The sequence below is a fragment of the Eutrigla gurnardus genome (assembly GCF_963514095.1).
Source record: "Eutrigla gurnardus genome assembly, chromosome: 13".
Taxonomy (NCBI): Eukaryota; Metazoa; Chordata; class Actinopteri; order Perciformes; family Triglidae; genus Eutrigla; species Eutrigla gurnardus.
The window spans coordinates 10,971,009-11,259,366 of NC_139936.1; the positions used below are offsets into that span (position 1 = coordinate 10,971,009).

The 288,358-nt window shown below is 41.7% G+C and overlaps 11 protein-coding genes across 18 annotated transcripts in view; 4 read left to right on the plus strand and 7 right to left on the minus strand.

The window, feature by feature from the left end:
* The window catches only part of me2 (malic enzyme 2, NAD(+)-dependent, mitochondrial), a 13,269-nt gene extending 7,785 nt beyond the window's left edge, over positions 1-5,484 (plus strand). The window contains exons 7-15 of the mRNA XM_084025083.1: positions 1-133; positions 639-736; positions 1,071-1,184; positions 1,340-1,451; positions 1,775-1,917; positions 2,036-2,138; positions 2,230-2,300; positions 2,834-2,932; positions 3,293-5,484. The exon at positions 1-133 is cut by the window's left edge and continues 81 nt beyond it. Coding sequence (XP_083881209.1) covers positions 1-133; positions 639-736; positions 1,071-1,184; positions 1,340-1,451; positions 1,775-1,917; positions 2,036-2,138; positions 2,230-2,300; positions 2,834-2,932; positions 3,293-3,460 — 1,041 coding nt within the window. The 3' untranslated portion in view covers positions 3,461-5,484. The remainder of the gene's footprint in view (positions 134-638; positions 737-1,070; positions 1,185-1,339; positions 1,452-1,774; positions 1,918-2,035; positions 2,139-2,229; positions 2,301-2,833; positions 2,933-3,292) is intronic.
* Positions 5,485-13,133: 7,649 nt separating this feature from the next.
* elac1 (elaC ribonuclease Z 1) lies at positions 13,134-16,522 on the plus strand. Its single transcript, XM_084024228.1, has 6 exons — positions 13,134-13,369; positions 14,223-14,426; positions 14,646-14,704; positions 14,959-15,169; positions 15,540-16,014; positions 16,141-16,522. The coding sequence occupies exons 1-6, from the start codon at positions 13,213-13,215 to the stop codon at positions 16,157-16,159; spliced, it is 1,125 nt and encodes a 374-aa protein (XP_083880354.1). The 5' UTR covers positions 13,134-13,212; the 3' UTR covers positions 16,160-16,522.
* Positions 16,523-16,783: 261 nt separating this feature from the next.
* mier3b (mesoderm induction early response 1, family member 3 b) lies at positions 16,784-27,531 on the minus strand. The gene is given in 13 exon segments (XM_084024229.1): positions 16,784-19,427; positions 19,429-19,838; positions 20,505-20,656; positions 20,757-20,884; positions 20,996-21,090; positions 22,818-22,899; positions 24,346-24,494; positions 24,610-24,682; positions 24,794-24,867; positions 26,240-26,363; positions 26,504-26,626; positions 27,068-27,213; positions 27,490-27,531. Coding segments are annotated over 12 exon segments (1,635 nt in total). The 5' UTR covers positions 27,167-27,213; positions 27,490-27,531; the 3' UTR covers positions 16,784-19,301.
* Positions 27,532-63,150: 35,619 nt separating this feature from the next.
* On the minus strand, positions 63,151-68,434 carry plk2b (polo-like kinase 2b). Its single transcript, XM_084024444.1, has 14 exons — positions 68,217-68,434; positions 68,005-68,112; positions 67,771-67,887; positions 67,362-67,491; positions 67,007-67,190; positions 66,607-66,805; positions 66,342-66,489; positions 66,120-66,214; positions 65,673-65,805; positions 65,423-65,503; positions 64,970-65,129; positions 64,528-64,657; positions 64,265-64,375; positions 63,151-64,139 (listed from the first exon to the last, which is right to left on the minus strand). The coding sequence occupies exons 1-14, from the start codon at positions 68,397-68,399 to the stop codon at positions 63,948-63,950; spliced, it is 1,971 nt and encodes a 656-aa protein (XP_083880570.1). The 5' UTR covers positions 68,400-68,434; the 3' UTR covers positions 63,151-63,947.
* Positions 68,435-68,545: 111 nt separating this feature from the next.
* Positions 68,546-73,345, minus strand: LOC311022870 (adenine nucleotide translocase lysine N-methyltransferase). 2 transcript variants are annotated; one of them, XM_084024454.1, is made up of 6 exons: positions 73,340-73,345; positions 71,914-72,087; positions 70,768-70,872; positions 70,492-70,632; positions 70,364-70,414; positions 68,546-70,228 (listed from the first exon to the last, which is right to left on the minus strand). In XM_084024454.1, the coding sequence occupies exons 2-6, from the start codon at positions 72,079-72,081 to the stop codon at positions 70,046-70,048; spliced, it is 648 nt and encodes a 215-aa protein (XP_083880580.1). In that variant the 5' UTR covers positions 72,082-72,087; positions 73,340-73,345; the 3' UTR covers positions 68,546-70,045. The 2 variants fall into 2 exon arrangements, with proteins under 2 accessions (XP_083880580.1, XP_083880579.1); XM_084024453.1 differs by having other exon boundaries at positions 73,237-73,344.
* A 4,459-nt stretch (positions 73,346-77,804) lies between these two features.
* On the plus strand, positions 77,805-87,926 carry rab3c (RAB3C, member RAS oncogene family). 2 transcript variants are annotated; one of them, XM_084024451.1, is made up of 5 exons: positions 77,805-77,837; positions 79,472-79,696; positions 82,712-82,830; positions 85,206-85,330; positions 85,450-87,926. In XM_084024451.1, the coding sequence occupies exons 1-5, from the start codon at positions 77,820-77,822 to the stop codon at positions 85,638-85,640; spliced, it is 678 nt and encodes a 225-aa protein (XP_083880577.1). In that variant the 5' UTR covers positions 77,805-77,819; the 3' UTR covers positions 85,641-87,926. The 2 variants fall into 2 exon arrangements, with proteins under 2 accessions (XP_083880577.1, XP_083880578.1); XM_084024452.1 differs by lacking the exon at positions 77,805-77,837 and adding an exon at positions 78,267-78,470.
* Positions 87,927-89,110: 1,184 nt separating this feature from the next.
* pde4d (phosphodiesterase 4D, cAMP-specific) lies at positions 89,111-223,107 on the minus strand. 5 transcript variants are annotated; one of them, XM_084024440.1, is made up of 16 exons: positions 223,049-223,107; positions 210,309-210,541; positions 110,482-110,673; positions 108,654-108,690; positions 108,483-108,559; positions 108,026-108,075; positions 103,769-103,881; positions 96,907-97,000; positions 96,566-96,741; positions 96,302-96,400; positions 96,028-96,192; positions 95,668-95,767; positions 93,822-93,976; positions 93,587-93,709; positions 93,053-93,235; positions 89,111-92,965 (listed from the first exon to the last, which is right to left on the minus strand). In XM_084024440.1, exons 1-16 carry the CDS (start codon positions 223,091-223,093, stop codon positions 92,459-92,461), a joined length of 2,349 nt encoding a protein of 782 aa, XP_083880566.1. In that variant the 5' UTR covers positions 223,094-223,107; the 3' UTR covers positions 89,111-92,458. The 5 variants fall into 5 exon arrangements, with proteins under 5 accessions (XP_083880566.1, XP_083880565.1, XP_083880567.1 ...); XM_084024439.1 differs by lacking the exons at positions 210,309-210,541; positions 223,049-223,107 and adding an exon at positions 204,656-205,488; XM_084024441.1 differs by lacking the exons at positions 210,309-210,541; positions 223,049-223,107 and adding an exon at positions 171,656-171,956.
* Positions 223,108-251,262: 28,155 nt separating this feature from the next.
* Positions 251,263-256,490, minus strand: elovl7a (ELOVL fatty acid elongase 7a). 2 transcript variants are annotated; one of them, XM_084024449.1, is made up of 8 exons: positions 256,343-256,490; positions 254,460-254,549; positions 254,181-254,371; positions 253,611-253,691; positions 253,407-253,463; positions 253,199-253,304; positions 252,961-253,097; positions 251,263-252,847 (listed from the first exon to the last, which is right to left on the minus strand). In XM_084024449.1, exons 2-8 carry the CDS (start codon positions 254,521-254,523, stop codon positions 252,599-252,601), a joined length of 885 nt encoding a protein of 294 aa, XP_083880575.1. In that variant the 5' UTR covers positions 254,524-254,549; positions 256,343-256,490; the 3' UTR covers positions 251,263-252,598. The 2 variants fall into 2 exon arrangements, with proteins under 2 accessions (XP_083880575.1, XP_083880576.1); XM_084024450.1 differs by lacking the exon at positions 256,343-256,490 and having other exon boundaries at positions 254,464-254,549.
* Positions 256,491-256,698: 208 nt separating this feature from the next.
* On the minus strand, positions 256,699-269,186 carry ercc8 (excision repair cross-complementation group 8). Its single transcript, XM_084024445.1, has 12 exons — positions 268,805-269,186; positions 268,356-268,451; positions 267,515-267,616; positions 266,987-267,110; positions 265,913-265,994; positions 263,969-264,037; positions 263,816-263,882; positions 263,107-263,210; positions 262,144-262,268; positions 259,575-259,772; positions 258,285-258,380; positions 256,699-257,826 (listed from the first exon to the last, which is right to left on the minus strand). The coding sequence occupies exons 1-12, from the start codon at positions 268,879-268,881 to the stop codon at positions 257,761-257,763; spliced, it is 1,206 nt and encodes a 401-aa protein (XP_083880571.1). The 5' UTR covers positions 268,882-269,186; the 3' UTR covers positions 256,699-257,760.
* Positions 269,187-269,281: 95 nt separating this feature from the next.
* ndufaf2 (NADH:ubiquinone oxidoreductase complex assembly factor 2) lies at positions 269,282-284,139 on the plus strand. Its single transcript, XM_084024455.1, has 4 exons — positions 269,282-269,492; positions 279,223-279,312; positions 280,321-280,361; positions 282,435-284,139. Exons 1-4 carry the CDS (start codon positions 269,378-269,380, stop codon positions 282,675-282,677), a joined length of 489 nt encoding a protein of 162 aa, XP_083880581.1. The 5' UTR covers positions 269,282-269,377; the 3' UTR covers positions 282,678-284,139.
* A 139-nt stretch (positions 284,140-284,278) lies between these two features.
* Positions 284,279-286,545, minus strand: smim15 (small integral membrane protein 15). Its single transcript, XM_084024458.1, has 2 exons — positions 286,408-286,545; positions 284,279-284,960 (listed from the first exon to the last, which is right to left on the minus strand). Exon 2 carries the CDS (start codon positions 284,927-284,929, stop codon positions 284,705-284,707), a length of 225 nt encoding a protein of 74 aa, XP_083880584.1. The 5' UTR covers positions 284,930-284,960; positions 286,408-286,545; the 3' UTR covers positions 284,279-284,704.
* Positions 286,546-288,358: the final 1,813 nt, after the last annotated feature.

Consider the following 288,358-nt stretch of genomic DNA (forward strand, 5'->3'; position numbering starts at 1 on the left):
TTCATGGAAGCCGTGGTTGACAAATACGGGCAGGGCACACTGATCCAGTTTGAGGACTTTGGGAACCACAATGCCTTCCGCTTCCTCAGGAAGTACAGGGAGAAGTACTGCACCTTCAACGATGATATCCAAGGTCCACATGTAGCCCTTCACACAAACACTTGGGAGTTTCACTTTGTCATAATGCCATACACTTTACCTTTTCAATCCAAATCAATATTTCAATTAAGATTGGTACATTTCAATTGTTTTTTTTGGTGAACCATGTTTTTTATATAGATTTTATATCTTCCAGCAGACTGTTGGTCTCTTTTCAATTCACCCTCATAGCTTGCTTGAATGAAATAATACATTACAGAAAGCATATTGTGAAATTACTGCTGCAATGTAGTTGCAAGCAGGAACAATTTTGAATGTGCTGACTTTAAGGAACCACTGGCAGCAGAGATTTAGATGCTAAAACACAATGCATTCATGCGGTATGTGGTCTGAAAGTCAAACCAAGAAGACTGTACTGCAAGAACATCCATCACTTTAAGAAAATAATGCAGTGAACTCTTTTACCTTAACACAAATAGTGATTTATCTGTTCCCTTAAATGCGGAGACTTGGTTGTTTACTGTTCTGCATGTTTCCAGGCACTGCGTCAGTAGCCCTGGCTGGGCTGTTAGCAGCTCAGAGAGCCACTGGAAAACCCATCACTGACCACCGGGTGCTTTTCCTGGGAGCTGGAGAGGTAAGATAACGTTACTGCATTAACCAGTCAATTCAGTTTCTCCTTAGTTCTGCTTTGTTTGCTGCCTTTTTTCTCTGCAATATGGTAATGAAATGAAAATGTCCCATATATCAAAATATTTTGTAAAAGCCATGCTGCTCTCTACTGACCAGAGCTGGTAATGTTGATAAGAAATAATAGTCCAATATTTCTTAAGAAATTAAAAGAATCAAAACTGTGCTCAACATTGACCATAACCTTTCTGGATTCTCTTATTAGAAAAACTGGTTAAAGTTGCATTATGGATATACTGCCTGACTGAAACTGAGTGTTTAACTTGATATTTCCTCCATAGGCTGCCCTTGGTATTGCCAATCTGATCGTCATGGCCATGATGGAGACGGGGATGACCCAAGCTGAGGCCAGAAACAAGATCTGGATGTACGATAAACATGGCTTATTAGTAAAGGTTAGTCTGTGTCACAGACATCAACAACCACAACATTGTATGTCTGTGTGGCTTCCTGTCTGTCTGTCACTATTGATAATGTATAATTGGGGAACAGAGGTTTTACTGTATTTGTATTGATGGGTTTGTTGCCACCATTGTGTATGTGACTCCAGGGAAGACCACAGGAAACTGACTCTAACCAGGAGGCATTTGTTCATGACAGTCCAGGGTCTGTAGAGAGTTTCTTAGATGCTGTCAACACCATCAAACCCACAGCTATCATTGGTAAGGAACTTAACTCATTTTCTCTATTTGTGTGACTGCAAAGTGTTACAGTACAGTTTCATTATGCATTGAGCCATCAATCAAAAACAGAGACTGAAAAAAAACTTAATATGCTCTTATTTGTTATGCTGGTGTTATGATTTATTTAATTCATCCAGATCCGGTCAATTGAATAACTCTATTTATATTTAGGCTATTAATAATATATAAGCTCATTACATCATACTGTCGAGGCTCATTGTGCTGAAATCGCAGACTCCGCTTGTGCAATAATGATCGATCACAAACGCAGGCAGACCAACATTTCTCTCTCCCTCTTCCAGGTGTGTCAGGAGCTGGACGTCTGTTTACCCATGATGTCATCAAGTCCATGGGAACCCTCAACGAACGACCGATTATCTTTGCCCTGAGTAACCCAACCAATAAAGCTGAGTGCACAGCAGAGGACGCCTATACCCTCACTGAGGTATACAGTTCCCTCTTCTTTCCTTTGTTCCTTTTTGACCAACTCTGAAATTAAATGTTATAGTCCTTTCTCTTTTTTTTCATCATCATCTTTAACCCTTTTGTATTTTGTCCCACAGGGTAGATGTCTTTTTGCCAGCGGTAGTCCATTCGGTCCAGTGACTCTAAGCGATGGTCGCGTCTTCACTCCTGGACAAGGGAACAACGCTTACATCTTCCCAGGTGAAAGAAAAACTCAAATACTCTATATGTTCTATCTATATGTAATCTATATATTTTACTGTTTATAACACATGCTGTATGTGCATTGCAGGCGTTGCCTTGGCGGTGATCCTGAGTGGAGTGAGACACATCAGCGACACTGTATTCTTGGAGGCTGCCAAGGTCTGAAGTTATCAGTATTTCTCAGTCTGTTTCTTCTTTTAAACTCGCTGACGTTCAGCTTTACCTTTCTCCGACCCCATTCTGCACTTACTTGCTGACTCTGTCACATGTGCTGCATAGCATCATAGAAACCCTCTTTAACCCTTTGTCTCCTGTTCCCTCTCTAGACTAACCGAGGCTCTAGGCTAACGGATGAGGAGCTTTTAAATGGCTGATCCTGCTTTGCACTTTTTCCATCAAAGTTCTTCTCTCGTTCGCCTTTGAATTAATTACATTGATCAATTGAATTAATGATAAGAATCGCAAGATGATATCTTTGTTCAATATTGAAATATTTTCCAAGAAGAAGACACTGTTGTATGTTTGTAAAACAAGTAGTAGTTTCTTGGTCATGTTTCTTGTTGTCTTATTCAAAAGCGCATTATTATATCTATGACTTCACACTTGTGTAAACAGAAATACTCTGTTGGCAATTTGAGTTGTTTTTTAAGTAGTTCATCTTCAACTTAAAAGTACTTTTCTACTCCTTCCAGACCCTTGCAGAGCAGCTGACGGATGAAGAGCTGAAAGAAGGCAGACTCTATCCTCCTCTCTCCAACATCAGAGAAGTCTCTCTCCAGATGGCTGTCAAGGCAAGTCTGCTGAAAATGACAATTTCTCTAGTTGACAAAACTCAAAAAGTTCCAGCTATTTGTACATTGTCATGTTAGTCCAACCCTTAAGGGTTCCTCCCTACATTTAGCCTGTTAACATCATTTGATTGTCATAATCCACGTTTCACCACAGCCTGACAAACATTAAGCTAAATGGAGGTGAACAATAGGTGACAATTTGATGACAAATGCTTCCCAGTCATGCTTGGCTGTAGTTGTCCATTAATGTTTGGTCAATTTGTCTTCAATTGCTGTTCATCTGTGAATACTTTCATCTATGTTTTCTGTTTGTGTCTGCCTCTCAGTATATAACGCTGAACTTTCTCTTTCTTGCTACAGGTGGTGGAGTTTGTCTATGCTAAAGGCATGGCGTTCCGCTACCCTGAGCCTGTGGACAAGGACAGCTTTGTACGTGCTACCGTGTGGGACACCCACTACGACTCCTTTCTGCCAGATACGTACGACTGGCCAGGTGTCTGCTTCAGCCCCAAGACTAACCAGAAGTAGACCAGACCCTCTCTGTGCCCTTTGCTTTCCACTTGACTTAATCACAGATCTTTGGAGATGATCAGAATTACCTTAGTGCAAACTTGTGGAAAAAAGGCAGCAGTGCTGCCCCGTTGCTTGCACTAAATCAGTCTCATTAGAACTGTGAAAAGGTAGAGTGGAAAACTGGCATTTGAAAGAGGATATCTGAATGGAAATGGCCGTTTTCACTTGACATCCCAGTTCACCTCTGTATCACATGTAAACCTGCACAGCACCTGGAGGGCCACCTGGTGGTGGGAAAAGGCAGTGTGGAAATACGGTTTCATTGTTGAAACGTAAGATACATTTCAATTTTCTATGCTGTTTTAAAAAGAAAACAACATAATTAACATCAGAATATTACAGTTAAATACGACAAGAAATTCTATGCGGTTTGAAATATATTAAGCAGAAACCAAAACACCACATATGCATCTGACAATTTGAACGTTATTTAAATTAGATTGCACATCTTATTCATCCAATTTTTCACTCCATATTTAATGTCATTAACACTCTAATTTGATGCAAAAGTGTTGCTCTGTGCACTCCTGATGATAGGTTAGTACTTACTACTATTCTAAATGTATGTAGCAACCTTGAGGCCGCGGTATGGACATTGCCTTTTTTCATATCAAGTGGACCTCTGATGACACAAATCCCACCATTGCATGGTGTAAGGCATATGGTTAAAGACTGGGCTGTATTGGTTGAGGTCTTGTACCAGAGGGTTATGGTACTCAGCCTTTGATTACAAACTGAGGAAATAGTTTTCTCTCTTTTTCTCCCAGAGGAGAAATGGAAGGAAGATCTCAGAAAGTTATGAGATTTTATGAAGGGAAAATAACATCTTAAAAAAAAAACACTCAAGAGAGACCAACATCCACTCCAGCATTTTATTTGTTTGAATGCTTCTGTCACATTGTATTTATTTCTCAGAATTTATTTTATATTCTGTGGGTGTATTTAGATGTGTTGCCCTATATCTATATTCATTAGGAAGCCTGCCAACACCCCTTTAATGAGGTGTGGTAAGATAAATCCATCCCTAAAAACAAACCCCTTTTGATAACTGATATACAAATTGAATATAAATGTTACTCTATATATTTTAGGAAAAAAAGTGCAGTATACAGTTACTAAATAACTATTATTTTCTATTTACCTATATTTTGTGTGCTGTACATACACTTTTCTGGAACCTGAGACTCTTCTGAAGGAGTGTTTATAAAGTTGTGTTGAGTACATCCACGTTTTATTTCGGCGGGTTGGTGTGTGGGTTTCACTGCATAGAGCATACATATGAACGTATGAAAGAGCTTAACCTATCTTGTTGTCTACGATATCTATATTTTGCTATGTGCTGGACAGACTTATTCAGAATATTACAGTGGCTAATCCAATATCTAAAATGACGTGTTTAATGTGAGAAATTAGAAGCACTTACCATATACACTGGACACATGCACAAGCCTTGCAGCTAAAATGTATTCAACTCTGAAAAATGAACAAGTAATCTTTGTTTGTAGTATTACCTTAGACACAGTTGCATTAGTCTTAGTCTACAGTAGGAGGTCCTGTACATTTTAATCTCAGGATATATTATAAGGGCCTTCTAATAAAATACTGAAGTGCCTGCACAGTGTTCTGAGTGTATCCATAATCACTCCACGCGCCGTAGATCTCACAGCAGAGCTGAAGAACAACTCAACGGTATTATGGCTCTAAAAGAAATGCTGTTTGTCTTGTTCCATAATGATCTAATGAAGTAGTATTTAATGTTTCCTCTGACTGACTAGACTGTGCAGCTTCGGGTTGTGAATTGTTAAAATACTCATACATTTTGAAATAGTTTTGTTTACAATAACTATTTAGAAACTGTTTAACCTCAGTAAGTGTTGGCTCGTGTGTCTCTCTTGTTATTGTTACTGACTGTAATCATCCAGTGCGTTTTAACTGTTTTGTAAGAATTTGGCTGATGTGCTCCTTGTCGTCCCCACAAGTAAAAAATATATATTTAATTGAAGTGTGCATTCTTTTGAGTTGTGTTTCTGGATAAAAATAACATTTTAGCATTTGTACACAGAGAATACCTACGTGCCTTCAGGGGTGGGAATCTTTCGGTGTCTGACGATTCGATTCTGATTCTTGAGGTCAGGATTCGTACAGGATTCGATTCAGAAGCGATGTGGCATGAAAATTATGGCATGAGAGCATAAGATTATATCATTTAAATATTTTTTTTAATTTAAACTGAATACAATAATGTAAATACACAAAGGAAATCTAAACCAAAGATTACATTAATGCATGCTTAACTTGCACAAACTCTTAGTATTTAAAGATATGAATCCATTTAGAATCTCAGAAAATAATATAATAAATAATAAAAAATTATACAGCATTCCTTGTTCAGTGGCGGCGCCAGAGTATTTTTTCTGGTTCAACTACGGTGGGGCTAACTCATACGACGGTGGGGCTCAAATCAATGTCAGAATTTCAATGTGAATATATAACAACACCCAGTGGCGCTGTCAGCCGGAATCCAGTACGCACTGGGAGGACTTTTTTTGAAGGTGGAAAAAAAAAATTGATGCTGCTGAACCGGGCCGGATGCAGCCGCATTTGACAGGACGATCGCGCGTGTGTGCGCAATTACGCATAGCGTGTTGGCCCCTCTCCACTACACAATACAGCTCGGCTCTAGTCTCGTCACCTCTCTGCTGCTGAGCACTGTGGGCCGAGCCGATGCATGTCTCTCTCCCCGGGCCGGCAGAGTTATCATACCGTACTGTGCGTGCGTGTCCAAGCGTGTGTGTGCGTGCGTGGAGTGCTCACAAGCGTGCGCTTGTGTTTAGGTCGGGGATGGAGGGCACAAAAAACTATTTGCACCGGGGCCTATCACCATGATATACACTACTGATTTCACTGATACTGAAAACATTAGATTTTGTCTTAAAAAAGTATTTTTCCATTTGTTGTTGTATTTGCCGTTTCTGTGCGTACATTGAAATCCTGGCGGCGGCGCTGACAACACCCTCCCGCAGCTATAAACACGCACACAGTGAGAGAGAGAGACAGAGACAGCGAAACGTGAATAGTTACGTTAACAGCCGAGACCCGAGTGGTCATCTTCCCCTGCAGGTGTCAACGGTGCGTCCGTAGTTTTATCCAACACGCCCGCCACCGCCATCTGTTGTTCTGTCCGACGACGTTTAAAAACAAATGTATCCATGATCAATTTTGACCAGCTTACTAACGTTAACTTAACGTGAGTGACTATAAGCCGCTAACGCGAACTGCTAGAGCCATTTAGCTTACAAACTAGTAGCCTACTGTCTCTGTGTCGAGCATACACTAAAAGCGGGCTCACATGAGTGACGTTGACGTACGGACAGTACAATCTGTTAATGAACCCAGATCAGTGACAGTTGTCATCGCAGCTGCCTGAATGCCGTTACGACGTGACGTGGTGGTGCTGTTGAACTCCGCACTTTTCACATGGGAGAGAGAGGGGGATGTGACATGTATCAAAGGATCTCCAGCCGGGATTCGAACCTGAGGCTGCTGCATATATGCAGACATGGGTAAATGGCATGCACTCTAACCACTCAACCACCTGCCTGCCATGAATAAGCCTTTTTATGACTGTTTTTCACTTTTTTTTCGACATGCTATAGTATGACTTTTTTTTTTCCTGAAAAAATTGATCATGGCTTTTTATGGCTGTTTTGGACTCACTACACTGAGACTTGGTGCATCAAGCGATATGAGCGATTTTTATGACTCTTTAACAATTTAAAATATTTTTTTATGAATATATTCTGACTGACTTTTTCGTGAATTTTCGACATGCTATAGCATGACCTTTTTTTAACAATATGATCAAGGCTTTTTTTTTAAAGATTATTTTCTTGCATAGACACCTTTGTATTTAGCAGTGGATAGAGAGGAAACATGGGAGAGAGAGGGGGATGTGACATGTATCACAGGATCTCCAGCCGGGATTCGAACCTGAGGCTGCTGCATATATGCAGACATGGGTAAATGGCATGCATTCTAACCACTCAACCACCTGCCTGCCTGCTACGAATAAGCCTTTTTATGACTGTTTTGGACTCACTACACTCAGATTTTGATTGACACGCGATATAGAAGCATATGTTAGGACTTTTACATCATTTTTACAACATTTTATGAATTTTGTCGATTTTTCACTTTTTTTTCGATATGCTATAGTATGACTTTTTTTTTTCCTGAAAAAGTTGATCATGGCTTTTTATGGCTGTTTTGGACTCACTACACTGAGACTTGGTGCATCAAGCGATATGAGCGATTTTTATGACTCTTTAACAATTTAAAATATTTTTTTATGAATATATTCTGACTGACTTTTTCGTGAATTTTCGACATGCTATAGCATGACCTTTTTTTAACAATATGATCAAGGCTTTTTTTTTAAAGATTATTTTCTTGCATAGACACCTTTGTATTTAGCAGTGGATAGAGAGGAAACATGGGAGAGAGAGGGGGATGTGACATGTATCACAGGATCTCCAGCCGGGATTCGAACCTGAGGCTGCTGCATATATGCAGACATGGGTAAATGGCATGCATTCTAACCACTCAACCACCTGCCTGCCTGCTATGAATAAGCCTTTTTATGACTGTTTTGGACTCACTACACTCAGATTTTGATTGACACGCGATATAGAAGCATATGTTAGGACTTTTACATCATTTTTACAACATTTTATGAATTTTGTCGATTTTTCACTTTTTTTTCGACATGCTATAGTATGACTTTTTTTTTTCCTGAAAAAGTTGATCATGGCTTTTTATGGCTGTTTTGGACTCACTACACTGAGACTTGGTGCATCAAGCGATATGAGCGATTTTTATGACTCTTTAACAATTTAAAATATTTTTTTATGAATATATTCTGACTGACTTTTTCGTGAATTTTCGACATGCTATAGCATGACCTTTTTTTAACAATATGATCAAGGCTTTTTTTTTAAAGATTATTTTCTTGCATAGACACCTTTGTATTTAGCAGTGGATAGAGAGGAAACATGGGAGAGAGAGGGGGATGTGACATGTATCACAGGATCTCCAGCCGGGATTCGAACCTGAGGCTGCTGCATATATGCAGACATGGGTAAATGGCATGCATTCTAACCACTCAACCGCCTGCCTGCCTGCTACGAATAAGCCTTTTTATGACTGTTTTGGACTCACTACACTCAGATTTTGATTGACACGCGATATAGAAGCATATGTTAGGACTTTTACATCATTTTTACAACATTTTATGAATTTTGTCCAATTTTCACTTTTTTTTCGACATGCTATAGTATGACTTTTTTTTTTCCTGAAAAAGTTGATCATGGCTTTTTATGGCTGTTTTGGACTCACTACACTGAGACTTGGTGCATCAAGCGATATGAGCGATTTTTATGACTCTTTAACAATTTTAAATATTTTTTTATGAATATATTCTGACTGACTTTTTCGTGAATTTTCGACATGCTATAGCATGACCTTTTTTTAACAATATGATCAAGGCTTTTTTTTTAAAGGAGTCATCACCCGGAAATCGCAATTTCTCTTGTTAAAACATGCATATCTGTGTTTGACCTCAGTTGAAACTTGCCTGAAAGGCTGGAGTTTGAGAGTGGCGCCGTTTTTTCGCTTCTGCTCTTTTTCCGAACAGGAATAGCACACAAGGGTGTGCATTCCTAAAGCACGAGATTTTGATTCTGCGCCTTCGGTGACGTCACCGTGGCGGCTACTTGCATAAGCCCACCCCTCTTTCACCACCCAACCCCGCCCCGTCCGCTACCTGAAATCGCCGAAGCGCCGCCATTATGTTTTGGAGTCTGCATGCAGGCAAGCCCCCCCGGCTCTGTCCTTCCTGCGGCGAATCAACGCGCGCCTCATTACATATTATACAATGCACATCCGGACCAGTCAAAACCTCGCGCGTAATCTCGCGTGATAAAATCGCGGTACGAAAAAGGGTCAGAACAAGCTCAATGTTTGATTAAAATTTTTTTTTTTTTTTCTAATAAGTTTTACTTATTGATCCAAAGCGATCCAAGGGGGGCTGGATACGTATAAAACCAGGTGATGACTCCTTTAAAGATTATTTTCTTGCATAGACACCTTTGTATTTAGCAGTGGATAGAGAGGAAACATGGGAGAGAGAGGGGGATGTGACATGTATCACAGGATCTCCAGCCGGGATTCGAACCTGAGGCTGCTGCATATATGCAGACATGGGTAAATGGCATGCATTCTAACCACTCAACCACCTGCCTGCCTGCTACGAATAAGCCTTTTTATGACTGTTTTGGACTCACTACACTCAGATTTTGATTGACACGCGATATAGAAGCATATGTTAGGACTTTTACATCATTTTTACAACATTTTATGAATTTTGTCGATTTTTCACTTTTTTTTCGATATGCTATAGTATGACTTTTTTTTTTCCTGAAAAAGTTGATCATGGCTTTTTATGGCTGTTTTGGACTCACTACACTGAGACTTGGTGCATCAAGCGATATGAGCGATTTTTATGACTCTTTAACAATTTTAAATATTTTTTTATGAATATATTCTGACTGACTTTTTCGTGAATTTTCGACATGCTATAGCATGACCTTTTTTTAACAATATGATCAAGGCTTTTTTTTTAAAGATTATTTTCTTGCATAGACACCTTTGTATTTAGCAGTGGATAGAGAGGAAACATGGGAGAGAGAGGGGGATGTGACATGTATCACAGGATCTCCAGCCGGGATTCGAACCTGAGGCTGCTGCATATATGCAGACATGGGTAAATGGCATGCATTCTAACCACTCAACCACCTGCCTGCCTGCTACGAATAAGCCTTTTTATGACTGTTTTGGACTCACTACACTCAGATTTTGATTGACACGCGATATAGAAGCATATGTTAGGACTTTTACATCATTTTTACAACATTTTATGAATTTTGTCGATTTTTCACTTTTTTTTCGACATGCTATAGTATGACTTTTTTTTTTCCTGAAAAAGTTGATCATGGCTTTTTATGGCTGTTTTGGACTCACTACACTGAGACTTGGTGCATCAAGCGATATGAGCGATTTTTATGACTCTTTAACAATTTTAAATATTTTTTTATGAATATATTCTGACTGACTTTTTCGTGAATTTTCGACATGCTATAGCATGACCTTTTTTTAACAATATGATCAAGGCTTTTTTTTTAAAGATTATTTTCTTGCATAGATACCTTTGTATTTAGCAGTGGATAGAGAGGAAACATGGGAGAGAGAGGGGGATGTGACATGTATCACAGGATCTCCAGCCGGGATTCGAACCTGAGGCTGCTGCATATATGCAGACATGGGTAAATGGCATGCATTCTAACCACTCAACCACCTGCCTGCCTGCTACGAATAAGCCTTTTTATGACTGTTTTGGACTCACTACACTCAGATTTTGATTGACACGCGATATAGAAGCATATTTTAGGACTTTTACATCATTTTTACAACATTTTATGAATTTTGTCGATTTTTCACTTTTTTTTCGACATGCTATAGTATGACTTTTTTTTTCCTGAAAAAGTTGATCATGGCTTTTTATGGCTGTTTTGGACTCACTACACTGAGACTTGGTGCATCAAGCGATATGAGCGATTTTTATGACTCTTTAACAATTTTAAATATTTTTTTATGAATATATTCTGACTGACTTTTTCGTGAATTTTCGACATGCTATAGTATGACTTTTTTTTCCCTGAAACAGTTGACCATGGCTTTTTATGGCTGTTTTGGACTCACTACACTGAGACTAGGCGCGTCAAGCGAGATGAGCGATTTTTATGCCTTTTTAACACTTTTAAATATTTTTTTATGAATATATCCTGACTGACTTTTTCGTGAATTTTCGACGTGCTTTAGTATGACTTTTTTTTTTGGGGGGGGGGGGGGGGGATATGACTAAGCCTTTTTATAACTATTTTGCACTCACTACACTCAGATTTTGATTGACACGCGATATAGAAGCATATGTTAGGACTTTTACATCATTTTTACAACATTTTATGAATTTTGTCGATTTTTCACTTTTTTTTCGACATGCTATAGTATGACTTTTTTTTTTCCTGAAAAAATTGATCATGGCTTTTTATGGCTGTTTTGGACTCACTACACTGAGACTTGGTGCATCAAGCGATATGAGCGATTTTTATGACTCTTTAACAATTTTAAATATTTTTTTATGAATATATTCTGACTGACTTTTTCGTGAATTTTCGACATGCTATAGCATGACCTTTTTTTAACAATATGATCAAGGCTTTTTTTTTAAAGATTATTTTCTTGCATAGACACCTTTGTATTTAGCAGTGGATAGAGAGGAAACATGGGAGAGAGAGGGGGATGTGACATGTATCACAGGATCTCCAGCAGGGATTCGAACCTGAGGCTGCTGCATATATGCAGACATGGGTAAATGGCATGCATTCTAACCACTCAACCACCTGCCTGCCTGCTACGAATAAGCCTTTTTATGACTGTTTTGGACTCACTACACTCAGATTTTGATTGACACGCGATATAGAAGCATATGTTAGGACTTTTACATCATTTTTACAACATTTTATGAATTTTGTCGATTTTTCACTTTTTTTTCGACATGCTATAGTATGACTTTTTTTTTTTCCTGAAAAAGTTGATCATGGCTTTTTATGGCTGTTTTGGACTCACTACACTGAGACTAGGCGCGTCAAGCGAGATGAGCGATTTTTATGCCTTTTTAACACTTTTAAATATTTTTTTATGAATATATCCTGACTGACTTTTTCGTGAATTTTCGACGTGCTTTAGTATGACTTTTTTTTTTGGGGGGGGGGGGATATGACTAAGCCTTTTTATAACTATTTTGCACTCACTACACTCAGATTTTGATTGACACGCGATATAGAAGCATATGTTAGGACTTTTACATCATTTTTACAACATTTTATGAATTTTGTCGATTTTTCACTTTTTTTTCGACATGCTATAGTATGACTTTTTTTTTTCCTGAAAAAAATTGATCATGGCTTTTTATGGCTGTTTTGGACTCACTACACTGAAACTTGGTGCATCAAGCGATATGAGCGATTTTTATGACTCTTTAACAATTTTAAATATTTTTTTATGAATATATTCTGACTGACTTTTTCGTGAATTTTCGACATGCTATAGCATGACCTTTTTTTTAACAATATGAACATTTTATGAATTTTGTCGATTTTTACATCATTTTTACAACATTTTATGAATTTTGTCGATTTTTCACTTTTTTTTCCGACATGCCCAACCAAGCACCTCCCTGGCGCCGCCACTGTCCTTGTTCCCTGCTAAAGTCGATACCCCAGCCATAAGGGAGAAAACAAGACAAGCAGATGAGTTTCAGAAGGATTTGACATGTCTGATGCAACCGAGATGCGCGTGAACGTGAGCTATACACTTTAAATCGAAGCAAACAAGTACACTGTTTTATATATTGTCGTACAATATAGATTTACGAAAAAACTGACTGACATTGAACGCCGCACCGTCGCTCGTATGACGTCATCACTGAGTGACTGTTTACAATGAGCACCAATGGAGTGATGAACACGTCGCGGTCCTCCACTTCGAGTTGTGAACCGTTTCCAGCCGTCGTCCTGTAACTTTGGGGCGTGATGGCGATGGATGTGACGTTCCTCGGGACCGGCTCGGCCTACCCGTCTCCTCACCGCGGCGCCTCGGCGCTGGTTCTGCGGACCCAAGGAGACTGTTGGCTGTTTGACTGCGGGGAGGGAACCCAGACCCAACTGATGAAGAGCCAACTGAGAGCCGGCGAGTCACCTCAGCTCCCCGCCCGCCTTTTAAAACTGGCTGTGTAACTAAAACACGTTCTTGAATAAACGTATTTGAATGTACCAAGTAGGATACCATTTCCTAAATATTGTCACGAGTGACTTTAAAAAGCTGTGTAGCTCGCTTTCATGGTAGAGAAGTGAAAAAAAGAGCCTGATTTAAAAAAAATAAATACAGGATACAAAAATATGTTTTACATATATTTTTGTATCCTTTATTTATGCAGGGATACCTTATGATTCATGATAATCTTATTTAAGATTATTTGATTGTTTTACTTTAAAAATACATTACATACATTTTACATTTTGGAAGAAAAAAAGTTTGGGATGAAATCATTTTGGGGACGCCCTGTTGAATATCTCTGCCTTAATGTCCCCACCATCCAGGTGAATCTTGTCTGTAACATGAATTATCCCTTTTCAAAAGAGAGAATACAATATTTGACTTCATCAAATTTCACTAATTTTAGGATGATTTCATGATGTTCTTAAGACATTTTCAAACACATGAACAGGGGTACAAACATAGTCGGTTGAGTACTTGTACATACATAGTTATTTGCCGTTACTTCTCAGATGTGAAAATGTATTTGCTATTGCTATGACGGGCTCTTGACGGTTTGGGATCTCAGCCTCTGATTAATGTAAAAGCCCTTTTCTCAGCCTTGACGATTTTGGAATGGCAGATGTGAACTACAAGACCATTTAGATTGTTTTATTCATTGTATTTAATCCAGTGTTACAGCTTCAGACAAACCCTGCCCTCCCCCAGAGTATTAGGATTATACCAATGTATAAAATGTAAAGCTTTTTTCTTGTTTTCTACCCAGGTCGCATCACCAAGGTTTTCATCTCCCACTTGCATGGAGATCACCTGTTTGGTCTGCCTGGTCTACTTTGCACAGTGAGCCTCAACACCAACCCTGAACAGCAGAACCCGATCTGTCTGGACATCTACGGGCCCCGGGGCCTCCGGCACTTTCTAAGGGTGACACTTGGCCTCACAAGCTCACAGCTGCTCTTCCCTTATGCAGGCAGGTGCAAAATGTACTCTAATGTTGTAAATGATAAGGTTTTTACTCGTCAATAGCAATCCACAGCTACAACACATGTTTAGCCTTATTTATTAGCTATAATTTACATAGCAAATGAATTGACCACTTCTAGTCTAATTTACTTTAATAATGTTTTTATTGTACTTAATTCTCATGTACTCTGCTCTCATGTCATCTACATTATTTATGTTTCTATAGTGCATGAGTTGGAGCCCACAGCTGACCAGAGTCCAGAAGAGGGACAGCTCAGCCTGGAGGTATGTGACTGATTTTGGTGTAAATCACACCAGAGCACTCTATATGGTGCACAGCCCAATGCACCACACTTATATTGATATATAATGCCAATATTAGTCTCTTCATTTTATTTTTTCTATGATATAAAAGCGGCCAGGCTTTATTGCTCCCCTATGAAAAAAAAGTAGCTTTTATTTGACTGGTCTATAGTTTTGATCAACCAAAAAAATCCTGTGGATTCTTTTTTAACCCACTTGTGTTGATGTCTCTTCAGATGACTACGGCGTGCGGCCCTCTTCACCCGCAAGAGCAGCCGGGCAGGACGATCCCCCTGGATGTGTCTGGTGACTGTTATTCCCTCTTCGAAGACAAGAAGTTCGTGGTCAAGGCCTTCAGGTTGTTTCACCGCATCCCCTCCTTCGGTTTTTGCATTCGGGAGCACGATCGACCCGGAAGACTGAAGACTGAACTCCTGAAGGAACTCGGTAAATGCACCTTGTATGTTTCTCCATGATCTAGAGATAAGTGTTTCTAATTGGACACGTTAAGAACAAAAGCACATTTAATTAAGATAAAGGATATGATGTGAGCTTGGATGTGCAGGGCAAAAAGGGTTAAAGAAATAATTTAGCTAAGTGCGCCACGTACTGTATGATTCCATCAAAGACCAAAGAAGTAGGACAGACAAGTTGCATGTCGAGCACAAAGATGACGCAAGTTGTGGCGATATAGGTCCGATACACACAATTCACCCATTCCTTTACTCAACACTTGCGGTGCAATAAGCCATTTCAGAAAAGTAAATGTTCTCTAACTTGTGGATATTTGTGAATGGTGTAATTTTGTGTCCCCGAGGCCTGAAACCAGGGCCACTGTATGGCCGGCTGAAAGCTGGCGAGCCTATAACTCTGGAGAGCGGGCGCGTCCTTCTGCCTAGCGAGGTGCTGGAAGAAGCCATCCCCGGTAGGAAAGTCTGCATCTTTGGAGACTGCAGCTCAGTGCTCGGGGAAGCAACGCTGAGGTTGTGCAGCGAGGCGGATGTTCTGGTTCATGAGGCCACGCTCGGGGATGAGCATCGAGAGAAAGCGGTTGATCACGGACACAGTACACCTGGAATGGCGGCGGCGACAGCTCGGGCTTGCTGCGTGCGGAGGCTGGTGCTGTACCACTTCAGCCAGAGGTACAAACCCTGCTCGCTGCAAAAGGAAGGGGACGAGGACGACGTCTCGGAGCTCAAGAAACAGGCGGAAGATGCTCTACAGGACAGTGGTGTGGAGGTGACTCTGGCTGAGGACTTTCTTACTCTGCCCATCCCTCTCAGAAGACCAAAGTAATCAACTACTAATCACATGAAAACAAACAAGAACTTTTTCAAAATGCTGCGCATCAAATTCATCTTTAAGTGTTGTCCGGCTGTTTTAGGGTTTTTAAAATGTGCATGTTTTCTCTTCCACAGTGCTGAAACTTTGTCCTGAGCTTTATTTCTGGATCTGTACACAAGATATTTAAGTACAACAGGAGATACATAACCATGTTGAACAGAAGACAACCCAACGTTTATGTACTATTCTTATCGACAATAAAGATAGCTTCTTGAACATTTCAATAGTGGCATTTCTTTGATTATTTTATAGGTTTTTAATTCACATATATTTTGTTTTGAGTTTTGTTTTTGAAGACCAGGGGCCCGTTTCAGAAAGCAGGTTTAGTGAAAACCTTGAGTTAGTTAACCTGAGATGAGGGAAGCTCTGGTTTTTTGGTTTCACAAAGCCAGTTCAGCATAAATCTGAGTCAGTTACCCGGGTAACATACTCCGTGAACCGGTTCAGGGTTAGGTTCAAGTTGAAAAAAAAACTCACAAGAAGTAATGAGAAAAGTCATATAGTATGATGTATAGTATGTCGAAAAAAAGTGAGTATAATATGTAAAAAAAGTCACAAAAAAGGGCATACTATGACTTTTTTCCAGATACTATACGATCACTTTTGGACATATCCTAATATTACTTTTTTTTCAACATACTATATTATTACTTTTTATGTACTATTTCCATTTCTTCGTTTTCGTCGGTAATGATTAAGAAAGATCAGTCATCCGAGAACGTTTTCCAGAGCTTTATTTCTGGATCTGTACACAAGGTATTAAAGTACAACAGAAAATACAAAATAATGTTTAACAAAGGAAAAAAACAACTCAATGTTTATGTACAATTCTTATAAACAATAAAGATAGCTTCTTGAACATTTCTCATGGTGAAGTTTTTGATTGTCTATATTTCTGGATATACATTTTTATGTTTTGTATGTTTTTATTCACAAAGGTGTTTTGTTTTTGTCAAAGAAGTCAAGTTTTCTTTTTCAAAACCACAACTGCGATAATTGTTTTTCCTTTTTAAACTTCAAAACACAATACAAAATATAAAATAAATGTGTTTAGTGCTTTTTTTGCACACACAAGTCTCATACCAGAGATATCAATAAAATATCACATTTTCGAGAGTTCACAGGGTGGTGAAAAACCTACTTCTACTACTTAATGGCCTTTACATTCTGACAGTTTTTCTGAGTCTTTGTACAAACCACAGGTGAAATAAATATCACTGCACTGCTAAAGCTAGAAGAGCTTGGAGGACCTACTGCATTATGCACACTGCATTAAAAGATAAACCAGCTCTCCACATAGAGCAGCAGCCATCCCTTTACCATCAAGACAAATATAAATGACAATATGTTTAAAAAAAAAAAAAAAAAAAAATGAAGAAAGAAAAGTGAGCGTCTTTTACACATGGCTGCAAGTTTTGAAGGCAAAATTGCAACACTGAGTAATATCAATACGTCTTCAGGTAAAGCCGTTTTCAGTGGTACACTGGAGAAACAGACACAACTGGCATGCGTGGTTTCAGCTGTGTCCTGGGGATCATGACTTTCCAAAGAGAGAAACAAAATTCAAACACCAAGTCAACTGGTAAAATGCAAAACCCAAAATATCTGTACATATATACAAATTATTGCCTTTTGACAAGGAATCAAATTAAAACCTTTGTATCAACATAGATTCACAAGTGTAAGAGGTCAGTTAATAGACTTTTTAAAGGCTATTTGCTAATTATTTACATGAAACACAGAAGTCAATATCTTCTCTGATGCTGGGCTTGGAAAATTAATTACTTGATCAAACTTAATAATGGTTTATAAGCATGAATCCGGTCTGTACACACGGTGAATTACTAGATCTATGGACATGATGAACATGATGTACCCCTGAAACAAACCAATTATTCATAGCACAATGCATAGATAAATTAAGTAAACACTACTACTGCATCCAATCAACTGACGTTAACCCGCAAAACATTTTACAATTCACAATTATGGACTTCAGTCGAGAGACAACAGCTCCATTTCTGCTACTAGACTCCAAGAAACTGTCAACTAGATTATACAAGGCATTCTCTAGTCAGTACAGATTAGGCAGAGGTTGAATACAAAATCTGAGTGGCTTTAAATAAAGAGATAATACTGCTAGCAGGTTGACCCAAACTTGCTTAGTGGCCTGAAAATGATATTACTTGATTTAAGAGCATATTCTATTCATTATTTTTACTACTAAAAGGACAAATGAACTTAACTACAGCTTGGCATGATTGAAGGAATTAAACTAAATCTCACAAAAGGTTAAATTATATGTAATAAATACACACTTTACAGTGCCTGGTGATGTCTATGTTTAAATGACTATTTCTTTAATCAATATCTTTGCATTGCAATATTGCTGTGGTGGTTTGTTTGACTGACAAGCTTCTAGTCTCTAGAGAGAAGCAGGATAAAAAAAATTAAATTAAAAAAAAAAAACGATATTCAACTGTAAAACAAGCCGACGCCCATTATTTACTCCGCACAGCTGTTTAAAAATGTTCCAAAAAACTAGAATAAAGGGACTGTACTTTCGGTTTGACTAAATTGAAAAAAAATGAAAAATTAAGTGTTGCAAAAGAAATTCACATTTTCCAGTTTGGCCACCGTTTTAAAAGTAAACAAGCAGACCAACTGTAGGCAAGCTTCCACAGGAGAAAAAAAAACATCAACAAAAAACCGGAAGGCCATTGAAGCTTCCTCTTCCTGTTCTCCAAACTAATCTCCATGCTAGTGTTGCTCTTCATACAATATCTAGCCAGGTTATTTTAGGGACAAATACAACCATTTGCACCAGCCTGGTTACTAAAAGTACCTGTAAACCAAACACTAATTTTAAAAAGTACCACTTCAAACAACAGAGACAAGCAACTAAATACTGACACTAGAGACAGAAAACTGAGCCAGTTTTGGCAGCTGAAAAGAATGGCAGGATAACATACTGTAGCTCTGAAGATGTGAGGAAGGAAGATATACAACTCTCCTACTGCAGCCTCTGGGCCCCACTGTACATGGACGTTACACAGCTCAAGACTGCAAAACGAGAATAAAATAAATGGCTATAAACTCTTGAGAGAAATCAAGATTTTAGTTCTATATGATAGACATCACTGATGTCATATTACACAAAAAAATGAAAACAAAAAAGTAATATATATACATATATAATTTTTTAAACAAATTGGATTCTCCAGTGAGGTCAGTCTTATGTACAAGCGGGATAAGGGGTTTCAAAAGGGAAGAAGAAGGGATGAAGACGAGGACGATCACTCTGACTGAAGTGCCGCAGTGTGCTGTGTGTGGTGCCGCGCATGTGCTCCCAGAAACCCGTTTGGCTCGCCGCTGCCAGCCAAACTCCCGAAGTCTGTGACAGACACTGCCATTTTGGCGCCGGTGATTCGGTGGTGGTGCGTTGTTGTCCGTCGCGCTTCGAAGTCCACTCCAAGGTTACCGACAGACACGTCATTGATAAAGGAGTCAGGCAGGGCCATCTTGAGTCTCTTTGATGGCCGCTCGCAGTCCTTGCTGACACACACTCCTCCTAGTTGCCCCAGATCAGAGTGGTAGAAGCCGGCGTCAAGCATGTTGAGGCAGTCCGGGTCGGCCCCATTAGAAGGGAACCCAAGGGATTCGTCATGGTTCAGGGACCCACGATGTAGAGTTTCCAGTTGTGGAAAGCTGTAGGTGTCCATACAACCAACCTCTGCAGGGTTGCACACTGTGGCTACAGTGTTACTCAAAGCTGCAAAAAGACAGGACAGAAGGATTAAGACTCAGGTCAAGTAAATTGATTGGAGGAGATAAAAAACAAACGAGGAAAAAAATTATGTAATCATAAAAAACGCTTCAGTTGGTCATTAAATGTGGAACTTAGATGGAATAGATATTTCAGTGTATGTGTCCACTTTAACTGGTCAGCTCTTAAATTATCAGTCATCAGTCAATTTTTGAGAATCCCTGGTATAGGATATTAGAAAATATCATTGTATAGTGTGTCATTTAAAATAAAGTCAGTATAGTATGCCATAAAAATGTGTGTAAAATAAGAGTAAAATGTAATCGTAAAATTAATTATTGCAAGTCATGAAAACTTAGTACATTATCAAAATAATTACAAAAAGGTTTAAGATTAGCATGTCATAAAAAGTCATAAAAAATGTGTTCCTGAGATATTGAGAATGAGACGGATCAAAACCATAATGCCTCCGTACCGGCATCAGCCGTGTTGCTCATCATAAAACAGTCATAGTATAGTGTTCCATACAAATGTCATAAAAAAGACATAGCATGGGTGACATATTTTCTGTCTTTATAAAGTCAATAATATAGTATGCCATAAAACAAAGTAATAAACATATCATCCTTAAAAATGGCAGTGTAGTGTGCAGAACTAAGCCCCATGACAGACCTGTGAGGTCGCTGGCAGTGATGGAGTTGAGCAGGCTGAGCTGTTGGTCTGTGGTGGTCTCCATCCTTCCTCCTCCACCTGCTCCTGAACACACAGAGGAGCTGTCCACTGCCAGTCCCTCTGCTTCATCCACCAGCCTGTCCATTAGGTCCCTGAATACAAAGCATCATGTTGAAATTGTTCATTCAGATTATGTTTTCCAGAGCATACTGTGTTAAACGTAGCCAAAAACATCAACGACAGGCTACTTACGTTACACCGGGATAGCTGCTGTACTTTTTCTTTCCAAACCGATTCTGCTGCACGAAGAAGTCAAAGCGCTCTGACTTTTTCCACATGTAGTAAAAGGCCACACATTCAGCTACTGTTCGCGTTGTGACCTGCGGGGGTGGTATGGGAGTTATTAAAAAAAAACGTTCACGTATATATATGTGTAGCTTTTCATGATGTATAAAAAGGGGATTCTTGTAAGATCATTAAATAAGACTCACTTTATGTTTCTGTATGAGGTGAAAATTCTTGTCATACATTTGTAGTGCATGCTCAAAGTTCTTGCATTCCTCTTCTGACCACGGAGGTGATTTTTCTGAAACGGAAACAAAAACATATTAATACATTTTTGGTGCACAGTTACGTAAACTATATGTAAATGGGAGGAACTGGCCTAGAAAACTCTAGACAAAGGATTCAAACTTATATCACTCCCACACAAATGAATACACAGATTAACACATAAAAACTGGATGTAAATGATCAAGTTATCAAAATCCTTGAAGAAATTCCCTTAAGGCTTTCCTAACATATTCTGGTCACGGGAATAGGCAGGTTGTGTGGTCACCATGTTCTTGACCTTTGACCACTAAAATCTAGTTCCTCTTTGAGTCAAGGTGGATGTCAAATTTAAAGAAATTCCCTTCCTGAGATATCACGTTGAAGAGAGAAGATCGAAAAGAAATACGTGTGGACGAACAACCAACTCAAATACATAATAAGGGATGCATTAACTTATCCCTGGCAAAGCCACCAATGTATGTAATAGTATACATAAAAAAAAAAGTATGCTACTACTGATGGAGACCCAGTTCTGTATTTATTCAACACAATGTGTACTTATTTTAACTATGTAACTATATCTTAGAATAACAAATATCTGAATTTATAATCTTCCTCAACTTTAGAAAGGCATAGAAAATCATAATTTAATTCTTGCCCCATTCATTTTAACATGTGACTACACACTACATTACAAAAATAAAGGACATTTCTTGTATTTAACTGGGCAAAGCCAGAACAAACACTTTCCCAAAAGGCTACAGATCACAATAGGCTATAATACCGATAAGCATCTCTTATGCTATGAGATTAAAAATACCAAAATGTTTAGAGATTAGAGCTGGGTTTCGATTCAAATTTCAAGAATCGTTTCAATTCCGATTTTTAAGTTTCAGAATCGATTTTTTCCGATTTTCTCAGATTCCATCCGATTCGATACGATTTTGATCTGATTTCCGATTCGATCCGATTTCGATTCGATCCGGGGGTTAATGTTATTAAAAATGAAAAATGTATTTGAACCGTTTCGGCTAACGTCACCATCACTGTCCGACGCCATGATTGTTTTCGAGTTATTTTTAGACCGAGCTCGCCTGCATGAATTTAGTGAGCGCGCCTGCGTGAATTTAGTGATGCGGCGGGGGTAAAAGTTCACTGAGGGAAATGTAGAAAATCATTTTAATTAAAAAAAATCGATCATATGTGACTGTCTGTTTATGTCTTGTGTCCTCAAGTATGTCTTGTATCACTCGGTGGTTTATTGTATTGTCTCACATTAATAGTATACATAAAATAAAAAAGTATGCTATTACTGATGGAGACCCAGTTCTGTATTTATTCAACAAAATGTGTACTCATTTTAACTATCTAACTATATTTTATAGTTTTATTTAATTCTTGCACACTACATTACAAAAATAAAGGGCATTTCTTGTATTTAACTGGGCAAACCAGAACAAACACTTTCCCAAAAGGCTACTGATCACAATAGGCTATAATACCGATAAGCATCTCTTATGCTATGAGATTAAAAATACCAAAATGTTAGTTAAGATGATTAAATTAGTTCCACCTTGGCTGTATGCCAATTACATATTCTTTTAAATCCTGTTCTGCTTTTGCATCTGTAGACTGCTTGAAGCTTTGACAATAAAGAGAGCCCATAAAATGTATTCACATCAATGTACCAACGACATTTGCCTCATATGAGAAGTGACAGGTTCTACATGCATGCAGTAGGAAACTATTTCCTGTGCTTACCCTTCGAGGACTTTACATGGCTGCAGTGTCTCTCCAGTGCTTCGCGGATGTTGTAGTTACACTTGACAATCTCATACAAAGCCTATGTGGAAAGAGTGAAGTGGTCATGGTTAGAATATTGCCGAAATAAATCCCATGTACCTTAGAAAGAAATAATACAAAGAACTCAATAATAACTGCTACAGTATATGGTAGGGGTGTCACAATTAAAAAAATTATTCAAAAATCGATTGAAATGAGCTTTTGATTTAGACCTTTGAATGAAAAGCAGGAACGACGATTCCCCCCAATATTTCCTTTTCTCTCCACTGTCACCTTGTCGCATGTGTCCGGAATCATTAAAAAAAAACCCACACACACTTTAAAGATGACAATGTACAGCTTACCAGTAGCTTGCAGCTACTTTTCGAGGCACCAGGGCCACTGTTGGAGTCTGAGGTGCTGAGGAACAACGGAACATCCTGACTTTTACCTTCCCTGTGAGTTATGCAAATAATGGATGCATTGTTGACAGAAAATCTACAGTTTTTAGGCAATGCTACACCAACGCAACACGACGAAATGGTGGGGCAGCATTGCTAGGATCATTAGCAAATTCATTTTGTATTGAACAGTGATAGCTCCTCAACCATAAGGCTTTCTTTGAAAGGTAAGAAGCTAAGGATTATGAATCCATTGTATCCTAAAAATGTTTATACCATTCCGGAGTAAATGGAGATGCTTGTATATAATCTAAATTCCAATGGCAATATCACCCTTCTAACCAAGATCTATTGATAATGATGTGCAATAACACAACACAATTTATAAAAGACCACACACATACTCAGGTGGTCTCCATGTTTTGACCATGTCTAATGTTTACATGTATTTTAATATAGCTCAATGTAAATATATAACCAATGCCCCTTATGCAATAAAACAGATTATTGGAGAATGCAAAGGCCCACAGGGGTGAAACATATCATTACAACCCTCCGAATCAGTGGATTACAATATCACACATGTTGTGATATTGTCTGTCGCCATCGGGTGGTTGTATCAAAGTACTATGAGAACAGAACGCAGTCTCAGCCAAGTTGGCAGCCTGTCTTCTCTCGTAGCCATCGATGTGATTCTCTGGATGTTTATCAATGCTTCCGACACGCTAGTAATTAAATCGGCTGTATTCTGGCAAAAAATAACACATGCCTTTATGGACTACTTTGACAAGAACATAGATTTATGTCAGTGTGACTGCAAAATGTGAAGTTTGAATGCAACCCTTTTCCATTGACAGCGGCCATTGTGATTTGTTGCATAAACCAATGATCTACTGCTCTTTATGAGCCATTAATGCCAAAATATATTTAAATTGAAAACCCTAAGATCAAGAGTCAAATTGTGAATTTGGAGAATTGTGACACACCCACCACATGGTGAATGAAAGTCAACAGAAAATGATATACACTGCATAAGCTCACATACATTTCTGCCAAGCTCATCATTGTGTTATTGAGTTTACTGGTATAAAAAATAAATTACTAACCTGCTCATCGTCTCGAACATGCATCCATGGTTTGTCACATCCCGTCTTTTCATCTGTTGTCCGTGACAATACGTCAGACAGGAAAGTCCTAACCTTGTTTTCCGGCAATTTACCTGGGCTCCATAATAACTCATCTTCATCCTCATAAACTGCATAAAAAAATTTGATCATAGTAAGATTAGTCATGTCTTTATTTTATGGACAGAAACATCACATTAAAGAACATGCCAGGCACACGCGTTGAAACAAAAAGGCAGTAGTCACCTTTCTCCCCATCCTTGTAGTGACAGAGGCCAGTAGGAACCTCTGCTTGGTACTGTGTTCCCACCATTATTTCCTACAATAAAAATCAAAAAACAATACAGAGTATGTTAAGCAAAACAGTGTTGATTCAACTTAAAACATTTCTTTATCCCTCTCTAAATGCATTTCAAAATGTGCCCTTTACCTTTCTGGAGTCCTCTGGGCTTGGACCATCTTCATCACACTCTGACTCTTTATCACCATCAGAGATAGCGTTGGCTGGAAAAAATGATAAACAACATAAATACCTTGACATGTACTGAATTGCAATGGCACCTCCTGTGTGCCAACGTCTGATCCTTTACTTACCAAACTATTGCACAAAACCTAGATATGGGATTAAGCCGGGATTTCCCAGTCATCCCGGCTGAAGTTATCCGTGATACGTTTGCATGAAAGCATGTTGCATATGTTATGGAATAAGTTACCATGGAGATTTATCCTGTGGAGCAAGTCTGCTCCAGACCAGGCTAACAGCCAAGATATATCAATCTTATCCTATATCTCAGTCAGTCACTCATTGGGAAACCAACATGTTCATTACAGTTATTCCACTGCTCGTTACATATTGCCGTCCAGTGGAGCAGCATGCTGTCTTTAAACACTGCAACCATTATATTACATTCTATCAGCGTATACTATTTTATTCAATTCTATAGATCGTCATTGTCAGTTATAATTGTCTCCATGAAGCTGTTCATATTTTTCAGCAGCGGTTTCCCCCGGTCACCGGATCAGTCAAAGTTGTTTCATATAGTATTTGAGCGCCCGATCAAAGCGCTACAGTAACAATACAACATCGTCTGGTTCATTAAGCCACGGGACTTCTTTTTACGGAGGAGCTTGACCTCCTCCTACGCCTCCATCAGAAACTCGTGCTGAGTTTGTGAGAAGTACGCTGCACTCATCGTCGTTGTCATGGTGAATTTGAGATCTGCATCAATGAATCAGCGATCGACCTCGGGGTCTAGTTTAGGAAGCCGTGTGCGCGCATTCTCCAGGATAAGTTGCACCTGGCTTGACTTCGTCGCTGCCGTTCATCCTGGTTTGGCCTTTGTGCAACAGATTAAGCCAGACTGCTCTCACTGGGATTTGTTGAACCCAGTTTAGTCATTTATTCTGAATATCTAAAATTCTGCTTTTGTGCAATAGCCCTCTGGTTTCACTTTTGGTACTATAATAACAACATGTAACTAGACTATACTACTGATTCTTAATACCCAGCATAATGGCGATAAGCTCTCCTGTTGTGAATTGTGAAAACGTTTAATTTTTCTCATGTGGGGAATCTCTTAGTTTTCAATTGTTGATCGGATAAAAATAAGCCATTGAATGATGTCACTATTGGGGAAATTGTGAAGAGAATTGTCACTAAAGTCTGACATTCAATAGAAAAAAAAAACAATAAATGCATTTTAGAATCTAGAAATGCATTGTTAATCAACAATTCAAATGATTGCTGCAGCCCTTATGTCTTGAATCCAGTAGCTTATTTTTTTAATTATTGCCTGGCATTGTATTGCATTACACGACATGCTTTAATCTTGCAAAGCTACAGACAAGAAGTACGTTTTAAGCAAGTCCCACTTACATCGTAGTGTTCTTGGGAAGAAATCGGTAGCCTCATGGGAAGTGACTGAAGGGGTCAGATCATCAGCTGAGGACTGGGTCTCCTCCTCATAGTCCCCAGACAGCAGGTCTTTAGCTATTTCCTCCTACAAAGAAAGAATATCCATTGTGCACTGGGCAGACCAAAATTTATCAACAGAATATGTGAATTACATACTGACAACAAAAACATTTCTTTCTAATCGTTTTTCCCAAATTATTTCACTACACTGCAGATGTTATTTACCTTATCCAGAGTCATGTCAGGCAGCTCATCGGTCAGGTCTCCAGAGGAGCTGTCTATACTGGAGCCTGCTGAAGCCTCATAGCGATAGATGGCCAAAAGCTCCTCCAAAGGCATGTTTCCTTCCTGGTAGAAAAACACGATGGAAAATTTACAAATTAAGTAAACTACCGTGAATTATTCAATTTTAATGTAATTTGTTACTCAAATTACATTAAAACATCCAGATTGAAAAAAACCTTAAGCATTCTATTTTATAATCTACACAATGCATGTTGTTTTTTGACAGACAACTCCAGTTTAAAGAAAATTAACTAAGCTTATAAAATGACACTAATTCACTCACGATGAGACAATTTAACACATCACATAGAATGTTTATGTACTTGAACTTAGTTGACCTTTTTTCAATGTAACATCTGCAGATATAAATCAGATAACTTCCTCTTAACATCATAAAGTACACACTAGCAATGGTCATTGTGTTAAAATACTACACTTTTCCCACCAGTAACAACGCATAGAGACATGCACTCAGGGACTAGTTACATTTAGGGACTAGTTTACCTTTTCAAGATCGGCTATCTCTGAGCTGAAATTCCTCCCTCCCTCCTGAGACTCTTCCTCCTCAAGAGTCCTCTCGTCATCATATTCATGAACTAACATTTCTGCTGTTGGGTCAAAGTCATGGTCCTCTGATGATAAAGAGCCAACTGAGGGAGACGGAAAGAAAATAAATGTATAACAATTCTTTTTTACACTAAAAACTGAACATGCACACATAGATACAATCACATTTACGGCATTGCACTTAGAAAAGCTTTACATTTAGTACATTTCAAAGCCTTTTTCTCTGACAAAATATATGATATCCTTTTTGTATTGACATACACATAAGCAAAATTGGGTTAATATAATAAATAAAATGTTGTCAGGTACATCATACACTGTGTACACCACTACTCCAATTATTGAGATGGTTTTCTTACCTGGACTTGAACTCCCTAGGGAAGCCTGCAAAAGAATAAAACCAGAGCATAAATTAAATTAATGCAATAGTTGAAAAATAAGTTCAACGATTATGCCAGCGCTTTAACCTCAAACACTCAATCAAGCGGAGTAGGGGTGAAATCCCTTGAATAGCCTGTTTTAAGAATAACTCAACTAGTTGGCAGAAAAGCTGCATTTACCGCTAACGTTACCTGTAATAGGTGGCTAATAAAACGTTAGCCTCGGATGGACGTTAACGTTAAACACTTGAGGACAATTATGAGCGAGATGTACATTTACACCCTGGACATGGAATTACTCCTTTAGTTACAGACGTTCGAAGTAAAAAGAATTGAAGGATAACATGAGAGGTACAGTACGATTTACGCAGTGTCGGATACAGTAACAGTTAGCTAGCCATCAAGCTAACCCCAAAGCTTACCGTTAACGTTATCCATCGAAACATGTAAACATTAATTTCGTTTGCTTGCTACTGCAATCGAAAGAGTTAGATGATATTGACCGTATTCGTGCCGCTAATTTATCCCAAATAGACAAGACAAATGTCCATTCATAACAAACAGGATATTATGTGTTATTTCCTTTAACTAGCAAGCTAACGTAAATTTTACGTATCAATTTACACAGCCGCTCCACCAAAGCAGCTGAGCGAGGCGCAGCGGCCTTGTAGTGAAGGATCAGTTCAGACATTCAAGCATATTTTAGAGCAATAAAAATGACAATTATGACACGAAACACGCTGTACAGAAGGAAAAACCTATCGTTTCTTCAATCGATAACATAGAAATGGAAAATATAACACACAAGATTTAAAAATATCGATTTAAGATCGATTGCTTCTCCCCTGTTTTCCCTCTTACCTCCGCCATATTGGTACCTTTAGCTAATGGGCTCGTTCTAGCGCAGTACCCGGATCAGCGCTCTGAGCCAATCAGAGATCCAGGTGACCGTTCTAGTCGTGACGCCGTTCAAACCGACCACTGATCAGACTAACGGTATTCATTTATAAACGGTAAATCTAGTGTTGAAAATGTAAAGACACAAATGTAGACATTTAATTCCCCGTACATTTGCATCATGAATCAACGGAATGTCGTTGGGTCTGTTAATACATCACACACAATGACATTTTACCGGAACATTCCTGGAATGTTCCCAGCTGATTTCCTGCTGCTTCAATACTATTCATCGCAGCTATGGCATTTTAAAAGCTCGGTATTTTTACCATCAATCTTTCTTATACTGTAGCCTACGTTCCCTTACTTTTATGCCCTCAAATTGAACTATTGCGGGTTTCAGTTGTATCATTCCATAATTTTAGTATCAGTTGTATCATTTTGTTTATGTATGTATGTTGTTTTTTTTACATAAAGACTATAGGCTTACTACGAATATACTCATAACCTATTAATATATTACACTATAATCCCAAACACTGGAGTGTCTTTTAAGAAAAAGGTGACAAATCACCTATAATAGGGTCAAAATGTCACCAAGAACTATATTTCTTTTATTTCATCAAAGTTTCATTGGTGTTTATGAAGAAGAAGAAAAAAGGATCTCTAACAAATGTGCCATGAAACAGCCTATCACTCTTGTTCAAATACAATGGCTAAGGGTTTTTCGCAGTGTTTGACAAAAGCTTTTCTATTATAAATTGCTTCCATCAAAAAGACGAATGAGTACTCAAAATATTAATATAAAAAGATCTTAAATCTCTCTTTAAGGCAAGCTTTGGACACCAAATAATGATCTCTTTCAGAGATAAATTTGAATTGTAGTGTTTTTTTCAGGCCAGCAGAGGGCAAAAGTACTCTTTAGGACAACTGTGTTCACACCACTAAGATCCATGTTTCCTTCCTCTCCCCACCTTACTGGTTTAGATGACTGGGAAACCTCATCAATTTGATAATTTAATGTAAAGATTGGTTGACTCAGGTTTGGAAAACTCATATCAGCAATAAAGAATTTTAACCCATTTTTCATTGTTTTGTTGTGTACAGCGGGGTCTCGAAATAGTTCCACAGTGTTATATTGTGCAGAGCAGAAGCTGAAGAGACTGAAAGGTTAATATTCAAATAATAAATAATAAAATAATAAAAATTCAATAAGTGTTTTGTCTGACTAAATATTCCATCTATCCATCGTCTACCGCTTATCCTGTATTCAGGGTCGTGGCGGGGCTGGAGCCGATCCCAGCTATCATCGGGCGAAGGCGGGGTACACCCTGGACAGGTCACAGGGCTAACATGTAGAGACAGACAACCAGTCACACTCACATTCACATATACTGGCAATTTAGAGTCATCAATGAACCTATCCCATCCTTTGGACTGTGGGAGGAAGCCGGAGAACCCATGCTTACACGGGGAGAACATGCAAACTCCACACAGAAGGAACCTGGGGCCAGCCCGGGAATCGAGCCTGGGACCCTCTAGCTGTGAGGCGACAGCGCTACCCACTACGCCACCATGCAGCCCGACTAAATACTCAGATATATAAATTCACATCCAAAAGAAACCAAACCAATGCATACATTAAACCTAGGGTTAACCATCTTATTCAAAAAAAAATTCTAATTCATATCAATTCACATTCTCTTTTCTGCCTGCCTGTCTACCTGCCTGTCTGCCTGTCTATACTATGAACACATCTTTATCTTGTGATGTAGCCTAGACAGAACATATAACTATCAGCAATGCTGACTCATGGGCTGCAAGTGGTGGGTGTCCAATAATTCTGTTAAACCATATGAAAGAGTCACAGGCTATCGCTGTTTACGTATTGGTCCAAATTCATTTGTCAGTGGGATCATATTTCTTTATAAAGTTGTCGCAGCAAGTAAATGTTTGGAAAACAGAATCCCCCATAAGGCGTAGGTAGGGCAGCGTGGGCTTCGTTTAGAGAACTCTGCAAACAAATGAGTCACCGAGTTCAGGAAGTTCAGAGGCACGTCCCTTTCAGAGGCCACGTCTAATAACTTCTTATCTGAGCTAAGTATTGGTTGTTGTTGTTCTCCTTCTCCTCCTCCTTCTCCTCTTCGTCTCCTTTTCCTGCTCCTCCCCCTTCTTCTCCTTCTCCTCCTCCTCATCCTCCTCGTCTCCTTTTCCTGCTCCTCCCCCTTCTTCTCCTTCTTCTCCTTCTTCTCCTTCTCCTTCTCCTCCTCCTTCTCCTCTTCGTCTCCTTTTCCTGCTCCTCCCCCTTCTTCTCCTTCTTCTCCTTCTCCTTCTTCTCCTTCTCCTTGTTCTTGTTCTTGTTCTTGTTCTTCTTCTCCTTCTCCTTCTTCTCCTCCTTCTTCTTCTCCTTCTCCTTCTTCTCCTCCTTCTCCTTCCCCTTCTTCTTCTCCTCCTTCTTCTTCTCCTCCTCCTCCTCCTCCTCCTCCTCCTTCCTCTTCTTCTCCTTTTCCTGCTCCTCCTACTCTTCGTCTCCCTTTCCTGCTCCTCCCCCTTCTTCTCCTTCTTCTCCTTCTCCTTCTCCTCCTCCTTCTCCTCTTCGTCTCCTTTTCCTGCTCCTCCCCCTTCTTCTCCTTCTTCTCCTTCTCCTTCTCCTTCTTCTTGTTCTTGTTCTTCTTCTCCTTCTCCTTCTTCTTCTTCTTCTTCTCCTTCTTCTTCTTCTCCTTCTCCTTCTTCTCCTCCTTCTCCTTCTCCTTCTTCTTCTCCTCCTTCTCCTTCTCCTCCTTCTCCTTCTCCTTCTCCTCCTCCTCCTCCTTCCTCTTCTTCTCCTTTTCCTGCTCCTCCTCCTTCTTCCGTTTCTTCTCCCTTTCCTCCTCCTTCTTTTCCTCCTTCTCCTTCTTCTTGTGTGATACCTTTAAATGTTTGTGTTTCCGTGTGCACAGGTGGTCGTATATGAATCCACGTAGTTTACATTAAGAGCAGTCATTACTATCTCATCCCTGTTTTATCTCTTTGAAGCGTAGTTTTACAGAACAATGTAGTCATGAACACCCTCATCTAACGAGTGAAACCGTCAGGTCAAAAAGTCATCCTCTGACGTAGATTACGGAGAGGTGGGTGACGGAGGGTCATGATCCATTGTTACAGTGTGAAACGGAAGTGGCTGCTGAATACCGGCCCACACCTACACTAGTTTTTTGATTGTCCAGCAACTGCCCACTCAGCTGCTGTGCCATTATTGCATCGGAGAGGAAACCCATTGTAATAATGCTAATAACTTCTGCATAATTATCAATTATATTCCTGACCAAGTGGACACATCAGCTTTATAAGCTGGACATTTTATATATTTATATAAAAGCACAAATAACAAGATAATAATGAGAAACAAATGATCATTTCTTTGGTGCAATAACACAGTGTGGATTGGATGTTAGTAGGAAATGGGAAAAGTGGTAGATTGGATGTCAGCAGCTATGTTTACTTAAACACAGAACATTATCCGACATTCAAAATAAAATATGATATACCACCATCCATGCCATGTGCCAAGCCATGTCAAGTCAGCGTTGAGAAAGAGTTCACTGAGTACTTCACATGGATGATCTGAGACTGCTCCACCAGGTGGCAATGTGTGACAGCTGTGGGTTCTTCATGACTCAGCGTTAGCATTTCCCATTGACTCTGTGCTCCAAACACCACCCTCAGCCGGGCTGCAACCATGACTGTGTGAACACCGACTGCCTGTTGGGTTGACATCCTTGGGTGAATCATGTGAAACTCCAGCACGTGCAGTGACACAGGTTTGTGTATGTTTACAGTACTTCAACTAAACAGTCAAGCAGCTGTGGCGCAAGTTGCACCATGTTAACAAACCTTTCAGAAGGACTTGGTTTGAAGTTTAGAAGATTGATGAGCAACAGAATCAAGCTATTGCACTTTAGGATGATACAATTTCAATGAAATCCTAGAAAAGTGATTGCATGAAGGATGGAAATCCTGGATGAATTATGGTGTGTTATATAATATACTTGAAGCTATTAGCAAATGTACTCTGTCGCACATATTAATTAATTTAGGCAGTGACAGTTAAAGCCATGGTGATTGTGCATTACACATAACATCTATAACACAGTGTGAAAATATGCTGTTTAACTTACCTTTTTTCAACATCTCACATTTGTCTCCAAAACCAACATAAATGGGAGACGGTTTTGTGTAAAAAATAAATAAATAAATTAAAAAAAATAGCTAAGCAAAATCCCCAAAAGGGTCTATATTTGTCTAGATGTGAATTCATCCATTAAGTTCCCGAAGAGGCTTTTCAAACAGAAACTGCATACATGGAATACATTCTATGGATAATAAAAATGGATTTTGAAGTACTTTTAACAGCCTCACCTAAGTGCAGAACATCTAAGTGCATGTCCGAGATGCAGGAGTTTAACTCTTTGTAAATATACAAGGATCATTCATTGATATTGTGCAACATAGGGATGCACAACGAAATGCAGTCGTAACCGTCTAGTCGTAAGTAAAAACAAGTCAAACCGCAAAGCAAAAACAGTAGCATTTTTTAAAAATTTGCATTAGAAGGAAACAAGCAGCAACAAAACCAAAAACGCAGAAGCCACAGAAGACAAGTATAATTAGTTCTCTCACGAAATAATAATTAATTTGAAATTGTGTGACTACTTCCTAGTAGCTATGAGTACCATTGGGGTTGGAGGGCACTAGCATACCCCTTTAGCATACTCCAGTTCCAAAAAAAACAACCCAATTTTTACTCATTATAATGAAATAAATGTTAGCTCATGATACAGCAATACCACTTGTTTACAGTATTTACATTGTTTTGTGTTGGATGCATGCATGTGCCATGTAAATGGTAAATGGACTTGCATTTCTATAGAGCTTTTGTACTCTTTTCACTCAAGGTGCACTAAATTCAGTCAACACTTACACATTCACACACATTTATATCATACACAGATGGCAGACGTCTGCCCATCGGGATCTGATGTAATCAAACTTATTCACCATCACGCCGATCGCACAGCCTTCGGGGGCAATTTGGGGTTCAGTATCTGGCCCAAGGACACTTTGGCTTGCGGACCGGAGGAGCCGGGAATCCAATCGATTGGAGGACGTCTCGCTCGACCTCTGAGCCACAGCCGCCCACAATGTCATGTGTTATGAAGTGCCTTTGTGTCATTACTGTTGTCTGTAAGAGAACACATGGACATGGACAGTTATGTGGAGTGGAGAGGAAAACAGACAGACAGACAGACAGACAGACAGACAGACAGACAGACAGACAGACAGACAGACAGACAGACAGATAGATAGATAGATAGATAGATAGATAGATAGATAGATAGATAGATAGATAGATAGATAGATAGATAGATAGATAGATAGATAGATAGATAGATAGACAAACTACATGTAGTAGGCCTACACACATGTGGCACACAACATTTCCAAGAGGTTGGAAATGTCGTATGAATCGTGTAGTAAAAACTTGGCAGTTAAGCCTGCGCCCTGCTCATTTTTCTAAATGCTTGGAATGCTGAGCAGCGAGGGCTCACTTCAAGGCGGAGTAACAGTGTGTGGGCACTGCAATTTCCTCTCTCTCTGTAGTCAGACGCAGTGCTCGTGTAGGTGTTTGTATATATCCGTCACTTGCGTCATGCAGCATGCTCACATGTTTTACACAAGATTACCTCTTTGAGTGACTTGCTCTCCGCAGCATCTGTGGAAATGGCCATATTTGGAAATATGACGCAGAATACACTTCTTGTTAAAGAATTTCTGATGTGAACTGTGTAGGTATGTGCTTAGCCACATATTCAACGTCACAGAAGGCAAGAAATTAAGAAGAGATTCCAGCATTACGCACCTATACAATTTCTATTTTCTTCTATTTAATGCACCCTTTGTAAGTATTCTTTCAGATGCATCCCTCCCAAAGCTCCATCACATGAGAGGCTACCCACAAAAAGCCTGTGAGTATGCAGTTTCATCACATTATATTATAAACATTATTTAACACCGGTGGCATTTGTCAGAGCCACAAAGGATGTTCTGCTCCAAAGCTCCTTCGATTTAATTATTGTTTAGAATATGCAAAGCGATGACCAATGTACCAAATGTGAAGGATAGAGGAAACAGCTGTGTTGTCATGGATAAGAGGCTCCTCGTGACGAGACATGTGGGTGATTCTGTCTCCATGGCAACCTAAGATTCTACCACAGGAACAGTTTGTGAAGAGAACAGAAGATGGAGAGGCTGAAAACTTCTCACTCTTTTCTTTTTCATTTTCTTTTTTAGTACACATGAATCCGGATGTCACACATCCGACTCCCATATTACAAAAGAGTGCTGTCACTCTCTGCCTCCTACACATAGCGCTCAAAATGATGAAGAAAAGGAGACTGTGGTTTTAAATAATTAGTTGATAGATTTGGGCCAGGACCTTGTCAGTGTTCTGATTGACTTGATAAATGAAATCATTTGAAGTATTAACTGTCATGGCACTATAGAACAGTGGACGTACTAAGCTTACAGTATGTCTTTCCTGATCCTTTAGTTTTTAAAACGTAAAAGCCATTAAGGTAAATCCTCTACAGATGAATACATGTAGACGACATTTTCATTCTTGTTTAGTTTGCCTGTGAAATTGTGTAGAGGAATATTACTAACCACGAACATCAGAAAATGAAAATGTAATGTGTAAGGTGTTGCTGACCTTGTGATAAACCAACAGCGAATCATCACTCGAGTGTGAGTCAGTTTGACACAAGGTTGGTAATGACAAAATCCTGAGCAGGAGTTACATTTCAAAGTGAAAATATCAGTACACTGAGGAATAAGATTATTATATAAAACTCCTGCGATGTCCTGTAATCGTGGTTAAAACACCATGAAATGAATTTAGGATGGAGTTATATAAGTTGAACACTGGGATCTAATTCTAGCCTAATAATGAGTTGACACAAACGTTTGATGTCTGGCTATCTGGCCGGTTCTCTTTGTAAGTTCAGCTACGATTAAAGGATAGAAGTCACGCTGTTAGAGGAAGAACATGATTGTCATTATAGCTCACTTAAACAAATAATGTCTTACAGTTGAACTGATGTGAATGTTGTTGTTGTAGAGGAACTGAAAAACACACACATTTCATTACATTCAAATCACACTTATCTATACTGATGGGGCGGCCTTTCCTTGATTATGTTGTTGTGCTGAATTGGAGGCCAGTTATGTAAAGAGCTCAGATGTACAGTACCTGCAAAAGAGAAATATGGGGATGGAAAAGTGTCTACAATCTCCTCACCTGAACAAGCAGCACTCTTTTATTATTTCACTCACAAAGACGTGACGGGGGACGATTCTGCAGTGCAGATAATGTGTTGTCATATGTCTGTTATCTTCACATCTCTGCTTCCTTATCACCTTTTAAAGGAGCTTGTGTTTTACATTTGGTAAAACGGCAAAGAAGGAAGACAAAGGAATGTTTTCTGCCACGTTGTCTCCCAGGACGAAAGCGCCACATGTGTGAGAATACACTAGTCGAACGCAATTCTATTTTTAAAACAGGCAACTCAATGGTAACTCTCAAGACCGGAGTCTTTGAAGTCAGACACAATGTTCAAACGTGTGACCACCCCCTGATTTTTCTAATCCTGGCTTTATCACACCTCCTTTTCTCGAGAGCACTATCAGGAGACTGTAGGTGGTTGGATTGGAGAGGGTGGGGGGGGGGGGGCATGGAAATCTCTGGTGGAGTAGTATTTCGTCTGACATTACGCAATAGCTCAGTTTCCTAAGCTCTACAATAACTTGGCGATCATATTTCCATTGTCCAAAGTTCCACACTGCCACCATCTCCTCTTTTACCTTCCACTGGAAATAACAAATTATAATTGTGTATGATGTTGTGTTTAAATGTGGCACTCTATTACTATTTCCCACTTAATGTCAATTATTCAAGAACAAGACTCAAGTCACAGAAAAGTGGCAGTTCCTTATCTACAAAAGTTAGAAAACGGGCACAAAGCAGATTATTATATCTCTCACAGACTAAAAATAGGGCCTTTGTAACATCCTGAAACCAAAGAAGTAACAGTAAACTTCCATCCATTGCTATTCTGATCGCTGGAGCAACGTGAGAATGCACACGACTGTATTTCTGGCAGATAGCCCGGATCCTCTGTGACAAAGTGTCAGAGGAAACCGCCTGCAAATGTGATCATTTTTGTGTTTGCTTCATTAGTTTGTCGGCCATAATTAGTTCACATTATTTTCCAAGGATTACTTTAATGTTGCAATCACGGGATGATGCAATCTAATTTTCTTCATTGCACTTAATTTGCTATGAAGTGCTATTCATTATTTTGAGAATGAATTGTACTTCGGGAAGAACATGCCGTTGGGCTAGCATCCATCCATCCATTTTCTACCGCTTATCCTGTATTTAGGGTCACGGGGGGGCTGGAGCCGATCCCAGCTGTCATTGGGCGAAGGCAGGGTACACCCTGGACAGGACGCCAGTCTATCACAGGGCCAACATGTAGAGACAAACAACCATTCACACTCACATTCACACCTACGGGCAATTTAGAGTCACCAATTAACCTATCCCCATCCTGCATGTCTTTGGACTGTGGGAGGAAGCCGGAGAACCCGGAGAGAACCCACGCTTACACGGGGAGAACATGCAAACTCCACACAGAAGGAACCCGGGCCGACCCGGGAATCGAACCCAGGACCCTCTTGCTGTGAGGCGAGAGTGCTACCCACTACACCACCGTGCAGCCCTGGGCTAGCATGAGTATCTAAAAAACTAAACATCAATCATCGCTTCACGTTTCTGTAACGTGAACGTGTGTTTGGACCTGACGTCTAGAAAGCGGTGTGAAGGGTTTTACATTCGTGTACATGTACCTGCCATGGAGACCGACTGCTTTGAATTCGACACAAAAGCCATTTGATGGAAGGTGTTCCAACATGTGGTTCCTGCTGCAGCGATGGGACGTGCCCAGCTCACCTCGCTGCCCTCCGAGTCACAAGCACCTCGCTCCTTCACCTGGGTGGTGGCTGACTTTCACAGCATTGTTCCAGGCCTCCCATACTCCGCCATTTTGTTTCCTGTGGAGAACAGGAAGTCCTGCCTGCAGCTGTTCCCAGCACTGTGGACTAAAGAGCTTTTGCAGACGCACACACGCACACACACACACACACACACACACACACACACACACACACTTCCTTGTGCTTCCCCTCAGCCGGAGTTCAGGATGCCCCTCTCTGATGTGAAGATGACCCCTTGGGATGATGGGACGAAGCCAAAAGCACGTCTGCTTTCCTTTCCAAGACAAAAACTCCGCCTGTACGTGAGATTCAAGGATATTGCAACACAGGTAATTTTGCTTGAGACTTGAGAACTATTTTAACAGAATAAGTGTTAGATGAAACACATTTTGTGCACCGAATCAGAGTAGGGTTTTTTCAAGGTTTGTAAGATTATATAGGCTGTGTGCTTTTCGGGGTTGCGTCAAGCTGTAATTTAGCCGGCACCGACTCAAAATCACCACTATTCATTTTTCATACCTGGTAGCCTTGTCTTTGTTCCCATGCTCCCCAATGCGAGAATGAAAGTGAATGTGATTCTCATCCACAGCATTAGAGGACAGATGTTCATATGAAAGAATACCACCGTGGGAAAAAAACAAAACACCTAATGAACCCGAGCTTGAGAATAGATGTTGATATTATTTCATCAGCACTCACAGCACAGATAATACAATTGGTGAGATCTTATCCGTGCCGGTTATTGTTTCGGTGCAGTGATCCTGATAATCCCTAGACCTTTTAGCAGATTTGAAGTCAATGCAGAGTCTGCAAGCAGTCGCAGGCGGTTCTGAAGACATGCAGCACACACAGGTCATGTACATTGTTTGATGCAGATGTATACTTGTCACAATCTTATCATCCAGTGATAAACATGAGGTTGAAAAGGTTGCCGGATGCTTTATATACTATCCTCCTGCCAATCTGCTGCATATCACCACTCAAGTGACAAACACTCCTGCAACAAATCAGTTGGAAATGCTTACAGTTTGATGGAGCCCAGTGGAACTAATTTCCATAATTGAATGTCATATCAATAATTGCACTGCAATTGGTGCTCACTTGGCCCACATTTTCCAAGGTCGTTGCAGCTTGAGTTCATCCCTGAAAGCAGTCGGTGGGAGGAAGGAAAGCACCCAGGACATCTCGCCCGTCACACAGGCCAAACAAAGACCCTCTCTTTCACCTATGGGCAGTTTGAACTGCATCTGATTTGGAGTGTGGGAGGAAAGTGAAAGATTTGGAGGGAACCCATGAAAATGCGAGGTGAAGCATTTGATATTTGGTTTTTACATCAATTTAATGATCCCCGTTGGAAATTTCAGTAGGAGGTTTGATGTTAATAACACTGGCAATGTTCTGTCCTTGTAGAACACGTTTGATTATTCGTAGAAAAAGCTCTGGAAATGAAATCTATCTGTGTGGCAATCAGATGGGTTCTAAAAGAGAGATAACTTTTACCATGTACCTATAGAACACTCAGCTGAGCATTGGTTTGTGGGATTGATCACCAGTTAAAACCATCAACCATTTCCCGTTACCTTCTGCTCACATTGTTTATTCCCAAATCTGACAATATGCAGTCACTTTACTTTACTACACAGAAAACCATAAAGACTAGATCCCTGTTTTGTTCAGATGAAATGTTTAAACTGCAACAAAGACACTCGATCTAAGTAAAGAACATAATGGTTGAGTACATTTTCCAAACAGGCCCCCCTGGAAGTATAAGGTGATGAACAATGCAGTGACTAATGAAATCAAATGACTCAAGTGAAAACGTGTTTAAGTATTCCCCAAACTCGCCTCCCAAAAAGAAGTGTAGTGTCTTTATGACACACCGTGAACCCGAAGAATGCAAATAAATCTCTCACATTCCTGTAATTAATTAGACTTCCTCTCCATATCCTTTGCTTTACCCTCTGGTGGGGCTGGTTTCCTCTCTTCAACCATCCATATGCTTCCTTTAAGGAAGGATGCATCACACCTCCTCCACTCTGGAGGTTCCACCCTTTCCTCACTTTCAACTCCTCGCCCAGTCAAGTTCAACGGTGAAGACTGGGTGTTCAGCATTTATGCTCTGCTTTGAACATTAAGTCCTGATCTCATGTCAGTCTGTACAGAGGGGCATATAAACATTACGGGCGTGTGCAAGGATAGTGCATGTGTTTTTTTTGTGTGGGGTCTGTGGAAAGACTTAAGTATCTTGAGAATTATTAAAAGCAAATTACCTCTGAGACAAACTGTCCTCTCAATATTGCTACTAGCTATATCAAATTCACTTGGAAGCATAATCTTATGTAACACAGGCTGAATGATATGCTGTATCACTAAACTGTAACAACCAGGATGTTGTTAAAGAGACTGCATCTGTGCATGTGTGGTGATCTTACCTGTAAAGCAATACCTGGGGCAACTGCATATTGCAGACATGGCATTATTTCAGTTAAAATGAGAACAATGTGGGGGAGTTGTCTTTTTTCATAGTCTCTAAAGGAGGCTGGATGATCTTCATAGTTGTAATAACAGCAGTTGAGCACGGGGGGCACCATCCACCCACACAGGATCTATATCAGTGGCTCCGTTAGTGACTCATGTGGAGAAAAAGCTACAGCTTTCTGACTGGAGGGGTTTAAGAAGAGGAGTGTGAAATGCATCTTGGCTCAGGCCGGGGCGAGGCGAGGATAAGGAGAGCAAGCAAGCTCAGTGAATCATCATTGAGATCCCATGAACACACATGCTGGTGAAGCCTCCCCCTTAACAAGCTCAGAGGAAGCCTCTCCCACAGGGTGATTAGGTGAGAGTCGGGAGCTTCCTCTAAGAGGAGAACATTCACCTCTCACATGTTGATTGGAAAAGGTTGTGGGCGGAGGTGGGGTCGCTCATGTCAAGCAGCATCGAAGCTGATCCCTAATTGCCGTAAATCAATTGAAAGGGTGTTTAAACAGTTATGCAGGATGCTTTGTGCGATGGGCTCACCGGTTAAAACATTTCACTGGAGGAAAAAAACATATCTGAAGTCCAGCCCTCGAGCATGTGCTGCTTTCTGCGGAGGAAACCAACGCATACCCACCATTTCCTCCATTTTTCAAAAGCTACATGATCACGTTTCTGGCATATTTGAAACATTACTCCATGTTCTCTGCAAGGCTTCCGCTCATTTTCACACTAGCGTGGGAATGTCTCTGTGATGCCTTGGCTTGCACAAGCACCTTATGTGTGATTGCGTAGTTTCCTCTCACACCTGTGTGTCTCCGTTCAAAGCCAGAATTTGTAAAAAAAAAAAAAAGAAACCTGTCAAATCACCTATGCATTACATGATGATTGTGTCACTCTCTTGGCATGAATACGGTCAGTGGTGTCAAGACTGCAGAATGTTCAACAGCCTGCTTTCACAGGAAGTGTGCGCCCTCCTCCGATTCATGAGTCCAAAGTGATTCCCAGCTTGTACTGTACTTGTCAATTTGAACAAAGAAGATATTTCAGCACACTTTCAGAGTTTTCTTCAGCGCTAACAGAAGGATTTCAAGAGGCTGAGACACAGTACTGGAAGTAGGGAAACACTGGAAGACAGCTCCACAATCAAATGTGTTGATATGAATGTAACACTGAGTCCTCAAAGCACGCCTTAATACATTTTCAGTGTGCCGTTGCTAAGACATTGTTTAACATTACAACAGAGACTGTTAACAAAGGGCTGTTGATTTTTGGTTCTTCCTAAAAGGAATTGTAGGAGATGCACTATTTTGGCAAACAGACAATAGATATCAGATTATATATCAGTTCTGTCTTGCATTACAGAGATTGGTACGGTGTGTGCAGGGACGTCAGCAGCATTTGACACGTGTGTGTGTGTGTGTGTGTGTGGGGGGGGGGCTGTCTAGGTGGTTAGTCCTTATTTCCAAAATTTTGGAAATAAGTAGACGCAATTTCCCACATTCTGGTGCATTCTAACATGTTTTTAGAAGATGTCTCTTACGTATTAATGTCTCTTGTTCCTAGAAATGGAAAATGAGAATGAAATAGGCCTATCATCATTTTTGATAATGCCTTTGTAATAGTAGTTATACAACTGACTACAGAATCAAAACAAGCTTTTGCACAGTGTATATCACATAGTGGCATACACTCATAGCCTAAATATTAATCTGAGAGTGTTACATTGTTAATTTACGTGTCTTTTTTTCAGATACTTAAATTATCCGCGCCACCCATTTGTTTCTCATCTCCACCACTTTTTTCTCTCTGACTTTTTTCAAGATGCAGACTAAGGTAGACCTCATTTAGTGTGTCAATGTTTAGCGGCGTTTCAACATTAAGCCCGGAAAAACAAAACAATGGATGAGGTCATTCTTAGAGGCAAAAACTGGCTTTCTTCTAGGGATGTTTTGAACACAGAAGAAGGGGGTTGGGGCTTGTAAAAAAAGAGGAGAGGGAGCATAGGAAGGGGAGGACCTTTCAGGCCTTGGTTCCCACTGACTGTGTGCAGCTGGAGCAGCAAAACAATAATGTGAAACAAACCTTGAAAGGAATCAACATGACCACTCCCTCAGGAAAGTCCCTGTGGTACCTTCAGGATAGGATGACAGCTTGTGTTTAAGCAGATCCATCAACTGTCCTGACATCAGAAATCATGAACTTCAAAGTAAACATTTATAAGCACAGGTTACCGGCTGGCCAACGGTCACGGTCCCCAGAGGATGAATCGTACTGACTTTTTCTTTAGCCCCAACGTGGTTCACATTTGTGAAAAGAAGTGGATCTGACTATAAATGCAGTTGTGTTTTCCATTAAATGGATGTGTTGCATTGATGTATTCTTATAAAATACAAGGATAGAAGAGGCTTTATTGATTCCCTTGGAGAAATTATTGCTTGTCGGAAAATTATTGATTCTTTCAGCTGCAGCCCCAGCAGTGTGAAACGGACCTGGAGCAAATAAAAAAAGTAGGAATATAAAAACGGTAAGAAGTAGCAAAGTAACGCAGGGTAATGCGGACATTCTGCGGGACTGTAAGGTCACGGCTATAACTTGTTGAAACTGTCTTTTAAAAATGATACAACACTGTGACTCTCCAACAAATTCAACTTGAAGAGTCAGTGTGGGTGGATAATTTGGTTTTCAGAGAGGAGATTGATGTATCGTTACACTCTTTGGTGTATTAAAATCATTGCAAAGAATCTGCCATATATTGCATCATCTTTTCAGATATTCTATCCAGCGTCTGAATATCTACTGGCATAATGCCCCAAAGAAAAATAACAGCGCTTAACAATTTGCTAGATATCCCCAGCGTGTAAATATTTGTCTGCTGCTACGTCTGATGCAGCCACCATCACACAGACCTGCTCCCCCATCGTGTTTGTCCACTCACTTGACCCACAAACCATCATCAGCCTCCCACCTCTGTTGACTGAGCTACACGTGTCCTCATTAAAACGTAGAGTGCAGCTGGCTAGACAACACACACAGGGCCTTGTTATCCTGAACCCTGTGATTAGTGGAGGAAAGATCACCACACCAGAGAGCTCCTGGCTCAGTTACAGCCCCCTCACGGTCAACCATGAGTCACTTTGTCCACAAAGTGGATAAAAATACATGCAGTACATGTTGTAGGAAGTCATCTCTTATACAGAAACTTTTGCCAGTGGTAGTCCACGTGCACTCTGATGTATTGAAGAAAAAAAAGCATCATTTTATTCAATGTAAAACAGGTTAGTTCAAACGGCCTCCCACGTTGTTACTATCCAGGAAGTGTGCTGCAGTAAGGTTTGCAGAAGGCAGAACAAGAACAAAGCTGGAGGAAAGAGAGAAGACAAAAGAACAGAGAAGGTGACCTTTAGGAGACGGACTGCAGATGAGAAGGAGCAGCACAATCTTTTCGAGCTCTCTGAAGAGTCTGAGAGCTTTCTGGGCAGCCGAACTGGTTGTAATTACACGTTGATTCATCTGGATGAGAGGAAAGAGCAGTCAGCGAGGGCAAAGGGGTGGGATTATCCGGGACTGTGTGTTTCTGTGTATTCAGTACAGCGGCGAAAATGTCTGCAATTACAATTTTGGCAGTAAAGTATGTTTTTCATGCAAAAACGTCTTTCCTGTAATCCACATTACTGTGATATAGTGTCACATGCACAATGTCTATGGGGCAAGGCTGGCCAGTGTTGCTTGGCGGTTGAACATGATGAATCTTGACAAAGTGTCTGTGTGTGACTGTAGGTGACAAGGCTACAGCTCCTTAGACCTCCTGAGCTTCACCCCCCCCAGCATTCATAGAGGCTTTGCAGGCACATGTAAACAATGGCAGCCATTTTCAAGTGGAAAGGTTCACTTTCTGTGCAGCATGAATAGAGGCTTCCACAATGGAAAAGAAACAGTCTCTCTCATCCCTCACAATCATCTTTCATTTATTACTTTTATCATTCTTCAAGACTTCACATAATCACCTTTCAATCATCGTCTTATCCTCTTTCTATATTCCTACAGCATTATGCATTTTAATGAATGTTTTTACTATCATCCTTGCTTGTTAAGTCATCATTCTTGACATTTTTCACATCATTATTATTCAAATCATAAGACCGTGGTACACTATCTTTATCTGCATATTCTTCCTCATCGGCACAGTCTGTCCTTGGCTCTCTTGCTCGTATTTCCTTTCCGCAGCATTATTGTCATCAGTCGGGCAAGGATGTGACTGTATTTTGAGCGGTGAAATCCTGCAGGGCCAGCACTAGCCGTGACCCAAGCAGGGGAGTCTGTCGCAGACTGAGCTGACCTTAAGAATAAACCTTGATACATCGTCTGTGTGCGTGTCACCATGGATACGGCGACCTGAACTGGAGTTACAATGATCTATTGCAAACGCTCTGTGATGTGACTTGAATCAGCAGGGTTCGTCATGGTAACGCATGGTGAGACTGGCGGCATTGTTTGGTAAAGTTTTACTTCCTCTCAGGAAGTCTAATAACGCTGCGGATTTAGGAACTGTGAAGCGAAGGAGCATTTCTACGTTATGTAGAGAGATATTTCTTTACTTGTTATTGATTTTCAATAACCATTGAATACTCTACAAAGTTTTTAACACTTCTTAGTCACATTTTGCTTTTGGTCCTGAGTTTTCTCCCACAAAACACAGCTGCACAGCATTAGGCTTCAGTAACCCACAGTAAAGTCATTTAAATATGTTTGACAGCAGAATAGCTCTGGGGGGTGCTGTACGTGCCTCGGTCCAGGGACCCATTGTCTAATATTGTGGGCATGCCTTTGAGAAAACATACACGGGAAGCACCTGAGGCGCACTTCTTCAAACGAGATCATCTTGATTGAGTTGATGTCTCTTTGGTTCTTTTAACACAATTTCAAAGCGAGCAGATGGTACTGAAGAGTTGTGGCCTCAAATAATGGTGATTAACTAAAGGTCAAAGATGCGTGTTTCAATGGGGTTAATATGAATTTCAAAGCTGGATCTTGAGGAAGACCACAACAAGCACATCAAGAGGAAGAGGAGCTTCTTTTCTTTACAGTGTTCCCTTGGCGTTGCATAATGCGTGCCACAGCAATGTAACCTGGGGGGCACTGATCGTCGCTACGCAACTCAGACAAAGGTCAGGAAGCAGGGAGGAAAAGTGTATACAGAAGCACCAATCCAATCACAGACATTTTAATAAAAAATGAAGGGCTGCATTTGGTAATAGAGCATCAAATGTCAGGGCAGCCGGAGAATGAATCGACGGGAATGCAATGATGATGGGAAAATGTCACACCGTGTAAACTCCCTACATGAGAATGGTAATGTTCGCAATCAGCGAACAATGGAAAGTACCGGCTTTGCGATTCAAAAAATGCAACTCGACAACTTCACACTGCAGTGATCACTATTTGAGTGACATCCTGAAAAATGAATGGTATGCTAAGTAGTGAGCTTGATGTCACATTCTCTGTTTAACTATGCAACCATTCTTGCTACTTATACAACTGGAATTTGAACAATCCATCACTTTGTTTTGTTAACAAATGGAGCAGAAGCATGAGATCAAAGCCACCATCAGGATTTGTATTTAGTAGCTTTCTCAAGGATTCTTTCAGTCTTTCATAGTCACATGTTTCTGTAATAGCTATGTTCATGATTCATTTGCGGATATTCCACAAATGTGCCATGGCACCTTATTCTAAATCCTTAAAGTTAAACTTCACCTCCAGATCTGAGCCTTAGTCCACCCACTGCAGAATGTCAAAAAATGCAAGAGTGGGCAAGTGTGAGCAATGAAACCACACCCACTTACACGTGAAGAAAGCCTTGACGCAGCATTGACAAACATGACAGCCACAGTAGTTTGTTAAATGGTTATATGACATGCGGCACTGAATTTGATGAAGTCACTGTTTGTCAAAACACAAATAGGATAAGACAACTTATATTCTGACAGACTTCAGGTGGAAACACTACTGATTTCCTTATTAATGGTGAAGAACTGTTTCACTCAACACAATCTTTTATTTAACTCATAACTCAATCTCATATTTGCATTAACGATAGTCTGTCGCTCCAAAACATTCATTATACATCTGTGTGACTACTTTTAAACATACACTAATTGTAACCATAAACCTACTAAAATATTACCGTTGCTAGTGTCATCACACATGTCATCACCCATTTAAATTTCAGTGTCGATTAATATGCCCAAAATGACTGTGGGTGGAAAGAAATGTCAATATTAATACCAGCATTGATGCATTTCACCACAGTGCAATCATATTATACAGCTTTAATGCCTTTAAAATGGCATGTTTAATCATAATAAGGTGTCCTGTGTGGGATTTATGTTTTCCAAACACCTACAATCCTTCTTTGCTCACAAACTCGTTACCTTAGCTGACCTCAGTACTGTTATATGATGCTGATGATGTCAAGAAGGCCTTTATGAGCATGTCACACAACTAAACAACAAACTGTATGATGCTCTGATAATTCCTGTACTCTTATTTGGTAGATTTTTGTCTTTTTGTCAGTCATTCTTCACCTCCATGACCCTTCACTTTTCTTCATCATTTTCTTTTTTTCAGTCTTAGTCTTTTTAGCTTTTAAGGATTTATTTTCACACCCAGACTTTGCCCCTCCCTGTGTGTTTTTCCCCTCTCACACTGGCTCCCTCTTTCTCCCTCTATGCCCCTCATCACTCAGCGCCTTCTATCTCACCGTGCCGCCTGTGCACATTAGTATTCTGTTCAGTCCCAGCCAGTCTATAAGTGAGGAGGCTGTGGATGTCTGCTCCTCCTGGGTTTGAACCCACTGGAGTGAGGCACCCCATGCACCGCAGAGCGCGTTATCCATCAGTGTGTTATCACTCAAATCAACACACATACACGGTCACAACCCCGTACATACAATTTCTACCCATCTCTGTATCTCATGTGCCCGACTCCCAGCCCACCCCCCCACTGTCTCTCCCCATCTCCTGTGCGGTGCTAAGTAGTGCTGCTGCACTGCGAGCTGCTCCTGAGTGCAGTCGGCGCTGACAGATTTCATTAGAGCTATAATGCGGCCTGTCTCGGTGTCAGACATGATAAGTCCTGCAGGACAACACAGACCCCAGACATCACGACACAGCACAACACAACGTTCGACAGCACGACACTAAACAGCATGACAAAGCACCAAAAAAAAAAAAAAGCCCCCCAAATAAAGGCAAAACACAGCACGACAAATCATCTTGACCCTGGAACCATGAATAGCAAACCACAACAGCTTTATTTACCACAAATGAATGATGAATGTGTGTCATGCAAGTCCTCCAGTCTAACTAGAGCCCGTGGTTTAAATGTGGAATCCACATACGAAACACATTGCTTTCTGGAGGTCTGGACGGCACTCTAACATTGCCTTTTTTCCACTGAATACCTGCTGTATCTTAGTAACCCAGATGGCATTTGTAAAGACATTCAAATGTTCAGTGGAGCAGAAGATGCTAATTCTCACTTCAGTGCCAACTCAAGCAAAACAGGATGCTTCCAACTCCTGCTTGGGAAACGTGATAATTACATTGCTGCTGCGGGGGCCCAGGGGGGGGGCCTCGTGTTTTTTACTTGCTTGCTGTCAAGCTGGCTACGACAAAGAGGGGCAGCTCTGAGAAACGAAAGACGATCCGACCCTCGGGCCAGCGCCGTGGAGAGTTTCACAGGTTCGATGCTGTCACTGAATTATGTCATAGGCCTGTGACAATGTGTGGACATGCAACACAAACATGGAACACAAACACCTACACACACAACACTGACGTCCTAGGCACCAGTTCACAGCCCGAGGCTCCATGTTTTTTCAGGGATCAGATCCGTCACCACACAAACTGTGTAACTTCAGTCAGCTTAGGAGCATTTTCAGAACAGTCCTCAAAGGTAACTTCCATGTCGCCTGCTGGTCCGACAAGTCTTTATAACCGTGGGACATGAAAGGCTTAAAATGCATTCAAGTTTTGTTAAAATGCTCAAGTTCTGGTTGATTTTGGTGACAACCAAAGTGCAATTTGATACTGCAGGTCGCAATGACCCATCACACTCACTGTATGCTACACATGGCATGAGTTTTCCAACACTTTACAGCACAGTCAAGTTGGTTACCTTGCTGGGAAGTTGGAGGTGTTTGTATAACACCTGTAACTCTCCATCGAAGGCTGCAATCATGGCCACAGCCACACATGGTGCCAGCCAGCGATGGTTCCTACCCAGGTGGAGAAGGCGAGGCCAAGCGTGGAGGACTGTTAAATCCTGTTTGCTGCCCATCAGGCCATACCATGTGCTGCCGTTTTTGAGGGGGGATTTGGGTTGTTTTTCCTTAGTATTAGTTGAATTTGACTTCCATCTTCTTTTCTCCTTGTGTGACTTTTGTTTGACCAAACCAGTATATACAGTATGTTCACTAAGGTCTCAATTTCTTCAGGACGGTTTGTTCAGTTGTTCAGTTGTCTGCTTTAGTCTTCGGTTATACTCCAGAGGGTGGAGCAAAGTATAACCGAACACTAAAGCAGACATTTACCATTTTTTTTGTGAATTGTAAATAAACTGTCAAAAGTTTAAATTTGCTAAAACGCAGACAACTCTCAGACCAGATAACGCCTGCCCTAAAGCATACCCTGCTTTATTGTCTATTTTACCCTGAATGTGACCAGAATTTACAAAAAGAAAATCGTGGTGTTTTGAAGAAGACTATTTTCCCTATTTTCTGCCATTTGCGTAGGCTCATTTAACTGCTCTGTCCATACATCGCCATTATCAGACCCACATCATCACTTATCCCTTCCTTGCCAAACATCCCCTGCATCCCCTTTCTGCTACCCAGAAGAATCAATAGAACATTTTTTGCTCAGCTACTCATAAATGTCTCCACTTCTATGAGTTCAGCATTTGTCATTGCGTTCAAGTGGTGCTTCTCCATAAGTGCATGTTGTCCTTCTCAATCAACCAACCTGGTAAGAAAGGGTCAGCCATGGCCCACAAACTAAACTGAGGCACATAAGGTTGGAACACACACACACACACACACACACACACACACACACACACACACACACACACACACACACACACACCAGCAGCAGCATTGCACTGACTGCCCTCATGCACTGTATGAAACCAACATCTCCTGCTAGAGATTTCTTTTTCTCTGTAGGCTGTTCGTCAATTTATTCGGTAAAGCAAGAAGATATGAAACTGCCCTTACAGATAGAGACCCCGATTTCTTTCTCACCATAACCACAAAGCTTTCAAAGCACCGTGACAAAGTATTTTCCAGCCGTGAGAGCACAAATTGTCCACCGTATAAAGACTTGGAAGTTAAAAACATGTCATTTGTAGTGAAAAAGCAGAATGTACTGTTGGAGGCTTAGATTCTTAACATGCTGCGGTGAAAGGTTGGTACAACCTCACCTTAATCCTCATTTCTCGGACTGCTATAAACACTGAGTCTTCCTTGGTATTGTTGGTATGCCGATTGAGCAACCGATGACTGGTTCGAACACAGAATGCAGAAAACACAATGAAATAATCTTTGTGTGGATGTCCTCTTCTCTTTTACTGGATCATGCTTCACTTATCTGCAGCTCGTCTCCAAATCGGTTTCATGATTTTGAACCCAAAAAGTTTTTTCTGAGTTTGTGAGTGAATTGCATAAACGTTCTTTTGTTTGGATTTTCAATTCTTGTCCATTTCTGACAGTAACAGAGCAGGAGATCAAGACAATAATGGTTGAAATGTCTGACTAACAGTTTAGGAATTCATTCCTGCTTTCATTCGGGGTTTTTTATTCTTGCACACATGTCAGACATGCCCAGACATTTTCTTTAACTGCATCTCAAAGTCAAGCCTAAGCAGAGCAGTCAACTGATCTCGTTACAACACTGAGCTTTACACATGTAAGTATCACATCCCAAACAACCAGACAGCTCCTGGTTTGTTGGAACAAAACCCATATTAAGGACACCTCCATGATTCCTATTAACCTTTTACAACTCGTTTACCATTTGTCTTATTCATATTGTAAGCGGTTGCCTCTCAAAATGAGGTAAAATGAACAAAAGCGATTCTTCCAACAAAACTTCAGGGAACTAGGGTATCATGTAGCCGAGTACCCTCAACACCCTTTATTAAATGTCAAAACATTCCAATGCTCTTCCTGCAACGTGACATGCTCTCAAACAAGTAGCAAACACTCTAAATATTAACCTTCCCATTTGAATAAATACAAATCACACAAGTGGTTTAAAATGCTGAAGGTCCTCATAAAATGACATTGCATCTCAAGTCGAGACTGAGCTTTTGAGCTTCAGCCTTAAAGCAGAGTTTCACTCATTCTCTTTATCTTATTTATTTCCCTGTTGCTACAGGTGCTACATGAAGGCTGGGGCTCGGAGGTGGAGCGAGTCATCCTTAATGTTCAGTTCAATGTAATTAGGTTCGGGGTTGAGAAGGAAATTACAAAGGTAAGTAGCAGTAATACCCAGTTTTTTCATTACTGTTTCGTGTTCCTGTCACATTTTAGGGGAACGTTTTGTTGCAGGCAAACTTTCAGATACATAATTTTATGTAAATGGCTGCAGTATCTTCCTGCACAGTCCAATCCCCCAAACCCCTTCCGCTCCAAAATAACGTCTAATCTTCTGAAAGCAAACAGAAAAGCAGCGGCACTGTTTTTGTTATCCTGCTCAAGACTCAAGTGCACCTGTCGAGGAAAGCGGAGACAATGGGGTAAAACGAGCTCATCCATCAACTCCTCCGAGCCCTTCCAATCTCTCTTTCCCTTGCTCTCTGCTTCCTGTTGTGCAGGAAGCGTCGCTAAATCCGCTCCACCCACTGGTCGGAGGGTAAACACTGCGTGTGACAGAGAGATAGAGGGCGAGGGCGAGTGAGCAAGTGACGCAAGGAGGGAGGGAGTTGTTAATGAATAACAGACTGATTTTTAACCAAGCGCGGCATGTTAAACAGATGAAATAAAGTTAACTTATCAAAGGGAGGTGAAATTTAAATGAAAAAAAAAAACAACAAATCGTTTTGCTGAGCATAACGCACAAAGCACGGTCTTGCAGCTGCACACTTCCTTTGTAAGAAGCTAGCAATGGCTCATTAACTCAGGAAACCGTCTGGCAGGAAAATAACTATTGGGTTAAATTAGGCTGCAGGAAGGCTTGTGCTTAGACAGCCAAGTCTTTCCTGCTGGAAGGAAAGGTGTGATCACTTACGCACTCACTGATCTGCAGCTGCAGACCCTTTTACGTATCTCCAACAATGAATCCACAGATATAGATATTAGAGAGTGGGGGGGGGGGGGGGGGGGGGTTTGCTATTAACCGATGTTGGGCTAATACAAACATTGTTAAGGAGAGTCGTCAGTTAAGGCTTTCTTAGGTTAATACATCTTTGATTTGCGATTTATCAACCACAATAAAGCAACTACTTACAATGTAATATGGGCAGATTTGAAATGTTGCCTTATTGTTAAGCAGTATTTTATACACATGCTCAGGAATGTGCTTATCAGCTAGCCTTTTCAGCTCTCATGCCGTTTCCTGGGCAGTCAAAGTGATTCAGCATGAACACGAGAAAAAGCTATTGAAGTTTGCGAAGAAGAGTTTAATAATGGTCCCACAGCTGAATAATGAGCTGTCACTTTTTTTTGCAGGCATCTTTCAGAGCCTTTCAAAAGCTGCTCAGAGCCGCACTTTCTTTTTGATAACTTATGCGGGGCGGTCTATTCCTGGAAACAAAAGGAGCCATCTTAACATCCTTAGCGAAAATTCACAAGATCTCCTCGTGATCTTTTATGTGCATCACTGCAGTTGAAAATTTGGCAAGCAAATGGCCCTCTTGTCATTTGGTTGCATTTTCCTATCAGCGCATGGGTCATCTCGATCTGCCATTTGTGAGGTCAAGTGCCACGTATTTATTAGAACTCACAAAAACCATGACTACCTGTTCTCAGTCATTTTGCATCACATGAAATCATTTCATTACTGCACAGTGGTTATTCTAGAAAGAGCTTGGTCTCATGAAGCTCTTTATGTCCTTAGGGAAACGTAATCACAAACAGAGTGACACACACTCACCAGTGTTCCCAAGTGCTCAGACAGTTGATTGCTAATAGACTGAAATCACGGGTTCTGCTGTGAGGCTCCTGCATCACATCATCGCCATTCCAGTGCCTTAACCCCTCCCCCGCTCCACCGTCACCACCACCACAGAGCTTTTCATAAGCTTAATTCCACAACGGCCAAAAAAATGCTCTGAACTCATCCCAACCTCTGTTATTCTGACGTTTTTTCCTTTAGCGACACACTCACAAGGCTTATAGCAACCATTTAAAACTAAATTGTAGCTTCTTCACACTAAGTACGACAACTTACTCAAGAAAAAGTACTGTTAAATCAAGCAGATAAAATAAAACACTTTAACGTCAACATAAACACTAGCGGTACAATATCAGCTACAGGATCCCTTATATCTAAACCACCAGTTAATTTACGGAACTCTGCAGCCGCTGCATACAACTGATGATCAATTATAAATATACAAACAAGTGCCTTCCTCAGTGTATCATCACTGGAATGAACCAGAAAAGAGACAAAACGAACTCATTCTGGCAAGAGCTTACTTGGCCTCACATAGCTCTTTATATCTCTCTCCTGCCCTTAGAGACACAGCATCATAGCAGAGTGACACACATGCACACCACTATACACTAATTGGCTTCCTATATCGCTTGCAGTTTCCCCCCCGTGTTCAGACAGTTGATTGCTAACATGAGACCACAGGTTCTGCTGTGAGGCTTCTGCGTCACATCGTCGTCATTCCAGTCCCTTAACCGGTCACACCAATCCCCATACCAACCAATCCTTTCATCTCCTACTTTCACAGTAGTCACACATTGTTAGCTGCTCACGCTGCTATGAACTTCAGGCCTCCTCGTGTTGAAATCAGACTTTTTTTCCTCTCTCTCCTCCTTCAGCAACACTCTCACAAAACAAGTAGGGAATTGACTTACACTGGTGATAAAACAAAACTGCCACTACTTCACAGCAGGGACGGAGGTGGAAAGAGAAGCTAGAATAGCTGTATTTTAACCGACTTTAAGTGACTTTGAGTGTCATGAAAAGCACTCCATATATAAAATGTATTGCTGTATGTAATGTATGACTGTTAAATTAAAGAAAATAAATTCCATAATGCCAGCATTTATGCCTACATTAGTTGAACAGCATCAGCATCACAACTCCTTATGTCACTATCATTCCAATTTACAGCACTTTGCAGCTGGCATATGAATTGATTATCAATTATACATGTGGAACCGGCACCCTCACTGTAGTTTCACTAGAAACTCAGACATTAAAACGAACGACTGATAATAAAACAAAATGTCTACACACATTAGTCCTGAACTGAAGTTGGCATTCATGCATCTATCCTGACAAGCTGCTGTTTGATTCACTGTGATGTCTTTACTTTGTTTTGACTGTGAAAAAATGAATGTCAGGTGCCAACAGAAGGAAGCTGCGTATGTGGTGCCGTTCATCTTGTTGTGGAGAAGGGAGACTGCACGGACAACAGCCTTCGTTCTCAAATGGGTCGTGATGGCGATGATGCCAGAAAAACACTTTCATTCAGCGTCCTCCGATGGAAGGACGGACCAACTTTAAAGCAGTTTATCTTTCTCTGGCCTTTGTGTTCCAACGTTGAGTCTTTTGACTTTCACTTGATTTATGCTTGTTGTTAGATAGGTGATGGCCGTAGTTCATTCATTCAAGTTGCGTGCGGTATAGCCAACTGTCATAAATATATGAAAGCAGGGAAAATGTTATGTGATTACACCAGCCGCCAAACCAAAGCAGCCCCCCCCCCCCTGCTCAGACCTCGCCCATCTTTGAACTTGGCCTTCATTTTGGTCTCAACTACACACCTGTACAGATTCATGACTGCATCTTTCATGGTTGTCACGCTATCGTGTTGACAATACCTGTCCAGACACACATACAGACACCTGGCAAGATACTCACAGCTTCTGTGATTGTGAGGAGTCTGCAGCACCCCACGATGACACACAAACAGACTCGCAAGGTGAAATCAATACCAGCCCCATGCTGTTGCAGCTGGACATCTAAAAACCCAATACCAGGCCTTTTGGGTCTTCAGATTATTTACCAAAAAAACTCTACACAAACATAACACTTCTAAATATCTATACCATGTATCAAGGAACCATTTCTAGAAACACCGTAGGGCTCTTTTGTCAGAGCCTCTGATGCTGGCCCTTTATGTATTACAGTTACTAAACACAACATGTCTCCTCTCCTGTTACATAATCTTTGAGGAGTAAAAGCCTAATGTATTTTTAAAGGCATCAGTCCCCCGAGGCCTCTGGCAGTAAAATGTCTCCGTCTGTGACACAAGCATCGATGCTGAAGTCAGTCTTCGTCCCGCAGCGTTGTCTAGCCGATGCGTCAGAGGGGAGATTTAATTTATTTTGAGTAATAAGGAAGGAAGAGAGTGAGAGTGAGACAAACTGTCAAACGCCTACAGTTTCAAGTTTTAATTTCACTGCCAGCTGGAAATTTGTCTACCTCCTGTGAGTGGACGTGTAAACATGTGATCTGATTTTGTGTGTGTGTCCTATGACTGGGGAGTAATGACATCATCTGCAGATCCAGATGAATGGCACCGCTAGCTTTATCGTGCCATCATGAGTGAATGAGGGCTGACTCAAAACCCAGAGAAAGGAGAGAATGATTAAAAAAAAAAGACGATTTTATTGAACTGAATGGAAATACGCACTGTTTAATTGGAGATGACATCACTGAGAATCATCTGGTTGAATTACCTTCTATCCTTGGTACTGTGCTTGAATTACAGTGACAGCAACAAAAATACAATGACTATAATTATAGTGCTTTTTGCAGCACTTCCTGGATCCCCAAAATACATGCAGTTGGGAAACGCTTTGAGGTGTGCATGTGTCTAGTGTGTGTCTTTCTCTCGCTGTGTGTATTCCCATCCGAGGTCTCCAGTCAAATGCATTAGGCTGATATCTATCTAATCCCCACCAAGATAACTGGCGCCCACCTCATGACTTCAGACACATGCGTCTCACATGATATCTGGGCACCATTATCTTCCTGTGGTTTTGGACAATGGATCCACACATTAAAAAAAACATAAGGAACAATGAACAACGGCTTCTTCTGCCCAGAGATAGATTATAAAAAATACTACAAGTCACATGGATTGCCCAAGTAGCTATCTTCCTCATTCTTGACATGGGAGGTTTGAGGGTTGGACTCTGAGGCGTGTCTGGACTTGCTTGTGGACGTAGTTCCTACGCAGAAGGTATTTGTGAATGAGAAGGGTAGCCAAGGAGAATACTTTCTACCACCCGTATCCAATTATTGAGAGTTGAGAGAGCTGGACTTGTTCATGATAAGTGCTGTGGACTGTATCCAACAAAACACACAGGCTGATAATGAACATAAAGGCTTTATCCTGTTTTCTACAGTTGTTTATTCCTATTCAGGGTATGATCGGGGGTCCACCGCAGCATGGGCGTACAGTGAAAATGTCAGAGATGTGATTTATCCCTCCAAAACAATCTGTCAACACACCCAGTCCTTTGGAAATACCTGTGTGTGTGTGTGTGTGTGTGTGTGTGTGTGTGTGTGTGTGTGTGTGTGTGTGTGTGTGTGTGGCCACACAGTAGTAATTAAACCTATAGTCAGTAACCACACGATACATATAAACCCTGACAGTTGTGCCCTCAAAAATTTAGAGCAGTTCAAGTTGAAGTTTAGTTCACAGATAGAAAGTACAGAAGGATTATCAGATAAATGTACTCAAGTATTAAAATGTCATAGTCTTTATTGCCAATGCACGGACATCTAGACAGCATATCAGTGTTATTATATTGTACCAGCTTGTCTCATTTGAAATGAAATCATCTTTTTCTTTTTCAAATGTTCTATAACGATGTGAAAATATCATTATCGTGAATTATTTCTGCCATGATAATCATTTAACAAATCTAGAGTTTGGAGTTTTGGTCCGTGTACTTAGAGAACAAAATGAGGGAAAAACCCAAACATATACGGGAAAACGGGAAAACTCCACAGTGACGAGGCTGAGGTTTGAATCCACGGATCGCTGCGCTGCAGTGAATCCATGCCAATGCACATGACATTGCGGCTACATTTAAAAGGTGTTAGTCAAGCCCAGATACTGGTCTCCAGGTGGGCTTTTAGTCAACACACACGCAGATGCAGACAAAATGTACAATTACTGACAGTCAACACATGACTGTGAAGTGAAGGTGAGTAAGCTGTTTGTCTGTGCTGCTGCACTTAGCTGGGGTAGTCACACAAATGAACTCAGCAGAGCCTGGCGGTGCATGATGACACCTGCTCATCGGCACGGACAGTAAACTCATCTTGTAGGCTGACAGCAAGCCCTTATATGGACGTTAAAACAGACACTGCAAACCAAAACAAACATTTTAGAAATAGGATTTTAAAAGTTTGTGCAAATTGTTTCAATTTGTGATAACAGTCTCAAATGTGTGATCATTTAACATTAAAAGTTTGAAATGGTGAGTTGGGCTTTTTATACAGCATTTCTTTTTGGAAGCTATTTCCGTTTATAGACTATTTTCTGTAATTTTAAAAGTTAAATATCCTATCCTCCCATTTTCAGTTGACACCTAACATCTAGTTAAATGGTTATTTTTCAAGGCCCTGAAAGGTGAAAGTATTTCGTATTTTACAAGAAAAAAGGTGAAAATGTATTTGCGTTGCTTTGTTAATGATGTGTGACAAAATTCGTTACCATGGCAACAAAATTCCCCCTTGGGGAAAATCTTTTTTTTAGTTAATTACCTGTTAGATTTATCTGCCCCTGAGGAGATCGTACGGCATGACGCCATGCAATAACATCATCTGAATAACACCAGCAATACCACCTCCATGTTGCTGGATCATAATCATAATCATAATTTTCATAATTTTATATATAATTTCTATTCACTTAGTCCTATGATACACAGGGGATTTGAAGTTTGCAGTCCTCCTCCTCCTTTATCCCTAAACTCATCTGGTTGATTGTTCCCATCTCGTCTGCAGGCCAAACAGAGGATATCCAGGAGGATGTGTTCCTGTCCGCTTCCCCTGAAAGGAATACAAACACTGACAACTATTGTCCTGCCAAATGGTTAACAGTAACTGGCAGTACGGATCGTCACATTTGGCTAGTTGAAGGCTTTGGCATCAGGAGGTTCTCAATCATTCATGGTCACGGTAGCTTAAAAAAGCAACATTGTAATCTTAGAAACAGATGTCATATGATGACAGATGACATATTTATAATATTAGATTGTTTTTGATGGTTACTTCTTGGATTCACAGGATATTTGTATCACTATGACGATTTTCTTTAGATATTTAAATATATAGCAAATCCTACACACACACACACACACACACACACACACACACACACAAACACACACACACACGCACACACACACTTTTGGATTTAGGTGGGGCTGTGTTGCTCAATAAGTTTCCAGCTAAATATTATTCTTCTCTGGATCCACCCTAGAGATAGAAAAAAAAATATTATTTGTTTCCATTTATTATATTATTATATGTTTTTTTTTCTGAAAATATTTTACATTTTTATCTTATCCACATCTCGGGCAGCAGCCGGTGCGCCCTTTTACTCTGCCCCTTGGTCCCTACAGACACGCTATATACAGTATAGTATATACCATATAACTACCAAATAAAATTAAATAAATACTTGATGATGTCCGACGCCAAAGTTGTTGCTGCATACCCCTCTGACACTGGGTAGTTGTGCACCTGGGGTGACTAACGGAGAGCAGCCAGATAAATTGAAGCCGGGTGTTAACGTGCGGGCGAGGATGAGAATGTCAGTTGCCATGGAAACAGCAGCGTGTCTCCCACTCAGCTCAATGGCAAGAGCCAGTGGAGACGGCGTTTCTATTATCAGAGATGATGCACTGATTGGCTCTTTGACGGGGCTGTCAGACGAATCCCCCGGAAACGGCGTCCTTCCACGCTAGCCCCATGCCAGACCGTCCTGTTCCCTCTTTGTCCTCGTGTTTTACCTTCCGCCCTGAAGCAAGCAGAGAGTGAGAGCATCCAGACACACGAAGAAGGCAGCGATATGTCCAACAGACAGACATTATTGCAGTGCAACTGCTGTCTGCATTACAATGAGAGGGTATTCCATTCAGTCATTCTTAAAGCAGCTGCGTAATGAGAGGCGATTCGTTTTAGTTATTGACATTCAGCTGATACCCTGCATGTAACGACAAGGGAATAAATAGCAGTACGTACACATTGGTCGTCACAGAAAAAGAATCACAATGTGATGTCTCTTGTTGTTCCTCGCAGTTGCTTTGGAAACTGTTTTGTGCTGAAATTCGCGTCATCAGAGCTAAAAAGTTGCCTCTCTCGAGATGCATCTTCCCCCAGCTGACATCATTACTCTGATCCTCCCTCATAATAAATAAACAAAGGGCAAGAACGTCTGTAGAGATTCACATTTCACACAGCGTTGCTGTTACTCAGCCGTTTTATGGGCACTAATGTGTGTGGGCCAGTTGTAACAAGGAGTCAAGTTGTATCCTTTTATCAAACCATCTGCTAGCAATGACTTTGACACATATTTATGTAAAAAGACGCGGCTTACACATTGCATTGTTGTTAGGCCTATAAAAACAAAATTTTGTATCCAGCAGAGGTGAATATAAACCTCTAGCGTGGATCCGGAGAAGTAAGAACTTATTGAGCAACGCAGCCCCACCTCAGTCCGAAAGGGTGTGTGTGTGTGTGTGTGTGTGTGTGTGTGTGTGTGTGTGTGTGTGTGTGTGTGTGTGTGTGTGTGTGTGTGTGTGTGTGTGTAGGATTTGCTTTGTCCTTCTATCTATACTGTGAGTCACAGGACCGAAACGCTGCTTTGAAGCCACTTTCTGCATTTAGTGACACCAACAGGCTCTGCCTAAATAGCTTTTGAACCATGTGATAGTGATGGAATGATGGGAGGAAGACCGCACATTTTTCTTTGCATGACTCAAGCATGAACTTGGTTATCAACTTTTGGTTTGGATTTTAGTTAGTTAGTTAGTTAGTTAGTTGGTTAGTTAGTTGGATAGATAGATAGATAGATAGATAGATAGATAGATAGATAGATAGATAGATAGATAGATAGATAGATAGATAGATAGATAGATAGATAGATAGATAGATAGATAGATAGATAGATAGTCAGTAAGTCCTTGATAAGCAACAAGACAAGCTCAGACAAGTTTGCAAAGAGGAACTTGAATATGAGAAAGGGAAGTTCAGAGCCGCTGCAGCAGCACACCCTTTCATTTGCTGGTATGGATGGAATGCCATTTCTAGTTTGTTGCAGCGAGAGCTCAGACAGTAATTATCTCCCAACCCAGTGCATGTCAATGATCATCTGTATTTCTACTGTGTTAATGACAGGATGTGGAGGTTGATGCTGCTGACTTTTGGACCCACAGGAATTACGACCCAAAACGTTTAAACTCCTAGGGCAGAGACAGACAGTTGTTTCTGCTACCGTTATGAACTATGGATTTACAAAATAAAACATTTTTATTTTTGTTTTTAATTATCTCCACTGAGAGGAAGCCGAAATACTGGACTGGCTGAGAGAAATGTATCAATATCCCATTTGAGACCACACCTGAAATGTGTAATTTCCTTTGCTTGAAGTGTTTCTGGGCTCACATGTGAAGCAATTCAGCCAAACTGTTTTTTTTTGGTCACATGGGACAATTGTTTTTGGAACATACTTTATCTCAGAAACTAGGAGCATGATCGAATATATGTTTTGGCATACTTGTCATACAAAGTATAGTCTTTGGGCACAAATGTGCAAGGGTTTTCATATTGAGTACAGAGGAAGTGCAGACAGCCTGTCACTAAAGTTGCAATAATATAGCATTATTTGTTATATTCTACTAATAAAGTACATCCCTTGCATTGTATATAATTTCTATTAATAAGAAATGACTTTAAGTGTGTTGAATTTTCCATTGCTGTGGCAACTCATACAGAGTTTTTCTCATTTTCCCCTCTTCAGTCTTATCTTTGCCCTTTGTCTGCCCACACACACTCATGTGATGATTTTATAAAAAAAAAAAAAGAAAAAGAAACTCAGCACGCCATTACCCGGTTTCGAGGAAGTAACATTCTCTACTGACATCACAGCGGTGGGTGCTGCTGCAGTAGAAAGAGACGTTAGTCATAGAAGCTGAACAGAAGAAGATTTCAACTATGACGATCAGCCTGCGATGCTCGTCCACTGCATATGACTGCAGTACTTTGATGTATTGTTTATGCTTTGTGCTTTTATTCCCTGTATGTGAAAATGCCTTTCTGATGCTGATGACAGCGTTCGCCACGATCCAGCAGCAGTGTGACGAAGGCTGGCTGCAACGGTTCATCTCAGGCCGCTCCGGCTGAGTTGGTCTGACATGGGTGATTAATGTCTGCATCAAGAGAACCTCCATTACATTCATGTAATAAAACACAAAGTCCAAACATTTAATGGATGCCTGGAGCTTTATGCAAATTTTATATTTTGATTGATTGAAGTCAGGGGTTTCTTGTTAAGGTTTTAACCATTTATTGCAATAAATCATATTCTAGTTTGGCTCATGTGAAGCTGACTGTATTTGTTTGACCTGACTGAGAGGCACTGCATGTACTAAAAACTAATCTCCTAAATTGACAAAAAGGAAACGTAAGTAGTGATGAACAAATGCTAAGAGGTTTGCTTTCATGGTTTGGATTTGAGGGCTTTCACTGTCTTAATTCCCCCTCTAATCTTTCCTGCTTAGTTGTTAAAAGTCTTGCCAGTATTTGGACCCATCGATAAAGCGAGAAATACTGAATAGAGCTATTGTAGCAATCCCACAGGTTCTATTTTCAACCAGGAAAGAAAACTTTTATATGAAATGATTGTAGGAAATTACAGGAGAGAAAGTAGCATGAGCACTACACCACTCCACCATACATGGTGACTCATTCTCAACATTATACAGATTGGAACATCTGGAGGGAACGGCAATCACACATACACTTTTTAGGATGCTTGAACACAATCTCGCTGCTTCTTTTCTCGGAAGGACTGCATCTGAAAAAGTTTGCACTCGCAACTCCGTGAGCTTGACTGCTGTGCATTTCTCATCTCCGGTCGATACTGGAGGCTACAACAGAGGATGGGCGAAGCTACAGTCATCCCAGCTCCCTCCATGCTACATCTGTTTTTGTCCACATAGTAGGAGGAGGAGTGCTGACATTTGATATGCAAAGGCCTTCAAATCCCCAAAGTGCATCGCATTGTGTGCACATATCAAAGCGTGTTTTTTCTTTCTTTCGTTTTTTTTTCTACCTACTATCACTTTAAATGCCAAACTGACTCACTGCTCCGGCTGCAGAAAACTTCATGATCGAAAGCTGAGGTATAAAGATCCCCTTTGTCACTTCAGCTTAGACTCGTTGCAGAGTCCCCATGCACACGACGTTCCCCCTCCGTCAACGTGGCACCGCCGAGGAGCAGCAGCTTTGTGTGGGTGATACTGCAAACTAGCAGCGTCGTGAGCCACTGACACTAAGAACATCAAGTGAACTCGCACTCTTGGCTTTTTGAACCCCGCAGGGTTTTCTAATTAGTTTCTCCACGTGTTGTGCTGGAAGTTCCCATGGGGCCAATAAAGCCGATCAGCAAACAATTGCTGATTCACCGAAAACACCCTGACGTGACCTGAATTATTTCGCTTACAGAAATCCTCATTGGACTAGGGAATGTTTTCCCTCTCATAACCTCAGAGAAACTGTCTCTTTTCCTCTTGCTTATCGCGTGAAGAAGATGCAGCAGTCTGTTATCATCCCGCATCCCGTTGCATCCATCTGATGGGGATGCTGCAACAATAAATACGCACTGGAAGGCCAAAAAAACTTCCCATCAACAACCAAATCTATTTCCGTCTGACCGTGGCATCCATTCCCGGGGCCATTACTGTCAAAACACGCGCCCTCAGACCTGGAGGTGTCGTCATGAATAATTCCTGCTCTTTGCTCTCGTAGGCTACTTCCTGTCACTGTGTGTGCGCTTATGCATGAGGCATTCATTATTGAACTCTGAAGAGCGCAGATATTCTGAGCGAAAACCATCCAAAGGGATGACTCAAACATCCATGTTCAACTTCCGTCATTACATAAGCTCGAGAGGCGGCGAGGTGTTCGACGAGGTGTTCGACGGGCCGCCGGATCAAACACGCGTGGAGAGCCGCAGCCAATCAGTGGCAAAAGACACAAGTTAGGATTTCCGCACGAGTGTTACTTTCAGCGAGGGGAATCTGTGCCAGCTTTCATTGATTTCCGACTCTCCCCGAATTGGTTGCTTGTTTCCATGGTTACAGTGAATGTGAAAGGATGCGTAAGGATATTCGCCTCTAAAGCTCTGATGCAATCACTGACATAGTACAACAGTCTGGCAATTTTATTAGCGTCTCTCCCTCCAGGTGCATGTCTCTGTTTAGCCGTCTTCCCCTCTGTGGTTCTGAACCACCCAGCTGGCCCATCTTGTTGATCAGTGCCCTTGTTTGTAGGCGTTCCCTGTAAGCCAAGGTCAGGCCTGCACCGCACACTCAAAGTCATCTTTGCCATCTTGCATTTATCACGGCGGAAGGAAAACTCAGCAAAGACGGGGCCAGAATATAAACCACTTCTCTGTAAACGTGTCTATCGTGTAACGCTCTCGTCAGAGTTCAAAGATAACTCCTTTGACTTGGATCAATGCACAGATATGCGTGTGAATTAATCTTATTCTCACGACATAGAGCACAAGAGCTCAGGAATTGGTTCTTGCTTATGAAACCAGTTCACTTCCAGGTTTGGTTGAAATGCATCTTTGAGCAGACGAAGGCAAATATTGTGTTTCTGAAAATAAAAGCGGGTACAAACACTCAAAGAGAAGGACAAGTACTCAGGAGAAGTTTTTTTCAGAAAATGCTCTTTATTATTAAATAAATAAATACTGCACTTTTTTTTTCTTTTACACAATAAGTTATTCAGGACATTTTCTACCATGGTGATAATGGCTCTTAAGGGATCCTTACAGAATCCCTGGTACTGTTTTTCATGTAATTCTCTCCCCCTCACATCATCCCTCTGGTTTCCATCTCAATGTGAATCCATCATTAAAGAGAATAAATCACAGTTTTAAACGTTAGTGAGATGTCACACCCCTCACACACACACACACACGCACACACACACACACACACTAGCAAATCATTTCTCTGCAGTTGGCGGTCACATACACTGTACATCATTTACAAATATTACAGTCTAGCTCTGATTACATCCAGAGCATCAGTTTATGGGTTGCCTGTATAAAAAAAGAGCTCCAACTAAACTATACACATTTCAGCTGGTGCCAGCCCAGCGTTCATTTCTCCGACATGACTCTTTCCCAAACAGCAGGGTTCACGTTCGTACCAACATACTCGCTCCAACATGCTCAGTCTTCCCTCTCCTCCAACAGCCAACATACAAATCAACCCTTTACGATCCGCCGTCTTTCTGCTACGTTGCATTCTTCCACCCACAGGAGTCCGTTCGCGTTCTCTTTTTTTTCCACCTGCGCCTCTGCTCAGTCATGAAGGTGCAACAGTCAAGGAATGTTAATTAACTTTTCACAGGTCCGTCCTCAGATGTGTCCTTCCCACACACATTCCTCGTGAATCATGGGTTCCACTGCAGCACTGCAGTAGCACAGTCCGACGTGCCTGTCTCCAGATTCCCATTGTTGTAGGTTTAGCTGCACCTCTGCAGAAGCATGTTCAGGGAGTACACCATGCGTTCGCGCAGGTCGGTGGGGCATCCGGACGTCAGCAGGGAGCTGAGTTTGAAGGTTTTGGAAACGCGGTCCTCGTTGATGTACGTCAGCATGTACTCGTCCCTCTGGCAGCACAGGATGATCTTGGTGTGGTCGTGGTAGAAGTTGATCTATGGAGATTAAAGGAAACATTTTTATTTATTTGTTCATTCTCTATCAATTTGGGGTAAAAGATCATTGCTGTCGTGTTTGCTGTTGGGTGCCCAGCAACGGCTGTGCTTCCGTGTGTGTTTACCTGGAAAGTTCCGTCGTTAAAGAGCATCATGAGGGCGCGGTCGGACTTGAGCCACTGCAGCAGGTAGAGTCTGGGCATGTGTGCGTCCGTCATACTCCCCAGGTCCCCACCCTGACAAAGCAAAAGAGCAACACAGGAGGATTAGACAAGCTGCAACGTGAAAGATAACATTTCTAATGCTTCGGGGGATGGAAAGACAAAAGATGGGAAGAGAGATATGGATTAGAGCGAGGGGAGTGTGCGAATAGAGAGATTAAACTTACATCCATGAGGTTCTCCTCCATGTAGTGGGAGAAGTACTTGAGCACAGTCACCTGGCCCACAAAGTGTTCAGGAACCTCGCAAGTGGGAAAGACGGAGCGCTGGCCCAACTCTGCATAGTAATGGATGGTCCTGAAGAGAGGGAGAGGAGGAGATGAAGAGTTACAAAACCATTCACATAAACATGGACCAAAGAGGAATGGATCTCTTTGACATTCAAAATGGTTTGGAATTCCTTAGCGAATGTATTGCTCTAGCTTAAAAACTTGAATGTACTGAAATGTAACACGTGGAGGCATCCATTCAATTTGGTGCTTTAGTCAAACCACTGACTTCAAAACAGTTCCACACACTACAGCATGCATTAACAAGCCGTCTCCGTTAAACGTAGTGTCTAATAACTGTCAAACTGAAGGTGGGGGGGAAACATAGTATGGTGCGTACTTTCTGTCTGGCAGGAGGCTCATGTGAGTGCCGTTGTTGAAGAGAACTCCCACAGCGTGATCAGACAATTGGTAGCCGAAGCCGTACTTGTTGGAGTAGTCCACCCATTTAGTCACCCATTGAAGATTGCAGCTGTTTGAGCCCTGAGGAATGACGTCGGCTGCAAGGTGAGAACAAAGGAGGAGGAGGATTTAAATACGATGTAAAAGTACCCGAGACTTAACTTAACCATGACATTTCCTCCAGGTGCACTGAAACTCAAATTTATGTTTTAAATGAGCAAAGAGGGAACGTGGCTGTGCATCTCTGGAAGCTAAACATGGAAAAATAATCTACATGTGCTAGTTGAGTAGACATTTCAAGGTCAAATACAGAAAATGATATACAGTTGTATCACGAGAACATTCCATGTGGAATCACCTGATCGACAAGTACATATATAAGCTGACTCACCTTTAGGCATATTCTCCAGACATCCCCTCAACACGCTTGCAACAGTCTCCGCCACGCTGCCTGTGGTGCTGTCTTCCAGACCTTTATGAACAACAACAACAGCCAGGGGTCACTTGGGTTGATATTATGTCGGCACAGTACAATAAATCACTTTGCACCCTAGCTGGTGCATTAGATCTCTCTATCTTCCTATCTAAATAACATTAATATATGTCCGTCTGTGTGTGTGAAATGAGGCTGGTGAGCTTACATTCGCTGCTGCTGCTGCAGCTCCCCAGACTTCCCCTGACGATCAGGCGAATGGTATCTCGCGTCGTCGGTGACTGGCTCTCCGTTGCCGGGCCAACGGGGCTCTCGGCAGACGGCGGAAGTGGACTTCCATTCTGAAAGTGAGAAACGGTGACGGCAGAGGTTAGAAGCTGCAAGTTTGGATAATCTCTTCCTACTATGACTCAGCAGTCACCCACAGACGCGGAGTGGTTGGATTAAAAGGTTGAAAAATAAGTGCTTTTCGTGTTTTCTCTCTGAAATTATGCCATTATGAACTTGTAGTGCTGCATCAGAATGACTCATTGGATTCTCCTCAACGTGAGATCTCAAACCTAGCTATTCATTTAATGGCTGTGTGAATAATGTGCCCCCGGCATCGCCTACACTCTTAAATCTCGTAAATATACAGTTTGTGTCGAGCTCTTACCTCGGAAATCTTCTTGCTCTGTTGTTGGCTGATGACGGTTCTCTCCAGGTCATGCTGCAGCTTGTAGATCTCCTCTTCCTCTTTGGTCAACTTATCTGTCAAAGCCAATGACAGCGCACAACATTTCAGAACGTGGACTTTGAACCAGCAAAACTGAAATCAGAGCAGTATGTGTGAGGATTGTGTTTGCTATCGTCTAAGTGAGGTTGATGTAACACTCACTCAGGGTCTCGTAGTATTTGACTTTGTCTCTCTTCCCACCAAAGAGCGCGGCGGCGGCTTTCTTGAAGAAGCTCTTGGCGGGACTAGATACGTGGAAATCTGGTGCTGAGTGACAACAGCTAGCCGACAGACGCTCCGGACTGAAGCCCTGTGGAGAAACAAAAGTGGTTCAGTGGTGGGAATGGGGGGGGGGGGTCACTGTTATACTCCTATGTAGGGACACTGAGTGAGACGGACGGAGAGGGAGGTGAAAATGGGGTCTAACCTGCGTGAAGAAATCATGCCTCAGAATGTGGTCCAGGTTAGGCCGGTCCTCTGGGATCTTGGCGAGCAGGCTGGTGATCAGCTGCTTAGACTGTGGCGACAGAGAGGAGGGCAGGGAATACCGCGCCTCTCTGATACACCTGTACGTCTCCTTCAGGTTGGTGGTCTCAAATGGTGGCCTGCCTAACAGCATGGTGTACCTGGAACGGGATAGAGGGTATACGTGAGTTGGTTTCATAAAAAAAAACCTTCCTCAGACAAGTGACAAGAATGCACAAGTGTGTAAAATATGATGCTGTCCTTTAAGACAGAATATCTGTTATCAGACTATTCAATTATCATTTCTAGCGTTGCTAAAACGTGTAAGTGCCTAATGGTGAGTTTACAGCTCGCCTACTCACATTACACAGCCCACAGCCCAGATGTCTGATTCACAGCCGTGGCCCTGCTTGTTGAGCACCTCGGGGGACAGGTAGTTGGGAGTTCCACAGATCGTCTTCCTCCGGTTCCCTGCCGGCTCCAACTTGGCAGCCAGACCAAAGTCCCCGACCTTCAGCTCCATCGAGTCACTCACAAAGAAGTTACCTGTAGGGAAGAAAGGGAACGTGATGATGAGCACTTGATATCCTAGCCAGGATCAAAAGCTAAATACTGCACGGATCCTCTGATGAATCGAGTACAGAGGAAGATAAAAAAGAAAAACATATCCCCCTCCCCGTACAGAATGCATCTCCACAATTGTGTCAGATTCCTTACCAAGTTTCAAGTCTCTGTGAAGAATCTCTTGTTCATGCAGGTACTTCAGTCCAGATACAATCTGTCGTAGATAATAACGCACCTCTGGCTCAGTGAGGACTTTGCGAGCTTTCAGGATGTGGGCTAACGACTGCAAAGACACCAAAAACAGATAGAACGATTAAAAAGCTGTTTCCTGAAAGGTAATTATTCTATAAAAGGAAATAGGAAAAAAAATAGAAAAACCATAGCAATTGTTTTCTCTTTACTGTCACAAAACTGTAGGGAACAAACATAGATCTGCTGCTTCACACTATTAGTAGACAGAGTGCTGCCTCATTGACTTTAGGTGCAATGCAGGTGTTATCCAAATTTAAAAACACAGCAGGTGCAAGAACAAAGTGCAGGAAGAAAGACAGGTGTCACTTACTTTTCTACTGCAGTATTCCAACAGGATGTAGATGTTCTCCTTGTCCTCGAAATGGTGATAAAAGTGCACAATGTGCTTGTGGTGCAGGAGTCGGTGCAACTCTATCTCTCGGTCAATCTAGCAGGGGAAGAAGATAAAAAAAAAAGGTCACGAGAGGAACTTGAAGGACTTTGGTGATGATGATCCGCCGTACAGCCGCAGCCGGTGCCACCAAGCAGAGCCGCGCGCGCTTACCTTCTCCCGTTGGTGAGGCTTGGAGACGCGCGCGTGCGGAATGATTTTGGCCGCGTAAACTTTGCTGGTGGAGAGGTCGGTCATCTCGTAGCATTTAGCGAAGCCTCCCTGGAAAAAGACGGGGAATAAATACATTAACATTGCTGCCTCGTCGGGTTTACGATGCTATGAATCCCTCCCCTAAAAAAAGGTCGACTACTGTGATTATGTACCTTTCCCAAAACTTTCCCACGGCAGTAGCACTTCCCCGTGGCGGGGTCGGTGATTATCCTGGCCATCTCCGAGGGCGCGCTGCGCTCCTCGGTTCTCTTCCTGCGAGGTTCGCTGGACCTCTGCGTTGATTCACACATGCTGCCGTTCGTCTGTTGGCTCCCGGCGTTTCTCTGTACTTCCATCAGGAGGTGGTCGGTTCGTCCCGCACTCAGAATGCAGCCCGGAGTCCGCCTCTGGACTTTTATACTCTGGCACTCACCCCACCCCGTCTGCCTCCCTCTCTCCCTCCCCCCTCTCTCTCTCTGTCTCTCTCTCTCTCTGTCTCTCTCTCTCTCTCTCTCTGACGTCACGGTGTGACACGAGAACATGAAGTCTGCATGATATCGATTACCTTGCATGTACGTTGGTGTCGGTGATGGCACTGACAGGAAATCAACACAGCTTGTGGATTGTGTTATTTGAGATATTTGTAAGGATTCGTATGAGAATTTGTTTTACCAGCCAACTCATGTTTCTGTAGTTTCGCTATTTTGACATTTACCTACTTACCTTTGGCATTTTGGTGCAAATTATTATTCAAGCTGCAGGAAGACATTCGGTCGATAAAATATCCACTATGCAGAGGATAAACATGATCAGTATTCCACTCAGGCTCACCCTCATCCTGTGTTTTTGCACCAAACTCGGATTGGAGCTCTAGCACCCCCAGGTGGAGATTCTGGGCACCATTTAAGGTGCAGTGCAGGTTTCACATTTGTCATGCCTTTAAAACCTTGAGATTATTGTTATTATTATTATAATATGGCATTGCCACTGACTCCAGTCAAGTGTTTAGAGTGTGAGCAGCGATATGAGTGGGAAGGTTGTAGATGTGCCGGTACTTTGGAAGATTTGTGTTGAAGCTTGCAGCTGCCTGTATATTTTAACAGCCTATGATATATCAGAAACATTAATGTCACTCACTGCAGGTGCAACAGTACGGCATTTTCAGTGATATGCATTACAGAGAGCCGATTCCTCCGCCAAGGCTGCACAATCACTCAAATTTGCTTACTTAGCAAAAATCTGATGTTTATGCAGGTTTATTAATGTCTGCATCCATGTTTGTATCCAAGTAAACTAACAGCCACTGTTCAGGAGAATATGGGAGGTGTTTAAATGCTGTATTTTGCTATATAAATGAATGCGAATCTCACTAATTCATTGGCAATGGTCTAACTTTCCTGCTAATTTTAATGAAATCTAATTTTTTACTGCTAACTAGCAATCAAAGGGTTACACACAGAAACGTCTTGGTGACCCATGAAATTAATCTCAGAATGGCCTGGAGCTCAAGACATATTCATTTCATGAATAAATACAGCACATGAACCTAACTACGCATCAAAAGCAAAGTGGGACGCACTTATTTAGTAACATGACCTCGCAATCCCTCCTGCCGCATTGAACAAAGCAGGACCAGGTGTTGTGGAAGTAACACCACTTAGTGACAGAGCTCTCCGAAAGACATCTGCAGCCACATTCAAGATAGTGGTTGACTGTATTTATAGCAAGACAGACAACAAGGCAAAAGCTCAATCTGCTTTAACTACTACCGCAGGCTAAAAGTGATTTCAGAGTCATCCTGACATCTTGCTCAGGCGGTGTCCTTCTCATCCTTGCGATGTTCAAAAATATCTTTCAAAAGAATCACTCCCGACAGATATCCCATATTTATTTCACCTTTCTGATTAAATGCTGAAAATTTGTTTTTTGGGAAACAGAATGTGTGAAGCCCTGTTGAGAATGACAGCAGTAGAAAATAAAAATAAACCCCAGAGACTGTGACTCAACACGCTTTCTGTACTTTTCTCAGATGTGAGCGCACAGTGCTGATGTCATAAGCAAAAGTCTGGTCGAGACCGGAGCCGACAGACGATTGTTGTGGCCAGTCGGGGAACGGAAAACGACTAGAGATGACGCGTGCATCGTCAGGAAGCTCTTTCAACAACTTCTCACCCAGCACCCCCATCTGGAAACCAGATAATGTTAAATCGGTCTCTTAGCATATGCTTTGTATGCTATATATATATATCAAAAGATCATAAATCCATGCATGAAAACATCAGAGGATCTACAAGAAAGATGAGCAGCAGGAAAAACTCACCACTCCCGGAGCAAGGAAAGCTGTCACATTATTGTACGCAGATAAATCAGTCTATGAAAGAAGAAACAAGGTCGTACAGCAACTTTGATCAGGCTCGAGCAGAGCGTTCATTTTTGTCGAGCTCTTACCTTCCAGAAGTCCTTTTTAACAAAGGCTGCCTGGCTGCGAGGCACTCCTGTCCAGCGGGCCTTGCTCCTGGCATAGGCCACTAACACGGAGTTGATTTCAAACCCGGTGCACTGGAAACCAGCAGAAGAGGCTGCAAACACCTGGAAACGTCAACCGGATGATGTAACAGAACACTACATTAGCGAACAGAGCACATTCAGACTTAAATCTGAGTTTTTCTTATTGTTGGCCACAATTTGGCTATATATAGCAATATACAACTGCAGCTCACTAACCAGTCTTCCATCTCCTGATCCCAGATCCACTAAGCGACCGGTTCGTCCTTCAAGCAGCTGCATCATGTTCAGTGTCTGTACTTGACCGGAGGGCAAATAAGGAACCTGGACCACAGTACAAACATATAGTAAGTCAACACAAGTCACAATGCAAAGCTCTTTCATTCGTCTTTCTTATTGCAGATCAGTCTTTATCGAGACTGACAACACACTCCACCACAGGATAATAATCGTGAAACTACAGCAACATGAAGCGCTGCATTTTGCATGTGAAAAGGTCTCTCTGCAAATGCTTTGTATTACATTCACTTATGTTCAATCTGATCTCTCATTCATTGTAACCACAACATGATTCAGAAAGACGCATTCTGCAGGGCTCTCTTCTCTAGCTGTGGTCATTAGCGGGGTTTAAAATGTGTTTATGTAGAATTTAACATAGCATGTGAGATACAGGTGGCAGGATAAACATAAACATAAACATGTCATTTATACATTAAAACACGAGGCAGAGATGTATTGAATTGTAAAAAAAAAGTTCAAAAGCAATGACATTCTTTTCCTTTTTTTTCAGGACAAATTCAGATTTCCCATGCAATAACAAATGTTTTCAGCATTACCTCCTTCTGATAATCTGCTCCTGATCATCGTGTTTTCCTGTTCGTCTTGTACCGACAGTGAACAAAAGTAGTGAATGATCAGTTATTCTACAACAATGGATGAGATGCTCTTCAGACGGACGTTTGGAGAAGATGTTTTCCATAAAACACAGTTATTCGAGGTGGGAGAAATAATCGATTTAATGATGCAACGTGAGGCTCATCAACTGCACATCAACTGTATCATACAAATAGGCATTTCTTTGAAAGATTTAAGGGAAATTCTCATTATATCTAAATCCAAAATAGAGGTGCATCACGAATTGTTTAATAATTGAATCGTGAGGTGACTGACGGTCATAGACATACCCTTTTCTTCTGCGTTAGTGTGGAGCACTGCTCTCCAAAATAAGCAAATTACTGTAACTGTTCAAGTAATGTTCTTTTGATCTGTCTTTTTTGGCTTTCGCACAAACCCGCAGCATTTGGAAGGAATGGAGAGAAGACAAAGCAGGCGCGTAAAAACAGAGGGAAGGGAAATCTCAAGCACCTTGAGCTTCCACGGGATTTTGCGAAATCCGGGCATAGAAAACAAGGTCCATACTCCGTACAGGCCTGTGAGCAGAGCACCTGTGCAGGCCGACAGGACAGGATGGGGTCTGTCGTTAGGACGGACCCTGCCATAGTCTTGCAGAATCACCTCAATGGAGTCCTCCATAGCACACTGTCACCATCATAAGTAAAAATAAGTAAATGTAAGTAAATGAGACAGTTATTTCAGCAGGTCTACAAACGTTAGCCATCCAGACGGATATGTGACGATTTTAAAAACGTTAACACAAGGCATACCAACATTTTTTTTATTGAGATCATTCATATATTTTTTTGTGATAAATGTGTTGTGCTCTTGCTGGGTCTGAGAAATACTCGGCCAATCAGAGCTTAGTACCCAGGATTCAGAATGGGGATGACATCACATTCCTACATTCAGTGCAGGTGAACAATTTGCTGTCAGCAGTGCGTTCATGCTGTTAGCGCCGGGACCTGCTAGCTGCTGGCTCAGCCGTGACCATGTAGAGAAGTGTGGAAGCAAACCCTCAATCACACACAGTCATTTGCTTTGAATTTGGAATTTAGGACCTTTAATTATTAGACAACATATACAAATAAATGGACTGAAAGGCTCCACAATGTTCAGTGGATACACAAGATGTAATGTTTGCTCAGACGTTATTGTCTGAATAAAGAAACCAGTCACCGTCTAGGTTTAACAAATACATTTTTCTTCTTTATTAAATATATATTATTGGAATATAGCCAACATTGAGTTCTCCAAAGAATCTGCAAAAACAGTTTGAATGCTTTAAGCCGTATTTATGTTACATTATTAAACATGTCATCTGAATATCTTAAGCTACTGGATTTAATTTATCTTTTGAAAAGCTGTAACATTAAATAGTGTAATACTGCTCTGGATAAAAATAACTAAACAGTTGTAAACAGACACTTCAGTATCAAAAGGTCAACGGGCTTATAAAGCAACAGCCGCTTGGATTTAAGTCAATCTTGCTTCGTTAATCATTACCGCAGACAGCTTTGTAGAGCTGCCAGGACAAACATATATACTTCACCAACAGCAGGTGGCGCAACCGTGGCCTGTTCTCATGTGGAAACCTAGAAAAGTTTTGCTTACTACGCTCAGGTCATGTATAGAAACTGTCTGAGACCACAGTTCATTAAATGCTCGCTGGCTAGAGAAGAGGAGCCGAGCAGCTCCACTGATCCCACGGCAGATAAACACGACACATTTTTACGGACGAAAACGGTGCAAAAATATTCAAAAAGTAACCGAGCGAATACGTGACCTACTTACGAGCCAGACGCGCACATATATCTGACAGCTTTGTCACAAGAATGTGAGGTTGCTGCGACAAACAATGTAAATCTGTGCAGACAGACGTGTTCGTGCGGCCTACCTGACCCGCCCCCTCTGCCGCGCGCCGAGCAGCCTGCACGCCCACTTCCTCCAGTCAAAGGGCCGTCATTCAGCAGCACGGCCCGCCCCCTGGCTCCACACGTGCCCAGCCGAATGTTGACTTGTAGTCAGGGCCGTAACCAGGGTTATGAAACTAGTGAGGTACAAAACCATCACTAGTTTCTTAAAAAAAAAATTTAAGTGCTCAAAAAAAAATTTGAGCAAAATAAATAGTGTTTTAAACTGTGCAATTACACAAATACACAATCATATAATGTTGTTGACTGGCTTTTTAATAACTTTTGACACTCTCATACTGTATATATTGACCTTTTGGATGCCTTGCTGGATCCTGTCTCCAGAGGGTTCAACTCACTGAAAGTACATAAAAAGGACAGACAGATAGACAGGCAGACAGAATTATGATCAGTTGATGCAAATGTGACAAATTCTTATTTACAAAGGCTGTCTTATCCTCCGTCCCTGTCCTGTCTGTCATTCCTGTCCTCCTCTCCTCTGATCCTGTCCTGTCTGTCATTCCTGTCCTCCTCTCCTCTGTCCTTGTTCTCTCTTCCATTCCTGTCCTCCTCTCCTCTGTCCTTGTTCTCTCTTCCATTCCTGTCCTCCTCTCCTCTGTCCTTGTTCTCTCTTCCATTCCTGTTCTCCTCTCCTCTGTCCTTGTTCTCTCTTCCATTCCTGTCCTCCTCTCCTCTGTCCTTGTTCTCTCTTCCATTCCTGTTCTCCTCTCCTCTGTCCTTGTTCTCTCTTCCATTCCTGATCTCCTCTCGTCCATCCCTGGCCTCCTCCGTGTTCTTACATCTTTTAACAAATCGGTCTAAGGTATTCTTCTGCCCGGGTCTATATAATTATCATACCTTATTCATCATTACATCACAATGTTGCTTTAAGATTATTTTGTGTCAATCAAATTCAATTGACAAAGTTAAAAAACCTGGCTATAGAAAAATAGTAACACTTTTGTTTTTGTTTTGTCTTTCTATTCGATTTTCATATTATTTTTTTTGTAAAATGAATATTTTTATAAAAAATCCCAGGAAATATTAACCGAGGTATTTACCTCGGGTACCTCATAGCTAGTTACGGCCATGCTTGTAGTCCACGCTTATGCAACAATGGTGGTCTATTATTGTAAGTAGTGTCTTGGCCCAGAGATGCAGCTGAAGGTCCTGGTTTGAACCTGAAGTCCACCACAAGTTCCTGTGTTTTCTCTGCTGCTCTTGTGCAAAGAACATAGAATCAGGTTACAGGTAGAAATCACTGCTCTTTTAAAAACCATAACTTACACGGAAATACATTTCTTTATCAAAATCCAATCCAATGCAATATTAATCCCCTTCCTGCATGTCTTGTCTGGGATGAAACTGAAGAACCCAAACCAGGACTTGAACCCTGACCTCCCTTGCTGCAAGGCAACAGTGTTAACCACTACACCACCTGGAGGCCTAGTTCGACATCTAGGGGCATACAAAGCAAATGCTCTCAGATTCAAGCAGTTTACAGGGTTTACAGCGTCCAAAGTCAATATTAAGATTCTTGTTGTGGTAAATCTTATCTGACACGATGACTGTTGATTGGTTCATCTGCAGGTTCTGGTTGTTGAGATAATGTGAGCAGAGAAGTCCAGCCTCAAGGAAGCATCAGTCATCAAGGAAAACAGAGGTTCTTGGCGGTTCAGTGCAAACTCATCCTGAAAAACACCATTAAAAAAACCCAGGTTTTTTTAATTAAAGTTATTTTTTTTGGTCTTTTATTGAGAGAGGACAGCATGAGTGAAAGGGGGAACGACGTAAAGAAAGGGCCATCGGGCGGATTTGAACCTGGGGCCGCTGCAGTGAGGACTCCGCCTCTCTACGTGGGGCTCCAACTCTACCACTGAGCCATCAGCGCTCCACGCTGGGTTTTTAGTCTATTAACCTTGTTTCTCCGCAGCTTGATGAAGGTGAACGTTCTGCAGCTTCAGTCTCATGTTCTTTCTCTCTCTGCTTCTTTACGTTAGCCAGCAGCGGTGGACCAGAGGTTAAGGACACCGACTGCCGATGTTGCCACGCAGGTTCGAACCCTGCCCCAGGTATGTCACACAGTGTGTGATGAGTGTGTGTGTGTGTGTGTGAGCTCAAAACAACAACTAAAAACTTCAAACCGTGCGTTCAAAAGCGTCGTTCGTTGCGATATCGCGTCAATTTCAACTTCAAATTTCTGAATTTCCACCATCAACCAACGAGGAAGGAACTGAGAACAGGTAAGTCCATGTGAGCCTAAGGGGTTGAGCTAGCTAGCTTGGTAAGCTAGCTAGCTCGACAGGCAAATCTTTTTAATTTGGAAAAATTACATTAAAGATAACTACACATTAATTTGTATCTGAAGCTTTCGATTCAAATGGAACATTTGTGTTAATTAATTAATGGATAAATGAATGATGGGGATTTGTAAAAGGTGATACACCAGGAATGGGACACAGACCACCTGGATATAGACCAAGATAAAGACCTCCACACACACACACACTATTACAAAAGGAGCAATATACTGCCCGAGGTATAGTGTTCTGTCCTGCGTCAGGCAGGATTCAAACCCATGTATCAATGTCAGCAGTCGGTGTCCTTAACCACTAGTCCACCTCTGGTCTGATGAACACAATGAAGCAACATGAGACTTAAACTGTAGAAAGTTCACCTTCATCAAGCTGCAGAGAAACAAATATATAGACTGAAACCTGATCAGGTATTGTTTAATGATGAATGGTTGTTTTCTTCAGGAGGTGTTTGCAGGGCGCCATACAAGCTAGAACCGCCACCGGGTTCATTTGGTAGCATATGGTAGTGTTACTGATTTATTAACTGCATCAGTACTGTACAAAGGTAGAGAGTGAACCGTTTGATAGATTCCCCCCCGCTCCCCCGGTGTGCGGCTTCCAGTGGGGAAGCCTAAGGTCAACTTCCCGCCCCCTTTCCCTGCACAGCTCATAGACCAGAATGAGAGCTACAAGGTTATCTGACCCACATCATCCGTCACTGCCACTAGTGGACGACTCTGTTGGTCTTCTTGGTCCTTCTGTCATTAAACAGTTTGTTAAGAATCTTAGCGTGATCTTCCACTCGCCTCTAAAATGTGATAAACTAATTAGTTCAGTTGTCAAAACCAGCTTTTTCCAGTTCAGACTTTAAGGCCTCCCAATGATCACGAGAGTTACTCAATCTTGTATTACTCTTGACTGGATTACTTGAATCACTTGAATGTGGGAGAAGAACAGTATATTCTAGTAGTATTAGTACATAACGCAGCTGTCCATCTTTTTATTGGGAAATAGAAGACGGGATCACATATCACCAGTATCGGCCTCCCTTCACTGGCTTCCTGTCCGTTTCAGGATTGATTTTAAGATTGTGTTGCTTGTATTTAAGGTTTTTAATAGACTGGAAGCCCTTATCCTTATCTAGCAGAACTATTGCCTCTAGAGCACCGAGGGTCAATTATTCAGATGCTCCTCGATGTTCCGAACCAGACACAAAAACTGTGGCGAGTCCTCAGACTAGCACTATTATCTTCCTCCTGTTTGAGTTTGCTTAGCCGTAACTGTTTAAGTATTCTTGTTTACCCACACATGATGAGGAACTTCACCTGGTAACCCGGGACCAGGTGAGCTCTGCAGCTCTCTGGATCTGTTTTCTCTCTGTGAAAATTAGGATTCGTGACAATATTGTTAATATGCAAAACGATGGTTTCAAGTAACACACAAATTTTTTATTTGTAATTTTAATAGTCGTGACGGAGTAATTTTAGGCAACATTTGCCATGTTAGCTAAAGTTAGAATAAAATGAACACTAATTGACAGCCTTATTGATAGAAAACTCATTAGAAAAATAAATTAATTTTCTACCCTTTACCATAATAGCCTACTCACAGTACATAATATAACGTTAAGCTGAAATCACGCTGGTGTTATCACTTACCATGGCCACTTCCTGAAACAAAGTATTCGCGCCTTTCGCTCCGAGCGAAAATATCGCGATACTATTGACAGTACATATCCTGGTTATTCTCCGCACACCACTGGTTAATTTCACTACCGTAAACTGGGGAATAATTGCTGGTGTGAGACTTCTGGTCCTTGACGATGGTACAGTTTCACATCCTCCTCAAATAATTATGAATGTGTTATTATTAAGCATGAAAGAAGACAGAGTGTGTTTATAATTCACTCCCGCAGCGGCCTCATCCTGCACTTGTTCCGATTGAAAGGCTCCCAATAATAACAACACTCATCCATTCATCCACCACTCAGGCCTCTTTATTTGCTCAGCCGCCTGGCTGCATGGGCGGGGGGGCGGCAGCCACACCGACCAGTGACGCAAAAGGAGAGGCCATTATAGTGGCTTCCTGGAAGAAAAAAAAAAATACTGTCCATCTGAGAGTTTATTACAGGCTGGCTACTGGAGACACTGTCAAAAACAGACAGAAAATGGACTTGTATGGGAAGGTAAGATGCATGACTTTATAATAAAGCTACGGGGAGCGAGCGAGAAGGAGCATTGACTCCGTCATCACACATATAACGTGCACCGAGGGGCGAGGAGCTCGGAAATGTTTCATTTCACTTTAATGTGAATCTCTCTCGCGCACGACGAGGAGCCGGATGTCTGACGCGTATCAAAGAGCGAACTACAAAGCTTTTCCCTGCGCCTCCACGGGAAATCAGACAGCCGCGGACGGCAGTCGCGCGCTGCATGCTGGGTAATGTAGTCCATCCCCCCGCTCGCGATCCCGTCGTCCCGCCTCTGCGCTCACACGAAAACTACAACCCCCATTCCTTCCTGGACCCCCTTCGATGACGCCAGAGACACGCTGTGACACGCACTTTCCTTTTTGCTCGTGCTCACATCTCACGCGAGCCAGCCTCGTCATCTCGGGGGCGCGTGCCACAATTATCCGAAGCGGAGGGGACAGCTCCCAGGTGCTGAAATTGGTCGGCGCTCCAAAAGAGAACGACACAGAGGGGGGAAGGAAAACCAACGGCCGCGTTAGACACAAATATATTAAAACAACAAAAAAAAAAAACAGTAATCTGAACAACAGGGGCAGACACAGGTAGAGCCGAGGCCTTCAAAAACAGGTTTGTTCACACAATGTCCTCAACGCGTTTTTTGGTAGTTTCATGTATTAATGGTTAATGTGGAAGAATGTCGTTTAATACATACAATGACCTCCTGCCCAGAAGCGCTCGTCTAGCATTAGCTGGCATGCAGCTACATCGTGTGATTACATACGAGATCGTTTTTTTTTTTTTTATCGTGGCGTGTGCAGCATCGCACTGATATTTTTTTGGGAAACGGGGTGTCCTTGCAAATACTGCCTCGGTGGTGTTTTTTTTCCCTTCCATACACGGAAGCGAACAGAAACCCGGCGCAGGGTGTGCAGGATGGAGGTCCGTCATCTTTTCTAAGCGGAGAGGCTGCGAGGAGAGCTCATGTTTGCCATACAAGCGCAGCGGCTTTTGTCAAAACATTCACCTTGGAGCAAAGATGACCGTGCTCTTGACATCTTTGCTCGGATACTCCCGGCAGAGATCGGCGTTGTTGAGCTGACAGATGCACGTCTATTGAGTGGGATTTGAGTGTATTTTCTCGTATGCTTTTCACATGTTAAAATCAAAACATCACACGCTCAGAACTGTTAATAGTCGAATTAAACTGGGATCTAAAATTGTTGTTTGTTCCAATACAGGACATGTGCATGTTTGCCAAGTACCCAGAGAGAATAAAGATAATCGCACGTTGGTTTCATTAAAGCAATCATTTTGCCTTCAGAGAAGACAAAGTCAGCTTTTTAAAATCCTGGTTATCTAATGCTCATCGATACAACAGCTTGCTGCGTTGGTCATGCTGGTTTGCCTGACACAGCCTTATGTCACCTCTGATCTGTGGCCTGTTACAGAACCAGACTGAGCACAACACCTAGGAGTCATTGGGGAAACAAATAAACCGTTTCTAAGACAACGGGTTCACATCTTCTGTGCGTCACAGCTCCAAAAAGCTTCACAGTAACTCAAGGTCTCTTATATATCTCTAATGTACCTTTTCAGCTTCTCTTTTCCTTTTTTTTTCTAATTTGCAGATGGCTGCCACTCAGGATGTGAAAGGGAAGGGAGAGGGAGGGGACCAAAACTTTGACTACATGTTCAAGCTGCTGATCATCGGCAACAGCAGCGTTGGCAAAACGTCCTTCCTCTTCCGCTATGCCGACGACGCCTTCACCTCGGCCTTCGTCAGCACAGTGGGCATCGACTTCAAAGTAAAGACGGTGTACAAGAATGACAAGAGGATCAAACTGCAGATCTGGGTATGACATAAATGATTCCTGACCAAAGCAAAACTTGTGTATATCCTGCACTCCTTAGCTGGTCCACATAAGATAAATCCTTATTTATCTGCTGTAAACTCTTGAAGTGCCTTTCCCCCACTAATCCTTCTATTTAGAAGCCAGACTATGTAGGATTTATACATAATCTAATGATATTAATTAGTCAAAGGGGAAAATGCCACATTTGTAGACCACAATCCAGCAGTTTACAACAAGCTTTAACTGTGATGTTCCTTTCATGTCACATTTAATTCCATCAGTTTTACGGTTGTCATGCCAACCATGCACACATCTCATTCAGTTAAACCGACACATTGGAACGTAGTTAACGTGTGGGAGAAATGGTCTCACTGTTGTGCTCCAAGGTCTCCTGGAGGACTAACAAAGCCCTTAGGGGGCAGCCCCCCCTGTTCCTCTCCATCTTTGTGTTCATGCAGAGCGACTGCTGTCTGTAGAAGCATGTCAGTCTCTGACCAGAGCCCACTTCCTCCTGACCCCCGTCCATACCTTTCTCTGTAGATCAATATGTTGTGACATGTTGTGACTTGATGGCTGCCAACCGAACACATTCATTCATTTCATCTTGTCTCAGGACAGACCACGCTCGCTTAGACACACTTTCCTTTTCATTGCTTGTCGTTTGCATTCTTTTAGACTATAGAATGTGTGTTTGATTTATTTTACCAATTCAGCTTCCTAGGTGATGATATAAACAAAAATAAAGGACTATGACGTCAATGCGACTTAGCCATGTTATAATAGTACTATTTGAATTTCAGTGTCTCAATTCGAAACTAAAAGCTGTGTTACTTTTTAAACGATTCCTTCTTAAAAACATGTGGTGCGTCCGCTGTGTGCTCAGAAGAGGCTGTATTGTGTTTTCTTGTTTTAACACTCCGCCATGTAAGTATGGAGACAGATGGAAGTCTCAACATTTCTGACAGAAAGACGAGTAAGTGTTAGTTTGGCACGCGGCGGGGAGGAACACAGCAGCAACACCTTCCTCCGAATGTGTGGGAAAGTGAAGAATGTCTGAGGCTGTTTAATCAGGAGATGATCAGAGCCGTTGAAGCAGATTGTCTTGTAATAACTCGGAGGTAGATATGTTAAAGTTCTTCTCTTCTCTCTCTTTTTTTTCTATTTTTCCTTTGTGTGCTTTAACAAATGACAGCTTCCGTTCAGAGATTTCGCTCCCTCTTGTCATAACAGTTGTCTGGTTCAGCAATTAGCCACCCCCAGACATTCTGTGTTTGCTTATCACATTATGAGACGGAGGAGAAGCTCTCCAGCAGGATGTGAAAGCTAGATTTGAACCGTCAAATTACTTTTGGCTAATCGGGATAATGTGTTTTCATCATTAGCAAAGACAAGCATATTCAGCGTTGCCCTCGCATCAAATTAATTGGTCTGCCTTTTTTTTTTTTATTTGGGCCGAGACTTACAGTAAGTAGCCATTTAAGGTGGTAGCTATTGGTTACCGTCATCGTGGCAGTCGCACCATTAATCTGCTGCGAGATAGAAGCGTCGAAATGCAAAAGTGCTCCTTTTTTTTTTGTCGTAATAGTCTGAAGTGAATGAAGCACGTCGCTGAGCGCTGCCAAGATGAACCTCGTGAAAAACTGAGACTCACTTTACTGAATGAAGAGTTGAGGCGCATGCGTGTCGGCGTCTGCTCACCGCCTCGGCTTCTTGGATTGATTTCTACAAGGAGCTCCGATTCATGGGAGTCAGCGTTTTCCTTCCTGTCCTCCTCTGCTTTTTTTTTATTTTAAACTGAGAACAAGCAAAGTAACCTCAGAAATCAGAGGAGAGAAAAAGACTGAGGTCAAATATTCGGATGACTTGCACATAGATGTATAAACAGACATTTTCCTATGCCGTTCAGAATGTCACTCCTCAAACAATGCTGTTCATACAACACGCACACATTTAGGTGTTATTGTGAACTGACACAACGTCCTCACTGTGGTGTGTGTGTGTGTGTGTGTGTGTGTGAGCTCTGTCTCTGTGGAGTGAAGGTCAGAGCTGTCCTCTGGCTATAGCAGGCCCACTGTTGCAGCCATGTGCAGACCGACAGAAAGCAGCGACACAATCTAGTGCTGCCTGTCAAGCTTCTGTTTAACAGGAGCCAAGTGGAGCAGCCAGAAGTGCTCCATCATGATTCAACAGAGGGCTGCAAAACACATTTGTTGTGGGCGGAACAACAGTGCAGTAAAACATACAGTAGAAACTGGAGGGACATGATTGGGGTTTTATTATTATATAACGTATCATAAAACAACAAATCTACTCCCCCCCTCTCTCTGCGAGAGAACCAAAATGTTCCCGAGCTCATATTTCCCCTTCCTTCCTCGTGGAAGGAGAGCTCCATCCGTCTGCATCGGGAGCCATTAGCATTTTCATTGACATCTCGTCGCAAAGGGCTGCAGTGGGCACTTGTTTCCAGGGTAATCTGTGTACAATGTCCTCCTCCAAACGCTGCGTAATCACTCGCTTGCTTTGCCTTTGAGCAAATTTGTTCTGCCTTATCATGGACGGCGAGCAGTTTCCCCCGACGTTGAAATCATTTTTTATCTCTATTTTTAGCCCCCTTTTTCTAAGAAAAGGCCTGCCATAAGCTGAGCTCTGAATACTGCACCACAGAGTGTTTAACACAGCCGAGCGATTGCTTTCTATCGGCGAGAGCAGAGGATCAATCACATCAGCAGAAACCCAACTGCTGTTTTTGGCATCTTATCAATGCGAGGCAATAGAGGCAGTTAGCGTAATGAGCGTTTCCACATCACAGACACGACAGACGCAGCCACACGTGAATGTGGATGTAGAAACTGTGCTCAGATTGTAGTGGAAGAATCTAGTAGTGTGTTTAAATAGATGTAGATTCATAATGCACACATGGCTTCTCAGTTGCCATTATGGGCCTTGCGTATGTGCCGTCAGTGTTGCTCAGTCAGCTGGGTAACATCGACGCTAAATCGTGTTGTCTGTGTGTAGGACACAGCAGGCCAGGAGCGCTACAGGACCATCACCACCGCCTACTACCGCGGGGCCATGGGCTTCATCCTCATGTACGACATCACCAACGAGGAGTCCTTCGGCGCCGTGCAGGACTGGTGAGTCATCTTAAGAGTCCTCCGTTTTCATCCATTTCTGTCAGTGGATGTCATCTCTCATCCAATTTCCTTCTGTGGGTTGTTTTGTATTGTAATGAGCATCAGGTCAACAAGGCAAAAGAGCACGACAATCAGTCCTACACACTCAATATTGTACATATATTTACTCCCTTTTCAAGACAAACATGCAAACAGAGCCGGAGTATTCTCTCTCTGGTATCTGACAGTGTTGCCATGTAGAGCGCTATGTGTGCGTCTTTGTCCAACATGTCAAGGTTATGGGCTGTCATCCATCCGTGAGTCACACAAGCATCTCCGAGCCGGAGAGCAACTCCGAGCCCAGGCCCAAATGTCCGCCATCATGAGGCTGCACTCGCGTCTAAAACAAGAGTTGGAAGGCTGGCCTGGAATTGGCTGCAGAAAGCAGGTTTCTGGGTTAGGATTCTTGCTCCGGAAACAAGCACATTCTCATCAGCACAACTAGTGCAGGAAGCACGGCCAATCGGAGATCAACGTGCATTTTGATTTACGTTTTGATTATATTTCCTGTCCGATCTTAATCTCTGCCTGGCAGCTCAAAGAGCACAGAATGAGCTTTTTAAAGAGGAAAGAATTCTCAGTCATCGTATTGTCATGTCAGTGTTTCAGCCGTGATGTGACTCACATAGACCTGATATATTCTATAGATGACACTTGACCTGCAGTAAAGCGGCTTGCACCCATTGTAGGACTATGACAATCACTATTAAGGCCAGTGTCTACTCGGCCCCCGACAGTTAGCAAGCTGCGCTCGAGGGCTGCTTCTTGGCAGTCGTGGAAAAAGCAGCTGCATTTAAAGTGAGCACATATTAAAGGCTTTATTAGTAGAAGGAAGTGCAATTATTATCATGATCATTATCAGCCTGTTTTGTGTTGAAATAGATGTTCAGTCATGAAGAAAGGCTTTCTGGGTAAGAGAGTTCGGAGCCAGACGCACCTTTTAAGGGCAAGTCTGACACTTTGATGGAATACCGCGTCTGTGATGGGTGTCTTAATTAATGGAGTCCAGTGTGTCACAGACAGCGACAATGCTGGAGAGTTACCTGTGAGCTTACGTACCAGACGGCTGCACACAAGGGAAGAGGCTCCTTCTCTCACCCTTCATATAACCAGAACCCTTCTTCTTTTTCTTTTTTTTCTTTTTTTTTGCCTTTGCCACAGGCTCTAATTCCACTTTCTCTTTCCCTTGTTCCCTGTGACAAGGTTGTAGAAAAAAGGGGGCTGCCATGGCAACGGCTCCTTCCCCCGACCGTGGCTGAATTAAGCTCGTGACGTGCTCATTTCCTGCCCATGACAGAGACAAAACAGGGGAATATTGTAATGCCCACATCAAATGGAGGACTTTAAAGAAACTGTGCAAATTAATTAGGCTCGTACACAAACCGTTTTTTTTATTGCGGCAGCAATCTCAAAAGCGTTTTACGTTCCTGTTCTCGTTTGTTCTCCAGGGGCTGAATTGTTCAACAACAACAACAACAAATAAAACACTGGTAAACATACAGATCTGTTATAGCCTGCATATGTTGTAGACTTGAAAAAATGTCTGTCAGTAAACATTATCAGCAGTTGGCGTTCAAATGACCCACATCTGACTGGACAGATAGAGAGGAGCAGAGCCAACATCATGCTCTCTCTCTCTCTCTCTCTCTCTCTCTCTCTCTCGTGTCTTCTTCTATTCCTTACTTGCTCTTTCTCTCCCGCGTTCAGCCTGTAGTGTGTTAGCTGGCCTACTTTCCTTCAGACTGCAGCACCACAGGACATCTTACCTAAATGCCTGTTCAAAATGTGTTTGGAGGTAGGAACGGCACAGGCATCCCTCGGACAACATTGTGCAGGAACATTGTGCGTGGCTCACGATGCGAATGATGTCGTCTATAGGTACCGACACCCCGCCTAGCTTCTATATCCAAGAGCCATGATGTAGCTCACGCAATTAATAGCTCACCAATCAGAAGTCAGCGAGAGCCAAAGAAATAAATCTCAAGGAAATGATGAAAAGTGCGACACGTATTCATGTCAAATAGCTAGAAATTACCACATGATAACCCACATCAGAGTAATAGTGATTACATGTTCTAAGCACAGACTGGCAGTTGACCCACTTTTCCACTGCTGCTATGACTCAAATATGACATGATGCCAAACACAAGGTGATGTAATCGCTGTACATGACTGGACCACATGGCGAGCGAACTTTCCATCGTGCCCCCTTTTTGCTCGGCCTTCTTTCGGGATCCCGTCCACTAAAAAGTGGAAATAATCTGGGAGTTTAAAAATGCAGCAGCAGCATTTATGTGACCGGGATGCTGACAACGAATGATTGTGATTACGTGCAGGTCAACCCAGATAAAAACCTACTCGTGGGATAACGCACAGGTGGTGCTGGCTGGGAACAAGTGTGATATGGAAGAGGAGAGAGTGGTGTCGGTGGACAGTGGCAGACTGCTGGCAGAACAGTTGGGTAAGTCACCCCCTTTATGTCAGATGTTTAGATGGGGTGGTATCATCATGACAGAGTGTCCGTCATGTGATCGTCTTGGTCTCCTGCTCTCACGTTACCTGCTCTCCCCTCCCTCCAAGGTTTTGAATTCTTCGAGACCAGCGCCAAGGACAATGTCAACGTGAAGCAGACCTTTGAGCGTCTCGTCGACCTCATTTGCGACAAGATGTCCGAGAGCTTGGACACCGACCCGGCCGTCACCACGGGAGCTCCCACCGCCAAACTCACAGACAGCGCCCCGCCCCTCCAGCAGCCCGGATGCAACTGTTAGTGACGGTATATAGGGAGGGCAGCGCAGGTCCTGTAAGGTGGTAGCGTGTGCAGAGTTTTGTCCCCCCCCCCCCCCCCCCCCACCCCTTCTGACTCCTGCTAGTGCTGCTTTCTCTGGACTACAGTTCAAAACCCTGTTTAGTAGTAGAATTACAAAATGCTGTCATATTATCACCTTATATCAAGAGCAAATAACCAGACAAACACACATGGCTGTTGTAAAAATGTGTAACTACAGGACATCTAAGATATAGAGACACCGCATTGTCATTCCTCAGCTAGAAACTGTGGTCATAAACCATGTTTGATAAGGTTGGAAATAGTCCAATAGTGATGATGTACAGTTACTCCTTAAGACCTTTAAACATCGTTAAGACCTAGAATAATTATAAAACAAGGGATAGTCAGTGAGTGCTTTCATTTTTCATTTTTTGTACAGTATGTATTTTCCTTTTATAGGATTATTTTCACCTAAAGCTGCCAAATCTATGATTTAGTGCACTATAGGACGTAGCGGCTTTCTTTTGTGTTGTGTGTGTGTGTGTGTGTGTGTGTGTGTGTGTGTGTGACTGTACAGTGTGTGTGTGTGTGTGTGTGTGGGTTTGCATGAGAGTTTTATGTCTGGGTCACAAATGAGTGAAACTGTGTCATCTAAAAAAAAAAAAAAAGAATCATCTACCTTGGATAAAGAAGTGGCCTTTTAGCATCTCCACCACGGCCTCTGTACGTCCCTCTGTCATGCCTACCAGTATGTTTGAATGAATCCAGTGTTTGTAATGTTGATGTGATTCTATACGTTTTGCTGTCTGTGGATGTGCGATTTCTCCGATAAATATATAGTATGTAAATCTTAAAAGCAACTACTTCTATGGGCTTAGCCTCTAAGATGACCTTTTATATCGTTTCATGCGATGAGCATGCTGCCAAAAAGTCAATCATACTTGCTGTTTTGATCTAAAGATGGAACCTTAAACATCCTCAACTCCACGCGACAGCAACAATCCAGCATTTCATTCGATACAGATCTCACACTGACAAGGCACAGTGCAGTGTATGATATACCACAACTGATCAGCTCTGGCATGGAATAAACAGCCATATATTTAAAAAAAAAAAAAAAGAAAATAGTTGAATTCAGCATGTTCAAATGTCATGTTTGTGCTAGAAAATCCCGCCTGAAAGAAAAAAAATTGCTTTGAAAACACCGTATACGTAAACAGTAGTGTAGAATGGGAAGCTCACACAGTACTGTAGCGGTCTTAACGATAACTTAAGTCCTTATAGTATAAAAGTCGTAGCCTGTTTTTAAAATCCAGAAAGCCTTCCAGTTGTGCGAAAACGTTTGTGCCAAAACATTACAATTCCTTTAGCATCGTCAGTTGTTTGTTGCATAGTCAAATTGAAAAAACTCCAGAAAAAAATTGCATGAAACCAGTCCTGACTTATCTATGTAGATTTATATAATACAATAGTGTATATATATCACTCTGTGTTACAGATTTAGATGCATTTTTCACAGCGCTCGCTGTGAGATGCAATGGGCCAATAAGTGCAATATTTTATGAGCGAATCCCTGTACATAGTTCCTCCTGTCCTCGAGTACGACGACTCTATCTGCAGTGTGTGAGTGGCAGAAAGGCTCTGAAACTGATGTACAATCTCCAAAAAAAAAAGGAAAAAAAAGTGAGAGTGTGCTTCATTCAGTTCCTGCAGCCGCTGAATGCGTGACCTCAGTGTGTGTGTGTGTGTGTGTGTGTGTGTGTGTACCTGCCATATTGAACAGACAAATTACGTACTATGGTGTATTGTTTGTGTATACCTTTTGTACAAATGTATTCACGTACTATATGCTGTTCCTGCTAACTGTTGGGTGTTGATTGATCGTGTTATTATTATTATGTCAAAATGCAGTGTTATTGTGAAAGATAGTCAGGGAGGTAACTTAGTCCATGACATACTGTTGTAATTCCAAGAAAAGGGACACACGTAAACCCTGCGCATATGTGTGTGTGTGTGTGTACACGTGCGTGTGCATCTGTGTACGTGTTTTATATTATCATTTGACGCTATTAGCCATGAAATTAGAGTATTAGTATTGATATCCAGTCAAGATTCATTTAATGGAGGAATGGTTATGTGGCGGTGCCCAAACGGTCGCTCTGGTCGAATCTCATTTTAGAACAGTGTGACTTTACATATAACTGAATATATTTGTTTCTCAGAGTGCAAGCAAAGCAAGCAGTATGTTTTTGAGATTATAGGAAATAAATCAAATTCTATCAGTGGGTCTCTGTGTTCTCCCTCTCTCTCTTTCTGTGCTGACTATACACAAGCATGAAGGCTGCTGCCCTCTAATCCAGACCTGCTGTCTCTGCTGGTCTGTTACGGTGACGCCTTGCTTCATTTCTAGGCAACGTACGCCATCTAGTGTTGGTGTGCTAGGTCTGCATATTGCAGCTGGTGATGAATGTGGAACTTTTGACATTAGACTGCATGCATACATTTCCGGTGTGGTAATGCAGCAGTATGAAAGTACACTCTTGTAGCCTGCAATATTTAAATACTTTTTCTGGGTACATTTTGAACATTTTGACACTGAAATGACAACACACACAGAGGGAGAGCGACTTCATTCTCTGCTCAGGTAGATGTTACTCCACTGTATCTACAGAGAAAGAAGATAGTTACAAGATAGAAGAGAAAGAAAATAGTTATTTGCTGTTATTTTGTTTGATGCACAATACATGTATTGTACCAGATAAAACTAAAAGGTAATTTTCATTGGTAATCCGCTGATGGCCACCAGTGATGCACAGGATCAGTTGTAGTAAATCAAATCCTTATAGTTAAAACATAAAACAACTAGAATAAAAATCTGAGAGAAGCAAAAAATAAAAAATAATGAACAACCACCCCATAACAAACAAGGGAAGAACAAGAGTAAATTCCTGCTTGCAAATTGTGTTTTCCAGGATGATAAAAACTTTGGATTTGGACATAAAAATATGAATAAATAGATTTTTTTTTTACACAATATGACTGGTGATGTGATTTAAAAAAGGCATTTTTCATTTCAGCTCCACTTTAAAGACACACTAATAAGTTATGTTTAGGAGCAGCATTCAGAGGTAAAGTCTTACACATCCTGGCTGCCTTAACGGAGAAGCAGATTTACCCAAAATTGAACAGTCCCTCTAGTGGAAGCTCTGGCTAACGTAACAAAGGTAATCACAGCCTTTTCAGGGCTGCTACGGCAACTGTTCACCGAGACGAGCAGCACATACTGCTGTTTAGTTTTTAATTTAATTTAATTAATGACTGAATTTACCGCTTCAGCCGATTCAATTCAAGCCACCATTTAAAAGTTTCATGATGTCTGAAATGTTCCTCTCAGTTCATGTTTTCTCTTACAAATCCCACACTGGACTGGGGATTACCCTCTGAAACAAAGACAACAAGAACACCATAGAGTAGGCAGAATCAACCCATGCTTTTATTTAATCCATTGCATATAAAAACTTTTTTTCAATTATTTTTTTCAGATGTTTTTTACATAAAGTTGTATGATCTACAGTGCTATCCAATAGACTGCAATTAACAAGGAATCCATTAAAATAACATTTTAATTGTCCTGTGAAACTTCCAGACAAGTTGGCATTCTAAAGACAAAACCCAAAAAAATATTTGTCCTGAAGACCTTTTTTAAAGTTACAGTTTGTGTTTTCCTTTCATACCATAAAAAATAGAACACAAAATGAGAAAAGAACCCACTGTTTCCATTGGTCCAGGGCTGTTTAGAATCTACAGTATGTGTGTCAAAATATGAGTCCCCCGTTTCGGGGGACGATGATGCACTCACCCAAACCCCTGCCCCCCTCCCCCACCCGCCCCCCCGACCTGCCCTTCACTACAGAAATCTACTAAACCCTCCCCCTGTCCAGGCAGAAAGATGTCAGTGGTTTTGGATATTGCAAGTAATGTGAGTGGAAGTGTGGGCCGAGCATAGATAAGCAACACACTGTCAGTGTTTCAGCCATAATTAATGCAGCAGTGGCTGAACATGCAGATGTGTCTCAAAGCCTCTGTGCTTTGTAGGCTGTGGTCGAGCAGCAATGCGACACTCCCGTTGCACCCCATTCAGTGTTTGTAGCTGTGACACGACCGCGCGGATGGAAACGGCACCCGTTCACACCTGGGCGGTTGCGTCGCATCTCTGAGTTTAGTGGCGGGGTGTAAGGAAAGGTGCGAGGTTGTTCGGACCAGGTCTACAGCAAATACGACTCTTGGACATCCGGCTGTAGGCCGCACATCACTCAAGTAGTCCATCCGTGGCTTGTGGTTGACCTGAATCCCCGTTAGCTTCTGACAACATATTTTCTACCCAGAGCCACGTTTTGACGGAGCAACTTGTGTTTGGCTGTGATAGTAAAAAGGCAACGTTTTCAAATTCACAACGGGGAGATCAGGCCAACCCGAGCCAAGACGTGAACTAATGCAGCAAAAGAGAACTAGAAAACAAAATAGAAAAAAAAAAAAAGGCTGAAGTAAATGACATGCGTTTGAATTTAAGGCACAGCCCATGGGCCAAGGAACAGTTTCTTTTTAAAAAACAATTTGGCTTTCCCCCTCTCGTCACTGAGCTACTTCTCAGATAAGCAACATGTCGATGGATCATTTTTACACTGAAGCTCATGTGTAATAAACATTCTCTCAACAAGAGGTACGTAATACAGCCACACCATCACCAAAAGGGATGATAAGAATCAACCATTTACAACAAACGGCATTATGATAGTAATAACATTAATAATTATATATTATGTACAGCACAATAAATATATGTTTGTAAACAGCGATAAAACCAGAAATCTTTATTACAGGCATTGGGTGAGGATGAAAAAAAAAAAGAGAAATCTTGGCACAAAATAAAAGATTAAATAAAAAGTTTTAAAATGACACGTAATTAAAACAAGCACTCTTTAAAAAAAAAAAGCAATGTGCAGTATTTCAAGTGTTTTTTTTTCATTTGTTGATTTTCTATATTTTATTTACACAGAGAGAGGAAAAAAATGGGTGTTGTAACTGCCAAGCCTGTACTGTGGTCTATGCTACAGTTAAATATTTACTGTACCACCTTTATATTGCAAAAAACGACTCAACAAATATAAAAAATATACCAATAAATAATAGCAACAGGTGTAAAGTGAAAAAAAAAATGATAGAAACATGGAAAAAGGAAGAGTCTTGGCCGAGGTGTAAGACAGCACTGTTCAAGCCTAGGTATTCACGAAAGAGTGTTTTTGGCGAGTTTAAAAAAAGAAATATTGAAGTGGTGATGTATGAATATATCAGTGCATTCGAGTATCTACGTAGAAGAGAAGAAGTCTTATCTGATGACTACGCAACGGAGCTGATTGTCTTGTCGAAAACAAAGACAGCAACTGGGTTTCATGTTGTGACGGCAAGATGAAACATTGTTTTGATGCAAAATAAATTAACAGAAAATGAAGTGGCGGAAAAACAAGCAGCTATGCAGCAGTTTTTGATGTGTACATCGACTTAAATGAAAAATAAAAGAGAGGACAGTAAAATCGTTCATAACATTGGTATAAAATCACCCCCAGTAGTTTTTAAACACTATTACTATTTCTGAATACTCTGAACACTAACCAAGCTTCTAAAAAAAAAGGTGCTTTTTGTATCAACTACAAAGCATTGCATTGTCTCAGGATGTGTTCAAAAGAACTGCAGGCAACAATAATCAAATTTAAAGGCTTCATCCACATCATAAACTGCTTCAATGAGAGTAAAGCATGAGACTTCGGGTTCCTGCTTCTTTCTCAGTGAAAGCTGTCACCAAAAGAAGAAGTTATTGTGAAGAAACTCCAAATTCCAACTCACAGAACTAACCAAAAGTGGGTGTAGTGGTATGTAATAGTAGTATAAATGCTATTTGGAGCAAGTGCAAACACCTTAGTACACTCCTAATGCAATCCAGTCGTGAAGATCCCGCCTTCAAAATACACAGAATATCTGTGATACATTTCTCCCCATTGGTTCCCAAAAGTCCTCTAATCTTCTTTGCGAACAAAAGGAAAGCCTAGGATTGCAAAAGTAAATTCTAGAAAATATCTGAATCTTACATACAGTACGATACAAAAAATTAAAGAGGTCTAGGACAGCGTCATGGCTGTTTAGATTGGAGCTTTGTATCAGTCAAGGAAGACTTCCACATCAGAAATGTGTCTGAAAAAGCTCCCCGGTGTGCTGCAGCTTTCATCTCTGCGGCGTCCCAGTCAGGTTTTTTCGGCGGAACGGCAGTATAAAACGCCTCCGAATTTGCAGAGGGGAGGAAATGACCAAACGGGGAGGTGAGATTCTCCTCGAACACACACCCGAGAACCGTCTCTGTAGAGTATGGGCACTTGATAAAACGCAAAAACACTGCTAAACGTTCGGGGCAAGGCTGAGGCGAAGCGGAAGGTGAAGGGAAACGTGATATCGTGAGGACGGCAGGCCGCACGTAAGCTTTGTAAAGGGGAGGCGTAAAAGTGAAATAAGGGCACACCACTTCAGAACAAACGGGAATGGGAGAAGAGTTTTCCTGAGTGCAAAAAAACTTGAAGAAGTACCGGTGGGCGTGTCTGAACGAAGCTGACGGGGAGGAGTGGCCAAGGTGGAGAGCAGCGCACGCTTTGGGACCAGAAACATAGATGTATAAAAAACACAGACGGACTCCACAAAACCCCAAAAATACTCTATAAATAATCATCTGTCATTACTAAGAAGAACAGTTAATCAGGTGCTGTCCATACACTGCTATGTGTGGAGGGATTCCTCTTTCTCCTCTTCCTCCTCCTCCTCCTCCTCCGCTACCTCTTCCTCCACGACACATGGTTGCGAGCAAGGTGTCTGCCCCTCTTCCGTCACCTCCTCCTCCTCATCCTCACCCACCTGTTCGTCCAAGGGAATCTCCGTCGATTCAGAGTCCTGCGTACAGAGCGTTTTAGAGTCAGTGCAGCTGTTTTCCTCGTCTTCCTCGTCCTCGTCTTCCTCCTCCTCCTCCTCCGGCTGGCTGCCGCTGTCTTTCTCAGTGTCCGACTCCCCGTCCTCCTCCAGCGTGAGCTCAAATTGGAACTTGTCCCCTCCCGGGGGTCGAGTGCCGTCGTCGGCCTCGTCCAAGGTGGGGGAGGGGCTTTGGGGGATGGTGCTTTGGTACCACTCCCTGTTGTCTTCCAACGTGTCCAGGATGTCCTGGGCGTCCGGATGGACCAGGTCAGCCCACGTCTCCCACAAAGGGTGAACGATATAGTCTATGAAACCAACCTACATGGACGGAAGAACGGGTCATTCAGGGTGTCGGTGCACTTTAAACATGTGCATGTACAGCACGTGTGTGTGTGTGTGTGTTACCTGGCTCTTTTCTACCGAGGCGTTGTGTTTGTCACACATGGGGCTGATCTCCATGCCCCTCTCCCTCTCGCGGTCCCCCTGGCTGAAGAACTCTTCCATGATGCGGTCCGTCCACTGCCGGTACAGCTGGAGAGGCTTAGTGGGGTTGCTCAGATCTGCACAGTGCACCATGTTCTGGAGAACCTGGATACAACAAATAATAAAGGTTATAACACCAATGCCTTCCACATGTTTCATGATTTAAGGTAGCGAGAAGCTGGCATATTAGTGTGTCACATGACCCGCACATTCTGGAGGGACCAAGGCCTACTGAGCGAAGGCCAGGACATGAGCTATGGGTTATGATACATAAGATAAGACAAGATAGTCCTTTATTAGTCCCACATTTGTAACATTTCCTTTACTCTCCGTGGGAGTGATGGATTTTTCTACAGATGTGAACAGTTTTCTGAAGCCCAAGTACAGCAGGACATTCGAGGGGACTCAGCTATTTGAATAAACATGAAAGTCAACAAAAAAAGAGTGATGTCTTGCCTGTATCCTGTCAGAGTAGTTGTCCAGCAGCAAGACTCCAGAGCTGGTCACTTTCTTGGTTTCCACCATAGTTTTCAGATCGGCCAGTAGATTCATGTGCTTGGACATGTCTGTTGCTAACACCTGGGAAGACCCAGAACACACAGTCAGTATTCAAAATAACGGGAGAAAGGGATTCATGTATAATGCAGTGCACATAATGCATTCCACTTCACATCGTTTTTTTTCCACTTACAATGTCAATGACCATCTTTCGCAGTGATTGTCTTTGTTTTTTGGTCAAGTTTTGGAAGATGTCACAGTTCTCCTCTTGTAGAAGCTTGAAACCAACTGCTAGATGGTGGTTCTCCAACACGGACGAGTCATTGTACATCAACGCTAGCTCTGAATCTGCATGGACGACACAATTGATAGTTTTTTCCTGTGATAACATGATAGAAACATGACATCCACATGTCATTTATCTATTAAAAAATGTATTATATAAGGAAGTACACATACAACAAGGTACATCTTGTCAACACAATGAGGAGCTAATTAGAGCTACAAAGTTCACTGCTAACAGGCCTGTCCAAATGTTATACGTGCTGCACAAACACATTCTGTGAGTGGCAGAAAGAAAGCGCCGGCATGTTTTCCACCAAGAGGTTTCCCCACTCTGGGTCATTTGAAGGTCCTCTAGCCGTATTTAGATTTTCCATTAAGATGCATTAGGCTCGGCCACAGTGGAACAGAGCTGCAGAGGGGAGAAAGGGGATCCTGCTCTGTGGCTGAAAGAGGATCAGTCTGGTGGCTCCTAACTAGGATGACTCACGCTGCCTTTTCTGCAGGGATTCCCCATTTGGGCTTATGGGAAAGCACACCACATTTTGTGTGTGGACTGTGGAGTGTGTGAGTCTGTGCAGTGCATTCTCTGTTCTGATAACGTATTACTAATACCCTTATGCAACACACATGTGTAATGGTATCGGGGACGATGGTTTAAGGCAATAGCCAGTAGATATAACCTCTGTTTGTTTGTGTTTTCCTCTAAATTGCCAGATCAAGGCAATATGTACGGCACCTCCAGCCATGAGCGAGTGAGTCAGTTAAAGCAGGGAGAGAGCAGAGGTTCAGCCTCTTGCTTGAGGACACTTCAGCTACCAGAACAACACCATGAACCCTGTTAATCTGGTCCGAGGCTCAGTTCTCCCCCTCTCCATTACCACCCTGGGTGATATCTAGTCGTGTGGAAATTTTGGCTTCTTCCCCCCCCCCCAGATTTGAAATATCGTTGTGCTTTCTTCCTCCACTCCACGATGGGTGTTGTGCAAGACATATGACATCACAAAGCGTGGAAGAGATTAACGCACATATAAAACAAAATTCAGTGTGATTAGTAGGCTAATTGGGAAAGAGGCTGATGTTGCAACAAGAGATACTTCACAACCAAAACTATTTGCAGCTGGTGAATATGATTCATTCATTTATTTATTAATGTAATTTTTTATAATTTGGGTGACAGACAGACAGACAGATAGATGCACATTAGAGAGAAGTCCAGCAGCTTAGGGAACTACTATACCACCGTGTTACCCGACGAGAGCATTTAAACCACATAACATGCAGCGTGGTCTACTACATCCATGTCTTTGGGAGGATGTTGTTTTCCGGCGAACATGTTTGCCTGAACGGTGATGTCTTACAAGGAAAGGGTACTATTGTGGACGATATTGATTTCCTCTTTGAACTCCTCTTCCTTGGAACCATTAGTCAAAGCCATCACACAAATTAGAAAAACTAGCACTTAGCATGTTTGCATGCACATGTACATTTTGACCATCCGTGTCATGTATGTGTGAATATTCATGCATCCGCGGTTTGGTTTTCAGTTTCATTCATCAGAGAAATGGTTAATTGTCTGTAGAATGCCAGTGTAAGTGTGTGTGTGTGTGTGTGTGTGTGTGTGTGCCGGTGAGGCAGCGTGCCTGTTCACACCTGGGCATCAGCCTTCGAGTGTGTGTTTGCGTTTGTGAATGTGCACTAATGACACCGCTGAGTCACTGACGTAGCCGCTAAGACAGCCCCATATTTAGACTCACTGGTGTTGATGAGGAACTGGTTGGAGACACCAGGATGGTCCACGTCGTGAATCGCACTGGCAAATATGGCAGCTAGGATCTCGAGGTCCGTGAACACAGCCTGGAAGGAAAGAACCGAGCACAGAGGGGAGGGGGGGGGGGGGGGGGGGGGCACTGATGAGAGAATCGAATCGCTGGACAAAGAAATCCTTGCAAAAGAAGAGGCATTGATTGGACTTGAGCTGGGTTTGATTGAAGCTGATTGTGGAAGCGTGAGCTGGGTGTTTGTGCGTGCATGTACATATATGTGTCTGTGCAAGCGTTTGCTTTGTGTGTGTGTGTGTGTGTGTGTGTGTGTGTGTGCGCACACACACGCCTCACCTCGAGGGCAGGGGTGGATAGCAGCACATGAGTTGACTGGGTGACGTCAGCAGCATGAATGTTGTTATGGTAGGCCACATCACCATGATAATGGTCTTCTAAGGTCATCAGGTATGTTATGAAGGTGTCAAGTGGAATTTTAAACGTTTTTAACAAGTCTCTCTCCTGCAAACCACAGAACACAAGAGGGAGTTGGGGGTCAAACCAATTTCAGGATTCAACAAGCATTGTTTTTTTTGTGGTGAAAGAGACAAAGAAGAAGCAACGGCCCTACCTGGAATATCGTGTACATCATGACTGTCAGTGGCCGATTCCCAGAAAACTCTGAGATTTTAAAAACGTTAAGGCCCCATTTATTCACATGCTCCAACTCCTGAAAAACAAGCGTTACAGACAAAATTAGAAACAAAGCATCCTTTTTTCCCTTCATTATTGCCTGAGCTCCAACACTACATTTCAGATCGTGTCCACTGTATTTATGTGAATGCGTGTCTTATTTTACAGTCACAGCACAGTCTGTGTGGACACACAAACGCACCTTAGCGAGTTCATCCTCGGTCTCGGTCTTGACTCCAAAGCGAGCGATATTGGAGTTTGTGAGGCTGGAGGAGTGTTGCAGCTTTTTCACCCCGCTGATCTGAGACATGGGCTTGTTCTTCTTTTCCTTCTCCTTCTGCGTCTGAGGGGTCGGCATCTCCACTTCATGTTGCTTGTCTGGAGACAGACAGTGAAACACAAGGTATTACTATATCCCAGTTAAAGTAAAAAACAGTAGGGAAATTATGTATACTGCGTATTCATTTTCATTTTTCAGGCAGAATGAGATTTTTTTATTTTTTTTATTACGAACCAGTGAGTGCATCCTGTGTCATCACTCACCTAGGAAGGTGCTGGAGATAAACTCAGACACCTGGTTCCCAGAGCGGCTCATCTCTGATAGGTGAGTCAGCTCCCTGTTCAACATCCTCTTGAACTGAAAGAGGGACACACACACACACACACACACACACACAATATGAGGGTTTTCACAGTTTGAATACCGGTCAGATGAATCACAATTTCCTTTTTTACAGCTCATATTCAGAAGTACCCAACACATATTTAAATAAATATTACTCATATACCACACAGTGCATTCACGAGCCAAATAAACTATTGTCATTTGACTATAAATGTTCTCTAAATATGTTCAAGGCAAAAAAAAAGTATGAGGTCAGTGAAGAAATCCAACGATTTCACCAACATGGGCCCTTTCTAACAGATTTTTGAAATGTCCAGTCACATCAAAAGAGGTGTACCCAGGAACGTCTCACACACACACACACACACACACACACAAACGTGGGTCAGAGGGCTTCTTCCAGGGATGTACATAACCAGTAACCCAATTTTACAGTTTATTTCTTTCAATTGTTTTCTCTGCTGCACTGCCTGCTCCTCCCTGACTCTCCCTCACCCTATTCTCCACTCTGCCTCCTGTGCCTTCTGTAATTGAAGTGGCAGACCCAAATTTAGCCCCTGGTTTTGATTCGAAGACCAAACTGATTGACGTGGAGGAGAATGCTTAGAAATCAGGGATTTTCTAAAGTGGCTGCTAAACAACATAGTTACAAAACTGACTGCAAACCAAAAAAACCTCTCGAGCAAAGTCACTGCTTTGTCTGAAGCCTTCTGGCCTCGGTCCAAATGCATAATTTATGTGTATTGTTTAAGTATACACGTCAATATTGATCGCTTAAAATAGACCATTACAACACTGCAGAGTGCTTACTGCCTGATTGAGTATTGACATCCTATTGAATAAGACCCACGGGCGTGCAATGGCTGGCTTTTTAAAATGGAGACAAAAGAGGCAAGGAACCATCTGTAGTGTGCTTAGGTGCTTAGTGCTCAGGTAATAAAAGACAATAGAGTATGATGCATACTTTTTAAAACAAATAAATTAAATGGAAATGGGATGAGACATTTTTATTTTATGTTTATACGTTTTAATAAAATGCGCGGCTATCCTAAAAGACATCCCTCATATCATCAAAAAATGTGGAGCAACTCAACTACCGAGAGGATTGTTGACCTAAAAAGGTCTTCACAGAGCTCTAAGAGTTATATTCCATCTAACAGAGACACCGTGGCATAAAAAAAACCCCTAAAATAACCCACGAGTATTTGACAATTTACAGTTGCAAATGCTTTTAAATTCAAATTCCCTTGAATAAATGTAACTACATATGTTCATCACAGCTCCAGCCATGTCTACACCTTTCAGAGTGCAGTGCAAGCATCATCCGCTCTCTCAATCACAGATGCATCAAAATGGATGATGGATCCAGAAATGTCACACCTTTGAAGGATTGTTCAGTGGGCGACATGTTGGTGAGGCGTTACATACAGTATGCGCTTTCTATTTGTGGTCATATAACTTCGCATGCAAATCTGCTTCAAAGATTAACCTCAGCTACAAAAAAACACCACTAAACAATAGAATAGGGGTAGAAAACCACCCCCACCTGAATAATGCATTAAAACAGACTATCTTACCTTTATATATCCCCAGGACACAGAGAGCAGATAATTTGCTTCAGGCATTTTGACAAATCAACAAAAGAGCTCCAGAAACAGAAAAGGTACAGATTTTGACCCAAAAATACAGTTTAGAAGATGAAAGCACGAGACACCAAAACAGTCCACGGCTCTGGCCAGTAAAAGGCTAGGTTCAATGTCCATAAATGAAGCATCATGTTCCAGTGCTGAAAGGAGCCTATGTTCCGGGAAGCGGAGAGGAAAAACAGATTCTGAGAGAGGAGTGGTGGGAACGTGGCTCCCCAAAGATCCGATGAGAGCATATCGTGACCACACACACTGAGACACGTGCACGCGCTCACACACACACATGCATGCGCTCGCATACGGGGACACACTGCTGAGGCTCTGAATAATTGATGATGGTGCGGATGCTTGATAGATGCCAAAGCACCAGGACAGCAAAAGAGAAAAAAAATCTGTCAACAGCTCCCAAACAGGGCTGGCTGCCTGTCTGCTGGCTCCCATGTGAAGAGCACAGGCTGCTTCTTTCACTGTGTCACACAACAGCAGCAAATCAGGGCCCAGATATGGAAGAAGTGTGAGCTCATCATCACCTCTGATTGGCTTAGATTGGAACAGACTTGAGGTCACCTGCTGTGTGATTGGCTGGGACTGAAGTCACCGGAAAATTCACCCCTTCCCTTTTCCTTCCATTCCTGCAGTGTAGTGGGATGTGGTTTAGTGCGTGCGTGCATGGGTGTGTGTAAATACAGTACATGTTTACATTACAAGCACTAGTGTGTGAGTGTGTATGCTTTCGTGTGTTGACTGGTCACAGCACAGGTTACCTCATCCAACATGATACAACGCTAAAGAAACTGATGTCAGCGCTCACGCGGTTATAGATGGGAGATGAGTCACAGTAACATCACTATTGAGATGATGCGTTACGTGAAAACCAATTAATCTTGCAAAAGGAATGAGCATCACATTCATATGAAGTGGGTTCGGTAGGATAGGAACTGAAAGCGCTGTGTCCACACAGGCTGCCGTGTTTGTCACTGAGCTCAAGTAGTTGTCGCTTTAGTTGGAAACAAAGCACGTATTGATCTGCAATTTGAATGCTTTTGTACTTGATGAGATCTCCTTTTCAAGAGATTAAAAAAAGATTTAAAGCCACACCTTACATACAACCGTCCAAACGGACAAGAAAAATGCGACAAAATATCAAGTCAGAGGAGCAAAAATCAGGCGTTTTATAAAAAAGAAGAGTCTGCTCTGGCCGACAATGATATATGGAATTGGTGAGAGTCGACCAAAACAGTTAAGTTGTGGCCTGGATGCTAAACAATGACCTGAAACTCGTTAGAAAGCGCTCTATAAAGCCGATGGGAGCTACAGATCTGAGCAATAATTCAATTCAATTCAACATGCTGTAATGGCATGATGTTAGAGTTAAAATAAACATATTTTATTTGAATTCAGCACATTTTTATTTTGCCCATCTGCTCTTCTGTTGTATTACCGAAAAAGTTTTCAGAATGTTTGCCGCTGGCTGTGATACGCACTCAGTTTTGTATGCGCATGATCGCGATTAATATTTGATTAATTGTGCAGCCGTACCTTAGATACTGTATGTTGTTATTATAAAAATATCAAATATAGATGGTGTAATGATGATAAGCAGGATCACAATACATTATACATAATTAAGTCGAAAAAGTTGACCAAAATACCGATTTATGATTTAGAAAGACAGCTTTTGAAAACACAGTTTAGTCTAGAATGAACCTGCGATTGTGTGTTTTTTTTCTTGGTGTGTGTGTGTGTGTGTGTGTGTGTCACATGTGTCGTGTCTGTGCGGGTCCAGTGGCTACATGGATTGAAAAGGGACCAAACCTGTCTCTGCTTACTTTACACCCCAGACGTTCAGCCAGCCTGGCACTGGGAGTAATTTACAGCTACGCTGGAGCAGATGAGACAACTGGCTAACTGAGATCCAGCAGCTTTGACTGACTCCTAGCCAAGCAGGCCGGCACACGCCCACCACACACACACAGTTCACTCCCTGCAGAAGCGTACAGTATACACAAATATAACGCCCAGCGACACGTCTCGGCACAAACCCCTCCCTCCGTCACACGTACACACACACATATTGATAGCTTAGCCAAGAGGTGTGAACACAAACTATTGGGTTGAAATTGGAAAGTGTCACACCAAGCTTAGCTGTGACTTGTGTGTAATTTGTTCCTCGGCGGATTGACCAGAAATATCCACTCCCGGCTGTATATAGCCCATGACACCTCCAGATCTCCGTTGCATTTGTTTCTTTTCTCACACTCCACATTTGGCGGCGGACGCCCCCACCTCTCTCTCTCTCTCTCTCTCTCTCTCTCTCTCTCTCTCTCTCTCTCTCTCTCTCTCTCTCTCTCTCTCTCTCTCACTCCATAGAATACAGGAGAGCAAGAACAACTGCTGCTACTAACGGCTTTCAATGAATTTACCACTGATGATATCTTATAATTATATAATAATAATATCAATAATAACAATTGAAAGTTGCAAAGACAAATAGATCAAACTGACGATGGAGATAAGTATAGTAGGGGTCCCGACATACAGCCTTACAAGAAAATCCAGTTCAGAAAAGCCAAAAGACAAAATCTACCAGCACAGGGACTTCTTCAGTTACTGCAGAATGACTTTGACCTGGACATCCAAGACTAACAAGTTACTAACAGACTGATGACCCAATTTGGAGATGTCTCCTAGCCGAAGTAAAGCAGTGAATAGTGAAGTACAGTAAAAGCATCAACAAAACCGGCGCATAAACGGTTCTGCAAACCCTGGACACAGCCTCGGTGCACACACCCATTTTTTTCAGCCTGTAAGGCATCAAAAAACATCGCCATATAAGAGGATTGTCCATCAATTATCTAGACTAATTATGAGCTGCTCTCATCTCTTCACCTCAAGCAGAAGCAGAAGGCTTCATACTACAACATTGTGTATCGCCAGCCTGAAATATATATATAGTCAAGAAACAGAATCCAAACCCTCAGATCTGCACCATCACTGAATGTCTGGAAACGGTTGTGATGGCTCTCTGATGTTAACAAATGTATTTAAAGTGTTGTAACAGACGTGCTAAGGTTTTAGCCAGGTCGTACAGTATGTGTGGTGCCCAGAAGAGAGGATCCAGACATGTGTGGTTGGGAATAGAAAACACTCCTTGTGCAACAAGAATCAGTGCTGATGTAATGATAGGATCTGCTGTACATTTAGCTTGTTAGCCAAGGTTCAACAGAAGCTACAAACATTCTGGATGTCGACACAAACACAACACTGTGCTCCAGGTGATCTTATCTTTACGACAAACTATTCTTTCCCTATTCAGGTCGCTGGTCACTGATGTATTCAAAATCCAAAATGCCTACCCAGTGTAAAGTAGATCGGATGAACGCTTGTTCTCACTGGTGTGAAATCCCTTAGGTTAAACAGGTATATAACAGTGTTTGACCTACACTTACAGCAGCCCCTGGGCTCAGAGGTGAAGTGGATTATTTCCCTGTTATGTCAGAATCTGATTGGGGTCATTAATGGGGAATGTCAAAAGCAGAAGGAACTGTACGCCTTCCAATGAGCAAACACCAAACAACAGCACCTTTGCAATGTGAACGCTGAAGGACATTGCCACAGTATCGATGGGGATTTTCACTAACCTGACCTGCCCAATGGTTTGTAACACAGAACCATCAGAGAAGCCCATTATCTGAAACTGTTAGGAAAAGGGCAGGCACTTTAAAAAAAATATGTGGCGGTTTATTGGTTGAACCATCTGTCAATCAAACCCAGACAGAAGCGAGTCGGGAGAAGAGCGAAAACATCTTTTCCGTGGAGAAAAGCCTTCAGTTCCATGTTTTTGCTATCGCAGCATCTGTGCTAATCCCTTTGGGAGCCACCTTTGTTATTTAGAACAGTCACCTCACTGTGTCATCCTGAACACATCTACACTACGCCTGTAGAGGTAGATTAGAAGATTAGATTACAAGAATTGAGATGCAGATTTTTGCTATAATTCAATTCTATTTAAGGGGAATTATTTTCAGACTTTCCTTCATTCATGAATTATGGCGTATGTTAGGTGTTGATTAATGAACGTCTGTAAGGTACAGACAAAGTAACGGCTATATGTGGGAGATGTAGTGACTGTATTACCTATGTTTGTGTGTGTGAGGTAGCAGGTTGGTCGGGCCTGTGGCTGTTTCCATGACAACCAGAGAAAGCTGTGCTGGTGAGCAAGAGTGAGGTAGTGCATGTTACAGGTTTTTGTTTTTCTTTTAATCTTTTCACTTCTCAATGCGGTAAATGGCCCGGTTATGCTTTTGACCGTGGTGACATCAGCGGTGAGCGTGTGCATTTGTGTAATTCCTTTGTCTGTCTGTCCCTGCCTGGCGTCCTGGTCCACCCCCCCTCCTGTGACATCACCAGAGTGTGACATCACCAGAGCCCATCAGCATTCAGAGGGGCACAGCAGCCTCCCGCTACACACACATATGTTTAGTTAGGTCACTTTTGGGGACATTATATAGACTTGCATTCATTTGCTGGAGACTCACTCGAACCCTAACCACTATTTGGATAAACACTAACCTTAACATAACCATATCCATAACCTCATTCTAACCTCAACTCCTGACCCCAAAATCTGCTCTTTCCAAATTAGGGACACATTCTCTCCCCAATAAACTGGTCTTTATCCAGACATGTGTCCCCGAAGGTAGCCTAAGTCAGGAAAACACACGCACATGCATATATATATAAATATATATATACATATATACACACACACTGGACCTGGAGGACACTGAGCCAGCTCACAATCCAACTCCCTTCCTGCATGATGATGATGCTATCAATTAAACACATTGATAACATAACCCAAACGTGCTTTGATGGCTGCGTGCTGAAAAAGTCATACAACCAAATAATAATAACCAAATAATGATTGTGGAAGAAGTGAGTTCTTCTCTTAGTTACTATATAAATTAACACATTCTGTTCTCATAAGACACAAAAACACACCACAGTGACTCCTGGGTAGCAGCTTCTCAACCATTTTAAATAACACTCACAGAAGCTATAGCAGAGGCTTTAATGTTGGCGGCCACATTTAAACTTAACAAGTGGGTGTAAACGTTTTCGTTATTCTTACCTTGTTAGAGGCCATCTCACTGACAGAGTGTCTTGTCTGCAACGTCTCCAGCTGGTCCAGACACCAGTCCAGCTCCTCCAGGGTCTCAGTGGCCAGTTTCTGGTAGGCCTCCTCTGCAGGGGCAAGACAGGAGGGCAAGGGGTCAGTAAGGGCCCGCTTCAGAGGGCTAGTGGACGGTCCAGGCCCGGGGTCTCCCACCCCACATACAGCTAAGCTGGGATACCCCGAGTAGACACATGGGCGACTCTTCATACTGGACAGGTGAGCCAGCTGTGGGGGCCTGGGAGTAGTCCTGTATCCTAACCCACGGATGAGCAGTCACAGGTCAGCTGTAGAAAAGCTCATCGATTCCCCTTTGAGAAGAGAAACCTCCAGTGCTGTCCGACAGTTCCAGTTCCTGGATTCCTCCCTTAAGAGTGAGTCGGATACAATCCCAGGGAGTACAGTTGCGGGTGATGAATGGCAAACAGCCACCCTGAGTCAGTTCTGGGTGTCCCAATAAATGTTAACAGCGGGAAAATCACACCACAGAACACAGAGGTAACCCACGGAGCAAAAGGAGCGGCAGCAATGTCTCCGAAATCTCACACAAACAGACTCATTCACTATCTTTCCCATACGGCGCACATATATCACACTCAGTGGTGTGTGAGGTCTACGCTATCATTCATGAGAGAGATGTAATTCCAGTCATGTAGCAGGATGAACAGCAGTCTGCTGAGCAGGCCCATGTCTGCCATAGGAGGGATGGAGGGAAGACAGGGATGGTAGAAAAGAGGATCCGGCGAGAGACTCAGAACTGGTCAAGATCCATGTCAATACTGTCTAGCAAGGAACAAAACACCAGATTGTTCACAGCATCCTGACACGGTTAACAGATACAAAGACGCAGACACACACATGCATACACGCTGAGACGCACACACGCACACACCAGACAAAATGCTAACCATAACACATCATGATTTTGTCTCCTTGGCCTCTCTGCCAATGAAAATATCCATCGTATCGGGGAAGCAAAGGGTATAATCCGGTGCTGTGTGTGTGCTGGATAGTGTTTCCTATAGATGCTGTGTGTATAGGGGGTGGGCTGCTGTTGCTTCGGCGTCCCTGGTAGCCAAAACGTGCCGCTCTCCCCAAGCTGTACCTAAAGCCTGAGAGGACTGCACTGTGGATGGGGAAGGGAGAGTGTCAACATGTGAACTGGAGTAACAAGAGGAGTGGAGTCAGAGCTGGGAGCTCCCTACGCTGTGCGCCTGCATGCTAATATGTGTGTAGCATACAAATGCACCGAAACAGAGAGGTAAACAAATAGATGTCTGATGACACAGAGTGTTACCGTCACAAGCCCAACATCAGAGCACCCTTCAGTTTCTTCTCATGTGAAACTGAACGTGCTCAGTGTCTTCCTACGTTAACAGAATCATGTGACCTTGTCAGAAGACTATTCATTTGGATGCCTCGACTAATTTAGGAAAGCGCCGGCTTTTAATGCTGTGTGATCTGTGATCTGGGAGGGGGGGGGGTCACTTTAGCTGTAATTCAATCACATGGACAGAGAAATCAGTCATATGATATCAGCTTAACATCTCAATTAGCAATCAGACCCCATTAAAGCCTATGGATGAATGTTATGCTCTCTTTATTTTGGATTAAAATGCTGCTTTTCACTCATCTTTTATTCCGGGACAATTTATAATCCAAGTAAATGATGAACTTTGACTTGTGTTCTTATCGTTTACTGTTTATTGTTTGTAAATATTGTGCGCACTGAAGACCAAGACAAATTCCATATGTGAAAACAAATTTGGCAATTTCTGATTCTGAAAAGTTTAAAGCTGTGGCATGTGTTGTTAATTTTTTAGCTCCTTAATATATCAAAGGGCTATCACAAATTGGAGTGATGAATCATAATATTATATTGTGTATTGTAAACATGCTCATGATTATTGTTTCGACGCCTGAGTATGAGTGCATAAGCATGGCCACTGACCATCTCTGAACCTCACCTCCTATTCTCAAAAATATCCCCCCTCTCCTGCTTCATTGTCTTTGACAAATCTCTCCCTCCCTCCTTCCATTCGTCCCCTTCCTCTCCCACACTCCTCGTTTCCTCCGCTGATCTCTGAACATCCTTCCTCCTCCCCCTTTTGTCTCTCCCCTCTTTATTTCCCTCCGTCTCCCTTTCTCTCGCTCCGTCTCTCTCCCTGGTGTGGTGTCAGAGGTTGGGGTGCTACTCTTTCTGACAGCAACTGCACTGACGTCAATGACATTCTTCTCATGCTTAGTGCGACATCAGACACCGGCGCTCGGAGAGGCCACTCTGCTGCACAGACGCAGGGCTGCAGCCAAACTGTGTACCGGAACAGTTCGACAGTGAAGTCGGACTGTGAGAGGGAGAAGATGAGCGAGGCGGAGGAGGAGGGAGAAGGGGTTGAAGGAGACAAATATTCAGAGACAAGAAGCCAAGAGGAGGGAGGAGGCTGGATTACTAAGAAATAATCCGGATGTGATGACAATTGTTTAGATAATTCATATGTTGTAATATCAGCCCAAATGCTTGGATATTCAGCTTTTACATTTTAAGGTGATTCCTGCACCAATTGAAAAAATATCACAAGAAACCTGTACCATAGGTATCATTTGCCAATATAATACTATGTTTTTGTTTTTTAAAAGAGACGTTTATTTTCACTCTAATTCATTCCTCATTCAATTGTCTCGTTTTTGTCCCTCCACATGGAGCTTTAAAATAAACTATTGATTTCCTTCAACTTTAGTACCTTAAGTGGATTTAAGAGGCCATTTAAATAAAATATCCTATTATTTGGGACCTGATATTAAAGTACCCCAAGCCCTGCTGCTTCCATATAGGGCACACAAGTATCAAAGAGAGGGAAAGGAACGGTGGCCTAGCTCGTATTACAATTAACTTTATATCCACGATACAAACCAAAACTTTGATAAACTCCAATAACATTTTGGATTTAGCTTATGCGATCTATTCTCATCTATTGTCATTCAAAATATGTGAAAGGTCACAGAACTAATGGTCATTTTTAAAAATCTTAGATGATTTTCAAAAATCTTTATCGGAAAAGTAAGTCAATGACAGATGGCAGAGAGATGACAAGCAGGAGAGGATGGCAGCTATTTTAATACTAGTCTATCCCTGACCAACTTACTGAGTTACTATTAATTATTCTTACTTTATTGTCTGTATCTGCAAGACGACTAAGTCGCTGCCTCAGCAAGCCGTTGCATTACAAGTAGTCAATACTCTCAAACAATCATGCCCATGACTCACAGCTATCACCAGTTTATGGCAGGGCCCATAATGGCTGTGCACCAGTATGATTGTGTTCTAAATATAGCACAATGTCATCCGTTCCTCGTATATAAGCAGGTTGTGTATCAGGAATGTGATTCTTATGAGGAATAGATCTCTGTCTAATGCGGTACAAGCAACACATTTTTTTTAACACTTTAGAAATAAAATGAATGTTTCATGTACCCCACGTGCACATGCCTTACAGGTAAACAAAACAGTGATTTATATTGTGTTTCCTGCAAACACCAGCTAGGTTACAGCCATTGATATGGCTAAAGCAGCAAAGTGACTGCCAAGGACAAGTCTATTCTAGCCATCTAAGACTGTCTGTGCCACGTCCTCCTACTCACAACAAAAACTCTACAGACATAGACGCCGTCTGAGGTGTCTAAGTCTGTAGAGTTTTTTTTATGTCAACGTGAGGCCACACCTCTCCAAAATGTATAGAAAATAGCAAAGCAACTGCTACTGAAAGAGAAATTTGCTCTTGGTTTACCAGTGTTCTTTCTCTTGGCAACGCTTTTGCACAAGTGAACTGATTATCTGCAAAATATGTCATCCATATTTGTATTCTAACCATGTTGGATATTCCGTTCATGTTCCCTGGCTCCCTGTACAGCATGTCTGTGTTTGCCAGCTCCTCATCACCACCATGCTGATATCTCACAACAGACAAAAACATCACTATAAACACTGGAAGCATCCTTTATATTGATTCTAATCTGTGAAGGTCTCCGTTTTTAAGTAAAAGTGTAATGCAAGATCACTTGCACACGTACTGAGCATTGTCTGTGCAAGCAGTATATAAACATGTAATACATGGTGTATAACACACTGTAATGCCATTGTGAGCAGAATGTGAGTGAGTATAACACACCGAATCACACATACACAAACACATCATGCTGCTCTCGCTGCAAACATACCTGTGAAGGTGGTCTTGGTGATGGGTGGTGGGTTACACATGGGTGATCTCCTGTTGTAAGAGAAAGACAGAAACATCACACACTGAGACATTTCCTTCCCGTAACAAACAATCGGTACGTTTACCCAAAACGATTGCATTTACAACTTTATACACGACTGTGGCGAGTAATGAAGCACCATTTCCCTTCACTCAGTTTAAACATGTGGGGAGCACTGTAGCAGACGCTGTCTTCAAAGTCTGTTGCAGTGGGCTACCCATTAACAACAGCAGAGGGCGAGCAAGGCCGTACTGTGAGTGAGCTCTGGACACAGTGGCAGGTTGGTGCAGCATGGGGTCACTTATTTAGCAGAACATCATTAAGTGACTGTCATCAAATATTGTGACAACACAGTCACCCTTCCCAATGTGAGATATCTTTATTTATTCTTGAAAAAATAAAAAATAAATAAACTTACTTATTGGATGCCCTGTCTTGCTGTAGATTAGTTAATGCACCAAAGTTGTTTCGTACAGTTCTCAAGCTGGCAAGAACCTGAAGAAAAAGATGAACAGAATCATATGTCGATTTATGACAGTGTGAGCTATGAAAACAATACCAAAAAAATAAATAAATAAATGGCACTCACCTGTGCAAATGGCGTTACAATCATATCGTCTCCATGACTGAAAGAAAACAAAGGCAGTGGCATTAATGTGAGTTGTAGATCTACTGTTGACTGACATCAGGACAACAAAGGAGTGCGGTCATGTGCTGAAAAGGTCAAGGGGAGGAGGGGAGGGTGGGGGGGGTCATCACATTAGATTAGTTTCAGCATCTCTGATCCACTCAATCACAGTGACATGTCCACTCATCACATCAGCTACCAGCTGCGGCCCTACGTTTCAACAGTTTGAAGGAATTTATGGCATGTCCACATAAGGTGGTTTAATGAATGGCATTTCCAGCAACATATTCACACAGTAAGTACACTGTGAAACCTGCACACTGTCCTTGCACTTGCTGTACAGTCATGTCCCTCACACAGTCACCCTTTCTCCGCTTTCTTTCCATTCCTCCCATTCTCTGCCCTAAACTATACCCAACCGTTATTTCATATTCATGTTGTCTTTTATTAATCCAGGGGAAAGTCAGCGAGCACGGTTTAGGTTTACGAGTTTAAGACGCACCTCAGGGAGCGTTGTTAAGGGAGTGAAGGCATTACTCATTCGACTCAAGCTTGAGGAAATGGTAAACTTTGAGTCAGAATCTTGCTCACCTCCGAGCAACGTTATGAACGTTTGTTCAGGTAACAGGGTTGCTTCGGTTGTCACGGAGCTTTCCTCACACAGCGCAGATCTACCACACATCACGCACGCACACCCAAATAGCACGTGAGCCGACATGCCTGGCATGAAAGTCAAAAGAGACTCAGGCTTGTCATGTGCTACTATCACAAGACAAATAGAAGGTATTCAGTGTGAAGATGACGTACTCTCTGAGAGGGATGGAAATAATCTTTTTAGACAGATATGAGAGAGGTAGGAATACAAGGGTAAGGCTGTTCACAATTTACTTAAGACTTTTGGAGGCATACAGGTTTTGGTGTATCTTGTAAATAACCTCCTCTGAGAAATTCCCTGGACCATGTTTTTATGAAGATGTTGACCATTTCATAAAGAGGGTTGGCTATCTCAAATTTCCTTGTTCGTGCAATCCAGCGGAAAAAAAAGATATGAAAGAATGAGGTGTAAGGATTACATTTTAAACATGGTAACTGGATAGTGGGCATAGGTTAAGGAAGGGTCATTGGTTTAATACTCTAGAGCATAAAGCAGCAGTAAGGAGGAAGTCTAAGGTTACTGCAGGACATTCTTTTTCATCCTTTTGTCTATTTGTCTTCTCTTCAGGCTGGATAGCTATGCTTTATTTTCAGTCAATATTTTTATTTCCTGTAGCACTAAGTGAACAGTACGGGTAACCAGATAGCCCCTACTGCATGGAAAACGAGGACTGTGCTATCAATATATCCACTGACAGAAGATGCCCCTTGGTTTGTGTGTTGTGCAGTATGTTCTGCTACACTTGTAAGACAATGGGGAGAACCTTAGTTTTATAAAAGACAAATTATCAAACCAGAACCATATTAATATATAATAAGATATATTGGGCAATTTGGCAAAATGTAGTCAAATGAACTGTGCGTGTAGACCCTTTGGGACTGTCCACCTTGTTTATGCTACTGGATATGACTAAGAATAGATGTGACACCCCACAATCAGCTGTTGGTCATGCACACTCCCCAGCAGGGCGAAAGCTAGCTACATGGCAGCTTTATGACCGCATCTAATAAACATCCAGCCCCGACACACATTCACATATAGAGGCAGAGTTAACCACATTCAGAATAGGAAGAATGGTGGTTGGGTGTATTTTATGAAGGTTCAAGCTGAGGCAATAGACACCAAAGCACTCACATGTCACTGGCAATGGAGGAGTTTCGGGACATAGACTTGGGCGAGAGGTCGTAGTCGCTGTCGGAGCGGTAGAGGAACGACTCTCTCCGTTGGCTGTGGACAAAATTGGCCTGCAGGATGAGGCCTGAACCCGGGCTGGCCATGGGGTCCAGGGGGCTGCGACCTGATGACGTGCCATTGTCCACGTCGAAACTGCATATGATGAGAAAGAGAGAGGGAGAGAAAAACACACATCAGAATTTGATAATGTACAGCTGACACTAAATGGTGTTGTAAGACAAAAAAGTAAGACAAAAAAGAGAAATAAATATCTAAACATTTGCCACATGTGTGATCCTATCCCACATGACGCTCCAGAATAGGAAATAATTTGGTGTTAAACATCTGAGATTCACAATACAGCATGTCTGATGCACTTTGAACAGTCAAACAATGAGAGGAAGGATGCAGTGATACATTTCCCTCAGACTCTGACCGCCACCTGCAATGACGTACATATTTTTACGTACAAATACTAACAAATTTGAATGATTAGAACTTCTAAAAAGAAGGTATGTCTGTCAGGGACTGTACTTGCGACTGTATGATGTCTAAATACATCACAGGCTTTAAGCAAACATTAATTCCACGTTAGACGTCTTGATGACTTCAGAGCTTACATATGCTCACATATCGACTAAGCCCATGTTATTTCTATAACAGAAAGATAGGTGCCCACATGCACTTCATATGTTGCTGACTCGGTGCTCATGAGCTGTGACAGTACAACATGACGGGCCTACACTGTTAATGAACGTGTCTGCCATGTAGGAATGAGGGCCCCACACAACGCATGCACCGCTGAATGACGTGAGTTTGCACATGAGCTTAACCGTTTAAAACAATATTGCAGAATTCTTATTGGTGGCTGAATAATTGGCACCGTCTCACCAACGCATTGAACTACCGCAGGAATATTCAAAGCCATCTCCGTGCGACCACAAGCGATGTGCTCGGTGTAAACTCTGCACAGGGCCACAGGGAATACCTCTGCTCTAACAATGCCACTGACTCACAGTCGAAAGGTGTTTCCAAACCGGTGACACCATTTCCCACTGGGATGTCACAATGAGCTCCTTAGTCTCCTAGGAGATTGTTCGCCCAGGTGATGACTAATGCCCGTCACCAGGGATATCTGCCTCATCGCTAAGGCTATCCAGCAATCCCATAATCCCACCTGGTGTCAGTGCTAAGGTCAGAGGGGGATTCCCCCAAGTGCGACACATCATACGCACGGGCATGACGTCGCCTTTGTCATCATCATCATCATCATCATCATCCTCACTATGGAAACAACCAGACATCTACAGTTTTTTTTTGCCGGTACAGGACACCCTGCTCTTGTTAGCTCATGCTGCATGTCTATGAATGCATATGTGTGTGGAAGAGCAGAGGATGTCCTGAGAACAGAGTGAACAGTGTGTGAGCGTACACACGCATGTGTTTGCACCGTATAGAAAGTGCGTTCCAATGACAGACCACTAAGCCTATCAGTACCCCTTCCTGTTTTCCATCGTATGTTTTCTTCAGGGTTTTTCCCATCCTCAACAGATGATTCACTGACCTAACAGGTGCAACTATTACCACCTGGAATTGTATTTTTAGCGAGGTTTGTATGTAGGTTGTGAAAACAGTGGATTGAGGGGAGGTTGGGAATGTTTTGTGGAGCAATTTTCAGGGGATTAAGTCATAATGCTCCTCACATCTCAAGCGAATCATCCTGAATACACACCGGACACAGCTACGACGTCACACAGGACATGCCAGGCATATTTTATACATACAACAAAGAAATGGCTAAATGCTGCGCTATCGCTGTGGGATTTCTATCTGAGAGGCAGCAGCTAAGTGAGTGGAGGCTCTGGTTGTGGAATGGGATAGTTTGGCTGTCTGCCTGATGACTGAGGGAAGGACAATCATATTGTCCTCTTTCCAGTCTCTAACTAGCTCTCAGACAAACAAACACACACACACACACACACACACACACACACACACACACACACACACACACACACAGACAGCATGGTAATATGTGAGTTGCAACGACACCCAGCAACTTTCCTCCAGTTTGTCTCGTCTTACACACATCACCCCAATCTCCAGTGTCTTTGAAGTTCTCTCACTCTGTTTATCTATATATAAACCATCTTCCTTTTTAAACACACAACACACACACACACACACACACACACACACACACACACACACACACACACACACACACACACACACACAGAGCCACAGTCCAATCCACACTCTGCTTTATTAACCACAGTGTGAAACAACCACAGACACATAAGTGACGTATAAACTGCTACACCCCACAGGTCAGGCTGTTCTCCAGCTGTTCTGTGTGATAAATGTCTATGGGTGTGTGTGTATATTATTTGCGTACAAGACAGAGACAAATATCTGCGATAGAAAGAGTGAAAGTGGCAAGCATATGTTTAACAACTGAGTCATTATCACACTTACACTGACGTCATAGCTTACACAGATTCTCACTCACGGTATGTGTGTGTGTGTGTGTGTGTGTGTGACTCCACAGACACGCCCTCTTTGGAAAATGATCTCCGCAACTACATTTCTGATGAATTGCACCAGCATTGACATCACAGTGGGAATGTCTGGCCTTTATTCCCTGCTCTGACACATAGCAGCAGCCTTTGATGAGCAAGCATTAGTTGAGAAAAAAAAGGAAAGGAAAAGAAAAATGTCAACACCCCTATGACTGTGTTGTTAGAATCAACAAAAAAGCACGAGCACAACGCAGGGGGATTATTGTGGAGATGGGAAGTAAATCCAGCATTACTTGGAGGCGGACACAAAGAGACACCACAGTTTACCTAAAAAGGCGGTAATCCAGAACTCGGATGTAATTGGCAAGGAATGAAATATTTGCTGTGCAAACACTGGAGGGATGACTGAGAGCTCTTTCAAACTGCTAAAGAAAACCCATCTCGTGGATATCCCTGCTTACGCTTATGACCTGTCCATCATCAAAACTCACACTACTTATTATTTTTATCAATCCATCTAGATTTTAAACTTCATAGTTTCCCACATGGTCATTAAAGACAACTTGCAGAAAGAGGACAGAGGGAAAAAATGTTAGAATGAATCTATAAGCGAGCTGTAAACTACACAGTACTGGATAAAGTGATCCCTGATGGCCAATGAAGGTAGATCTGTATTTGGGCTGCAAATTGGTATATTATGTTTAGTAGTCCAACATATGACTAGTGCTCAAAACGAACCAAAATGACACATTAGTAATTTACACATTGGCTATTAACTTGATTAAGCTACCCATCAGGTTGCTACATGATCATTTAACATCCTGTGCGTTTCAGGATAGAAGGTGTTGTGTTCTAAAAAAAAATAAAGAAATGGTAGAATCCTCTGGGACATACATAAAAGAATATCAGTAACCTGAATAGTGTACTGTGGTAAATACTTTGGCTACAATAGTTTGCAACTACATGAGTAGACGAGAGGACGGCCTGAAGGGAAAATGTTTCCCACAGGAGTAAAGTTACATGCTTTCAGGTTCCAGGGGAAAAGGAAAGAAAAGAGGGATTCTATTCTGCCCGTGAAAATTTCAGCTGCACCGTAACAGAGAAGTGACGGGTTAAAACACAAGAAATGTACGTGTGGTTGTAGGGGCACTGAGATAGATGCAGTGGCTACTGTCACTTTATACTGTAGGACGCTGCTGGGTCACATATATGCCTCAGGCACCGCACAACTCTTTTATCCTCTCTCTGTCTTTGGCTCTCCATTTCTTCTGTCTCAATCTCTCTCTCCTTCGTTCCGCGTCTGTCTTTCCCTCTCTTTCACTCACTCACTCACTCACTCACTCACTCACTCACTCACTCACTCACTCACTCACTCACTCACTCACTCACTCACTCACTCACACACACACACACACACACACACACACCAAATAGCATCGATCAATGACTCATTCATTTTCAGCCCTGGGTCACTTGAGCAATTATAAACACCATGTGACGAGACAGCAGAGTGAGGAGATGAACTGGTGAGAGAGGTCAGGGCAGAAGTGTCTTTGCCACATAATCAAACTGAGGGGAGCATAGTGAGGCTCTTATTTCCAGCGATCATTCAGAGTTGGTGGACCAGAAAATGTCCAACAAACCACTAAAACTACAACACAGATCTGGAAAGATTTATAAGAATCGGGCATAAACTGCAATCACAGATGTGTTTGAAAAGTGTGCTGTAATATTGATCAGAGCTGTGTGTCTAAGTAGAAAGACAGGGGAAGACGACACTCGATGTATTTTAGAAAGCTGTGAGGACAAAGAGGGGAGCAGGCAGTGGTGGAAGGACAAGGAGAGACATGTCAGAGCTGTGAGTGTGTGTGTGTGTGTGTGTGTGTGTATGACGGAGTCTTCCAGTGTCTGTATTTATGAGGATCGCAAGGAGTTTGTTCCCTCGCGTGTACGCTGAGGGTCGGTACGTGATCCTGAACAATTGCATGGTAACCTTGACCACGTCTATGTGCAAAACAGCGACTCGTCAAAAAGTAAAAAGGATATAGATCCCAAAGTCAAAGGAGTTGGCACCGATGACGCATAGGAGTCAGACATACTGCACCTAGTGGAAAAGCTGTGGTGTTTTGGTTACACATAGAATGTTTGTCGGATTCTTAAGTGTTCTCACTTGAGAAATTAAACCATCTACATCCTAACGTTTAATTGTTAATCGTGTTAAGGTAACAAACAGTGATGCATGTTTAAATGAATAAAGGGTTTGTACAAAACATTAATACATTCCTTGGCACTGAAAAAAATAACAATTTGGTACCAGTACACAGCAAATTGAGGAGAGTTTGATTTTTGGTGTTAGTGAAGAGTTAATTAAACTCTACTAGAGTCAAATTAGTTTAATTTCACTCTTGGTTGACAAAGAGTTGGTTTTAAAATCAAGTGTCAAAACAAAGACCAAATCTCTAAGTGTAGTTACATTGACTGAACTTGTAAATCCTTACTCTTAACCCAGTGGTGACACTGTTAGTGTTAGTTCACCCCTCCCTCATCCTCCTACACATCCGTCAGGTCCAGTCTCTCTTCAAAACGTGACATCCTCTAGTAAGTTAAGAACTTTATGTACGTTAAGTCACGTATTCATAGTGATATTCTCCTTACACTCGTTTTTTTATACTTAGCCACTGTTACAATGCTATGTTGCTGTCGTCACACTGTTAGCTAACGTTACTAAATTAGCCACCCTAACCTCAGATACCTTTGGTAACATACCAACACTCCAAAAAGTGTTAAATTGACACTTTTTTGGTTGAAATCAACTCTGGCAGTGTTAATTTGGGTATGCAGAATTTGCTCTGTACTCACACTAAGGTACCGTATTGATCAATTTAAGATAATATCATACAGATGATCTCTATAATCCTTGTATAGAAAGTCAACGGGGGGAGTGGGCATGACCAGACCTAACCACCAGTAAAGATGAGATAAAGGTAACAGGAAAAAACAAGTCGTGGAGAGGCCAGCACCCAGAGGGCAGGCCGGCCAAGCGGATAAGTGTCTGGCCACTCGCTCATAACCGCATATCTGTCAAAACTGGCATGGGAGCATTTTGATCGAGGAGGAAGCAGTAGAGTGAGTGGTACACTTTTGAGACGATGACAACGGTTGGGATGCTGTTATCAACTCTAACTGCCACGCTCACAAGCATGAACATGCACTAAAAGCATGTGCCGCTGGCCCAGCTGTCAACAAAGCAAGGCTCAAATAACAACACACACAGAGGGAAAGCAACTTCATTCACTGCTCAAAGTTACCACACTATAGCTTAACATAGCAAATGGTTATTTGCTTGTATATTAGCGCAAGGAATTATTTACATTGCCCCTTTAATAAGGTTTGCAGTCTCTCTCTCCGTCTGGTTTTTCTTGCCTTGTCAGTTCCAAGTAAAGTGAATCCTTCACTTTCAGTCGTGACCCTATTTTAGTGTTCGCTGTCACTGCGCCTTTCAAGAAACTCATCCAATCATGAGAGACATACAAAGAGGTCACTATGGCAATGCTGCGTTATCTCAGGTCACGTGGTTCAAAGCAAAGCAAACCGGTTCTATATACTAAACTATGACCCTATTTTCAGGCCTATTCATCATCTTAGGTCTAAATCCCTTGAGGTCAATTTGGAAAACATGTTAATTAAAAACATGACTGTTGTCTGGCACAACGAGAGGCCAGATAACACATATCTTTCAACCTTGATGGGCGGCCTAATATAACGTACTGTGGACTGACAAAAGCCAGATGCAAACACTTGAGTTCATCACTCCAGGGTTGTGGGAAAGAGGTGCTAGAATAGGTGTGGAGCGGGATTTCATATACATCTGATCATTCCAAAGCCTCACATCTTGACTTGCCCCAAACTCAAGCTTCCACACTGATGGATAATCAAGAGTCTGTGTGCACAAGCCAGCATTTACACAGTTGGGTGGAGTGGGGTCTGAGTTCGGTCTAGCCAGGGGCCACGACACACACACACCCAGACCACGTCACTGCCTTAATTACCTGAGCACATGAGCACACAAGGATGCAAACGCTGTCACAGCTGTATGCATACAGCTGAGACACAGATACATTTAACTGGTGTGTTTTCGGTACTTATCCTGATGAGAATTAGCAGACCACGGGAAGGAATATCACCTCTCGCCCTCCCTAACACAAGCAGCTTATCACCTAAACTCAGGTTTTTAAATAACACCAATTATCACAAATCTACTATGAATCTTGTAAGCGCGCTGGTAACAATTATAAAAACAGAAAGTGATGATGAGAATTAGTGAAATAAGCCTTGAAACAACAGAAGAGAGGAGGGCAGGACAGATGGTGGAGGCGGTATTCTTTGTCCAGTGGAGTACTGCTTTTGGTAGTTATTCAAGAAGATGGCTCATACAAACACTGCCAGATTCTCAGCTTTTAACAAGAGTAGAAAAAGAGCTAGATTCTACAGCCAGCTCTAATATCAGGTTTTAATGTGTGGCTACGCTACATTTTACACCCTCAAACCACATCATGTACAGCGTGTGATCTCCGCCGCTCAGAGAACGACTACCCTCAAAGACCTAATTAATGTGTCTTCATTTCACACAGGCGTCATTTCCTGCTGGGGAGGTTGCAGAGCAGATTAATAAACTGACAATATGAGAACACGGTGAACCCTGCAGGGAGGTCCGACAGGGTTCAAACACATGATGCTGAGAAACACCCCCCCACCCCCATCCCCACGTGAACACTGTGTATTTGTCCAGGACTGTTCTGATCCATTTACACTTCACAATGGAAAAAACTGTGAACATTAACTTCCAATGTTGAAGTTTCAGGGCAGTTTCTTCGTTGAAAATGAGTGCTGACAGGCAAGGACAAGTTGAGACAAGAGGGGGGAGGGCAGAACGATTTGTGCCCCTGGCATTGCGCTCTGCGTCCTGCATTTATCTGGGGCCATGTGTAGACAGGACAATGTATAGAGCGCCACAACACATGCCTCAATGAATGCTTCCGTTGCTGTTTTACAACCTTGTCGAAAGCACACCGAAGACAAGACACCAGGGTCATTACAACTACAGCAGTCATATTGAGTCTGTCTGATAAAGCACAACATGCACCGTAGTAGTAAGGACAGAGCGACTCTAATCTGACCATGTCATACCATGCACTGACGCAGAAACCCTGTCACTGACATCTACAGACGGTTTCTGCAGCAAACCATGAAAGAGGAAGGGGAGAAGTTTTGATTGACAAGAAGAGTGATGGCAATCAGGCGACAGTTGAACAAACCACAAATGCATAAAGCACAGGAAGCCAACAGGGGTGAAAAAAAAGGACTTGGGTCAAAGCCGGTGAGGCAGAGAAAAGGTATTTCAGAGAGCAGTTAACAGGCGGATGGAGAACAATAAGGCGAAACAATCGCACGCACGTACGCACACACACACACACTAACATGGACAAGTTGCCATGAGGACAAAGTTCTCTGACTATTTACCAGATTCCCTCCGTGTTCTTCAATGAGCTGGTGGAGCGCGAGCGCGGTTTAAGAATGATACTCATGGTGTGGCTTTTCCTTCCACATTACATCTGGAAACGTGTGCACCCTGAGGGGGCCACCTGGAGCCCTGCGTCCAGCCCTCCGTTGTGGTCCAACCACAGTCCCCGCCGGTCTGAAGTGATCCAGTGGGAGAATCCTTCCCTCAGCGTTGGTTCAGGGGGGAGAGGTCAGGTCCAGCAGCCAAACCTGAGTCCAGTCAAATGAAACCCTCAGTGCAAGAGGATTCCACACTGCTGTTGCTCCTCCTCGAGCGCCGATCGTTTGACAGTAGGTGGTTCTTTACCCTGCACTCCCTCCCTTCCTCCCTCCCTCTCCCTTTCTCTCTCTCTCTCTGCCACTCACTTGCCACACTCTGTTCCACTTTCACACTCTGCTTCTCCCTATCAAGTCCCTGATTTGTTTTTTCTTTCCTGACTGGTGGAAATGGATCTCCTCTTCCTTTCACATTTTTCCGCGCCCTCCTTACCTCTGTCTTCCCTGCTCTCTTTACCACAGCTGTGTCACATGACCTGCCTGTGCTGTCTGCTTCCCTGAGCTGCAGCTTGGGTATGTTAGGAGTGGGAGGGGTTGTTTTGGTAGTAGTAATTCGTTGAAAGGCGGGACTTCTTGTATCCCCAAGCAATCCTAACAAGCGTTTCAAATGTCAATCACTCGGCTGCCACACTAACCAAAAACCAACAGCTGAGGCATGTCATTGATCTGAACAGAGCAGTTCAGAGCACATAGTGTTGGTTGATTTTCATCATTCCAATGAGAGGAGCGATCAAAAGAAAAGGATTTATTGAAAAGCTCAACTTTTGTCAGCATTATTAATTGAAAGTAACCTGTGTGGGAGTGAAAATATGAAATCAGTCGACCCCTAATGTCTTTAGTGTTTAATCTCTGATGTGTAAAATGTGTCACAAAGTGTTTTATCATTTTTAAAACCATGTTTTACCGTCTGCACAAACAGAAGAGAAGTTCCAGTAACATTCAGCATTCAGGTACAATGCTTATCTTTTCCAAGCAGCCAAACATCCCATTACTGCATAAAGTCATGACTTGTATGAACCAATTTAACCTATTTCGACAGACTCTTCAAAGACTTGTTATTATATTCCACCTTAACAGAAGGTTTCCTTTTACTTCCTGTCATACTCAAGACGGAGACGTTTTTCTTATTTTAAATGTGCTTATTTTTACATGACTAGAAAAAAAACATCAGCAGTGCCTTTCTGGCTATTTAACAGAATCATCAATATGTTACTGTCTATGAAATAGGTGTGAGTGTGGAGCTCTGAATGGCATCGTCTGCTGGATCCGACACTAGCACTCCACCAGGCAGACAGGTGAGTCAGCTGTCTGGCATGTCAATCAAACACGAACAAGTCAGGCCAAACAACCTACTCTAAATTTCTGTACACAATGTGTAGCTTGTGAAATGAAAATAAGACATAAATCAACCAAAAACAAACAAGTATCGTGGTATATAAAAGTCAACACAGTACACATTTCAACCTGGTAGACAATACAAAATATAGCATGCAGACAATTATTTCTGCTGCTTTTTTCTTAGTTCTTTTTACTTAGTTCAGCAAACAATATTAAAAAGTAGGACACAACCATTGCTGTGCACCGTAGTTGCAGCTCCAAACTTCAAACAGGGAGCAACACACATAGAAACCACAACATACGCAACCAGAAACACCAAAACATCAGCATCAGCCCTCTCGCATCGAAAAGCAGTGGGAATATTTACATGTCATCAACACTGCAACCAGCGATGGCCGTGAGTAACAAGAGATGAACAAAAGAGAAGCATCCTCTGACTGATGTCCAAGAGAGGGTCCAAGAGAGAGAAAAAAGCAACAGAAAAAGGAAATGCATCTCCAGCTCTTATGAGGGAAAAATAAATTGCTCATTGCACCCGTGGACTGATAATACTGGGGTCATCCACTTCATAGCCACTGATGCTTCACAGTGCGTGACGTAGGTGTGCTTTCATGTGTCGAGGAAGAAAGGAGGCAGACCTGAGAAAGCGTGGCATGGATGACGTATGCTAATTGCTTGTATACGCAAATGCAGATGAGCTCACAAGCAAAAACATGCACTCAGGACACAGGGACACACACGTGGCCACTGGCCAGACACCTCCTAGCGAATAATAACACGACAAATTGACCTCAAATAAATAGCTTTAGGTGCGAGCGATGAGATCTAAAAGTGCATGAGAAATCAGATTGTGGTGTAGCCATGTATTGATTTAAAGGACGGCTTTCCTTCCATATCACCATGTGTCCATCAGGATTGCATTACAACAGAAATAAAGTGACAGCTGATCTCACGATGGCAGGGCCGATCGTTGAAACTGTATCTTTAACGTTGATATTAAAATATGACCACGTGTGGAGCACTTGAAGTGAGTAACAGGGAGTTAGGCACATCTAATGCTTTCAGAGTAGCATGGCAGAACGATGGCGTTTATAGCTTGGTCAAAGTGGTGAAACTAATCCTATTACCACGGTCTGCACATTCCATGCAGCTGAGGAAAGAACAACAAAAGAGAACAGTTTCCTGGAGGAAACTCTTTGCTCTGCCTTGAAACCGCATGAATCCCAAACGAAAACACAACAGACGGCACGATGACAAGACTCATCGCAAACATTCCTCATCCCATGTCACCATACTGAGCTCAATATTTAAGAAACCAAACACGTTGAGACTGCATTATTTTTCACTTTAAAGGCAGATTGGTTTTCCATGAAGTAATCACTGAACTTGGTCTTAATCAGTAGGATTTGGGTTTTTTGTTTTTCTTTTTCTACTCTATCCTGTGAATAACAAAGTGCATTCATATAGACACACACTCACACATAATGAGTATTTACTTTAAGGCTTCACTGCTGCCATCCCCAGGAAGCAGAGGGGTAAGGCACAAACAAAAATAATATACCTGATCCGGCTCAACAGGGGTTGCAGGATGCAAGATTGTTACTTTGCCCACAAGTCAGAACCGTATTTTCAGCGTGAAACTCCCTGAACACCAGAACAGATCAATAACTCAGTCTAAAAGACAATATATGTTTTCTTATCAACACAGATACTTTTTGTTGTGGTGATAATGTATCAGGTTGTTTATTTATCCATTTCTCACCATTATACAGTAGGAAAAATAGCTTCCCATCCATAATTATCCCAGAATAAAAAGGTGCCACCTGTGCAGGCATAGACTGAGAAAATGTGTCTTGCTACAATATACAATTTAATCATGTGCATATTTATATCCTCTGCTGTGTAGACGTTTGTTTTATTGTTGACGACGCGTAACTATGTGTAATCTTGTCCAGATTGCCATTGAAAAAGAGATTTTTTAAAAATCTCAAATGGTTTTTAAATGGTTTAATTAAAGTGAATGTTAAACTTAAAGCTACATTTAAAGATGTTTTGCCTTTTTAGTTCCGTTTCAAATTTTGGAATGGATATAATAAAACCAAACATTTTCAGTAAGAGATCAATAAAACGAGGAAATCATTTAATTAATTAATTTCTGTTTTTAAGAAAAATAGAGGCTGCATTCATGTAATATAAGGCAACTCTTATTGCATTAACTGTAGAATAAAATTGTTGTGATTGTTGAAGTGATTTATTAAAACACTTTCACACCATCTAAAAACGCATACTGTGCAGGACTATATCCTATGCAATTGTGTTCAACTCAGAGAACCACTGCCACCTAGTGGTGCAATTTGTATTATTGCTGTCATAAAAAACAACCTACATAGATTAAGTGACCAAAGAAATTGACAAAATGATTGATTTTGTTTTAAAAAAAAAAGGAAAAAAGGGACCTCTCCCATGAACCAGGTTCAGTATATGGTGCAGATAAACACACTCAGTAAATGCAGATATAAATAGCACTTAAAAGGAGCAGGCAGTAAGCACAGATGGCTGGTCCGGAGTATTGACAAGGCTCCATCCATATCTATATGTCTACAAACGCCACCAGCCATTACCGTTGCTTCATATTCAAATACTAGAGACACAAACACACCTGCACAATTCAACTTCAAGTTTTTGCGCACGCACACACACACACACACACACACACACACACACACACACACACACACACACACCAGATGATAGCACATCTTAGTTTTGTCTGGGGTCGCTGGGTACATATTAGAGAAATGCAGTATGAAAATGGGTCCAGCAAGGTCTTAACATTTTCGGTGAGATCTTTAATGGACAGAGTGCTCTGATGATTAGCTCACGCTCTGCTGTGGTTAATGAACAGACTTGTCCTGATAACCTTGATGCTCAGGATGATGACTGGATGAACCCTGCTTATTTATCATTTACCTGGCACTTAACCATGTTTTGTAAAAGCAGAATAGCTGCTGCTCGTGGAGCACAGAGAGATACAAACACACAAATGCGCACACACACACACACGCGCGCTTTCAGGGCGACGCTATAGGTTTGGCAGAGTAAACAGCAGAGCTACAGCCTTGACGGAGCCCTATCAATACAACCAGCCACCAAGCAACCACCATTTACACAACGCCCAGTTGTGAACACTGGTCCAGTTCTGTGTTGTCCAGGTGGAGCTATTCATCAGCTAATGTTCTGATAAGAGTTGCACACACACACTTTGTGTGTACTCATGCAAGTCACACAAACATGTGAATCACCACACTGACACATAACATCGTAGCAGTTTACACTCGGAGAATTAAGGATTTTAAGCTTGGCTCATATTGAGTGTCCTCCTGCGTAAGTCATCTCTTACTCTCTAATTTTTATCCATTTCAACGTTTCACATTCAAGCAATGCTTGGAAATTAACTATAGCGAAAGAGCAACACAAGCAGAAGCTGGTATTAAGTAACAGCACTATTTTAAAAATGCAGATAATGTGGAATAGTTCCATATTAACATATCCTATAAATCCTCAATACAGGGCAGAAAACGTAGGCTCAGGTCACATCACCGACATGCTTTCTCCCCCTTTCCTCCCGCAAACAGTTTCAGTCCCAGAGAGCAGTCATACCCTCTCCTGCCACGAGGTTTGATGTCGATGGGCTTGTTTGTGGCGAAGGGTGAGCCGTTGGAGCAGGCGTGGCGGTAGCGCGCTATCCTCTCCAAAGATAGAAATTCTGAGTTCACAGGCAAACTCATTTTGGCCACTGCCACACACAAACACACAGACACACAAAAACACATACACAGACACACAAACTTGTAGACAGCTTTAGATAGAGAAAAGATAGAGTGACAAGCCTGATAACGCCTCCTCTGTAGGAAGGAGGGAGGGGTGGTGAGAAGTGGTGGGAGAGGAGAGGGCTCAGCATGGGTGTGACTTGATCGAGGAAAGATGGATAGAGATGGAGAGTGAGAGAGAGAGGCAGGAGAGGGAGGAGCAAAGTGCAGAGGTAGAGCAAACTGAAATATCCTTGCTCTCAGATAAATGACAGCCACAAATTGATTGATTTATTTTTTTTGCTGCTGTGCTACTGCCAATTCAGGTAAAGCTTCATGATGGATAAGAGGAGTAAGATGATAAGCACACACTAAAGATGAAAAGTTAAGATGACAGAGGTCCAGATTTAATCTGAAACATATTTTTTAATGATAAAGTTTCTCCCAAGACAGGTTATTGTGACAATTTTTATTTCCACACCGCCACTGGGTAAAATGACCTGAACTCGAATAAGATACACTGGCCAGCACAAACTGATCTTTGGACTTAATACATCTTGCAACGCCTATTCTTTAACTGACAAGTGCAAGAGATATTTCAGTTCAACGAGGTAGAGCAATTTCACCCAATTTAAAAGTGTAAAATTCTGACATTGGTCTTGAGTGGTCCCCGAGGTTGTTGGTGACGTGTGTGTACCCGAGTTAGCAACCTGATTTTTTTTTTTTTTTTTTTTTTTTTACAGATTATCTGTCTCATATACTACTGTCAGGATCTAGTGACAGTTTCAGCAAATATGAGAGAAGGTTTAGCCAAATTAATGAATTCATTTTTATTCTTGTAACAGGCTACCATATTTACCATTCAAACCACTCCATACACTTTCAACAGTGTTTGTTGTCCGTCCATTTTTTAACTGTAGAGAGTCTCTCTAAATGATGAGCTGTCATCCAAATGTAGAATACACTTTATATGCCTTAGTAAGGCACTGACTTTCCAATTATATTGTCCAAATATGCTCCAAGCATATAATAGGAGTAACAAAACAGAAAACCTTTAGGTTTGAGGGAAATGTTGCAATCATTGATAGTTAATGTGATATTACAATACATAGACTGTAAAACTGTTTGAGGTATAATAAATATTTCAAATACCAAACAAAACAAGAACATACTAAGTCAGCTCATGCCAGGGCACTATTCTGACAAAAAAAAAGTAATTTTGTGTAATAAAATTGAATGAAACCACCTAAGTTTGCCAGCCCCAAAGCCTGTCTCGCTCCCCAACCTTTGGTTTTAGCTCATTTTAACCACTAGGGGGAAGCAGAGTACTACAATAAACAACGAGGATTGAGCAGTGGAACCTTTCTATTTTAAGAAATTCAAGTTAAATGATCATTGGCACTGGCAATTTCAGCTATCAGCAAGGAATGTATAGAGCAGATATGTATTATGTACACTAAAATCGTTCATAGAGATTACTGTCATTTGTTATCCTGTAGTATCATTTGAGTCAGCACTATCAAGACAAAATCACTCCAACTGATAAATCTCTACATTGTTTTCAGCTGTCAGCAGGGGGCAGTGTGCTCTACAGAGAAACTGCAGTCACAACAGCTCAACCATCAGCAGCTGAAACACACACGGAGCCCTCGAATCTCTGCGGAGTCACAGGCTTCTGCACAGCTCTGACAGAAGCAGCCAGCATGTGACAACAGCTCCTGGGTGGACGGGGAGGCTGTCAAAGTCACAGGCGCAATGACAGACATAGCAGGCTTCGACAGGCGCGCTGAACATCTGAACATCTGAACATCACCACATGAGCACGCAGACGCACACAAGTGCCGACTGAATGCGGGCATTAGGAGCACACACACCTCACAATGTGTAAAGCACACCGATCAATTCACAAGGTTTCACAGATCTCTATTCCATGTGCCCCCTTTGACAAACACAACCTCGAACACAAGCATGTCTGCCCAGCTGATTGAGTCGACCACACGCCGCCGGTGGCAGCAACGAGCTGTGACGGAGCGCGAGTGACTGTCGTCACTCAGTGTCCCTGCGGCTCATAGTCAGAAAACCAGAACCACCACATCTCACTGGTGAAACGTGTGCATACAAGCAGCAACACCTCATCAAATACTAGGTGTGGCATTTAATCACTATTACAGATTACAAATTACAATTTCCAGGGAATTCGAACATTCAACATTTTCAACACTGATATAACGATAAAACAATGTAATGCTGCATAAAAATAACCTACGCATGAAAAGTAACTACGGATGCTAATTTTGATTGATCTTTTTCCGAGCCGACCCTCTTTAACCCAACATTTATCGTTAACCAACAGGATTCGTGCCTTGCATCCAGGGTGCCTTGGTTGAAGTGCTTAACAAGCTGCAAGGCTGGAGTGATAACGCGATGCACAAACATGTTACAGCCCGGCATTTATGACCAGCTGCAGTGGGAGAGTTAGCAACTACGATGTTGCATGAATTGATGTGGTTAGCAACAACTCTGATTCAGGTTTACTTAAGTTGGGATGACCCTTAAGGTGGACCGCAGCTCCTCTGAGTTTTACTCAGTTTTTCTTTTAAGTTGAAGTTGCAAAAAAAAAGTATACTTGTATAGAAGTCTATGAGAAAGTGACCCAACTTCTCACTTGATTTATTGAGTTTATGGTCTCAATCACTAGAGTCAAGTCTTCCTCATTTCCTAAATTATGGTCCGATTTAGTTGTTGTTCTTTTGTAACCTTTTTGGTTGCCGAAAAAAATGTCTTATCTAGCATTGGGTTGTTCTTATCTCCACCCTCTCCTGTCACACCTGTTTGCAAAAAGCCACGGTGATGACAGCCAAAATTCCAAACTTGAGGCTTCAAACCAGCAGCCCATAAACCCGATGGTTGATATCATGATGTCTGTTACATTCAATAAACCACATGCCAATGATCCAATATTGCCAATGTTAACGTGCTCTGCTTATGTTAGTTCCACAGAACTATCACTATCAACATTATTTAACCACGATGATCATAAAATCCACAAAAACTGATATCTTTCAGGTTCAATGGCTGATTTATTCATCTAGAAAGCAGCTTAATTTGAGCTAAGTGAATTGAAAATAAAGCAACAGGCAATGTGATGTAGCATGATGAAAAATGAAGTATAACTGTGGCTTAAAACTGTACCTCACTACCATAGCAAAAAACCTGAAAATGATTCCAATGATTGGATATTGTTAAGTAAGTAAATCAGCAAAGGTGATTAAGAGACAATAGAGAAGCAGGCAGCATTGTGTTTGTGTATGAAACGGCTCCAGTCAGCTGTTATTATGTGTGTCAAGGAGCAATTCCTTCACCTCAGCTAGACACACACTTCCTGTCCGCCTTTAAAGTCGACTGCTACGTTTCATGTTTATGACTGGTTGTCATGGTGACCTGGCAGAATTCAAAAGGGACAGGTAGGTCCTGACAACCAATCAGCCTTCAGTTGCTAAGGATGCAGCGGCAGATTGTGTAATGAGAAAATGAGAGTGACGGTGGGCTTCTCAGGGGGTCAAGGATGGACGGATGGAACGAAGCTATACAATCAGCGCTGATTGTTTTATTTGAGGTTGAAGGATTGTACATGTTAACACACTCTCAGAGTGATCAACTCAAACACTTCATCTGAGGATGTGACTGTGGCTCATGCCAAGAAATTAACTACTCACAGCAGCCATGCATGACTTACCTTTGCTCTATTTATACATCCAGTTGACTCACAGACTGGAGAGAGGATTTAAGCTGGCTGAACTATTGTTTGTCTCACAAACTGAGCGGAGCACAAAGGAGAACAGAAAGCAGCCCCCGCCACAAATTAATAAAAAGGAAAAAATCAGGAGACGTGTGCCTTTTGTTGATCTTACTGAAAGTTAGAAAGCTCCTACTTTTGCCCATGCATGTGTGTACAGCGTGTGTGTGTGTGTGTGTGTGTGCACATCTGGCTGTGTACACTCACAATATGAGTGTGTTGTGACGTGTTATGGCTGAAGTGATGCTGGACAGCACAAATGTGAGAATCATGTACTGAGACCATGCAGAAATCTGGCTCTGGGGCAAAGAAACACTTGTGTCAGCACAGCTCTCTGAGTCACATCCACATCACAACCCGACAAACCAACAAAATATTATTTTCATTACTGATGAATAATCCATTTTATTAAAAAAAAAAGCTGTTAAGGTGTATGTGTGTGTGTCTCAGGGCTCAAATATATGTCTGAAACTGCCAATTGTGGTAAAAGTATTAATAATAATAATAATAATAATAATAATAATAATAATAATAATAATAATAATAATAATGTTATAATATCTGTTTAAGTGCTGCCAGTTCTCCCACATATTAGCTAAATCAGTCAACCGCAGCACACATACAAAGTCAGGAGACCAAACAGAAAAAAAGCACTGTGGTCACCGTGTTGGCAATTTTGTAAATGTAATTCATATTGAAGTCTGCTGTTAACTCAACACCACACAGGGCTCACTCAGTACTGGACATCAGACATATCCCTGGCCAGCAAACTGAGACAGTTTTTGGATGGGCGGATAAAAGGAGGATGAATAGATGGATGATAACAGAATGCAGACACCCATAGACTGCACAATTCTCTCAATAGGCTCAGTAGGCACATGAACACACACACACAGTTCTGGTTGTAGTGCACCACGAGCACATGGTGAAGCTAATAGGTTTAACTTGGCAGCAGCCCCGATGATGTCAGAGTAATCCCTCATTAAAACCCTGATGACATCATTGCACTGGTGAGAGTGTGTGACAGCTAAGGCCCTACGTTTACAGAGAAGTTCACAGAGTGTATGTGTCGCATGCTCATTCACGATGTCTGTGCGTGTGTGTGTGTGTGTGTGTGTGTGTGTGTGTGTGTGTGTGGGAGGGATACCCTGCCAGCGAGCGCCAAGGGTGTCCTCGCCGCAGTCCAGGTAATCCAGGTTAAGATGTTCCTCATAACATACCCACTAGCGTCACAGGGGCTCATCTCTATTACACTATGTTCTCATATGCAGTTTATTAAGTACACCTCTTTATTCACACAAACAAGTTTAACCTCCAGACAGAGGTGTAAGAAGATTGCGGTAAGGGTGGTTAGGAGCCTGCTAACCCCACTTGGAGACATTTGCAGGCCGAAAGGAACTGCATACTACAAATCAAGTGTACAAGCATCGACTATCATTGACTTCCATCTCAAATAAGAAATAAAGCAGTGTTATAAAACAGAAACATGTCGTACATTTTTCGTCTGTGTTGTCTTGCACTCCTGGGATTGCTGCACTACAGTGTCTGAATCTATCTGAACAGTATGCATTTCTGAATGGTGGTGGTACTGATATAAATGCATATCAGGGACCCTTTATACTTCATTTTTTCATCTTGTCAAGATAAGTTTGTCTTGTTATTTTTGCAGAAAAAAGCGGCTGACTTATTGCTTTAGCGCTCTGAAGATCAAACCACTAAATCCGCTAATCTCAACCCAAAACAATGGCATTTTGGAGGACCTGAACCAGGATCTTTGCAGCCTGAATGTGCTGCTGGGACGATTAAAATCCAACATAAGCAGTACTGGCTGTGTGTACCAAACACAGTGCGGTGGAAAGTGGAAATTAAGTGTAGATATTCAGCGCAGTCACAAATATTCTGTTATTGTCCATGTTAATTCCTGTCCTGCTGAGGGGGTGTTATTCTACACCCTGCAATGTGAGAGTCTGTCGTACCGGATGGATGAGTGTAGCAGTTAGGATTGTGCAAGTGGGAGTGCATTTCCTCTGAGGAAGCACTGTACAATCGCATTGGTAATATACCAGCGTAAATATACAGAGGAAGGTCAAATATGCAGACTAAATGTTGGTTATAAAAAGAGCTTGGACATGGAGAATTTGGAAAGGAAGTCTGACACAATGCACTAATAAAACTGGACAAAGGAGAAACAAACAATTATCAAAAGAAACTCTCAAATGTTAGCTCAATTCTATAACACAGCATTGTCTTTGCCAACAAAAAAACGTACATAGAGACACTTCAAAAGGTCATTCACCTACTCTCGTGGGTTTCCTGGCAAGTAAGAGCTGGAATTAGAATACTGCATAAGTCTGTAATATTTGTAAATCCAGCCAGGTGTGTGTGTGTGAGAGAGAGTGAGTGAGGGGACTCCCTCGCCCAGTCTAAGCCTTTTATAATCTGTTTGTATGCCTCCTAACATACGTCATCATGGCAATCCTAATCACCATCATCATCACAAGCATTCCCCCTCTGATATGAACATTGCTATCGTCATGCTTTCCTGCTAATAAGAGGCAACTCTCATAACGATTGTGATGCTTAATGTCCATGACGCAGGCCACAAGGGAGGTGGTTGAACTTAAAACAGCTGACGGAGTCCCAACTCTTCTGAGAATGAGGGTCATTTTCTTGGCTACGCCACCACACCTTTGGGAGTTGGACTTAAAAAAAGGGGTTACTCATTAAGTTGTGGCCTCTCACAATAGCGGCAGCAGCAGCAGCCAACAAATCAGAGCCTGGGGCCCTTTTCCATGGAGCAACTTTACCAAATAAGACTTTAGCCCTGCCTGATTTTTTAAGTTCATTCAAGTCAGATTTCGGACTTTAACTCCCACGTTTCATAGCTTGTTTTATGGAATGGGTTGCAGATGACCCCTTGCCTCCAAACACACACAAACAGAGTGAGCATACGTCATTCAATCTTAGTGTAGCTTAAAGAAATCCCCAAGGCTATGCCTCCAAACTGTTTTCCTTGAAACCCTAGTGTCTACATCTTTTTTGTTTCATTACAGCGGTTTGTTTTTGAGCTGTGGTGGGAGTATATAACAAACGGCTCATAGAGAGCGGCTTTGTTCCTGCAGGAAAGGGCTTGGGCGTGATAACATCTGTTGGCTAGCCGCAGGTTTTGTTTGGGTCAAATTGTGACGTACACAGCTGCACAGTGGCACTCCAACTCACCACAGACTGAGTGATGATATTTCCGCATTTCTGCGTGGTTTGTCACTAAACAATTGTGTTTGAGTGTCAGGAAAATTAGAAAGAAAAGTTGATCCCAGTGTGTATGGGATGGGTATAGTTCTTCTACACTTCATGGTTGAAAGGACCGTGATGGAGTATTATGGTGGTTAATAGGGACAACTCACATTTATTTTCATTAAGGATTAAATCATCAATTATGTTTCCGATTAATTGAAAATTGTAATTGCATGTTTCATCCAGCAAGCAGCCCAAAAGCAAAGATGTTCAGTTTACAAGAAATATAAAACAGTTAAATTAAGCAGATCTCAAGATTTGAGAGGCTGAAGACTTGATTAATTGTTTCAATATCACTCATCAAGGGGGCCATCTTCATGATATATAATTATGGATACGCACTCAAAAAAATGACAAAGACCTCAAGCCACTTAACCAACTGTATTCTTATTGTTCAATATTTATTAATTTGCAATTAATGAAAGGATCAGGGGACAAAATAGTTAATACATCCATGTTATAGTTGACAACTGAAAGCACCAAACTAGATCAAATTAAATAAAAACAGTCAAGTATTTCTGTTCATTGACATATTATAATTAGTATAACTAGTATAACTAGTTATTAGATCATTTGTAAATGCAGAAAGCAGCCTAACATCCACTAAATAAACAGGCAAATATGCACCACAGTTGACTCATTTTATGTGGGTGAGGGAAAAAAAAATGTGATATGGTAAATACTTTTAATGATGCCACAGATCTAAAATGTGTTATCTTATTGCTGTCTGCCAATGTGAAAGGGTGATTTTGGCTTTGAAATGCTGTACTGAGTAATGACAACAGTGTCTCTATAGATATTGCTCATTCTGCTCTGCAATCAAGGTGTGTGTGAGTGTGTCAAAAACACACACAAAAACACCCACGTGTTCCTGTACAACACATAAAAGAAGAGTGGGGGGAGAAAGGATCAACTGTAAATAAGTGGCAGAATAACACAAAAAGAAATCCAAGAGTGGCGATGTGTGAAAGAGATTTAGAGAGCAGCCCAGTTTGGGTGCAAAGAGTTTTAACGTTGCCAATACTGACTGACTCAGAGTGTGTGCTCAGACAACACAGACTAACAGCAAGATGTCCTGTAAAATAGGTGTGAAATAATGAACAGACCCTTTGGCAATGCAAAATGGGGGCTAATTGAAATTCCTCTAACAGAGAAAAGGTGAAACAGTGGAGCCTTTTGTGTGCAAAAGCAGTGCACGCTAAAGTGAGAGTCTCAAACATATGAATAAGAACATCTCTGTCATGCTTCAAGTAACTTCAGAATCAATTTAACACGGCAACGCCTCGTGTGAATGCTGGAGTGAGGACACGTTTCCAGTTAAGCACATTGTAAAAACTACAGAGCTGACTTTAATATGAACTGCAAATTAAATAGAGTACAAAGATAAGTCAGAATGTGAGGGTCACGGGATCTGATATTCAGCATAACATTAGTTATTAGTCATATCTAACCGCTGTCCACAACTGCTGGTGAAGCTAAACACAAATATATATTGGCATGAAAAGTTGGCGGTAAAACGAAACCAAAAGGAGAGTGAATGTTGGACTGTATATCAACTTATAATGCGATAATAATCCAATGATGTGTTTATTGCTTGATCCTTTGCCTCAAACTACTTGCTAAAAAAATTAATTGATACTGCTTTAATGAATAAAACATTTTCTCTAAAAATGTAAATAATATTGTCAAAATAAATAAAAATAATAATAATTCTTTTTTCTTTCCACACATAACTGCCTGGTTTCTGAGGGGGAATGCAAAGGCAGAAAAGGTGTGAGTGCGTTGAGGAGTGTGAGGAGCGTTAGACTGTGTGACCCTATCAAGGGGAATGAATGGAGAGCTGGAGAGCACCCTTAAGAAGGCTGAGTACATCAGCATAACCCTGCAAAGCAGCCTGGCAGAGATTGATGCTGTAGGTGAGAAGTGGCTCTGTACACATGCACACACACACAGTACTGGTGGTCCTCAGAGACGACAATGAGTGATGACTTTGTCTCCTCAGAACTGACAGCAGGTCTCTACTGTCTCCAAAAAGCCCATTTCAAAAGCTCTGCCTCAGTCCCAACAAAGTAACTTGGCGTGATAGAAAGTAATCTAAAGTTTGGCAGAGATTGACCCAGCAGCACGACAATCAATGACACTGTGCAGCGGGAAGAAAGCCCTGAAGAAATGAGATAACAATGCCTTGTGTCTTGTTATCTTTCTGACAAAATGTGGTACGTCTGAGGAAGCCACCCTGGGGGCCACCAAGAGAGAGGAAGAGGGGGGGAGGTTAGGAGAGTGAAACATGATGTCTTTTAACACCTCGCATAGAAAAGTTGAGAAAGACGCATCAAAATTATTATATTTTCTTTTAAATTATCACTCACTGGCTATGCACACCATCCAATATTAAGGAGAGAGGGAAGCGATGCACCAATCCCTGTTTTTCTAAATATAGCCTCGTCTATCCTCTCCTCCTGGTCTCTGAGGCGCTGGATTCACTTAATTGGATTACTACACCAACTTTTCATTTCCTTTCTGGTTAGCGTTTAATGCTGTTTACACAATCATACATCATTGTGGCGCTGAAGGCAACACCCTGCACATTTAGAAAAGTAGGATCATAACAGTGCGCCAATTATTACATCACTCCAGAGAGCCTTTATACATTAACGGTTATGTATGCAGACTAGAAGCATGTGCGATCGATAAAAGATGCTGACTGTAACAATACCCCTGTATGCATAGAGTGAGAGAGGGGGAGCATTTGTCAATATTGTCCCTCTGTGGCCTCAATAGACTCCAGAGTGAGATGCATGTTCCCAAATAAATCCAACAAATACATCTGTGTGTTTACCGTGTCTGGTGAGTGCACATTTAAAGACATACCTTTGTGTGACTTAGACCCCAGATCCATGTCTTTGTGTAATCATGCTCACCTCTATTCTCTCAGTGCGACTCTGCTTGTAGGCCACAGGTCTGGCACAGAAAGAAGGCCACTGTGTCCATTAGCAAGGTACAATGAATAATACAGATCCTCCTGAAAGCGCCTCTGGAATTCCTTCACACTCCCTATACAGTACGATGGTGCATAGCTTGAAGAGAAATCCCTGCCTGAGGTTTAAATGCAGTCCGACAGGCCCACACCCCAGTTTCAGAGACCAATGCTTAACTGTGACAACCGTGACAGCCCTGAATTGTTGTAGCAGCACTGTCGCTAGGTTTACTACATCCATCGGATTCAGCAACGCAACACAATCCGGCAGACTGTGAATTATCTTCAGATTTCTCTCAAATGAATAAAGGAACTACAGCAACAAATGGCGACTGTATCCACTGACTGTATTTTTTTCTCTTTACTGCTCCAATGACATTTGTGATAGCATTTAATATGATTTGCCTTATGAATTTCAATAATAGCAACAAGAAAGTAAATGCAGTAGGCTCAAGGGTGACGTATATTGATTAAAACAATTGTTGTGACCTAACAATTACAAGCTCCCTCATCTAAACTTTCCACCCACCTCTGTCTGCATTTGAGTGTATGTTTATATAGCCTGACTGTCTGTGTGTGTGTGTGTGTGTGTGTGTGTGTGTGTGTGTGTGTGTGTGTGTGTGTGTGTGTGTGTGTGTGTGTGTGCCTGTGTGTTCCTGTGTGAAAAGGAAAGAAAGGAAAAAGGATGTTTAGCTGCGTTTCTGTTTACAATATGTTCATGGATTACCAATATTTTACATTGCTTCCTGGTTGAAGGGCCAGCCCTCTTGTGTGTGTGTGTGTGTGTGTGTGCGTTTGTGTGTGTGCGTCCATTTACTTCTCCGCCCCACTTCTCTACAGTCACAACATGGTCCTCTATTTATTTAAGTCAAAACGCCATGCAACTTTTTTATGTGATGTTGAATTGAACACTAAAACCTATTAAATTGGATCATTAGGCAACATTTCTCCCTCTGCAACATGAGCAGCTGGATCTGTTGAATCAATGGCCACTATTGAGGAGTAAAGCTTGTGCCACATACTGTAGACTGCATAGACATCCGATATAGAGCTCATCTTTCCACATCCTCCTGCCTTTACACACATGAGCGGCCAGTGAACAGGAGAAAAACAGCAGAGAAAAAGGCTGATCATGTTGAGCTGCTAAGCTTTGAAACAAAGAATACTCAAGAGGCTGCTGAAAAGAATAGAAAAATGTGGTTAAGAGTAGCAAGTCTAGCATTTGTGTGCATGTGTACTGTCACACCACACAGGAGATTCATCGCAACAGAAAAAAACTGTTTCAAATCTGAGAGACACCAATGTATATGCCCAGTCAATCATTTTTTTGAATGGCTTTAATAGCATGAAAAACACATACCACTGGAAAAACGCTGTAGGAAATAAGAGTATTGTTCATATCCTAACAGCCCACTATGATGACATCACTGACCCCTCTGGGTCCCTCCCAGTTCATAACGTAGCTGTGAGACAAGTATTCCCATAAGATACTCAGCTATGACTAATCAAAACAAGACAGCAGAGAAACCCAACAACACAGCACTCATTTCAAGATGTTTTTTTTTTCCCCAGCTAGTTTCATTATTGAAAAGCAGTCTCCATCTCAGCGTTACGATACCTCTGTGTGCTTGCTATTACTGAATGGGCCTCGACTCGATCAACTCAAGCCTTTAGTATGGCAGAAAATGACAGGAAATGTCTGGTCCATTTAACAACAAATTTCCCTGAGTACATGTGAGCCGAGCTGGGAAAAGTACACTAAGCCGGGCTAGGCTAGCCTTAAGGGAGCGCTCAGCATACCACAAGAACAACACACTTGCCCACAAACGCACATACTCCTTTGTGTAAACTGTAAAGAAGCAGTAAACCCACCAAACAGTGGAAAAACACAAGCACAAGGTAAACACATGTATCTTTTAAGCCATGGCTGCTCCCAGTACTCACCATATCCAGGAGTGCCTTCTGAACGGATAATGGCTGAGGTGCATCATGGTCCTGTCAGTGGGAACACCTGGACATTGTCCAGGCTTCATACCAAAGACGTGTCAGGGCTGTTAACCTTTCACCCCGTGAGCCCCTCTGTCTATCTAGCTATCTACAGATGCTGCCCCACAGTATCCACATGCCACAGCACAAAGTGTAGTGTTCCATACTGCAGTCCGCCGCTGTGATGCTCCCATTCAGACCAGTCTTCAGGTAAAAATCCCCCTTTCTGAACTTCCAAGCTCACTGTCTTTTTTTCCTAGTGCATTACTGTTAAAAGCACCAGTTTACTTCCAACAAGGCAATCTTAAAAGTCAAACTACATCGCGCCATAAAATCCATGGAGTTCCAGAAGAGCAATAACATTCCCAATAAATGTGACAATAAAAAAGAAACATGAAGTGGGGGCAGACTCGAGCCCGGTGTGAACTTTAGTCTTTCAGCGAGAAAGTCTCAGCGGCGCGAGCACACGGGCGGCCACCCAGCAGGACCAGCTAAGCACTGCGGTCCGCTGCTCTTTTTTCCGTGGGATTCTTCCGGCAAAGGTTTGGAAATTACTGTCCCACATCCACATGGTGAGCCGGGTTCAGGGACTCATTCCTCCGGAAAACATTTCTTTTCCCTGACAGTCCACGACGCCAGCTGAAGAGGCAGCGGTAGTCACACCAGCATGACAGAGCATGTTACACACAGAGTCACTCACGCACTCACAATCGCTTTCATCCTCTCAGCTTTCCCCCCTTTTGTCTCTCTCACTTTGTGTCTCCCTCTCTGTTCTGCCCTTTCAAAACCTCCCAGGAAAGGAAGTGAGGAAATGGGGGGAGAGAGAGAGAGAGAGAGAAAGAGAGAGAGAAAAAAACAAAACAACAACAGTGAAGTGCCTCTTTGGTATCTCCTCTTCTCTCTCTCCGTTTCGCTCTTGCTTTCCTCTCTCACCCTCCCTCCCTCCAGTAAGTGGGATGTCCTGACCCTGTGGAAGAGGTGTGCCTGCTTCTCAGTATCCAGTCAGCTAAACCTATTGATCCTCTTACCACATGCTGCTCCACTTCATTCAGAGGAACACGTCTGCACATGTACATTGTACATGCACACAGGAGTGCACGTATTCACACGGAATGCCTCTGCTCCATTAAGTAATATGGCCAACGTGTTGACAGACGTAATTCCCCTGCTTTCCTCCCACTTAATTCCATCATCCATCTCTCCTTTTCTTTTCATTAGTAATGTTTGTTTCTACCCCTCCTTCGTCACGACAACGCAAGCAACTGCTGTTGCTCTGTCAGTTTGTTTTTGCTACGCTAAGCACACCCTCTGTCTGTCTCTCGTGTCTGAGTGAAGGCCAGCGAACCATGAAATTTCAAACCGCACCACAAATGTCATCTTATTTCCCCTCCGCACGTGACATATACTGTGAAAGCATGCAGGGAGCCTCTCAAGGCATGTTTGTTTCAAGAAACTTGTTACACAGGATGTCTTCCTGCAGTATAATGCATTCCCCTGTTCTTACACCAGCAGGCCCCCAAACCGTCAATTATATCATATCTGTTCTGAAGATAATGAGACAAATCAAAGCAAATCTGCAATTAATCACGTCAATGTCATTTTAGTGGGCATGTCCCTCCGACGGTGCAACGGGTTTGTGTGCATGTGAGTGTGTGATTTCGTGTGCCCATATCAATTCGCACATTTGTGTGCGAGCGGTTTTGGCGAGGGAGTTATGAGTCGAGGTTGGGGTTAGCGCACCAAAGTTGTGTCTATGTGTGTGTGTGTGTGTGTGTGTGTGTGTTTTGCATTAAAACCATAGCTGTGGCAAAGCTCCAGTTGCTGTGGTCTGAAAAACAGGATCCAGCACTGCTTCTTACACACATCCTGCCCAACACACACGTCAGCAGCCTCTCAACAGCTGCCAAAAGTCAAACCACCTCACAGCCTCTGTAAGCCTGCACCTTCAGCCACAACAGCCACTCATGAATAGGGTGGAGTGAAGCTGAATGTGGAGGAATCTCTGCTTAGGGGGAAACGAAGACAGAAACTCATGTTTTTTTTTGTGTGTGTGTGTGTGTGTGGGGGGGGGGGGGGGGGGGTGTTGGCAGGGTTAACAGTTTAAAATTTTCAATTTAAGGGACTTTAAAGGTAAAGCAATACAGCGGCTAGACTGAAGCACCTGTTATATATTACAAATACGGAAAAAAAAAAATCCACTTTCCATCTGCCTCCCAGATTTAGTCTTAACAAACCATCATATCATTTCAAATCGAAACTGGGGCCAGCATTCTCATAATAGAACATGCCCCTGTGCATATGTGCAAGCATATATGGTATTACATAATCCTAGTCACCGCTTTGGGGCTGCTGGCCCTTGCTCTACTCGCACTAACACTGTCACGACTCATCCTGCAACCTCAGCGAGACACTGTAGGAGAGGCAAAAAAACGAAGCGTGTAAAGGCAGAATCAAATAAATATAGAAAGCAGGAGAGGGGGCGGGAGCGAGGAACAGAAACACAGATGAAGAGAAAGGTGGGGAAGAGCGTTGATGTGGATGTACTAGCATATGCTAGCATCTTTTCATCAAATTTCTTACCGTGGGACAAGGAGGAGAGAAGATGCAGGGTGAAAGTGCAGAAGCGCCAAAACAAGGTAAGCTTGATGAGGAGTAAATTAAAGATCAAATGTAGCCATGCTGCAGGGACATAGAACCTTGAAACGATGAGATGTGCCTGACAGAGAGCTAACACGGCGACATATTACAGCCATAAAGGACATTGTAACCCTGCTTGTAAGCAGAACAGTGTATTTTTGTCCATCTACAAAATATCACATCATATTTTGAATCAGCGGGCCTTTTTTATTACATTAGTTGTCCGACATGGCTCTCTGTAACCGGGCATCAGGGGGAAAGAGGCCGGATTACGCGACGGAACAAGTACGTATCGATTTCACATGTACTGACATTTAGCAAAGTACTTTTCTTCATTTATCTGTAGATCGATGTCCAACAAACACAGTGCTGAACAACCTCTACAGTGAAATCAAAGAGCTGGTCCAACAGCACGGCCTGCCAGGGCCACGGCCACAGACATAATGCATCTACCCACGTCATAAAACCTGAAAAGCAATGTACGGAGAGCTTTGTAACACGAAAAATCAATACATGAACTCTGTTGCATATTAATGCTTAATCACATAATGGAGTTTTTATATTTCCGTGCCATAGTTGCCATTTAACATGTTCAAAGGAAAATCAAGCCATGCATGGACAGCTAAGTACCATAATTACATTCAAATAGGACTGGGAGAAAAGTGGGCCCTGGTGCATGTTTGGAAGACCGGCTGTCCATCACTCTGCGTGTCGCTGTGGAAATGCCCTCGGCCCGGTCCTCCTCCTTGCCATTCACAGATGGTTATGGAGTGGCATTTGAGCAAAGGTTAACTCATTCCTCCTTCAAATCAGATATTTGTAATTAGATTCCCACATCTAATGGGGACATAGAGGCTTCAAGGGCCATTTGTAGAATGTGAAGAATGTTTAAGTGCCCCAAAAACTGCTCACTTGTCAAGTGGAGTAGGTTTTTTGGACCTTCTGAGTTGAAGGCGGACCAAAAGACAGAAGGAAGGGACTTCATTTATGAGAAAAGTGTGCAGGATTACAACAAAGCAGTAGCTGTAGTCATTGATGAGCAGTACTTTTATCATCTTAGTTCTTTTTACTTTTAAGAGGATGAAAACTGGGCTATATGTATTCTATTAAGTGGAATTACTCTAAAAATAGAAAGGGCCAGTCTCTTAAATGTGTCTTAATTTTCTCTTAAGAGAAAGTCAACCCCATATAGACCATAAGATGCAATAAGTTTGTGTTTCCATGCATTAGAAACATACATTTTGGACTGTGAAAATATGGTGTTTTGTTCTCGACCACTTGTAAAATTGTTTGCTTAACTAAGAGAGGAGCAAAACTAAGAAAGCATTGGTGAATCCCAGAAATCAATGCCTAACGACAAAATGAGAAGAGAGGATGTGTTCTTAGATCGCTTCCCAGTATCTGGTGAAAAAACACTGTTTATTATCTATTTTGACTGCTGAGCAGATACAGATGGGAGTGCACAGAAATATTAATTGTCCGTGAAAGTCACTAATCAACTGTTTTTCCCTCTGCTACCTTCATTATCCTATTATTGCAGAGAAAACATCTCTTACTATTTCAAAGTGCCAATACTGAAATCAACAGTTCAGAACTTCAGTCAGCCTGCTAGTTGTAAACATGAGTAGGATATGAAGGAATTTATTGCTGGCGCTGGTATTTCCCCATGATGTCACAAACTGCAAAGGCGTGTCTGAACATGTGAGAAGAGTGTAGAGAAGCCACAGAAACTGGCTGTCAAACGTAAGACATCTTAATCATTAGTCATATTCACACCAATACAATTATACATATTGTTTATCTGTCACTCTAATTAGCAGACAACATTTGTCTTAGAGTAATTCACATTTACACGTCGGACTGACATTTCCAATGCACATGCTTTCAATAAAGCACCCATTAAGAGTCGCAGAGCTGCAGGGTTTATTGCCGGTTTTGGTATTTGCCACATGACATCATAAACATGGAGGCGCCACAAATGACAGATTCTTTGTTGTGAACTAACAAACAATGTAAGAGGTCCACATTCTTGGAAACATGTCACCCTTTTCTTTAAGTTTTCTGAAAAGAGTTAAATGAACGGTTGAATAAATACTTTTATTTTAACAACTTTTGGGATACTATTATTTTTCGATTTTTATTACCAGATTATTAGAGAGCAATGCTCCCTGAAATCTTTGAAGCACGTGAAGATTCTATGCAGCGAGGCAGTCTTGGTAACTAATCTACTCTGGAAACAAATGCACTCTGGGGTCTCACCCAGGGTCCACACTGACCTGCCTCCTCTTCCTCAAAGGATCGCATGCATGAATACACATGTGCAGTCTAAAACTCACAATAATTATCAAGTGCTCGTTAATTCCCAACATTGTGCTTTTTATATGCTGCCATCAGAGAGATAATTGGATAATTAGATGCTGCTTTGTACAGGGTGTTTAAATGAAGCTCACCCGCTCACCTCAGGGTGCAAGTGCATTTTGGAATATGGGAGCCCGCTAGGGAGTTATAAAATTTCATCAGTCACCAGTCAGTTGGCTGTTTTGTGTCCATGTTGAAATCCAAGGGTTAATTTATGTCTCTACCAATCACCACTCTGCACTGTTGCCATAGTGACAACGCTCAAAGGTGGCAGCACTTAATGCTTAATGTGAGATGTAGCTAACTAAGAGTAGGAGGTAAACTGTGAAAAGTTGTCTTACAAACAGACGGAAATCCTCCTAAAGCATCCAAAAACTGGGAAACTGAAATTGTTGTCGTCTTAATTTTGTGTGGCCAATAGTATCAAAAACAAACCTAGACCTAAACAAAGTAATAAAATATGAATTAATCAAAATTTGAATGTAACTAATTAACTATTATTTTTCAAATATAATTTGATGACGACATAGAAAATATACATATGATTCACGGATGTGTTGGAAAAGGTACATTTTCTCTCTGTAACCCTGTTGTGTCTAGATCTATGGTTTTATCCCCTAAATATCTGTATCCCTCCCATTCAATACTCTCCACACCAACCATTCGCAGCCATGGTGTCAGCTCTGTTGCTCAACCCCTCCAAAAATAGACTTTTCCTGCATTGCACCAACGTTGTGTCACTGTTGCAGCCGAGGTGCTCGACTGGCTCCCCCTGCACTGGCTGACTAGCCAGAGCCTTAATCACTAAAGCACTAAATGGACTGAGTGTCTATCTGGGTGTGATTAGTGACATCTCTGGGGGATGATATGACCCAATGATGACCCTTGCTGATATGTTAATTACTGTAGGTTCAATGAGTGAATAATAATTTAACTTAGATCCTGTTGAGCGTGGTTTGTTGTTAAGAAGTGCATTTAATTTATTTAGTATTGGCACCAATCTGCATGAAGCACCCACACTCTCATTGACTTTTGTATCTATAACCAGTTTAGTGCAGAGGAACAAATTCAAAGCAGATAATAGCATGCTACCATGCTCGCAATGGCAATGCTAACATGCATTAACCCTGTTCCCCTATCGGTTTAGTATGTTAGATTGGTAACATTTGTTAATTAGCGCAAAACACAGTATGGTGGCTGAGAGAAATGCCATTAGGAGGCATTTGTTCAGAATTGGATTTTATTTTGAAGGATTACCAAAGCAATTACAAGGGGAGCATGTGTCAATAACAAATGATGTACCATCCAGTTGTTATTTGTCTCTGGACCAACTACAAGGAAGAAAAGAGGAGAACAAAAGGAAGGAAATATTAATTCAAGCGTTTGAGTTCGACCTAAAAGAGATGTGAATGACTATTTGGAAGGAAAATTGTGTTATGGATATCCATTGCGAAGCTTTTCTCTCTCTTGTGTTTTCCGCTAACTGCCTTAAATTCCATGAAATGAGTTATGAGGAGGGCGCAGAATGTAGGACAGAGCGTTGTGGGGGACGTGTGTGAAATTAAACTGTTAAAGTAATTACAGGTTAGGAGGAGGCGTGCAGCCTGTAAAATTATCTTACTCTAGAAATGGCTCAGTCTGTGACATTATGTCTGCAAACTTTGGCGGAAACCACCGAACCCTGTCACAAAAAACAGCACACGCCCTTCCGAATACGTATATATTGGGCTCATATTTTAGGTGCATATTATGACAGTGAATGGAAAATTACAAAACTAGTAGAAACACAATTAAAAAATGTAATCTGCTAGGTTACAAAGCCTCATAGAGTAGAGTGTTAAAGGGGATAAGCAGCTGTTTAAAGAAATGTAATATTCATCAAAATGTGATGGCAGATACATCAAAAACATGGACCACAAATACTAGAGTTTTACTAAAGTAAAAAACTGGAGAATAAATAGAGGATAAAGTGAGCAACATAAATGTGCATGAATGACAAGCTTCTATAACACTGTTATAGTTATATTCAGCTTCCGCTAATGTTGAGATGCATTATCAGAATACTGCATGTGGGTAGCCTAAACAGCTTGTCCTCATCCAAATGGATTGCCATTTAAAAAGCCTTATTAAAAGATTTATTTAAAATTCTACCAAACGAATGACATTCTGAATCATGGTGCAACTGAAGTGGGAAAATGGCCTCCCCTAACCCGAAGAAATGAATTACATGATTTCAATGCCGTTCAGCAAAACTGATATTAAAGTGTCACATTTTGGAGCTTAGATCATTTTGAATAAATTCTCAACCAGCGGGACAGACGTAAGTTCCCAGCATTTATATATTGACAGCATTGAGACGAATAAAGTCTTCTTTCTAAATACTACATTTGTTTAAATGTCTTGTTTCCCACAAACATACTGAATAATTGTTTTTTATTTTAACTGTGCATTTTAAAGAGCCACTTTGAATCAAAAACATTTTAGTTAGTAAATGACATGTGTGATTACACCATCGATGGATGCTGGTTCCCATTTTAAAGTATTCACTGCACAGTTGTTTTCCTTTTTCCAGAAAAAAAATATATATTATATATATTATATAATATATATAATGGATTGGAAAAAATTAGGAAACGATGAAAAGCCTAAATAAGTCTAAGCAGGACTGTTAACCAATGGCTCATTATTGCTGGAGTGGTTTAAAACCACAAATTGTTACAAAGCAGATTTGAAACCTGCTGGCCCACTAGAAACCCCAGGCAGGAGGGTGGTGGTTGCATGTTAGAGACCACTAAGAAGATGAATGGAATAGTAGAAGAACCAGAGAGAACATCTTATATTTGTTACTGTACAACTCCCCATCACTCAGACAGAGAGATGAGTTGTCCAATAAATACCTGAAGGGAGAAGAGAAGCATAAAGCGGAGACGGTCGAGTAAATGTTTTATAAGATGCCGCGTTGTACAACTGCGGATGAGATCGGAGGGAAAACTGAGTTTTGAGACGCGGAAAGATTGTGTAAAAGTGTGTGTGTTGTGGGAAGCGATCCGTGTAAGGCTTGTTACATTTGTGTGAAATCTGTGAGGCTGGCGCAGGTTAAGGTTAGCTGCATTATCAATTACAACATCCTCCGCTGAACCGAAAGCAGCTCATTCAGTCTCACACGCTCTCTGCTCCCTGTCTAAGAAGCAACTGTTTCTTTTTATCATTGTCAAGGGTTTGTTGACGAAACGAGGAAAGGATCACAACAAAGTGAATCTCACACACAAACGGATGTCCGGAGAAGACGGCCTTTAAGCGAGCTGACTTGCCTGTGTGCCTTTCGATTTTTGCAAATGTGAACTTGCATGTGTGCACAAGCCTATAGATCGGCCTTCCTGTACCATCTGTGTGTGTTTGATGTACTCGCATGCTCCAACAAGCAGGCGAGTGCAGAGACATTAACCGGCAACTCAAAATTTTTATAACATGAGATCAAAAGGGAAACCTACTGCTTTCCTGGAAACCATCTGGTGGATCAAATTTGCTGAAAACAGTCACAGAAATTTGACCTCTGGGGAGACTGACACAGCGGGGAAGAGCAATGAACAAAAAGCACCTCTCCTCACTAGCAGGTATTCAGCCCCCCGAGTAGACCGCTGAGGAATATTCCACCCTCGGATATGTTATATAAAGCTTCCTGATTTTACTGTATGTGCTCGGAACTATAATTAAGTGCTTTGCCCACTCTCTCAAAACCTGATCATTTTATGCCTGTGAGAGATGCTGTCTTAACTGTACATGAGAACAAAACTGCACTGCAGCGTTGGTTAAAAAAAAAAATCAAGATTTTTGTTCCTTTACACTCAGTTGAATTTGACTTTTGATTTTTTTTTTTTATGTTAAAGTTACTGCTTTAAATACCACCAATAATTTCACAAATTTCACCCCTTCCGCCTCCCTTCACACTCCAAAAAACATGAACGTGTTCTGTGTGTGTTGTTATGGGAACGAGAATCTTTCAGATGAGTTTGAGGAGTACCATGTCCCACGTTTTATCACGAGTCGTGTCAATCAGAGCGGGACTTGCACTTGTCTGGTCTTGTTCTTGGTCTCAACCCCTCGAAGTCCTGGCCTTGTCTCTGTCTCGATTTGCTCTGGTTTCACCCGCGACTTGGTCTCAGTTCAGGTCGTCTTGACTACAACATTGTCTGCAAGTGCGCTATTCTGTGTGTGACCTTCCACAGTGGCTTCTACTGTGAAGAGTGCAAACGCACAGTGAACTTCCCCGCAGAGATCAACAAAGTATCATGCTTCTGCTATCATTAGCGCTGTCCACAAAGGTAATGGGTATGCCATGCTGACACCTGCACCCACTGACTGTAAAACAGCTGCTTCCCGTGGCACCGTTATGTTCAGTTGGACATCTGTTGTCAAAGCCTGGTCTGTTGCAGACATCTCATCCAGCCAGCCATTGTGTGAAAGGGAAGAATTGATCAGGCAGATGCAATCCAGCCATACTTTCATTCAAATCAGAGGAAATAAGGCTTAAATATAGCTGTGAATGACTGTACATGTATCTATAAAATAAAATAATAAATTGTTGGGGTCGCCACAGTCATCGTCTATTTCCATCTAATCATTAACCCAGGCCTCGACCGATCCGATACTCTGATTTAATGACCCACATATTTGATTTGGCATCAATTTTACGGCAGGTGACCTTACTGACACACACCCCCATTCACAGCGCCTGTTGGGGATATATTCTTTGGAGGTGGGAGGACACCTGGAGCCCCCAGTGGACAACCACATGAACACAGGGAGAACACGCCACCTTCACAGAAAAAGGCTCTGTCGAGACCGGGGATCCAACCCCAGGCTGCGAGGTGGCGGCGCTAACCACTGCACCACCGTGCTGCCCACGTTTCCTAAATAATACAGATTTAAATTCATTCTCTCCCCCGTACCTCCCCTTCAAAACCACTTTCCCTGTCTATGTTTCTTTATAAGAGAGGTAATAACTCCCTGGTGCATAACTGAATTCTCTTAAAAGTGACTGGTATAAAGGGATTACTCATAAAAAAAAAAATCTTTTTTTTCCCTCCAACTGTGAGTTCAGCTGTAGCATGGGAGGGTATGCTGCAGAGAATGAGTGGGTGGGGATGGAGGCCCGGATACACAGGCAGAGAGAATACAGTTACAAGGAAGGCAGAAAGGAAGAGAGAGACAGTAAAGCAGAGACAAAAATGAAAACGAGAGACCAAACAGAATACCGATTGGACGCCTCTCTACAAGTTGCCGTCTGCTGCATTGTGGCACACATTTCTCCACGTCAGCACAAAAGATTCCTCCAAATCCCACCCCAAAAAGCCAACTCCAAATATTGGTATACTCTGCATCATAGATACACACAAAAACAAAAAAAACTGGAGAGGGATGAGGAGAGAATGAATGTGAGATAGAAATTGGAACAGTGTAAGAACAGCGGCGTTACATAATAGATAGAGGCAGCATGGGAGCTACCGAAGGGGAGCTCCTGGGCTTCTGCAAGTCGCAGAATGACGCATTGCCCTCACACACATTCGCACACACACAAACACACACACACGCACCGCCCTCAATGCAGCAAACGGCACACATTCACATTCGTGCTCCATACGAGAGAAGCCACTCCCACACATTTATCATAATCTAGCCAATAGCCTGGCAGCACAAGAGCAGAAATGCAACATGTACAATCAATTTTGATCCATAAACGTTTTAGAGGCCCTGAGCCAGAGAAATTGAGAACTGAGTATTGAGGTTAAAAAAACTAAATAGCCTTGCTTCCATTTTCTTTTGGTGTCAATACCAGCATAAGAAAAAAAAATGTTTACGCCTCTGCAAACCAGTGATTCTGAATGGTGAGATTGGAGATGTTTCGCTCAGAGATAGATGGCTAGAGGGACTAACTTAAACCTTGCATTGATTATTTAAATAGTTGCAAATTTCAGTATCAACAAAGAAATAAAATATCAAGCTCGCCATCAACATACTGATATACGCGCCTGTTAATGAACGCACATGAAAAAAACTGAGGCATTTGTAAAAAAATAAAAAATAAATACAAAATTGTATGTGAGGCTTTCTCTTTCTAGAATTTGTGGAAGGCTATTGATTGCACAACGTGTCAGAGCCACAGCGGCGCAACGTATTTATGACTTTTTTACATCAGAAATGCATCAGAGCATAGATCATAGATCATTTGACATTTTTATAGTCTATCTGGAAGAAGAGTGCTAAGATGATGCTAATAGCCAAACCTTCCGGCTCTGTCTTGATCTCAAGCGGACTCTAAACATAAAACATGTCTCTCAAGCAATCAATCTGCTTTGGTAGCTATTTTTACAGCAAGGCATGACTGCAGGCACGCACCCCCCCACACACACACACATACTGCACAACAACTCTGAGCTGAGGCGGGATCGATTGATGAGCTACGAGGGGAGAGCAACCTGCATTCCTCCCACCTGGGAATGTCGAAGGAGGCTGCTGCAGAGCACTTTGCACTAAACACAGGAAATCAATATTCTGCAAGTTAATGAGATAGACCCCCTAACCTCAGCATCTGATTAGATAAACAGATTAGGAGCAAAACACAACACCGCCATTAGGTGAAAGCCGTGCAGGCGCATACTGCTCATGACAGGCCCATTACACCGACTGGCAATCTAACCGTGATACAAATGATATGAGATTGTATTATGGCGCTGGTTGTGTACTTATTATTATTTAACACTATCGTGTCTACATGATCACTGCTTACAGTTGTGAGAGAGGTAGTCAAGTCAAGTGATGTTTTAATAAAATAACTGGGGTAGAGTTTTCAGGTTTTTGACCACCATAAATACTATTCAAATACACGTACAGAAACATCAACAATGATCACGTTACCTTTCGCGCCATCTCGTATCAGATAAATCAGATCTGGGCTTGTTTTATCACTTACCTAGAAAGAGAAAAGAGATGGAGGGAGATAGAGGGAGGGATGAGAGAAGGGGGAAGACAGAAAGAGACAGAAGTTATCAGGACAATCTATTGACTGCGGTGAGATGTAATTTGTGCTTAAACAAGCATCGGGGCACATTGTATATGACTCCTGAAACCCCTTCTCCCTGCGATGCTTAGTGGACACACACACACACACACACACACACACACACACACACACACACACACACACACACACACACACACACACACACACAGAGTAATGAGAAAGGCTGTGGGTGTATATCAATATACTGCAGTGGTGAGAAAACTGCTCTCTCTTTATCTCACTGTCTCTCCATCGCTGTGCAAGCCTATTGATCTGAGTCAAGCCTCCCATTTTCAGCTCTCCTCTCACCACACCCTTGACCCTTTGTTATCTAAATGCAGACACCTCCTCCTTGGCGGAAAAATGCCTGTAAACTCAACTGATTTCACAGATGATGTCAAAATGAGATTGAGCCTAGCCTAACAGGGATGAATGTGACCACAGTGGCAATCAGATTACATCAGATGTGCAAAAAGCAAATATCACCACAGAACTGAAGTGGCCCATGGATCCATCCCGGGGCAATTCCTTTGGAGCACATCATACAATCATACCCAGGATGTGCTGGTAGGACTACAACTCCCAGATCACTTTGAATGCTAAGAATGCGGAGGATAAAGGATATCTCACTCTACCAGTCCCCGTCGCTACTCTTCCAAATTCTGATAACGCTTGAATGTCATTGCAAGTCAATACTGAATCTTATGAAACTGCTGATCAAACAGATACCTGGAGCCAAACATGGACCTGCTTCGAAACAGTGCTGACAAGAAGAAAACCAAACTCTGTATCAAAATCCCTTCACCAATAAAGTTGTTCCATTGAAATGTAACACAAAATGTCACGTTTGCAGAGCATTGCATCCTTTGATGTGTGTCAAGAGACATACCAAATGTATTATATCACAATATATACGATATGATATGAAAGTAGCCATGGATGTTTTTATCCTAATTGCCTATACATCTAGTTATAGACCCTTTACAGTTGGTAAACAATGATGACGTATGTAAGTGTGCACTTAAGTAAGTGCAAAAGCTTCTCAAGCTATGGAAGGACATTAAACCCCAAAGATTGTAAATTGACTTTCAACATCTATGTGTCATTAGTGAGTGTGTAAAATACATTAGCAAGTGGCCCAGTATGAATTTGGTGTTGAAACCTAGCGTGTAATGCTACGACAGTGAGAAATTACGAGCATACAAGTCACTAGATGCTTCCAAGACAGAATTTCAACAATAAATCAATAATATTGAAATGCTAGAAATCAGCAATAACTCAGCAGGTCTGTGACGAGGTAGCTTACAGTAAAGTTAGGTTGCTCGTAGGGTTGGGAAGGTTTTATCAACAAGCAACAACAATAAGTGAATCGTGGTGAATTGTCAGGATCAGAATAATCATCAATGTCATCACAAGCGACTTGAAAAAGCTGTCTAGTTCACTATCATATTGGAGAAGTTAACAATAGAGCCTTATTTAAAAAATACAGGAAGTATCATGTAATTAAAAAAATAATCACACAATGTTCCCATTTTTCAACATGTATTTATCATTTATTTATGCAGGGAGACCTTATGATTTATAATTAAGGTTCTTTGTTTTTTTTTACTAAAAGAAGACTTGTCCTATCTGTGATACAATACACATATTTATTTGTGATTCCAGTTTGTTTTAGTGCAATTTTTAAGAGTTTAAAGCATATTTTGAAAATGATCAGGTATAATATCCTGAAATTATTTTGGCCAAGATAACCGTGACATGACATTTGCATATCGTCCTGTGCCTAGTGACAGACATTTAAATGCCCCCGTAAAAGCCTCAATTTAAAATACATTCTCATGAGGGTTTATTATCTTTGCCAGGCATTTTCGTAAATGACTGCACCCATCCAGCTGAAAATCCCCGGTTAACACCCGTCGCTCTGGAACGGCCGTGATCCTGTCGGCATTCTGGAGAACCTTAGTCCGCAGTTGGAATATCGATTCTGACGCACTAACATGCAACAACCAACCATTTTGATGCAGGTAACTGTTTTAATTCAGCTTGCTAATTGGTCTGGATGGCGTTGCCAAGATGTGCATGCATATTTTGGATTATGTCGGCTGCAAAAGGCTCTAAATTATGTGATATAAAACCCAATATTGGTATCAAGGTCAAACATAAGCCAACCCCTAATCCACTTTACCTCTCACTTCTCATTCATCAACTCCGTGTCCAACCGCCTGCCCTGCCTGTCTGCTTTCCTTGCATCTTTCTTTCTCTCTTTTCTCTTGGTCACTCAGGTTGACAGGCTGTCTGAGTGTGTTGTTGTTGTGTTGAGAGAGATCAATCAGTGATTAAGACCGAGAAGGGAAGCCGGGCACAAAATAAGCTGTGCCTCAGTAAGAAAGCAGACACAAAGGTAGAGAGGCATATGGAAAATGACTCCCTTGCTCAATTGGCTTGCAGCCAGGAGCAACCACATTTGGCCGTTATCCTAAATTTCCTTTCATAAATTTATCCTCAACTACTCCTCAACACACTATGTCACTATTGAAGGAAGGGAAGGAAGAGTCACACATTTTAAAGGGGGGATTTACGCATTCTCATAAGATATATACCCAGGGCTTTGCTATCAATAATGATTTTTGCTGTTGATATGATTAACACAGACTAACACTGGCTTAGTGACTTATTACTCAGCTTTCAGTGTAGAACCAAATATGTTTTATAGTGCTTTGTTCTTAAATAACTACATTTAATCACAGTCTAGACAGTTCCTGCACGACTCTAGTGCAAAAGTGACTCAAAAAAGGAAGATGTGAACATCAACTCTTTCGTAACCACATTAGTCTACTCTGTCTTTCATTATTCAGGAGTGTGGTTGAGTCGTCTTGTTCAAGGGGCAAAAAGCCTTTTAATTGAAGACACTGGTGGAGATCTATGCACAAACCGTCAGCGGTGACTCTTACTATAAAAATAAAATGGAAAATAGCACATACGAGAACCAATCCATTATTACAAGCCAACCTCTTTGTGTAAACGTCTTATGAATTAATGTGCATGCTCGACTACATTAAAAGAATGAGGACAATGTTTGGTTCTCTAATATCCACCTTGCTTAAGTCCAAATGGGACCTCTCCAAAAGCTCCATGACTCGTTCAGCCGGGCATTACAGGGCCTTTTGTATTGTATTGCTCACATGATGAGCTCATGCTACAGTTAACGCCTCCTGCATGTATTCGGGGCCCGAAAAGCTACGCAGAAAGCTATGGTGACTAAAGCCCATTCTGCTCCAGAACTTTGAGTGCCGGGCCAACGGACGACTCTCTTCGATGAGCTGATTCTAATGAGGCCTGTTTCCGTGGTGACTAGATTCTCGGCTGGTGATTTATGGCATCACATAGTCATCACCTCTAAAGCGTCTGGTCCTAGAGTGAATGACGACAGCTTGTGATCGGGAACAGCTGTGGAGAACAGGTGTGTGCTTCTCATTACGGCCATAGCAAGATAATGATGGCTTTTAATCACAAGTCCGGGATAGGAGATTGCGCGTGCATGTGAGAGAGTGTCTGTAAGTGTGTGTGTGTGTGTGTGTGAGAGTGTGTGTGTGTGTGTGAGAGAGAGAGAGAGAGAGAAGTTTTTTGGCTTTGTCCATGTGTATATTTTCTGTGCATAGACATGCGCATAGTGGTGCCGTATCTGCATTTTGCTCTTCTCATGACGGATTTGTGTCCAGGAGATTTGCATGTGTGTGTGTGTGTGTGTGTGTGTGTGTGTGTGTGTGTGTGTGTGTGTGCGTGCGTGCGTGCGTGTGTGTGTGTGTGTGTGTGTGTGCGGTGTGATTGTGTGCTAGTGGATGCATAATGAGAGAGTGAGAAATCAACAGGGACTGAGGGTGTATGTACAAGCACCCTCTCTCTAGTAAACACACTTGTGTTTTATGGGTAATTCCACACTGAATGCACCAAAGACAGCAGTGACGCAAAGAGTTCTCGTGCCGCACCCCGCTCTACCACAAAGTGAAGAAAAACATCATCTTTGTTTTCTGACTTTGCTTGCTGGATTAGAACCCTCTTATCGTGTCTCCTCGTTCTCCTTTCTATGAGGCATCGGAGGAATAAAAATGGAAAATATGATGGAGGGGGTGGATGACGTAAAGGAAAAAAAAAAAAGGCAGGAAGGGAAAGGAATGCGAGTCTGAAGCCTCACCTCGAAGCAGTGCTCGCTTAAGAACTTAAGCTCCACAGCAAACAAAGATACCAGACCGGAGCTCTACCTAATCGTAGCAGCTTATTCCCCATGACTCTGTCTACAATTGGGAACCCACCAATAGCTGCTTTCCCAGCACCAGCAGGCATTTTCTGATGCCTCCACCTTCTCCTACTGTAGCACGCCACAGGCTTGTACGCATAAAAGCAAACAAACATAGACATGCACACTGACAAATGCGGAAAGAGGGGCACACTGCATGCTTACAAACAAATGCAGGTATTGCCAGACATGTACACTCATGCATACATGGACAAACATGTACACGATCAGATACAGACGCACGATTGCAACCGTTTAGGTTTGCCTGCAAAAACATGTCAGCACACCCAGTAAGTAGTAAAATGTGTGTGATTTTTTCAACACACAGGTGTACAGTTGAAGTGGAGCCCCCAGGACTAATAATAATAATAATAGTGACAATAATAATAATAATAATAATCATGAATACCTTAAATTAACTGCTAATCACTGCTCTTTTTGCAATTCATTCACCGAGCTCTTACTCATTCTTTCACTTGATGCAATATTAGTTGGAAAGATATTGAATAAGGTGCAAAAATGTAAATCGTGTAAAGGTAGAGGCCATCAGAATTGATGATGTCTCATATTCACATCCAGAATTGAACCTACTGAATTTATCTATTGAACCTAATTTAACTAGTCTGAAAGTCTAAATTACTTGCAACAAACGGCCTTCACCTTTTGTTTTAATTTCTTGAGACAGTCATTGGATTATATTAAATCAATGCAGTTTGAATAGGTGAGGTGTCTTCAGGTGCACTGAAGACACCTCAATTTCCTGTGTTGGGTTGCTTTTTTCTGTCCTTCATTGAAGGAAGGAAGGAATATTGTGACTACTGCTGTGTCTACTTCTCTATCATTCTCTATTATTGTACCCATTTTATGATGAAAAGTGGTGGAATAATAAAAGAATAGACATGTTTTAATAGGCCTCTATTGAAGCCTCCATTTGTCACAGGTATTTTGCCTATCAGCTGTCTGATAGCAACTGATTCGATTGTTGACACAGGTTGCATATCTTCGACCAATCAGTTGGTTCAGCTCTGCCTGGCTTATAGACTGTACACACACATTCTTGCATTAGGCACTAGCACTAGGGTCTTTAGCGATTAGCTTTGTTGATGCTTGTTGTTGTACTAGGTACTTCTGAAGATTTGGATTGCTGGTAGGGCTGGGTTCAAATAATACATTTTCTGATTAAAATCGATCTTCATATGAATGTTCCGATATCGATTAATAAAATCCCAGGATCGATCTTATATGTCTTTTCCCGTGGATGTGTGAAGTCCGGCAGTTAGTTTTGCGTGGCCAGCCTTTTGTTCTTCGTGCAACGAGATCTGGCCACATGAGAGACTAGTAGAAGTGAACCAAAACATGGCGGGAGCTGCTCCACTGAAGGCACCACCAAGTCTAAAGGCAGATGTGTGGTTGCATTTCAGATTCAAAAACTGAAGACAGAGAAGAGCTGGACAAAAGCAAAGCCTTGAAATATCCCTAACAGAATCAAATCAAATCGAATCGGAGATTAAATCAAATCCGTACCTTGTGAATCAGAATCAAATCGATTTGGGAAATCAGTGGTGACACCCAGCCCTAATCGCTAGTCTCTGATATAGATCAAATTTGCAGACCTGGACATAGACTACAGCAAACCAGGATATTGTTTTCTTTCACATCTTGGAGGGAAAATAATGTCCATATTTCCATCCAAGGAGGCTCACATTCTCCTAACTGTGGACTAATGTTAATGCTGACAGATTGATACATTGCACCACCATAAGGTCGGGGGACGTTAGATCATTAGGGGCTGCAATTGTCCGCAGGAATCTGCAGATGTCCATTTATATTTTCATTCAAGACATAGCCAACGTAATGAGTAATGAGGCCATTTAAATTGCAGCACTTGTAATTGCATTTTTCAATTAGAAAAGGTCATTTTTAATTTACGATTAACGTCAAAAGCAACGTATTTACGGTAACGTGTTACTTTCTGACACTGCTCTTTAAAGAGGAGAAACTCCGGAGGAACAAGCTAACCCCACAAATAACATTTCACTTAAATATGGTGATGATTATGCATAAGACAATTTATCCTGAGAAAAATAGGTGTAATACACGATATAATCCCGATAATCATCCAAATCTTCTTAAAACTCTTAAATGGCACTTAAACATACTGCTATCACATTTTCTTACATGTATTGCGTCACAGACACATTTTTTGTGAAAACTAATAAAATAATCTCAAATAAGATGATCAAATTATAAACCCTGAACTCCCCTGCTTGGGACAACAACTTCCATCCCAATTTTGGTATCCTGTATTTTTTAAATCATGCTCTTTTTTCCTCTTCTCGACCATGATAGTGAGCTAGACAGCTTTTTCAAACCACTCGTGACGATATTTATAATTATACCAATAATGGAAATTCTCCACGCTCAACTTCTTGTGTGTTTTTATTGCGATCCCCGATAAGATCCTATATCCTCCCATCCCTATGGCGCAGGAGTTTTGAGCTAAGGACAAAAATAAATATTGAGGGAGGCTTACAGCACAGTAGAGTCGAGAGAGATATAACGATTCTTTTATTACTCATTTTACATCCCCCTTCATTGCATGGGTTCACTCCTTAAATGTAAGTAACACAAACAAGATGAATAACATTGGGAGTACGGCCAGCAAGGTCCCTGTGGCGTGTCTAAGCACGGTGGCATCTACAGTATGTCTCAGACTTGTGCGTTGGCGAAGGGATTCATTATCGCGAATGACCCAGCTCATTCTTTAAACAGAAAACATGAGTTGGGCCGGGTGCATCGGCCTCACAGACAGCATGCTGGGGATATTCTGTGCCTGTCACTATACAGTAGCAGTCACTTCCATTATGTTTATAAATTACTTGAATATTTCACAGTATAGTTCCATGTGTTGTTATACTGTTGTTTGCTTTGTGACGTCAATTGACAAGCTGTCACAATAATAATATCATCATCATCATCATCATCATCATCATCATGTGATTACGCTCACAGCTTGTTCCAGCCTTTTCCATCTCCATGAATAATGTAGGCCTCCTCTCCTCATGTGGCATCAATCTGTGAATGCCAACATTATAAATAAGGTCCCTAGAAAATGCTAATTTCCGTCATCTCTAATGATATTCAAATGTACAATTTGAAATACACTCCATTACTTATGATTTCGTTTTTTATATCACTGTGATGAGAAAATCAGGAAATGTCAGAATTTCTGCACCACTTTCCTTACATTACACGGCTTGAGCTAAAATTATTTTTTGCTGCATCATACCAAAACACACTGGTCAGCAACTTAAGAAAATGATCCATGCAGTTCACTTTGCTGATGCATGCTAAGATCAACCCATCTGATTCATGGTGAATCTTCCATCGCTTGCTGCCTCAGCCCTGAATAAAGATAAGTGGCATGCGTATGTGAGGTCTCTATTTACGATGGAGTACCAGGACTAATATCAGTATTTCTGAAATCATGTTTACTGTGAGAAAGTCTGCTCTAACAGCCATCTAATAGACCTCATATCACCAGTTGCATCCCAAAGAAGCAGAAAAAGACAAACCCTATCCAGGCCGAGCCCAACCACTAAGTGAAGGAAGCTAATTTCGGCTCATTGAATCTACATCCTCATTCGTTTCAGTCACATCCCAAAGCTCCCGTCCATAATTTAGGCTTGGGACATGCTGTAGATCAACTGGTAAATTGTTCACCACAATAGCCCAGTAACGCCCACATTACTGCTGACACAGCCACAATCGGCCCATCAATCTTACGCCCTCACACCAGTACAAGACCCCAAAATACTTTAACACCTTTGTTTAGTGGAGTTAACAACCCAACATTATCCAGCAGAATCTGAACGGCTTAATATGGATTCTTATACAGTGTGACATCATTACAACATCTGTATGTTACATTACTGTTGAGAGTCAAAGATAAGATTACTGTAATCAACATCTTGAAGACCAACAGCAATGCACCTCTTTCACTTTGCTATATTCACACATTCACACACAAGTCCTGCTTTTTAAAAAAATCCATCGATCAGTTTTATTCAAGGGATTGTGCTTCAATATACAGTACACCCTTCTCTAACAGTGCAACAAAAAACAGCTGCCTTACAGTACAGTGTTGGGAATTGCTATTTGGTTGGCTCGCCTCCAAAAACACAGATTACCATTCGCTGGATGCCCATGCTTCATTCAGCGAAGCGGAGTCAAGTCTAAACAAAGAAGTCAATGCAGAATCAGGACAATGACGCAGAAGACACAGATCCCACTTTAATTTCTTTCCTCCTCTCCTTTTTTCCACCCTCCTCCTCCTCCTCCTCCTCCTCCTCTCTGGCTTTTGAGATAAGCTTTCTGTTGAATACATATTTTAAAAGAAGATTAAGCAGTTCTGGCTCACAAATCAATTTTACCCCCCACTGCAACATGCAGGCAAGTGCACGTACGTATACGCACCGACACACAAATGCCCACATCACAGACATCAACACCAGAGAAGACAGGGCATTGCAGCACCTTAATCAAACGCACACCACAAGTAATTAAGAGAAGCTTTTGGCACGATAGCCATTTCTTCCTTAGTCAAATATCAAGCTATATTAGATTCTAAAATTGGCTCCTTATTCCCAGCTAGCTATCAATATTACAAAACAGCAAGGTTGAAGTCTAGTAGTCCTTTTCCTCTGTGCTAACCTAGCTGCTGCCGAGTTGGAAATTTGAGCATAGTTAAACCCAATTATCAGGAAATCCTTCAAGCAGCTCAGGAAACAAACTAAGCAATATCCAAAATAACTAACACCTGAACTAACACCACCAAAGAGCCTGAGTGAGCGCTGACATTTAGAGGGATGCACCCTGGCTTACATACTGTTGACAAGACTAGCAATCAAACATCATGCCACGGAGAGTGAAGGCACACAGCAATACAGAAATGTCATCTCTCCACAAGTGATAAGAAAGCAGAGGGGGTTTGCTTGGACACACACAACACATTCAACGCTGCCGGCCACAGAGGGTTCATATCCAGGTTAGCTTTAGTTTAAAGAGGCGAGTGGGGATGCCTCGGTAGCCGTATGGTACGTATGTCACGTAATTGTAATGTCCCCGGTCTAATTGTAGTCGTGGATGGATGTCATACCCCTTTCTCTCTCTCTCCCCTATTTCCAGACAGCCTCTATATTTTCATCCGTCCAACAAAAGGCGAAAAAACGGTATAAATCTGCAACAGAAGCTCGTGCATGGAAGCACCTTTTCTTGGAAATCAATGAGCAGTCCAGAAGCAACAACGTCCTCTGACAGCTTCCTTAAATTAGCAGCGCTGAGATTTTCTGCCAGACCAGGTCATCCAGAGTTCATGATGTGTGACTCACTCAGCCTCACCTCTCTCTACACCTGTGACAATGTAAAAATACTATACACTCTATGTTCAGGATGGAAAGCATGTGCTGTTTTTTTGTTGTTGTTTTTTTTTACTAAAAAACTTTAGCTTATTGTGAAAACATTGACATCACAATGTTAATGAAGAAAAAAAAGAATAAGAACATCATCCTTTTTACAAGTAAGTATCAATGACAATTAATTATGTAGGTCAACACATGAATATGTGGCTGCTGTCAGGTCGTTAGAAAAGGGGGGGAAGAGAGAATATAAAACACAACGTGAAAGATAAGCCATTACTGCAGGGGGCCCTTGAAAAAGAAGGGCTTTGCTTTTCTCACACACTTAGATGAGAAGATCCACCCCACTCTTATCTGTACTCTAAATATGATGCTACAGTGAGCAGTCTGTTAGCTTACTAGCTACTTAGCATAAAGACTGAAAACAAGGGGAACCAGCTTGGCTCTGTCAAATCCACGTAATTGCCCCCAATCCCCCAATGCCAACCACTTTCAACGTTTGAAATTAGGAGAACTCACTCCACACACTGCATAATAAAAGCTGATGGCAATAACTTGATGCCATGTGGGACTGACAATATGCATTTCATTTGTTATCACTCACTGTTAGCTAACTGAAGATGGTTATTCTTGAGACGGAAAAGACTGATGGATCATTGTGTACAAAGCTGATTATCTTCTAGACCACACATTTTAAAATGAACGTGTTAAATTAAATTAAAAAAAACTCTCTGGCAGCTGCAGGATATCGTTAAAAACTAGTGTTTCCTAGGAACAGCGGACATCACCACTTAAAGTGACAGTGTATTCAAACACTTGACCAGCAAGTTGAGGAGAACAGCCTCAGAGTGATTAGCACATCTGAAGTGCTGATGAGTTCGATGGAGGAGATTGAAGAAGACAAACCCAAAAGCCTGGTTGGTGCACAGCTATGCACAGCGGCTAATTCCCACTCTACAGTAATTAGGCTCTGTCAAGGTGAGCATCTGGAGGGTGTTTTTAACAGACCAAACAGCTTACTTCCTCCTTCAGGGGTCTGCAAAATGAGCTGCATCCCTCACAGAGGCAACATAAAGGCGACGGAAGTTGAAAAGCAAAACTGTGACTGCAGTCTGGGAGAAATGTGCACTGCTGCTTCAGTACATGGCGGATGAAAGTGTGCAGCAAAAAGTGGATGACACCACCCACCATCAGAGCTTTTCAACTAAATATAAGGAGCACACCATCCTGCCAGGTGGATGTTTGCGACGGTTCCTTCAACAGCAGCAGCTTGTGTGACTGAGTCTGATGAATCTACAGTATACAGTTATAGCCACAGGTAACATTCCTTTTTGTTCAGTTTTTACTTTCATCCTTTCTTGGCGAGGAGCTGAAAAAGAAGACTGAGATCCAAAGCTTCCGAGGCAGCGTTTCATCCGCATTATCGCACAGCAACAACTCAACAGCAGGACACTATAATTACGCTGGCCATTTCAACAACGGTAATCTGTAATTCTCTCGTCATTCATCTATTCAAAGTGGCCATTGCCCCACCATTTTAAACCTACAAACACTACTGCAATAATTACAGGAAACCCTTCTAAATCCCACAAGACTAAATAAAAGGAAAGCAAGACTATATGTCGGTCAGCTTATCACAACTATCTCTCTTATTAGCATTTTACTTTTTTTTTTTTTTGGTTAAATAATATTACTGAAGAGAGCACTTGCAAAAAGTGTATTTGGCCGTATTTATATCTGCAATTTTTGGTGTGCATGTGTGTGTTTGTTTGTTCGTGTTGTGGGGGAAGTGTGATGTAACTGTTTTCCTGTGTGTTTCCTGTTTCCCTGTTTACACTATGTGTGGGCATTATTGCAGTGCATGTTGCCAAGCTACTGAGCCTTTGGGATTGAAGAGCAGACATTGTTCAGTTTGCTGCAAAAGCTCGCTGGGTACTAAGAGATGCCAAAAAGCAACAATTAAAGCCAAGTTTGTTCAGCCAAAAATGACAACACCGTGTGACCTTTCTCATCATCTATGTACAGAAATGCCCAGCTGACAAAACAGTGAACTTAGGGCAATGAAACCAGTTTTGGTCTCTGGATTGAGAAAAAATCGATGTATAAAGTTAAGGAAAAATATTTATGATTGGTGTTGCAAAAAATAGAAAGAAATAAAGCCCAGCAGACCGTGGCTTACACACACTCATCTACTGAACCCACACCCTATCTCTTCACTCTCCTGCGGCTCGACTGTTGCTCTGACCAAGGACATCCATTTAAAGCCATGAGAGGTGGTCTGAGCTGTTTTAAGTACATGCACTAATCCTTCCACTCCAGGTCAATATCAAGACACTCCGAAGGCTGGCAGAGTACCTTGTTAATGCAGCCAGACACAGCACAGATATAGTAGCCGACGCTGCAACACTCAAATATTTCTATAAATAGAAATCTTCAGAGCTCTTGGGACAGCGATTGGAAATCATCAATATGGAATACATATTAGTTGCAGTCCAACTAAATACACGTGTAGACTTGGTGTGTAGAGAGTTATGGAAGGACAGAACTAAGGTGTGATTACTACAGAGCATCCTTCATGGCTGGGCTGGTTGTTAGGGATTCCTCTGAAAGCTAATACACTCTACCATTGCTCATGGTACTTACAATTACACCCTCCTTCTCCATGCTCCTTATGTTCTTTACTTGTCCTCCTCTGTGACAATTGTAGACTCTAATCCTCCAAACATGCTCGCTCACAGATGAACCTACCACTCAAGCATCTGGCCTAAACAGCAATGTGGCTCCTGACGGTATGTTATGGTGAATTGATTCAGAAAGTCACACTATAACAGGTTACTTACAATTTACCCCAAAAAGTTAAGCAAATTGACCACAATAAAACATATTACAATGTTCCAATGCAAAAGGGAAGCCTGGGGTTTGTTACGGAATATGGCTTCAACATCAATTTTGAAGTTGAATTCAGGTTCTTGCCATTTACTGCAACATAATCTGAATTTGTAAGATTAGCCTTTATTGAAATCTGGGTGTTAAAGCAGCCCAAAACTGAACAAGTACAAACAGTGAAGTAAAACTAAGAAAATAAGAGTAGAAATGCTATTACTATTACTAATATATTATTATATATTCTATTACATTAGAAGAAACCATAGAAAAAATTAACAAGAGTCATTAAAGAAAAAAATAGTTTCAAGGTAGTTAAAGTAAATATGTAAACAGTGTACACCAGCGTATTATGTACTTTGATTAAGTGGCAATAGAGAGTTGTCTGTATGAATGTAACATGAGATTTATTTTGTAGATTACCTTTTCAGACTGATTGAAATAACTGTAACCAGTGTTTCCCGCAGGATTTTTTTCAGCAGCGGTGGTCCCCGAACCCTCTAGGGGGGTCCGGGGGCATGCCCCCCCGGCCGAAATTTTTTTGTACCCTTTACATTGGAATGCATGAATCTGGTGCACTTTGAGAGGAGAATATGCACTTAAATCCTATTCAAACAGTCCTGTGTATTACTGTAGATGGGATTATTGGTGTTGTAACTTTGCCTTTTGTGTCTTCATTTACAGATTTTTATATTTTTGTATAGTAATATTTAACAAAAAATGCCACAACGCAAATATAATTTGCACAATTTATTTACAGATTTTTGCCTAATGCTTAAACACTAAACATGGTTGCTATGCCCAAAGCATAACTGTTTTTTACATAAGACACTTTGTTCAAAAATGAAATCTCCTGCAACAATGGGCAAAACACATCTTTTTAAATTATAAACCTAACTAAAATTTGAAAAGAACACAGACTCACACACATGAAAAATAAAAAATAAAGCTAATTGAATACCAATCAGTGTGAGCCTTAGCACTACAAATAGACCTCAGGTGAGCTCAGCTCCTTTGTGAGACAGTGAGAGTCAGGGGAAGAGGACAAGAGAGCGACACTGGTGGTCATGTAGCGACACATTTTAGCAACTTACTTTCTCTCTCTCTCTCTCTGTCTGTCTCTCTCTTTCTCTGTCTGTCTCACTCTTTCCTTCTTTCTTCGATCTTCCGCTTCACTCGCTACTGCTAGAATCAATGTAACTTTGCAACCGTGTAGGGTAGCCTACTGCCAACAACTGCCACACTCGCTGTGTATTTTTCTTCTTTGATGTTGGTTACGTGACGATGTGCCGCGTGCTGCGCAATTGACGTTACGCGCTGTACATTTTCTAAAAGGAGCTACGTAAAAAATCCTTTAAAAAAAATCCTTTAAAAAAAAATATTTTTTTTTTTTTTTTTTTTTTTTAAAGGATTTTTTTTGCAGCGGCGGAGAAAATTCAGCGGCGGCGGCGCGCCGCTGCTGTGTGAACGTGGGGGAAACACTGGTAACTCAGAGAGGGCCCGATGGAACACGGTGCACCTTCCCTGTAATTTTAGGAATTGTTAAGATTGGCGAAGCGATATAATAGTGAGGTGACGAGGTCCATTAAAGTGGACTTACTTAATAATAAAATGAGTGAAACATAATATTGTGTAGAATGGTACAGTAAAGTATAGTGACCGTGTATCTGCGGTCTCCTTAGGAAGAACAATCTGCTCTCTTTGTGAAGAGAGAGTTGATGTTATGTGACCAGTCCAGTTTTTGTTGTTGTCGTTGTTCAATCAAGCTGCCTGTATGACTCCACCTTTCTTCGCTCCGTCCTCCTGGATGGTAACCGGGACTACAGATGTACAGCTCATGTACTTACAGACACAGAGAGTCGTGCACATCTCCCCCCGTCCTCTGCCTCCTGAGCACCGTGAGAAACTAGGTGCAGACCAATTACCTCATACTCAGAGCATGCTGTTCATTTTTCTTCTTCTAATACAGCATGCAGAGGCACCGAATCGATGCAATCAGAGGAGACAGCCCCAGTGGTCACAGACAGACAGCAGAAGACTAGTAATCAGGATAGGCACTGACACAAACAAGAACACTCGTAAACCAAGTGTGCGCGCACACACACGCACGCATGCACACACACACGCACACACGCACGCACGCACACGTATTTGCAGAGTCTATATTTGCACACATACGCACACAAATGAGAGCACATAGAAGATGAAAACACACTCTCATAAAGAACAGGATATTGGAAGCAGCTGTAAAAAAAATGATCAAGGGATGACATCAATAACAGGATGGCTCTCACAACACAGGAGGCAGCTGCATCTTAATTGGACATGCAACTCATTAGAACTGCTCGAGGTGGACATGGTCTCTCTGTAGCAAAGGCCCCACTCAGGCAGAGAGATGCAAGGTGGATTGAAGAAGCCGTTTGGGTTGCAAAAGTGGGATAGGATTTCCCTCGTCACACAGTGGTCTCCTTTAGCTTTCTGACAGGTGATCCATGCTACATCTGGTTAAAAGCTAAACTATTTTTCAACATATTTATTTATTTTTAACACAATAATCAACACAACAATAAAAAAAAGGAGCCAGGTCCCAACCCTGCCTGACTGACTTCTTCTGCCTCTTCCTGTCCTCTATCATCTCATGCAATTGCTGCATGGATGACAAGATGCAGCTTGCCTTGTCATTACATATCTGGTTTAAGACCACTAAAAACTAGAGTGAAGTGAGGTGAATTCAAAAGGATGAAATAGGCCTGGGGATCTTGTTAGATGATGAAGATGAGCCGACCTCAGAGGAGCCATACTCTGTACAATGCCCTTGTATGTGGCTCCACAATATCCGACTGAGCCTTGAAGAGCTAGAGCTGATAGGAGATGTGGACAGAATAGGTATTGGGAGGGTCAGAGCAAGTGAGCATCGTAGAGAAGGATGTAGAGGAAAGGTAAAACATGTCATGGTCTTTTCTATGGCTCAATCTTAGGAACATACGGCATTAAACAAAACTATTATTGTCAAACAACTTTTTTTTTATTTGGAGATCTTGCAATGGCAACATTTTCAAAATAAATGCATTTACTTTCATTTTCCAAAGTTTGTCCAAAAGCTGCTCTTGGAAATTCTGGAAATAATATAAATAATGGCAGCTGACTAAATATAATACTTCCCTTCCAGCTGTATATTTATTTCTTTAAACTTTCCCATCTGCCTACATTATATATATACACAATATATAACACAACATTAGGGTTCATGTCTTATGTGTGTGTGAATTGACTTAGACCTAAAAGTCCTTAAACTAAATTGTGTCTAAGTACAGACAAATAGGCATTATGTCTTCAGAGGGTTATACTTTCAATTATTCTTTAATGAGCTGAGCGTGCATCCTATAATCAAGACCAATGGATTTACCACAGCCATGCACCGTTAATGGAGCTCACCTCAGGCTAATAAGGCTCTTAGAGAAAATGATAATGAAAGCTTCGGGCCACATCCAATCCTCGTTTTGAGTCGTGATTTTCTTCTTTTTTTTCCACCCCCCTCTCTGTGATTAAGAGAATCATCACCACAGTGAGAATGGAAAAGGGAAGGAAACATAGCTCAACCTCTCCCAACCTCCATGGCAGTCACAGCGATGCACAAAAGAGTATACGGACATCTGCAGTCCATTTTAAAAGATACTCATAGCTATTAAAAACTTCCCCTTGCGACGGCAGTCATCTCCTCGACTCCATCCTCTGGACTATTCTGCCGAGGCTCTGGTGCAGCTGCATTTATCAGAGCAGCCTCCTAATCAGTAACTGAATTCTCCCTTAGCAATCAAGTCAAAGTTGCAGTGGTGAAATCAGCAGAAATAACACAGCTGAAGATAATGAAGGGAATTAAAGGAGAGTGTGTGAAGGAAAAAGCAACGTCGAGCAGGAGCAGAAACCTGAACCTCACTGAATAACTAAATCAATGGTAACAAATCAAGTACTGTAAATTGTAAAAGGATCAATCTCTTATCCATCTGCCTGTTGATAAAGCAGATAGATTGATAAAGTTGTTGGCACGTGTGAACACACCCCGTCTCTTTCTGACATTCATAACCTACTAATTAAAACCAAACAAATATATACAAACAAAAATACATGAATGGCTGACAAGCACTGACAGTATGTCATTTCAGTGAATAAAAAAAACATATCAGCATCAGCATATCAAAAGGCCTTTGATGAAGCCCTGCAGCTGTGGCCTCTTCAACTCAAATTCATTATGGTTATCATTTCATTAAATCTGTCGGCGTAGTAACCACCAACACACCTTCATGTGTCTGGACCTGTTGGATGCAAATGATAATAGGTTTACTGAGGACCCGAACTGAACAGAGCGTCATCTTATGTGGATCAAAACACTTCAGAGGAGTGACAATTAGTGACCCAACTGGTTTTTCTAAAGGGTTATAGAATTTGACATGTTACGGATTTGAGCCTGACTACTTCTGCCAGTGCACTGGGCTTCGTGATCTCGATTGGAAGAAAATGAAGAGGAGAGACAGGAGGCCATAGAGATTCACAGGAGCTTGCACATACTTGGCTGCACTCATTTGGAAACATCCACTTGCAACACTTTGTCAAATCACAGAGTGTGAGGGGTGCCTTGTGAATATTTCTCCTGCCTGACAGCACAGAAAATACCTTAAGTGTCCATTTACTGTAGGAGACTAAATCAGGTAATCAAGAGAGTATTACGGCAGTGAGTGCACACTTTGTTTTACTGTGTTATGTTACATATTAACATATTGATTGACACTAAGTTATATCAAAGTTTCAATGTATGACGTACTGTACATTTAATAACATGTGACTGAATTAAAGATAATGGACTGGAAAAGTAGAGCCGACTAAAGCCAACTATGTTCTATTGAAATAAAACTGCAGAACACGCTTGCAAATACAATGTGTGGGAGTACTAGTTTGACCTTTCAAGATAAAATAAAAAAATCTGACTTTCCAAATCTGGTTCTTTACAATGAAAGCCTTCTTGATGAATCTGAGTTTGAACCTCAGAAGCTTTTTAGTAGTCAAAGGTGCATTTGAGGTAAGTGGTTCTAGGTAGAGGTCCGTTCTTTCTGATAATTCATGCTCGTTCATTCGACCAGTTGTTCAAGGTCGGCCAATGGCTTCTACGCTCAAATACAACAGTGTAGAGCATCAGGGGTTCTATTTATAACGCCAACGTGTGGCACTGATGAATTGATGATTTCCAAATGAATCCAGTTCACTTCTATAACGCCATATTAAATGGGATGATTGGATTACAGCAGCAATTCTTGGGGGCTTTTTCATTTTTTGTAAGTGATATATTATAGGTCCTTTGGTATGAAATGCTGCCAGCATACAAAACATAAAAAACATACTCTTCCTCTATCCCTCTCTACCTCACTCATCCTTCTTCTCTCTTTCACAGTTTCTCCCAATAACAAAGTTATATAATCTTAATTTCCTATTTATTTTAGCCAACACTGACTTGGCCACCAGCTCAGAATACAATGTCAAAGCTGAGTCATAAGGGTCCTTTCAAACCTATGACAGTTAGAGAATCACGCAGAGAAAAGAGAAGTCCATGTGCACGGGAAAAATCATGTACATGTGATCTCATGATTGTAAATGACTCCAAATCTGCCCCGTCTTTGCAGATGAAAAGCCTGTACCGTGCTGATGTGTCATGCAGCCAGCACTGTTAGCATAGTAGCACTGCTCAAATGCTCATATGTATGCAAATCACAAGCACTCTATTCTCCCGGGTGGAGAGCAGTGTTTGGGCTGATAAAACCTGGAAAATCCTCCTTGCTGCACAGCAGGATGACAGCTGCAATCCAAAGCCACCTCAAAGGAATGAAAGGTAATTACCTGAGCAAAGCTATACCCTGAAAACAAAGAATGTTAGGAAGGCACAGACCGTGGACTGGGAGGCTGGGAATACAAAAGAACAACAGACAAAATGGTGCTGGCTATTAATAGAAATGTCATCTACAGCAGCAAAGACAGTTAGCAATAGAGTCCTATTTCACCTGGAGTACCGACTGCACAATGGCTGAAGACTCACCGTGGACACTCTCCCTGATTAAGAGGGCTTCAGATGTACAGGCGAAACATAGGGCTGGGCCAATATGTCAATATCATATTAGTTAATATATCGTAATATTGGCGCAAGTGTGGTCTTTTTCTGGTTTTAACTGCTAGTGGAATAGGTTTGGTAAATGCTATTATTTCTTGTCCAGGAGCAGTGACCTCCCCTAATCACTGTCAAATAAATTCCTTTAAAAATCAGATCAGTCTTTGTCAGATTTGCATCATGTACAACCAGTCCAATGATTAGACAGATGTACAGATATAGGTGTAAACCAATAATCAGCTGCCTAAAAGTAAGAAATGGCTAAGTGAAATGAGAGTGGGAGAGAGAGAGGAAGAGGATATGACATATGCAGAGAGATGATATAACCCAGTGAGAAGTAGAGTCATACTCATAAGCCTAGATTAGCACAACTGGGTTGGTTTTAGGTCTTCTACACCCACATTCTACCTCTGTTCTGCCCTGCCTCCTTTCCCTCCATCTCACCCTTTCCTGCATTCATTCACCCGCCCATCGCCAATCATTCACCCAGCTATCCATCAATCTTTCAATCCATCATGTTCACAATCCTCCAGCCGGAACTCCCCAGTCGGACCACTCAGCCGCAGAAAAAAGTACCGGCATCAGCACCACCCGTCGGAGCCACCTGTTCTCCCTTCATTGAAATCCCACCTCCCCTGTTACATAAAGAGACACTTGCGATGTTGCAATGCAGCATCAGATGCTGTTGTGCAACAGCATTAAAAATACCTCAGGGTCAGCGAGGAGGAAAGTTGAACACAGGATATGAACAGAGTTATTCTGGCAGAGAGGATACGCAAATTGAATCGTGGGTGTAAGTTTGTCTATCGCTTGAAGGTGAGAGCGCACCATTCAACCCATGTGCCTTTGTGAAGCTGGGAGAAATCCACGGTCAACTTAGTGAGAGAATCATTTTCAGTCGTCTCCTAACATGTGCTTCTCACTGTCATTATGAAGACCAAACATAGTGAATGTGTTTCTATATCTGGAAGACGGTTTCTCACAGTTCACGTATGGACCAAAAGTGCTACTATGCCTTAGCGTACCTAAACATCCTAAATATTCTTAGATAGCAAGAGTAATTCAACAGAGTAAAGAGTCTTAAGTCTGTTGTCAAAACACCCAGGTTTGCAGATACTCCCTTTAATTCCATACAGAAAGCCACATTAATGCTTCCGCTGCTGTTGGAGATAGCGCTGCAGCTCAAGCCGTAATAATTCTGGCAACAATTGAATAAAAACGACCACACTCCACTTAAAATCCACCTCAGGCAAATTAAGACAAACTCAAATATTTACAGCTTTCAAAAAAAATCCACTACACCGTCATTACGATTCAGTCAACATTTGGTCTAATTTTACTGCAAAATTGTAACCACAGAACCCGTCTGCACTCAACCCAGCAAATAATTACATTCCATTAAATTGCTAAAATTACCTTGTTTGTGTCTTTGTGAATAATTACAACCAATCAATTTCATTCAGAGCGGGAGAAGCCAATCAGCATCCTCAAAACTATTCTCAAAGTGACTGTAAAACAATTAGTGCGTGGTTTTTCGCTGTGCCGATAAGGACAACGAAAGCAGCACATCGGGGCCAATCTGTCCGTGGAGAAGGATTGTCTTGTTAATGAAGTGTGGAGTGGAGCCACTGAGGGTTGTGTATGTCACCAGATTTACAGCGCACTGGCCCCGTGATTCCCTGCAGCTGTAAAACAATGAGGAGGTGATTGGAGTAAATTGCACTGCAGTTGTCAACCTCCCTGCTGCTCCTAGCCATTTGACGGTGTCTCTGTCTTACCAACAAATTGTCTACAATGCCCTCAATCACACAAAAACACAGCAATTTTTCTCCTAACCACCTAGCACGCCCTTTATCTCTGTCTGAAATGCTGTCTGCCCCCCCCCCCCCCCCCCACCCCAAATGTCAAGACACAACACAGGTACATGAACAATAAGTTACACAGTGATTAGGGGGCCATTTCGCACCGCCATCTTTCAATACTGTTGACCTCATGTCACCCCAACATTCATAATTCAAAGGCCGATGAATAACAAAATATAATACATTTGACATCTAGATCTACCATGACAAGTGAAAGCAAATGCATTCCTTCTTTTTGTTTCGTGTATTCCGCTGCACGCCCAAGTGAAGGCCAAACAACATCAACAACATGACTGGGAAGAATGTGTGAGGGGAAACCAGAAAACTGGTATATTCAAATGTGTTAGCTAAGAATGAAGATAAACTAAAGAAAGAATAACATTATTTTATTATGGCGGAGGGGAGCTGCTGTGACTGTAGCTGTTTCCAGGCGACACCTGAAGCTCCTTGACATCCTCCCAGAGCCATATTCTTCAGATGTTTACATTCTATATATCATTTTCTCATTATACTGTTGGTTATTCTGCACACACGGTATTTATTGCATGTTTTTCCATCCAGGAAGTGGGATGCCTCTTCAGTAGGGTTGGGACAATATAGGATTTTTATCTTCAATCACAATATTAAACCTCACAATGAGTTGATCTCTAAATTCCATTATCAGCTGTCTGTCTAGCTTGCTATCATTGTAGACAATTAAAAAATAGAGCCTGATTTAAAAATACAGAATACAAAAATAGATTTTAAAAACATATTTATCCTTTATTTATGCAGGGCGACCTGATGATTTATGATCATCTTATTTAAGATTATTGAGTTACTTTTCATCAAAAATGATGTTCACTAATTAAAGACGTGGAGTGATCACAGAATATTTTAGTGGTATATATAAAGTTCTAAGCATATTTTGATATATCATGATAATATTAATTCACAATTAGTTATGCCATGATAGTCATTGTTTCATCTAGTCCTCAGGTCCTCTTCCTGAGGTTTTTAATATTTATTTCCCCATTATGTATTTTTCGGGGAGTTTTTCCTTATCCAAAATGAGCGCCCAAGGACAGAGGGTGTCATATTCTGTACAGATTGTAAAGCCCCTTGTAGCAAATTTGTGATTTTGGGCTCTATGCAGTAAATAGCTGACTTGACTGGAGATTAAGTAGAATTTAAAAGAAAGATGTGGGCTGGTTTTCTGACGATTAGTTGGATTCTAGCTCTGATTGGGCTTCTGTTTTGTCCAATCTGGCAACACTGTACACAACAAGGGTTTGCAGGGATGTATGAAAGGATAAGGAAAGCAACTCAGACATACTCATAAAAGAAGATTCTTGAAAATCCTTGAGACAGCAGGATATGACAACGTCATGCTGAAAAGCACGCTGACCTTAAATCTCAATGAGGGAGCAGGTGTGAATCGTTGACACTAAATCAGCAGTTGAAGACAAAACTCAAAATTGATTTCCCACCTTGAATGACCAGAAGGTTCCCTCCATGTGCATACCGAGTGTCATCATGAGAGAATACTCTCAGAATAATTCCCTCAGAATAGCCTTACCTATAATAAATGCATCGTCATGCCACCAGTGTCACTTGTTCTTTTCACCCCGGCTTCATCACTTATAAGAGATATTTAACAAATGGGACTTTCTTGAAAATCAGGCTCGCTTGCCCCACTACCATGACGACGACATGGCTTAGCATCATGGGAAACAGGGAAAATCCACTACAAGAATGAAATTGTTTCTGCCTCTTAATATTGAAATGTAAGAAATAACGTTCTGCTTAAAACGGCACATTGGAGACTAATTTTGGTGGTGTGTGAAATGACATAAACTGAATTAACAAGCATGAACAAGCCATCATTTGCACACACACACGCACACACACACACACACACACACACACAGATAATTAATTCATAAAACATTATACAGACGCACAGGAAGCCGCATGCCTCTAAAATAGCAAAACGCTATCGGAGCCATGAGATAATAATGTATATCCCCCTGGGCTACTCACACCATCAGTTATAAGATGCAAAAAGAAAGAATGCAGGATGCAGGAAGGAGAGATGTAAGTATTTATATGCAAAATAAATATGGATGAAGGAAAGAAAGGTTTTTCTGCTATGTGGAATTTTCATGAGCCAGATCCAGATGCCAGAAAGGAGGTGTCTAATGGGAGAGACTGTGATTAAAGGAAGTGGGACACAAGACGTACAGAGAAAAAGAGAAACATGGCAGGGGAATTATGGTGAGGGAAGAGAAGGAGATATGACTCGTAAAAAATGGAGGAGATGATCATGGTGGGCGGTGTGGGTGAAGGGAAGGTGGGGGATACACCCTTTTTAAAAATCAGAATTGGTGAAAGACAAGGAGGGAAATGAGAGTGGGGAAGAGGCTAGAGGTACGTTGGGAGGGGGTTAATGAGACGAAAGGAGGGGATGAGGCGTGGGCGAGTGCAACAGAGGCTGATAGACAGCTAGGAATAGAAGACTAATTAATAGTCAAAAACTGCAGCCAGGTGTGGAGAGAAAACCACAGCAGGAGGGAAGGAATGCAGTGTGGCTTCCTGCTTTACGTACTTAACAAGACAGGCAGCTTTGGGGTATTTCTCCTCACATTTCGCACTGTGCACTTTGTACTTGGAAGAGGTAAAAGCAGAGATGGCATTGGAAAGGGGAGGGCTAGGGGGGGTAAGAATGAGTAACGGACACACACGGAGGGAGGGAGGGGAGGGGCATAGATAGATTAAGCTGGACAGAGGCGAATGAGAGAAACTCATTATCTAAGGTGAGGAGAGGGTCGCCAAGGAGATTTGACATGAATAACCTACAAGAGATTTGCTCCTGCACACTTCTGCCGTTTCTCTGTGAGAGCAAAGCATTTAAGTTAAACCGCAAATAAACTTTAATTACTCAAAAGGCTTATCACACAGCCACCTCCCTCAGCCACACAGCGTTCAACAAACACAAGCTTGAAAGTTTGCCAGGGTGCGGTTTACACCACATGTCTGACAAAGACAAACACACACAAGCGCTGTATAAGCCTATGCAGCGCCCCGTCTACCAACACAGGAAAACGACAACAGCAATCAATCCTCTAGTCGCTATCCGTTCTGTCCAAGTCTCACCATGTGTGCGCGACGGTGAAGCGCCTCTGTTTGTGGGTGTTGTTGTTGAGCAGCATGCGGCGGAGCAGTCGTGGCGAATTGCGCGGAGAGAGTCGGGGGGAGATGGAGGAGGGCGACCGGCGGTGTCCTCTTGGCCTCTCCGGCTGCAGCAGGTTCTCCCGCAGGATCTTCACCAGGTCTTCATTCAAGCCAGAGTGTTTGGGCATGGGGGGCACTGCCAGGGTGTCCTGGTGGGTCACCCCCATGCCTGCCTGCTGGGCCATGCCTGCCCCGGCTTCACCACAACCACCACCACCACTACCAGCAGCGGCCAAATGAACGAACAGAAAAGGCAGCCAAGATATATCAAGAGATAAAGCAATACACCCGCTGATGCTTCTTCTCTGTCAGAGTCCAGTGATTTCCTGAAAATTTAGGAATCTGTAAAAAGGAAAAAAAAAAAAAAAAAAAGACGCATCCAAAATCCCTCTGGATAGTAAATTGAAATGCTATGCTGTGCATCAGCTCCCTCTGCACAAAAGCAGGGGATATAAAAGAGACGGAGAATCCCTTTTTGTCTTTCTCCCTTTTCCCTCTTTCAAGGAGCCAGCAGATGAACAGATGCACTGAGGGCTGCTGCCTTCGTCTGCTCTGCAACACTGGATGTCTGCTGTGAAAGTGCAAGGGAGAAGATGAGGGGAGGATGGAAGAAGGAGAGGGGAGGGCGGGATGCAAAAAAAAAAAAAAGGGAATTCCGTCTATTCCAGCCTTTGTGTCTCCCAGGCCTGCACACAAACCCAACACAGTCCAGAGAAATTGAGCCCAGCAAGAGTTAAGCTGAACTAATTCAGTCTATTACAGACCAGCCGAGTCTGGTAAAAGCCAAGAGGGAACCTGCGTTGGTACAGCCATAAAAAGCCCCAGCCTAGTATGACTCAACCCAGTAAGGCTTGGTTGAGTTCTGTTCCATCCATCCGCAGCAATCTATCCTTCCTTCCTCTCCCTGCACAGAGAGACTGACTGCTGACTGCAGCCAGTTTATAAGCTACTGATCCTTTGGAGCTGAGCAGAGCGTGAGCATGTGTGAGTGTGAGTGTGTGTGTGTGTACACAATAGAAAGAAAAAAACAGGGGAGCTATGAGGAGAGATATGCTAAGCTTGAGTAACACTGTGCAAAAATGTTCTATGCATGCATGCGCTTGAGAGTCAAGCCACAGGCATCGGTGAGGGTGCATTCGTCGACGCAGCAGACCTAAAAGCACCCATTAGTTATTGAGTAACCCTAAATCCAGTAAACAATGCTGTGCGTGTAGCTGTATTGTGCATTTGCATTGAATTAACATGAGAGAATAAACAAGAAGAGTGTTTCATGCAACCAGCATAATTTTGTCTCTTGCCACACCCTTTCACCTTATTGGTTCTTCAGCTTTGCAACTAGTAGCTTATCTGAAATAGAGAGCGTACCTGCCTGGAACCAGCATTTAGTCATTCTACTTTACCCTACTAAACAGCCAGTATCACATTTTAAGCCTTTCCTATCAAGGCTACTTAATTGCTGAATTGTCACGAAATGCAACAAACATGTACCATCAAATACCATTGAATTATTAGTTTATCTTTGGCCGTTTTTGAGCATATACTCTCACATAGAGTAAGCTGCTCAACATTAAGGCATTCTAGATATGCAGCACCAAAAACAAAAGGGAAAATACAGATCACAACATAATTGGGGATCTCTCTCTGGCTACAGTTTTAGATTGTGAGTGCTCTGATTAATAAATGTTATGTTATTTTTGGAGTTTGAAATAGCGATGTCGTTATTTATAAGTGATCCTTTGTTTTATTACCATATTTTCCCATCACAGCAACGTTTCGACTGTCAAATGGCAGTCGAACCAGGCTCCGTAAATCCAATCATCCAAAAGTCAACTTTTGGGCGTTTACCCCTACAATTCTGAAAATTGGACTTAACTGCGTAGAATTGTTTCAGGTACTTGTCATCCAAACATTCCAATAACTTTGTAGTGATGCTGGAGTCAGAGAATGTGTATTATTTAGAAATACTCATCATGTTGAGGAAAGATGTCATGTCAGTCTTATGCACAACACCTTATGAGTGTGGTACCTTCTAACAACACCATGGCAATAATCAACACCCTGACGCAAGCAACCATTCAGCAATACCCCAGCAAACCTGCTGGCAGTACCCCATGTGTTCAAATGAACATCGGTTGTGTTTGTGCGGTTATTGTCTCACAAGCAAATCCTACTGGTTGGGGCTCCTGTCCACTCTCTAATCTGGGTGATTTATTTGTGCATTATATCTGGTCATTTCTATTAAACTTTGATTCCTAGACACAAATTAAATGGTTTGTGCCTTTTGCCTGTAAATATAATCAAAATGCAACATTCAGTCAAAGGCAAGGTGTGGCAGTCAGTCAGACACAGCCATGACAGCAATGGAGAGCTGTTGGCCTTCATTTGACAGCTTGCAATTTATCATCATGTCACAATAGTCAGATGAATGCAGATGAATGCCATTCTTTGAGAAAATGTTTTGTTTTCCTCTCAATTGACAAACACACATCATCACTGTTTCTCCGTGCCATTCCTTGTGCTCTCTGTCACTTCATTCTTTCCATTCCTATTTCCTGCTACCTGTCTTACCGCCTGTCTCTTTTTTCTCCTTTTCTTCATGAAATTCTTTTTTTCTTGTCCCCTCCCCGTTGCTGCACATGACGTCTATGTGCATTTCCCCCCAGTTACCAAGGGCAACACCGATGGAGAGGGGCAAGTGGATTTGTCAAGAACTAAAGGCTGGAGGAACAAAAGCAAGAAAAGGGAAACCAATCTGCAGGGCAAAACTGTAGTATATGCAGACACTCCAACCGACCACACAAACACTACGAAACATACAGAGACAACAACACACAATGCACTGAAATGTGGACCTGTATAGCACACGTCTAATCGTTTCTTTTGCTTTAGTTTGCAATGAAAAGACACTCTGTATGATGGACACAACATAGTCTTTGTTGTCTCTAACAAAAAAGCTGATACTTTATCTCTGGAATGAAAGCAGCTATGAAACAGCGATGAAGAGCCACAGACTTTGTCTACTTCCTTTAATGCAGTGGAGTGAACACAAAAGCATGAACACCTGACAGTGAAGTGTCATCCAATAGTCCTTCAAAAACACACGCAGGGGGCGGAAAAATGTAAAATCCACACCTTTTTAAGAGTCTCAACAAAAACATCAAAATTCACAAATGTAGTATTTTGTGAAGTGTTAATGTTGTAAATTACATAGCCTGTAGGATATATAACAGGTGTATGATACGTATTTAGTCTTTTTGGATTCACCTTCATCAATAATTCAGCTGTTACTGCGTTTTGACAAATGTTTTGTCTCAACAGTTCCCATTTATCCTCTTTGCAAAAAAAAATAATCTTGGTATATGTGGTAAATATGAGTTCATACCAATGGTGTCCATGCAAAATGTTGTTTCATCTTAACAGCTTGGATGCCTATGTTTTGGCAGTACACACCATGCCATCACCTCACAGATCACATTCTGGAGTCTGGACTGTTATTGGCAAAGGGTTCTGTATGTGAAACTTGACTATCAAATCACTGAATTTAAAAGGTCCACTGTGTAGGATTTATGAGCAGAAATGGAATCTAACATTAATATCTATGTTTTCATTAGTGTATAATCACCTGAAACGAAATATCCTGTTTTTGTTAGCTGCATCAAGTCAGAGTCCTCTTTACTGAGTCCAATCGTGTTGTACTGCCATGTTTCTACAGTAGCCTGGAGTGGACAAACCAAACGCTGGCTCTGGAGAAAGCCTTTCATGCCTTTACCTTACATTACCTGAAGGCCCTCCTCCTCCACTCACCTTACTCAGTTGGTTGGAAACTGGATCCTAGATGTCGCTTAGTCCTACACACTGGATCTTTGATTTTATAATCTGTCTTAAGACGTCTGCGATGACTAAGATTTATTACATGTACCCGTTGCTATAGTTACCACTTGCATAAACGTAACGATTGAGGAGATATATGAATTGTGAGGGGACAGTGCTGAAGTAGTACTGAAAGAGTATTTAGAGGGCGGAGAGAAGGTGTTGAGCAGTTAAAACAATTTGGCAGGGTGACTTAAACAACAGTTTCTCCACAGCTCAATATAGATTACTTACAGACACAAGGCAGCCAAAACCTCAATGCAGCTCTGCCTCCCTCAAGTGGACATCTTCCACCACTGTGAGATTCAGTGACTGGCCCAGGAAATAGTTAGAGTGGTTAGAAATGTGTGGTTTCTATCTCTTTTTTGTGTGTTAATTTTTGACATTGATATTTATCTGGATGCAATAAAATTACCCAAGGGATAAGCTGACCATAGCAGTTAATAAAAAGATACCGCGGAGAGGAAAGCATTCGTGCTGAACTTAAGCTTCGACTCACTCTGGCGAACAGACGGCCAATTACACGAGCTTCACAGGTGCTAAACATGCATTCTGTGGAGGCATTTTTATTGCAAAATCCTTGTGCAAAACATCCTCCGCCTCCTTCCAAAGACATTGGTAGAGACTTTTCATGCATATGTATTAGGAAATCTGAAATCAGCAATCACCTTGGCAAATCCTTGATTACAGCCTTTTTACATATTCATTAATTAATTCAACTTTTATCTACACTCAAGCAATCATTGACAATGACAAAGACAAGGAAAGACAAGGAAAAACGAAAACATCAACAAAGAGAATTGCAACAGAAAAGAGGCAATACCGTTATTAAATAACACAAGCCGCCGCTGAAACTATTTTTGCCATAGTTGCTGCAAATGATGGGGCAAAACCATATTCACACACATCATGGAAGTCAGAGGGTGCCTCCACTAGGGGCTGCCCTAGTTCCACAGCTGCTCAAGATTGCCATGTATGAAAATGTTCCACAAAACAAATGCATGTATAGGCATCCCCAGATATTTTGTACTGATGTAAAATTCCACTATAAAAACACACTATGTAGGCATAATGTTGCATTTAGGTTTAAACTAATACTAGTACAGCAAATATGAATATGAATCTGTCCATCACACATTCCTCATTTAGACAAACACTATAATTAATGACATTATGTCTTTATTTTAGTCCAGTCAGGACTATAGAAGTGCCTTTAGTATTCATTTGACAACAAATATTTAAAGGGCCAAATATGATAGCGATGCTTCTTCATAACTTAATATATTCTAAAAATAATCAAAGCAGGTTTTGGTGGAGAATTCAATTAGGCAGAGTTAATTTCATGTATTTGACCAATAGGTGGCAGCATTCATGTAGAAATGTGTTCTAGTAAACGGAAAGTTCTCGACTACTTGCTGGTTGATATGAATCATGTAATGTCACGCTGGTGTGCCCCCAAACCTGCGAGGCCCAGCAGTGATGTGATTTTATGCAGCCGCACCACTGTGTTTTCCTCCTTTGGAGAAATGGCATTTTTCTTCATAGTTTAACATTTACGGAGCTCTCGCTTCGCATGACTCACAGCCCACAATGAGGGCAGTTGTGAATGCAAAATGGAGCCAGTCCATAAAAAAACAAACGTAGATATAGGAGTGAAGGATGTTCTCGACCCATCCAACGTCAACTGGAGATTGAGTGTGAATTATCAGCGCCTCTAACAGGCTTTTATGACATAAGATGTGACAGCAATGAACCACGGTTCGGCATCACTGCTCAACATCCCAAATAACCCAGCACTGGCTCACAAGAGAGCTGAAAGCAGAAGGGAGCAAAACAAAACCTGCAAAACATGCAAGTATATCTTCAAAACCCTCTGAAACAGGCATGAACAGCACTGTTTTTGGAGATACGGAGTGCCAAGCCTATTCTTAGTTTTATTCATGATACTTGAGGGATTTTAGTTTGGTTTTCTTGAGTCTGAAACTCTGGGGTCTTATTTATAAAACAGTGCTTAGGATCCACACAAAATGTTTACCTAAGAGAAAAGAGGAAATGTACGTTCATCCAAAAATATTCTGATTAATGTGCATGCCAGCCAGTGTGCAATTTCCTTTTATAATTCCCAAATCAACTTGGAAATGTGCACACATGGATTAGGCTCACATCCCGCCCTCTACACGGCCACATTCAACCATAGATGTTCAATGCAAAGCACCTTGCAACTACCAAGAGGTAGATTAAGAAAAGCAATATGTATATATTTAAAGCAATCTGATAGAAACCCTGGAGAAGGCAGAGTATGAGATTTTCCGGACAAGTAGGCACATTCTCCTGTCAAGTTTGTTTCAATAGATCAAAACTTTTGCTTTGGAAAGGGCATCCGCCTCTTTCAAGGCCCATGTTGTGCGTCAACAATGTTTATAAATGAGGCCGCTGGTCTCTCAGCCACTATGACATTATCTCATGGACAGTTAGTTAGCTAGCACAGCTAGTGACTGACAGAGAATGAGGTATTATTCCCTTCCTCCCACTGATGGTCAGAAGGTCATATCCTCTCTTCTCCTGATCTAAAAGCACACATTGTAGCACATACAAAAAGAGGATTTACAATTGACAGGATCTCTCTGTAAATAACACACACACACATATATACATATACACACACACACATATATACACACTGTCCTGATCAGCACTGAAATGATGCGTCGGAGCATTATTAGTCGTAGCCAATGTGCGTCAAGACTGAGTAATGACCCAGTAAGCAAAAACTTCAGGGAGTCTTCAGTTATTACTGAATCCACTGCCAAGGAAAGAAGTAATACAGACCCTGGCCAGGATCCATTAGAATACTCTGCGGGAACCTTTGATTAAATGTGCGCATGCGAGCATGCCTGCTGTTGAATGGCAGCCTCTCTGTATTTGTCTTATGTTTGGTTGCATGTATTTCCGAAGCATGGCCATCGTTGTTATTTATTGAGCTGCACACCGGTATGCACATAGCCAGTCGTGATGGGAGGAAATGGGTAGGAGAGATGCAAAACAGAGGGATGGAGGAGAATGAGGGAGGGGAGTGAGCTGTGCAGCTAGAGAGGAGCTCCGAGCAGGCTGTAACTGACGCAGGGTGACAGTAAATGGAGGTAGATGAATACAAATGACCACGGGGATAAGGAAGCGAGGTTGAGAGGGGACAAAGGGAGAGAAGAGGACAGGAAGATCATGGTAGCTCCAGAAATAGCCCATGGTTGTAAACATGGTGATCCCAGGATGGCTGAGGCCCTGTGTGTGTCTATATCTGTGGATGCATATATTTTTTATTATAAATATGTATCATACCCTAACTATCACTATATTGTTCGAGGGTTGCAATTAAAAATGTCCCCATATCGTTCAGCCCTACTATGAGTTTAGTTTAATGGCTTCGTGATGTTGGAAACACATTAATGCTCGAGACCTCTTTCCTTTGTCTCTAGATCTCATATAAGGGAACTCAATAAAGGACGTCAAGTTTACAACATATTACTTCATAAAAGGTAATAAGTACTTCTCACTGTACACAGGCTACACTGCACACATTCACTGAGAGTGAATTATAAAATGCTCATTTAGGAAGGGAATAATACAGGGATTATGCTGGGATTTGCAGACGTTGTTGTGGAGTGGCCAGTGAAGCATGATGAGAGGGGGATTACTCCTCAAAACTGAAGCTGAATAATGAATGAGGAAATAAATGAGCATCTCCACTTTTCAAAATAACACCTAGATGAAGCTCAGGAGTTGCTGGAGAGTAAAACAAATTGGTGATGCTGTTTTGCTGCCATTGTTCTCTGTGAAGTTTGCAGAAAGTGATGTAGTGTAGCCCGAGGCATTAGAGTGAGAACTGCACCAGACTTTGTTTAAAATAATAACCTTTTCAATGATACATTGTTTGTCAGCAAAAGGTCATATGGTAACTTTCTTAGGAGGTGATTTAGCCTTGTGTGCTCCGACTGATTTGGCATGCAGTTAACACACCAGTCATGATTTTATGCGGATCTGAAGAGCAGCGGTTCAAATGGATTTGGAGAAAGTAACATACATATCTAAAGAAAATGCAAACTGTTGAATCTGAGAATGGAACTGGAATCGGGTGTGGTAGCTGTAATGTGAGATTATTGGTTTAAAATAAATTTGCATTACAAAATAACAAGTGTTCCATCTAAGCCAATGATGAAAAACGTGTTCAACCAGCCAGAACAGTAAACAGAGTGCAGTGAAGTGCAGTTTGTGTACTCAGAACCAATCATTGTTGAGGCTGGGCTCATTATCCCATGAATTGGAAGGGAGTGAGCTATGAAGGAATACATCTGAAACTTCCTAGAACAAGATTTAATGCAATATAAAGAATATACATTATTCCCCAGTAGTAGTATAGGATTAATATTTCCCCAAAACACTGGCTGTTTCCATGCTGTGCTGTCACAGAGAGATACAAATTGTGATAAAATAATGAATAGTCCTTTTTGTCACATTTGCTTACCACAAAAGACTTATTTTAACCATTGAACATACATATGAAGTTATCTTTTTCTTCCATGGACTATGTTTCTGAAAATAAAGTTACTGCTTTCATATTATGTTTGCCCTCAAACTGATAGATCTTTGCAGGATTGTATAGTCAAACCTCACACAGCTTTACTGCCCAGCTCAGCCACCAGCTTCTCAGAGCCTCTTCTGTCTCCAGCATACTGAGAGAGAAAACAGTGACTCTCCGGCAAAGATATTAATCTTTCACACACCCAGGCAATGGTGTGGCACATGTTGTGACACCAGCCAGAGTACTTCCATCAAAAGTTTCCAAGCCACATTGGCATAACAAAGAGCACAGTGGAAGACCGCAGGAACCGCTAAGTGATGGGAATAAAAGTGAGTCAAACGGGAAAATAAAAGTTCAAAGGTATTTTATTTCTGCTGATCTCATCACAGCGGAGAAAATGAGGGCAGTAAATGAGATCAACGCCATTTTTAATGTTATTCCCCCGTCAGACTCTGATTTTTCATTTTTATTATATACATTCACAACTTCATTGCAGTAAGTTAAATGCATCTAATTTTCATCCATTCACTGCTTTATTGGCAAAAGTAAAGTTAATCAATTTTTAAAATGCCAAGATAGCCTTGCAATTTGAAATCGAGTCCCTATATATGTTTCAGATAAGGTCACAACGAAAATATAGTTGCTTCGTACTTACCCTCATATACCCTCAAAAGATACAACATAATAATAAGTAACATACATAAGTACATGCTTACTGTATCTGTGTCATCATGTCTAAGCAATTAAATTCCCATTGTATAAACAAACTTTTGTAACCTGGTGAATAATGGGATTTTGTGTGAGTGAAAGGTTTGGGTGTTTGAGTCCTTTTAATTAAGACCAGTGGCATTGTAATTACACTGAATTCAATTCTACAAAGTAATGATGCGAGGACCATGGAGGAAGTTAGATGCAGAAATATGCATTTCTAGTAATTATAGTCCAACGTTTTCCCCATCTTATTCATTAACTTTCATTACTGAATGAGAAAAAATCTCATTATCTTAGTTAATAAACATATTCTCTGCCAAATGAGCCAAAAAGAAAAATTACAGACTTAGCATGCAGAAGAAAGAATGTGATCAGGCATGTAGGATCTTGGGAAGGAGCCCAAGTAATCAAAATCAGTGTGAGATCAAGAACTGAGGGTTTGAAAATAGAAAAACATGGCCATGTAGTGTAGCCACCTCGATATGGACCATCATCTGGGGATATAGTACAGGAACGTCACTGAACTTAATGAGCTATTAGATGAACTTAACTGCACACTGACTCTAACTCCTTTTTTAATCAAGGAGAAAATGTTAAGATCCCAGTAGGATCTTTGGCGGATAAGGAAAACATGACAAAATTGCAGATTAGATTTGGTCGGCAGGTGTAACTCTATTTACTAAAAATAGCATACAGTATGTACAGTAATGGTGTATAATAGAGGGCAAAAAAACATAAATAAGCTTCTGCATTGTCTTCTGTACTACCTGTTTTAGCATGGTTAACTACCACAACACGATAATCACAAAAACGCAGGTTCATTCCTTTAAATAGCAAGTTAGATTACACTGTTAATTAATGTTCACTAAAACAGCCCTGCGATCAAGAGGTGTTACAGGAATTGTCTAACAACTCAGCAAATACTGAATCACCTGCGTCTGTACTGTGAAAACCAGTACTAGATGTGAGGTGTCCCTCGTGACAGATGTGTTATTCTGGCAACACTTAAAAAGGATGTATATTTCAGAACTTCCCATTCCATTAAACCCTGGGGTAACATATGCCGCTGGCAATAATATAAATAAAGACAAATATAAATACTTGTTATTTGCTTGTTATGCAAGATATATTACACCAAGATATCTCTACAGAGGACACCTACACTTGGAAAAGTGATAATTACAGTCAGAGACACATTTTAATCATCAAAGTAACTGTTTGAATAATAACCTCCACCGCGATCACAATTCATTGCTCATTAGCAATGTTTAAACATCAACATGTATGTGTTCATGTACTATTACAAGCCAGTGTGTGTGAGGGAGGGGGGGATGTGCTGATATTGGACGCATATGAGGTATTCAGTTTGTTTTTGCTCTGTGTTTCAATTGTGGTTTGTTATTTTTGTGTCATTTTCTGAGGAATTTGTGCTGCGTTTGAAAGTTCACAGCCATCATCACAACTCCGATTAATTTATTATTACACCTCAGACGGTGACTTTTATATCCCGTACTCTCAAAGCCTTGTGTGCTCAGTATAATTATGTCAGCTTTCACTCACCTACATGATCTGACAGCAGGTATTCCTGTTTCTGTTACATTAAATGAAAGATGAGCTGGACAGAAGTAAGGAGGTCATCGTATTTCCACTGAGGCAGAAATGTGAGAAAATATGTAACGTTTATCTACTGCGAGACTGAGTGTCATCAACTCTTCGAGGATATTTGAATAGATTTCATATATGACAACATCTTGGAGTCAGTATAGAGGGCTTAATCTAATTATATCCACACATGATCACTGCATCTCGACAAAGCATTTCAATATCTGCTCTAGTGTCTGAATCCTCAGAGCCTCAGAGCACAACATTATCCACTCTCACTCCCACTGTTCCTCTACCCTGTCCTGCATCCTTGATTCCCTCCCAGCATGCACTCTGTTGTTCCAGTGACCCCAGTGGACATGGTTGGTGTGACCCTGTCTCAGCCTGATGGTGGTTTGCGGTGGAGTGGGATGGGAATGTGGGGCCATTTGTCCTCTCCTCTCTCACTCCCATCCACGAGCACAGAGTGATTACTCTAGATACTAGCGACTTGAAAAACACTGGCTAAATGTTGTGTTGGTTATTTACGGTTGGACTTGAACATATTTTACTGCTGCAGCCGCTGATACAGAGACGCATGTGCCGTTCATTATACAGAACACTGAAATACATTTTTTTCCTGTGTGGGAGTAAAAGATCAGCAACCAGAGTATCGTTTTCTGTATGAAACCATAAGATGTGAAAGATAGCACTTTTAATGTTTACAATCACCTTTTCATTAAATTACATATGTTAAGTAATAAGTAGAAAGTTGAAAAGCATCTAAAAAAGCCTTTTGAGGGGTTTTTTTTTTCTTTCATTTGAAAGGAGTTTATATTAAAAGGTTTCATCAATTTGCATGATTTAGTTTGTACTCATTCAAAGTATTTTTTTTGTAATGAAAATGTTGTTTCTTATCTTAGCACAAAAGTGTGAATAAACAACAAAAATTTGAATCTGCGTTGTTGGTCATTTTGTAACGTGATCAGCCCTGAATTTGACAAACAGATGTGAGCAAATAAACATGTTCCCCAATATGCCAAACAATTCCTTTAAGGTCTTAAATATTGATATTAGGTGATCAAGTATCAACTCTTGCTCACAGTCATCTTATTGCAAAGCTGGAGCATGCAGGGGCCTTACCATATGCCTCCTGTCGCTTTGAGGTTCCCTTTTGAGACCAAGAACACTCTCACGGTCTTCTCACATACACATCAATAAGAGAATAAGCCTTGCCTGACCTTGGAGAGACCATATTGTAATACTTAGTCCAAAAAGCTCTCTATTCCTTCTCTGGAGCATTTTGAGTGGTCACGCAGAGATACTAAAACTTCAAAGAAAAAAAGTTAAGAGCTACGCTGAAATCCAAATCCTAAATATAAAGTACATTTCAAACTCTTTCAAAAGTTACCAACAAAATTAAAGATAAAGTAGCTGGAGTAAGATATGGGTTAGAAATGATGATGTAAAATAAAAGTACAAAAAGCAAGAGGATGAAAGTCAGACACTGTGACTTCCAGGCAGGGGAAGTCAAGTGCTCTCACTCATGTAGCATACAAAAACACTACGGCCCCTTTCAGCCTGCTCAAATTCACCCTGCTCTTTTACGGTGCTTGTTACTGAAGAGATACTTAAGGCTTTGCGCTCTGCTCCACTTTCATCTCTTCTGGCGTAAAGCTATCAGGCATTTAGCTGTGTCTCACTCACCACTTCAAATAACAACCGCATCTCTCAATGGGCCTCTCCCCGTCTCTCTGATGTATAGCCTATTAGTGCATCCATGTACGGTACACAAGTTTTGGCAGGGTCATAACTTATTCATACTGTGTGACTTCCTCTCGGCCCATGGAATATTCTGTTGCGAGACATCTCCCACACTTACTTGTGTTGTTTCTGACAGATTCTTTCGTAATTTAATTCCTTTTAGCCTCGGGTGATTATATTAAAACACAGTAAATCAAATTTACATGGATCAAGTGAAAGTACAAATGCACGCCTGAGTTCCTGATCACTAGGGCTGCAACGATTCATCGAGTTACTCGATTAACTCGATTATGAAAATTCCTCGAGGCAAAACATCTGCCTCGAAGCCTCGTTAAATTCCTATGACGCGCCTATGTGCAGGGATCCGATTGTTCCACACGGACCGTTGTTCAGGAAGCACACCAGCGCGTCATACACGGTCATTCATTCTGAATTTAGTTGGCGCGATGGCGGAAAATCAGCCTCAGAATGTCCGTAAACGACAGAGAGTATCGGGGCTAAACAACGGTATCCTGCTTGCCCATGTGAGCGATTTATTTCTGACAACAAAACGAATGCGTAAAGTAGTAAAATGTGTGACTAGATGTCTCCGTGGCGCATTTATCCGTTTTGTTTATGTATATCGATCACTTCTCATCCGCCATCTTGCGAGTGACGTATAGAGTTACGTTTATGCATCGGACGCTCGTATTGGCTCCCGTAGCGGCTTTTACAGCCAATCGGAAAGCCTGATTTACGCTTGGCCGTGAGTTGTTGTGTTTGCCCAAACAGACGGAGGAGTTCAAAGCAGAGAAAAGAACGGTCAAACAGTTACTGTAGTGATAGAGAAAGCTAAATACATAAATGGCACAGAAGGAGTACACTATATACACACATATTTAGGGCAGGGAGAGGAAAGGGCCATTGCTGGCAAAACAAAACGTAAATTAAATGTTATCCATGTTTTATCCAAGTTGATTTAACTGTATTGTTAAATTCTCACTGGCACTTAATAAATGGGCTTAGTTTTGGAGCCAAATTTTGGAGTTGGAATGAATACCTCTGTTTATTTTTTTTAGAAATGCTTGATCATTTTACAGCCACATCATTTTCATTATGCATTATTTGTTTTGGTTGTTTAAAAACGCAATTTTTTTTTATCCGATTCCTCGATTAATCGATCGATAAAGTGCTAAATTAATCGATTACAAAAAGAATCGATAGCTGCAGCCCTACTGATCACAGATAAGCCTCCGCCAGGCAATTTTCAATATTTCAACAAGTGCATCTGAAATAATTATGTCTAATTTGCTTCACACTGGATAAACTTTTACAGCCTGATACCACTCAGTAGCTTTCCTGAGTCCATCTGGCTGTTAAGTGCCTTGTTCAAAATCATATCAGCAAAAATCTGTCATGGGGACACGAGCCATTTACCGCTCAGTGTTCTCCATTCAGACTGCGCCGACATGTCTGAGATTCAAATCGGTCACATACCGATTTAACCAGTCTTAGCTTGATTTGGGGTCGTGCCCCCAGTCGTGCTCGTTCATCAAAAGGTGGGCAAACAAGAACAGAAACCGAAACGATGCCAAACCGGTATGTGTAGTACTGGGAGAACAAGAAAGAGGGTTTTAGCATGCATGGACGTGGACAGAGCACAACACCGGCTCCTCGTGTGAGATGTTTAATGTCTCTTACTCAAAACAGACGGACAGCATCTCAGAATCACTGAGTGAGGAAGAACACCACTTGGCTGACTGACTGCCTGCCTATTGTAGGTGCTTGGCAGATGGTGAATCGCCAGACTGGCAGCTTGCTTACTGAATGCATGTTTGGTCGGGTGGCTAGCTGTTGTTCCTGCGCTCTTCTCAGCTGTGGGAATTGGCTTCCTGACTGATTTGCCGTCTAGCCCACCTTCTGTTTCCAAGAGAACGGAGCAATATAGCACACACACAGACACTGTCACGTACACATTTAACCTTCCGTCTTCTTTACTACGCTCTGTGTATACATCAGCTCTCCAGAGTGCTGTTATTAATGAGTAACCTAGGGAGATGCTGCAGTAGATATGTTGGCTTGAATGTAACATACGTACTGGTTACTGTTTTTTATAATAAACTATGAATTCTCATGTAATTCATTTTGTCATTTCACAGTAAACACTACATTCTGCATCGCCTTGTTTAGCAACAAGCTACTTTAGCTCGAATCAACACAGAGATCTACCTGCCCAAGCAGCCCTAATACAATCACTAGCCGCAATTGATCCATGTTGTTCAGAAAATCACTATTCCATCTCACCCAGCTTTGATATTTCACTCCAGCAAAGAGCTGCATGTCTTCTATGAAGCGACCTCTGCTGACCTCAATATTGCATGTCATCTCTATGCACTATCCCTATCCTCTTTGTAAAGAGAGGACATGTTCATTTTCACCTCTCTGCCAGCCCTCATAGGACAACCTCAACTAAGCTGTTCACTCCCCCATGTGTGCCTACAGCCCTCTTCATCTTTTATCATTTAACATTTGAGAATGTCACCTTCTCCCTGAGATCAGAGCTAATATAAAGTAAAGCCACACTGCTACGCCTGAATAAAGTAAATGACTGTTGCCTCTCCCAACAAGATTACATTTCCATCCCTGTGTATGGGTGGATCTGACTAGCAGCAGGATTGCTGAAAACACATAAAGCAATTAGCATGAAATAAACCCAGACACAAGGAACTGTGTGGCAGTGATCCAGATCTGGGGTCTCACCTACTGAAGAAGAGTATCTGTTTAACCTTTAACGGAATATGAACCAAAGAGACATTTGAGTAAGTTGGGTAAATGCTGACAAAGTTTTGTCCTTGTCCTTTAAACAGATTATCAACTTTTCATGAGGAAAGTTTGATGTAGTTGCATGATGATTTTCTGTGGGATGTAGGATATTAAATTACAGACTTAATGTATTTTATCTTTAATAATGGCTGAAGGAAACAGAAGATTAATAACACTGCTGTGTTTGTTAGAAAAGCACTGGCTTTCAGAAACCCCAACAAGCTTTTAGCTCCACAGCTGCTCCTGATGACAACATTTAACAACCGTATCCCACGGGGGATATAATGTATGACTGCAGCCCCCTAGATCAATCAGGCTCACAACAAAAACAACAATAACCATCTGAAACAAAGCAATGACACACCGCTATGATCACCAGCAGAGGGGAAAAGCTGACGTGTGATTGGCTGTCCGTCTACGTGGGCTGAAAATTAAATCGCTAACTCAGTTTGCAACAGTGCTGTCACCATAAACAAATTCATACAACATTACACAAGTGCTCTGCTTGCTGAATAATCCATAATTGAAAAAAATGGACTTACTGTATGTGATACCAAAGAAGTGTTTAATATTATGAGCTCCACTGTTCTGTACTAAAAACTTGGAACTCATTAGCATCACCTTCCATTTCTATCCATGTGAAACACACTATCCTGTGGAACAGAGCACATCACAGAAAATTAGTGGCGCATCTCAATCCATATGTCTTGCAGGTCCTTGATGCTTTTGTTATCCAGCTTTGGAAGGATCCAGACAGGCTGGTAATTTGGGCAGATCTCTCATTAGTGCAGCAAGAATCAGGTAACAGACATCTGCAGAGGAGGGAACCTTGTATCACTTCAACTACTCAAGCCAGATGGCTCAGACAGGATGAACCCCATAGAGACCACTTAGAAACAGCGAAATATGTCACACATTAAGAGACAAAACCAACACAATTTACTTGTCCCGCAGTGAACTTACAACTTTACTGTACTTTGCATGCTATTTTCTCATGTTTTCTCATGCCCACAAAGCGAGAGCATTGTGGGCATTAGGGCTGGAGACTTAGCCGGGATAATGCTACATTGTGATGAAATGCCCACACTGAAATCAGCAGGAAATGAGCTGGTCGCGATATCCGCAAGTCCTTCCACGTTAGAGACAGCTAATGTACTGAGATTGCATTGAGTTACATTATGGTGCGTTCAAACTCTATTGAGTAAAAGTGAGTATTGGGTTATGGCAAATTATAAAGTTATCACGATGTACTTAAATACAATCTTTTAAAATGTAGGTTTGGTGAGAAACTTGAGATGGATCATCAGGGAGTAAAAATACATCTGCAAAACAGTATGCAAATAGAAATAAAGGATTGTTTGTTCAAGTGCATGAGATTTATTGTTGTTGTTTTCTTTTCTTTTTTTTATCAAATTGAGTATCAAGAATCATGGAATTTGACAGGTGACACCTTCCATGCAAGCCCATAAGAAGATCATAAGAAAATCCAAGTTAGCTATGATTGATTTACATACATCGTCATTTAGATAATTCTTAAAATGTCATCGTGTTGGTTTTATATTAAAAATATATATATATTTCATACAGTCAAAACTCATAGCCCTCCATTTCTCAAATTCCATTCTTCCCCCCTGCTTTCGAAACCAATTATTTCCAGTGTTTAGTCAAGCTGTTGGAAGATTTATAATATTAGCCCTCAATATGTTAGTCTGCCTCTCACACTAATCATAGGGCATTCCACCTCCTCCCACATATTCAGACTGTCCCACCATCCAGCCAAGAGCAGGTCCTCTGCTGTTGCCTAGACTACAGGGGAAATCCTACTTTAATTTCTGGTTATATGGGTTTGGAAGACGTTACCCTTTAAAAACATGCCTATATGCCAAAAAAAGGAGGCGCAAAGCTAAATGTGGAGCAGAAAAAACACAATCAAATACACTAATGATCATACATATTGATTTTCAACATTGTCTCCATTGAAAGGAGACAAAAGAAACCTAAATAAGTTAACCTTAGAATAAGATCACGTTTACCCATGCTTGTAATGATATTCGAGAAACATTTATTTTCTAATGCTCATTCTCGTGCTGTTTACTTCACTGCGCAGCCTCTAATGGTTAGATACCTTGTCATAAGAAATTATGATATTTTCTTTGTATCTGCAGCCAAGTATGATTTACTAAATGACATTATAAAGTGTGCAATTCGAAAATCTTTTTGCTCACAAGAAGGCAACGATTCCCCAACTGTAGTTTTATCCGTTGCCAGGTCTGTTTCTACTTCCCTCAATGGAAAACACGATTGACGAGGCAGTTTCCAATTATAGCCAGACACTCATCAAGAGTAACTTTCACAGTTGCCTGTATATTCAGTGGTATATTGTGACTCCTCCATCAATGATTGCACATACACTTGCATATTTATGCACATTTGTATGGTTTCTGAATGACAAGGAATTAGAATTCAAACTACTAGAATGTTCCTTCAGTAAATGTCCTAATTGTGATGCATCAACCACGTGATTAGACACAATTTGATGGAAAAAAAGAATGCACAGTATTTACAAAAATTAAAACGGAAAACATGGAATTTGCGGAAAAAATATAACGGAATCTGGAAAAATTTAAATGGAATTCATAGGGCCCCTAGAACTTCTACTGAGTTAAACAGTGCAGCCTGTGTGGCTCATACTAGAGATCTGTTTCTGTGTGTATTTGTTGTTGGATTTGTTGCGGTTGTACCATCAACCACTTTGGTTCAGACTGAAAATCTCAACTACAACTGCTGGATAGATTCACATGACATTTTGTGCAGACATTAACGGATGCCAAAGGATGAATCATAATTACTTTGGTGATGCCCAGACATTTCCTCTGGCACCACAGTGAGATTTACTTTTTTGGTTTTGAGTGAAGCCTTGAAAAATATTGGATAAAGTGCACACAATTTGCAAAAGGTATGAAGCCTAGAGTTCAGTCAAGGAGACTATACATTCACATGCTTAGGCCTGTAGTTTATTTTTCATACATAATCGTGACAGCTGGTCACATCTATAACATCTTCATTGTTAGTCTATCATCTTGCTGCTGTCTCCTTTAAATATGATTCTCTCTCAAGTACGTCAAGTACGTTCATGATGCTGTTTCGCACCCCCCCCCCCCCCCCAGTCTTCCTCAATTCATCAGCTTCATCGTTTCATCAACCCCACCACCAGCGCCTGGACTCCATGGGGGGATTTATCTTGATGTTCAGGGCAGACCTCGATTACAAATCTCAGTCCAAGCGCCAAAGACTTTCTGTCAAGATTTTATTATCACACATCATCCGTTATCTATTTATGAAGCAAGGAATCTCCTGTCTGTCGGTGGGTATGTCCTTTGCAGCTGTGGCTCAGGATGTAGAGCCATTCGTCCTTCATAACAAAGTTTTGAGGTACTGACAGGGGGAGCCGGGGACACTAAGTGTCCTTGAGCAAGGCACTCAACCCCACGTCATGCTGATGTTCTCTACCCTCTAAATGTACCATCGCAATGGGGACTGACCGTTCATCAACACTTTATTTCACTCTATTGTGTTGTTCACTCTAAATCTGTCCAGATTGAAGTACAATGACTAAAAGGTTTGCATTCAGATAGTCTTACTATAGTATGTTTACATGCAAACAATGACTCCATTACTGCAGAGCCACTGATGATTGCATGAACTGAAAACTCACCATATCAATTCTGTTCAAACGATAGAAACATTTTCTTTCAGAGGAGGCTGTGTTTGAAATTTTACTTTGAGGGAAAAAAGAACATGATAGCTTGTATTTTACTAAATACCTGCAATGTTTTAGAGCAGGGATTCCCAAAGTTTTCAGCCCACGACCCCAAAAATAACGGTGCCAGAGACTGGAGGCCCCCACTATCCCCGGAGGTGACTGGAACATAAGAAAGCGTGCGCACTGGACGCACGCACTAATAGGCGTATACATGCACGGGCATAACGACAACACAAAAGAACAGAACAGCCTGACAACCATGATATGATTTAACATATAACAATTTACTATAAGATAAAAGCAGAATACCTAAATCAAAGTAATCGACATGTAACTTATGAGGGAACATTGTTGTTGTCATGTGCAAACTTAATTTGTAATACTTTCATTTCCATGTTACCAGAAGAATATCTCAAATATAGTAAAAGTAATGAAAATCATCTCGCCACCCCCCATCGGCGTCTCGCGACCCCACGGGGGGGTCCCAACCCCCACTTTGAGAACCCCTTTTTTAAAAGACTGAATTAGCCACCACATTACCCACATTGTTGACCAGTATGTAGTTACTCACAACACTACACAACAACTGCACTGCAATACCACCACTCTACATCATTACAAATGAAAAAAAAAGACTTAACAGACACTTCCACCAGCAAGCACAGGAAAATGAACTATAACGTATAATGCATTTCTAAAATGTCTGCATCAAGTCATGTGTGTAGTCAAGCTAAGTCGACACTTCACATTCAGTCAGGCACACATTGCTATTCAATACAGCACCACAAGACAAATTCTTAACCTTCAGTGTGGCTTCGATGTATCTTGGTTATGTGGCAGCAAGAGGACAGTGGTTTATAGCCACTATGTATTTGGTGCAGTTTAAATCAAGCCTGCTTTCAGATCTATGGAGCTCTATTCATCACCAGAGAATACTCAGAGACACCTGGGAGCAGAGACATAAGAATAGTGGGAGAAAGTTAGATATACACACCAGTTGTCATGCCTTGGAATATATCAGAATTCAATACCACTTTCTTTAGCAGAGAAAAAAATCAACACGGCATTCAGGGCTTTGAATTTTATATTTTCATTAAAAGATATATGTGTGTGTGTGTGTGTGTGTGTGTGTGTGTGTGTGTGTGTGTGTGTGTGTGTGTGTGTGTGTGTGTGTGTGTGTGTGTGTGTGTGTGTCGCTGTTGGAGAGGAGAGCACGTTTAGTATGTTTGACAATAATATAAACATCTCTTCTCTGGGGATCTGAGGGTTAGATCTGAGGGATCCAAATATAATTGAGTGTGATTCACACCAACGAAAAAGGTATGCAAAAACAATATAACAAGACAAAGGATGTATATTAATCCCAAGTCCAAAGTCAAGAGTAAATATAACTACAAACGTGCATTCATGAAACCTGACTTATGTGATATTCACGCTCTGCTGAGTTCAATAAATCTCATCAAAATTGTGTGTAAATGCAGCCAAAAGAAATATTAACATGATATGATGTGTCGGCGCCACTGTGCATCCCTAGTATGATGTCATGCCCTTGTGATTGGAGCACCAACCTTGAGCAGACAGAGCATCAGTGGGAGGAAAGACCATTGTACACAGAATAAACAATTGGCCAAACTGAAAATGTTTTTTTTACAGGGTAGGTAGCCACAGTAAGAAAGTCTTTCGTTTCAGGAGTATGACCCATTTTGTAGTGTTTATAGCATCAGAGATGGGACCAGCAATGATTCAACGTGATAGACAGACCTGCAGTCTCATTAAATACTGACTCAGGGGAAATATGCTAGAGGACATACATCACTCATTTTGGCACATGCACGCCAGGTCAAGTTTGTGTACTCTGCAAGCTCACAACTTTAAAGGCAAGTGCAGCATCAAAGCATTTGTGGGTAGTACATGCACCATATCACATGTTCTATAGATACTGGATTCTCTCTCCAAATCTGCCCATTTGTAGCAAGTGCACGACGGCCCTGGCAGTGGGTGTGTATGATGAATAGAGCGGGATAAGACATGACAAATGGGTTAAGATGGCGATGAGTTTTCAGTCCCTCACGAAGCACCCACTGTATAGGAATGGCGAGGGTTTTAGTGTTAGGTGAGGCTGAAACCACAGATGGCTGTGAAGTCAATTTGGAATCACAGTGCTATAATGCTCTTCCACAAGCAACAGCATGTTGTTATTTGATGTCTTTATTGTCAGCATTCATAACCATAGCGAAAAAATTCTGAGATCTAGCGCAGTCATTCGGTGCTCGAAGATGCCCTGCAGACGCGTCAGTTTTTTATCACTTCTTCATCTTGAAAAAAATACATCAAGTGTAACAAACTACGACATCTACATTGCCCTGCTTTGCCCGTGTGCGTATAGCCAATATAAAAAACCAGGCATGGGGGCCTCTACATCTCATACTGTGAGGCGTTGATGCCTTCCTTGCACAAAACCCAGGCAAACTATTCATCACATGAATCTGGACCGGTGTCAAGCATGGCATATAGCAGACTGCACATGTACAGTACAAACTAAATAGGAAACCACTAGTACAGACATTGCGACATAGCATTACGAGTGACCCCCCTAACAAACTTCTTGTACTCTCCCTAAATAATATCTCCCATACTTTTCTTCCCTGCACTCTGCTCCCTCTCCTCAAAGCACCCTCATGATATCTCATCACTAATGAAATCAGCGCACTCCTCCAACTCATGTAGCTATGGCGACTATTTCCCAAATGAGCAAGGTGACCTTCTTTAAATGCATTCAGGGAAAATGCAAGCAGATTATAATTCACCTCAAAGACGACCGATCTATTTCATGCTTAATAAATCAAATTTAATGTACAACTGGTCTTCGAGTTAACAGTGCAGGTCAAAGTGTGGCCGGAATTGTTAAAAGGCTGCACTGGTATTCGACAGATGTTCCATTCTGTATTATTCTCGCTCTGTGAGATTGACAGATAAGAACTCGTCTTCTATTAGTCTCTGAAAGGCTGCTGAAGGTGTGCTGTCAAGTGTCACGGTGTGTAAAAAGGTGAAAGCTACTTTATGGTTTTGACATTTTTATGCTGTTTTTAGCCAAATATCTGTCTTCGGAGTCAGACTTCACAAGACACAGATCTTACCTGATGAAATGGATGTCAAAGCCACATTTCAAGTCACAGCCAAGGCGGAAGGGAATACATACTAATGGCCAATGTTGCACTAAACAAAAAGTACATTACAGTGGCAGAAACACATATAGAGAGTCAATCAGCTTGCCACAAATGGGCCAGGAACCAGTTACGGCGCCAGACTAAATAGTACCGAAATGGATGGAAGCGGGAATAAAGACTTGGTTAACAGGGGTCAACAGTTCTACCCAACATGACAGAACCACATACAGTGGGTTTTTGAATGTACTGCTGAATAATCCGTTTTTTTATTGGTATACTAATACCTTTGAAGCCTTCACTAATTGTTTACTAAATCACTATAATTTTGCTTGCATACCTGACATACTAGTAGTGGTTTAGCAGTGCTCATTTTAGTGTTTTATGTGGCTTTTTTCAGTCAGACAGAACCAAAACCATTATGAAGAATATATAACATTTTACTTTTGTGCACGTGTATACGTCGAGCAATAAGCACATGCTCTAACACAGACATTGGTGTGCTTGTAGTGGATGGGGTAAGAACAAAAATTATTCTGTCTAATAATACAGTCCAGATGATTAACAGTCACAATTATGATGTGGAAAGACTGACAAATAAGGATCAATTATTATATATGAAATAATTTAATATTATATAAAAATAATTTCAAGTAGCTCACAGTCATTCTAAAGGTGTTAAAGCAGACAACACTGGGTAATGTACAACAGTACAGTCTCTGATAATGATGAAAAAAATGCTACACAATCTGAAGTGTTCTACTAATGGCGCTGTAATCGGAGCCATCAGGACCAGCCTCTCCACTCTTCCCCGTGGGTCTGCTACAAAATCCATCTTCTGTTAATAAGCAAGTGGTCCTGGGCCAATTATTAGTGAGACAAATCCCTTTTGCACTCATGAGTCACAGTGTTAAACTGATACTCCACCTACAATCTTTTCAATATGAAAAGACACACCCTGTAGGGTTGTAAGTTAGCAGCAAACAATGGATGCGTTATTCATCGAGAGCTTGCTGTCGTCATTCTGAATTCATGTCAGTGACCTTGTTTACGGCAGAAAAAGGGATCGCAATGGGCCACATTCACAAACTCTTCTTATGTAGGATTTGTTCAAAGATAGAAACACAATCAACGCACACTTGAGAGCACATGGTATGCAAATTTTAGTGCTAACATGTTATGGCTGGCATTTTATTCAATTCTAAAGCTAAAAAATATACTAATAAAATGTGATGATTTATATTGTTTTTTAAATTATTTAATTCATACAAATGCTGTTTAAATAATTTGCTTATAGTAATCAAGTAATCCACTTTCAGGCCTGTTTTGGAATGAAATGAGACCACCACCAAGCCTCTCTATATATAATTTATACTACTGTGTAAACCTGCAATTTTGCAAGAAAACTGGTATAAAGTAAACCTTTCTTCAGTGAGATAATAAAAAGTAAAACAAAATCAATATAAGGGCTGCAAAAGAAGACTATTTTAAGTTGATATAGAGCATGTGAAACATGTTACATTTCTATCCAAACACAGTTCATGTACAACAACGCTGATGACCCATAAATTATGTATGCATGTCTTGGGCTGCTCTTTTTTTTTTAGCTGTCTTAAAAGGAGAATATGCAGATTTCAGATGACCCTGTGCTTCAGGAGAGAACAGCACATAAGTAGGGGCATTACTGCTGGCAAGACTTGGCATTTAATAATAATGTGTTAATGCTGTGTCACCACCGTCACCACTATTCATTTGGATTGTATATAATGGACCTATACAGAAAAAGCCATGTGGGAGACTATTTTTCTATTGTTTTATTTGAGCTGTGTGTCATTTCTGACCACTCATCCATAAAGGCAAGCTGTGTGAAGTTAACAGGTCCTATGGACAGATACTCCAAATTCTGGTGTGGTGCTTTCCAGCTCCTTCAGGGTTTCTATGGTCTCTTTGTTGCCTTTCTGATTAATGCACCCCCTGCCTGGTCCGTGAGTATTGTTCCTCTAGTGACAGGTTTGTTGTGGTGCCATATTCTATCGATTTTGTAATGATGCATTTACTCCATTAGAACATGTGACAGATCATGCAACACTTAGATTACACACAAGTGGACTTTATGTTACTATGTGACTAATGAAGGCCAGTGAGAGCACCAGATCTTATTTAGGGGCTTCATAGCAAAGGGGTTGAAAATATACAAGTACAACTTGATAAAACAAGTTGATTGTTATTTCATTACACTTCACCATTTTTAACCATTTTGTGTAGGTTCATTACATAAAGTCCAAATAAAAGTCAATTGAAATCAATCTATCACTTTTACAAGATACTGTAAGAAGACAACCAATGTAGTAAAAGCAGAACCACGTGAAATTACCTCTCCGCATGTGTTTGTTTCAAACTGCATCCAGGCCTTTATGGGTAACACGTGAGCAAAGCCACGTACAACCTAAATAAGTCTGACATAAGGTTTTCCCTTTGAGGTTTCAGGGTTAAAGCATGGGCTGTGAACGGCAACGTCCAATGTAAGGCACCCAAAAATACTTAGTCTAATATTAACTGGCTTTTTATGGCTTGGTCCAACTCCCCAAGAAAAATATCTGGGATTCTTTACCAAGCCAATTGTTTGATTGCCTCCAGTTCATTTCCACTCTCTACCATTTCATGCATTAGCAATGTATTCTATTGGCAAATCATTTAAGACCAAGATGCTGAAAGAGGAAGGTGGATCAATAGATAGAAACCACATGTGTGAGAACGAGAGAGAGTGTGAGAGAGAGAGAGAGAGAGAGAGAGAGAGAGAGAGAGAGAGAGAGAGAGTGAGAGAGAGAGAGAGAGAGAGAGAGAGAGAGAGAGAGAGAGAGAGAGAGAGAGTATATGGAAGCTGGAAGGAAAGATGAAAACAGGGGAGTGAGTGTGTCAATATGGACCCCAACCAATGTTGTTATTGGTGTGCCCATGTTGGAGTCAGTCAATCAAACGGAGGGAGAAATGCATTTCCCAAGAGAACACACTGATCATTAGAGAAAGAATGAAATCAGCAAAGGGAAAATAAGAATAATCAACCGCTGAGGGAAATGATCTGTGAAACTAAGCACCATATGTGAGGTAGCGAGGTTTAGTGTGACTGACAGCTACCACAACAGCTCTCTTCACTACTGTACAGCATGGAACCCAGCTCACGTTCGAGAAGCCTTGTAGCTTGCTGTCTGCCTTGTTATTATTAGCCCATTTCTTCCAGCAGGAGGGACCCAATAGCAGCCATCCTACGATATGTTGCAAACTAACTGCACTATTACAGCCATTGGGGGAGATTGTGTGTTTTCATTGTGACAACACTGGATGTGAGGAAATTGGTTTTTGTGTACATTCTAAAACCAGACTTTTACTGGTTTTAAAAGGCATTATGCTGTATTGGAAGGTAATCCATTCATAGTGGCGACTACTCTGGTTGCAAAATTAAGTCCGTTTTTTTTTATAAGTCTATGAGAAAATGACCCAAATTGTCACTTTATTTATTACAGTAATCCAGAGATCTTGGTCTCAATAATTCTATGAGATGTTCATTTAGTAAATCATGGTCCTATTTAGAGTCAAATAAACGAAAAACCCAAGGTGGCAAAGGCCAAAATGCTGAACTCCAGGCTTCAAAACAGCAGTCCACAAACCAATGGGTTGCGTCACGGTGACTCCGACAACGTCTTATATAATCTGTGAATGAGCCCCAGGGAAAATCGAGTAAGTCCCCAATTAGATGCATGTTTTTTTGGAAATTGCAGTGTTGCACTGTTTGATGTTACACTGAGCATAAACACACACACCCTTCCACAGTCTGCTAACATTTAGCAGTTAATCATTGCCCTGGAGAAAGCCTTATATTTGGTGGAGAAAATGAGATTAACAGAGAGCTTTCATTAGCGGTGATAGGCTTCATCAGCATTGTTTGAACTCATTTGGCAAGGAATTTAATGTAACCGACGTTCATTTATATGTAAAAAGTCCCACAATTTCACTTTAATGTTTATTTCCATACCCTGTCTGTAACTCTGTTTCTTCTCCTTCTAGTCTCCCACACATTGTACCAAATCAGAATATCAATATGGCTGCAGCGGTAAAGAAACACTTTTGTGTTTAGTTTGTATCTGCACCATTGAGGTCTTTTTCTATGCAATGCATTTGTCTGTCTGTACTGAGAATTCATACAAATCTAATGGCCAGATGTTGATGAAACCTTGTGGTTGCAGCATTGGCCAAGGAAAAGTCCATCAAAGAATGGATTGCTAGAGTTTCTCAGTGTATTCCAAGCCATAAAGAATAAGCAATTATTATTGTTTTATTGTTCAACAACACTCATCTTGCACAATATATACGTGCGTCACATTTTCTTTTGTTTTCTATCATTTCTATAATTTCAATATGGACATGTTACTTTCAATGTAGCAAAGAGATATATAGCAAAATCACTGCTTATGATACAAAAATTAGTATGGCATCACAGCCATGCTGATGGCCAAGAAACATTATGAAGGCCATGTGCCTTTTAATGTGCAATACATTTTGGCAACCAATTCCTGTTTTCATAGTTCTCTCCACAGCAGTAAGACTGATATGCTGACAGAAACAATTAATCAGTCATATGTCTGTATGGTCTCTCTCAAAGCTATCAGCGGTCTCTAGACCAGACCAGGTAGCCCAGCTAGAGTCTTTATCACCCTGTTAATTGTAACGTGATCAAAAAAGCACAGCCAGCCAAGAGCTTAGGGAATCAGCCGAGTCGAAACAGAATTTGACATGTAGCCCTTTACAAGGCTGTCCTTCAAAAAGGTTGCATGGTTTTCATGCATTTTACTGGCCTAGGAGATGACCAGTGTGTTAAGGGAACCCGGGGGAGAGCAAAAACAATTGCCTGTTCCTGCTGGTAAAAATGAGATGACCAACCCTCTCTGCTTAATGTACGCTTTTGGAGCTCTGTGTCTATTTGAGATATAACCATTTCAGAACAGCGCCTCTCTTTTATGAAGCAATAATGTTTTCCTAGAGCCAGTCACACTCGCTAGACTGTGGTTCCTGCTGGACATTGTCCAGTTTTCACATTGGACGAATATGTTCCCTACGCAGGATCCCATTTCAGCAGTGCTGTACAACAACAGATGCTTTCATACAAGATCATTTTTCCCCAGTTATGAACTTCAATTTCAAACAGTATTCGCTTTGGTTTAGGACATTACTGAAGATTGTAGGTTTTTTTAAGCAGGTTTGATTGAAAGCAGCTGATTTGTATAATGATGACAGAGAATTGCAGGTCTTCGCGTCAGAACAAAGAGAGCAATTCCTGCTACCACTTTCTTTGATGTGACACTAAAATTGATTGCAATCAATGAAACAGATTTGTGTTGCCACTTCACGCCGCAAACAAGCAGCAGAGCATTCGTATGTTCAAGTGTGCCAGCTTTTTGACATTTTATGTTGATAATTTAATGCTCTGCCTCTTTGAGGATTTAAATAATTAACCTGTAAAGTGCAATTCAAAGCGTGCGCAAATGGGAGCTGGTTCAGAGATTTTCAATGCTCGGGGCGGCCACACAGAAATATATCAGAGCGCTCTGAACAAGGACGTTGTCAATGAGGGGTAGAGGGTGCAGAAAGAGCAATGCTTTTTTTCAGTGTGCTGCGGCTTTTTGAGCAGCAGCTCCAAGCGCATCTCTTGAAAATCTCTGAACTTTTCAGAAAGGCGCTGGGAGTGCTTTTCTGATGAAGCACTAGGGTGAAGCACTCCCCAGCGCCTTGTCAGTGATTTTTGCCTGAGAAAAAAAACCATATGGACACACACATATGGCTTATGACATCTTTAGTGATTGCTGTCTCATCAATTGGTGCTGAAAAGCAACAATTCATAAATCGTTATTTGAGAACTAGACCAAAAACTGTATGTGCAGTTGTACACCCTCATCATTTAACAGCATAGTCATGTACTCTTTTTCAAATCGAGTCAGACAGCTGTTCTGTCTGTCTTTACAGCTGATTGCTTAGCAACACTCTTGAAGTGATTTATTTTTGTTTAATTGGAACCTGTAGCCTACAGTAATGTTTCAGGGATGTCAGTGACTACGCCAGGGCTATTCAATTGGCGGCGCCTGGGCCGCAAAGTAATATTAACTGGCCCTTTTAATGGGGGGGAAAAAATGCTGGCCACATAGTGGCCGATATGAGCTGTCCTCTCTCATCTCCACGCAGGACAGTGTAGACATGCTCTGCAAGGTGACAGCCACAACGATCCTCACCGTGCGCTCTCGCTACGTTCTTCTTCATGCATGATGTTCTGACGACCGTTCCGTCAGGTTGAATCACTACAATGTCGCTACGGAACGTTGACACAGAAAACACTGTATTTTGTTAAGTTGTTGCACTCTTCAGACTTGTGGTGTGAGCTCTACCGGAGCGGAACCGGACCGGTACTTTTCGGACTTATCTGGACCGGATAAAGTCAAGATCTTTGACTTTACATAATATTACAATCAGCATGAAGCTTGTGCCTGGTGTCATGGATGGAGGTTAGGTAACTGTTCAACTGCGTTGACATTTAAAAAATGACACTTCATTATTGTATTACAGACAAGGCAGACAGGAAGACTGACTGAAACGGTGACTGTTAATGCTATAGACTTGCTAATGGGTCTGTCAAGTGGATTTTTATGGTTTCCCATGAGTGTTTTTGGTTGTATTCCGGCCACTTAGACAATGGAATATAACCATATTCCATCCACTTGTATGACTAGTGTCGCACTGACTGTATGCATGTGAGGAAAACATTGCTTTCGCATAAAGTACTTTTTGATTGATTGTTTTCTGTGCATATAGCTGAGAAATCCCCTTTCATACAGTATCTATACCTTCTAAGAAAATAAGGTTCCAGGATTAAAGAGAAGATAAGTCTCCATCTCCTCAGTATGTATATAAACTGTACATCTTTTACCATGATAATAACATATCAGGAAGCTTCTGATGAGAATCAGTTTCACTAAAACTGACTTCCGTCCTCAATATGTCTGCATCACTGCCTTCCTAATGCACACGCTCATCTTTCAAAGCCTGTGTAAGTCACAGAACTCATCAGAAGATCATAACCAATACACCTTCCACTGCTGCCTGAATGAACAGGTCAATAAGACCCAGACAAGAGGCTGGCATTCACGTAATTATCAGCTCTGCCTGCCTTTCAGGCTGTGACACTTAACAAAGAAGACAATCTTACAGTCAGAAATGAGCCCTCGTGACCCATTTCATTAACTAAGCTACATGATGCTTGATGCTGATCTCTGCTAATGGAAATTAAAGTATCATGTCGGCAATGTGTTCATTAGCATGTTCTGGAAATCTTTCACATGCCAGGGAGTATATCCATACAGTACAGTAGCTGTGCATTATGCCAGTGCTGTAGCAGCCTATGCAGTATGACTGGGAGTATGGTCGTGACTGGGGTTATATATAGCCACGTACCAAATAGCATTGCTCACTAACGCCCTTGGCTTCTAATGACATAGCCAGGGGGTAATACTTCATACTGGCTAAAAAATCTCCCTCTGGCAAGTCTCAGTCAGAGTAGGAGGAAGAAAAATCAACGGCCGTTAAATGCAGTGTGGACTAGAGCGAGGGGGCAGGGGTACGTTTTCCAATCTGCTGCTGCTGATGGGACAAAATGGCCAGATGGAGCCACGGCCATCCCTTCCCTCCTTAGATGTTTCATCTTTTTTTGACATTTCCTTTTCCAGGCACTGAATTGATGAATCTTGACTGATATTTGACAGAGAGAAATCATGATCCTCCTTTTCAGTGACATGTGTACAGATAAAGACCCCCCCCCCCCCTCCCCCCAACACCCCCCTGCAGCGTCCCCATGCAGGGACAGGCAAGCAGGGGGAAATGCCATCTCCTCATCAAAGGATGCTCCACATTCTTGTTGAGGTCTCAGAGAAGCCTTGAGCAGCATCCAGGCCCAGCCTACATTATGACACATTCGGGTGATGTGTTTTTACCATGGGGACCTAGCGCAAACCAGCCACATGGGCACACACAGCAACAACCACATCTCTCTCCATACATAAGATTGATATCAACTGTATGCTACTGTGAGCTGGTAACTGGTTCTTCTTATTAGTTTCCCACAGAGGCACTGCCTCAGAAGTTGTTTCAAACTGTCTATACTGTCAGGAATATGTCTCGGTTATTTAGCGTGCATCAACAACTTGATCGCAGAGTTTTTCCATGAGAAGTTGTGACCTGCGTTTGCCTTGATAATTGGAAAAGGCAATCAAATAAAATCTTGAATTAAAAAACACATGCATCACGCACCACCTTTATGTATAGCCTACTAATAAATCTCTGCAAAAAGCATAGAGAAGTTAGCCATCTTCCTGACAAGTAGCCATAGCTTTGCTGTTATGTTGACAAAAGGCATTCAGATCAATGCAACGAATGCCATGAGGGCGGACTCACTGGTGTTTGGACAATACAATCAATAAGGCAGTATGCCAAGCATTGTTTTTATAAAACAATGGATTGTAAATTTTACACACTCGCCAATTCCAATGTGCTTTATTTAGGTTTCAGTTAGCTGCAGTTTACACAAAATGAAGAGTTGAATCACTTTGAGAAATGGTTGCATCCCTGTAGTTCACAGACTAAAACCGCAGCTGTTTTGCTTTTTACGCAACAGCTGCTGTTCTGCTTGTCTTGCAATATGCCGTGCATCGTATAAACACCTGCATTGTTATTGTGAACAATGCCTCATGATAGGATTGTCTACCGTGATCCCTACCCCTAAGGTGTGTTCACTTAATGAAATTCACACCAGGTAATGGTGCCTCTGAGTCCCGGCGGCAGAAGACGATGAAAACAGAATTCCAAAAACACACAAGCCCAATGGATGCACAGAAAGAAAGAAAAAAACAATAAAATAACCCTATTGAATGCTGCAAATAATGGTGTGCTGGGTTGTGGGTTACAAGGGGCCAAATTTGATTTGGCCTGCTGTTAGTGCCCCTGAATACGTGCTGGAGTGCAATCTGCCTCTTACGTAATTAGCCTCCTGTGCAAAATTTGATTTGTTTGGGTTAATCTACGTGTAATTACCCTCCTGAAGCAAATATTAGAAGTGCTTGAATGATCGCAGATGCAGGACAAGACATGAGCATTTTCTCTTCAATTACACTTTGTTAAGATAAAGTACAAGTTTGTTGCAATATTTTTAGTATATCATGGGTGTTTTAGTCCAGCACACCACTTTGCAATGTCACTTCCATCTGTGCTCCCCCCCTCCTCTCTGGCTTTTCCTCCATGTGCCTGTTCTGTGACAGGGACCATTCTGCTGGCCAGACAAGCCTGTGTGCTTTCTAGAGTTTTGCTCATATCCAAACCCTTTATAAGAGTAAGAAAGCAGTTTTGCTCATATCCAAACCCTTTATAAGAGTAAGAAAGCAGTTTTGCTCATATCCAAACACTTTATAAGAGTAAGAAAGAAATTAAGCAGCATGCAGTTTCACAGAAACTTGCAACACTCACTTAAGTCAGCTGATGTGACCTTCTCAGATTTCATTTCAGTGGAAACCATCCCTTCCCAGAACAAGTGAGTAATTAGAGCAGAAACATTTCCCCACACACCCGGGCTGTCAGAGTGCAGAGCTGCTTGTGTGTCTGTCTGTCTGTCTGTCTGTCTGTCTGTATGGAGACAGGCTTCACTAAAACTGCACAACATTGCTGCCGTCATTTTAAAGTAGCTGCTCTGGTTAAGTACTTTGGTGCACGCAATATCCCAAGACTCAGCACTTGTTATACATACGCTAAGATTATCCATGTTGTCATGTGTAGTGAGTCAGATTATTGCGAATGTCATTTCAGTGAATGCGGTCAACATGTATTAGTGATGATGTAGCCTAAAGCCCACCCTACTGTATCTTATTTCCTCATAGAGACCACAGAGCATCTTCAAACATGAACAATAGACAGTGATCCTAAAGCTACTGTAAATTGTATTAATGAAAATCACAAAAACATTATTTGAAAAATTTAAAAAAATGTCTGCATGTGTAGAGGGAAACTGGCATGTGAACGTCCCCTGTGACCTGCCTTTAGTCAACGCCTAGCTTTTATGTCTCTGATTCTAACTTGCAGATACGAAGGCAAACATGAAAAAAAATCTGCAATAACTATGTTCACTCATCCTTTTAACTTTTCTTATTTTATTTTCCATAAAATTAACCATTATGTCCAGGCTGATATCAATTTAACTGTCAACTGTAAGCGCCTATAAGCTCCGTAATTATATATATATATATAATTATCAATTGTGAGATTACATGTGTATACGTGTGAAAATGGCACGAAATATGACGATCATTTTGATACTACTGTTGTTGTTTTTAACGCGTGCCTATCAACAGAGCAATATACTTTATCCATCCTTTCGTTACCGTTACAGCAGTCTACATAGTAAATGCTTTCGACTACAAAAAAAGTGATGTAAAACAGAGGTCGAGCAAGGGGCTGAAACACGACCGTATAACCTCCTCAAAGTTAACACTTAATACGAGACAGAAGACTTTGCGCGTCGCTCGTACACACAACGCCCATCTTCCTCGAGGACATTAGAAAAGAGACGCGAGGTGAAGAGAGAAAGCAGTTGCTCCCTTTGCCCTTACCGTCGAAGACCTTGAAACGACGACGGCCACGACATCCTGGATTTCTTCAGCCCGGGTCGGTGCCCCGTGTCCACTGCGTAAGTCCGGTCCATGTTCCTCGGTTTGAGGTATCTCTCGGTGTCCGAAAAGCCTCTTTGTCTCACGCGGTCGTTCTTGCGCACTACCAGCGCGTGGTGGAGCGGAGAGAGCGCCGGCTGGTTCTGCCTCCACAGATGTTTGGGCGCCTTCGCGCTCACGCCGGTTCCGCTGCCGGCGGCCAACGACGACGTCCCCACTTTACCGCTGGCAGGGTCCATCCTCTTCCTCACGTTCAAATTATGTTTAAGAGAACTAAACACTTAAAACGCATTCAAATCGAATTACACATATAGGTGACGGGGGTGAGTTAACGTGTTTTATAAATACAATTTTAAAAATAGCTCCAAAGGCTCATTTAAAGGTCTGACCCTGGAAGTAATCAAAACAACTTTTCTTTTTTCTTTTCTTTTTTTTTTTAGCTATTCTGGGTCCTACACGTCCAGCTTGTTTTTTTGGAGCTCACGTAATGAGTTGAACTCCATCAACTTTATCCTCGCTGCCCCGCAGAAACACGTTGGACAGAGCCAAAAACGAATCCATTTACGCATCACGAGGTGGACCTGCGTCTGCGGTCGTTTAGGGGAACGGAGGACGCGTCCTGAGGCGACAAAAAAAAAGGAACTCCACTCAATTAAATCTGTTTTCCAAGTGCTCCCCGCGTTCTCCGCACACACCCATTTCAGCAAGGTGCTCGCGCTGCTGCGGCGGTGCGACCGGTGAGGACGGTCCTCGCGGAGGCGGACGCGCTTTCCACGATGTCATGCAAAACTTCTGAACCCCCCCCGCGGCTGTACTTAACTTGACCCACGGTTGTGCGTAAAAACCATACAGGCGTAACGCCGGTCTTCCTTGTCAAGTCAGCAAGGAAAAGGCGGCGGCGGGATATAGGGAGCAGGGTGCTACATAAAACATGAGGGGCCCACCCAAAGCACCTCCCCTCAAATCCTCAATGACTGGAAAGCAGGGGATGAGAGTGGACAGACACTCGGCACGATTGAACAAATTTGGAACGTATTTGTGACAGCAGGCATCAAACACACTGCAGGTGGAATAAGCCCACACCGACAGTAATTAAACCGAGGGCCATTACAAGGTATGCTTAAGTCTGTGATGTCTACGGGGTAGAGAGGAGTGCAAACATCAAGCCACCTTATTAAAACCTCTCCTCCTCGGTTCTGTTTGTCATCGTTTCCAAGGGGAAAGGGGACTTTCAGGGAAGACTGCTTTCTTTCCTTCCTCTCCTTGCAGCTCAAGCCCATTACTCTGGAAGCTAACAGTGTGGGGAACAAGGTGACCGCCTCTTAAACAGAAGTGGCAGGTAAATTAAACGAAAGCCTTCCACACACACATGAGCAGCTCATGTTTGGACTTTGCATTGGTCCACCTCAACCTACTGAAGTTAACCAGTGACCGAATACTACTGCACATACTTGACCTGAAACCTGTATATTAATTTCCCCATTAACTAAACAAGATCATGGGAAAGTTCACATCCCATACAGAGAGAGTCACCTTCACCAAACAATATACCGGATCTGCAACGTTTTAAGTTTGCACACCTTGCATGAGCATGTTTGCCACTGGATTTAGACATCCAACACATGCCAATACATCAGTAGCCAATACAATACAGTGCTTCACGTCATGAGTTCAGCCAGAGTTATAAATGTACAATATGTTTTGATATACAGTATATTACCTACCTTCAATTTATTTTATATTGTAAGAGACAAAAGGTCAAACATGTAAAAGGAAAAAAATAGTAGGAGATGCCACAAGAGGAGTGAGTTCAGGTTTAATGGATTGTTCCCCCCAAAATAATAAAAAAAAATGTTTTCTTCATAGCTGTGCCAGCTATCAATCTAGATTATTTGCTTGTGAGTTGCCTAGTTTTGGAGAGATCGAAAATATTTACATGACACTGCTCACAACCTGGTCTGTGGATAATCTTAAGTGACCAGGTCATGATTTCTGGAAAGAGATGTTGCTGTTGAGTATGTCAAATGTTTTTTGGGTGTATATATGTCTCAATGTCTGTATCAGCTCCACACAGTGAGCTATACCGATTTTTCATTTAAAAAGAAGCACATTGGTATTCGATTCAATAGGAGTATCTGAAGTAAGGAGTCTGAAAACTTCAATGCAATTTATAGTCTTGTGACTTACATCTACCAGCACAGTCAATGTTCATTTATTCTAAGGGAATGAGGGCTGTAGATTATGTCCAATCTCTATCAATTCTATAGATTAAACAGAAGCAGTGATACGGTTGGCTAATCACTGAGGAGAGTCAAAAACAATAGCATTGGAACTTTTTAACAAAATCAGTGTTTTGTATTCCCATTATGAGAGCGTCTAATGGAAACACTGTGCACTACTTTCTGCTCCTTCTTGGCCCGTGCATTAATAGTGCAGACAGTCTCATTAAGCCACATACAAAGTTAATGCCACTAAATTCACTCAAAAGTTGCAGTTGGAGAACTAATGTGTGGCACGTCTTCCATCCTTAATGTTTTACAACTGTATATTTCTTCCTCACCACTGTGCTGAATTATAGATGAATCACGCTTGAAGCCAAGTTAAGATGTATGGCCTTTGTTAAAATTCTCCCCATCACCGATTTTTCTCCCTACAGTCCATTCTTTCCCCTTTAACTGCTCATGCTTAGTGTGTTATGTTATGAAAGCAGTAAATCTTGCTTGATGTGGTGTTAACATGACAGGATGTGACCAATGGTTTCATAGGTAATCTGTTTTGCAATCAAGGGGCTGAATTACGATAAATTACATAATCAAGGCCCAAAATATTGTGAAACACTCCACCACAACCCACAGTCTTCCATCCATCCATCCATTTTCTACCGCTTATCCTGTATTCAGGGTCACGGGGGGGCTGGAGCCGATCCCAGCTGTCATTGGGCGAAGGCAGGGTACACCCTGGACAGGTCGACCCACAGTCTTGAGCATTTTTATTTACGTGATTTTATTTTGTGACCTACCTCTCCTCTCGTTTTGGATGTTCCACTTCCTGCCATTGTGTGTTCCCCCCCAGGTTCCTTTGTCTGCCCTGCCCCTGATGCGTCACCTATGTCTATTTAACCCCTGACCCCTGTGTATTTGAACCCCATGTATTCTGTCTCTTGCTGCCACTTCGTCTTAGTACCTCTGTGTCTAGCATTCCAACATCATTCTTCTGATTGATCTCCCGTGTACCAAACCTGAAGACTGTTTGATCTTTCCTATTCCTGTATCCCGAGGCGTGCTATTAAATCCCATTTTTGCCCAGCATAACATGTTGCATATTGCATAACAAATCACTATGATTTCACAGCAGGTAAGCAATAGTTAAGATGACAAAAAGCTTAAGCTTTTAAAGTACTCAGAGCAAAAGTTAGCACAAGAAAAGGCAAGGACACCATTGAAAAGAGTCAACACAATCATCTAATATAGAGGAGACAGTGACAGGCCTGTCCTGCCTTTGTCTTCCTTCAAATAATCACACAACCCCCTTTCAAATGATCCAGTCTTTGTCTTGCCAATGTTACACGCTTTTAAGAAGTGGTCACCTAGGCACACTTGGGAATTGTTTGCCCTTTTCTAAAGATCATGTAAAGGTTTGCTGACAATTATTCAGAGAGGATGGGCTGCCGCTACTGTACATCTAATGCCTGACACTTTTTTGGCATTATCACGCTGCCAGCATTAATTATGTTTCTTCGTTAAGGGTAGCAGTTTTAACTGAGCAAATGAGTGTCACATCTAGCTACAGGCAAAAAAAAGTGAGAAACAGACCAAAATACGACTATTTTTGATGCCCAGGTAACCAATTCAGCAGGGTTGTGTAGAGTCGCCACGAAAAATGTAATGTATACCTAGATAAGAAAAGTGACACTAGCTTTTCTTGTTTCACTCTAAATAAATCAATCTATATCAATAATGCTTTCTTCTTGTCAGACAGAGAGAGAGATAAAGGTAAAGAGATAAAGAGAGTGACAAAGAGAGGGAGAGAGAAAACAAGACAGAAATATTTGGGGGAAAACATATTTGCTTTCTCATCTGGCACATGATGCACCACTGAACTGTGTTATGGAGATAGCGTGACGCTGATGAGGGAGATAAAGAGCCTTTTGAAACATGCCATCACGAAGTCATAGGAGCACCACTTCTTATTTAATTGATAAGTAAACTGCCATCTGTTGTCATATCCAGTACTAAGCCAGGAAATGATTTTATACGCCATTTCCACCTGTCTGGGTATAATTCTGCACCATTCACCAAGTTAAATTAGGCCCTGGGACTACTGTCTTTAAATGCTGTTCGCTGTTGTTTGTCTCCCAAGGAGACTTGCTGCCTTTCTGCACCAAACCTTATTTCTTCTGAAACCGCTGATACATTCTCCAGATAGGGTGTGATTCTTGTCTTAGTTGTTGTATGGTCATGTTTTCCAGTGCACACTCAAAGTACTGCTGAGCATTTTCTCATACATTACTTTGTACTCTCTTTGTCGTTAAAAAAGAAACAAAGTCGTTGGTCTGCAGCCTGTACGATAGGCAACAAAAAAAAATCACCCAAAAGCTTGGACAGTCACGTGTAGAAATATATAAATTCATGACAAATAAGACTACTGTGTTGTTTGTTGGGAAAAAATGTTGCAGCAAAGCTTTTCTTTTTCACAGATCTTAACTGCGCTGTCATTTGATGAGTCACACTTGTAAGCCATAAGGGATCACTTAAACATCACAGGTGTGCATGTTATTACCAGAACACGTCTTACATACTTTGCATTACTGCAAACGATTTTTCAAATCATACCATAATTGATTTCCTGCCTCTCAGGCAGCCATTTGTTACTCTTAATTTTACTACTCTATTTGCAGAGGCTTGAGAGTTGTCTGGCACAGGTAATCCATCACTCTGAACATGCTGTCCCCTTTATAGCAATTTTCAGCTTTCATTATTGTTTCATAGTTAGAAATCTTAGTCATTGTCAGACTGCATGAAGATGTCTCGATTCATGCATTGCACAAAGCTGTCTAGTTCTCGACTATGCCACATAAGACATCGTTTGCCATGAAATCTGAAAAATAAGACTTTTTTTCAAACTAAAAAGTGTGGCTGAGTGACTCCAAAGAGTGTTACAATACAAAAAACATTCTGTTTAATAAAATCTTAGTGCATTGCAGATCTGTAGCACAGTTGAACTGCTGTAGCCTTCTAATTTAGCAGGACTCAGTAGTTCTGCTAAACCATCAGTCAGGCTCAGGATTCCTTTCCTTGGGCAATAGAACACACTAATGTATATTTCTCATGATTTATTGTGGTCTCTAAAAACAGTTTCCCTTTCTCATTGCTTACTCCACAACATTATTTGCAAATCACAAATTATGACCATGTTTTCAAATTTTTTAGTCATTTGGTGCCGCTTGTCAGTGGTCTTACTGATTGCAACCAGCAGGAGGTTTTTCTTCAGACAGGTGCTAGATTGATGAAACCACTTCACTCTACTTCTCACCCCCTCATCAATTAATCATTGCACTCATATATTTTGCAGTGCAAGCATGTTCACATCGTCCTACCTGCTGGTGTCAGCGGAGGTGATGGCGATGAGTGGTGGAGTGCGTAGTGGCAGTGTTGTGGGCCGTGGTGGAACTGTGTCTGGCTCTGGCTTGCGATCACAGTAGTACTGTTCTGCCTGTCTAAAGGCCAAAGGGGGCAACTGGACCGTCCGGCAAGACAGCCTCCGCACCAGGAAGGGCTCCATGCAGGTGACTGGCCCCGGCTCTGGGGAGTCGGATGAATCATCGGACACCTGGAAAAGGAAAAAAGAACTGGTGAATTTTAAAAAGGTAGACTGAGATCAGTATCAGAATATGAAAGCATACAGAGATCTTCACAGATTCAAAATTCTCCTCAGAGGTCAGGAGTAGCTCAATGGGAACCAGAGAAGAGTTGGTTCAAATCGCCACACAGACCAAGTACATAATGTGGACTGGTAGCAGTGGTGGGTAGAGGTGCCAGTTCACTTCATGGTCACTGACAAGGTGCCCTTATCACTGCAAGGCATCAAATCCCGTACTGCTTCCCTCCAAGTTCATGTCATTGGGGCCTGTGTGTGTGTGTGTGTGTGTGTGTGTGTGTGTGTGTGTGTGTGTGTGTGTGTGTGTGTGTGTGTGTGTGTGTGTGTGTGTGTGTGTGTGTGTGTGTGTGCGTGCGTATGTGAAATAAGTAGCAAAAAATGGATCTTTCCCCAGGGATTAGTAAAGTAATTCTTCTTCTTTTTCACCTTAACAGGGATATAACAGAAGACACAAAATGAAAGGGAGAAACCAAATGTGAGAAAAGGACTTCAAGTGTATGATCTAAGCCTAATCAGTAAAATAACCAGTCGATGTTTTGGACTTTGCAATGAAATTCTTTATTTGATGTGGCCATGAACAGCAATAACAGCCAACATTGTAAGTTCCAGCTATCGGTTTTAGCACAATTTTGCATTATCTACTCAAATTCAAAAGGTTTCTCTAGTTATTAAAAATTCCATTAAAATTGAGTTGGTGCTGCCACGGCATGTTATGCCCAATTCCTAAAAAAAACACTCTCAGTTGCCAGTTTGTTAGATACATCTAGTTTATTAAACTGTCAACTGAGAGTAATATATTACAGTCTACTAGGGGAAAAGCCACAGTGCAGATGCTAAACAGGGAAAACGTATCCATGGATGCCTTTAGGGATATTGTCAATATTCCAAATGGGCCAAGATACAAAGATGCCTTTTCACATCTTCCAGCTCATTGTTTTGGACGTGCCATGACTTTGCTGTTGTCGTTCAATATATTTTCAGCTCTTCTCGACAAAAAAGCTCAGATGAAAATACTCCAAACATGTGTAGCCCACACGTTGGCTACACATGTTTTCACCTAGTCTGGCTCATTAGACATCTAGTTGCAGCTAGGCAGAGCTTAATGAACTAATAAGAAGAGAACTAATCAGAGGGTCAGACAGATGTCAATCAATCACAGCATCTACAGCCGGCTCAGACAGGTCAAATCAAGCAAATTAGTGGAAACACCTGTGTACTGCAGGTGGCCCAATTAGAGCCTTTTCCCCCCTATTCCATCATATACGTTTTTATTATATTTTCTGTCAACATAGTCTGATACGGTGACTCCACTGAGAAAAAAACTCTAATGATAAGAATTTCAGCAGGAGGCAAGAGCAATCTGAAAGCTGAGACGGTGAACGTCTCAAGTGAAGCCAGTGTGAGAGGAGAGGAGGAAAGTCAGTCGCAAGTCAACCTGGAGGAAACACATCAGGTGGTCAATAACCCAAAAGTAGATTTTGCTGCAATGAAGGCAGCAGCAGAGCCTCCCCTTTAAAAACAAGACTACTTCAAGGCCAGGTCTCCTAACGTTTCACTGAATGTATGCATATCATTCATTAACAGAAATCAGCCTCATTTTGACAAAGACCAAACACATTGCTGAATGCAAATTACTCGTTTTTATATGCAAATTGCTGTTTTGTTTTCTTTGTGCGTTTGATGCATTTCCCCCCCTCTGAGCGCACAGGACAACCAAGATTCTGCTGGACAAAGGCGGATAGAAGTAGTTCAATATTCTGTTGTTTCTTTGGTACACTGTCCTTGGGGACAGCACAGAGGTAATCAGTTATTTGCGTATTGAGTGGTTCCAGGACTATCTTTGATTCAGGACACACTTGTTGTTGTACACAAACGCACACACATATGGAGTGAGCCGGTCAGACAGAATGATAAACTGAGGGTCGATCATGCAATTAATCTTCCTGCAAACACAAAGAGTTTTCATTTGTTCTGTTTGAATAACAAGTCTTCCCTGTTAAGTGAGGGTCAACAGTTAACATTTACATAGCTATTTATCAGATGATATGGCCTTTTAATGAGCTATATGGATAATATGATTAAAAGTCCTGGTTTTCTTTAAGATCATGGCCAGGATAAACACATTCTCATAATTCGTCAAAAACTTGGTCAGTGGCCCTAAGCTTCAAACTATGATGCTCCATACCCCTTTAGCATTTGTTTGGGTTGCATCTTCATCGGAAGTTAGGTTTATGCGAAAAGTAAAAAAAAACACTTGGTTGGCACTTCATACTGCTCAGTTGTTCTGAGCATCTAATAATACAGGTGGGTGTACACTGGACTTAGTTGAAAGCCTGGTGAGTAGCATGCAGACGCCGAGGGGCCAATGACTCAATAACTTCAATTTTTACTTATAATAATCATGTAACAACAGCAGGCTGAAATTAATTCACTATTTCCATACATTAGATTGCTTTGCCGTGTCAAGCAGAGGTGCACAATGTCGTGTGTGCATGGCCTGGGGCAGCCTGCTGGATAAAAACACCTATTTGTCCTCCAAGTGCAAACAAATATACGCTGCCCCTCACAGCATTATTTGTCTCTATTAGACCAGAGGGACCTCTTGGAGTACTGACTTGTATGCATGTGTGTGTGTGTCTCCCCTTTCCCTCTTCGTCGTGACTGTTCTGCCTCACTCTCCGTCGTGCAGCCAAAACACCTCGCCCCTCCCTGCCCGTCCACCCCAGCATCCGTCAAGATGCCAATCTTCATCCAGAAAGCCATCGAGCCTTTCTTTCCTACATAATTACCTGTATTAGACTCATTGCTACAGACAGAGGAGAATGAGGGAGCAAGCATGATTAACTCTCGCATTTCATCAGGCTCATTGTAAAGCAGACGAATGATAGGTAGAACGAGTCAATGAAATTATTTCAGCATTAACCACGACTTCGGTTGACAGTATCAGACTACTAAACATCTTTCTGTTACTCCTACAGAGATACAAGGTACTACTACTGTTATACTTGGACTTGCACTTGATTGCACTACACTTATGAAATCACCGAATGATGTACACATATATTCTTTAGTACTTGCCTTTTGTATTTCACTTGATTTTATGGCCATACATTTATCAGGAAAAGTGAGAAGTCCAGAATAGTACCAAATAGTCACCTTCATAAACTCTCCTCTACAGAAATAGTCCAATATAAAGATTTAAATTGTAAGTGTTCTTTGGTTGTGTCTTGTGATGTTTCTTCCTAAATCTATACCTGTAAATTAAAAACAAATACAATCATTTTAATGTTAATTCACTTCTTTAAAGATTGGAATAATGTCGCCTGGAGTACATTTAACAGTGCCAAGGTGCTGACTGTGAAAAACACCAACCTCATTACTCTAAGGGCTCAAAAAGGTTGAGAATCAGTGCCTAAAATTATGAGATTCAAAATTTCCCAAGGTTTGTATACATGTTTTTCCATTTAGAATAAGTAAATAATAGATTCACAAAAATGTGTAAAATATAGATTCCCCGAAGAGAAGAAAACTAAAAGAAGAATACAAGGAATGTTGAATGAATAATTAATTATTATTAATCACGTCAAAGACCATGGGATGAGAGGTATGACACGTGTGTGTGTGTGTGTGTGTGTGTGTGTGTGTGTGTGTGTGTGTGTGTGTGTGTGTGTGTTTTCCCACTGTAGATTATACAGTCCTTCATCTTCACTCACTTGTGCTGTCTCTTCTAATGCCTAAAGTGGCCCTTAATGATAAGTGGGATCAGTTAAAGGTTAATTGGTCTGCTCTGAGTCTTCTGTGCTCTCTGTGTACTTCATGTGTCAATTCATGGATGGCCTGGTCTAGGGTGGGCTGTGGGTCATATTTTATGAAATCAGCAATGTCGTTAGCTAATGAGATGCCCCCTGGTTACTATTCTGTAGGAAGCCAGTTACTTTACTATGTGTATGTTATACTAATGCAGTTTTTATGTCTGTTGTGAGGGCTGGGCGATAACTGAATGTACTGTAGCGACTTTCAATGGAATTGTATCCTGATGAAATAATATATCGATATATAATGATAGACAACTACGTAATCTAAACTGATAATAACAAGCACAGACTAACTAAAATTTAGAGAATGAGGGGAAATCTTTTGAAGATCACGGTTTTGTTTATATTTGACCACTCAGTTAAATGCAATTAACAAATGTTATGTACATTTTGCACAAGAGTTCTTAATTCAAAGACAAAATTCTCAGTCATTTTCAGCGTAAAGTATTTTATTGGAGTATAAAAGAAAAGGGTTTACCGTGTGGTCATTTCATCTTAATCTATTGACCCACGCACAAGGAGAAATTCGGACCCTCGAAAGGTTGTTTGTGTCTAGTTCCAGAGCCAAAGCAGTCAAATAGTTTATGAGGTCAGGCATTAGCAGACTCAGGCAGCTACTTTCAACAGTCAGAAAAAATCCCATACCTAAACTCTTCAGAGACTTAAAATTGTTTATGCTGTATACCTGCAGTGACCCTTCAGTACTATAAATCCGCCTTGAGACATAGGGATATTCTCCTTTCTATAACGGTGAAGGAGTACTTCATTCACTTTTAGAAAGATTGTGGCTTCAGTGGGCATGTAATGTGGTTTTGCTTGCCAAGAGAGTAAATAAATCAATACAAAATGAGTCTTGTCCTGACTTAGGCCCTTAGGGCGCTTTCACACCTGTAGTTCGGTTCATTTGGTACAGACCAAAGGGAAAAAAATGTTACACTGCATTTTAGTTCTGTTCCGGTTCCTGAGTTTTTTTTACAAATGAACCAAGCGCAGTAAACAGGAAGTTATACAGACTGACTGACAGGTAACTTGTCGATTCGACAGTTTGTGGCGATGTAAACCTGTATCATCAGGACTCTGGTGAGTTTATGGGGCGCTTTGATGCTGCCAATTTGTATATATTATTTGATTAATAATGGATTATAAGCATTGTTAGTATTATAAGACTGCAATTAGACTGCATGTTTTGATGATTAACTGTAACGACTTGTGCAAATGCATAGCGCGAACATCAGGGAACACTTGAGGTGTATGGGACCACTGTCACAGTCTAGTTAATGAACTTGCAAAGGTCACAGACTCAAGACAGATTTCGCGATCAGTGGATTCATTTGTTAGTAGTATAGCTTTTGAACTCATGCTAAAATCACACAGCTGCTAGCATAATTTCCTATGGTTGCTTTGTTTGCTTTCACACCACAAACAACATCAGAGACCGACCTTTTTAGGTGGTTTCTGTTTGTTTGGTCCACAACAGGGTTTGATTGACAGCTTTCAAATGATTTGAACCGAACAGGTTAGGTGTGAAAGCACCTTACTCAGGTCTGAGAAATGTGATAGAAAAGAGTTCCGTGAGGACAGAGAGGGCAGAAAGTTTGTTTAAACACCCAGAGGATACTTTGATGATGACAGCACATCAATATGCCAACTGAAATCTCTGGGCCCATTATAAAATAGGTATTTCGCCATTTTGCAGGCTGCCCAACACACAGGACTTGAGAAATATTCTGATATGTGCTTCTATTATGGAAGTAGTTAAAAAATGTATGTGAACTGGAATTTATTTGACAAAAGAATAATTCACAACCCTTTCTGCTGGGGGTTGTAGCCTTCGACTATTAATGTGAGGCTTCTTGGATATGCTGGTTGTTCAATATTGGCTTCAAGTATTTCTCCCACATGCAGCTCTCATTTATTCATGTAAGGACTGACGGGCAGCCATCTTCTCTCATTTTTATTGCAGTCCCTCCATCCTATCTCAGTCCTCTTTTTGTCTTCTCCTCCGACTCTGTGATTAAGTCAAACGATCTTCACACCTTTTCACTGTTCCACCTTTCTAATGCTCCTGCTGCACATTAAACATCGAGCATCACCATCAGGCTACACGACTGGGGTTCACACTGTGGCACGAGGATCTGCTTTTAAAACGATTTACTCCCTCCCTTGTGTATGATTTATGAATTGATTCACATCAATTACACCATTTTGTCGGCAAACGGTAAGGAATCCCTCTTTTTCATAAACTGAATTTTTCATTAGCACCTTTTTTTCTGTTGACCTTTTGAGAGATTAAGATGGCACCAAACGTCGGTTGTGTGTTGCTTGACCTTTATATTTTTCAAGTTCACCATGAGCACAGCATCTGGACAAGACCTCAGCCCTTTCAGCTCTTTTTGTCTTATGATAATCGCGCACATATAGAAAGGATTTTACAGAAAGATAATGGCGTGAAATCGTTAGTATGCAGTACATGTGTCGAGGTCTGGAAGAGCTCTCTTCCTTGATGCATCTTTTTTTAATCTTTCCACAGTTTATCCCACCGATACCATCCGCTGAGAGTGCTGGAGCGTTGCCTACGGGGAGCTAAGAGGCATTTCTCACTGAGAAAAAATATATATAATCACCATTTTTAGTGAAATTATATGAATGTATATTACATCCTGTTTCAAATCCAAGACTAGAGATATTGAGTCAGGATTCATGTTGATAACATGTTCCAAAAAATAGATATTGTATTGATCTTGGACCAGATCATAGGAACGCATAATCAAACTCAGTCAATTTTGCTATAAGCTACATCATAAAACGCCTGTGATCATGAAATACCTCAAGGGTTAGATTAAGATAAAGGAAAGCACAATCATCGCTTCCACCCAGGGAATAACCTGCGCTATGCTCACTATGTGCAACCTGTCATCATCAGTGCCATTATTCATCTCTTTGCTTTGAATTTAGCAACTGATTTTTATCAGAGAAGGAATCTTAAATGGATTCTGGGAGTCTGGGAGCAATGATAGAAGTGACTGGCATAGGAGTTAACAAAGACAAAGGAAAGGAAGAGAGAGGGAAAACAAGAGAGGAGATGAAAAAGAAAGATTGCCGTTGGAAGGCATGCGGTAAATCACCTGGTTGAAAAAACAATTTAGTTCTTCCATTTATCTGCCCCAACATAGGCAGCTCTCTGCTTTCAGGAAGCCTCCACAACATTTGAAACAAAGGAGAGAGAAGGAGGTTTTATCTACAATCTGCCCCCCTCTGCCTGAATAGCATTGGCTCCAAAGAGAACGCATGCACTGTATGCAAGCTGATTTATTTAGGGAAATTTGATATCCGTGGCTCATGTTACACTGCAATCTGAATGTCTCCACCAGTCACGAGTTTGCTTGGCACATGCTGTCTTAGTAAAAGGGTTGCCTCAACGACGCAGGTTTATCTCTCGCTCCGCGGTGGGAGTGACGGGTATTTACAACCAGGGTTTGTGTTTTTACTGCTTGATCTGATGGTTCATTTAGCTGTAAAACACAGTATCCTGTAGGGTAATAAAAATTAACTCAGTTCATCTCCTACAGTACACAGTGCCCACAGCTTCACAGCAGATATATTAGGGGAAGAGGATGAGGAAAGGAAGGTTAGAGAATATTTTACTGTTTCACTCCTCTTTTTGCCTTGTGTCCACATTATGAATAATGCCACAGGCATAGGTTCATATCATGAGGTCCATCCATGGGGACAGTGTTGCATTGGAATTGGCAATATACTGTATAAATAAGGGGACTCCTGTTGGACTTGGAAATGACATGGTGAAATTGACAACCGCATGTTTACATGTGAATTACGCTGTCACACCTTTAGGTAACAATATTTCTGTGGATTTACATTCATTAGTAGAGAGGGAAACGCAGACATTTTCTAAAGGCCTTGATCAATCATCAGAAAACAGCATTTTCATCACTTATTTTACTGTGTGACATCCGGAGTGTGTGGAGCTGCACCACATGTGGCAGAAATGTTCGTTACCTTCCACCTTGTAGGATATCATACAGCCCCATGTCTCTGGTGGTGCGACTGTTCTATTCTTAGATATTTATGGCATACATCAAGCCATGCGTCCCCCCCTCCGTGTCTAACATTTCTGTTCATATTTGCATCTCTGAGTGGGCTGTACTTTTAATAACCACATTTACTTTTTATGTCTTGGATAAAAAAGATATGCTTCGAATGATATTGAAAAAAGTTTCTAATGACATAGCATTGTAAAAACACAGAAGACAATATAGTGTCACATATCCTCTTGTTTCCTATTAATCTCAGCAGGGAAAGTAAAACAGAAAAGATTAAGTGCGGGGAAACTAGCAGGACAGATGATAAGGAACTAACAATGGTGCTCTGAAGTGTCATATTGGAGCTGAGGGAGATGAATCAATTTGTTTCCAAAGAGCCCCCCTGAAGTAGCCTGAGGCGTGAGAAGAATTGTCTGGCAGGGACAAGACCTAGTTTTTCTTGGCTTAAGGCATGGCCATGCGATGCACTGGTCTGTGCACAACAAAATTAGAAGAAATAACCTGGAGGCACCCCAAACCTACAGCAAGAGGAAAACTGAGGCAGCAGATGCAGAAAGAAATGCTAGACAACACTGATAGGTGGCTGAAGTTACTAAACTCAAAACGCATTTTCTGGATTTTCTCATCCGTGTGAAGGGTCGGGTTCACCTTAAAATAGAGATATATTAGTTAGATGTAGTGGAGCCTGCTCTGAGCCTGCTCTGAACATAACGCATTAGCGTCTGGATTGTTTTGTAATAAGAGAAAGAAAGATATCACGTGGGTCAATCCGTGAATCAAATCTGGGTAAACTGTGACACCAACAGGAAGGCAGATTCATCACACCATGAATCCTCTGCGTCGACCTTCCCAGGCAGAGTTCACACACCACTCTTTTGCATCAGCCCCACATCTGCTCCGAGCGCTCTGCCAAACACCTTATGCGAGATTGATTGCACTTAAACGCAGTCAACAGGCTGTGAAATGAGAACGGTGAGCGGGTGGTAATGTTTCTTCACACAAAGTGTAGCAGAATATATAAATATAGAGCCTGACCACCTCTCTCCCTATATGAGTGGATATCGCCTTTAGTGCAGTCAGACCACAACAGGTAGACAGAATTCTGACAAGTACGTGTGGACCAGATAAACAAAACAAATTTGCCCCAGTGAATTTTTGCAGGCTGGAAGGGAAAAGGAATATAATTTTACCGAATACCCCGGGTATGTCCTCATTGTATGGAGCTGTCTGCTAATCTAATGACATGTTTCAAATATGCAGTAGATTGCTCCACTCGCTCATGAATAAATAATCAGGCAGATAAGCAGTGGCTCACTAACAATTAACATTGTTTGTACTGGGCCTGTCAAATCAGTGATAGGAAGGCTGCTATTATCGGATTCATCGTAACAATGTATCAATGCAGCATGTGTTCATCCCGGTGAAAAACTAGTGAAGGGTGGAATAAGAGGAAAGATAAGGAGTCCTTCCTCCCTGAGCTGAGACACAACAAAATATTTTGCCGTTATTGTTTTAGATAATTGGCACTTGTCTTTAACGGCTCCTTCAAATCCAGAAGGGGATGCCAATAAACAATAAAGCTAGAACAGTGGCTTTTGTGGAACTGAGTCATGTTGCTCTTTTTAAGACGTATGTGTAAAGGTGTGTTCACACCAAACGTAAAACTAATTTTCTCCTCACGTTACATGGATCACACCAACGAGCAACCAATTCCCTTTGCGGATAGGGAATTACATAAATCATTCCGTGTTGTCCGAGCCCTTTATTCCATTATCTCTTGTCCATTTTCTTTATTTGATCTCCTGCAGCTCTCCTGCTCATGCTTCAGTCACTTTTCCGCTTCTCTGATAATGTCCCCCTCCTCTGATCCTGTTCAATCTAATTTCCCAGCTCTTTTTCATTTAATATCTTGTCATCCACTCCCCTCTGCTCATTCTGCCAGCCCACACCTGTATATGTCAACTGGCTTTACTGGTGATCAATGTGATTTTCACTCATTCATTCAAGTTGAATCCTCCACTACTCACAATCCCCACTCTTCCCATGCATGAAATACCTAACAAGCATCTTCACCAATCCCGCCCTGCCCGTTCACCTCTCACAAAACCGGCTCACCTTATCCCCAAAGGCCAGAGATACCCAAACACATGGCCCGATGCTCCCCTGCTGGGCTTTAATTGGCGATCAAGATGTGTGCGGGAAGGAGACGGAACAGCATTTGGCCAATTTCTATTCCCTCATCACATTCACAGGGCCACAGTCACATCTGCGTAACCATGGTGATCCTGATAAGGTGACTCATGACTATTCATCAATGGCGCTGCCTGATTGGACAGCCCCCGAGAGCCTTGTGAAACGTATTCATCAGCGCAGCCTGTGTCCCTGTTCTACCTCAATATGCCCCTTAGGATGATGAGGGAGCATCTCTGCTGCTCTCCGTTTGTTTTTCACATTCACTTCTTGTCTTAACCCCCCCACCCACCCCCCAAACCCTCTCTCCTCTCTAATTACCTGTCCTCTCTTGATGTCCCACCCATTTCTCTCACAACACTTGTCTCTCTTCTCTGCCCCCTTGCCCTGCTCTCTTCACTCCGTCTTAAATGATGAAGGCACTAATCACAGGCACATCTGACGTGAATGATTGCTCACCTCGCCAAATCTCTCGCCGCTGCCGAGTTACAAATCCTGCTCACTCCCATTTCCCATTACTAACAAAGGGAGAAAACATACAACATTCAATATGTATTCCCCAGGACATTTTTTTTAGTAACGAGCATTTGTGTCATTTTAAAATTCATTGCCTCTTCAATGACACAAAATGGGAATCCTCGATCAATCTTTGTTCCATTAGAAGTGGTTTCATTCTGTTTGAAAAGGTGATTTGTTCCTGTCACTGTTGTTGTTTTATATACCATATATTTTATTTTCTTGCCAGTAGAACTTTGTGATTTTTGTTTTCATGTAATGTTACAAGTTTGAGCAGTCTATCTTGCAGGCAATCACGTCCGGGTCTTCTGGAGTTCATCAGAATCATTATTTGGGGTTTTTTTCATTGGAGTTCATCAGAATCATTATTTGGTTTTTTTTTCATTGGAGTTCATCAGAATCATTGTTTAATATAACATCAATGTTGCACATTTATATATAAATCAAACTGCATTTTGAACAGTAGAACTGACAATATTATGCTTTCTATACACACCAAGACAACATGGAAAACAGCACCAGGCTGTTATGGCCATTTTAACATAACTGTCTCATTTTCACTTTAATTCCCGTAGAAATGTGGAGCAGTAATGGAGCCGATAACCCAACAATTGTTTTTTCAGGAGCAAGGCGCCGTCTGCATACTCAATTTATTTCCTCTCTGATGTCAGACAATTTGAAAGACTTGCACACTGGCCCTACATTTGAACTTCAACTCAAGGTCAACAATGGAGAAGTGTGATTGAATAGCTTATTCATGCATGGGGATAAGCTAGTACGGGTATCCAGGAACCCGCCTAATAAATCCAGATGGATAGTGGCGGGTGATTGACAGCTTGCACACAAGTCCGACATCCATCAAGTTAGAGCCCAGATACAGATGGTTAGATGGCTGTGGTTTGTGGGGGATGAAGGAGATATGCAATGAAAGTAAAACACTAGCTTTGATTCTTTTGATTGGCGTATTCATTTTTTACCATCCTGATGAAAAAATAGGAGCAATAGAAGAATCCTGACTGGAAACTTAACAAGTCAACATGGCATGTGCACGACTGGACAGGGGGTAATTAAAACCACCCAGAACATCATTGGTACCCATCTATTAAGCATCAGTGATATTGGTGACGAGAGGTGCCTGCAAAGATCCCAAAGGATATTTAAAGACAGCACCCCAGCCTCAGCTTGTTCACCTTGCTGCTGCTGTGTCTGGCAAGAGATACATGAGTATCAGCTACCAAACCACCAGACTTCAGAGCGGCTTCTTTCCTGTGTGTACATTTCTTGCTAAAAGACTAAATGGATTTCATCTTCAATCTCAAGTCAAGAAACAAAGTCTTTCTTTTCAGGGAACCCATTTTGATAGTCAATAAAATTGTACCTGAAGTTACATGGCTGTGTTTAAATTCTGGTTCTGTATGAAAAATTGAAAGACCATCTTGTCTTACAGTAGCATTACAGCTGTGAATGTAGCAGTGCAGTGTGTGTACTGTTTATTTGTCAGTGAATAAATGTGACTACTCAAGATCCGTGAGGAGAGACAACTAAGTTCCTGTGTTTTGCTTGTCAGCCAGCTGATGATTAAAGGGAAGCTGTTATAGCAACAACTTTGGCTGCTCTGGCTCAGATGCACTTGAGGTGGTCTTGCTTGATTTTTAATAAGTCTTGTCAATGATTAACTGATAGCACGGTTAAAGTGTTAATTATTAACTTTCCCACAACTATGCTCTGTTTGTATCAGGAAAAGACAAAGTTAACAGGATGTAAATATAATAAACGCTAATTCATGGAACCCATAAATGCCAGTTATGTAAATTAAAGAGATTAAAGAGAAAGGGATGTAAAGGGAAAAATAAAATAAAAAGCTGGTGTTCACTTACACTGTCCCGCTGGCTGTCGTCCCCGGACCGGTCATTCTTTTGCATGATGCGCGCCACCTCTGAAAACAGGCAGGCTTCCGTCACACAGAGATAATCGTAAAGAGGAATCAGCAAAAAATACAAGAAAAATTGTACAGAGGCAAATTTGTGGAGGCCCATCTCGACCAATTCCCAAACCAGTCATGTAAACTTTACAAAGCAATTCAAACCTTCTGCTGGAATAAAACAAAGGAAGATTTATGTCACTTCATGTAAGTAAAGTTTTTGCCTTATTAAAAACCACAGATGGTACAAAACTGTGAAGATTTTATATGCAGTGTATGGAGTTAGTGAAATGTGTTGTTTATTGTTTTCAAGCCTGCAGCAAAGTCTTGACAGGTTGAGGTAAGTTTATGCCACCTCCCAGGGGTTTTGTGGTTGAGAATATGAACGCTTTGATCTCCTAGACGACCAGGTACTTGTGCGTGTGTGTGTTTCTGTATGTGTGCAGGGGGAACTTGATGCATGTGTGTGTTGGTGAGAAAGGAGCCACGCTGGGATCCGCTGGCCTATTAGAATGCATTAGGGTGTAAAAGGTCAGTGAATTATCAGCCAGAGTTAAACAACCCTGTTCTGTTTACCTGGCCTAATAACCCAAAGTCTACACCTGCCTCTCTCTCTCTCTCTCTCTCTCTCTCTCATCTCTCTTTGTCTCTCAGGCAAACACACGCTGAGACCAAATGTGCTGAACTGGATGTTCACAACCATTCACAGAACGTCTTGAGACATGTGGAAAATTAAGTAAATAATATTATCCTGGTGTGGTATGATTGGAGCATATACAGTCAAATGCTTTGGCATTCATGTCAAAGTTACGTTTGTTACCAACCAGAGAGAGATCAATAACGAAAGAAAGGGGACAGTTGAGTAGTCCTCATTTTGCTCCTGCTCTCCTCTCTAGATTTCATATTCACATAACATATACAGTCCCGGAATAACAGATTTTTCATACAACAGTGACATTTTTCAGTGATACCCAGGCTAACAACTCATTTTTATTAGCCTATTCTATGCAAGGCAACACATAACAGCGTGCCACTTTTGCAACATAAGCCTTCATTTGCATGATCCATGAGCTTATAAACAAACACCAACTCCACTTGATCCCAGTCTACCAGGACTCATCAGCAACGATGGACGTACTTTGAATGGAAGATCAGCTTAACGGCTAGCACATTATCCTCCACTCAAGTCCGTTTGCTCAGTACCATCTCGACTAAATAGATGTGGAGTGCCAAGGCGACCAGGTAATTACCACAGATAGAAAAACAGATAGAGCTGGCCCGACAGTCTCCATTGATTAGGAGCTCTGAGGAGAGGGAAGCATAAGCCGGGAGAGGCCAGAATATATGCACATCACATCATATACACACATTGCTGTTTATCAAAGTGGCACCCAGCAGGGAAAATGTTCACCTTCCCCCCCCCCCTTTCACACAACCATGCTCACATTGAAAGAAGTAACACATTTAGTCACACCTTTGGGTCTATTCATTTAAGCTGGTGAGAACTGTGCCATTCAGACTACACAAAGCGAAACTGATCTCAAAACAGTCACACAACAGTCCACAAATGGAAAATTCCAATTTACAAATGAGTACCATGATTTGTGCATAATTTTAGGTATTCCCAAATGCCAACCAAATTGAACAGTTTTACCAAATGCACACATGACAACCTAAGTAAATATGAATAGTTTAAGTACAGGTTTTTAACCTCAACTTCTCAGAGCTGATAGTTTTTGCCTTTGAAAACATGCATGATTTCACCCAAATCCCAGGTGCCAGGGTTTCCCACTAGCACTTAAACACAGCGTTCGTTTGTGTTTGTGGATGAGGAGAAAAAGTCTCAAAACTCCACACGCAAATCCAACCTGATCCGTGTGCACACGGATTAAACAATCTTCAAATAAATACAAAAGAATGTCCCAAATACTTTAAGACATTTGTATACACAGGAAGCTTTTCAAGGGGGATTTGTGAATTTGAACATCTATATGTAAAATGTGAATACTGACACAGGTTGCATTTGTAAACTATTTCACATACAGTTTCAATTGCTTGGCATTTGTGTGTAGACTGGAACGCAAATTTGTTCTCACTTGATGCATTACCTCACCTAAACATTGTCAATATGAGTTTATGGTTTCAATCATCAGTTTCGAGTCTTCTTCACACAGCATGTCCATTTTCTAATTTCATGGTCCGCATTTAGAGTAAAATGGACAATAAAGCAGGGTATGCTTTAGAGCGTGGCTACCTTGTGACAGGTCACTGCCACAGCATCACACTACCAATGCAATTAGCTGCTAAGAGTACTTTAACACTGTAAGGTTTACCTCAAAATGATGGAAGCTAACTTTGATAACAGTTTCAAAACAGAAGCCAGAAATGCAAAAATGGCGCTGGGCAAAATCCAAGATAGCGGTGGCCAAAATGCAGAACTCAAGGCTTTAAAACTGTAGTCCACAAACCAGTTGGTGACGTCACAATGACGGCGTCCACTTCTTATATAAGGTCTATGCTCAGGGCAAACCACTGCCTTGACCTATGCTCATATTCATCTGTTAACTGCTATGAACGTCATGCTGAACTACAGTTACAGGCTCTGCAACGGATTTGTCTCCATGTAGCCACCAAAATCCCTTAACATAGCAACAGTGATATGGAAATTTCCAGTCAACCATTTCTTGGCATCTCACATTTTACCATTCCTCTGCAACCATTAAGTGTTATAATGATGTAAGTCCTTATGATTAAGCTGTCTGCAAAGCCTTGCTGGCGATGTTGTATTTGACACATCCTACACAGTTGCACCCCTATAATTGTCCCGGTGCCTGTTAGGAAACCCAGTCAATTATTTTGAATTTGTCTAGACGGCTGTTTTGAAATTGCAAACTGCTATTTCAGTCGGCACTAATCTTCTCTGGTTGTATGTAGCACTCAGCACAGACTGAGAAAACTGTAAGGAACAGTTAGACAAACTTTCCTAAACGTGACATTTTGCAACTGTCAAGATCTCAGCGTCTTAGTACACACTGTCACGTCATTAACAGACACATATAAAAATCCCCAGTGTCATTAACAGCTTTGCACATTACTCCTGGTAGCTCTAATTCAAATAAAAGGTCTGTCGTGGCTTGAAGGAGCTGTTAAAATAAACTCTCCCCCTTTCCCTTCTCTTGCCGTCTGTTCAGGGCGGGCCTAGAGCCCAAATTTGAGGATTCTCCAAATAATGTGGATCCAGACTTAAGAACACAAAGCTAATTTAGCAAAAACTGAATAAGCAGGAGACAATGCACAGATACAAAGTTCACAAAGGGAGATATAGCTGGATAAACAACATCACACTTGATCTCGGCCAGTCATTATGCACCTTGTTTTACATGCTACTAAGAGGATACAAGAATTTTGACATGCATCCAATTAAAACTGCAGCCTATGACTACTCATGCTTTCTAAATCGTCGCCAAGACGGTGATGTGAACTGGGCTGTAAACATTTCTCATGCACGAGTGCGCTCTCTGTGTCACAAATACATTTTTAGCCTAAATAACCAGTCACATGACACTCTTCTCTTTCAGACTGTCTGTTTTGGTATTGCAGGCAGGATGCTCATATAAAAAAACAGTGCAACCACAAGTGGTTCATTTCAGTCTGGGCTCAAGCATTAGTTGCGTGAGGTGCGATCAAACCTACAGATCCCGCACCTGAGAAACCCAGATATGAAAACTGCCATGTGCCGATGCTATTTCTTCCGTTGTCCCTTTGATACATACTCTGTTGGCTTTTTCAATTAACTTCCTGCCATCTTTAGGAGAGCGATGGGAGTTTATCCCGTGTGATCACATTAGGCGAGTGAGAAAAAATTGAGCTGAGCTATGGTTTCTCCTCACCCAGCAGTAGAAGGTCATGGCTATCTAATGTGCTCTAAATTTCAGCCACTGTGTGAAACGTCTCCTTTTTCTTGTTGAGCTCCCACAGCTGCTTATTGAATAATCGCTCAAAAGTCAGCCTTTTATTGTAGCCATTCAATCAGCAGAGATGAGCGGGCGCTTTGGCTTTGTTGAAATGGCCAGACCCTTTTGTCTTCTATGTAGGCAGATCTGCATCGTCCATATTAATCAAGTAAGCTTTTTGCTAAAATTGTCAGGTTAATATTGCGGAGAAAAGCCACTGGAAGATTATACATGAAGCTAAGATGGCAAATATTAAAATCAAGCAATCAACAAATAAAGCTGTAGCAATGCTCCATTTCAGATTCTTCAAATTAAGATAAATTAGAACCCATTATTTCGCACATCACAGTGTTTTCAGAGATAAATATGCAGTGACACTTGTTTGATGCTCATTAAAAGCTCCCCGTGTAACATCCAATCAATCTCTTTTCACGGCCATCGACTGAAGTAGATTTTTCCACCTCGTGGAGTTCCTTCACTTGTCTAAAGATGGCAGCTGAAATTATTACCCTATTGATTCGGTAATTGTATTTTGGTCACTTATTGTAGCTTTAAGATCGCTGCTAAACCACTTTTGAAGAAAGATGGGCTCTTGTAAAGGGGAATAAATGAATAGAAAATTAGCTTCAGTGCTCAGGGTTGAGCAGCAGCAGTATTCCGCCCCATGGACTGAGCCGAAATATAGCAGTGGCTCCTCCAAGTGGTGCTGCACTTACAGGACACGATTGGAAATTACTAAGATCTACACTTTGTATGATATTGTCTGATATGGAGAGACACAACTGAGGAGCAGCATGATTCTCAGTAGTTTGCGCTTTTCTTTGGTTGACCTTGTACTGTCCCTTTACAACAAGGACTACTATTAACTGCCACTGCAATCCCTACATCACATAAATCAGCTACAACAAAACAACTGGAGGTCTGTCACCTTCTGTAACACAAACACACAGACACACACAAACTTAAAGTCATGCCAACATACATGTGTGCACACACACACCTCAAACTAAGCCTGCAAATGATAGATGTGTTCCGTCACTTGGTACGCACTCTGTATTACAAGGAGGGATTAAGACGTTATTCAATACTTGTCAAGTGTAAATGTACACTTGATCATATACATTGCCCGTAGGAGCGCCAATTCACTCTCAAGTATGGATAAATTCAAGGTGGTTGTTATGTTGTTATGGACACAATAAGAATATGCTGCTCCTCAACAAAACACCTCAATTTCCTTTCCATTCATTCCCCTAGCACTCTTGTTGACAAAGATGAACCCTGTGTAGCAACCTGAAACCATTTCACAGCATATGGACCAGGGATGAAAATACAACATTAACTTGAAATGTTAATTAACTCTCACACCTCTTGCTCCTTGAAAATAATTGTCTTATATTCCACCTATTGTCTGGCAGACCCAAGTATGAGTCAAACATTTTATTGTTTGCTTTCCGTGCTGTGAAATTGGGTTCATCAGATGTGGGAGTACAGTTTGATATAACTGTGCATCCACAATGAAAGTCTGTACAATTTAAAATATTTTTTTCTTTTCAGGTTCTTCAGGCGATTCATTGGATCAATCACCATATTTCTATAATTTTCACTAAACTGAATGACCTATAAAGAATGTGCTAATGTTGCACTTCTTGTGGCTACTAAAAATGTGGCCAGATATAATTAAATCGGGAGGCATATGATATTAAAATCAAAAGGGATTACTTCATCAGGTAAAAAAGACTGCACAGTCAGATTAATTTAACCCCCCGCTGAGTACTGCAGAAAATGCCGTAGAGCTGCAGCTGACAAGATTTTAGCAAAATGTCTATCCTGATATAGGTCATTTTATATCTTGATAACAATATATAACATGATATAGCAAGCTTTGTGGCTGTTCAATAAGTACATAGTCTATATGAATAACCACATGGTAGAGACTCCTGTGTGAATTAAATAATTGACTAATTAAAAGTACAGAGCATTTTATCATTTCGTTACTAGTTCAAAATTAACAAGAGATTCCAGTGAAATTATAGAGAAACATATACATAAATAGTTCCAGCTATACAAGGAATATGTTTACATCCATGCACACAAATACAAAGTAATCAGATTTAGAAAATAAATCTTAGTTTGAAAATGTGTGACATCATGAGGGCAAGCTAACTCTTCTCATTGATTGCTCTGATCATGGTCTGTCCACCCACAGTATTTTACACTTTAAGTCACTTTATTCGTCATGGGGAATACTACTAATATGGGTTTAATAATTACCGGGCGTCGAATGTAACAAGTTGAATTATGGGAAGTGTACGGTCCAGTGATTTTGGAGTTTAACCCCTACAGGAACAGTCGGGTTGTATCAGACTCTGCTGCCTTGATTTTAACCATTGTTTTTAAAGCTGCCATTAGTCAGTCCCAAAGCTTAATAGAAGTAATTTCAAAATACTGCAAGGGACAAGGGAATATCAGAAGAATTCCTCCAAAGTATAATGCTCATGACTAATACATGTTTAATAAAGCCACATTTCTTTGAGTGTTATCTAGTGCTTCGTGAGTTCATATCGATGTTATGAATCATCAATAAGAAATACAATTTTACAAATCTTTAATGCGAATGACTGTCACTTTGGATGGTGCTGGTCTTTCAGCTCACTGTCATGCAGTGTGCAACTTTACTGTTTGGTTCACTCTCACAATGCTCATGAACCTTGCTTCTAGACACAGCAGCTCAGATAAATCCACTACCTCCACCACACAAAACAGTTGACAGACAACGTTTAAGACAAGCAGGTGAACATGGTGAAACTTTCGCCAGTTGTATTTACCGGTAACACAAGAGCAGTAGCAGTAAAATTGTCATGCTGACATACTGAGACCAAAACAATTTGACAACATTAGCTGATTATATGGATTTTTTTTTAAATTCTACTGTAATTGAATTAGTCTTGGCCATAAAATTTAGTCTATCAAATAAGAATACATAATATCTGATTTTACTGTGATGTGTTTTAAGTGCCAATTTAGAGGCTTACTGGAGGTAAGAGACTTGTCTGTGGCCTTTAAAATTGCATCACTTCTTTCTTCTTACTCCTGGCTCATAATTAAGGAAGCCTTTGTGTCAGCACCATTTGATAGCTCACTGTGGAGCAGTTAAACATAAAAAAAAGCTTGCACAGAATAATTACACAGTGTACGTCAGTAGCATCTACAACTCACATTGATGTGTTGTGCACAAACAGCAGAATGACAATGAATATTGTGTAAAAATAACATTAGAAAATCGTAATTTCTACTATATTTTGAAAATAGTTAATACAGTTAAGGCATACTGCATGAAAGCTATACTGCTCGGCCAGCAGAGGTCCCCAGAGAGCTATAGTTGCCTGTACTGTATGTTTCACAATACGTTTTCACTCCTTATCCCTTTTGTCTTTTACGATGAATAAAAACATGCTACAGAACATATCTTGTGTTTTTTTTAAATTCACATTTACTAGTTTATCTAAATTCGTACTATATATTGTATACATAGCAACTGCCACTATAAACCCACCCGCTATACTTCTATTGATATAAAATAGCACAATTATAAGCATTTCTGATGTGTTTCTCTTTTTCCACCACTCTTACACACATTGTCTACAATCCCAATTCTGTCATACACATGGCCCACTACAGCCCAATGACATCACTCACCCAAGGCAGGAGTAGGCCCTGCAGAGGATGACTCACTCATCTGTACAGCCCAGCAGAAAACAGCAGGCACGTGTGTGTGTGTTTGTGTGTGTGTGTGTGTGTGTGTGTGTGTGTGTGTGTGTGTGTGTGTGTGTGTGTGTGTGTGGTGAGGCAAATCTCAGCCTGCATCTCTCTCTCTCTCATCAAATGTGATTCAATATGGTACATTGACGACTGACTGAACACAGCACTGCCGCTTAATGCCAAGGTCGCAAACCCAGTCCTAGTGGTTTCTGCCCCTCTGATGACCCGGCTAGTTAGAGAATGACTGGCATGTTGTTAATATGTTATGTATGTTAACATAGGCTTGGGGAAAATATACCAAACTAAACACAGAAAGATTAATTTGTGTGGGGGACTCTGGCCTAATTTCGAACATGATAGGCAGCCTGACTTATTTCATATAATGTAAGCCTGTAAATTAAACTGGAAAATGTAATGACTGCACTAGTAGTCTCGTTGTTTGATTCACTTTCCAATGCGTTGTGGGCTATTGTGAAGCTTACAACACAAAGTCAACTATCGGAGGTTTGCCCCATAGACACACACACACAAAGGGAAAAAAAAACAAATTCTGCGTCCAAGTACATTAGAAATGTTTCAGCCAAAGGCATGACATGGTTTTTCCCTTGGCACGATAGTTCCAGAATGTGTCTGCTCTGTCAGTGTAGCACCTTTCCTCTCCCACAACATTTTAAAGGGCAGCCTTTCTTCCGCGTGAGCGCGCACACAGTATTGCAGAGCACCGTGACTTTTAAAAATAAATGTTGTACATTCATTCCCAATACAGAAAACTCGCCCTACTGTATGTGTGGAATCCAGACAACTTCATCATCCTCCCTTTCAAGTTTTCTGCACTGGTGTTTAGTTTGGTGTTGCTAGTAGCTACCGGGCACATTTCCATATCAGTTGCCATGGTTATATCCAGGTCCCTGTCACGTCTTTGCTAGTTCTTAACAAGCTAGCAGACAGTGCGCCAGCATTCTAAATAACCGTTGGGCTAACTGTTAGCGTTACATGTTTTACTCAATTACCTTTGGTCTGAGGACTCGTTACGTTTATAACCTACAATAATGAGATGTGTTATTTTCAGTTGCAACGTTAAGACAGCCTCAAACTTAGTACAATAGGTAACATTAACAAACAAACAAATATAGTTACGTTAACTTTGACATTACCAGTGTCGAGTGACTTACCAAGAGTTTCTGGTGGAGGAATTTCATCATATGTGGGCAGACCGGTCCGATATGCCTAAGCACAGCGGTTGGTGCGGGGGAACGTGTCGGTTAACCGCCACCAAAAGCGCAGGAGTCACGTTACGCCTCCTGCTAACTCCTGCTAGTTATGTGTGTAATTAGCGAGCGTTACGTTCTTAGCCTGCTTGCTAGCGTTAGCCGCTGGAAGGTAAACTTACGTTCAGGATTATTGGCTCTCTGTAAATACTTTACTATAAGGCGTAAAGGGAGAGGCGAAAACGGAGCCGAGAGGGGTGGGCAATATTCAGAGAAAAAAAAGTCACACATTTGCGACTTTATAAAGTAGCACATTTGCTTGTTTTAGTTATAGCATTTACCCCCAACTGCCAATCAATAAACACCACCTCTCTCGGCTCCGTTTTTTTTGTATACAGTCGTACTTTACAGAATGCCGTCAACCTTCTTTTAGAGATGTGTTTTTGCTCATTGACGTGTTCACCTACTGCCGCCTTTGGAGGAGCTCCCTCCCCTGGGCAGGTTGTGTGACTGTTAAACTGGGTTAAGGTGAGCAATGCAGACAAACCCAATCAGCTAAGGAGAGGACTGCCAAAGCTCTGCTGCCCAGAGGTGATGTGTTGTTTCTGAATTACTTCATGTCATGTTAAGAAGGTCTATCATCCGCGGGCTAAGTTTGGCCTGGGATTACACTAAAAGAGCCAGAAAAATGATTACAGATATGTAATCTTGTTTTTAGAAGACATTTCCAGTGGCAGAAATTCGACGAGGGCAGGGCTGGTTTCCCCAGTGAATACCCTGCGATGAACGTGCCAGCTTGAAGTAGCATCAAACCACAGAAATGCTGGCATCTTGTCCACGTAACAACAGATAACCATGAGAGCAAATATTTGCCAGAAGACATGCTTACACAACTTGTTCATCCGCAGAACAACATTGCTGATTAATTAGGGCTGGAGTGTCAGTGTCTTCTTGATGATTCAGAGTTCAAGTGAAATGGCAGAACAGCTCTATCACAAACTCTTCAATTCTCCATCAGCTATATAAACTATGGAATTGGTGCATGTATTTCAGTGGAAACTCCACTAAGCGTAGTTAAAGGGGTTAACCATGCACATCATACTGCATTAAAAAATAACACATGTGCGATTAAATTACATTTGGCACATTGTATAAAGCCCTGCTACTGTACAACTTGATCATTTGTTGGACTGATTTATGAGACAGAGCCAAGTACAAACACGTCTCTATGCTAAAGATCACCATGTTACAAGATACGGCATGAGATTAATTTAGGTCTGCCCGAGGCTCATGAGTCAACATCCTTAGATGGTCACATTGAATTAGACCCTGAAACTCCACCGAATAGTTTTCCGCCCCAATGTGGTGAGAGAAATGGAGAGTAGGAGTGAGAACGCAACGTAGAGAGTGACGATTTTAAAACAGAGAGCATTTATCTAGTTTCAATCAGCAGATGAAACCAAGTTGTTCAAGCTCAATACAAGGGAACATTTTGTGTATCTGTGGGCAGAAAAGCCCCATTTCACATCTGTTTATGGATAACAAATAATTGAGATGATGGGGGTAAGAATATGAGAGATTCAGATGTCTATGATAAGATGTTATTGAGACTATATTGTTGTTATTGTAACAACAAGATTATGTGGTTTGCTTTTCTAGACTGCACCTCATCCAAAAAGGACATTTTGATGGCAAGTGAGATACACCTAATTCACACAGTACTATTTCAGCCAATTGCTTGTGGAATGTGTTTATTATATGAATCCCATCACACTGTAACACTTGCTCCTGGGAGATGTTGGGACTTTGAATATCTCTGAAAATCATGAGTGTTCTATTTCTGCTTGATGTAGTGTCCTGAGATAACTTTTGTTGTGATATGACACTATGAATAAAATTTAATTTAATTTGATATATATAAAGTTATGATGGTGGATAAAGCAAGCTCTCACATTACTGATTTAAAGCTAGAGTTGGCTGAACATAAATGGAAAATGTATAATATTTCCTTCACTGCTGATGGTTTGAAATGAATCAACATGAAATAAAAAGAGAATAGCTTTGGGAGAAATATGATCCGAAACATTTAAATTGTCTTTACTCATCAAGTCACACATTTCCACAAACTTGTGATGGACAATCAACTTTTTCTGAATCTCAATTCACATAACAGCATAAGGTGACATTTGCAGTTCAGTAACATGACCTACATCTGTGGACACAGTACAGAATCAATGCCAGGTGTGCTTCTGCGTCTGTACTTCATTAAATAAATACATCCCAAAATTGGCTATGCGTTAGCTGTTAGCCAAATGCACCATCCAAAACAATAAAAGTGTGCAAACTCTTCTCTGCATAGACATCCAGTCTATGGTTCCCCAAACCCCCAATTGTGTCTAACTGTGTGTCGCGGAGTGACTGGGGTTTGGAGATGCACTCAGCTGTGTTATCACTAGCGGCCTCTACCAGCTAGGGGCCAGTTAAAAGTAGTGAGTGAGGAGTCAGCATGCAGTCAGGAAGAAACAGGCAATAAAAGGTGTTTTGAAAGAGTGTGAGTCACCACAACCACGAGAGGTCCATGAGCATGCAGCCATAACTGGGCAGGCAAAATATGCAGCAGATGCAAGATTAGCTGCGGACAGACAAGGATGCGCACACACACACATGCACACACACACACACACACACACACACACACACACACACAAACACACACACACACACACATGACAAGTAATGGCTTGACTCTCCTGGTGGAGATTATGATATTCCATAAATCAACAAACAAGTTGACTTGTTATACTCCCATGTTTAAACAATTATTGCATCTTATTGTTTTAGACAAGCTTGTTCTTTTGGAGCACACCGCACCCTTATTCCGAAGAAGCATTTTTATTAAATCCTGCAACAGCGGGAAGCGCAGTGAAAATACGATTATTGTTCCAAAAACTGACCCGATGCAATATGATCGTGCGAAATCAACAGCTGATTGAAAGGTGCATTGGATGTGTGCTTCAGGGTGTTTTAGTTCAGTTGAGTTTAGTTTAGTTTAGTTTAGTTTAGTTTATTAGGATCCCCATTAGCTGCAGCAAATGCTGCCACTATTCTTCCTGGGGTCCGACACATGCATACAATTATAATAATGCATCATTATAACAAAAAATAAAATAAAATAAATTAAAATTAAATTAAAACATATAAAAACAAAGCAAAACAAAACAAAAAAACATGTTTTGCATGTGAGTGTAGCAGTGTGAGCAAAGCCAGCATGGTGTTAGCAAGCTGATTTCACTCCATTCACAGTGACCTACACCGAGCAGGGTTCTTATCAGGGCCATGACCTGATAAATAATATAGGATACCGGAACAAAAATGCACTTGTTTTAGTATAACTCCTGCCAACTGGCAAGCCGTCTGTCCACTGCCAAGAAAACATACCTAGTGGAAATAATTCAGAGGAAGGTGGCTCAATACAAACACCAGGAGTAAGCTCAAGTCCTTTTTGGCCCAGGAAAAAAAATCAAATAATCCATGTGCCACCCCTTATGTTTATTCATCCCTTCCTTGCACAAATACTAGCTGTCAAAGGCACTTAACTCCAATTACTCCACGGTGTGTGCTTACTCCAAGCACTGCAATCACTTCTCGGTGAGAGACAAGTTGATATTTTACAGTGGAAAGATGATGCCCCATTCGGTAGAAGCGCAAAGCTTTTCTGGTCTTCAGTCCGCATCTTATGTTTTTAGGGGCAACGTTGTTGTGACCTTGTCTAAAGATAGAAGACAGATGTTTATGGAAAGTTTTTCTGAAATCTGAAAACAAAGTGTACTCTATTTGTTAAACAAAGCACCAGGATGAGCCGTGCATGAGATGACCAAAAGATGACCAGCACAGCTCTCTCTTGAGACATTATACTCCCCCCCCCCTCCTAACTAACAAACACAATGACAGGACTTCCAGTGTGATCACAGGAAAGCGAGGTACACGCATGCTGAAGGTCCCAGCTGTTTCTCTCTTCATCTCCTCTCTCGTGTCCCTCGGAGGTCATTCTTCCTGCCTAACGTAACAAAGTCATTACACGCAGATGCTGCTGCAGAGGCAGAGATCCTTCGTCATCTGCTTCGTCAGTCCCTGCTCATGTTTGTGTACATGACATCAATTAAAAGCTATCTGTCCCACTGCTGACCATGACAGTGTGGTTCAATAGTAAGACATTGTGTTGTGGTTCCCTTGATACTTTCCAGCTGTGCTGAAGGTCAGTGTTTACTGGGCCCTATTACAGTGAGAGAGGAAGATGGAGAGGAAGAAAGGGGAGGCACATTTATCTTCTTGGATCTTTTTCTTCTTTGCATGTTTTGGACATGTCTGTGTAAGTCATTATGTGTCATGGGATGGCCCCGAGTGCTGCCTTTTAAGGTCGTCCAAGGGAAGCAGACTCCATTAAAGTTTCAAAGGTCCGACACCTTGGACCTAATATGAAACGGCACATTCGTCACGCGATTCATGACAATATTGCCAAACATCTCCAAGCCAGGAACATCTTTCAGCCAAGCGACGAACTCATTCTCGATTCCAAAGGTTACAAATCTTGAGGTTAAAAGCAAATGTAAGAGTAATAGATGAATTTACCTTTCAAGCATCTCTTAAAAAGGACAGGACTTTTACAATCAATCAGCAAGCCCAGTAAATGTTATTGAAGCTCAATGGAAAACCAGAAAAGTACCAGAATGGCCTCTAAGAAGACTTGAGACTTTTCCTGCTCACTGTTATGGGAACGGAGTTTCCAATAAAAAGATACTTAAATGCTTTTGGCATTGTTTGTTTGTATGGGTTTGCGTGTGTGTGCATATCTGTGTGTATGTATGCATATTGCAGGGCTTCTTGCACAAGAGCTCTAGAGGACTTGTGCATACTCTCGCCAGAAAAAGGAAGAAGGAAAACAAACACTGCCTTTATTGCAGTAATGAATATGCTTCAGGATGCAAATGATATAATTTCCATTAACCCCCACTTATAAAATGCCAAGAAGGGCTCAGGGAAACCTATGACATTTGACTTTGTTGGCACCGAACACCGCAGCCTTCCACTGTCGCCTGACTCCCGAGCCTTCACTCCGGGAAACTCATAAAAGCTACATCACTCACGCTGTATAACTCATCGCTGCTCTCACTAACAGCCATCTGAATACCATAAAGGCTGATAAACACTTGAGTCTATGCTGTCACTTTAAGTTTAGGTTGTACAGGTCATCATCAGTGAAGGCAACGTGTGTATGTACAGTACATGCAAACACACACACACACACACACACACACAGAGATACTAAGTCATCAGAAGCAGCGCAGGTGCTTTTTGTCCCTGTACATACACACCTAGAACATCGAGCCAAGCTCATTACTCCGTGTTCCCATTCACTCACACTGGCAGGCAGCGATGCTCATTCAGGAAAGAGACCTAGGGCGATGTAACACAAGGATACAATCAAAAGTTTGTATATACAAATGTAATCTGTGTTCCATAATCATTTTCCATGATACCGTGGGGTTTTAAAGTCCCTGTCGAGTCAGAACAGCCAGCCATTATTCAGCCTAATCTGACTTGATCTCATCTCTGCACAGTAGATGCATCATCAAAAGGCCTTTCGACGTGAGGAGGAGAGCGCGGACGCCGCCATCGCATAGGTCGGAGACTCGGCTTGTGGCTGCAGCCTCCAATCTCGGCACTCAGGTGATGCACAGGTGAAACAATGGGCTCAGTGTCCCGCTCTCATCGCGTGGACTCATCCACGTGGAGGTGGAGTGCAGCGCTGGCTGGCAGTCTGACAATATGTATTTGCATAGCAGAGGTCAGCTACGACACAAGGCTCCCTGTGTTCTACACTGCAATAAAGGAGCTCGGAGAAAAGCAGGCTGACGGACAGGTAGATATGAGAAACAGCAGGCTGAACCCCTGCTTTTACGCAAACAAAGGATAGGGGACAGCTTGTTTTTTTTAGTTCATATCATATGCAAAACCTTTACTTTAAAACCCGTTCTTAACCTTTAGATCTCTTCAAGCTAAGTAAAACTTAATGAAAGTGTTGATTCAAGATCTAGCAAGCTGCTTTCTTTATGGAACAAACATAACAATGCCACGTCCGTCTCCGCCTATGAGGTGGGCTGGGATATGAAACATAAACAGGTCCATATGTTTGTTAGCTGGTCAGCTGGCTCAGCGTTGAATCCTCCCGGGTCGAGGTTATGTGTAATGATACCGTATGACGTAACTTTTTGAAAACTCACTCTTCCTGTGTTCAGTATAACAAGACAAAGCTGTGCTCCTGGTGTGGTCCGCAACAAGTCGTCCGCCTCTTTCTATAGCAAGCTGCTCTGATAAGTAATTGATTCGTTATGGCAATCAAGGGAGTTGTTCCTTGACTGAGGCGATAACCTCCTTCAAGGGAACTGTGGGTGTTGCTGAGTATTGCTCTGAAACATGTGGCAGTTTAACAAGGACAATTCTGACACATGACCACACTTTTCACCAACACACACACACACTCTGTTCGCCTTTTGTTTCATCTATTAGGTTATACTCCGTGTTTACACTGCAGTCAAATTATGTTTTTCATAGCTGCTGAGAGGATCGACGTGCTCCCAAATCAAATACAAACAATGACTGTGTCATTTGCTGTTCCCTGTGAATTTATGTGAGACTGCAGCACAATTTGGAGCAGGCCTATTTATAGCCAACTACTGCCACCACCACCCCGCAGCCTGAAAGTCACACCGGGAGATTTTGGGAGGGGAGTCCTTGAGCTCCTCTGTCAATGCGAAGCATTGCGGTGACAAGTTTTGCAGATGTGGTTGGTCACTGTGAAGTTGCACTGAAACGTCCCTTATCCGTAAACACAAGGCTGGATCCTTCAAAGACACAGGCTGTAAGTACATACTCTCCAGTAAGCCGGTGCATGTGCACATCTGAGTGCATGCATGTGCATACACACATAAACCATGTGCACACAGTTGCACACGCATTGTTAGAATATGAGCTGTGCTGAATCTTTTTTGATAATGTGTGCATTTGTTATCATATCACATTTTGTGCTAATGTCATTCCAATGACTGATGTGTTACTTTCTATGCAGTGTGATGTAAACCTATAGCAAGAAGAGCTACTGTACTACAGTTATCACTATGGCAGAGTAACAGAGAGGAATATAGGATAATATAAAACTTACTTTATATCTTTTTGAGGAAAGTTCCAGAAAGAGGTTATTTGTCCACTTCTGGCTACTGTTCCGTCTCTTCTGTTTGCGCTCCGAGAGTCCCAATCAGAGAAACCAAAACAAACAAAAGTATCCGGTATGCATCTCTAACACAGCAAGTCCCACTCCGTGGCTCACTGATGCTCTCTGGAATAAGGAGGGAACTCTGCTCTCAGCTCCCAGGCTCACAGCCAATCACATCAGAGTGGTTCCTGCCTCTTGGCCAATCACGTGCCTCTCATACTCCGGCCTCCCACCCCCCTCCTCCTCCTGAAAGTTCCCATGGTTGTGGACAAACTCTCGAAGAGTGGAGAGGAGAGGAAAGGAGGAGAGACAAGGAGAGGAGATGGCAGGCAAGGAAGAGAGACAAGGAGAGGAGAGGAGAGGAGAGGAGAGGAAACGGGGAGAGGAGATGAGAGGAGATGAGAGACAAGGAGAAGAGAGGAAAGGAGGAGAGACAAGGAGAGGAGAGGCAAGGCGAGGGTAGGAATGTCATTTTGAGAAGTTTCTGTTTATTTTTAGTTTTGCTATATGTTTCAAATTGTAAAATTGGGGTTTTGCTCCTTTCTTTGATTTGGCAGGGGTGCTGACGTGTCCAGGTTGACCTGGCTTTACTACCTATATCAGTTATATTAAAGGAAGAGTTCAACATTTTGGGAAATATACTTATTGCCTTTCTTGCCGGGAGTCAGATGAGAAGACCTTCGCTAAATACGAAGCTACATGCAGGTTAGCTTAGCTTAGCATAAAGACAGGAAACATTTGCCTCTGTCTGATGGCACAAGTTTGCTCACAAGTTTCAAAAAATAGTTTGGTAACTATTTATTGATCTTGTATGTGCTGGGGCGTGGTTTGTTACCTTAAGACGGAGCCAGCTACTTGTGTCCCCCTGATTGCTAAGCTAACTGTCTCCTTCCTGAGCGCTCGCCATAGACTGTGGACCTAGCGACAGTTACCTCACCCATTGGTTAATGGACTGGGGTTTTGAAGCCTCGAGTTCGACATTTTGGCCGTCGCCATTTTGGTTTTTGGTCAGTGGAGCTTAATACAACCAAAAGTTGAATAAGTCATTTTTAGGCAACTAAAACGATTACAATTAACGTTGCTGAACTAAAAACACATTGTGAAAGTGTTAAAGTTCTGAGAGAAAAACACTCCCAGATCGGACAATGCCATGGTAGCGACCTGTCAATCACCACGTAGCCACACCTTAATAGCCACACCCATAGCCTGCTTTATCATCTATTTGACTCTAAAAGGGACCCTAATTTACTAAATGAACATCATGCTGTATAGATGAAGACTTGGCTTGAGACCATAAACTCAAATTTACAATGTTTACTAAGGAAATAAAAAGATTCATTTTCCTCATAGACTTCTATATAATCAGACATCTTTTGTGACCAGAGGAGTTGCCCCCTGATGGCCAGTAGAAAGAATGCAAGTTTAAGGCACTTTCACAGTCCTTTTCCTGGCTATTTTTGAATTATTTCATGTGGAAACAACTCATGAATAAAAACTGTGACATACCGGAGAATAAAGATGGAATCCGTTTTGACATATTTAAGTAAGTAGCACACTCACAGAATTATTCCCAGAGGTGACTCTCTTGCTTCAGCGACCACGGGGAATACAGCGTACCCTGAGAGGAATGAATTGCAAATGTTCTTTGTATGTAACAACACGTTCGCAAGACAGATATGGCTTGTGTTGCAGGGCCAATGAACGTCTGCTCTGTCATATTTATTTAGGCTCCAAAGCTATCAGTGACACACACTGACGCACACATTCGCACACACTCAGACACCTTTCTTGTAGCCCTGGAGGGACTGGAGCCATGGTGTTTGGTCAAGAGAGATTCTCACCTCAGTCAAGAGGTGAGTTTAGTCAGGCAGGACTTTGAGCTGCTGCCTGGTTATCTAGAACATTTGGATAAGGATCTGAGATAAAAAATAAATAAAAAAAACAATTCTGCGCAAAGCTTTGTGTGCATATTTTGTTTGGAGAGTCATGGTGATACCAGATGATGTGTATGAGTGCAGCGCTTGCTCTTTTAAGAGGGGAGTAGAGATCAGGGGTACACGGATACAAAGTCATTGTATTATATTAGTGAGTCTTAGAGGTGCGGAGGATTCTTTTCCCATTTGACAGAGACAAGCTCGCTGTTTCCCTCCTGTTTCCCAGCAATGGAAACTGGCTGCTGAGAGTGCTTTGTTTGGAATGGACAGATATGAGAGTGCTATCAATCTTCTCAGCTAATTCTCTCTCAGTAAGCTAATACATGTATTTTCCAAAATGTCAGACTTCTCAAGGTCAACTTTTCCTCTTCCTCAGAGTAGAGAACATGAAATACAACTGAAAGCTAAAGAAAAAAAAAGCTATTAAAGTCCAGATAAAGCAAAAATATACATGTGTTCTGTTTGATACACCACAGACAAATGTGTTATTAACCACCAAGCCATATTTTAATGATTAAAAATAAACAGGGAGTACATAAAATCAGGTTCCAAAATTGTAATGTAATTGCTCTGAAACCACAGCCAATCCCAAGCAAGGATTATTTACGACATGTTTACCATGGTTGCTATGTGCTACTTCTTAACAAGCAATAGCACCAGACTTCCACCAGTCAAGATGGCTAACTAGCTCAGCCCTAACATGAATGGAGATAAAATAATTCAATTCATTCTTTTTAACTGTAGAGTTCCCAACTATTATCGGACCAAATTGATCAAATCCTTTTTTTATTATTATTATTTTTGATGAGCCAAGGATTAAATGTTCAGCACAAACCACTAGCATTAATAAATATGAAATGGAAAATATACAAATAGTTAAAAATTCTGACAGTGAAACAAGTAATTATGTAGGGAATATGGTGTTTGAAACTATCCAAACAATGTTAGCAGCTGTGACAGTAGTGACGGAGTAGGCAAGGGTGGAGCCTATGATGTAAGCACAAGTTTAACTGGAACACACAGAGGGCTGCTAAGGAGACAGCTGGATGGCTGGTAAAAACGTTATGGATTTTATGACAATCCGCTGATGCATCAATGCAACGGCCCACTGGGATTTGTTTAGATTTGTATTCCAGATGGCCAGTATGCCAGTGCGTCATCCAGCCAGGATTTCAGGCTTGCCCAAAATCCCAAACAAAATGTCGAAAAACTGTTTAACTCCACAATTCACACACTCTTTTTTACATTTCAGCCATTTTTTCTAATATGTATAATGTGTTTAGATAATCTCAGATTTTAAGTGGATCTTGAGTAAAGATGTTTTTAGAGTTATATAATTTCTGGGAGTCTGGAGCAGCTGGTCTTGAAAGTATTCTGGTGATGTCATAGGGAGATGTCATTGCGACGTCATCAGGTTTTTATCTCAGTTTGACCTTGAAGACTTCTTATTTAAGCCAGAAGGCCTGTTTTGCAAACACATAGATTAAAACGCATGGGTTTTTGCCAGTCGAGAAGAGTCTAAAGATAAGACATAGCGTGTCATTGCTTTATGGGAAATGTATGATCCAGCAGTTTTGCAGCTTGATATAAAAAAGGGCAAAAAAAATTGGATATCACAGCATCTGTTGCTTTGGACAATTTCTTTTTCAAATGTCCCTCACAAGTCTCTCAGCATTAAGTTGTCGGAGCACCCCTTTATATTCACTGCAGGTCAAAGTGAGTTCAATTCAGCCAGCGCACATGTGGATCATAGCATGAACAGCTTGGAGGGGTAACACCGAGTGCAAAGCAGCACCTATGTATGGCGAACATCAGGAATAATCACATCAAATCAAAGTGTGTACCCTATGGGAGGCCCCTCTGGACAACCGTTGCCAAATCCTCCCGATCACTCTTACATGTCTGGAACATGTTCAGCTTACAGCTCTTATCCAGAAAAACAGCACAAAGCTCACAGCCCAGCATAGTCCTCGCTGATTCCTGTGGCTTTACGTTCTCCTACACTCTGTCCATGTTCAGGCTGTAAAACCAAGAATTATGGCAAAAAGTAACCACAATAACAAGGATGAACAAAGCTCAGAGAGTCCATAAAACCTTGTAAAAACACGCAGAGAGATGAGATAATAGGAAATAGCATCCAGCAAATGTGCCTGTGCTGTTGTTAGTTTTGAGAATTTCTGAGAACACATTTTGAGGTAATGTTGCTCCACCAGTGAAGAGACTCGCTCATATAAACACACACGGAAGGTATATGTACCTCTCTCCTCATCCAAATATTGACTGGGAGCATGAACAGCTGTAACAGCCAGCCATTTTTCACACAGTGGATAATAGTGATGATATTTGTATCAGACTACCTCATCCATCTCCGGATGGATGAGGTAGTCTGAGCAGCTCTTTAAAACAAACAATCTTCATTTCTTCGCTTATTTGAAGTCACAGGTTTTAATTTATCATTCGAGGCTGTGTGCCGGCTGAAAGAGAAAGATTGGTTTGCAGTAAAGGAATAGTTCAACGTGCTTATTTGCTTCCTCAGATTAGAAGATTGATATCACTTTTAACCTTGTCCTTTACTTACTGAGCCAGTTTGTCTGTTTGTTCTCACGTTTACCCCAGTAAACCTTGTAAACACGAGTTTTTGGTCTCAATCATTTCAAGTCTTCTTTAATGCAGCATGAAATTAAATTGATGATCAAGCAGGGCATGCTTTAGACTGCGGCTACCTTGTGATTCACAGGTCTCATATGTGTTTACATCTTGTACAACCCTTTCACAGTGCGTTTTCAGTTTATTAATACTTAGCTCCGATGGCGATGACCAAAAACCAAGACAGCGACAGTAAAAAATGCTGAACTTCAGGCTTCAAAACGGCAGTCCATAACCCAATGGGAGATGTCAGGTTGACTATAGGCCACTTTTCATATGGACTAGAAACAGGGACGGACTCTGTCCCTCCATTCCCATCTCTCAAGCAAAGTTGAGCATAATTTGACTTCAGTTGGGTATTCAACAGACAGATATTAATCTCCTCATCTAACAGGTGAAAACATTCCCTAAAAAAAATTAACTATTCCTATAACTTATATCTTGTAAATACAGTTTTATGATGGGAAGACAAGCAAGACAGGCAGACAGAAATACAGGCAGTAGAGTAGGCAGGCCCTGGGGGGAACAGCCAGGCGAACAGGCATGCAGCCACGGATTCAGCAAAGCAAGCGAGTGAGAGCTACAGTACGAAGCTGTCTGGCCCCAAGGCTCATCAAACGCACAGGAGTGGAAGGGTTATGCTAATGTTATGCAAATGGTGTACACTTTGTTCCTCTTCCATAACTGTTGCATCAAAACATCATGCACTGGGTAAACAGCAGGCAATTTGTCAGAGCCAAGGGGAATGGTTAATCTGTAATCCCTAAAGGATGTAAGGCGGAAAATTCCTTGAACACGTGAAACATCGGACAGCAGGCTACATAAATAGTCTTTCTTTAACACCTGTAATAAAGCAGATATGACAGCTTACAACCAGAGGCAGCGGCTGACTTCCCAGACTTCCTCTGAGGCCTTATTGGAAGATAAGACGCTGATCAATAAATTGGCTTTGTGACAAATGATACACTGCAGTGGGTGTAGATGAGCACCTGGAAAACATCCCTTAATTCACTGCAGCATTTTTTGTTCCACTGGTACTACAAAAGCTGCTGACGGTAACCATCACAGAGGGGGAGAGATGTTCTTGGTGGTGAAAGGTGTTGGTACTCAGTGCTCTCAAAAAGGACCCAAAGGGACAAACTCTCAGTGGAAAACATGCTTTTTTTAGACCAAATGCATGATTCACAATGTGTCTATTTCATTATATCAATCGATGTTTCAGCCAAAAAATGACCAAAGGGTGTTCTCTCTCACAAGATCCTGACACTGAAATCCAGATCTGTTCTGCCTCGCGACCTGTCTGACATCAAAACTACCAGATTATGCCGTGCTGGCTGACATGGTGCTTGAAGTGGTTGGTCGCCCGCAGGGAGCCAACGAGTCACCCGCAGGCACGTTCTGAAAATAACACGTCACTGCAACAGTTGTTCAGTCAATGCGTTTTTTTCCATGAGGCCCATGGGCGTAGCGGACGCAGGGTACGCGGGGGACATGTCCCCCGCACTTCCCATATCTGTGCCCTCTGTCCCCCGCACTTTTTACAGCCATTACAACCCTTCAATTAATTTTAACACGTGGAAAAGCGTTTTTCCGAGCCGCCTTCGAACGCACCATGAGCAGGCAGAGCCAGGCGGCAAACACTGCTGTCATGTTGTGATTTCAATCACACAGACAGACATTGATTCAGATCTTGTTCACCATGTTCAGCAAACCAGCAGCCAAGAGGCAAAAAACCTTAGTGTTTTTCCAAACAAACCATGTAAGTTGAGTATTTCTGTTAATGTTTAGCTCAATGATGTCTAATTAATACATGTCAATATAGGCCTATCGAGTTAAGCTAGTTAACAATTGTTAACTATTAGTTGAATCGCTTGCTAGGTGCGGTGGTAGTAACTAGTTACATTTACTCCTTTACATTTACTTGAGTAACTTTTTGGATACATTGTACTCTTGAGAGTTGTTTTACTGCAAAATACGTTTTACTTTGACTTGAGCAATATTATTCTAAAGTACACAACACTTGACTACTCAATTAGACTACTCTATCTAATTGTACTTGACTACAATTTTTGGCTACTCTACCACCTAGAAATATACCCACTCCTCCTTAATTTCTGCACAGAACTTGTGCTCACTATTGTTTTGCACTCTTCTGCAATCTTTATATAATAGAAAGAGCAGCGTCAGGGAGGAGAAAGTGGACCAGAGGCCAGCAAGGATGATCATGCAGGGTCACAGGTGAGAAGAGAATATAACTAGCTGAGAAAAAATATAGATAGCATAAAAGAGACTTTGCGATTCATTTCCACAGCTATGTCACCACTACTATTCTTAATTCTATTCATAAATTTTGCTTCGCACATTTATTATCTGGCTACTTACCCTGTAGATGTTAGAGAGTCATTCTGTGTCAGCTCAGCTTTAGATTTTAGATTTTGAGTTTAGATTTTGATAGTATATAATTCTAAAGAACTAAAGTCGGTCCCGTGGTGCTGTGCTGTTTGTAGTTATGTGGTTCTTTAGCCACTAAGGAGAGGTGCAATTGAATGCGAGAGGATGATAAATCACTCAAGAGACCTCAGAACAATTTGTCCCCCTCACTTCTGAAATGATGGCTACGCCCCTGATGAGGCCAATGTCTTTTTTTTATATTCTTTACAATAGGAGTAACAGCAGCTTGACGAGGACGTCCTAGCAGATATTCGGTTTCCCCGCACACAAAATCCCATGAACGTACTCACTCCCTATGTGCGTTAGCCTCGCCTTCGTCCAAAGTCTGGAGGTAGCTCCCAGTCTCAAAAACATCGGTGTCCACTGGCTTAAAGAGTACACTGCTCCGCCCTGTTAAGATGCTTCTCATATCAGAGGTTTATAGCATCTCAAAAGTGGAACCAAGACGTTTTGGCTGCTCAATTCTGTTTATCCTTTTGTACACTTTGTGGTCTCTTTCCCCCTGCAGCCTCCTCTTTTCTCTCCCATGTGAATACTGTTCCTCACCGCTGCAGCCCCAGGTTCGATTCCAACCGGCAGCCCTTTCTGCAATGTCATCGCCAACTCTCCTTGCCCTTTCACTCTCCCTCTCTCTCTCAATAAAAGGCAAAAATGTTCCCCCCAAAAAACGTCCTCCCCCCTTGTTGTCACAAGTCATGACAGGTTCTTTTATGAAAACAGACTCATGCTCAAACGATGGTGCCTCTGTTAGCGTTGTGATCTGGCCAATTACAGAGTCCTCAAAGCAAAAAGCAAATACAGTCTGGCCTTTTTTTTTGTCTCTTATCTGATGTCAGCTCCTCCGTCTCCTGTGACTCTGCCATTTCAAAAGCCCCACGACTCCGTCTGACTGTCACCTCTGACGTAGACAGGACCACATTTCGTTTCATATTGATGCCAGCGTTGATTGTGGCGTCTTGTGACAACTGTGGCATCCTTAATGGAGAATCACCATTACAGCCCTGAACACTCTGTATGTAGAGTTTTTTGCTGTCATTTGAAAAAATATGTGTTTTAGGTTTTTCATCATGCAGTTCATCAATTTCCTACTGCAGCTGTTTTCAGCAAAAGGAAACCCTCCGTGCACTACTTGTTCAGCAGCAGAGAAAAGACAAAAGAAGTAGTGGACGAACATACTGCAGACCAAAAACAGAGCTAAGAGGAAGAGAGTGAAAATTGGACTTACATTCCACAGGTCGCTAGAAAAACATTTTAATCCAGTGAGAAAAGCAAAAAACACAAACATAGAAAGCTCTCCTGTGAGAAAACCAACGGACCATGTAATGTTGGAAACTGAGACTTTTGATAACATTCAGAAATCTCTTCATTGAACTAAACATTTTTTATTGGTCCGGATACTTCTATAAATGGTTTGTGGATGACAAATATGAATGTAAAACAAATTAAACTGCACTTTCATTACATTTTTAACAGATGAGAATGCATTTCCACAGTCACAAAAAAATGAGATTGAAGATAAGGGGATGACAGATGTTGACAATTACTCTAATCATCGTTTTACCACTTCTGTTGTTCTGCATTAAGCAAATATGAGTAAAATATGTTTGTGCCAGGCAAATATGAAAACAACAAAATGACTAAATGTGACTTAAATGTTTCTAACATTGGGGCAAATTTAAGATTTCAAAACACGGCGTATTCTGTGGTGAGAACAAATCCTGCACACTGACTCATTTGTGTTACACCTTTTTGCAGTGAGGAGCCGTCTCACACATTAAGCCCGATAATGACCTAGTTATCCCAGCCTCTCCCACAGTAAAACCAGGGAAGTACCTGCGAGGGTGGCTTGGAGACAGACAGGGGGTTGTTGGAACTCATCATGTTGGAGAGCGATCATCCATGCCCTGCGAGGTTTGGGCTGTCCTGCTGCTGCCTGTTTGCATCTCTCCTCTCAACCGGTTCGTTTCAGCGATCCTACACCAAAATATATTCATATGGAAAGCAAAACAGACTTTGAATTACCTCTAAGTTGCAGCTATGTTTTGCACCAAATTCCTTTTAAAAGCTCTTATATTTGCCATAATGCAGCTGAGTGTCATTCAATATAAAGCTTGGGGGCTGCTGTTTGGTGTCTGCATCATTATGTTCCACTTAAGTGCAGATGGACGACATGTCAGCGTGCTCTCTCCTGTTTCCTGGGTGTGATGTGATGATGGGGGGGTTGCCAGAGTGTTAGACAGAAAAGAAGCTGCATGTTTTCCTGCATATAAAATAAAGATATCTGAAAGAATACAGGTATATATTGAAAAAAATATAGATGACATACAGGCCCACTGTATACCTCAACTCATGTTTATCTCACAACAATAAATCAATAAAAGTAGATTTAATGTATTTTTTCAACAGAACATGTCACTAAATTCAAGTATAGAACTCAAAATATTTGATTGCATGAGTATTCATCCCTACAAAGCCTTGGCAGCTGTTGAGCCCGTATAAATGTCTCTATTAGGTTTGCAGATCTGGGCTTTTCCCCATTATCCTTTGAACAACTCAAGCTTTGTCTGGTGTGGATCTAAAGAGTGAAAAGTCCATTAACACATTCTCGATTGTTCAAGATCTGGACCCTCTTTGACATAAGCACGGTGTTCTTGAGCCATTCTTATAGCTTTGGCAAAACATACTGTATCGCCCAACTTGCAGGATTTACATTTACATTAAATTAGTTGTCATGATTTAACTTCTAATTAAAATGAAATGTTCCTGCTTCCCTGCTGGTTGAGATGCATCTGATGTGATGTAAACCCTTACAAACCTGATTAATGTATGTTTAAAAAAATATATTCCTCTGTTCTGGGTAGGAAAGGCAAAGGCAGTTTAAAGAAAAATGCAATTCACAGCCAGTGTTCTGAGATTGAAGTTCAACCACATGAACAGAAGTACGGTAATGAACGTTATGTGAGGTCCACCTCACTATCATACTATCATAAAAAGAGCAAGCCTCGTCTCACCTCAGTTTAACAGCACCCCCTACTGGTGAAAGTACCTCATTACAGGCAGGCCAAAGCATCGCTTCAATTAAAAGAGGAATTTCACAAAGCCAGCATTGATACTAGGTTTACGGTGGCCCAGAGGTGTCAGGCGAAATACAAAAGCCGCAACACAAATACAAAAGCCGCAACACAAATACAAAAGCTACAACACAAATACAAAAGCCGCAACACAAATACAAAAGCCGCAACACAAATACAAAAGCCGCAACACTAATACAAAAGCTACAACACAAATACAAAAGCCACAACACAAATACAAAAGCCACAACACAAATACAAAAGCCACAACACAAATACAAAAGCCGCAACACAAATACCTGTGTAGTAGCCAAATAGTAGCTTTTGTATTTGTGTTGTGGCTTTTGTATTTGTGTTGTGGCTTTTGTATTTGTGTTGTAGCTATTTGTGTTGTAGCTTTTGTATTTGTGTTGTGGCTTTTGTATTTGGCCTGACACCTCTGGGCCACCGTATAGGTTAGTTGCGACATCCTGGAAATATTCAAGGAGTTTACTTTCCATGGGAATGAACAGGAAGTTATGGGGGGGGGGGGGGGGGGGGGAATCTGCTGAGGCTTTTACAATTTCATATGCTGATAAACACTAAAGTTTTGCCGTATAATCATAAACAGACACAAAAGTGAACCCATGTGGTGGGTTAGTTAATTAGGAATTACTTTGCAAAATGGCAATGCGGGCTGTGGGCAAACTTAAAATAAACATATTATAAACAAGTTTTACCATCATTAATGAAAATGTATTAATTCAAACTAAATTAGCATGCCCAGTAAAGCTATGTGCCATGCTAGCTGGAAAAAGATAGAAGGTTGAAGAAGTTAAACTTATCTGTGTACTTTGTTTTAAGCTACTATCCAAAACGCATTTTTAAAACGAAAATATGAAAGTATGTAAAATATAATATTCCCTCCAGTATAGCATGCAGTCTTGTGGCTCAGAAACCCCAGTTTGTTGACAGGAACATGGGATGCAGTGTACTGGGAGAACACACTGGACATACAGAGGGTTGCAATTTCCTCTATAGGTTATAGAACCTCTTTAGACTATAGCAGCTGAAAGTTCAAACTGGACGAGCAGCTCATTTTGACCTTGGCTATTAACTAACCCACACACCCACTGGGTGGACTCCTTGGACTCAAGATTCCCCTCCTACCACCACCATGCCAATAGGCCTGTGCAAGAAAAATCTAAACCTGAACAAACCCCAAACCTAACCCCTCAACTCTATCCCTAATTGCCTGGCGCTCTCTTTTCTTTGGATGTTTAAATATAAAACAGAACAGAAAATACATTAAAAATAATTTCATTTAATTTTTTTTCTTAAAATATTTGAATATATTCATAAATTTGATCTCATCCACATCTCAGGCAGCAGCCGGTGGGCACTTTTCCTCTGCCCAATGGTGCCGACAGACATGCGTTGCCTGGATATTGAACCCTGGTCAGGGAGCAGAGTAGTCTGGTTTTCACCATACTAAGGTCAATCTTTTAAGATTGAACATTAGTCTGGGGAAGCTGCGCTTTGTTTCTACTGCTCAAGAGGCGGGATCAATGGGCATCGTTCAAATGAACGATGCCCATTGTGTTTCGTCATCGTCACGTCACCGGCCAATAGCGTGCCAGGAGAGAATGGCCGTTTCTGATTGGAGCCAAAGATTCTGGCAATGTAACAGCGAAAGTAAGCCTGAGGGTGTCCAGCCTAAACTGCCGAGCGAAATCCAAATTTCCCGGAAGTTCAGGCAGGGTTCACCCAGCCTAGGAGCAGAGCTTAAGTAGATTTTTTTTTTTTTTTTTTTTTTAAATCTGTTAAATATTCTGCTTGTATCTCAAACTTTCAAATTAAATATAAACATTTCAACGCCAACAAAAGCAAAGAAACTAATTTCACAGTACATTGATCATTTATTTTCATATAAATACATAAAAATACAAAACAAACATCTCATTTCTTTCTTACAGTAGCCCATTCATTATTGGTATAATAAAGGATCTGACAAGTGAAAAAACAACAACAGGTTCACCCACCTCCCCTCACATTGTATGCAATGTACAGCTGTAAAACTTAAAGTCTTAATGGGCTTGCACAATAAGTGGAACGCTTCCCCATCAAGCACAACCTGTGTCCTACAGTTAGCAACAACAACAAAAAGGAGCAGAGTGTTACATTCACTTTTCAGTTTAAGATCATCATAACCAGGATATAAAACTACTCCACAGGCCTCAGTCCAAAAAAAGGCACTACCTGACACTGGCTGCCTGAAGACCTCGTAAGAAAATCATTAAGCAGGCAAGCAATGCAGCTCATGTTTTGACTGATTGGCCAAATCGTGGATCCATGTAATGGCGCATATTGCGAACGTGTAATACGGTGTGATTTTGCAATAAGTAGTAATATTCCAGCTCGAGCTCTGGATGCTCAAAGAACCGCAGTGGTCAAAAAGCCTTCCTCTCTGGCATCTCTGTCACATCATCGCGTCATAGGAGAATAAAGTCTACTTTATGAAGACAGCTCTTTTCACTATTGTCCGTACCCTCGGCAGCAATTGTGACTCAACCATAGAGAAGTGGGCATGCACATGTGATCAAACAAAACAAACCCACCGTGTTGTGAATGCATGAAACCGTCTAACAACAACCTGGATGGGCCGTGTGTAGCCTGAACACCATTTAAAATGAAAATTAACGTGATTTTTGTGCGCGTCAGGTAAAATAACTTCAGGGCACAACTGTAAGACTAAACTCGATTTCTTAAAATTAAAAAAAACACATCTTCAGAGAAGCTAGCTAAGGTCACATAAGTTAAAATTATAAATCAGCATTAGAAGCTTTTGAGGAAGCCCAGTTTGACTGTATAAACGAGGGTCCTACAGCCTTATCATAGCTGACGCCCTATAGTCAGTGTAAATGGTAGAGCCGATTTTAGACGCTTGAAATTCTTTTAAAAACCATAGGGTAGCAGAACGGAGGACTATTTGGGTACTTGCATAGCAGAACTTGGGCCTTAGTCATTGTAAACAAACAGAATTTAGATAAAAATCTTCAGCGCGAGTCAAACTTCTTGAATAAAGCTTTGGTCACCATATAAAGATTGTCTTTTGCAGATGCAAATACAAAACTGATCAGAAAACAGCCCAAACTAATTGGGGTAGAATCTCGGACAGTTTGCTTACATAAATGAGGTCGACCCCCCCCAAAGCCCCCGAGAGCAGAGGTCTGCGTCACTCCTCTTTTTCGTGACTGGCATTTCCATTCATGACTCCGTTGCTGTGGTGCTCCCATGTCTGATTCTGCAGTACTTTAGGCAGCCTCTTGCCCTTGGTGTAGGCGTGGTACCAGAAGTTGAGGAAGAGCAACAGGAAAATCAGGCCGTACGAGCCGATGATGTAGACAAAGATGGGGAACTGGTAGGTGCAGTCCTTTAGAAAGAAATACTGGCAGATGTGGCTGGTCACAATGACAAACTGGATCTGGGGAGCAACAAAGAAAGAGTTCACTGTTAAGATTCGCCCCCATGTCTTTAGAAAAAGTACACACATTTTAGAAAAGAAAAAAAAACAGTCTATCAGATCGTTTAACTCACCAGCTGAATAGTAGTCAGGTACTTCTTCCACCACAGGTATTTCTGGTAGTTTGGTCCCAAAGCAGTAAGACCGTAGTACGAGTACATTATAACATGGACGATGCTGTTGAGCAGGGCGTGAAATGTCCCCATCCCACCTGAAAATAGGGAGTGTATCAGGAATAATGCCAACATTTCAAATGAAATTAAAGATGGGTAATTAAAACTACAGCTTGTACATGACAGTAGGCAATCCTACCTGCAGAAAATCGAACTCCAAACCACCAGGTGAAGGGCATGATTGAGTGATGGTAGACATGAAGAAACGTCACCTGCTTATTCTTCTTCCTCAGAACAAAGAAAACCTAAGAAAAAAAAAAACCTACATTAATGTAATGATTTGATAAAATTACACATTTACTGCAACTAAAAACACAATACATAAAACATTTGACAGCGCCACTTACCGTGTCCAACATTTCAATGAATTTTGAGAAGTAGTAAAGCCAGCATGTTGCCGCCATCTAGAGGAGACAAAGAATACTTCAGCACTGGTGCTTAAAATAAATAAATAATAAATAACCCAAACATCCACATCTTATACTACACGTTCTGTGCTAAATCCATTCAGATGCTGCAATTACACCCCAATGTGTCGATGTGTGTCTTACCCTCACACCCTGATGGGAATCAGAGAAGTCGACCCGGTCACAGCGAAACGTGTATCCGGTGCCCCATCCTGACATCACAAACTAAAGAGAACAGTGCAAAGCGAAAAAATGTATTAACTGAACCTTCAAAATGTTTAAAGTCTTTGGTTTTAATCCAGAAGAACTGTGCACGTTGTTTCACTGCAATTCACAAGACCGTATGCCAAAACAACAATGAATCATTCTAAATGGGGGAAAAATAAAAATGGGTATAACGATGATTGGAAATTAGGTCGATCGCTAAAACGAATGTGAAGAAAGTAAGTCATGTTGAAATTACACAACCTTTGCAGAATATGTCAGCATGGAAAGAATATACCTGCCGATCTGGTTTGACCTTGCATAGTCGAGTTAAAGAACATCCGTGAACAATTATTGCACAAGGCCGCCGACAGCATGTGTCGTGGCTCCGTTCTGCAACAATGAGAGTTGTATTGACCTACTCCTGAGTCGGAGGTATGCATTTCCGCTTCAAGAATCAAAGAGGTTTTCAGCAGCACACATGTCAAAGCACAAGATGATGTGACTCACTTCATAGCACATGTAGAGCGAGAGAGCCACCACGCCGAAGTTGTAGACTATGAGAACGCCTCTGAGGTTGAAAGCTTTGCGGTTCTCCATTATCCGAGGCCCCAGTGATGTGACAAAGTAAATATACGCCACGATGATGATTGTTTGGGGGAGAGGAGAGGGCATAAGGAACCAGGTCGCCGTCCGTCGGTCTGCAGCAGGAGATAGACAGGTTTGAGTGAACAGTGAGGGGAAAAAAGGCACGGGCCATATAGTCGCATTTAATGCTTAAAAAGTTACCTGCATTTGAGAGGAACTCCTCATAAATGAGTGCAGCCGAGGACTTTATATGATCAAATTCCATCTTCAGATGGACTCCTGGCAAGTTACCTGCAAGAACAAAAAAGGAACAAGGTGAGGAGGTCAGTTTGGACCACAAATCGACTGGCATTTAGAGGAGAGGAATTCAGCATAAAAGTAATATCCGTTTCAAAGAACATAACAAAAAAAAGTTTACTGCTACAAACGTTCATTGAAACAGACGGCACAGTTTCCTCCACATGCAACCGGTTTTTCATTGCACAATGGAATTTGAAAATTGTAACCGTGTTCCAACTCCAGAGAAGTGGCAAAAGAAAATTGCTTTTTGCATTTGCACTTAAAAACAGCACACTGCCACGGCCGTACGACTGGACTGTGTGAGCCATTCTTTGCTGCATCTGGGGCAGACAAAGCCAAGAGTATACAGGGAGTACAATGAGTAGCAGTCAGCGTAGTAGTGGGACTATCATTTATCCAAGAAACATGTATAGAATAATGTTTTTAAAAGAACCTGTGTGTCATAAGAAAACCGTGCAGGAGAACTTTCATGATGAGGCCATAATGTGGTCTCAAAGGGAAATGCTTTACAGGGAGCAGCAGAGGGCAAGACAACTATGACATCTTAAAGTAAACTACACAATGTGAAAAGGATCAAACTTAATTCAAAACGAATTTAAATAAAACGTTCCAATGCAGTAGTTTATAACACAACACTATGTAATGCTGTCAGAATTACACTAGATTAAACTGGACAATTTTCCCCAAATTCAAGCCAAATCGGAAGATCAACACTGCAGCCATTAATAATGACGCCGCTACGGGGTCACTTTTAACAAAACATCACGGATTCGCGGAACCAGAGAGTCGGATACGGCGGCGCAGGCCTTATCACTATTCAATGAGCGTCGGAATTACGGTAAACCAGTGGCATCAAAACAACTTTTTAAGGTGAACTTTTGCTCGACTCTTAAACCGCAAGCGAAGTTTCTGTGCATCATATAGCGATGCTGCATACAGGCGGCCTCTTACAAGCAATTAGCAACTATTATCTTCTTCAGATGCTCGTTAAATGCTCCTGTCTCTACTCGCTCGGCTCGGCTGCACTTTACTCACCGGCCAACTCAGACACTCGGATATAAATAAATAATATTAATTCACTCATTATTACTACGGTGGTTCAACAGGTTGGCATAAATGGAACCGGTCTAGCCCCGTACACCGAACCGAAGCGGTGAAACCGGATATCGGCCCAACCTTAACCTCCAGACTGGTTTTCAAGGCGTGTCCACCTGAACGCATGGGCAAGTCACTGGATAAACTTACACTTCAGAGACACACCAACTGACGTTAGAGTCAGACATCCTGGTGTAAAAAAGGCACACTTCCTCAAGTGTAGCTCAGATGTCCACAGAGTCAACTCACACATTTGACTAATTATAAAAATCCACCTTTTGATTGAAACGTCCTCCAGAACCGAATTCTGGCCAAATACAATAATCAAAGCAGACTCACGGCGCCATTAAACTTCAGGGTCGCGTTAGCACGCTAAAAGTTCAATGAGTTGGTGCACCGTTAAGACACCAAACCTGTACAAATGTATCAACTTTTCCCCGGTTCCCACGCCAGTATCGGTGTCATTCCCACCAAGCGGCTGAGCTGATGAGGACCAGGTGACGCAATTGATGAAAAACGGGTCCAACAGCTACCATCCAACCCACACTGGCAGGAAATGTTTCGGTAATCACGGGCATGCTTTTGTGTCGACGCACCCGGTGTCGCCTCATTTCAACCGGATTCTCTTCTGGATTTTTTTGCCTCGTTTTTACCGCTTGACTCAGATAAGTAAAGGTCAAATTACGAACCTTCAGCCAGCGCTTCCCACGGGATGGAAATCCGTTTACCCCGTCAAATTGTGTGTATCCAAACTCCCGTCTCACCTGCCGTTGCCCAGGTGTACCTGCTGCTCTGCTCAAGCGTCCACAACGCCCGCTCTCCTCCCCCCCTTTATGGGAGCCACCGGAGGGCGTGGCCTGGTTGCAAGGCACGCTTTCGCGTCCTCTGATTGGCCAATACGTGATCCGAGAATTCTTGGGCGATGCCTCATCGAAAACGGGCAAGATTATTTCGAAACAGTGCAGTACTATTAATAATTGGTTTCAGTAAAAAAAAAAAAAAAAAACTACTCCTATTGGCTGATTTTTCGGTGAAGGCAATAAGGTAGCATTCCCACTGATTTTATTATAAGAGATACAACTTAAAACTGTACAATTCAAGACACCTCAGGTAAAAAAAAAAAAAGAGACCCGACACTGACTGATACATGATACAGAAACAGTATGTTGGATAATTCATATTCAAGTGTTCATATGAAAAAAAAAAGCATAACAATGATGATTAATGTCATGTGTTTTTGTTATTACTGGGTTTTTAAGGGGGGGGGGGCAATTTCAAGCCTCATTTGGGTTCCAGGTGTCAACATGGTAACCAAAGCAATATGTAAAACTGAGGGTGGGACAGAGAGAAAGGTTTCATCATCACTCCCGCTGCTAGTTTCAACCAGGGCTGACAGCACAACTTAAACAAATGCTAATTTTGCCAGGAGTGAAAACAAGACACTTCATGTTTTTTTGAATGCCTGGTTACTCCCATGTGAGGATTTGGGGTAGTCTCTTCTCAACTCTGGTGCAGAAACACATTAACAGAATGACATCACTGACACAACCGTTTAAAAAGCTTACACATCTCACGCTCTCTGAGCTCTATCATGACCCTTTAACCAACATCTTAAACAACTGTACGTACATAATACAAAATATCTCACCTTAACAAAAGGTGTGTTAGTGCTGTGAAAATGACAGGGAAGATGCATTCTGCTTATCTCAAAACCGCCAAACCTTAAAAATTATTAACTTTACAATTAATTTTTGAAAGAATTAACTTTTAAACGGCTTAGAGGACTTGCTATGCATACCGAGGACCATGTTGTCTTGACATTCAAATAAAAAAAAGCAAAACAATGCTATATCAAATGTGCAAAACATTATTCATAACCTTGTGCATATTCTAAAAGCCACATAATTACGTACACATTTAATATTAATATTAAGGCCTTCATGTTTGTCTGCAATGATGAAACAGGAGACAATTCCCTCGACCCATAAATATCTTTACAGGTGTCCAAGAATTGTCATAGTTTTTGGGGACAAATCAATCATAAAGGATTTGTGCTCATTCATATGGTTAGACACAATTTATGTCCACAAATACAAAAACTCCAGCATCAATCTTCATCACTGCTCCATGCATCCTGAAAGGCAGGGTTCACTGAAGACTGGTCAGCAGCACCCTGTAAGGAATTCGAGACATTCAGCTCAATATCACGTCTGATTTAAGATACTTGCTTCCAATACTTTACTTCCAAAAAAACATGCACACAAATCACATTATGAAAACTATGGTTTATCAGATAAATGTACCAATTAGGCAAACTGGATAGAGACAGACTACAATTTAGAAACGGTATGACGGATCGAAGTAGTGGCGTCTGCTGTTCCTTTGTTTGTAAGCGTGCCTGTGTGGTGAGTAGTTTTGAATTGTCATCTAAATTCCTAAGATGATGGGCAGCTTATCGATGACTTCATTTCTGCCATGCAGATAAAATAACACACTCACATTGAGATTGTTATTAACCACATGGCGACCTAAAACACTTGAAATAGAGTTCATCTATTATGCTTTTGATTTACGCCACCGTTTATCAAACATGTCTTTTTCCTGCCCTTTTCCTGTTTTGGAGACTTGTACCTGATTTGCACATTTTGATTCTTCTTCCACATCTGAGGCACGAAGGACAGGAACCCACGCCAGGATATTACAGTCTTTACCACCACTGTACAGCTCCTTTGCATAACAAAACACAAGGACACATCAGTTGTCACACTTTGGTGCACACACTGTTACAGGAAATAACAGAGGAGCTGCTGTTGCAGCCTAACCTTCACCTTAATGCAGTTCCAAACTATTGACATCAGCACCGGGGGAACACCAGTGCGGACAACCAGGATCTGTGTCCACACAACAGTTGTGAACACATGGGCCACATTCTCTGTTGGAGAGGCCTCCCAAAGAATGAAAACATATTTTCAGACCTACATCTGATCTCTTGGAACTCTCTGGAGTGACAAGCTGCCGAACTGCATTCCTGTGTTGCATATGCACCGGATGTTGGCATTGACCCATAACAAGGGCGTTGGTTAGATCCCTCTTCAGGTGTTATGATTATGTGTAACTAAATGTACCTTACAATTAAAAAAATCGAAAAAAATAAATGATAAATATTGATATTAGTCAGATGTCAATGTGTGGCAGTTGTTTTTAGTTTGATAAAAGTCTGATATTAGAATAATCAAATAAATACAATGCAAATAGTGAGCTCTATGCTTTGTGTTTGTGTGTGTGTGTGTGTGTGTGTGTATATATATATATATATATATATATACACACATACATATAGCTAAATTTATAGATATCTTGTACTTTTGGTAGTCATTTAGATAAGAAGTACCATTACAGAGCGTACTGCTTTGGTTGCCCGTAAATTTCTTCAACAACAACAACATAATTTATGTTTCACTTATTTCATCACATGGAAATCTTCACCGTGTGACTTCTGAACATAACACAGTTGACATTTGTGCTGAGAGCACGAACTTGGGTCACACAAATTGAATGCCAGTATTTGCATTTATAGTAGCTCAGTATAGCTCAGGGAACGTTGACTTAACCACGGTATCTGTCTGTGGGAAGTGGCTCCTTTGAGACTGCCATGGTGATTGCAAATTTCGAATAGGTCGTGCTGCAGTGACAACCCGGCACCAGTTGAAGAGATAAAATAAAAAAGGACAGAGAAAAACCGACCTGAATTTTCTAAGCACACAAGAGACCAGCTAGACCTGACTGCCAGAACAAACAGAAATAGATAGATGGAAGTACAAATAAAAGGCAGCACTAAAGATAAAAAAAAAAAATATTAATAATAGGTATATTGGCCAGATGTGGGGAATAGTCACCACCTGGGACTTGGTTATGTCTCACCTGGTAGTCGGGGTGGAACTCGCAGCAGTCGACGTTGTTGTAGTGACCCCTGAGCATAGTGACCAGCTCGCCCGTGTGGAGGGCATACACGGCTACCGAGCTGCCGCATGGCACAAACACAAACTCTGGGCTGCAGCCGCGTGACACTGTGAACTGCAGCCTTTTACGACTCTCGTTGCAGACCTTTCCGTAATTCACCTAAGGGACAAACAGTAAAGGCACACAAGGATCAGATGATGTGTGTGTGTATGCCTAAATATAAACTATTTTGTATACTAAACAATTAGATTTTTTTCCTTTTTAAAACAGGCGGTATACCGATATACTGAAATCCAAATTTCAAATCAACTTTAGAACTACAAGAATATTTTAATTACAGTTTCAAGGTGCTCCTGTGGAGCTTCCTTCAAAGGCTGTTTACATTCAGTGTTAGCCACGTGTATCTTTTAGGTCAAACAAAGGTCTTGTATGAAATTCCTTTCTCAAAAAGAATGTGCAAAGTTTTAAAGTATTTTAAATGCTGTATCGTTTACACCCATGTTTACTAGCTTAGAGTTGTCTTTCATGTGTGCATCCATGCGCATCCTCGGGCACATTCATGAGAGAATAGCACTACTACATAGCACTAATAGACGTCAAAAACTCCATAGGACACCCTGGATTCTTCACCAGGATATCGGCATTGCAAGAAACCATCATTTTAAGGCCCCTGAAACTGAAACCAAAAACCAATTCAGGTGATAATGTAAGACCTTTGAAGACTCATTCAGGACTTGCAGAGAGCATGAAATCAAGACAAACAGAAGCAAGCAGGCAAACTACTTCACCTCCATGGTGTTGAATTACTAGGCTTCAGTCATGCCTGTGAAGGTGTGTAATGCATTCCTTTAACACCCACTAATGTGCAGTCATTACGATGGCCTCATCTATATTCCAACTCTGATCTTTGCCCGAAGGTCATATCCTTTAAGTCAATAGTTGTCTTGTGCTACAGCATGAAGATATATCAGCCATGGCAACCGCGTCATGAAGCAACAGAGCAGAACATTTGGATCTGTGTGAAAGCCCAGGGCCAACAAATAGCTTCTCTAGCTTTAGGGTAAGGTTATGTTTCTGTGGAGTGGGGTTAGGTATATACATTTTCCATAATTATATGAAAACCCAGGGCGATAAAGCAGTAAGTTTCATGCTGTTGACTCAGTCCAGGCAAAAACAACCCATTAATTTTCCATCATCGTGACCAAAACTAAAATATCTAAAGAGTCTGTCCTGAAGAGCCGCTCAGAGCTCTGGTATAAACAAGGCTGTCCTATTTAGCGGTTGGTGATTGTTAAATGACTTCCTCTTTCACTTGTTTACATAGTAATACCACCAGAGAACATACCCTTTATTTAAAGAAAGCACTGCCATTAATAATTAGTACCCTGCACCCTTTAAAATGTAATGAAAGAGAATAGAAGTGACCATTTTTGTAGGTAATTTTGACAGAATTTTATTGCAATTTGGCTTTCATGGTCACTGCAGTACTGAGACGGCTCCAGTTAGACTTCAGAACAGAAACAGTATAAATCGTGTTTTGCATTCAGTGCAGGGATGTGAGTCCGATTTGTCTAGTTTCCACCCAAAGGACTACTTCTTATTAAGTTGGGCTGGTAGCTTTTTAAAACATCTGGCTATTGACACTCACAAGTGGGGAAGTGCTCTACTGAAAATACATTTAGGTCAGTAAACGATGCCTGGACTGGCACTTGTTTATTTTACAGCCACCAAGCCAATGTTGTTAATTTGCAATTTTGTGTTTAAGGATTACAAGTACGATGTTTACACAAGGAGTCATTGTTTGTTTTTACAAATTGTGTCACAATAGGTTGTAGAAATCCATATATCGATGTCCTTAATTCAACACATTAAACTGATATTGGTAAAAATGATGGTAGAAATATGGAACTAAATTACTCTAATGTGAAAGAGTTGTCATATATGTGGGTGGATGATTAACAGAGTGACAACACACAAATATTCAGCACTATCTGCTACTACATTGTTCTGGTTTTGCACCCTGCATGTTTACTGTAAGGTTAGTTCACAGCACAAAAGTCTAATCTGATCTAAAATCTATCTTAAGCATTACCCATGACAACCTTACAGCCAGTGAGACGGTGATAGTTCTGGGACACGTTTCTGCTCCCTAGTGATCCCTGGAATATGGAGTTACATGTCTCCTGCAGAATTATGGTTATTTATCTGATGTCTCTAAGAAACATGAACCTAGTGATAAACTGCACTAAAAGACTGAGCCTTGTGGAACTCCACTCATCATACGGTCGCAAACAAAGTTTTAAACTAGGACAAGACATTGCTGATAGGTGCATCCTGAACTACCAACAAATAAAGCTGAGTGTCAAAAGAAGAACTGAGGTCCAGTAGACTGCTGGGCCCAAACCTGTATTTCAGAAACCGCTGGGGGTGACCACACCACAAACAGTTCCTGCAAGTTCTGAAACCAGACTGGACGGTTTCAATTGTAAGGAGACAGAGACAGAGACACACACACACACACACCCCTTACCAGTGTGTTTTCCCCAGTAGCACTATTCCACAGTCGCATGCGGTCATCCGTTCCAGTGGTGAGGAGGTAGAGGCCATCGCCAGTAAAGCACAGGCCGTTCACTCTGCCGTTATGAGCTGTGTTCACTGGGTAAACACAGGTGAGACGTGGCAACATGCATTTGTCATCATATTCCTCCATCTTCACATATTTATTCCACATAATCAATAATAATTTGGCACACTTTGGTGCCAAAGTGTGCCAAATTGAGTGTAAGCCTGGTGGTATCCGTACTAAAACCTTTGTCCTTCGCTCAAGTTCTATCAAATTTGGTACATTTGTAGTCAAGGAGTTGCTGAAGGTGATCAATAGCATCTTTGTGCCTGGAATCATTGTTAGCATCATGTTATCCTCTTTGGTTCATTCCAAATAACTCAGGCATAGTAACAGACACAATATTTTTGGCACTGGGAATACATTCTCTAAGGTCCCTATCTCTTCCTAGACACAAAAACATGCATATGAACCTTATTATTGTCCAGTAATTCTTAATTTACTTTTCTTTTCTGAAAATATTGTGAGGGCTTAACAGGTTAACTCAAGCCAGTGTTCAGGAAGGAAAAGCAGATTGTGTAAGAATGTCGACCTCTCCTCCAGAAAGACATACTCAGTTTTGGTACAAGTTGTGTTAAACTGGAATAACCTGAAAGTTATTAGAAATTGTCGCTACAGGGAACCCGCTGCTGTAAAACCGACTGATCTGTGTGTGCCCGCACAGTTCTTCAGTTTGTACATTTTGGGGTTCTATGCACCTCAGCTCCTATTCAATGTATTTTTTGCACCAAATACTACACTCAGGTGACTGTCTCATAATAATTTCAATACTGCTATTTTCCTTCTCTAAATAAAGGTTGAAACATGTGACAAGAGCCAACATGAATCACCACAAAGATACTGAAAGAGAAAGGGGTGAGGTAACAGTACCTGCCTCAGAGGAGGCTTTCGATTTGTCTCCATTGTGCTGATCCAGAGTGAAGAGACAACCAGAAGCCCGACGCACATCCCATACTTTCACTTTGCTGTCTGCACTTTGAAGGAAAATTAGGGAATTATTTTAGTTTCACACTCTGCTTAATTCATCAAATCTTATAAACAATTCCAAAATAAGGATACATCCCACATAGTCCAATACAGGGATTTATAGGTACAATACGTGTGCAAACTGATTCAGATACACTAGTGTGTGTAAGGCATTGTTTCTTTATAAAGGTTTACTGTTGAGAATTGGCGTGCTGTTCCCTAATAGAATATCATACACTTCTCCGCATGTCTCTCTGTGCCAGTTGTTTTCAAAATCACTTACAGTCCACAGGGACAGCAGCACACGGATCCCAACGGGTTAATTAGCAGGTCTAATCTAGAATAAAACAGGTGGGGGACTGTATCTACCATATGCTATACTGACAGGGCTACTGGAGTTCCACGGTGCCTACCCTCTAGTGATGTAGTGGCTCTAACTTGACTAGGGGCTGCAATGTGGCCAGATGGGCAGGAACTGAGATGACAAGAACTGCTGGGACACAGCAGGTGGCGGATTGTCTCGTACCCGACTGATTGTTCCTTGATGTGGCTGTGAGGGCAAACTAGGTGAGGCTGAATCTCCAAAAAAAGGTTGGCAGTTAACGGTGCATACCTGGCAGTAGCTAAGATGTGCTCGTTTCTGGGCGACCACCGTACAGACAGGACCTCTGCTCTGTGACCTTGACGGGGAAAGTTACTGTTTATATGTTTGTGTTAAAACAGCAGAAAAAAGTAAGTTGGTGTGTTAACGTTCTATTCCACTAACCCTGAAGAACATGAATCCTTGAACCGGACTTCAGGTCACACAGCTGGATTTTAGGATCTTTGGTGCCGACTGAAAACACAGAAAAAGGAAATTACAAGGTACCTCAAAGGCAACATCTCAAGGTCATTTCCTGATTCATAATTGTAATTTGGGTTCCTACTAGAACATGTGTACCTGCATTAATGTTCATTAAAAAAACTGTCTTCCTCCTCTGTCTGAAATGCCCCGTTTCAGCTTGTTTCAATAGAATTGCGTTGCTAGGCTACAACTTGTGTACATGTTTACTTCCTGTCAGCTGATTGCATTCACTTATACTGAAACACGGAATAAACTGGGACACATTTAAGATGTTTAAACTGTGAAATTGTCTTTATATCGTATAGTTGTGACATCACAAGTGTACAGAAGTTATGACGGCTCGTTTAAAGGCACAATTTCTGAATACTTGCCATGTGTATTTCTCTATGGATTGAGCGTTTCAATACATCAATACTGCTAGTAAAAAAAACGATGAAAACCTTTATAATCTGAAAATTCCATTAAGTCATAGATTCAATATACTATCAACATTGTCAAAGCTTACAGATCATGATTAATGAGCAAGTATAATCTTCTACAATGTGTGACTGGGAGTCCCAGGTTCTCACAGATAAGGCAGGATTGATATGAAAACGCAAACTGATAAACATGAGCTAACACACCCATCTACACATTGGAGGAGGGTAAGGTAGTTGGTGAAATTTAACAGAACAAAGAAGGTGTGGAAAAAAACAAAATGGATGACCCACTGGTGACTTTTGGGATTCCTAAATTGTAAATTGTTGGACAAACATCTGCAACACCTCTGAGAGAAGGGCATATTAAAGACAAGAGGACCCATTATACCCCCTTTCTGCTGCATACTTGTATTTCAGCTTGCCACAAGAACAGCCTGGGTTTGCTGCGACAGCTCTTCTTACCCCCTCTCTGAAACGCTCTGTTTGACCTCCTGACCCTCCCTCCCAAAAGCTCAGTCTGCCCTGATTGGTCAGCTGGCCCACTCTGTTGTGATTGTTCAACCGCTAAGTGTGTTTGTCAGATATGTCACTGTTTTTTTAGCGATTAGTACTTCTTACTAGCTTTGTTTGAGGGTGTGCCAAACTAGCAGCTGGGCATATATTATGTAAATGTGTGACATCCCCACATTATGGAAAAATATATTTCAATTAGGGTGTTTCAAGCAGTCCATGAGCAGTGTTTCTGTGGGGGACAATAACTCCCTAAACTTAGGGCTTTAAAACTCTGGAGAAAAACAACTATAACACTCTAAAGGAAAGGGGGAAAGTAGAAAAGCATAGTAGGTCATCTTTAAGCCAAAAAAAAGGAAGAATAGAAACACAGACACTGTGATTTTCACTGGTTTAGAAAAAGGCGTGGCAAAGAAACTGTGTATGCATTCACATTAATAAGCACATACTCAGCAGGCACGAGAAACTTGTCAGTCCTGCTTGGCGACATGGTGAGCTTCCTAGATCTACCACCTAGATTGTCACAATTTCACCCCCCCTGGAAATCTGTCTCAAGAATCCATGTAACAAGTCTCTGAACCCATTTCTGTCCTTGACATTTGACTTTATAACCTGGGGGGACAAACGTTTAGGTAAGTTGGAGATACGCGGTATGAGCTGTGTGTGGTGCTGCGGGAAAACTAACAGCATTTATTATTATAGTATGGCTATAGTGCATTTTTTATTTCTGATGTTTTTGACTGCAGTTCTTTACTTTATCGTCATTCTTCTTAATTATTGTGCGCACTGAACACCAAGGCAAATTCCATGCATGTGAACACATACTTGGCAATAAACTACTTTCTGATTCTGATTCTGAAACTGATGACAGACTGTTGTTTTAAGTTTCATGCTTTTAAGCATGCTATGATAGAAATGTCAACAGGTACACACCCACCTGCAATCAGACAGTGCTTCCTGGCAATGGGGGACAGGTGGTGGCTGTAGACATTGCCTTCAAACTCAAAGACGTCAGCTGGCTGAGGTGAGAGACAGAGAGGGAGATGGGCAGACAAGGAGGATCAGCTTCCTGTTTGTTCAGTGCTATGTATACTTGTTTGTATGCTGAATGAAAATGTTGATTGTATGATAAGATGTACAGCCATGATGACCTCAAAGTTTAACTGTAGTATAAATTCACCACCTTGCAGTTCAGAATGAATGAGGTGAAAATAAAAGAGAGGGGAGGGTACCACAGCTCAGCGCTCAGTAGGCAGCTCATCCAAGCAGCAGTGGCGGTTACAATGCAAGTTCTTCAGCAAATGTAAAAAGCCTCTCTGTGCCCCATCTGTCAGTGTGTGCCAGCTACGGCCAATAGGCACACTCACACACACATGCAAGCAAGCAAGCATGCACACACATACACCCACACACACAATCACACACACAGAGGAGGCTCTGTTTGCATACAAATACCACACATACACGGTGACTGTGAACGCACACACTAATGTGCAAATACACAAACACAACAAATCATTTAATAGGCATGAGTGTGTGTGGTTTGTGTGGAGACAGAAACACAAAACAACTGAAAGGTTGGTGGTTCGTTTCTGTCCCTTGCCTGACCTTTTAAGGTAACCGTGGTGCCAGTGTAACTCTAGCACGGCCCAGGGCATGCCATATGGGACTATGTGGCATAGAAAGGTAGAAAGCGTGAAGCAGAAAATAAGAAAGAGTGGGGGAAGATATAGAGAAAAGAGCAAAAAGAGAGCAAGAGCAGTGGAGCTATAAAACAGCAAATGTCAGCTTACTAAATAAACAAATTTTGAATATGCCCTGAGTTCCCTGTTCCACATATGCTTATATGTTTACTCAGCTCTATTGTAACTATCTATGCAGCACATATTGAGAGGTTTTTCTAATTTTCTCCCTCTCAATGTACATACTGCACACTAATTGTACAGGTATAGGTAATAAACTGGTAACTCAATGTATATCCAAGCATGAATAACATGGAGAAACGCCTTACCTTTAGTGTCTCAGTGTCCCAGACTTTCATGGTCTTGTCAAAGGAACTGGAGACAAACATGCCCGTGTCATAAGGATACCACTGGACTGTCTCTACGCTGAATTTGTGGACATGCCGATTCGACCTAAATTCCAAAAAAAAACAAAATCATAAAAGGCGACCAGATTTGTGACCAGGTTAATACAAAACTTCACAGACACAGATTCTTGCTCAAACTCATTAAATATCCGCACCCCGCAAACAAAAGGTTAAAAACACAAAAATGCAACTACATTGCAATCCATAATACTACATTCTCCTGTAGCCCTGCTATCATAGAGCAACAGTCAATACACTCTGATATCACTGTTCATACTGAGATCACACAGCCACAAATGAGTAAACAAAAATGCAAAGAAACATTCTGATTCAGTCCATTCTGACATGAGAACCTGGCTGCAACCAACCTAAAAGCATTGAGGGTACTGTGAGAAGTCAATGCAGTGCTACCCTCTAGTGGACAGAATCAGTAAATGGAGTAACGCTCACCTGCCTACTGTGCAAACTGCCTTGCAGCTGTATTGTGGTTTCCCGCTGCAGTTCTCCAGATCATAGACGGCGATCACTCCGTCTGCTCCGCCAGACAACATGCTAAACAACGAGAAGATTACTTCTTCCACATTTCTTTCTACCAATGTATGAGTGCCGGGAGTTCTGTATGAAAACGTATCACATAAAGGTCTGTGGGAAGTCTTTTAAATGGAATTTCCAATTGCAAAAACGAAATGCCATCCACCTCCTTTGAACAGTTTTTCACAGACTTGTGTCCAGGTTAAACCTGCAGCTGTCATTTCACAAATGTTGCTGTTTTAAGTATAACTGTTTCAGTGGAGGATGGCAATGTTATTTATAAATCAGTAATAGCAAATTCAAACTAGGGTTGTAAAGGCATGAAATGTTCACAGTGTGATGACTGTCAAACATCACAGTTAAGGTGTTACAGTACTATCATTATTGTTATTATCATTATCATCAACTACAATGACGCCTAAAGGAATATGAAAAGAATTATAAAACAATATCGTGTAACTGTGATATGTTACATAACTGTGAGTTCACATGTAAGCAGCCCTATAGCATGCTAAATCAACTACCAAATGAAAAATAACATCAGCTGAGAGCTATTAAAATAATGTCCTATGATTAGTAATAAACTTAATGTAGGTGCGCGACAATGGCGACAGACCCATCTACACACAGTAGGGACACATTTAGATACAGTAAAATACAGTAGATCAGCAAATGTCCACGGTGTGACAGCTGTCAATTTTAATACCACTGTATAAAGTGATACTGGTATATCGTTACAACCCTAGTAAGTCCTACTTACTATCTGCCCTCTATTACTTCAATGTCAATGGCGTTGATGCCATTTCCATGGATTCTGTCCACGTCTCTGTCAGGATTCAACTTGAGGCTCAGGACCCTTTGGAGATAAAGAGAGTGGATATCCATTAATTCATATCAGATATTAAAGCCGACGTATACTATCAAAATAAGACACAAGTAGAAAAGAAACAGCAAATGAAATAGACAACAGATACACGTGTTGCAAATTAGACAAAAATAATGAGACAATTGAAAGCATTACTAGATTAACAAGCAAGCACTTGACACATTTTGATATTCAGGGAACTTTTTTTCTTTCGTTATCTTTTCACTGGACTATCATCAGCGTTTTACGTAATAACATCCTAAAATGAGCCTGAATGAATCGAGATGAAGTTAACTTTCTGGCTGGTCTTTATTTATTGTCCTTCCTGGTGAAGAAGCTCTCACCTTTTCGTCGACTCTGCTCGTCTCAGTCGCAGAGGGTCATCCAGACCAGCCTGCCTCGCTGCCAGAAACCCCAACATTTGCTCTAACTTGAAGAGAAACTGAATTTAATTTTAGAGCACGGTTATCAACCGACGTTAACGTCAATAAGCTAACGTTAGCCTAGCTAAGAGGCTAGCATGTTACCAACACTGAAGTACGTTTTTAATCCAGACTAAAATGTTGCGGGCCGAACAGGGGCATTGTTGTATCCATAGCTCCGTTATTTCTAACCACGCCGTTTCAATCTTATTAGGGTACGCTGTTTTGATAATTCATTGCTCATTTCACATTAATTTCAACTAGCGTCGCATCAGCTCAATACAACGGGCGGCCATGTTGGAACGTAATAGTCACTTCTATGACAAACGCGGTGATTGGCTGCGCAGGTGAAGCTGTCCAATCACAAGACTGCTTATTCATTCATCCAGCCCCCCACCCCTGAGCACTTGCATAAACAACCCCGTGTGAAAGGACAGAGAGCTAAGGAGGGAGACACGAAATACGCCACAAAAACTTTCGTGTTGTTCTGCGAAGATGAGCAGGTTCGCTGGAGTTCTACGACGTACGTTTGGGGTCGTACGAGACCACGTCGGGTCAGATACGCTTGGGAATAAATATTACTCAGTCCCTGAACAGAAGACGTGGACAGGTAAATTACGCCTTGATCTGCTAGCATTAGTCAGCGGTGAATTCAATTACAGTATTGGTCCCTGGAGTCATTATTATTATTTTTTAAAGCAGCAGTAAAACATAATATAGCATTTTCCCTGTTCCTGACCCTGGGTGTTTTCGCCATATCACACGTAGTGTGTTTTATATAGCGCGCTATGGGTACTTTACTCTGGTTATAAAATATTAATATCCCACCAATTATTTTGTCGTGTGCCACTAATCTCTTCCTAAAATGTGATGCTGGAGATATGACTTCACCTTTACCCCTTTTACCATTCTACCAAAAACCTTGCCACTAGATGGCGCAACTGCCTCAATAAGAACCTTCCCCTTTTAGTGCATTAATATGATTTATTAAAAGTCTGTATTTAATGAAGCTCACTGCAGTTAAGATTCCTCTCATTTATTATTATTTTCTTTTTTTGGGGGGGTGAAATGATGGCAGCTCTTCTGTCATTGGCCTTCAAAGAGGAATGAGTCCTCCACTGTTGCAGTGGAAATGATTACTTGTCTGTGATGAGGATTTAGAAGGAGGTCATATATCCCTACTGAGACATGGCAGTGCTACAGTATATCATGCTCAAGCCAAGCAGTAGAACTGTGTCATCAGGCTAATCCATGGTGGAATGCCAGTAGTGTCCTTCACACTATGTCTCTGACTGTGAGAACGCCAAGGACACGCGTGTTGGCCTTGTGGACTTGACATCCTGGGCTTACTGTGGGTCCGTCTCTCAGTTTCCCTGTCTTAAAGAAGTGTGTCTAGTATAGGAAGATGGAGAGCTAGAGGGCCAAAATAATGACTCAGCTCAGCAAAGGAGGTTCGGTGGCAACGGGGGGGCTTTTCTTATTTGAGAAACATAGCAGAAGGTGTTTACAAAAATAAAATACTGGCATTTTACCAGTACACTCTTGCTTTTACCAGAATGAAAACAAAAACACTTTTTGGAATTTGCCAGTGACTATGATATCAATATAGCAATTTGTCTAGTGGGAAAAAGTGATGCAGAAAGTGTACCTAAATTCTATCTTTGCTGGTTTAACCAGGCTAATCCCTGCCCCCCTTAACCAGCGTAAATTATCATCAGTAGGGCTCCAACCTAGAATATAGGCCTCATGTCTGGGGTCTGCACAACCTTTTCCTGCTCCAACCATGACACTGCTGGTTAAAATTGTTGGCTTATTAGTAACAAAAGGTGTGCAGAGTTTACTTCCATTCCAGACACTGTGTGTGTCTAATATGTGAACAACACTACAGCACCAGTAATCTGAGAATAATCCCACCTACACATGTTTGTGTTTGTCTCCCTCTCTTGGTGCCACATCATACCACTCTTATAATGCCTTTCTATTAGTAGCATGGTCTGAATAGATATCATAGCCTTAATGCATACATTCAGTGGTGCTTTTCTAAGAGGGCGAAAACCATTTTTGTTGTTGTTTTGCTGGAGAGGGACCTTCCTCTGGCAGGTTGCAAGCCTGTTTTCTTTCTGACTGAACTTGACTTTGTGCTTCACCTTTTCTCAGCAGTTTGCGGGGAAACTTGCGCCCACCTCGTATTTATAATTCATTACAAGGCTGCTCCTCCACCCCTGGCTGTCAGACTATTCAAATGAGACATCACAGAAGCCCATTTTCTAGCACGCTACCGGCTACCGTATTCACTGCCCAATCACAATGACTGACACGGTGGAGGGGCTAGTTGGCCTGTAGGAAAAACTGGTTTCCAAACAAACACACTCATAAACGTCAGGCAGGCACATACACATGCACACGTTCATAATAAATAAATAGAAATATAAGGCGCACACATTTTCTTTCTCCTTTTCTGCCACTCACCCCGTCCAGCCTTGTGTAAATAAAGCAGATGCATTATTCAGTCCATATGTCTTGCTAAAGCGGGCTCTTTTTGATCTTAAACTGATAGGCCAAGCGTGGGCTCAGGGCCTTAAGGCATGGACCGCAGGGCTTTCCACTGCAGCATGAGTAGTGGTTGAAGTAGGTGACGAGTCTTTCTCTTTCTCTCTGCCTCCGTCCATCCCTCATGTTGAGGTCAACCCCTCTCTACCTTTATCCATGCTTTGCTGCTCCCATTTTCTACCTCTCTCATTTCTAACTTTAGAAAACACACTGGATTGCTTATGGGGCGTGCCTCGTAAAGCAATCCAGTGTGTTGGATGAGAGGACATTACTGGCTGCTCACACAGAAAAATAAAAAGGAAGCGACTCCTTGTTTTATGCAACTCTGTCCTATCAGATCTCAACAACTGCCCAGATTTCCCCTTCGGTTGACGTCTTTGTTTTCTCGCAGTTAGTCCGCTTTTCCTGTGCCCCTCCCTGTCGTTGCTGCCTCTCAATTTTTCCTCCTTTTGAAGACGGACCAGTGAAGCTTTCTATTCATAACATTAGAGTAGTTCAGCAGTGTGGAGGGCTAGACCTAGCAGAGTGCTCTCCATCCCCCCTCTCCTCAGATGCTGCTGCACATCAAAACGAGAGGCCTGAGTCTGAAGTACAAGCCTAGAGAGGGATAATGTCTGTCTCTGTCTTTTTTAGAAAAGGGCCCAGCTAAAGGGGCCTACTGTTTGCCTCAGCCCCATAGAGAGATCTGTGCTATAGGCTGTGGAGCTCCAGCGATTGTTGTCTATGGCAGGGCTACAAGAGAAAGCCACTGGCAATCTGGCCATTGGTCTTTAGAAGGCCTTTGCCTCGGTGCTGGCTCCATAGAGCTGAATAGAGAATCTATATTCTTCGCTCTTTCTGTGCGCGTCTGTCCCCGAGGCCCAGCTCTGCCTCACACTGCATGGGGCGCCATGTCATGCTGCCCAGATGAAAGCAAAGCATTCTACGGATGGGCTCATTCGTCTTCAGCAGCGGGCCCACAGCTTTGACGCCTGCCTTCCCTCCCTTTATTTAGGAAGAGAGGCGCACTGACATTATCGGCTGCTGCAGGCACATTTGAAAATAATTGCCTGTATGATTGCTATTTTTCTTACCTCTTTGAGGAGGTGTAGCCTTTGTCTTGGAATCAATGGCTGCTCAATACTGGACAGGGGAAAGGCAGTTTCCTTTCATGTCTCGGTGAAAAGGATGTATTTTTAGCACTATTCATTTTAGCAGTGTGTGCCATGCAGTTTTAATCTATTGGTCCTCTCCACTGTTTGCCGAATGGTTGGGATTCAGAGGTTCTTCAGAGGTGCGCCACGCTGTTGCAGAGAAAAGATGCATTGACTTGTCGTCCTATCACTATCCCTCTCTCTTTGTCTATTATTTATTTGATTCCTCAGCTCTGTTCTATGAAGTGAAAAACTGAAAAGGCCTCAGTTCTGCTATTTCAGGATGGGTGACTCTGGGGATTGAGGGAGGTGTGTGTGTGTGTGGGGTTTTATTTGTGTGTGCATCTGTGTCCATGTGTTTGTGTGGCCAGACAAACTACACACTGTGTGTGTGCACTTTTGTATCTCCTTTGTATTTTAAAAAAGAGAAAAAAAAATCTGCGATTGTGTGTTTTCTCCCCACTTCATGCCCAAACACACTTAACACAACAACAGATGGCTCTGTGTCATCAGAGCGTTGATTCAAGCCGCATATTTCCATGGAAAGAGTCACAGCGGAGATAGACGAGGGTCCAAATGGCTGTTTATCCTGCCACAAGTCATCCCCAGGGTGTGATGAAGGAAGGTCTATCCTACAGTAGGACACCAAGTCAGTGTTCACTATGGGAAGGCCATGTCCAGAGCCGCTATAGTAAATCATGTTAATTGATCAGCAGCTTTGCAATGCATGGGGTTTAAATGAAGGTTGTTTAATCATTTATAGGGAAACCAAGTGGGTTTAGCTCATCTTGCTTTATAATGTTTGCCAAGTGTGTATTTGTATGTGTGTGTGTGGTGAGACATTATGGAGTGGCTTAACTACTTCATTAAAAAGGCATTTTAAAAGATAGATGCTGAAAATGAGAAGCCGGCACATTTGTTCCTCGTGGCTCCCGGCTCCAGTATTAGCAGTTCAGGCATCTTTGCTGGTCTATTTAAATGCTACATATCTGCATCCATGTCACCTGTCTCTCAATTCTATATGAATGTGATGTGGCAAGCAATCCCAGGTGGTGGATGATGCCGACGGGATGAAGTTGACAAATTAATCGGATTAATTTTTCCATTTGAACATGGTGGTGATTCACTGTCCATTGCATTCATGTCTCTCTCTCTCTCTCTCTGGTCAGATGGCCAGCAAGATGTTTTGACACCTTGGGGCTCCTTGTCTGTCAGAAACTCAGCCAGAAAGACTGACAGACAGATCGACACAAAGCAGACATCTCCTGGAGCCTGCCGCTGCTTATTCAATTCAGAATATTTTAATAAAGCAGACAGGCAGAGAGAGAAATAAGGCTAGGGGTAAGGGAGGAAAGATAAGGCCGAGGGAGATTCACAGAGGGTGGAAAAGAAGGTGGGGTATAGAAAGTGAGTGACAAAGAACAAGGGGGATGCTGACATATGGGGTGAAATTATAGAGTGGGGGAAGAATGGAGAGAGTGAAAGTGAAAGGAGGGTTTCTGACGGAAAGAGGGTGAAATGAGTGGGTGGAACAGGCAGACAGATAGAAGAGGAGAGAGGGAAGGTGGAGGTAGGTTAATGGAGGAAGAGTGTGGGGGAACTGAAGGTGCAATGGAAGGAAAAGGAAGGGGGTAGGATGAGAGTGATGGAGGTGAATAGAAAGGGGTGGACAGCTTGGTGTATGGGTGTATGGACATCACAAGTGCGGGCCTCAGAGGAGCTGCGGAGAGGGGGGGGTCACAACGCTCCACAGCCTCACAAAGGACACTGACTTCCTGGCTCGCCACGGTCCTTTTCCATAACCCATCGAGCAGGGAAGAGACTTCAAGAAGATGGGTGGTCTTAAGTGGGAGAGGGTAAAGTGTCCCTTCCACCCTCAAGTATGCCTGCGTTTAGTTAAAAGTAACACACGGGGGAAATCAGAGTATTCTTTTCAGCATGTTATTACTTTTTATATGAATTATTCTCCACTGTTCTGCCGCGAGGTGCTCCAACCTCTGCGGGGTCGACAGCAACAGGGCCAAACAGAATGAGGGCTGAATAAAAAAACGAACCACAGCAGCAGGCCTACTTTACGCTCAGAAGCTCCTCCTTTTTCACCAGAACTGATGCAAAAGAACGGCTGGCCTTTTTCCCTCTAAACCTCATACCGCGTCACTAGGTTCACGGCTAATGGGTAACCATGGTTACAGGTCTCACACATCCCATCCATTTTTTTTTTCCAGCGAAAGAGATCGGAGGAAGAGGGAGAGAGGGAGAAGGAGAGGGTGTCAGTATTGGTACCAGGTTGCCCTTGTATCACTGGTGCTTATCGGATCACTCCATCTTCATAAAGCTGTCCATTACCATGCAGGTATTGGTCCCCCATCCCTCTCCAGCAGACAGCTCAGCTGGAGAGGAATAAAACAGGCTCAGACCAGGCTGATGGGCTCGCTGCCTCGGGACTGCTTTTTTGTTCCACCACAGTGCCTGGGCCTAAAACTCGCTGCTTTCCACCACAGTCATGAAGGCTAAGAAAGCTGCTCTTCCTGCTGTCTGTTGAGGGGGAGAAGCAGAGTTGTACGTGGGAGCTTTTGTCCACCTTGCAATCTGTTCAGAGACAAGTGAACCTGAGGGCTGGGAAGTATATCGATGCTGCGATATGAGACTAGATATCGTCTTGCATGTTGGTTTTAAAGGCTGCATTATAGTAAAGTGATGTAATTGTACCAGACTGTATTCTATTATTGTCCTATACCCACTTTCCCACTATTAATATTGAGATAAAAAATGATCCTTACTTTTGATTTTCTCCATATTGTCCAGCCCTCGTGAACGTGGCGTTTTACAGGATGAATGCAGTGTGGATGGCGAGGAGCATGACATGTAGGTCCACCAGTTGGAGTCAGATGCAGAGAGCTAGTTCTGTCTCGTTCCTGTTTTGGGTCTTTAAGGCTCCCCATACCCGGATGTTGCCAATCGAAGCGTGTTCCCCTGACATCTGCTTCTGTAATCAAAGACAGGAGAGCAGGAAAAAGGCACACAGCGAGAGAGACAGCACAAGATGCTCCGGAATGACATTGTGGAGGTGAAAAACCTCTCAGGTCGCCCGCAGCTACACTCACCTGGGATTTGATGTGTGAAGTTGGGGGTGTGTGTGTGTCAGCGTGTGTGTGTGTGTGTGTGTGTGTGTGTGTTGAAGCAGGTGATGGAGTTTAGCGGGGTGTGTTTGGGGTTCAAAGAGCAACTCTCAGAGCCCATCACGTCTTATGCTTACGGATGGTGAGGCTAGGCATACCTGCTGTTTTGATTGGCTGCCGGTCTGGCTGCCAAGGCAACCCCTCACCCATCTTGCCTCCCTGTCTCCTCCCTTCCTTCCTTTCCTCTCCCCTCCTCCCCCTGGTTCCACAGCTAGGCTCACAGATGAGTCGCGCTCAGACAGGTGAGATGGCTCATGAATATTTATGTGGTGGGATTTCATTCCTCCTGCCGCTGGCCCCTCCCCCTCTCCAACGCAGCGCTGCGTTTGTCCTTCACGGTAAGAGGCAGCGTCCTCGCTCCTGTCCCTCAGGTTAATCTCTCTCTCTCTCTCTCTCTCTCTCTCTCTCTCTCTCTCTCTCTCTCTCTCTCTCTCTCTCTCTCTCTCTCTCTCTCTCTCTCTCTGTGTGTGTCTCTATCTGTGTGTGTGTGTGTGTGTGTACACACTGGTAAGTAGGTTTCCCCTCGTGAGTGATGAGAAGGCAGACCTGTCACAAGGGGGCCTGCTGAGATCGAGAGCTCCTAACACCTTTCATACCTCTCTCTCTCTCTGTCTCTCTCTCTCTCTCTCTCTCTCTCTCTCTCTCTCTGAGGTCTGAACTGTGAAGCAGAGAGATAGCTTACTCCCAATTTGCTGTCACTCTGTGGGATCTTAAAGTACAAACCATATGATGCTAACATTAGTCTATATAATTCAGTTAGTCGTTAATTGTGAGAAAAGTAGTGATTGTGTTAATAATGAAGTGATCTTGACCTAATTAAATCTTTATGTGGAGATTATTATTGCGTTTTTCTAAACTTTTAAACGGACAAATAAGGCAACTTATAACAGATTTGTGATCAAGCTATAGAAACGCAACTTTGAATTTAAGCCTCGGACTCTGGCAACTTGGTGAGGGACATTTTTCATTATATCTGTCATTTAGGAGAATTAATAATTAATCAGTTAATTTGAATGATCTATCAATTATGAATTGATTTTTATTATATTTACATTTATTATATATTTTTAATGCTTTTGTCCCTTTTATATACTTGTAAAAATAGTACCTTTTTTACTATTGGTCAAACAAATAAATCTATTTTTTGATTTAAAAATGTAAAAATTGTATCTATGGATTAATTAGTAATGACTATAGTTGCAGACAGACCCCTGAGCTAAAAAGTCACTATGTAAACAATGTACCAGTCCTATTCATGAAGAGTATACATTCTTTAATAAACCCAACGTTCACACATAAGGTTGTTGCTATCATATTTTTAATAATTCCTATTGGTTCACTAATTCTTAAAGCAGCTCATGTGATCTAATTCTATTTGGAAGAAGCAGTGTTTGTTTTGGTTTTTTACTTTTGTGGTATTCGTAGAGATATACTATATAGATAGGCTTGCCTTGTGTGTTGTTGTTGTTTTTTTGCAGTTGTCCGAGCTCAGAGATTAGCAATAGAGCGAGATTCACCCCCAGCAGGCCGACAAGCCTCCTCCCAATGTGTATGTGGTGGGAGGATCAGCCGTGTTTCATAAATATATGTACATACGTTATTTGTTATTCAAATCCAAAGGATAAAAGCCATGGTGGAAGGGGTTTAGTCATGCTGCAAAAGCAACAAGACAAGAGGAGAGCCATGTTGGAGTGTGACAGAGAGGAGAGGGGGAGATGCAACCTAGCGGAGACAGATAGACACAGAGGGAAAAAGTGGGTGCCTCTCTTTATGCTTGTTAGTTAGGCATTAGCTGTAGTTAAGCACATTGCTTGAAGGGACTGTATCGTAATTGTACCATTTCCCTATATGTTGCCGCCCACACCGAGGCAAATATGGATAAGATCTGCTTTATAATTAGCATACCTGTTAAAACGTATTTGTGAGTATTGCCCTAGAGAACCTTTTGTTTGCTGCCAGTTGTTTTTGTTGCGCTATCATGGGGGTTTTCTAGGAAACCGTTCCTTGTTTTAAGGCATATGTAAACAAATGTGAGGATGATAGGATGCGTTTTTTACACATTGCTGGGCCAGTTTTGCAGACACGGTGAGAGAATTCAGTGTTTCTTTGTCAGACCTGGATAACAGAAAAGTAAAGCTGCAGAGCTGGAGCCTGTGAAGCCCTATAGTGACAATCTAGTGGGAACCAAAGCAATAGCCTAATTAGCTGACCTGATTACTATATAGGCTGGATAAAGTATGGAAAGGAATCACCCTCATTAGGCATAATTACAGAAGAGCACATGTGTGAAAACATGCTTTTTTTTCTCTTTGCTGCAAGAAATCATAAACTTTTATTAAGAAGACACGGGCAAACACCGCCCGCTGTACACACACTTAGCCACGTTTGAGTGTCATCCCTCACCCGTCCCTGTGCTGTAGCTATCTGTTATGGCTGAAGTAAACATTAAGGCCATCAGTCTGCTGTGTGCATGGAGGTGGTTGCCTCCATTTGTCCATGTCCAGTCAGCTGCGGAGAAACGGTGATGGAATCCTGACAGATTGTCTGTGTTTTGGAGCGTGTTGTTTTCCTTGCCCATCCATTTTTCTTCTCCTAGCCATATTTGCCATGCATCATCACTCTCCCTCTCCCCCTCTCCCTCTCCTTCTCCCTACCTCCTTGCCTCATCATTTCTTAGAGGGAAGGGAGCGACGGATGGACATCCAGCTACCTGCGAGGAGAAACTATGGAAACACTTGTTATTAGCGAAGACTCTATAAAGCTCTGTAGCGCCGCACAAAAACACAACGCAACAAAGCAACTTTTTATTCTCTCGCTCCCTCTTATTCCCCCTCTATCTCTTGCCCCCCCACCCCCAATCTACCTCAGTCTCCATGTCATTGTGTGCCAGCCAAACTTGTCTAATCAGCAGATTCGACCAAAAATAATTGGCGGTGGCCTTGCTGCTAGCGAGCGTCGTGCTGTATACAGATAGAGAAAGAAGCACTTAATATTCCACGCAGCCCGTGCCTCTCCTGTTCTCTGTGATATCTGACCTCTTTTGTCTCCTGCTCGGCTTGATGTTGATTTTGGAGGGCATTGTTAGCCAGAGCGCTGTGATTGGAAGAGGTTGTGAGTGAGGGGGGCTGTGGTTGGTTGGGTTAAAAGGGAGGCTGATTTGCATAAAGGCTTAGCCCAGATTTGGAGCCACTCAGCGAGATCTGAGGCGAAGGGCCCGAGGGCCACAAGGTAATCATCCATGGCCTGTCACAGTGCTGTCATCCCTCTGTGTATTTGTGTGTCTGTGCGTCTATCTGTATCTCATGTGTCTGCGCGCGGCACGAGACTAAGACCATTGTGTCTGCACCTCCTTGTTTTTGTTTGTATTCTGTCTGCTTTTTTGTGTGCATCATTATTGAGCATCTCTATCTCACTATTGCTCCCTCTTGCTGTCTTTTTCTGTACTTTTTTTGTTTGTTTGTTTGTTGTGGTTTTCCAGGCAGGCTCGTCCGTGCCAAGCGGATGGTGGTGGCAGCCAATCCTTCAGAATATGAATACATGGAAGGCAGCATACCGATAGAGTGGGACGGTAAGTCTCAACCGCAGCATGACGTTACATCCTTTAGCTATCAGTTACATGGATAAATGACAGTGTTAACAAGAGAGCTACCCGGCACAGTACACAAAGTGCTGCACAAATAAATGGAATAGCAAATTCATAGCTGCATCTATTGGGGCCGAGGCTAATCCATTGATTTTCCTTTTCTTTTTTTCTTTTTTTTTTTCGGTCATACAGCGAGATGGGGGTTTGGAAAAGCGTATTCATGAGTTTATCAAAGACGCCTTCTGCTGGTGTTATACAACCGTATCATAAAATAGTGTTTCAAATTTCTTACAACTGGATACAAACTGTTCCCTCTGTCTCAGACTGGCTTTATCCACCTTAAACCCCTCATCCTGCTTCGCCCCATCCCTCATGCATTTTCATCAGGATGCAAATAAGAAAGGGATAAAAGAGGCCCAGAATCCCTGCGCTAGCTGGAGGAAGAGTTAGAAAATATCTCTCTTTCTGGCTCCCTTTAACCTGCTCTGCTGTGCAGCCAGCTCAGCCAAAGTAGAGCTCTTTAAAAAGGGGAAGGAAAAAAAAAAAAAAGATGACAGACAGACACAATTCTACTCGGGAGGAGAAAGAAGGACAGAGCCACTGATGGAGAATGACAGAGTGTGTGCTTTCAAATTCAAAGATCAGAGCAGTTTCACACTGTCTCCTCTGAGACACAGCACTCAGTGGCCCTGCTCTACCTAGACTAAGGCAGTGTTAGTGTGTTGAGTTTATCACGTGTAGAACTTATACCATTCTGCATGCTTCCCCATGGTTTGCAAAGTGAAATGAAACCAAACACAGTGAAAGCCCTGGATACGTTTTCCCAACTATCACGGTTTCTCAGTTTTTGCAGCGAGCTACTGTAGCGCCCTGAAACTCGGCGATGCTATAGCTGCAGCCTTTAAATATGACTGCAGGTTTTGTTTGCAGCGTATGTTTGTGTGGGTGTTCTCACTCTTCTTCTTTTTTTTCCCTCCCCCCTCCTCTCTTCAGCTTGGATCCGAGGCAGACGGAAGGAGCCCCCCTCCGTCGAGGTACATCTCCCCCCCCCCCTAGCCTCCCCGCTGTGCTGATGGTTGGACTCTGGGGGGCTGGTTACAAGGGAGGGAAAGATGCTTTGATTTGTTTTATCTTACAGTTTCGAACTGAATCCAGGAACTTTGGGGGACAGGTGTTAAAATAAACAGCAGCTGAAGTGCATTGATGGTGAGGCGGAGAGCAAAGACAGCCTCTGAACAAGGGGCTCACTGACACCATGTCCTAGTTTACTTTCTTTTTTTTTTCTCCCCCAGAAAAAGCCTGCATCTCGGCTTTTTGTGTTTTATTTCTGGCAGTCTCGAAGATGGGAATGGTGGAGTGCAGTTTTCCCCCTTGTGTACCTCTCGCTGGGTTTATTGCTCTTTAAATGCAAGAATGCTGGAAATTATTTGGCCGGTGAAATGTGGGTCTATAGGAAATCCCTTGGAAGGCCAATACCCAGGCACTCTTTCTATCTCTCTGTCCTCTCTCCCTGCCAGTGGCCAATGCCATCCCCTGCCTCTATTGCCAGAACATTCTCTTCCAATTTTCTGCCTTGTGTCTGCCCAATAGCTGCCATCGACAGCTGGACAGTGTTGATGTGGCCAAGGCTTCACTCCCAGCACATTACCCTACCCCTTGTCACGCTCCCTCTCTTCCCGGTCCAAGCCGACATAAATTGATTGGATTAAATCCTGTCATTAACAGGCTGGAAAAGCAGCTCAGTATGTTTGTCTCCCTCCCCAAAGCGGGGCTTTTTGGCCACAGCTCTCTCCTCTCTTTTCCAGTCCTTCAGTTCTGCCAACACACAACAGCATTATGCCCAGTCCTCCCTTCCTTTTTGGCTTCTCATGCTAGGGAGAGGCTAACATCACCGGACACTAGCTGTGGCTCAAGTGGGGTAACTATTCCACTGCTGGACTAGTTATTATTGTTTCCATGAGCTGGAATGGTTGTTTGTATTGCGAATGCCTCCTGTCACGTTAGTTTGCCTGTCCGTTCCAAGCACGACATTTTAAAACCAGAGTTTATTTGAACAATATAGGTTTATTGAACATGCCTTTTGATTTTCTAGTAAATACTTCATACTGGACCCACACATTTGTTCCTGGAAGCTGCCCAGAGCAACTTCGTGTCTCTTCTACTTTTCAACTTCTTGCGCCCAAACAGATTAGTTGATTAGGGAAGGGAAATGATCACTGGTTCGGTTCTGCACGACAGTCCGGAGGTTCCAATGAGTAATCTTGCAGTCACACTCAATTACCGCAAATCTTCAGGAAGCTCCAACCTCAACATTTCCAATGCTGCAGACTTTGGTAGAGGACTTCTGGTAGAGGTGGACAATAAGATGATGTGTCAGAAAGTTTGCCATACTGTTAATATCATGGTTAATTAGCTTGGTGGCCACAATGGGCAATGTTGTAAATGAATGTGCATGGCTGCTTTATTTCATATACTTTGAAAAAAACCGACCCTTAAGCCCACCATTTATATATAGTGTCACATACTACAATATGTAATATAATGGGGAAAAGGGCTTAGAAAGTCTTGAATATTATTTTCAGTAACCGTAACATTAGTGCATGTGGTTGCAGGTTGTTGGAAGGCTTTGTACATCTTTAAAAAGTGTTTTGATGCGACAGTGGATTGCACGGAGGACTTTTAGTCGGCGCCTTTAAACCTTTAGCAAGCACTAGCCACAGTCGAAACTCATTGATTCTCAGTGGGAAAGTGCTGATTTCAGCAAGAACTGAAATGAATGCATTTTTAATCGGTTAATCCATCTATCAATCTTCTGCCGCTTATCTGGGTCCAGGTCATGTTAATTGATTATATTACAAGGAATAATTGTTATATATGGCTGGAAAGTAATGACAAAAATGTGCTATGAATGTCAATAAATTCATTTACTTAATAAATAATTCTAGGCCACATCGTCCCTACTGGGTTTCCATCATGCTTTGACCGGTGTGGCCATGAAGAAATAATTAAATTGCAATCTATGATGTATTAAAAAGGTGTTAAATTTAATTTGCTGAAACCTTGAAAATGCATACACAGTATATACAGTCCATCTGTCTATTTTATAGGAGCTGCTGAAGAATGAGTCTTACAGGGAGCACATCAAACTGAAGGCCATGGAGTTGGAGGAGAAAGATCTGGCCCTGCAGGCCAAGGAGTATGAGGAGGGTCTGGTTGCGACGTCTGCAAAGACTGCGGCCAAGGGCCATGCAGCCACCACCAGCTTCGGGAAGCAGGAGATCAGCGAAGACCCCACCAGCACTGCAAACACGTTCCAGCCCGGCTCCTGGATGCCCAGTCCCAAGAAATAGACCGAGACATCCACGTACGCTGAGGCCGCTGTACAGTTGAATACAATTCAATAGAAAAGAAAAATAAATACTACCTATATTAAAGTGAAATACACTTTTAGTTGGGATTTTAAAAAGTAATGTCGGAAGCACATTTCTGTGTTATGCAGTCCAAGTCAACATCACAATCTATGAATTTAGTTTAATCTCCTCACAGAGGAAGTATTTATTTCAAAGTTATTTTATTGGCGGGTATTACGAGTTTCTATTTTTGTAGTCCTCAGTGTATACTATATACAAGGTAATACGCATATCTCATATTGAAGCTGAATATAGGTGACAGTGATTTAGTGAAGCTGAATGGTCTGTTAATAAAACAAAAACTGATATGGTTGTACTGCCAGTAGTCAGACTACAACTACTAGATTGTGATAAATTGTAAATAAAAAGACAAATTCTAATAAATTGTGACTATTTTGATTACATCGATATCAACTCCTTGCTAGTAAAATGATTTATAAATATTAAATGTATAAAATTCAAGCAGATCAGAGGAACAGACCTCAAGTATGCCACCATAACCAGAGAAATTGTGTAAAGATGAAAAGCATTACTTGTTGAGAGAACACGTGGAAAGGCATATTTAATCCTGTGGGAATCATTTGGATAAGGTTGATGGGAACTCCAAATTTTATTTAATTGAATTATTTGTCATGGAGGTGACGTTTGCTGTTTGTAAATCCAAAGAATGAATAATGTTACCACAACATTGTTATGGCATATTGATATCCTGTAAGAAGTTCTTTGACTTGACGTCAGAGGAAGTTGGCCACAGAGGAAAGTTCAGCAGCGCTCAAAGAGCAGCATGGGATCCGGCAGATGGGGAAAATGGTCACCCTGCTCAATATAATTGCCCTAATGCTCTGACTGAGGCCAGGGTCCAATAAAACTTAAAGAGTAATATTTAGAAATGCATGCAGGTCCAGCTGTCTTTATTTAGAATAATCTATTTTAACTGCTTCCACACAAGAACCACAATACAAATAAGTATCTATCCCACTGGACGTATTATTTTAATCTGAGTCACAGTGAATTTAAGTTGGTTTTTTTATACTAATAAAGACATCAAATCAAAGACTTAATTAATAACATGCAGTACACAAGCTAATTGCCTGCATTACAATAAAATCTTGCAAAAACAAGCCTGTCGCACTATATTCATGTCTCTATTTAATAAAGGCACCTTTGGCAGGACGTTGGTCTTTACAGCTGTTATGTATTTTTTCTAATTTTGTTTGACCTTCCTGTACTGAGATATTCAGTGCCTTGGAAAATCTGACTTGCCTTTGTCTTCATACTGGATTGAAAAGGAGTATTTAACCTAGATTTGCATCTGGTAAATTGACAACTTCTAAAGACAACTGGATTCATTTAGAGATTTGTTTTCCATTGGAGATTTGAATTTTCTGTCTAGTAGTATATAGTACATAAAACCTCCATTAAATGCACTCTCATTCATTGTTTAAAAAAAACATTTAGATTAATAAGTTGTATGTGATATTGAATTAAAAGCACTTGTGATACTCATTCCCAGTGCAGTATTAAATCCATAAAGAGGTACATTTTCTTACCAACCATGAAAACTTTATTGATTAGAAAGTAGTATTTGGGATATTTTGGGGAAAGTTCCAGTATGCTCATTACATCATCAATTCAGCAGAACATGGATGCTAACAATGGAATGCAAGGTGTTGCGACAGCTGCACAATACAATCAGCGGATTTCTGTATAACGTCGTCATACAGATGAACACTGTGCTCTTGCTGACCAAAGTCCCACTGGGACAAGCCTCCTTCGGGCAGTACTGTCCGTCTCAGCACTGTTAGGCCTGTGGGCCTAGTCTCCTACCCCGGATATGAGGCGTAGTGGCCCTGTGCTGACAGGAGGGCTGGGACAACGAAGGGCACCGTGTCATTACTGGAATAAGGAGGGCTGTGAGCGGGGTGGTTGCTCCTCCTTGTTTAAATGCCCTCATTCTACCCACAGGCTCAGTCTCTCTTTGTCCTCTTGGCCTTGGCTATGTTTTCCTGACGTTTCTGCTTTTTCTTCTGTTCCCGGTCACGAGCCTCAATCATCTTGGCCAGCTTCCAGGACAGCAGTGCACTGGCAATGAAGAGAGGTGTGAGAGCCAGTATGACAGTGGTGAGGAAACCATAGGGGTCTTTGGCAGCCCACTCCACCACATACTCCGCCCATGCCCGAACGTCAATCATCCTGGTCAGCAACTATGAGGCTTAATCAAACCTGCAGGGTACCAGGAGACAAATTAGTCAATAACAACAGTAATGCAACATGCAGAAAAAAATGTGTCATAACAACAGCCAAAAGGACCGTCAATATGGTGTCAGCAATAGGTGTTATGGATAAAAATCTACTTTCTCATACAGTTAGAAAGTTTTTACCGACTAAACAACCAGATTAGTGATGAAACAGTAAATCAACAGAAAATGTAATGCGGGTTCAAGTTCTCTTGTCTCCTTGTATCACTGTACATTTTAAGATATTTGGTTTGGACTGCTGGTGGCACAAAAAAAAGAAAGATGGCAAATCTACATAGAATTATCTGTGGATTGTCCCTGCATGCACCTGATATACAACCTTCCTGGCTAATCAGTAGATTACCTACTTGACAAGTTGAGGTCCTGAGGTAAGAAAAAACAACAACACTATAATATCATGGGGCTCACTGGTGTCCTGCTGATTAAGTTCAGTCATCCAGGTCATACAATCTACAGTACTGCTGACTCAAAGGCACATGTACTACACTTAACATTATATTACATTGGACGTTTTTCATTTAATTTAATTCAAGAACTCTATGAAATATCTTAGACGGATGAAAAACATGTTAAAAGTACAGTTTGGTAGTAAATATGAAACTGGAGCCATTTGGAGTACTTCTTAACTGAGAATCTGAAATAAATCATAATTTTCTAGAGAAAAAAACAATCATCTGACTTAGTAACTGTTCTTACAATATTGGAAAATCCAAGGAAATAATTACAGAAACGAAATAAGTGCCTTGCGTTAATGATGTGATGACAACTCCCTTTATAGTCGCAAAGAAACTGCAACTGGCCGTGTAGGTTAAATACTTAGCTCTTACGTTACGTTAGCTAGCTAATTCCGAATGCAGCCACCAAACTCACTTAAAGTCAACACAGCTTTAAACTTTGCCACCCGTTTTCACGCCATGAGCAATCTTTATCGTAGCCACTGGCATCACCTTCACGGCAGATTGAGTCACTACTGCGGTTGTATCAAGCACGTCATTGTATGTTATTGCTACTTGTTGAGCGCTCAGAAGTCTCTCGTAAAACCGCTAATGGCCACCGACTAAATCGCATCAACCGAGGTTTAAGCTAGCATCGAGTAGCTACATCCTGAAAACCATGACACACCATTTGCTCTGGCAACAGCCTGACACAGGCAGCTTTGTATGACAAATTCGCCCGCTCTTTCATCCGGATTAGATGTGAATATGTGAGACGTGGACGAAAGATTTACATGTCTACTAACGTTAGCAAAGCTAGCTAACTCGGCCATCCCACAACGGCCTAACTTTAGAGGCACGACCACCGGATTCTCGGTTAAACGACGCAACGGCAATGCACGTGGACGTGTCGAAGCAACGAATCTGTATTTTCATATCGATAAAAAAAAAAAAGAAATACATACAAAATAAACTTACCAATGTGTTGAGATTCTGTTTATATCCAGGATAATAAGTACCAGCTCCTCCCTATTCCCGGAAGTGTAACGTCGTTAACGCCACTGACGTGGTCCCGCCTGTGATTGGATATGACGTGTCCCTGGAAAGATGGGAAATGTAGTCCTTCAGCCATATACATGAAATTTCTTTTAAAACATCAAAACAGTGCAGGAAATAGTCGTTAAAGCAGTGTTTGGCTGTACTATTGTACAAAATTGCCTACAAATTGCGCAACTGTAAAGTTGTACAAACGAGTTAATGAAATGTATATGGTGCAGAATATAAACATGATTGTATTTTTTTTGTTCTTCTTCGTCTTGTACTCTTAAGCTTTTTAAGGAACATGAATACACAGCATAATGTGAACCATACTTGAAATTACTAAGCACTTGTAATAGTTTTATTTTATTTGGGGTACAGAATATAACATTTCCCTTGTGAGAGAATGAATGTGTTTGGTGTATAATGATCAGTTTAGATCATAATAAGAGAGCAGACTTTTGAGCAGACAGTTGCTGGTTGAATCCCCCAGATTATCCGTAAAAGTTTGGGTACAGCTCTCCTGTCTGGGTTCCCTACAGAGAAACATGAAATACATTTGTGTACCATCATGAATATGTTGTAAAACAACATCTGCTGTACAATGATTCTCGTCAAATATTGGACTTAGATTAACAATAATAAACAATATGATCGACTGTTAGATGATGTCTACGCTAGCTGTTAAAAGTTCTGGTGATGTGCGGCACGGCTCTGTCTGAAAAATAAGCAAACGATAAGGCAATAACTGTGTCAAAAAAAGAAAGAAGCAAAAGGCTCCACCGGCCTTCTGGGAAAGATGACTAACATAACAAAGAAGGACCTGCTGGCTTTGTGAACTTCCTGTGGGGAAGTATTGAAACCAAATCAGGTTAGGCCACATCTGCTCCGTCCATACAGCATGGATCACTTTCAGAGCAGTTCAAAGGCCAGCCTTTTAGACCTACTCACAGAGGAAGGAGAGGGGCAGCTGGGAACACATGCAGAGGACAAACACATTGCAAACACACTTTCTGGTTTACCAGCATACTTTTGGCCACGTTATTATAGACAATTTAAACACATCCCCAATCTGGTGGATTTTTTTTTTTTTGCATTCTTATAATCATTAGCTTCTGTTGCATGTCTCACTAGTCAGGGAGAACCCAGGGGGTGGGCAACGCAGCCGCACCCTAAACCCCATGACTATTTCACTCCTACAGAAGTGGGCTCGCTTTTCATGACGCAGCTATGAAACTAGCATTATCAACAGACAGGAAGGACCATAAAATGACTGCCCCGCAATTTATAGCTAACCAGTTCCACTAGTGGCATAATGATTACAAGACAAACCCACAAGTCTGGCCAGGCCTTGAGGAATTTTCAACAACCTTTGAATTTTACTTTCTCTGTTGCAAGTTGATAGACTCAGCGACTAGAGCGAGTTATACAGAACACTACTTTTCAGTTTAAAAGTGTTAACGTCCCAATAAGACATAGGTGATTACATCACCTTAGGTTTATTTACATTAATGTCAAAATGCAAAAAATCTGTGTGGCAGAGAGATTGTCTTTTAGAGAGTGTTTTTGATTATGTGTCCATAAACTACAGCATTGTAAACCTATGCCCAACAGGAGACCAAAATGACCGATAATTGGCTACAGAGGACAAGCATGTCCAGCTCCATATCTTTATGTTCCTCCTCCCACGCCCTCGCTGCCGCTGACAGCTGAGTTTCCTTTGGACTTAAGCCTCGAAAACAACCATCACGTTGTTTTTTGAAGAAGCTAGAGCCCGGGGTGGTAGCACAGGCTCCGAAGGAAAAAAGTCAGTTTTCTTGCCCCCTTTTACCCCTGTGGGAAACTGCGAGACCGCCCCTGGATTAAGTCCCCGCCTTTAAACTCAAATAAG

Coding starts and splice junctions, on each gene's coding strand:
- elac1 (XM_084024228.1), top strand. CDS start 13,213: ATGGCGATGGATGTGACGTTCCTCGGGACCGGCTCGGCCTACCCGTCT. Junction 13,370..14,222: donor GAAGAGCCAACTGAGAGCCG/GCGAGTCACCTC, acceptor TTTTCTACCCAG/GTCGCATCACCAAGGTTTTC. Junction 14,705..14,958: donor AGGGACAGCTCAGCCTGGAG/GTATGTGACTGA, acceptor ATGTCTCTTCAG/ATGACTACGGCGTGCGGCCC.
- plk2b (XM_084024444.1), bottom strand. CDS start 68,399: ATGGAAGTACAGAGAAACGCCGGGAGCCAACAGACGAACGGCAGCATG. Junction 67,492..67,770: donor TGGAATACTGCAGTAGAAAA/GTAAGTGACACC, acceptor GTGTCTTTGCAG/TCGTTAGCCCACATCCTGAA. Junction 65,130..65,422: donor TCTGGAGAATATGCCTAAAG/GTGAGTCAGCTT, acceptor CTCACCTTGCAG/CCGACGTCATTCCTCAGGGC.
- LOC311022870 (XM_084024454.1), bottom strand. CDS start 72,081: ATGGAGGACTCCATTGAGGTGATTCTGCAAGACTATGGCAGGGTCCGT. Junction 70,873..71,913: donor AAATCCCGTGGAAGCTCAAG/GTGCTTGAGATT, acceptor ACTGTGGTCCAG/GTTCCTTATTTGCCCTCCGG. Junction 70,633..70,767: donor GATCAGGAGATGGAAGACTG/GTTAGTGAGCTG, acceptor TGACGTTTCCAG/GTGTTTGCAGCCTCTTCTGC.
- rab3c (XM_084024451.1), top strand. Junction 79,697..82,711: donor GGATCAAACTGCAGATCTGG/GTATGACATAAA, acceptor GTCTGTGTGTAG/GACACAGCAGGCCAGGAGCG. Junction 85,331..85,449: donor ACTGCTGGCAGAACAGTTGG/GTAAGTCACCCC, acceptor CCTCCCTCCAAG/GTTTTGAATTCTTCGAGACC.
- pde4d (XM_084024439.1), bottom strand. CDS start 204,951: ATGGACCCTGCCAGCGGTAAAGTGGGGACGTCGTCGTTGGCCGCCGGC. Junction 96,742..96,906: donor TATCTCCAGCACCTTCCTAG/GTGAGTGATGAC, acceptor GTCTGTCTCCAG/ACAAGCAACATGAAGTGGAG. Junction 93,977..95,667: donor CCAGTTCCTCATCAACACCA/GTGAGTCTAAAT, acceptor TCGTCCATGCAG/ATTCAGAGCTAGCGTTGATG.
- elovl7a (XM_084024449.1), bottom strand. CDS start 254,523: ATGGAATTTGATCATATAAAGTCCTCGGCTGCACTCATTTATGAGGAG. Junction 253,098..253,198: donor TGGAGTTCGATTTTCTGCAG/GTAGGATTGCCT, acceptor CCCTATTTTCAG/GTGGGATGGGGACATTTCAC. Junction 252,848..252,960: donor ACCTGACTACTATTCAGCTG/GTGAGTTAAACG, acceptor GTTGCTCCCCAG/ATCCAGTTTGTCATTGTGAC.
- ercc8 (XM_084024445.1), bottom strand. CDS start 268,881: ATGTTGGGGTTTCTGGCAGCGAGGCAGGCTGGTCTGGATGACCCTCTG. Junction 267,617..268,355: donor GAAGTAATAGAGGGCAGATA/GTAAGTAGGACT, acceptor CTCGTTGTTTAG/CATGTTGTCTGGCGGAGCAG. Junction 257,827..258,284: donor AATCAAAATGTGCAAATCAG/GTACAAGTCTCC, acceptor AATTCCTTACAG/GGTGCTGCTGACCAGTCTTC.
- ndufaf2 (XM_084024455.1), top strand. CDS start 269,378: ATGAGCAGGTTCGCTGGAGTTCTACGACGTACGTTTGGGGTCGTACGA. Junction 269,493..279,222: donor TGAACAGAAGACGTGGACAG/GTAAATTACGCC, acceptor GTGGTTTTCCAG/GCAGGCTCGTCCGTGCCAAG. Junction 279,313..280,320: donor CATACCGATAGAGTGGGACG/GTAAGTCTCAAC, acceptor TCCTCTCTTCAG/CTTGGATCCGAGGCAGACGG.
- smim15 (XM_084024458.1), bottom strand. CDS start 284,929: ATGATTGACGTTCGGGCATGGGCGGAGTATGTGGTGGAGTGGGCTGCC.